Source organism: Prionailurus viverrinus, chromosome B1, assembly GCF_022837055.1.
Source record: "Prionailurus viverrinus isolate Anna chromosome B1, UM_Priviv_1.0, whole genome shotgun sequence".
Taxonomy (NCBI): domain Eukaryota; kingdom Metazoa; phylum Chordata; class Mammalia; order Carnivora; family Felidae; genus Prionailurus; species Prionailurus viverrinus.
The window spans coordinates 6,751,580-7,038,126 of record NC_062564.1 but is presented as its reverse complement, the minus strand read 5'-3'; the positions used below and the strand labels follow the sequence as shown (position 1 = coordinate 7,038,126).

Genomic DNA, 286,547 nt, shown 5'->3' with positions numbered 1-286,547 from the left:
GTCATGAGGAGCTAAAATGCTATAAATGAGGTACAAAATAAAATGGAGGCGACCACAGCACAGATTGAAGAGGCAGAGGAGAGAATAGGTGAATTAGAATATAAAATTATGGAAAAAGAGGAAGTTGAGAAAAGAGAGATAAAAAATTTCAGGAGTAAGAGGGGAGAATTAGAGAACTAAGTGATGCAATCAAATGGAACAATATCCGTATAATAGGAACTCCAGAGGAGGAAGAGAGAGAGAAAGGGGCTGAAGGTGTACTTGAACAAACCATAGCTGAGAACTTCCCTGATCTGGGGAAGGAAAAAGGCATTGAAATCCAAGAGGCACAGAGAACTCCCTTCAGACGAAACTTGAATAGATCTTCTGCATGACATATCATAGTGAAACTGGAAAAATACAAGGATAAAGAGACAATTCTGAAAGCAGCTAGGGATAAACAAGCTCTAACCTAAAAAAGGGAGACCCATAAGACTAGTGGAAGACCTATCTACTGAAACTTGGCAGGCCAGAAAGGAGTGGCAGGAAATCTTCAATGTGATGCATAGGAAAAAAAAAAAAAGCAACCAAGAATCCTTTATCCAGCAAGTCTGTCATTCAGAATAGAAGGAGAGATAAAGGTCTTCCCAAACAAAAACTGATGGAATTCATCACTAAACCAGCCCTACAAGAGATCCTAAGGGGGATTCTGTGGGTGAAATGTTGCAAGGACCACAAACTACCAGAGACATCACTACAAGCATGAAACCTATAGACATCACAATGACTCTAAACCCATATCTTTCAATAATAACACTGAATGTAAATGGAATAAATGTGCCAACCAAAAGACATAGGGTATCAGAATGGATAAAAAAAAACAAGACCCATCTATTTGCTGTCTATAAGAGACTCATTTTAGACCTGAGGACACCTTCAGATGGAAAGTGAGGGGATGGAGAACCATCTATCACGCTACTGGAAATAAAAAGAAAGCTGCAGTAGCCATACTTATATCAGACAAACTAGACTTTAAATTAAAGGCTATAACAAGAGATGAAGAAGGGCTTTATATAATAATTATAGGGATTACCCATCAGGAAGAGATAACAATCATAAATGTCTATGTGCCAAATACGGGAGCTCCCAAATATATAAAACAATCGTAAGCTAAGAATGTGGTAATTGCAGGGGACTTTAATACTCCACTTATAACAATGGATATATCATCTAGACACAGGATCAATAAAGAAACAAGGGCCCTGAATGATACACTGGATCAGATGGACTTGACTGACATAGTTAGAACTCTGCATCCCAAAGCAACAGAATATACTTTCTTCTCAAGTGCACATGGAACATTCTCCAAGATAGATCACATACTGGGTCACAAAACAGCCCTTCATAATTATACAAGAATTGAGATCATACCATGCATACTTTCAGACCATAATGCTATGAAACTTGAAATCAACCACAAGAAAAAGTCTGGAAAACCTCCAAAAGCATGGAGGTTAAAGAACACCCTACTAAAGAATGAATGGGTCAACCAGGCAACTAGAGAAGAAATTAAAAAATATATGTAAACAAATTAAAATGAAAATGCAACAATCCAAACGATTTGGGATGCAGCGAAGGCAGTCCTGAGAGGAAAATACATTGCAATACAGGCCTATCTCAAGGAACAAGAAAAATCCCACATACAAAGTCTAACAGCACACCTAAAGGAACTAGAAGCAGAACAGCAAAGACACCCCAAATCCAGCAGAAGAAGAGAAATAATAAAGATCAGAGCAGAAATAAACAATATAGAATCTAAAAAAAACTGTAGAGCATATCAATGAAACCAAGAGTTGGTTTTTTGAAAAAATAAACAAAATTGATAAACCTCTAGCCAGGCTTCTCAAAAAGAAAAGGGAGATGACCCAAATAGATAAATCATGAGTGAACATTGAGTTATTACAACCAATCCCTAGAAATACAAGCAATTATCAGGGAATACTGTAAAAAAATATATGCCAACAAACTGGACAACCTGGAAGAAATGGACAAATTCCTAAGCACTCACACACTTTCAAAACTCAGGAAAAAATAGAAAACTTGAACAGACCCATAACCAGTGAAGAAATTGAATCAGTTATCAAAAATCTCCCAACAAATAAGAGCCCAGGACCAGATGGCTTCCCTGGGGAATTCTACCAGACATTTAAAGCAGAGATAATACCTATCCTTCTCAAGCTGTTCCAAAAACCAGAAAGGGAAGGAAAACTTCCAGACTCATTCTATGAAGCTAGAATTACTTTGATTCCTAAACCAGACAGAGACTCAGCAAAAAATGAGAACTACAGGCCAATATCCCTGATGAATATGGATGCAAAAATTCTCAATAAGATACTAGCAAATCGAATTCAACAGCATATAAAAAGAATTATTCACCATGATCAAGTGGGATTCATTCCTGGGATGCAGGGCTGGTTCAACATTTGCAAATCAATCAATGTGATACATCACATTAAGAAAAGAAAGAACCATATGATCCTGTCAATTGATGCAGAAAAAACATTTGACAAAATTCAGCATCCTTTCTTAATAAAAACCCTCAATAAAGTCAGGATAGAAGGAACATACTTAAACATCATAAAATCCATTTGTTAAAAGCCCACAGCTAATATCATCCTCAATGGGGAAAAACTGAGAGCTTGCTCCCTGAGATCAGGAACACGACAGGGATGTCCATCTCACCGCTGTTGTTTAACATAGTGTTGAAGGTTCTAGCATCAGCAATCAGACAACAAAAGGAAATAAAAGGCATCAAAATTGGCAAAGATGAAGTCAAGCTTTCACTTTTTGCAGATAACATGATATTATACATGGAAAAACTGATAGACTCCACCAAAAGTCTGCTAGAACTGATACACGAATTCAGCAAAGTCGCAGGATACAAAATCAATGTACAGAAATCAGATGCATTCTTATATACTAATAATGAAGCAACAGAAAAAGAAACTGATCCCACTCACAATTGCGCCAAGAAGCATAAAATACCTAGGAATAAACCTAACCAAAGATGTAAAAGATCTGTATGCTGAAAAGTATAGAAAGCTTATGAAGGAAATTGAAGAAGATATAAAGAAATGGAAAAACATTCCATGCTCATGGATTGGAAGAATAAATATTGTCAAAATGTCAATACTACCCAAAGCTATCTACACATTCAATGCAATCCCAATAAAAATTGCACCAGCATTCTTCTCAAATCTAGAACAAGCAATTCTAAAATTTGTATGGAACCACTAAAGACCCCAAATGGCCAAAGTAATATTGAGGAAGAAGACCAAAGCAGGAGGCATCACAATCCCAGACTTTAGCCTCTATTACAAAGCTGTAGTCATCAAGATAGCATGGTATTGGCACAAAAACAGACACATAGACCAATGGAATATAATAGAGTCTCCAGAATTGGACCCACAAACATATGGCCAACTAATCTTTGACAAAGCAGGAAAAAATATCCAATGGAAAAAGACAGTCTCTTTAAAAAATGGTGCTGGGAGAACTGGACAGCAACAGGCAGAAGATTGAAACTAGACCACTTTCTCACACCATTCACAAAAATAAACTCAAAATGGATAAAGGACCTGAATGTGAGCCAGGAAACCATCAAAACCCTAGAAGAGAAAGCAGGAAAAAACATTTCTGACCTCAGCTGTAGCAATTTCTTACTTGACACATCTTCAAAGTCAAGGGAATTAAAAGCAAAAATGAACTATTGGGACCTCATGAAGATAAAAATCTTCTGCACTGCAAAGGAAACAATCAACAAAACTTAAAGGCAACCGATGGAATGGGAAAAGATATTTACAAATGACATATCAGACAAAGGACTAGTGTCCAAAATCTATAGGGAACTCACCAAACTCCACACCCGAAAAGCAAATAATCCAGTGAAGAAATGGGCAGAAAACATGAATAGATACTTCTCTAAAGAAGACATCCAGATGGCCAACAGGCACATGAAAAGATGCTCAAAGTTGCTCCTCGTCAGGGAAATACAAATCAAAACCACACTCAGATACCACCTCACGCCAGTCAGAGTGGCCAAAATGAACAAATCAGGAGACTATAGATGCTGGCGAGGATGTGGAGAAACTGGAAGCCTCTTGCACTGTTGGTGGGAATGCAAACTCGTGCAGCCACTCTGGAAAACAGTGTGGAGGTTCCTAAAAAAATTAAAAAATAGATCTACCTTATGACTCAGCAATAGCACTGCTAGGAATTGACCTAAGGGATACAGGAGTACTGATGCATAGGGGCACTTGTATCCCAATGTTTATAGCAGCACTCTCAACAAGAGCCAAATTATGGAAAGAGCCTAAATGTCCATCAGCTGATGAATGGATAAAGAAATTGTGGTTTATATACACAATGGAATACTACGTGACAATGAGAAAGAATGAAATATGGCCTTTTGTAGCAACGTGGATGGAACTGGAGAATGTTATGCTAAGTGAAATAAGTCATACAGAGAAAGACAGATACCATATGTTTTCATTCCTATGTGGATCCTGAGAAACTTAACAGAAGACCATGGGGGAGGGGAAGGAAAAAAAAGTTAGAGAGGGAGGGAGCCAAACCATAAAAGACTCTTAAAAACTGAGAACAAACTGAGGGTTTATAGGGGGTGGGAAGGAGGGGGGGGGTGGGTGATGGCCATTGAGGAGGGCACCTGTTGGGATGAGCACTGGATGTTGTATGAAAACCAATCTGACAATAAATTTCATGTTAATAAAAAAAAGAAAGAAAAAAATGAGGATTGATTATGCGAAAGATGTAAAGTGGTGGAAAGATGTTGGGTCAGCAAATGGTTGCAAAAATCTTTAAATAGGAGGAACCGGACTGCTACACCAATGTTTCACTGCAGTAATTGCATGAATATCGTTTTCCCTAAAGAGAAAGACAGGGGGAAGAGGACACATGCATTGTGATTGATTTATGCAAGGATTGTAACCACATGAGGAATTTTGCCCCAATGTCCTCACTTTTGTTTTAGAAAGTACCACTCACTTGACAGAATCTTCAGTGAGCATTTCTAAAGGACACACTCACAGTAGGCACCTGCTCCTCCTGACCCACAGATCCCTGCTGCTCACCTGGACTGTGCTCTTGGAGAAACCCAGTTCCTTCACTCTGCAGCTCTCCTTCTTGCTCCAACCGGAAGGATCTTTTGCAGCTATTATTCTCTGTTGGGGTGTGGTGGGAGGAAGGGGAAGTATAAGGATTTTGAGTTCTGTGCAAATTAATCTTTGCTATAACCAAGTCCAGGGCAGGATTTACCAAGGACGAATGAAGAGATGATGGAAGGTCAGCTGTAATGACACCTTCAACAGAAACCACACTGAAGGTCCTTCATCAGACCAGGAGGAAATCCAGACTGGAGGCAAAAACAATGAACATGCTAGATGCTGATACCCGCCCACAAGTTCAGAGAAAGAATGCAGAATCCTCAGTCTTCTCCAAATGGGAGAGAATCAATATCTCCACAGTGGGTTAAAAATTATTTTCAAACACATCCAATAAATATAAGAGCCACAAGAATAATCAAAATTATGTTATTTTCACAACTCTGGTCTCATTATTCCACATAATGACTAAACAGTCATTATTTTTCAAATGTTTAATCAATTTATGAATTAAAATATCCAGTGAATTTCCAGTTCCATTTTGAATGCTGGAGACTGAGTACCAAGAAAGATATGAACTTGTGGTCAAGATTGCAATCTAGTGTGATGCCAAAAAGTACAAGGTGAAGAAACATCTTCCTTTCACATAGTTAGGAGTTATGAAAGAATCAGGGCAGCATTTGGAGTGGGATATGGGGAGCTGTTCTAGATATTTACTCAATGAGTGAATGGATGGACACAAACATACGTGTTGGCAGACTCACCCAGAAAGATCAGATGATCGATACTTTCCAGCATCACATCTCTGAACAGCTTTTGCTGGGATGCGTCCAGCAGGGCCCACTCTTCCTTGGTGAAATCTACAGCTATATCTTCAAATGTCACTGATTCCTGAAACATCATGGATATTCTGGCTTAGACAGAGCACTCCCTACCGATGTCCAGAGTAGGAAGGTTGAGATGACAGCACTGAGGAAGGAGGTAGAGGAGCTGGGTGTGTAGAAAGGTCAATATATATTTTGGGGGGGTCCTGTCAGTTCACTGTCAGTGCGGAGCTTTTGGATATGTTTACAGAGATCTACACACTCTGACTTCATAATACTTTATTAAAGAAAATCGCATGAAGTGTGGTGTCATATAACCTGGACGTGTCTCAATAACCTGGTGATTAGAACTTTCTGACAGGTGATTATAAAATATTTGCCTGAGGGGCACCTGGGTGGCTCAGTCGGTTAAGTGACCAATTCTTGATTTCAGCTCAGGTCATTATCTCACAGTCATGAGATCAATCCCCACATCAGGCTCTGCAATTCTTGGGATTCTCTCTCTCTCTGTCTCTCTCTCTCTCTCTCTCTCTGCGTCTCCCCAACTTGTTCTCTCTCTCTCTCTCTCTCTCTCTCTCTTTCTCTCAAAAAATAAATAAACATAAAAATTCATAACTAAAACTCTCTTCCCTATTAATTTCAAGTAACTCTACAGATTCATCAAAAGACAAATAATAGCTATGGTGTGCTGCTTTTAAACCATAATCATTGGCTTAATTTATTCTCTATATGAACTTCTTGTCCCCCATCTACAAAGTGGTTTATTCACATGTTATGAATGTTGAAGGATCCAAGGCATATATGTAGGGAGCGTTTCCTGTCTAGCAACCCTGCACTAAATATAAGACATTATTGATCACTAAAATGTCAGAAAAGCTTGAAGGAATCGTCAGCATTCCTCAGAACTGAACAAGATTCATAGATCGCTCTCTTCATGATACAGAACTGAGGTGTTCCTAACACAAGCAGCACGAGCCAGGGTCCTCTGACATGGCTGTGCTGAGGACAGTCTTGCCCTGACCAGTCCTATTCAATGAGGACTCCCAATCCCAATCTTCTCTGGGACCTCAGACACCAGTTATCACTGTTTCTCTTGTATCTTTACTTGTCTCCATGCTAAAGGATAATGGAAACCTCATGACTTGTTTGGGTGTATCCAAACAAGTTTTTCAGAAATTTATTCAGGAACCTAATTTTATTCTACCTACCATACTCTCTCTCCTTTAGGTGTGTGTAGTGCAATTAAGAAAATACTCCTCCCTCCAAATTCTTTCCAGTTGTCAAATATGGACGAAAGGTTGATTACTAAGAGGTAAAAATGTGTGATTGGGGACAAGCATGATAGTGGTGGTTTAGTTATATTTTTAAAATTTTTTCAGGGGCGCCTGGGTGGCGCAGTTGGTTAAGCGTCCGACTTCAGCTAGGTCACGATCTCGCGGTCCGCGAGTTCGAGCCCCGCGTCAGGCTCTGGGCTGATGGCTCAGAGCCTGGAGCCTGTTTCCGATTCTGTGTCTCCGTCTCTCTCTGCCCCTCCCCCGTTCATGCTCTGTCTCCCTCTGTCCCAAAAATAAACGTTGAAAAAAAAATTAAAAAAAATTTTTTTTCAGAAGTGTAAATTCTAATAACTGTATGAGAAAGTACAATAGAATACAATGCAATAAGATGGAGGAAAAAAAACCATAAACTGATTCTTCAGTCTTTCTAAACCTCTCTCCTGTTCCTCTCAACACTGAACAAGGCTCACATCAGGTCTTGTAACACTGTATTAATTATAGTCACATGCTGAAACACCCACCTCCCTATAGGACTATACTCTTCTCACTCTTCTCTAGCACTTTCAATCACCACCATTCTAAGCCTATTCCATCCAAAAATATGGTTAATGAGTGAATTATCTGTCATTGGGGCCATGGGCTGGATGAGAGAAGGAAGACTTCTCTTATCTCTTCTGTAAATACACAAGCTTAATGGAAGCTCTCATAAATTTGCATAATGTTAAGAAGGGAATTCATTATCGATAAGTTCCTGATGGATAATAACTATCCCAGAATGCTGGGGAAATTAGAGCCCAGATGCCTCAACATCACCCGATTCCGCTTGCAACATGCATGCCAATAGGAAACACTGCCCATCATATGGCACTAGGGTGTAATTTCAGCAGAAAGATGCAGTCCCGACTCACCGGTGCATGCATTGTCGACAAGTCAGTTGCCAGGTATCTTTCTCTGGGTTCTCACTCACAGACAGTCCAAGCACTAAGCAGGCAAAGCTGAGGATGGAGAAAGAAGTCATGAGATCCAGTACTGTGCACAATTTCCAGACTCACCTGTCAGGAAGCCCCAGACCTTCACCTGGGTGTGACCCCCTAGCCCAACAAACCACAAGTGGTGCACTCTAAGAACAGGGCGTAAGAGGTCACTCCTATCCCAGGGTCAAATGTCAGATTATAGCTGTGACTGAAAATAAAGGTCAAAATACAGATCTCTTACAAATCAGAACATGATAAACATTGCATTGTGTGCATTCAGTAGCCTATGGCATTCAGAATTCTTCAGTTCCCTCCCTGATTCCAGAGCAGAGTGCTTCCGGACTCATGACACACATAGGGTTTGTTTTCCACCCTGCGGTGGAACACTGCGGAATTTCTCAGATTTCGTTTCTCTTGCTGTATGCCCTAGCAATGGTTCTCCAGTATCCATCGCAACTCTCTGAAGCCTCAGTCCCCTCCTGCTCTCTGGTCCCCCCTCAACTTGGATATCAAGCAACTAAGATTACAATGGTGTTAATCAATTCATGGACTTTTATAAACCAATTTTCCCCTGACATCAAGAATAACTGAATGTATTTCGTGGAGAAATAATGCAAAAGCATCATGAACAAAGGGATCATTAACTCACCCATTTGCACCTGAGGTTCGGGGGAAAAAAAGAAAGTCAAATTTGTATAAAATGTGATTGTGCCCTTTCAGACTTACATATATTTGCCTATTTAGTCTCCACAGTAACCATGCTAATTGAAGTCTATTTATTACTTGATGAAATCCATAGAAAGAAATTAATTCAGAAAAGCAGAAAATGAAGTATTTACAACAAAAAATTATAGAAACATAAGATGTAGATCACTGTGCCAATAGAACTTCCCAAGGTAAAGTTAATGCCCCATATCTGCATTGTACAATACAGTAACTGCCAGACCAAGTGGTTATAGGATATTTGAAATCTTGCCAGTGCTGCTGAGATCTGAAGGTGAGTTATTTAATTTTGACTTTATTTTTTTTAATATTTGTTTGTTTGTTTGTTTGTTTGTTTTGAGAGAGAGAGAGAAAGAGTGCGAGGGGGGAAGAGGCAGAAAGAGAGGGAGACACAGAACCGAAGAGGCTCGAACTCACGAGCCATGAGATCATGACCTGAAGTCGGATGCTTAACTGACTGAGCCATCCAGGTGCCCCTAATTTTACGATTTTACAGCTTATAGTCACACGTGGCTGGTAGTTGTTTTGTTGGAAAACAAAGATCTAGGATCTTAGGGTAGGTGGTTAAAATAATTAAGTAGATTCAAGATCAATATGGGAAGGGGACATAAATAGTCAGAAACAGGGAGTGAGAATGGTGGCCTAAATGTTGACACAATGAAACATAAAGATCATCAGAAGCTGCTTTGATTAGACAGATGTCTAGGGGTGCCTGGGTGGCTTAGTCGTTTGACTGTCTGACTCTTGATTTTGGCACAGGTCATGATCTTGCGTTTCATGGAACCGAGCCCCATGTCGGGCTCTACACTGAGTGAGGAGCCTGTTTGGGATTATCTCTCTCCCTCTCTCTGCACAACCCCCCACCCCAAAATAAATAAATAAATAAACATTTAAAAAAAATGATTTTAGACAGATGTCTAAAGAGAGATAGTATCTACAGAATTTTAAGGGGATGAGGCCAGCTCCCATGTCACTATGTGGAGAACTCACCAGAACCCAGAGTTGGAGGAGAGAGGGTGAAGCCAAGCAGATTCTGTGGTGAGTTCCACAGGCAAGCAGCCGATTCCTCTTGTTCTCCTCTTCTTCCAGTGTCCCAGACTTCTCCGTTTCTTCTCAAGACAAATACCTGGTTCACTTCCCTTTTATACTGGGAAAAACCCTTAGTAAACCTATTCAAGGGCAACATTCCAGGGTCACACCCTGACTGACTAGATCCTAAACAGCTGCAGCCTGTGGGACACACCCTGTTCGATTTGATTGGATTCTCCACTCGTACAAAATTGCAGCCCTCACACCAAGTCAGAGAGATGAGACGTAAGGACACCTTGAAATGCTATTAGAGCATCCATTCATTCCTTGACTCATTCCTAAGTACTTTGGAGTGCATTCTGTGTACCGAGAAACACGGTATGTCTTGGAAATGAAGCACAGCATCAGACACAGTGGGATTCTACAGACACGAAACTGGGGGGAATATGGACTGAAAAACAAAATTTTTAAAAATGATTCCTTGACTGCTGGCCACTGGCCACATACTTTCAAGAGCATATTAACAATTTATTAATTATCCAAACAAAATGGGGAACACAATTTTAGACATTGTTTCTTGGTTAGTGGGGAAATAAACAAGAGTGTTACTACATAATGGAATAGAGAAAATAATTTTGTTTCCGTGTCATTCACAGTTGATTTACACATTTGAGTGGAATGCTTACAGTTGTAGAGATAATCTCTCTGGCTTAGAACTCCCTAAATTTCCAAGAGGAAATAATCAAACCGGAGGATACAGTAAGTGTTCCATTGCATCTAAGGACATTTGGTCTCTTTCTCCAAAAATGCCCGGCAGTCCTGGTAAGCCACACGCTCCAGTTCCTTCTTCCATGCTCACCGAAGAGCATGTCCCACCTCTGGCATTACCATGCAGTCTCCACTGACCCTCCTTTCACATTCTTCAGATTGTGTATAAACGAGCTCACAAATGAAACAGGTAATTTTACCACTAGATTTAACATTGTCCTACACTTTCGCTCCCCTCCCTCAGAACAGCAGAGGAATGACTTTTAATCTCAGGTAATTTATTCCTGCACTTGTGTTTGGTACCTATTCTTTCCTGCTGTGTCATGAATTTTGTGCTATAATTTAAAGCGTATACACTTTATTTGAAAGTACTCCTTCTCAATTCCATCCATTCTCTGAGCAATTCAACAACTTGTGGCATCATTCAGCCTGAAATTTCAATTGGAAAAAAAAAAAAAAAAAAAGAACAAGGGCTCCTGGGTGGCTCAGTCAGTTAAGTGTCCAACTTCGGCTCAGGTCATGATCTCACAGTTTGTGGGTTCGAGCCCCTCATCAGGCTCTGTGCCAACAGCTCAGAGCCCGGAGCCTGCTTCACATCCTGTCTCCCTCTCTCTCTGCCCTTCCCTGCTTGCATGCTTTCTCTCTCTTTCTCCCTCCCTCTCTCAAAAAATAAATAAACATTAAAAAATTTAAAGAAGAAAACAAACAACGAAAATAAACTTCCAATTCCATTTACTTCCAACTGATTCTCTCTCTCATCTTGTAATCCAAGGTGAGGAAGCATCCACTAACTGACTTTTCTCCTTGTCCCACACCAATCTGATTTTCTGTCCATATCAATTTATGGACATCTTTCTTGCTGACAATTCAAACGTTCTAATCAACAAAAAGGATGTCAAGGCATATCATCAGTCTTTATGTTATTTTCCTTTCTTTTTTTTTAATTTTTGAATTTTATTTAAATCCACATTAGTTAACATATATTGTAATAATGATTTCAGGAGTAGAATTTAGTGCTTCATCACTTACATACAACATCCAGTGCTCATCCCAACAAGTGCACTCCTTACGGCCCATCACCCATTTAGCCCAACCCCCACCCACCTCCACAACAGCAACTCTCAGTTCTCTGTATTTGAAAGCCTCTTAGGGTTTCCCTCCCTCTGTTTTTCTTATTTTTCCTTCCCTTCCTCTATGTTCATCTGTTGTGTTTCTTAAATTCCACATATAAGTGAAATCATAGGATACTTATCTTTCTCTAAATGACTTATTTCACTCAGCATAATGCACTCTGGTTCCATCCGCATTGTTGCAAATGGCAAGATTCCATTCTTTTTCATCACCGAGTAGTATTCCATTGTATATATACACGTCTTCTTTATCCATTTGTCAGTCGATGGACATTTGGGCTCTTTCCATAATTTGGCTATTGTTGATATTTATGTTATTTCCAACTTCAGCACACTTGGATCCCTTCTGTGTGTAAGCCCTATCTTCCCTGATATCGTTTTACTATTGCCACAGGTTAGGTTCTCAGAGAACAGACAGGACAGAGTTCAATGTGCTGGGTGTTTACTAGGCAGTGATCTCGAGAGGAACATCTCTGGAAAGGCTGAGGAGAGAGAAGTCTAGCCTTACAGCATCAGCCCGACCGCACAGGTTGCTGTAGAACTAGCAGGGCCCTCATACTTGGCCTCAACTAAAACAAAGTGGCCAGACCTAGGTATTCCCCACCTCCATCATTCACCGCTGGTCAGTCACTCTGGGGGCTGGGGGGCTTGAGGCAGGTGGCTCTTGACAGCTGAGTAAACCCCCGCAACTGCTGACAGTTCAAGTCCTCCAGGATGCCTGCTCATGGCTCCTACCATCCCGTGTCACCCCTGCAGATCACAGAGTAATAAGAATGATGCCCTACAATAACTGGTCCAGACAGGAAAATCTAGATGTCTGAGATCTATGGGTCTGGCAAGGACAGATATCAGGGATAGCAGCTAGAATACAAGGGTCGACAGAACCCTGGGAGATTAATCTCTGTCCTGGTGGTACTTCCACCAGCTGGGTGTGGACTAAGCCCCTGCGTTCCTGGCATGGAGGCACACCCTACCATCCAGCTGTCCTCGATCCTGAAAGGTGGTTTTTCAGGGTTCTGTACCAAGGCCCCTCTACATTTGCCCATAAGACTGTTCTTCCATGGTTGACACAGGATGACTCAAGCGCTCCCCTGGCTTGGCTCTCTATTGTGGCACATATTTCATTGTTAAATCTAGATCGCTGACTCCACCTACCCCATGAGAACTGCTATCATTACCATGTCACTCAGGGAAAGCTGCCTTCTGATCTCCCCTCTCCTTAGGCTCATGATTATCATTAACATAATAATATAATCCCCTGGTTATGATCATTATCATGATTGTTATTGTCATTCACCATTACTTTCATTATTGCTTTTCTTACTGCGAATTATTTTTGTAGTTGTTAACATACAAGCTTCAACAGAGTTTCTCCACAGGAAAGCGATTCCTGCTATACCACATAGGATTTATTTTTCTGAGGAGCATCCTGAAATATTCCAAGTCAGCCTCCAGAAGCGGGATCAACCCTTGATACCATGGAAGCCTCTGGAAGGGCATCCTTGGCACACTTCTTCTGATAAAATTTAATATCCCCTCTACAGCCCACCAGCTGCTTGTGCCAGCGTAGAAGCCCCAGAAAGTTGTTCTTGGACCAACAGAACTGCCACAAAATTCTTTCAGTCAAATCGGGGCCCCACAACCACCCTCACCTTCTGGGAAAGAAGGGAGATGGTGTCTCCGCCCACGGGAACGTCCACAAAAGCTCCTATATCTGATCTAGAGCCCTGGAACCACCATAGGTAAACATGGAGGCACAAGAACGGCTCCCTAGGCCAGCCTGAGGCTCTGGATAACTTCTGAGTCCAGGATAGGCTGGTGCAGTACTGGAAGACACTTTGGAGACTGGGAGCTGCCATTCTGCACAACCCACAAGTTTTCTAAGTCTTCATGGACAGTAATCTTTCCAAAAAAAAAAAAAAAAACATTTGGTGGACCCACATAGACTCTGGCTGGTGACAAGAAAGGTCTTCCAACACGATACCTGAGCTCCCTTTGGAAAGTGATCCTTCACATTCCAGCAAACTAAATGTCCCACATTCCTTGACTCACTTGATGTTACTCTGGAGGCAAAATGGATACTCGGAAAGAATTTCATCTGAAGTTGGAAACTGTCAAGTCAATCTGTCCAGAAATGGAACAATGATAATGAGAGAGGAGGAGAAAGTGCTGAAATGTGTGTCTATCCAATAAGGAAGGGAGGGGGAGGAGGAAGGCTGAGCTGAGTGGTCTCTCTGAAGAAGAGTGACCACACCCTAAGACCTTTAAATGAATCTCAAGTTTGTAGCTAATTGGATGACCTGTTCCTAGTCGGCTGGGTGGGGCAAGCTGTAAAGGGCTGAAGAGAGGGCCACAGCTATCATTCAGAGACTGGCCTCTTTTTTTAAAAAATTTTTTAATGTTTATTTTTGAGACAGAGAGACACAGAGCATGAACAGGGGAGGGTCAAAGAAAGAGAGAGGGAGACAAAGAATCCAAAGCAGACTCCAAGCTCCAAGCTGTCAGCACAGAGCTCGACGAGGGGCTCGAACTCACAGACAGTGAGATCATGACCTGAGCTGGAGCCAGAAGCTCAACTGACTGAGCCACCCAGGCGCCCCTGAGACTGGCCTCTTGATAGAACGATCGCTGTGCAATGTGAGGCTCCACATGGGAGATCTTGTAAAAGCTGTTTCTGGAGACATGGAGACTACCTCTTCCAGGGAAACCTCATGTAAATACTCAAGTCTGTCTGTCCAGAGAGGGAGCAATGGAAATGAGGGAGGTGGAGAAAGTGGTGAAACGTGTGTGTGCCTCTTGAGGGGGGAGGGGCAGGAGGAAGGCTGGGCTGAGTCGTCTGTCTGCAGAAGAGTGACCACACCCCAAGACCCTTCATCCAACTCCAGCTGGTAGCTGATTGGATGACGTGGTCCTAGTCAGGTGGGTGGGGCGAGCTTTACGAGGGCTGAGGAGAGGGCCACAGCCATCATTCTGAGCCTGGTCTCCTGAGAGAAGCATCGCTCTGCAACGTGAGGCTCCACGTTTCAGGAGACATGGAGACGCCCTCTTCCCCCTGCCGAGAGGAGACTCAGTTCCATGTCTTTCCAAACCTCAAAACTTGCGGATCAAATACGGGTGGTGCTGAAGGCCACGGAGGACCCACTCTACCTGAGAAGCCGTCACCGTCATCACACACACCCTGCGACCTGCCTAACGGTTGGGCTCCCACGTCGACAGGTCTGCCCCCCGCAAAGAAACCTGTGAGTTGGAGGAGACCTTCTGCGGTTGGGGCTGGCCTGCAGAACCTGGGGAACACGTGCTATGCGAATGCGGCCCTGCAGTGTCTGACGTACACACCACCCCTCGCCAGCTACATGCTGTCCCAGGAGCACTCCCGAAGCTGTGGGAGGCAGCCCTTCTGCGTGCTGTGTGCTCTGCAGGCTCACGTGACCCGGGCCCTCTGCCGTCCGGGAGACGTGATCCGGCCTCCGCCAACACTGCTCGCTGCCTTCCACACACACAGGCAGGAGGATGCCCATGAGTTTCTGATGTTCACTCTGGATGCTATGCAGCAAGCGTGTTTGCGTGAGGACAAGCCTTCAGAGCCTCAGGCTCAGGACGCCACCCTCATCCGGCAAATCTTTGGGGGATACTGGAGGTCTCAAATCCAGTGTCTCCACTGCCAGGGTGTCTCCAGCACTTTGGACCCTTACCTGGACATTAGCCTGGATATCGGGGCAGCTCAGAGTGTGAGCCAAGCTTTGCAACACTTGGTGAAGCCCGAACAGTTGCATGGCGAAAATGCCTATCGTTGTAGTACTTGTCTCGACAAGGTACCTGCTTCCAAGACGTTGACTTTGCACACTTGCTCCAAGGTCCTGATGCTGGTCTTGAAACGATTCTGCCATTTCACGGGCAGCAAACTGGCTAAGGAAGTGCAATATCCTGAGCGCCTTGACATGCAACGCTACGTGTCTGGGCAGAACGGGGGGTCGCTGACTTATGTGCTCTATGCCGTGCTGGTGCACGCGGGCTGGAATTGTCACAGCGGACATTACTTCTGTTACATCAAAGCTGGGAACGGCCAGTGGTACAAAATGGATGATGCGAAGGTGACCGCCAGTGATGCGACGTCTGCCCTGAGCCAACACGCCTATGTCCTCTTTTACATCCAGAAGAGTGAATTGGAAAGAGACCGTGCAAGTGAGCCAGGTGCTGGGGAATCCACATCCCTCCGGGCTGACCACGCAGGCGCGGCTGCGGCCCAAGGGGGGCCTGAAACCGACCCCAACATCGAGGTGCCACAATTGGAGGATCACGTGGAAGAGACACCACTGCCAGCAATCACGTTAGACCAGTGGAGAGTCCTCCAAGAAAGCCACCGTCCCAAGTCTGAATTCAACCTCAGGAAACTAGAATTGGCTCTTCCCCCCGACGCAGTCCTCATTCACCAGTCCAAATACAGAGATGAGATGGGAAAGGATCACCGTGAGCCAAACATCCACCGGCTCAACAGTTCAGCCAGGGACATCCCACCTCAGAGGGCAACGGCCATTAACCAAGTCCCTTGTCTCACCGGCAGAGCCAGAGCTACCAAGAGGAAGAACAAGAAGGGACAGAGGTCTCAGGAAGCAGTGCAGGGATCCCACTACAGGCTTTGAGATACATGCCTGCCCACGGGCACACTCACCCGCCCTCACTCACTACTCACTCACTCACAGTCCCTTCTAGGCCACGTTTTGTGTGTTGTAGGTGGGTGTGATCGGGACATGTGGAGGGACCATGAATCTGGCTGTATTCATGGGCTATGGCGTTCCAGTTGACCTGGAGAATCCTGAGCTTTAAGGCTGGCTATCTGGCTGTAATGATGTTATTGGAGAGGTGTGGATTATGCTGGGTATTTGGAGGATTTCTCCCCTCCATGACACAGAGGAGAATTGGGGGCCAATCAGAGCTGAAAGGGATGTAGGGAGTGGTCAGTCAGGCCTGAAGAGTAGAAAAAAGGCTAAGCACCTGAAGTTCGTGAGAAAATGCCTGACATTCAAGTTCCCATCAATGAATTCCTTACTCTCTGTTTATTTTTAAAGCACATTTGTTCCTATGAGTTCCTATTAGTTCCGAGTGTGTAATACCTAGTATCTAGTACTTAGGGTCTAATAGCTAGTGATGACTTCATAGGGTCTAGAATTGAGGAGCAACAAGGTGATAGGATAGATGGGATTAAAGTGCCTAAGAGGTCACATGACCTTGGCCAAGTATAACAGTCTGGGAAGGAAGGCAGTGTCCCTCACTGACCGGCCCTCAGGCATGCCAGATGCTGAGTCTCCTCCACTGGAGTCTGCCTGCCACACACCATTCTGAATGTCTCCTGATACACAGGAGGAGCATATTTGCATTTCAGGTGGGTTGGGACGATTTGGGCCTCACGCAAGCTGGCAGAGAAATAGGACAGGGAGGAAATGGGGGTTGTGGTGTGCCTCTACTCACCAAGTGAAGGACTCTTTAGTGTTGAAGAGGATTCTGAGGGCAGAGACTGAGGAAAGGGATGGCTCTCAATGTTCCTGAGGACATGTGGTTCAGATTCCAAAGGAACTGGACCCCAGAGTCTGATTGGTGTGGGGGCATGCGGGAGCAGCGACAGCATCCTGCTCCATTTCGCCATGGGGTCTGAAAGCCTAAAAAATTCACTCCGAGTTCACCAGAGTTTTGATATTCATTTCCCATGGTTTACAAGGAAATTCAGAGTGGGGACCTGGAAAGAAACCATAAATAAAAGAGTTCAGATATTCACTTTGGAAGATTCCAATCTAGCAGAAGGGATACTAGGTTTTTGGAATTGATTTTGTATTTGAAAATGGCTTCCTTTTATGTCAAATGGGCAGTTCCGTTTTTTGAGAGTCAAGCATACTTATGTATGTTGGGGCAGTATTTCTCGTGTAAGTCAGGGCAGTATTTCCTGTGGTTTTGATACCAGAGTACAGTTGAGAGACTTCATGAAAGTCTCTCCAATGAGTCATTCAAGACCATCTCCCCTGCCTTTCCTAAGGCTTTCCTGCTGGTAATGGGTCCTCAGGAGACTGTGTAGAACATGCAGGAAGGAGAGGTCATGCAGGGTGAAGACTGTATTTGACCTGGAGATCATGATGCCCCCTCATGCTTGTTGGGAGAAGGGGTACATGAAAGAGTCAAGAATCTATGTGAATATGACTCTCCTTTCTCTTTTGACTCAGGAAATCCAAAAATCCCTATCCGCGGAAGGCTGACCTGACCCTCCAAGGAGGTGGGGTAGATGGCAGCAGGTCACACCAAGCAGGAATTTTACAGACCCTTGAATGCCCCAAAATGAAGAGGCAACACAGGGTATCCATGGTGTGCAGGACTCCCAGGCCAGTGGAGGAAGATCCTAGGGTAAGTGGATCCTTTGAGGTGTGGTGAAGCAGTGAGGGGGGGGGGGGAGAGCCACTATTCTGGAGATGGGGATTGCACATGACAAGCTCTGTGTCTTTCTGTCAGTTACCCTTTCCTAGCCGAGGATGGTCTGCTTTGGAATTTCCCCAGCAGGCTCATTAGGATCTTCAGATCTGCGGATCAAACTTACTTGTACATAGGTCAGGTCTAGGCTGGTGTTTGTCCAAATCTTTCCATGTGGCTCATTTCTATTCAGTCTGAAATCTCCAATCCCTGCTGTGGTCCCTCCCCCCACAGAGGTTCAGACATATTAAATATCCTGGAGGTCACGAGTCGTATATGATGTACCCTGTCCAGAACCCATCTCCCACTCCCAGAATATGTCCTTCTCTGTCACAGAGTCTAAGTCTAAAGTCCTCTTTTTTCCAGCAAAAAGGGGACACAGGATTAAAGAAAGAGACGGCTAATCTCCGGGCAAAGATAAGAGCCCCAAATCAGGGTTCTTGCCCCTTATTTATTAAGATCAGAAGGCTTACAAACGTGATGAGCATGCACAAAGAGACCAAGAAACTGTGAACATTAACTTGGGGATGTGAGGGAAAATGGGGGTTTTGAAGATATACAGTGTTTAGGGTTTGGGTCAGTATTAAACAAAATCCTGGCCCCGGGCAGATAGGCAGACAATTGTTAAGGGCAGACAGGAGGCGCTGTGCCTGTTTATCTTTGCCAGCTTAGGGGATGAGACATACAGGGAGAATAGCCTCAGGGTTAACAAGGCACCTTTTTTTTTTTTTTTTTTTTAACCATCTCCTCTCCAGGCTGCTTGGCCTACAGCGCAGCATCCATAGTCCAATTCACTAGTTTACCTAACTTGGCCCTTTCCTCCTGTGAAAGCAGCTTTTCTGCTATAGAACTAATTGGGGGGCCCTTTTGCCCTGCATGCCTGATCTTGCTTACCTCATATACTTTTGTATTGGGAGCCTTTGCACCCGTTCCTAATTTGGGCCTTTGTCCCTCCCTCTCTATTCTGGGGACTCTGCACCCACTTTCTATTTTGGGTGCCTTTGCACCTCCCTATTCTTGGGGTGCCAATCCGGTTTACCCAAACTCAGGTGTTCGGGTGAGCATTCTATGGCTTTGAATTTCTTTATGCCTTGTTAACCCATTGGTGTAAGCCCAGGGGATTCCTAAGCTTATCCCCCACACTTCTCATGTTCTTTACACTTGGATTTTGGTTCCTGCTCATTCACTGAGTCTCTCCACCTTCCCTCACACAGGTAAAGTGTAAGAACTGCAGAGCCTTTGGGCACAAAGCATCAAGCAGCTGGTGCACCATGAGACACTGGGATGGGCCGCGGGCCCCCCAGGCCTGGGACTCCAGGAAGCTGAGGGAGAATCTGGAACCAAGGAGAATGTGGAAGACAGGCAATGCAGCTCCTTCTACTTCCCAAGTTTTGTCGTGTAGACGAGAAGGTCAGCGGAGGAAGGCGCTGCTCCAGAGATTCCCCAGGAGACGCCCAGGAAGGCAGCAGCGAACCTGGAGGGAATCCACAGAACCCTGTGACTATGAGAGGGTGAGTGTCCCCTGTTCCTGCTCTTCTTCTTTCCCTGGGACAGGGGTGGGCTTCATTGCCCTCCTGGGAGCAGAGGGGTTTCAACTTTGACCAAGGTGATTTCTCTAGGAGTCCTTTTCACCCAGTTTCCCCGGGTGTCAATGCTTTTGCAGGATCCCTTGTATGTGTGCTAACAGTGTGGCTAGTGGGGGAGGGCGGTGAGAATACTATATCAGGAAACTCTTGCAACACCTAGACGCCTCTCTGGAAGACCACACATCTTTCTTTGTGACACATACTCCCAAATTAGCCATGGAACTCAGTAGCCCCCACTGCAAACCTCCACCTGCAGGATGCCTGTCCTTTCCCTGGAAGCATGAATGGACTTGCTTGTCCACTTCGGGAGAAAGGCACGATGCAGAACCTTTCTGGTCCGTCGCTCCGGTGGAATCAAAGCATCAAGGGGCTACTGCCCAGTGTTTCTTCCTGATCAGCACTGAGCTGGAGGTCCTCATCCTCTGTCAGTAGAATCCTTTCCTGTCTCTCTCAGTTGTTTGCAATGGACTGAGGTCTTGGCATTTCTGTCTGTTTCTTTGCTGTGCTTGTCGTGCATGTGTCCTTGGTGGGGAGGAAGGACTCATGGCCGTTGCTGTGTGTTGTGTGTTCCCACAGCATCCGCACAGGCCGATGCCCATGTACACCACCAAGAGGGTGTCCGTGCTGGAGCCTCATGTCCCCGCTGAGCCTCCTAGCGGGACGCCTGACACGACACAGCTGTCCCCGTCAGCTGCTCCTCTCGGGAGACCTGCGGCAAGCACCTTCCCGCCTGCTGGCCGGCAGGATGCCCAGCAAGTGGGGACCCCTGCCCCTCCTGCCCCGCCTGCCCCAGCACACCAACGCTCTGCCTGGGATCCAGGCCTCGGTGTCCAGCTGAGACAACACCGGCCCCGATGTGCCTCCCTTGAAGGTCTCCAGACTGTCTCTAGGGCACAGGGCACTGGCCATGCCCAGGCACCAGCCAAGCATCCTGAGGTGAGCTCTGATCCTCCTCCAACCCGTTTGGCTCCGAGTCCTCAGCCCCACATCCAGACACCAGGCAAGAGATGAGCCCCACTCCCCGACAACACGTGCCAGAACCCTCGAAAGAAACCACGATGGACCCCCTTTCATCAACCCCACAAGAGCACAGGATCCCCCCGGCTGGGGCTTTGCCAGAGTCTGTGTCGTCCAGAAAGGAGAAGTGCATGTGGTCTCAAGGGGGCAGCTCACGTGCTCAGGAAGTCACCTGCCTTGGTGCAAAGCATGAACCTCCAGCCTCCCCGCCCCCAACCTCAATTGGACACTCTCCAGGCATGCACCATGGCCCTGTGTCCACCCTGTCCATAGGCACCCAGCCAGCCCATGGGAATGGTCTTCAGCCGCCTGGATAAAGGAAGCTGGAACTCCAGGTTCATAGCAGCTCCCTGTCTGGCACCTCCCGAGACGTCAGCCCCCACTGGTCAGGTCCCTCCCATCACACACCAGTCTGAAGGAGGCTGTGTGTGCATCCGATTGAGTGTCCTCTTTGATCACCTGCAGCTTTCATCATCCTCAGATGAGTGCAATTGGCAGTGAGACACCTCATGGCCTTGGAATCTTGACCTCCAACTCAGTGACCCTGAGGAGATGACTGTTTAATTGAAAATAGGTTTCAGGTATGGCATATGGTGCATCAGCAATTCCCCTGTTGGGCTCGATGTACAAAATTGGAGCCCTGGTCATACTTGGATGTCACGCTTGTGTTGTGTGTATACATACATCCCTTCTCCCAACGCAGAACACACTTTTTCTTTAGGTAATATATGTTATTTTTCACATGATACTTATCAACGTGGATGTAAAGTTTATTTTATGTAAATACATATTTAAGAAACTTAGTGAAATTAAATAATAAGTTGTAAGCCTCAATGTAAATGTAACCCATGAAATTAAATGCGTTTGGTTTGCAAATGTGCAATTTGGGGATTCTGAATAAAGGATCCAACTGTTTCCTTTGCAAATTCGAAGCAGAGATTAATTCGGTAGACTCTGTGATGGTAGTTTTGTGCCAATTGTACTGGGGAATATATTACCCGCTTTCTTCATTTTCGTTATTAAATGTTATCATGAAGCTATGTTTCCTTTTTTTCACATTTAATAAAAATTTTCCAAATAGGACATAAGATGCATTAGTTTCTTTCTCAGCTGTGAAGATTACTTTTAATTATTTACTTTGTCAAAGCTTAATTAACTGTCAGGAAAGAGGAGCTTGATAGGACCTAGGTCTGCTTCGACTTTCAGAACCTCAGGCAAACCCAGCTGTAGTGTGTAAATACATGCTTATTAGAATCATTTTTGTGTGATTGGGCACCTGGGTAGCTCAGCCGGTTAAGCATCCGACTCCTGATTTCAGGTCATGATCTCAGAGCTCATGAATTCAAGCCCGGTGTCTGGCTCTGCACTGTCAGGGCAGAGCCTGCTTGGGATTCTCTCTCTCCTTCCCACTCTGCCCCTCCCCCACTCCCCCCCCCCACCCGGTCTCCCTGAAGATAAAATAAATAAACTATAAAATATTTCCATGTGATCCTGCGTACCTCCAATATGCACTGGGCAGGCTCAGTCTGTCTTTGGCCCATAATGGGATCCGTTGGTGAGGCTTCATGTATGCATATGCCAGAACCCTATGACAAGAGATGCACATATTGGCTGCCTTTTGGAGGCCTGGCTTGTGATTTACTGCCCTCCATAGGATTTTGTGACACAGCAATATTTGACAGGCTGGGCAGGTGCTGGTCAAAATATCACCTTAGGAACAGGCTATCTTTCTTCTCTCCCTCAGGGCAAACTCTGAGGAGGACCCAGGGAAATCCCATAGGTCTGCAGAGAGGAATCCCCCCTTAGGAAGAGCACACACCTGCTCCTTCGCCCTAAAGAGCATTCTTTGGGGAATGCTCCCCTCTCTCTCTCTGCAGATCTGTGCAGCCAGAAGTCAGAGCAACTAGCTGTTGGCCATCCAATGTCATTTAAACCAGGAGGGAAGTACAGGAGTCACAGGGTGAGCCCCACCCAAAACTCCATCCACGCAGACTCTGTGTGACTTGAGTCAGAGGCTGTTGTTCCCTTTCCCCGGCCCCTGACTCAGGCCCTGCCCACTGCCCCATTACTGTCTTATTCCTTCTGACAAAACCATAATAATCGGGCTCTTTTTCTAATATTCATTTTATTCAGGTCATGTGGCTGCTCTTTTACATTGTTAACCTCACTCCCCTTTTGCAACGCATTTAACTGTGGATAATATTATCAATGTTGTAAGTCTTCTCTGGGAGTTCTACATATGAAATGCCTAATATCTTCGGTAAGGCATCATGGAGGGTCAACTACTATGCCAAAGATTTTTGACTTTATGACATGCACGGAAACTGTGTTAGATGATATTAATAGGTTATCTGATATCATCCATCACAAACAGATGCATTGAGAGGCATCAAGAATTCTCATTGGACTAGGGGGAGGGCCTCCAAGTGCAATGCAGTCTGGATGGTTTACCTCCTTGAAGATTGGCGTGTATTGGACGTCGTGTGCACTTTTCGTTTGGCCTTTCCTATCTTCTCCAGGAGGCTGCTCCTGTGGCCTCTGTCCACTGCCCTCAAGGCATGGCCCCCTCCCAGCCTGGTGCCATCCAGCCCTGCCCACAGCTTCCCCCGGCCTCAGCCTGGCCTCACTCAATGGCATGGGACCACTGCCCCACCCTTACTGGCAGCATTCTTACCCCTGCCCCACCCATCACCACATGCTTCCCAATTCTCATCCTCTCAACTCCCAGTTGGTCTCACCTCACAACCAGCCCATCCCTTCACCGTACCAGCCTGGCACCAGCCACTCTCAGGACAGACCAGATTCTTGAGGGGGGGTGGTTATCGGGCCCAGAGGAGAAGCACACCTTTCACTTTTCTTAAAATATCCATTGACATGCACCAAACTTGGACCTGTTTTTTCAATGATTATATATTCCATTGGGTTTTCACCTTTTCCTATAAAATTGTTGGGTTTTCAATGGAGTTTTAGACAGTATTATCTCTGGCATTATTAGAATGAGGTCACAGATTGCTCTCCTCCATGTAGTGACCTCAGCCAGTCTATTCCAGGCCTTCCTGGAGCACGAAGCTGACCCATCTCTGAGGACTAGACTTTTGCTCACGTCTGAATGCTTTGGTACTGACATTTGGGTTCTTCCCCAGGCTTGAGTCAGCCGGCCTTCATACTTGAATGACACCCCAGCTTGTCTTGGTCTCCAAATCTCAGAATGGCCCAGAATCTTCCACGTGGGTAGTCAGGATGGGGAGTTGTCTCAAAAGAACCATTCTACCACCTGTTTCCCTGTCATGTCTATGTGTCATCTATCTGTGTGTCTATCATGTATCTCTCCTGTCTTCATCGGGTCTCTATTATGTATCTATGGAGTGTATTTCTATTATTGAAATTGTATCTGTTATTTGCCATACTCTGTGCGTGATGTATAAATTCAAATGCCTTTGAGATGCAGGTGGGTGACATCCATAAATGTTTAGTTTTCTAAGTATATTCTACATATATTTTAGGTTCATGTTTCTCATCATCTTTGTAGCCTGGACTCTTTGACAGATTATCTTCATTGTGAACATAGAATATAGCTTATTCTTTTACCCATTTTTGCTTTCTCCTTCAGAATATTTTGTTTCACCTATGGATTAGAGCCATGTCCAGGGTCTACTGTGTAGGAAATACATGATTTCAATTTAAACTAATGAAAGATGAAGTGTTCGCCATTTTCAGGCATACTTTTAAGGACGCCTGTGCTCTCACATGAACAGGTGAAACACGGTCATACTGCCTTCTTTGGAGCCTCATTAATACCCTTATGAATTGTACGGTGAAATCTGTGAATTAAGATTTCCTTGAGAAATCCAGTTTAGGCGGCAGGATTTGTCAAGACCAAATAACACTGTTCCTATTGCCAGAATTGCTCCAACATCACCCCACGTGAGGCCACCTACTGGTTTTCCCATATGCAATCTCATTTGCTAATTGTCAACATTTTTAAAAATTTAACATCTTGACTTAACTGGATTTATATTTTGAAAGAAAAGTTCCTGGAATGTCTGGAAAATATATCATCACCAGTGGCCTGAGCAGCGCAGGGTTCTCTATTTTAGCTCAGAGTGCAGGGTCCAGCACGGCCAAAATTAAGAGTCACAATGAGGGAATACTAGACCCACCAGACCTTCTGTAAATGTTCATGGTCGCCTTTATGCCCCCACGAAATGCTCAGGCTGCAGTGCAAGGCATGGAGACTCAGACCTGCCAGCCTGAGCAAGTGCCCAATGCCAGGTTCTCCTGGAAGTCTAGGCAATGCCCGTGCTGGCCAGCGGCGCCCCCTGCTGGACAGAGAGCAGTATGCAAGACTCTCTCTTGTGACCTCCCACACAGATTACAAAGCCAGGGGTGTGGACTTCATCATGTGTGGGTGGAACACGTGACACAAGGCCACCCAGGAAGAGCTGGTCATAGTCATCTGGGGAGCTGACTGGATGCTTATGGAGGCCATCATGAGATCCAGATCAAATATTGTGTGTGTGTGTGTGTGTGTGTGTGTGTGGTTGCATGTGTGATATACGGATTTTAATCCAGAAAGAGAAAGTTGGATCCCAAAATTTCTACAGGATGACCTAGCATGGTTATTTTCTGTGGCTTCCCTTCGTGGCTCAGATGCACATACACTGTTTGCATTCTACCCATGATGCTGCCCAATCTAGAATCAAATCCACAGGAAAAATAGATTTCACGTGTTAATGTCTTTTGAGATCTAACATCCAGTTAGCCCTGTTGAGCTCTTTCAGTGAGAAAGTGCCATGTAATCACTTGTATGTGGAATAAAAAACAAAACAGAAGAACACAGGGCAAGGGAAGAATAAATAAAATAAGATAAAATCACAGAGGGAGGCAAGCCATAGGAGACTCTTCAAAAAAATTTGTTTTTTGTGTATTTGAAAGAGAGAGAGAGAGAGAGGGAGAGAGAGAGAGAGAGAGAGAGAGAGAGAGAGAGAGAGACATACAGAGCATGACCAGGGGAGTGGCAGAGAGACGCATGCACACAGAATCCAGAGCAGGCTCCAGGCTCTGAGCTGTCATCAGAGCGCCGGACACGGGGCTTGAAGTCTCAAACCCTGAGATCATGAGCTGACTGAATCAGAGTCCGAACCGGCTGAGACACCCACGTGCCCCAGGAGAACCCTTCAGTGTAGAGAAGAAAGTGAGGGTTGCTAGAGGGGAGGAGTGGGTGGGCTCCATTTGCAACGGGCGTTATGGAGGGCCCCTGTGGGGGTTAGCAGTGGGTGTTTCATGTAAGGGACGAAGCCCTAAATTCCACCCCTGAAACCAAGACTACACTCACTGTTAACTGAATTTGATTTAAATTTGGAAAATGGAGGGGGGGACTGGGTGCCTCAGTCGGTTGAGTGTCCAACCTCAGCTCAGGTCAGGATCTCATGGTTCGTGGGGTTGAGCTCCACGTTGGGCTCTGTGCTGACAGCTCAGAGCCTGGAGCGGCTTTGGGTTCTGTGTCTCTCACTCTCTCCCCCTCCCATGCTCACACTCTGTCTCTGTTCTGTGTGTGTGTCCCTCTCTGTTTATTTAAACATTTTACTTCATGTTTAAAACATGAAAACAACAGACCAATAAACTTTAAAAGTAGAATAAGAAAAAGTATTTTTCCTCTATCGACTCTGATATTTGAACATCCAGAATTCAATATGATTTCCTGTACAAAATTCACATACTGACATTAGTTCCCACTACGTGTGGTGTGTATGTTTAATGCAGACTGGAAACAACAACAACAACCACAACAACAACAACAGCAACAACAGGCTTTACCCTGTCAGTGCCATTGGCAAATGACCAGAGATCTCCTATGTGGCCCCCCTCCCCTGGGGGGAATTGAAGGCTCATGCACTAATTCCCATTCAACAATGTATTTAGTGAGTCTCGCTCCTAAGAAATACAGGTGTGACTGAGATCATCCATCCATACCCTGACCTGAAATACCACATTGTTGCCTCAGTGTCCACTTGAGACTCTTTTCTAAGGTGTACAACCGAGGACCAAGATTGCAATGCAACTGAGCAGAAATCCCTGAGCCTCCTCCCTTGTGGAGGAGATTGTCCGATGGGGGGATGGTGGTCAACTCTGCGGAACAAGGTAGAGCTGCTTGGTGGCTCAGCAAGAAGAGGTGGAAGAAGGTTCCTTTCCCCCATTTGCTCTGCAGCCTCATGGGGGGGGGGGGGATTGTTAAGGGAACCTAATCTAATGCACATGGGCCAGGAAGGCTTCACCCACCCGTCTCCAGAGACATAAGCATTGATTTGCTCCTTGCCATTTCCAGGCAATTAGCCAATGTTCATATGAACATGTGGAGACTTTACAAAAGATATTATGTCTACAAGGAAACACTTTGCACAGTTATGAATTAGTGTTTCCTTCTGCTCCTCTCCTTCCGACCCAAGACATTCCTGAAAAGGCTGTCTGCTCCCACGTAGAGCTAGAGTTCTTCCAGTTTCCTGCTCATTTGCCACTCCTCCGTGTGGAAGCACTGAGATTGTTTCAAACTCCTTCCCCTGCCGGTGCATGTTTGGATATCACCGAGAGTCCCCACACGCCCATGTTTGGGCACATGTACTTTACCAATACACAGAGAGTAGGGAATGGGATGATGGGACCGTGAGTCCCAGGCATTTTCACAGGGACTCCCCGTGCTCTGCCTTGTTTCCACTTTCATGCCTCATTGGCCACTTCCTCTGACCCTTTCAGGCTCTGAGAGTGCCCAATGATCCTCGGTGCTGATGGAGGGGAGAAACCTTCCAAATACCCAGCATAATCCACACCTCTCCAATAACATCATTACAGCCAGCCAGCCTTAAAGCTCAGGATTCTCCAGGTCAATGGGAACGCCATACCCCATGAATACAGCCAGATTCATGGTCCCTCCACATGTCCCGATCACACCCACCTACAACACACAAAACGTGGCCTACAAGGGACTGTGAGTGAGTGAGTAGTGAGTGAGGGCGGGTGAGTGTGCACGTGGGCCGGCATGTATCTCAAAGCCTGTAGTGGGATCCCTGCACTGCTTCCTGAGACCTCTGTCCCTTCTTGTTCTTCCTCTTGGTAGCTCTGGCTCTGCCGGTGAGACAAGGGACTTGGTTAATGGCCGTTGCCCTCTGAGGTGGGATGTCCCTGGCTGAACTGTTGAGCCCGTGGATGTTTGGCTCATGGTGATCCTTTCCCATCTCATCTCTGTATTTGGACTGGTGAATGAGGACTGCGTCGGGGGGAAGAGCAAGTTCTAGTTTCCTGAGGTTGAATTCAGACTTGGGACGGTGGCTTTCTTGGAGGAATCTCCACTGGTCTAACGTGATTGCTGGCAGTGGTGTCTCTTCCACGTGATCCTCCAATTGTGGCACCTCGATGTTGGGGTCGGTTTCAGGCCCCCCTTGGGCCGCAGCCGCGCCTGCGTGGTCAGCCCGGAGGGATGTGGATTCCCCAGCACCTGGCTCACTCGCACGGTCTCTTTCCAATTCACTCTTCTGGATGTAAAAGAGGACATAGGCGTGTTGGCTCAGGGCAGACGTTGCATCACTGGCGGTCACCTTCGCATCATCCATTTTGTACCACTGGCCGTTCCCAGCTTTGATATAACAGAAGTATGTCCGCTGTGACAATTCCAGCCTGCGTGCACCAGCACGGCATAGAGCGCATAAGTCAGCGACCCCCCGTTCTGCCCAGACACGTAGCGTTGCATGTCAAGGTGCTCAGGATATTGCACTTCCTTAGCCAGTTTGCTGCCCGTGAAATGGCAGAATCATTTGAAGACCAGCATCAGGACCTTGGAGCAAGTGTGCAAAGTCAACGTCTTGGAAGCAGGTACCTTGTCGAGACAAGTACTACAACGATAGACATTTTCACCATGCAACTGTTCGGGCTTCACCAAGTGTTGCAAAGCTTGGCTCACACTCTGAGCTGCCCCGATATCCAGGCTAATGTCCGGGTAAGGGTCCAAAGTGCTGGAGACACCCTGGCAGTGGAGACACTGGATTTGAGACCTCCAGTATCCCCCAAAGATTTGCCGGATGAGGGTGGCGTCCTGAGCCTGAGGCTCTGAAGGCTTGTCCTCACGCAAACACGCTTGCTGCATAGCATCCAGAGTGAACATTAGAAACTCATGGGCATCTTCATGCTGTGTGTGTGGAAGACAGGAATTAAAACCCAAGTGAGGATAGTTTCCTAGGACGTTGGCTGTAAAGGCTATATGTGCTGGACTGTCGCTTAAATCACAATAGATTTCTATCTTTATTGTTTTGGTCAACGTCCTCTACTAGCTGCTTAAATTACATAGCCGGGTAATTGTCCCTTGTAAAACTTTTCCTGTATTTTTCATGGGTTAAAAACAGGGGTTTCTTGGCCTTCTCAGCAAGGCAAATTTGGTCCATATGCTGGCATCCATTTGTAGCCAAGTTGCAGTGGGGAAGTGGGGACACGTTAGCATCCCTCCGTCACAGACCCTTAGTTGGCTGGTTGGTGATATTAGCGATTTTGTTTGAGGTATGCCTTGGGTCGCTTTGACATGTCAGGAACCTCTGTCATATCCTGCGTGTGGGACAACACTCAGGATTCAGGGGGGGATCTTTGAGGTAATGGAAACATGGGACGAGCATGGGAGCTTCCCTTTGATCCCCAAGGACTCTCCCTTGGGATGCCTTTTAACCCACTGGAAAAAATTTGACTGCAAAATTTAGGAAAGGTTGGATCTTCTGTAACACTGCATGGCCTTAGCAGGATCTAGCAGTTAGATCTCTTCCGCAGGAAACAGGGCAAATGGGCTGAGGTACCATCAGGCACCATCAGTTCATCCTCCCACTCTCGCGGTAAGGGAGCAAAGAGCACCCCCTTGGACTGCCTACTTCCTATTTCCCCACCAATGTTCCAGGTAAAAAAATTGACAGTGGGGAAAATTTGTCTTAAGTGGACCCAAGCGAAACATATTCTGTATTTGAACTAATTTAAGTTTGTTGGTTTAATTAAGATAGACCTGTCTTTAGAGTTATGAGCATTAAATATGAAACTGTTATTCTACCTAGGTTTCCTGAAGGTCAAATAAGCTCTTGTTATCTCTGTTCCAATTTTTTAGCAAAAAGATGACTTAAAGTAATGGTTGGAGTGTCTGGGTCGCTCAGTCAGTTAAGCGTCTGACTTCGGCTTAGGTCATGATGTCACAGTTCGTGAGTTCGAGCCCTGCGTCAGGCTCTGTGCTGACAGCTCAGAGCCTGGAGCCTGCTTCAGATTCTGTGTGTCCCTCTCTCTCTGCACCTCCCCCACTCGTGCTCTATCTCTCTCTGTCTCAAAAATAAATAAATAAACATTAAAATAATGGTTAATTTTGTCTGTCTCAAACTTTTCATGGGTAATTGTTAAGATAGCTTTCAAAGTCTTTGGTAACCTGAAACTTTAAAGTTTTGTTTGGTTGATAAATTAGGATTAAATTCATTGGACATGTGGGTCTTTTCCAAACAGAATGGAATGCTAAAACATTAATTACTGAACGTAGGTTTGTGCTTTTGACTTACTGACGAGAAAGTAGGACTATTTGGGTCTGTTAGTAAACATGCTGTGTGCTTAAATGATTCATAAATTTGCCATCTAAAGAATTCTAGTAACAGTTCACAATTGGTTACTACTATGCTTTCACTGGAGACTCAGGTGTCTAAGAGTTAAAATTCTGCTAAATGTAGCTAAGACTGATGGAAATAAGGGAAACAGCTCTGTATGTAAAAAAGCAGATGTGTAAGAAAGATATAAGGAATGGAAGTACATTTTTGTTGAAGGTAAAAGAAAGTAATTTTGTCCTAAATCAGACTGGTTGTTTGAAGAAAAATAGCTTGGGACAAAATCTGAAGGCAAAAGAAAGTTGTAGAAGGTTCATGACTGAAAATCTTTGGAAAGGAGTGTTATGTGTGGTCAGGATGGACAAAGGTTGCAATGAATGGGTTGTTTTTTTTTTTTCAACGTTTATTTATTTTTGGGACAGAGAGAGACAGAGCATGAATGGGGGAGGGGCAGAGAGAGAGGGAGACACAGATTCGGAAACAGGCTCCAGGCTCTGAGCCATCAGCCCAGAGCCCGACGCGGGCCTCGAACTCACGGACCGGGAGATCGTGACCTGGCTGAAGTCGGACGCTTAACTGACTGTGCCACCCAGGCGCCCCACAATGAATGGGTTTTAAAAGTACACTGGTATAAGATCTGCTTTTCTCTCTGTTCAAAATACAAAGTTTTCTTGGACTGTTGATCTGCTCTTGGTACGAATAATGGAAACAAAGTTTTTTTTTTCTTTTTTGTCTGCCAGGAACACCAAAGCTTTATGTTTCCTTTTTATCAGGTCTTTTATTGCTTAGTTAAAATTCCTCAATGGTAAAGGAACTAAGTTTTGCTAACAACTGTATAACCCTACATATTTGCTTTTGAGATTTTTTTTTCCATCTTGGTTAAATAAATAATTTAAAGTTTTAAGATGCGTAATGATCTATGATCCTTTTTAGGATGTGTTTTGTAACTTTCTAAGGTTTAACAAATTTCCCAGGATTCACAATGCAAATGAAGTCTTTGACCACTTAGGCCTTTTTTGGTATGCTAAGTTACTCTGGAAACACTGTCAAACAAATACTGGTATTGCTTGGGCAAATGCTGTAACTGCTCAGATTTAAATGCAATTCCTAAAGTTTTAATATGCTTTGGTAATAAGGTCTTCACTTGATATTCTGATTATTGAAGTGTTATGTGTCACAGAAATAACCGAATTTCCTTATCGATTGCAACATAATGAACTCTCTTCAGATTGTTAACCATCTCCATTTCTGAGATTTTTGTCATTTATAATTATTCTGATGCTCTTACAAAATCACCTTCAAGATTTATAAAAAGGCCTTTTAGGACAAAGACAGGTATTTAACATCTTTAAAATACTAAAACTAAAATGGGTGAGAATTTCCAGAAGTAAACAGTTGCATTGAAACTGAACAAGAGTTAGTAACATGGAACTAAATGAACTGAAGAAGATGGTCTTAGTTTTGCAGCTCTTGTTTTGAAGTATTGCTAGTTCTCTAATGTTTGCTCTTCTGGATTAAGGAAACTTTCTCTTAAGATACCCATGGTATACAAAAATAGGATAAAGTATTCATTTGTCAACAAACTAAAGCATCTAACTTTTCTCTCTACCTGAACCACAAACCCAATGAGTGTTCTTTCTTCCATGGCAATCATACTTATTTGCATAAGTTCAATAAGAATCTGTTCCTCTTGTAACAGGACACCATTAGAAATACTAGTTATTTTACCAAGGCTTTGACTGGAATGTCATGATTGAAAGCTACATGCATAGACTCAGATATGACTATACAGCTCTAAAGAACTGATACTGACCTTAGGAAACATGGAGCCATATAGCCCCTCAGAAATGTTGGCCTGATAGCTTGCTCACAGAGTTCCCAGCAGCCTTACCGGCTGAGTAAAGAATGTCAATTCCTGGCAAGTGCAGGAACATCAGCATATCTTGGGGACCTTGAAAAGAGGAATTCGCCCAAATCAAGAGGCATTGCAGGCATGCCTTATGGCAACTGCTTGGCTTGGCTTCTGTCCTGGAGAACCTCTAATAGTTCAGTCTAGAGATTCCTTATAAAAAATTCCAGCAAAGCAAATTTTAAAATATCTATATGACCAATCGCTGTTCTTGCTGAACTTATGTAAATAATTAGGCCAAATTTATTAAACTGAACTTGTTTAACAAGCAAATTAGCCTGAATTTGGTTCTCTCTGGAGATGAGGGTTCTTAGGTAGAAAAAGACTGCCTCAATAATTGCATCTTTATGGATGTTAAATTCTAGTTCCGATTGTCTTTACATGTTGTTTGCCTAAACTAGACAACTTGAGGTAAACTTCAGAAAAATTGTCACAAATAGCATAGGTACAGACAATCTTCTTGATGGTTATTCTGTGGGGATAGTAACAGGACCCCATGGGTATATTACTTAAACAACTGCAAAGGGGATGGATTCCCCCAACAATTGTATATAAAAAGACTTTTCTCACTGTAGACCTATCAATAGATAAAAACTATAGTGCTTTATTAAATCATTCACTTGAGGCTAGGTTAATTCATGAATCTCTAAATATGCAAACCATATCCTCCCTAAACCTGAACTGACAGTTCTTAGAAACCCACTCCATAAAAACCCAAAGACTTCGTGTATTTAAAAGAGTGACATTCTAATACAGAAGGGACCTAACTCCAAAATGGAAGGGCCCCTACCGGGTCGTATTAAATACTCCCATTGCGGTAAAGATAGACGGCGCTCTTCATGGGTTCCTATATCTAAAATGAGACCTGTACCCCCTTCACAAAAAATCAACGAGCAGACAAATGTGCCTTCTCATTCTTGTGAGTGTCACACTTCTCTTATGATGGTGGTACCTTTCTTTTTCATTCTCCTTCCTCCAATTTCTACTAACAATTCCTTTCTATAATGGACACGGCATTATGCCAAACTATAAAATCAGACAGCTTGCTGGAGATGTGCGGTTTCACCCATGTCAAGCACATCTGAATTTTCGTGGTGCGTTTCACCTTTACAAGGTACTGATTGTCAACCTGTAGGTACTTATATGTCAAAAATAATATATAACATTATATTAACATGTTTGGGGATAAGTCTATCACTCATCAAAATGTTTCTTCTTGGCCCATGATCAATAAGACTTGGCATTTACCAGGACATAACTGGACTTTTTCATACCCTCAAACTGTTAATATAAGAACTGATTTTACAAATCCACAAGTTAATACCTGCCAGTGAGTGCCTAAGTTACAAAACCCTACTTATCACTGTACTGAGGATGGGATGTATCAAATTGGGGATGCATATTTATGGTTCACACCCACCATTGGTCGGCTCAGTCAAAAAGGCAATTTTATGCTGGAAACAAAGAAATCATACATATGATACCCGGACATATATATGATACAATATCCAGGGTAGCTATAGAAACGTGCTCCCAAACGGGCATACTTCAGGCTACCGACTGGCTTGCTACTGATTGAATAAAGCAACATGGAATCAGATGGCTAGCCCCAAATGGAACCCACTGGATATGTGAAACTAACCTATGGCCCTGGCTTTCTCTGGGATAGGTAGGTCACTGCCCCTTAGGATTTGCCTGGATTCATGGGTGCATTATTAAACAATCACTGCCCCAGCTAACTTCCCAAATGTAAAACAAACATACACACGAGCTGTTTTCCAATGGTATGATCGTTTGGCATCCATTTTTGCTCCATCCGTGGGGTTAAAAAGTGTAATTTGGCATGCGAAAGCCCTTAACAAATACATCATAAGGGCACTCAGTGACTCACAAAATAGCATCTCCTTACTCAACACTGAAGTCGCACAGATGCGCAAAACAGTTCTACAAAATAGAATGGCATTAGATGTTTTGGCTGCTGCACAAGGTGACATTTGTGCTCTCATAAAAACAATGCTGTGCATACATTCCAGATTACCGTGAAAGTATTTCTGGATTTCTAACCGACATGAATACTCAAATTGGTGCTTTAAACAATCCCTCTTTCTTTTAGTGATTGGTTAAACTCTTGAGTGGAGGCTTTTGTCAACTACCAAAGACTTTTATTAGGGTTTCTTTCTAGTTATGCTAATTATGCTTTGCTGTTTTCTCCCATGTCTCTCTGCCTGGTGCAAAGACTATATCACTATGATAACTTCAAGCCAACGGATGATCCTTTCTATTCAAGGAGGATCATGTATGTTGTCCATGTTGGATTCAGCTGCCTCCACTTTTTGTAACGCCCTTATATGTTCCCCAGCTGATCGGTATTGACCCGTAGGTAGGGACAACTCTACAGCCCTAGTCAGCAAGAAGAAGCTACAGAAGATGAGACCTTCCACCTTCAGCAACCTTAAAGATTTAAGGGTCAAAATTGTTCAGGGCGGAGATGATGACGGACCATCAGGCAAGCTGAGGGAGAAGCAAAAGTTAGCAACCCCCCCTACCCCAGGTGGGATGTGTGTGACATTCCTCAGGCACTCCTGGCTGCCCAAGGACAAAGGGAAGGAAAGAAAACAAGTGGCTAACTGAGAGAGATCACAGTCATACACGACCTGAGTGTCTACCAGTTTACAAATGTCTTGGTAAATTACAACATCACCCCTCCATAGCGATATGGGGAACAGAGGCAAGAAGGAAATGGCAGGTAAAATTAAATTTCCTCATAACCCGCAGCCCACTGACAAACACTTGAGACAAATAAAGAGTAGAACATTTCTCCAGGAACACCCTACTGGCCTGATGTTAATGTCTTACTAGAGAGAAGACAACCTTAGCTGGATACTAGCAAGGCCTCTGTTATCCTAGGAGTTCTCGTTAGCACATCAAAGTCTCACTGAAGGCCTCCTTTTGACTTTAACTTCCCAACTTCATAGTACCTAAGGAGCCACTCTTCATGACCCCAGGGCGGCTCTTTCTGCCCATGGGGCCTGTCTCTGTGCTTTAATAAAATCACATTTTGCACCAAAGGCTTCTTCATGAATTCTTTCATTGCCATCAGCTCTGAACCCCACAAACACCTTCCCATCATCCCCAAAACCTCATCACTATCACCTCTTCCATCAGACCCCTGGAGGTCCAGGTAACTTTATTTGCATATCAAGGCTCTGGGCTGTTGGAATGCGAGCCTCTGTCAACCGACCAGCAGAGGGTGACAAAGGCCAGCATGGGAGCCTTACACTGCTTTTGGGAGGACCTAGAAAATGCTGAAGTTTCTGGAGTAGGGGGGGGCAGTCACCAGCCTGTGCCTTCCAGTGCTGCACCTGCCTTTTTCTGGAGCAAATAATGAGGGAGCATGAGGCAGGCTGAGGGGCAAAGCACGAGCTAGCACCCCTCACCCCCACCCCAGGCAGGATCTGTGTAATATTCCTGGGACATTCCCAGCTACCCAAGAACAAAAGGAAAGGGTTTGAGTGTTTGCCACGGTAATGAGGGAAACTAAGGCAAATGAAAAATTAAATTCCCTAACTGCCTGCAGCCCGTAGACAAGTCCTTGAAACTGGCAGAGTGACCTCCCTCTAGGAGCTCAGCTGCCTTGATGATGGCACTTTGCTTGGGCAAAAGAGAAGCTTAGCTTAACATTATCCCAATCTCAAAGATCCTGTAAGTCTACTTCCTTTATCTCAACTGCTCCAAGATAGATGCTGGCAATCAGACTCCAAGCTTATTGCCACCCCCCCCCCCCCCCCCCGGAGACATCTGGAGGGTCTCATGAGCGAGGTTTTATTAATTGGTAGTAAGTGACATTTCCGTAGAACCAGCTAGCCCCTCAAGGCCCTGGAAACTTTGCTTCCAAAATATCTTACAGACTTACTCTATCCCTGACCCCCTCCCAACCTGAGGATGTATAATGGGTTACCCATCACAACCCCATGCGGCTCTTCCTGCCCATGAGTCTTGTCCCCATGTTTAATAAAATCACCTTTTTGCACCAAAGATGTCTTCAAGAATTCTTTTTTGGCTGTCAGCTCCAGACCCCATGAACCCCCCATCACTCAAAAACTTAAATCAATGAGGGGGCTTCAAACATTTCCAGGGACTCAGGCTGGCTGAGATTGCCCAGTGGTGGTTCCCTGACTCTGAGTTGAGGTAGAAAATTCTAAGGATACTCAGGCAAGCATCAACTCTTTCTCCAACCTCTCCAGGAAGGCAAGAGCTGTTCCTTGGCCCCCAAGTAGACTTAGAAAACATTTTGATGACTCTGGCCATCCAAGAACAAAATCCCTATGTCTTCCAGCTCATCACAAGACTTATCTGGGCCTTTGGGAAATCGGTGGGGGGTGGGGGGGAGGGGCTTGTAAATTTTATTAGAGACTCCACCAGGTCATGGGAACCCTGGTTGCATCCCGAGTTTTAGCACTGTCATTTCGCAGGGTCTGAACTGAAGTAGACAATTCTGAGAATACTTCAGCAGTGGGAAACTTAATCGTTTTCAGGAAGACAAGAGTGATCCCTGGGCTCCCAAATATTCTTAGAAAACTTTGTGGTGGTTCTAGTGGACCAAGGATGCCTGGAAATTGCCCCAGCTTGCTATGTGGAGAGGGTTTCTAGGAAAAGGTTCAGAGGGAACACCAGGCCCAGCCCAATGTGAGAATATGGAGCAGGAGCCTGGAGTAGATGAAAAGAGAAGATAGAGGTAGGTGGGGAGGAAACCTGAGATCCGTGCACAGGGCCAGTCAGTCCTGACTCTCAGGGTACACAAGGACAGCCCTGCCCCTGTCCTTACACCCTCAGAGTTCTGGCACATCAGTAGTCAGTGCTTACTTTATGATGATCGTCACACTGTTCAGAAAGTGCTACGGAATTCCTTTCCTGCCCAACTTTATATTCTCCGCAGGGCTCATTATTTTCTCGTTTTTCATGTATCTGATTTTAGATGTACTCCTTTCTAATTCAATCCTAAACTTTCTGCCCATTGCCTGAACCTCGTCTTTAAAAGTTTATTCTGATCAGGTATGTCTATTAATCTCATCATCTTGTAGAACTGTCTCCTAGAGATGTCTGAGGTGTCCCAATCAACGTTGTTGCCAGCTGTGCGTGTTGCTCACTGCCACGTTGAGGGGGCCCTTCATTCTCTTCCTGGGATTCCCACAGGAGTGCTCTCCTGAGTCTCCTGTTCCCACGTTGTGTTGGTTCCCTATTGTCACTGTCACAAATTACCATCAACTTAGTGTCTGAAAACAACAGAAATGTATTTCTTTTTTTACAGGTTTGGAGGCCTGAAGTCCAAAATGAGCCATTTTGATGGTTTCAGAGTGGCATCTCACTGGGGACACCCCTGTCTATTAAGGGATCTGTTTCTTACACACTCCTTTGTCTCATCTGATGAAAACACTTCCCTGCAGTGTTCACAGTTGGCCTTAGCCCTTTATAAATCCAATGACTTTGCTGAGTGAAATGATAAATGGAGAAAATAGAGAAGTGATTTGTCAGAGTTGTGTCATTGAAGATCCGGTAGGATCCTTGAGAACAGAGACTGTAGCTCATTTGTCCATATGTTCTCAACGCCCGGTACATAATAAACATCACCAGCACCAGCCCCCTCTTCATCCTTATCCTCCCCTCCCCCCACCCCCATTTGGATTTACTGCCCTTAGTAATTAGGCACTATTGTTACCTCTGTGTCCTCTCCCTACCCTTCAGCAAATCCTAAGGTTCCTGTTCTTCAAAACAAACAAATAAATATCCTACTTCAAGTGTAGTAATGTTGCTTATTTCTCCTTGAATATACTTGGCCAGGAGTTTTAGGTACTGGCTCTTCTTTATGCTTCTTTATGCTTTTGGTCATTTCCTTGGCCAAAAGCTGGCGCAGGCTGCAGTAAGGCATGTCTGGGCAGGATGGTTAAGATCTCTAGTCCCTGTTTCTACCCTGAATGTAGAAGGGTACACTCTGTTTGGGAGTCAGCTGGAATCTCCGTGTGCAGGTTCTGTTCAAAGAGACCAGGGCTGAAAGGGAACAAGGAGAGCCAAGGGTGGAATAAAGCTCTAGGGACAGAGTTGAGCCTGAACGATCAACAGTATGGAGCTAGTTTTCTTAGACTCAGTTATCCTTACAAGTAGGTTCCTATCACTCCCCTTTGCCTGCATCCAAGAGCTTTATCATGGCTCTGTCATGCCATTATCTTAGAATCCCTAACTCTTGGAGAACACAAGCAGAGGAGGCTTGGAGACAAAAAATGATTAGGAAAATGCCCCATTTTCTGTGACTCAGACCCTGTTCAGTTTCAGTGATGAGGCACAGATGGTTCTAGACACCGGGAAAGCCTTTGACCGCTCTTCATTTCTAAGTCGGTCTTTACACAACCTAGGATGTGGTGCACGCAATCAGAAGAGGTTATTCAGAAGTGAGACGACCACGGTTCTCTCAGATATCCACTTTCCCACGGGGCCCCTTCTCGGTGTGCTCTGCGTGTAGGTAGTGGGGCTTTTGTCCTGTGTGCAGGATTCTCTCAAGCACTCAGATTCTCAAACTGATCAGGTCTTACATAAGTTTGTTTGATCCGTGGGGAGACTTGGTTGGAAAAAGAAGAGAATGGCATAAGAAAATGACAGTAGTCCTCATGGGTGAAGGTGTCCATACAGACAGTGGAAAATGGCTTCATTTCAGTCAGCAGCTCACTAGGACCAGTAGGACAGATCAGTTTGGATAATGAGGACATTTCAATACCTCCATGAGGATACCTAGGGACATAGGTGTCCCTTGAGAGCAGAATGGCCTTCAGAGGAGGACAGAGGGTCCTTGTTATTTTGGATGCTCAGTTACCCAGAATGATGAAAATGGGAATTATTGAATGGGGGAAAAAAATGTCAAATGGGAACATAAGCTACCAATACATTGGCAATAGAATGGAACAAAAGTCCTTCAGTTCAGTCATAGTGATTTAGGCTAGATTGACGAAGCAATTGGTCTGAATAGTGACGACAGGGTATTTTGCCTGTGAACTTGTTCCAGACTCCACTAACTCAGGTCATACTCAATCATCCTACCCTGAGCTCCCCTCAGGCCTCCCATGAGGCACAGAAACTGCCATGTTGTATGTTACTTTGCTGGACATATATTCATCTTCCCATTAAAGTCTGACCTTCTGTTCCCCTAGTTGAGCAAGGAGGTGAAGATTTTGTTTAGTTCCTCTCAATGTCTCCTTTTCAAAAAGTGCATCACAGTGAAATACCACTGGACCTGAAGGCAAGGCTTCTGGATTTGAGTTTTGAAGCTCCATCTTGGTTTCTAACTAGAGGTGTGGGACAAGGGTCATCTTTGAATCTTGGATGCTCCTCTGGTCAATGATCTGTAGTTGCCAAACTTCACTACATAGGAGACTTGATTGGAAAAGTGATTTTAAAAATTCAAATTCTTAGCTTAAGAGTTCCCAATACGGGGGCACCTGGGTGGCTCAGTCAGTTAAGCGTCCAACTTCAGCTCAGGTCATGATCTCACAGTTTGTGAGTTCGAGCCCTGCATTGGGCTCTGTGCTGACAGCTCAGAGCCTAGAGCCTGCTTTGGATTCTGTGTCTCCCTCTCTGTCCCTCTCTCTCTCTCTCTCTCTCTCTCTCTCAAAAGTAAGTAAACATTAAAGAAAAAATTAAGAGTTCCCAATATGAAAGCATTAAAGTGAGGACAGACCTCTGAATATTCAAAAATATTCTAGGTAACTAGAATCAGTGTGGTTCTGGAAACATCGACTTATATTATCTCCAAGGGCACTTCTAGCTGTAATATTTTCATGCTCTCACAATTCGAGTGTGGCACTTACACTTAGTTTTATGGTTGAATGACACAGCTGGGGTATGCGTGTGCACGTGTCTGCATGCATGCACACATATGCAGCAGGAAACATGGAACTACCCCTCATCCCGTGCAAAACCCAATCCCCAAATTCTAGGTAACTGAGAACAATGTCAGTGAAAAGACAGGGGTGAAGAAATGTCACAACACATTTGCACATAATAGTGAGTAATCTATGTAGATTTATGTAATGAGTAAATTGGGTGATTTGTGAGGGAACCTAAGTGCTCCTGAGGAGGCTGTTTTTAGCCCGAGTGTCTGGGTAAATGGTAACAATATTTACCAGGATCTAGAATAGCGAATGAAGATCAGGTTTGGGAAGAAGGTGATAAATTGCAACGAAAACAAGTTCCTTTGGGGTGCCTACCAGAAATCCAGTTGGGGAAGACCAATGCCCTAAAAAACTTTAGCAAGATGTTAGAGTTTGAAATGTAGTGTAGGATTTTTGTCAGACAAGGCCCATTCGGGACAACAGAAATCATGCTGGATATTTAAAACAGGAAATTTAATGCAGGAAATTGGTTACACAGGTGGTGGGTGGCTGAAAAGGCACAGAGATTAACAACTACAGGCCCAGAAGAGCAGAAGGGAAAGGGGTTATAAGGGGCAGGAGCTGGAAACCCTGCGTAAGCAGCCTGCAGCTGGAGACCGGATGTGTGAGTACAGGACACCCACATCTGAGCTGGTGCTCAGACCTCTCAAGTGGGGAGCAGCACGTGGGTGTGGCTTAAGACTTGAGGAAGGAGGGCTCCGGGATTGCGGCTCAGACAAACAGGGTGGAGGCAACCTGCAGCCAGGGTTCACACTTCTGAGAAGGAGACATAGCCAAACAGGGGCGTGGAGAGCCAGGGTACGCGGCAAAGCCGGTCGTGGCTCAACTGGTCCTCTTAACTACCAAGGGGACAGACGCTGGGTGCTGCTGGTCCTTTCGAGAGACCTTGTCGGGCTGCTGGGAAAGCCGAAAGAAGCGGGCACCCGGAGCCAACCTTCTGCTGCTGTTGGGGTGCCCGGTGGCTGGAGCAGGAAACGGAAGCAGGTGTCTTCCCCTTTCGCCTCCATTTCCCGTCTACTGCCAATGCGCTGACAGGAAGCCAGCTGGCCACGGGGTCTGGCAGATGCAGCGTGGCAGGGTGTCCACACACTGCCCTAGAGTGCAACACAGAAGAGGGGCTTGGAGCCCGGAAATGCTGGTAAGCAGACGGTGCCGTGGCAGTAGGTGAGACCTTGAACCACGGGAGCATGTGGGGTCATTTAGAGAGAACGTATAACAAGGTGGATGAAACCAGGGTGTGTGCAAGCCCAGCAAAGAGGGAACAAAGGAGAGCCAGGGAGGAAGAGAAAGACAATAGCCTAACGCTTAGGTCCTCATGGGCAGAGGAGACAGAAATGAAGGAGACAGACCTCATTGTGAAATGTTTGTGAAAGAACCCAGATTGAATGAATGCTGGCCGTGGGTCACTGGGGTTGGCCCTGGAATCTTTACTAAGAGGACAGTGGCCAGGACGTGTCTGAGAGGTCACTGGCTCCTTATAACGAGAAATCCCAGCGACATGAAGATAGCAGAGGACATTTCTGTTAAGTTGAGAAGCAAAGAGGGAGACCATATACACACTACGGTTCATTTTGCAAGGAAAGGGAGAAAAAAGGAAGGAAAGGGGGAAGAGATCTAAGTACATTTAGGTTCTGAAAGGCAGTTAGTTTTATCTGAGACCGTGGGAAAGAATTTTGGGGAAAAGCCCAGGACCTGAGCAAGTTCCTCTGATTACAACAGACAGCTTTATCTGCCCGCTCGTCTCTTACGTAGCTTTCAGATCAAAAAATTCAGCCGATTAACCATAAAGGTATGTAGCAGCACCAGAACACTTTTTTTAAAAACACATTTTTATTTCTTATTTTACAGCTTTTTACAAATTGTCTTGTCCCAGGACATCGTGTTTCATTTTGCTCTCTTATTTGCGTCTCTGCAGGAAGCAGGCCTTCATCGAATAGGTAAGAAAACTCTCCAGAGCAGAGCTGAGGGGATTTGTTTCTTCTGTTCTGGAAGGGTATGCTGTAAATCTGTGATGAAAACAGCCTGTGAACTGTATCTTTCTCTGCCCGAAAGCGGGGACTCCAAATTTTGGCAAATCAGGGCAGAGGCGAACCTCAGTTTACCATTACCATCAGCCCCAAAAGCAAAGATCTCAGGGTCACAGAAGGAATTTTGCAAAGTGTCTAATTTTTCTGCAGCTGATTTCAGCTGCTTCCTCCACCTGCTGCTCACTGAGCTGCTAAAAGGTGTTCCAGCCGGGGCGCCTGGGTAGCTCAGTGGGTTGAGCGTCCGACTTCAGCTCAGGTCATGATCTCACAGTTGGTGGGTTCGAGCCCCGTGTCAGGCTCTGTGCTGACAGCTCGGAGCCTAGAGCCTGCTTCAGATTCTGTGTCTCCCTCTCTCTCTGACCCTCCTCTGCTCATGCATGCACATGTGCTCTCTCTCTCTCTCTCTCAAGAATAAACATTTTTAAAAAGTTAAAAAAAAAAGATTTAAAAGCTGTTTCAGCCATAGGCTTCTGTCCTCATCTGACACGCCATTTTGTACACATGCTAAGAACACAGGACCAAAAAGCCAAAGTCTAGATATGGCTATAACTAAGCTAGTACCTGTGGAATCTTCCTGGGCCTTTACCTCCTCATCTGTAATAAGAGCGTTGAATTAGATTATCTCTAGGCACCTGGGACTTGAATAGGCCACGACGGGATCAATTCTCAAGGCAAGTGGCCAGAAGGAAGATGCTACCCAATCTTTGGCCAACCTGAACTTTGACACGGGCCAGTTTCTTTGGGTCACTTCATGTCCCAGATTGGACAGAGCGTGGAGGACATTCTAGCAACTCTTACCTGTGAAGGAGACGGAGGGGTACTTGTCAGCAGTGCCGCGAAGGCAGCCATAATTGGTGTCCAGCAGGTGGTCTATTTACTAGGTGGTTGACTCTTCTTATAGCACGGATCCCAGAGTCTGAACAGCAAAAGCCAGGGTCACACATGTGTCTGAAGCCAGGACTGTCACTTCAGAACCCATCTGAACCATGGTCCCACCTTTCCATTCTATCTGTTTTACCTGTTCATTCACGCCCTCACTGACTTCATCAGTCAATAAAATAGTGAATGGGCCCTATGCCAGCAAGTGGGGGTGCAAAGGTGAACAAGACTCAGTGCCTTCCCTCAGGAAGCTCAGGGCCTAGGGCGGGCATTTCCCTGCAGTGTCAGAAGCTGGACTGATGGCTTCATTCAAAGAATGCAAACTTTAGAGGGCAAGAGAGAAAACCCAGAGCTTTGCCACACGGAGCTCACAGCCAGAGTATCTTCGCCTCTCTTTTTTTGCAGCTGCGGCTTGGCTTGTACTTGTTCTTCCTTTTTCTTCAACAGAGTGGTGTCGGTTCAGTTCTACAGCCCCCAATCTTAACCTCAAAGGAAAGGCACTCGGCCTCACGGTGACCGTCCGCTTTCAGACAACGTGGCTCTCTGTGCATCCCTCCGCTAAGTGAAGAAAGCAAGACTTCATTTATCCAGGAATCCGTGACCAGAAAGCAACATGACATCACCTGGGCCTCACCCACAATTCCCCATTAGCGAATCTCCTGCAGACACAAAGTATGAATCTAGAGGTCAGAAAAAACAGATGCCTCCTGAACGGCTTCATCGGAGTTCAGACTCGCTGCACAATACACACAGGGTCCTTACTTGATATTCACTTCCCTCTGCCACAATCATTTCTAGGATATCTAGAAGCAGAGTATTTCTTCCTGGGAGGGAAACAGTACACTTTCTAATCCCAATAAACAGTCCTTTCCAATAAATGATCTTTTTTCATGTCTCCAAAATCAATAGGCTCCGATATACAGTGAAAGGTAAGGACTGTGCTGCTTACACTGTAGGCAGACCGATGAGAGACCAAATGCACTGCCGTGCGGTTGTGGACAATTTTAGGTGCAAAGTTAAAGAAACATGGTGCTGGTCCACACTGTAAAAAACATCAATGAAATAATGGATTTAACTCTGGCAGGCAAATTTAGAGTGGCCTCGGCCGTGGCTTTTCCTTCGGAGCAAAGAGTAAGCTGAGGAGAGTAAAAATATTTTGAGAGGAATGAATGAAAAAATTTCTTGTGGTGTGGGTTCTCAGGAGAAGTGATAGAAGGAACTGGCAGTTGCTCTCAAAAGGAACTTATTCTTGGAAAGTACAGCGTTGGGAGAGGGGGGAACAGACTACACATTAGCTTCCATACAACTGAGATACTGCCATGCTGAAGAGACACTGACGCCATGCCTAGTTAGGATGCAGACCAATGGAAAGGAATTGCATGGCCTTAGATTTCTGTTCACAGTTAGAGGAAATTTTTTCAATAGTCCCATCCTGAACTGGGAATAGTCTGAGTTACAGAACAAGTGAAATTCATCACGCTTCTGGGCAATCAACTAACATGGAATATGTATCAGGGCAGCTCATAAGAACAGGAATGATGATAAGAACAGTGACATCAAAGCAATAGCAACAGTGAACTTTCTCAGAGAACAGAGGGCGTGCCTGGCTTTGTTTAAGCGGTTTATACAGAGGGATTGTTAAACTTTCCTCAAGCAGTTAGTTTTCCCCTTCAGACAATGAGTAATGGATCCTCTGGTTTTTAGCCGGACACGTGGATACTTAGCATAAGGAGTCAGCTCCTGGCCCTGTGTCCCTGTATGGCCACATGGACGAGTTTGGACCAATGGCTGGTTCTGTGCAATGTCTTTGACCATGCTCTTGACTTGCTTTTCAGCCCTTCCCATTAGAGCATCTTTAGAACCTGATAAAACAGTCCCATGGTTAGGATGCAAGGTTGACCTTCCTCTCTGGTCTCAAAATGACTTAATAGAGAAGAACCTTCCATCTACCCACACTGGTCAACTTACCTATTTTTGGACTTTTACACGAGAAACAAATAAACTATCCTTTTTCATTTACTATCTTTTTAAGTTTCTTTGTTAAAACAAGTTAGCCTCTACTTGAATATAACAAATGTCTTAATATTTTATATTTTTAAATACATTTTAAATGTTTATTTATTTACTGCGGGGGGGGGGGGTGGTGAAGGACAGAGAGCAAGCAGGGAGGGGTTGAGAAAGAGGGAGGGAGAGAATCCCAAGCAGGCTCTGCACTGTCAGCGCAGAGCCTGACACAGGACTTAAACCTAAGAACCATGAGATCATTACCTGAGCCAAGACCAAGAGTTGGACGCTCAACCAACTTAGCCACCCAGGTGCCTTGAAAAATGCCTTAACCTTTGAAACCGTCCTATTGTTATTACCATTTATAGAAAGAAAATTGAAGCACAAGAGTTCATACAGTTTATAAGGATTGGAACTGAGATCCAACCTCCAATGTCTTGGCATGATAGTCTGTTGTTACCTCTTGTATTGACCATTGAACTCACTTCCAGCTCTAAGATTCTGTGTAGTTGTGATGGTGGTGGTGGTGGTCCCAACTGGAGCCCATCCTGTGCTTATTGTTAGGATTCAAATGTGTCTGAGCTGAATCTGAAGACAGGGAGCCCTTAATTAATGAGTCAGAGGCCTGATGATTGGGGATGGAGAAGACAGCTTAACATGTGTTTCTCTACTTGGATCCATTGTCTGACCTCTGAAGAAAGAGAGTGGGCAGAAGCTAAGTAAGTGATTTGATTGAGACTTTGAAACATGAGGGCATGTTTTTATGCCTGTTTTCAAAAGTGCAATGTAAATACCACATCCCAGGAAGCCCCTCCTGATTCTCCAGTTAGAAAACCAAGCTTCTCTTTGTCATCTGTATCTCTTATGGCACTTATGAGAACTGTTTTGTACTATAGCTATTTGTGTATCTTCCTGTCTCATCCATTCACCTATTTACACATTTGAAATTTATCAAATCGCCTATTTATTATTCTGGACAACCTACTTTTGACCAACACAGAAATAATAAAATAATAAACTTCAAGCAAATTAAGGGTGAAGACCATTTTTGATCTCCGTTTTACTTACTTTTGATATAATGCCCAAACAATTTCTCATTAAGTGGTAGGAACACATTTCATATCTATTGGTTTGGTAGGCTTACTGAGGCCTGATTGTGTAATAGTTAAGTGTAGAAATCCAGGAACCATGAAGAACAGTGTTTCACAATACATAGGGAGTCCCCATTAGAAATGACTTCATAACAGGAGGAATGAAAGACAGTTGAGAAAGGATGGATATAAAAATTTTTTAGGGAGAGTCTTGGCTGTACCTGAGCAAAAAGAAACTATTTCAAAGGTGTCAAAGATTGAAAAGCAAACTAATCAAGATGCTACTTGCTTAAATGATATAATTTCTCACATCAGTATGTGAGAACTAGAAAGAAATTCTAAATAATCTAAGATTAGAAGATTTGGACCAACTAGTAAGACATAAAAAAATAGACTAAGAACCTTTTGAGTTTAGTTTTATTTAGGTTACAAAAGTTATACTTCTCTAAATTAACAAATGTGTTTGGACTTTGCCTCTGAAATTTCCTCTCATTTTAGAGCAATCACTTTGACATATGCTAAAGCTGTGCTGAATATTACAGAAGAAGGAAAGATCTAAACATAAAGAGAAGTCTGAAACCCCTTGGTGGAGCTTTTAGGGAAATTAACCAGATACTTCTCTGTTTGGAATTAGTCTGGCTCTGTATGGTCCCATTGTTTTTTTGTCTAAACTCAAGAAAAGATTTCCAGGGGTGCCTGAATGGTTCAGTCAGTTAAGCGTCTGCCTCTAGATTTCGGCTCAGGTCGTAATCCCAGGGTCATATGATCGAGCCCCGCCTCAGGCTCCATGCTGAGCATGTAGCCTGCTTACACTGTTGGTGGGAAAGCAAACTGGTGCAGTCGCTCTGGAAAGCAGTGTGGAGGTTCCTCAAAAAATTAAAAATAGAACTACCCTACAACCCAGCAATAGCATTACTAGGAATTTATCCAAAGGATACAGGAGTGCTGATGCACAGGGGCACATGTACCCCAATGTTTACAGCAGCACTTTCAACAGTAGCCAAATCATGGAAAGAGTCCAAATGTCCATCAACTGATGAATGGATAAAGAAGATGTGGTTTATATATACAAGGGAATACTACTTGGCAATTAGAAAGAATGAAATCCTGTCATTTGCAGCAACGTGGATGGAACTGGAGGGTATTATGCGAAGTGAAATAAGTCAGTCTGAGAAACACAGATAACATGTTTCCACTCATATGTGGAACTTGAGAAACTTAACAGAATACCATGGGGGAAGGGAAGGGGAAAAAGTAGTTTCAAACAGAGAGGGAGGCAAACCATAAGAGACTCTTAAATACAGAGAACAAACTGAGGATTGATGGGGGGGGGGGATGGAGGAGGGGGGAAGGGGAAAATGCATGATGGGCATTGAGGAAGGCACTTGTTGGGATGAGCACTGGGTGTTGTATGTAAGTAATAAATCACGGGAATCTACCCCCAAAGCCAAGAGCACACTGTATACATTGTATGCTAGCTAATTTGACAATAAATTATATTTAAAAGAAAAAAAAAGATTCTCTCTCTCTCCCTCTGCCCCGCTCCCCTTCTCTCTCTCTCTCTCTCTCTCTCTCTCTCTCTCTCTCTCTCTCTCTCTCAATCTCTCTCTCTCAAATAAAATAAAATAAAAATAAGAAATAAAATGAAAGATTTCCAATAACTGGTTTGTCCCGGGACCTTTTAGGAACACAGGAATGAGTCATACATATTTCTAAAACTTCAGCTTTCTTCTTAAAAGACAGATTGCCACCCTTACATCTATTAGGATTTCCCTCTTACCTGAGAAAATGCCAGCAAGGAGAATGGAAGCAGCAAAAATTAAGAAAAAGATTCTCATGGCTCCAGACATCAGTGGAGAGAGGACAAAGGAGGGACAGTTGGTAAAATCCAGCTCTTTTACCAAGAGAAGTTGATTAAACCAGGTTCTACAGCTCCGAAAGGGCTGGAAGTCAACTTTGGTTTGTAATGTTCATTAGGAAGAAACTATTTTTCATGCTCTACTGAATAGCGTGTGGGCCTCTGGGTCAGGTATTACCTAAATGAGGTTTACAGGAGAGTAAGGCAAACAACCTGTCCTCCAGCCCAGATCCCTCCAGTCTATGTCTCTGCCTAGACATCTCTTTTTTCCCTCAAGCCCCATCTCGGGTACCTTCCCTTCCAGAAGATCTATAGTCCCCATTCCTTTTCTTCTTCTCTAAGATATTACACACAACTTACTCTCTTATAAGAGGACCTAGCTGTTATTAATGGGTACCTGGTATAATTGCTTTTCCAAAATTATAGTATATGAAAATTTTTTTATCTATCCAATTCGACTATAAACTCCACAGATGAAAACCACTCTCCCTCCATCCTTTCCTTTCCATTCACTCTTCATGACAGAGCTTTGTAGCAGTAGATATTCAAAATATATGTTCTTTGACTTATTAATAGCTGTCTAGTTAGAAGAACTCATGAATAGTCAACTAATTAATGTAGAAATTATTAAATGTTCAAAGTTTTTCATCTTAAGATGATGATGATGATTTTAAGTAGGCTTCATACCCAACATGGAGCCCAACATGGGGCAGAAATCAAGACCTGAACTGAGATCAAGAGTCAGATACTTAACCAACTAAGCCACCCAGGCAACCCTGTAAGATATTATTAAGGATAAGGGCATTATGATTAAATATGACCATATCTCATATGTTATGGGAATAGCTTTCATTCAACAAATACGGGTTGGAGAACTACCAGGTGTATTTATATGTTACTAAAAAATTTGAACTTTATCCTAAAATCAAAGGAAAGTTATTGAAGGATTTTAGGTAGGGGAGTTACTTGAAAGATTAAAACTCGAATGAGTAATTCCATTTTGAATAAAGCAGAGTGAGCTTCTAACAGGTGGATCCTCCCACCGATAACAAGTAAAACGCTGGGGGAACAAAACAAAACGAAATAAAACAAACCCACAAAAAAACTACCCGAAGAATATGAAAGTTGAAATAAATACAGGCATATTTTGGATAAAAGTCAAAAGTTGGAAAAATGGAACACCCCAGAGTATGTTCTCTCTGACTGCAGTGTGGCATGGAGAGGCTAAAACAAAACAAACAAGATATCACCCTCTTTCTAAACTTAGAACACAAAGATAGAGCTAAGGGAGAAGCACCACAGCTTCTGGAAATGAAAACCCAGAAAAGGGAGCTTAGGTTCTATATGTGAACTCTGCCCATAACTCTTGCTAACCCCTGAACCACGCATTCACCTTGTTAAGATAAAATGAAACTAACACGAAAACACCCCTGAGATTTGAGCCACTGCCCATTACAGATGAGGTGATATTTGCAAATTGAGTTTAATAGAGTCACTTTCCTGTCAAATCAAAACATCAGCATTCTTCAGAAGATGTACCAGTCTTCAGATCCTTTTCAACACAACATTCACAGCGTCCTGGACATCAATCTTGTTGAAATAATCAGACAAGGACCTTAATATATCCATTTTAACACACTTCAAGTAGTAAAGAAAATACACATGCAATCAATTTGAACTCAGGAAGTCTCATTAGAGAACAGAAAATATATAAAAAAATTTTGATACTAAAAAATACAATATCTGAACAAAATTAACTGAATAGATTTGATAGCACCGAAAATATGACAGGATCAAGAGTCACTGAATCAATAAAAACTATGCAATCTGTAGATCAGAGAGAAAAAAAGATTGAGAGATATAGGCCGTCAAGGGTCTGATGGATAACATCAAAAGCTAAAGCAGACAGGTCATTGGAGTCCCAGAATGAGGAGAGAACCGTAACGGGGTAAAAAGTAGTTCAAGGAAATAATGGCTGAAAATTCCCAAATGCGGTGAAAGACACAAAATGACAAAACCAGGAGCTCAGCGAATTGCAAGGAACATAAAAACCATGCTTAGGCACAACACAGTCAAACTTCTGAAATCCAAAAAAAGGGAGAGAATCGTGAAAGCATCCAGAGAAAAGTAACACTGAGTTCAGGGAAACCGCAATTGAATTACCATCGGCTTCTCCTCAGAAACGAAAGTGGTAAGTAAGGTGAGCGGGTGCACACCCTGCTGTGCTGAAGGAAAACAAGCAGAAGCTGCCTGCCCCAAATTCCACCTGCAGGAAGAACTCCTTTAAAAGGGGAAGATAGAATAAACATATTTTCAGGGCGAAGAAAACTGAAAGTTTTCTCTACCAGAGATTCCCTAAAGGAAGTTCTTCAGGCTGAGGGGAAATGCAAGAAGGAAACTTGATTTTCAAGGAGAATAAAAAACATCAGAAATGATAAATATCAGAGGTGCCTGGGTGGTTCAGTCGGTTAAGCAGCTGACTCTTGATTCAGCTCAGGTCATGATTTCATGGTTTGTGAGTTCGAGCCCTGCGCTGAGCTCTGTGCTGACAGCTCGGAGCCTAGAGCCTGCTTTGGATTCTGTCTTCCTCTCTCTCTGCCCCTCCCCTGCTCACACTCTGTCTCTCTCTCTCTCTCAAAAATAAATAAACATTAAAAAAGTTTTTTAAATAAAAATAAATTGGAAGTTTATAACAATAACCCATTTAGGAAATTTCCTAATATTTGAAAATAAAAAAAACATAATTCTAAATTATGTATGCATCAAAGAACAAATTAGAAAACATTTCACATTGCACATAAAGAAATACCAATATATCTGAGTGCCTGGGTGGCTCGGTTGGTTAAGTGTCTGGCTCTTGATTTCAGCTCAAATTATGATCTCACAGTTCGTGAGTTCCCCACCCACACTGGCAGTGTGGAGCCTGCTTGGGATTCTCTCTCTCTCCCTCTCTCTCTGCCCTTCCTCCACTCACACACTCTCTCTGTCAAAATAAATAAACTAAAAAAAAAAAACCCAAAAAAACAATATGTCAAGGTTTGTGGGACCCAGCAAAAGAATCACAGAAATTTGTGTCCAAATGCTTATTTTAAACGATGAAAAATGTCTATACCTATGACTTAAAATTTCATTAAAAAAATTTTAAAAATGGAGAACAAGGGGAGCCCAAGTACATAGAATGAATGAAAGAGCAAATCCTATAGACATTAAAATGTTTGGAACAGATCCAAGGGAACAGGTTACCCTTCGAGGGACTAGTCAGCTCTTGAAGTTTTAGCTTCCTAAATTGGAAGATTAGTTCACTGATTTGGGATCTTTCGTCTTTTTAAATGGAGACATTTACAACTATAAATTTTCCTCTAAGCATTCCTATAGCTGCATTCCCTAAGTCTTGTTTTGCTTTGTTTTCAATTTTAATTCACCTAATATTTTCTAATTTCTCTTTCGATTTCTTCTTTGACCCATTGCTGATCTAGGAGCATGTTGTTCATTTCCACATCTTTGTGACTTTCCCAATTTTTCTCTTGTTATTCCTTTTTGGTCAGAGAGGATACTTGGTATGATTTCGATCCTTTGAAATCATTGAGGCTGGATTTTTGGCTTACCATATGGCCTATTCTGCAGATATTTTGGAAGAACGTCTACAGAACGTCTCATGGGACCTTGAGAAGAATGTGTATTTTGCTGTTGTTGGGTGGAGTGTGCCATAGATGTCCAACTGGTTCACAGTGTCTTCAGATCTATTTCCTTATTAAATATTAAAGTCCTCCAATATTTTTGTTGAATTATCGGTTTCTCCCTGCGATGTGTCAGTTCTCACTTCGTGTATTTTGTGACTCCTGTGAGGTTTATATACACTTATAATTGTCATGTTGACTCATGAGGCTTTGACTCATCTACCATTGTACAAAGTTCTCTTGCCTTTGGCTATATCTTTTTCCATCCGTTTTGATCTCTTTAGTTCCTTGAATCTAAACTGTGTCTCTGGCAAACAGCATAGAGTTGCATCTTCTTTACATACTCCATTCTGCTAGGTTCTAACTGGAGTGTTTAGCCCATTTGCATTTAATGCCATAATTGATGAGGTAAGATTTACATCTGCCACTTGCTATTTGTTTTCTAAACGTTATGCCTCTTTCCCCCGCTCTGTTCCTGCATTACTGACTACTTTTGTGTTAAACAGATATTTCCTGAGGTACCATTTGAATTCCCTGTCATTTATCTTGCAATCCATGTTTGAGTAATATTATAAATGACTTGGGGGTTGCAATTAATTTTAAACAATCTAGTTTGTTTACAACCACCCACCGCCTGGGTGGTTCAGTTGGTTAAGTGTCTGACTTCAGCTCAGGTCATGATCTCTGGGTTCATGGGTTGGAGTCCCACGTCGGGCTCTCTGCCCAGAGCCTGGAGCCTGCTTGGATTCTGTGTCTCCCTCTCTTCCCCTACCCTGCTCACTCTCTCTCTCTTTCAAATATAAATAAACTTTAAACAATCTAGTTTGGATCAATACTAATTTGATTCCAATGGTGAACAAAAACGTTATTCTGTGAAGCTTGGTTTTCTCCCCCTTTCTTTTGTTCTGATTAGAAAGAAATTGGAGTTTTGAAGGATGAGAGCCTCTCACTGGCCTTGAAGGAGAAACTGCTGTTCTATGGGAAGAGCCATTGGGTAGGAAAAAGAAGGCGGCCCCGGCTCACTCAGGTAGCCCGATGCTGACAGCCTGCAAGACAACAGCCACCCACCCCAGGCCTAGGACCCCAAGTGACAGAATTTTCCCAGCAGCCCCAGGGGTGTGCGAGTAGATCTCTTGCCTTGGATTAGATCCAAATCTGGGCCAACACCATGCTGTCAGTCTTGTGAAACCCTGAGCAGGGAGTCTAGCTACCCTGTGCCCAGACTTTGGACCTATGGAAGCCTGAGAGATAACGTGTGCTATTTAAGCTGCTAACTTTTGTGGTGCTTTGTTGTACAGTGAAAGAAACGGATACCGCAATGTTCCAAGATAAATCTCCTTTTGGAAAGCATATTTCTGTGTTCTTTCTTTTTAAAAATTTTTTTTTTCAACATTTATTTATTTTTGGGACAGAGAGAGACAGAGCATGAACGGCGGAGGGGCAGAGAGAGAGGGAGACACAGAATCGGAAACAGGCTCCAGGCTCTGAGCCATCAGCCCAGAGCCTGACGCGGGGCTCGAACTCACGGACCGCGAGATCGTGACCTGGCTGAAGTCGGACGCTTAACCGACTGCGCCACCCAGGCGCCCCATGTTTCTGTGTTCTTTCAAGGCTCCCGTGTGGCCCACGGCATTCTACTGTGTCCTGAATGGTTGATATTGTTTCTGGTCCATCTTATGAACTTATCTTAAACCTAACCTCCCAGGTCTCTATCTTAAACCACTTACTACGGTTCCCTTGTTCTAGCAGGCCACATTATTTGGGAATTTTCCCTTTAGGATGGTTTCAGCCCAGTGACCTTGAGTAGCATTCACTGGGTCTGTGGAAGCCACGCCCCTTTGCCCTCCCTAATCTCGTGAGTGCAGTCCACTCCAGTGCTGACTTTTCTGTCCTGCCATGGTGCACAACTCCAGTGGGAGCTATTTGCCTGTAGACACTTTGAAGTGTGGGCACCTGGGAGAGGCAGCCACTGCTGGAGAGGTGGGGGAGAGAACCCCTTCCTCCCATCCACCATTCTCCCACCAAGGAGAGACCAAAAGATGTACTGGAGTACAAAATGACCAATCATACGATGGTAGCTCAAACATTAAGCAAAATACTGTTTGTCTCACATGTAAAAACTGAGTGATCAAATTTGAGTAGCTGCTCATAAGGATGAATAATTTTGACCTTTATTGTATGAAGCTACAAATTTTACTTCATGAGGCAAAAAGTTATATAGTCAACCATCCATGCTTAGTCTAGGCTGAGCATTGTAAGTCAATCTCTGGCATTTTCATTTATAGGCAAGAAAAGAAGTGAGAAGTTGGTGCCACAGACATTAATTGAGTAAGTATGAGTTGCCTAAAAAATACACCATAAGTTCTAGAAGTAAAGAATGACAATGCATTGATATACCAAGAAATGACGTGGATAATTTCTTGTATTCTATACAATTATAAGCCCACTGACACAAATGCGATGCCCTTTCTGTTTCTCTATTTTGTTAAAATTGGTACACATAGATAGATACACAGAACATGATGGGGGTATACACGTCTGTTTCTGGCTCCCAGGCTATGACCTTGAGGAAGTGACAGCTTCTCTGGGTCTCAATTTCTTCAAATATAAATAGAGATAATAAAATCTACTTCATAAGGTTATATTGAGTTCTCTGAGGAAAGTATGGGGGAAATACTCACAAATGACAAGTACTCCACAAATTTGTAGTGGTAGTATCTGATTAGGCTCTTAGGCACCTTCGAATCTTGATTTTAAAATCAATAAAAAATAAGCAAAGAAACAAAACAAGGGGAGAAAGAAACCGGAATGATTCTGAGACTCACTCACGGTGTTACTTGGGTAAAGCCACCCAATTTCTCTTGCCCTCCTTTGAAAGTCCAGGCCCGCTTCCAAGACTGGAGGAGGGCCCATCGGGTTCAGCTGACCTTCCGGCGGCAACAGAAAAAGTTCAGCTTGCAATGTCCAACAGGCTTCTCATCCTCACCACACATCTTCCGGCACTTGCCCCGGCCGAGCCTGCACGGCTCACAAGCAGCAAAGTCACCTACGCCAGAAAGATCTGCTGACACACCTGTCCAGGGACTCCCTGGACGTGGGGAGAACATCAAAGGCCACCCAAATAAGGGAGGATTTATATGGTCATAAAGAGTGTTTTTAAGAGCCAGCCCTGATTTTTCAAAGAGCTCTGCTTTTCTCAGGATGGAGATGGGGAGACTTAATTTTGAAGCAAGAGGTCGGCACATTCTTTGTTCTTCATGTGTTTATAACCTGGCCTGTGTCACAAGTAAGCACAGTGGGGCCAAGTGTCGTGTATATTACAGAAGCATAAAAATACATACCTGATACTTCTGTAAAGGTTACAGGATAAAGATTAGAGGGTTATCTTGTGGTTTGAAAAGATCCTTGAAGGTAGAGGTGAAGTTCAGTGCAGTTTTTTGGGGGGGTTTGGAAATGGTGTGTGTCCTCTGCAAACTGCCTGATCTCAACTTTCTCATTTGTCAAATGAACATTCTAGAAACACTTGTCTACACTGTAAATTCTTTTAGTGGTCAAATGGAGTAATTCATGTGAGAACATCTTGCCAAACACTATTTAGTCAATTAGCTGTTTTTTGGTGTTGTTACTTTAAGCAAAAGCTGTTTTACATGATCACAAAAAAATTTTTCAGGATAACTTTCACGGACCAGGGAGGTAGTGCCTTCGCCAGCCAAGAGTCCTTTATTTGCTGGTCTGGTTCTCCAGTGGAAACCTTTATGTTGCAACCCCTTATTTTCTTTCCTATTAACTACCTTCTTGTCAGTAACCCAGAGCTACATGGAACCTTACAGGTTGGTCTCACTACGACAACCACTCACTGGGCTCCTTGACAGTTTATTTCCCCATCCTCAGTGGCTATTTAGGATTTTACGTTCCCTGTCTCATCAAAGAAGATGTTTCCTCCCTCTCCTTCCCTCTCACATCATGGCTCAGTGACACGCCCAGAGTTGGTCCATTCCTGGACTGCATTACATCACCTTGATGCTGGATCTCCTCAGGTTGCCCACCTAACTCATGAAAACCAACCGAAGAGCTGTTTGTGCTCATGCTAATTGCTGCTTGCTTTGTGCTGAAGCTTGCCTGGGGGGCATGGGGATGGCCGTGACTATCCAGTTGGTTCTACGAAGTCCACCGTTAGAGTCAGATCTGTTCCTCAGGCTTCGCTCTAGTAAAGCCCAAGTCCGCATCACATGTCTCTTCTGCCAGACGTAGTGCACTCATCACAACTTGTGATAAGAATTCCTACTGGCTCTGAAACAAAGCCCCCGATGACTTTTATTCCAACCCGCTTTGATTGGGGGCAAGGGCAGACACAAGCTAACATTCTACTGAAGGCTTCCTGAGAACACTGAAAAACCAGTGCCCTGCTTCCTCGCCACACAACACTTCAACTCCTTGTTCATGTCTAGCTGCTGATTTTATCATTTTCTCCTTCTGAGTTCCAATCTTCTTCCTTACCTGGGAACTTCTGGGTGAGCAGCCATCTACCTTGTCTTCCCAGCTTATGTGAGTTCCACCCGTCTTCACTCAGATGATGCCCCAGCCTGTCTTACCTCCTGAGCCTTGCATTACCGAGGCAGGGAGGAATCAGCGTTTTCAGCCCTGGAACCGGGTAGGATATGGACTTATGTTGTGTTTCTAATCTGACCTACGCTTCAGAATGCCGGGGAGTGTCTCTAGATGCCCATTTGCTGCCAAATTAGAACACCCATTCTCCTGCTAACCCGCTCTGGCTGTGTTTATATGCAGGGCTTACAAGCAATGGGCGGAGTGATTATTTATGACAGCATCTGCTCTTTTCAGGCAGGGTGTGGTCTGACCATTCAGTGCCTTGCCATCTGTTGAGGATTTTGTATGCCACCTCTGCTCAAGGCTATTGCTGGGTGCTTTCCTACCTGGTTGGGAATCACAGAATTCAGACTTTGTGACTCTGGCATCCTGAGTTGGAAGCCTAGCTTACCACTTGTCATTCTGTCACCCGGGGACAATTATTTAACGTCTCATCCATGTCCCAGCTTCATCGTCTTGTATAAGACAGCAGTTACAATAGCACCCACATCCTAGGGATGTTTTGAAGGTTAAATGACATAATCCACATAAAGTTAACAGACTGCCTGGTGCACGGGAACTGCTCAGTGATGAGTAGAACCTTAATTGTTTCTCACTCCAAAATGCTGTCTAAACACTTTTAAATTCTGTTTGCAATTCTCTGGAGACATTTCTTTCAGTTCTGTTTATAATACGCATTCTTCCTGCAGAAGATAAGTATACAAAGAGATCAGGGGGTGCTTCAACGGGCACAGCTCTTCTGTATTGGCGGTGAGATTTCACCACTCCTTTATTTGATCCTTCTGAGACCAGTAGCATAGGCTGGGACACCTCTTACTGGGTTTAGGGGCAGAGCCTGTAAGACGTGGACGAGCATGTTCTCAGAGCAGAGCTTCTTGGCCGGTACAAGCCTGATCCTGTAACCTTGCTTATATTAGCACCACAAGCTAATGACAATAGGTCATTACCAGGTGCAAATCTCTGTAACCAAAATTCCAATTCAGTAACTAAGAGATTTCCCTGCGAGATAACAAACCCAGATATGATGCTGGCTACAAGAGGCAGAAATCTGGGGTTTCAGGCAACTATTCTTCTGATTATTTCTATCACACCTTGCCTCCAGAAGTCAGAGGGAGCTGACAGGTCAGAGGTCTGAAAAGTAGAAATTACACACAGGGGATTCAACTTACCTCCTGGAAGTGGCTTGGAATACTCGAGTCCTGCCTGGCACCCTAAATTCAAAATAGCACATTTTGGATTTTAAAGTCAGTGCAGGAAATAACACTGTACAAAACAACATTCCTGGCTCCACACATCTGCTGTCAAAGGTCAGCAGATCACAGAGGCTGTATCTTTATTCTATTTCTGAAGGCTAGCACTCTCGGTAACCAGTAAGAATTTTAATAAAAAGGTTGGGGGTAGGTGGGAGAGGGAATTGTAGTTTGCTGAGAAAATGCCACTGTAGATTCAAGAAATTCTCGTGAGGACCTCAGTGGGGAGCTGACTGTTAATCTCGATTTTACGGTGGCCCACAAAAGAACCATCAGGCTTTAAGAGCTGCCCCCATCACAATCCCATCCATTTGCAATTACCTGATGGAAACTGGGTGAAAATGAAGAAAAAGGCAAAGACAACATAAGACATCTTCCCGGTCAGGGTCATTTCTGGGGAAGACTCTTCGGAGCAGAGGTCTGGGACCTCTGCAAGAGGACAGGAGGCTCACTTATATTGGAAAGTAATGGGGAATACACTTGGTCAATGAAGTGAATCAATAAAGAAAGCACATTGACATGCTCCATTTCCTAGGATCAAGGACTGACATGATGGGAGGACCTGTATTCTGGGAATTCTGGCTGGGGCAGTGGAAGGAACATGAGGCCAGGAGCTGGAAAACCAGGAGCCACGCACTGATCCTACTGATGCAGGACGTAGGAGCCTACTAGCCCCCCTTCTCTCTCCCAGCTCCATTGTCTCTTCCATTGACTAAGGAGCAGCCATAGTGATTGACAGACGCAACATGCCCAGAGCTGGTCCATTCCTGAGCTGCATTCCATCACCTTGAGGCTGGATCTTCTCAGGTTGCCCACCTAACTTCTGAGCACCAACCCAAGAACTGTTTGTGTTCATGCTAATTGCTGCTTGCTTTGTGCTGAAGCTTGCTGGGGGGATGGGGATGGCTGTGCCTATCCACTTGGTTCTTTGAAGCCCACAGCTCCTCTGCCAGTCTCTTAGGGTTGTTGTCAAGCTGTAGGGATGAGGCTATGGATGTGCTTGGAACATAGGGAAGTGCTTGGAAAGAAGCCTGGTGCCCTGTAAGAAAAGCCCAAGCAGGGGCGCCTGGGTGGCGCAGTCGGTTAAGCGTCCGACTTGAGCCAGGTCACGATCTCGCGGTCCGGGAGTTCGAGCCCCACGTCAGGCTCTGGGCTGATGGCTCAGAGCCTGGAGCCTGTTTCCGATTCTGTGTCTCCCTCTCTCTCTGCCCCTCCCCTGTTCATGCTCTGTCTCTCTCTGTCCCAAAAATAAATAAACGTTGAAAAAAAATTAAAAAAAAAAAAAAAAGCCCAAGCAATGTGCACTGTTACTGCCCTGGTTTTCATTTGTACTACCTTCACACACGAAAGGGGGGTGGTTAATCTCAATTTTATGGTGGTCTGGGAGAAAAGTGGGGGGGGGGTGGTAGTCATTTTACCAACTTAGCTCTGAATCCCCGAGCCTGTGACAATGTCAACTAGCAGCCCAAAGGCAGAATTTCCACATCCTTTTCCTTCATCAAGAACACAGGTATCTGGGCGCCTGGGTGGCGCAGTCGGTTGAGCGTCCGACTTCAGCCAGGTCACGATCTCGCGGTCTGTGAGTTCGAGCCCCGCATCAGGCTCTGGGCTGATGGCTCGGAGCCTGGAGCCTGTTTCCAATTCTGTGTCTCCCTCTCTCTCTGCCCCTCCCCCGTTCATGCTCTGTCTCTCTCTGTCCCAAAAAAAATAAAATAAAACGTTGAAAAAAAAAAAAAGAACACAGGTATCAAAATTACTACTTATATCCCTGCACCCCCCAATAAGTCCCATCCTGTTGTCCATACTTCTGCAAGGCTCTGTTCTTCATCTCGGGAATGCAAAATAGGATAACTGAACAAGGCAAGCTGAGGTCAGACAGAGCGGGTTAGCAGATGTACGACCTCGGGCAGGTGGCTTACTTTGTTGAACTTGTCTCTTCATCTTACAATGGGGACGGAATAAAGGTACATACCTCATAGGATATTTAAAAGGACTCACTGAAATGAGTATTAAGTGGCTATCAGAGTGTCTGGCTATTATTACCAGCCTTACATTCACATGTCTGTCTATCCTGCTTTGCGTCCAACTTTTATGTAAATTCTTTTTCAACTACACCAACTCACAGTGAGCTTTTTCTGGCCTGGAAAGTGCAGCCATGCTGATATCTGCACGTTTGTTTCTGTGGCCTTCAAACAAGGCAGCTTCATGAACATAAGGCAATATGTAGGTACTAGGGGATGCGAGCTGAGCCTAACAGCCTCAGCCTTCAGCTTTCAGGCATTTTTAATAACCTGGAGCCAGGCCAAGTGTGAGGAGGGCAGCTGCACACCCCTGTTCTTACCTTGGGGTTTAATGCTCAGCACTCACTGTATTGCAATTCTTAATAATTTTATCTTTGAATATGTGCTCTGTAAATCAAATCTGGTCAGAATAGGAGTAAGTCTGGGACCTTAGAGCCTCAGTCCCCATATGATCTGCCTTCCTTCCCCTCCTCACCTTCTTGGGGGTTCCTGGCCCCTGGCCCGGGGGGCCCCACCCAACCTCCTCCTTTCCTATCCCTCCCAGAAACACTGCCACCACTGACCCCCAGCTCGTACTGAGTGGAGATGTATCTAGAGATGGGATGGCAGTGTCTTAGGGCCCAGCATGCCATCAAACCCTCCCATGCCATGACCGTGCCGTGGTGTAGGCGGGCAACCTGGCAGGAGCAGACCTCTCTCCAGCCCCCAATTCAATACGGATTGCTTGCAGCAGATATTGACATATCCTTGAGAGTTGCCCGGCCACCATGGATGGCAGTGGCAGGCTCATGGGGGAAACAGCTGGCTTGACTCTCTCTGGAGCAAGACACGCTGGTCCAGCAGTGGCTGATGGTGGACCACACACGTATGCGCAGTGGCAGTGTGGGGATCCCCAGGCAGTGTGAGCATCTGCAAGTGTCCTTCAAGTATCTTTGTGCCTGGGAGACTGTGACATTAAATAGCAAAGAAGCATTACTATGACAGATCAAGAGAACTAGATACCTTTAATGGCGCCTTTTTCCTACTTCTTGAACATGGGCCCTTGCACGTTATGTAGCTGATCTTGACCTGGAGTGAACTTCTAGTCTTAGGAAAACAAGATGACTCTAGAAACTTTCAAATTAAAGTGCTAGTCCTTGTCATGGGGATTGCATGGCCTCCTTGCTCCATCATGAGGCCAGAGATGCCCCTATAGAGTGGTCCCTACCATGCTCACTTCTGTAGCTCAAAGCCTCCTGCTCCAAACTCAAATCCTTCCATATGCAATTGCTTTGAATATGGTACAAATCATCATTTGTTTAGCCATTTAGAGCCTACCTGTTTTGCACATCCCCACAAAAGTGCCCCCAACATCTGCTAACATAGATAAGACAAATCCCAGAGCTGTAAGACTCTAAATTGCTGACAGCCTTCTAGGGCTTTGATCCCGAGACTTCTCACCTTACTGGTGAGAGGTATCATCTAGACTCATGAGCCCCTGTCTGGCACCCCTCTCCCCTGGGAGTTCCATGGCCCTTTGGGGTGGGCGCCTCATGCTACCTTCTCTGGGAGGCCCATCCCCTCATGCAACCCTGTCCATGTACCACCTGATTAACACCTCTCATGGTTTTACCTCTTCCCTGAGCAGCCCTCAAACCCTGGGACTCACCACATCCTTGGAATTCATCCACTCAAAGTTATCTGCCCTCCTCACAGTGAGGTGTGAGTAGGACACATCTTAGCTCTTACAACATTGCATGTCCCTTGGGAGAGTTAGTTGGCTATTTGTGAGTGCTCAGACAAAATCACATATGCCATGCTCTGAATGTCTGTGTCCCCCCCAACATTCATGTTGAAACCTAATCCTCACAGTGATGATGTTTGGAGATGAGCCTTTGGGATGTGATTAGGTCATGAGAACGGAGCCCTCATGAATGGGATTAACACCTTTATAAAAGGGGCCCCTGAGAGCTCCCTGTCCCCATCCCCCAAAGGAGGACACAGTGAGAAGTTAGCCATCTGCAACCTAGAAGAGGGTCCTCACCAGCACCCGGCCATGCTGGTGCCCGGTCTTGTATTGCAGCTTCCAGAACTGTGATAAATGTTGTTTATAAGCTACTGAGTCTGGGGTGTTTGGTTATAGCAGCTCAAACAGACGGAGACACCATATGCTGAGAGGAAGACAAAGAATCCCAAGCAGGATCTGTGCTGCCAGCCCAGAGCCTGATGTAGGGCTCAATCTCACAAACCATGAGATCATGACCTGAGGAGAAATCAAGAGTCTGACACTTAACCAACTGAGCCACTCAGGCTCTCCTAAATTTTTTTAAGTGAGGATTGGAAGGGAATAGAAAAAGTTTGTATATTCAGCCTATCATTCTTTTTTTTTAATGTTTTATTTATTTTTCAGAGCAAGAGAGAGACAGAGTATGAGTGGGGAGGGGCAGAGAGAGAGGGAGACACAGAATCCAAAGCAGACTCCAGGCTCTGAGCTGTCAGCACAGAGCCCGACGCGGGGCTCGAATCCACAAACTATGAGATCATGACCTGAGCCGAAGTCTGACACTTAACTGATGAGCCACCCAGGTGACTCTCAACCTATCATTCTTCACTGGATTTTTCATATAAGAATATATAATCAACACACACACACACACACACACACACACACACACACGTACCCATACATGCACACACCTCACAAAAATCTCATGGTGACTGAGGCTAAGGATACATGGAACATTCCCGCATAGTTATTTTAAGCAAATTGTTTAATTTAGAATAATTTAGAAAATGTGCACAGTGGAGAGTTCTCACATACCCCTCCCCCAGCTGCCCCTGATGTTAACATTCATGCTAATAATTATTAATAGTATGACCACGATGCGTTTGTCAAAACCAAGAAATTATCATTGGTATGTCATATTCCTACTGACTAACCTACAGATTTCGAGTTTGTCTGAGGTTTTCTCAACCAGACTGGGGTTTGGGGTCTGGGAGAAGAATAACACAGGGTTGAGGCTCCTCACCTTGTCCCTTGTGTCAGGGGAATGTGCTGGGGACATGCCTGGCCACCCCTGATGTTAAACCTGGCCACTCATTTAAGATGCCAGCTTTGTCCGCGCTAAAGGGACACTCTTGTCTCCCCACATTCTTTGGAATTAATTGCCTTCATTCAAGTTGGAGGACTCAAGCCTCACCTCCTGGAGGGAGGTGTGTACTGGGACCATCTGCAATTCTTCTGTTAAAAATGTGTCCCTTTTATCACAGTTATTTGTGTGTTCAATCATTTATTGACATTACTATGGCAGAAGGAAGTAAATTGATGGTCTTATCCAGGTCACATTCACAAACCGTGTTTTCAGTTACACAGCAAGCATTTGGTTGCTTTTCGGGAGTTTGTGATTATTCTAATAATATTTTACGATATTTCAATTTTCAGTAGCAATAATAATAGGGAGAATGATGATGAGGGAGGCTCATCTCCCTAATGTCACATTAAAGAGAGGTATTTCCCAACAGGGAAGAATTAGAGTAGGTAATTCAGGCCTTTCTCTCCATCCACTTAGCTGATTTACTTCAGATTAGGAAAAAGAGATAATCAAATTAGTGGCAGCCTGTGGTCAGAGTATATGGATATTTGATGTATCTATAGTCTTAATCAAATATCAAATATCCCATATGCTCATAACTATCCAGGGAGCTGTTTGCAGATTAAATAAGATGATGTATATAGTATTTAAAGTATCGGCACTTTTTAAAAAATAAACAATAAAACATATGTTTCAGTAAAGCACTTGCTGAATGTACACAGCTCACAAATATTGGAGCTGGAATTCAGACCCCACTGACTCCATCATGATATTATGTAATTACTCTGATTTTACATATGGGTAAACCAAAGCTATTAAGGAGCATAGTCAGGATTAGAAATCCAAACTGCCAGATTCCAGATCTTTCTTCCTACTGGTGCATATATCTGCCCCTGATCATCAAGGCACCCTCTACGCTGTCTTCCCTTCTTCCCCATTGTCCTTCTTAGGAACTTTCCAGTATCAGAAAACAGTGAGCTGCGGACTGAGTGACACCCACTGAGATGTGGGCTCGGCTTGGCAAAGCATGGAAACGTCCTCATTTCTGGCATGCCTCGCTGATCAAGATGTTCTCTGGTCTAGGGAAATGTATAAATGTGGGTGTTTGCTGCTCTTTTATCATGGACGCTGTGCTGATCTCTCAAGACCCTTCGAGACATGAGGACATTCCTCTTTCTCTTTGCTGTTCTCTTCCTTCTGGCCCCAGGTAAAATGAACGTCTTTGTAGGGAAGGTTCTAGAGGTGGTGGCCCAGAGAAAGAGTCTGCTTCAGTGAGCACCTTGGTATGGTCAGCCCGGTGGCCCTGCAGGGGAGCATTTACTATGGGAGGTGACCCCCCTAATGTCTCTTCTATAAATCCATTGCATTTTCCCTGATTGTCTAAGATGGGGTATCACGGGGTTGAGGAAACAAAGATATGCCAGGAAAGATGCCCTTTGGTCCCCAGCTCCATGCTCACTAACAAAAACAAAAAAATGGGGAAAAAATGTAAAAGCTAGGGTTGGCATCTATGGATCTTGTAAAAAATAGTCGTGATAGATATGAGACAGGTAAGAAAGAGAGCCAGAAAAAGGCAAAAAGGGACGAGGAAAGGGACAGAGCTCGGACACCGCGTTCACGCCGGCCATGGCGCAGGTCAAACGTACGTGTCAAACTGCTGCTCCTTCGTCACAACACCATGAAGCTGGGCACTTGTGACGAACACTTCACACCACAAAATGCATGCGGTTCTCCAATGCCAGGACCTTTAAGAAAACTCTGTCCTACTTCGAATTTAGTGATTTCAGACCAACACTTCAGGCTTGGAAGGTTTGCTTTATAGATATTTTTCAGATGCAGAAACTGAGCCTCAGATGGGCTAGGTGGCTTCTCAAAGTCATACAGATAAGCGGGAATGAAGCCAGGACCTGAGAGTTCACAGCAGGACTCCTGCCACATCCTCTGGCTCCCAGGAACCTCTAGTGGCTCCAGTCAGATCTTCCTCAAAATAAAATCCAAGACTAGACTCATCCCAGTTTCCAGAGAGCTAGAGAAAGGGCTTTTCAGAGCCTGCAACGAGCCCAAATTGTGCCAGATGCTATAGATGTCTCCTTAGGAGGCTCAGAATTCTCACACCAGCTGTATGTGTTGCTGGTCTGTTTTGCAGTGAGCCTGTGTGGTTCGACTCTGTGCCAAGTGCACCGGGATCCAGGACCTACGGTGAGCTGTTCATTCCACTGACCTCGATATACACATTGGAAACTGACCAAGGCCCCCTTTTCAGATCAGTCAGGTTTATTATATAATTTAGTTAACACAATATAAGATAAGGCAATATAAAATCATCTATATAAGCAAATGGAACTGACCTATTAATATGCATTTGCACACACGCGCGCACGCGCGCGCACACACACACACACACACACACACACACACAGAGTTACATTAACCTCTAGATGGGTGTGTGTGATGATCCATCCGAATCCTTGTAGACACAGATGCTGTCTCTTGCAGAGGCTCTCTCTTTCTGGACCATCACTGTTAACTGGATATAATACAAGGACCCTTGTGAAAAGTGAGGTCCAGTGCCTCCAGCCTGGGATGACCTTACAATATTAGGAGGGGGGATAGAGTACTGTCCCCTGCAGTGGGGGCCAAAGTTCACTGAGCTTTGAAACACCAGAGTATTGATACTTATGAACTTAAATGCAGATGCTAGAAATGATTAGTACACATGCTAATACCAATCCGCCTGGTTTTAGTTTTACATATATGTGAATTAGTCACCTTTGTTTGTCGACATTAATTTCAACTTGTGTACATCTGATGCCTGTCCTTAAATATACCTGGATTAGGTAATCTAAAATGTTGATTCCAGTAAGATGTCTGTCTCTCCTTAACTTGAAGCGGGCTGCTCTTAGGACGGCTACTGATAAAGTACTAAGGCCAGAGCCACTATATTCTGCACAGAATAGACAAGAGGAGTCCTGGGGAACCACTCCCAACACATGCCCCTACTGGCCCTTGAACACGTTTTATGAAATGTGGCAAAGAAATCTGATGAGCCTTTCTAGGCAATCTTTTCCCTTCCACCCACAAGAGTAAACTTTTCCCTTTCTATATATTTATCCCTGTTTATTACTCCAATCGTGGGCCATGTCCCCAGCCTCAGACCTGCTCAATTCTCAGGGTGTAACACTTGGACAGCGAGTTGGGGAGTTACCTGCCCTGGAGGGGTTTACAAGGACAAGATGGTCATTATGTACCGCTAACAGATTCTGATAAAAGAACAATAGCTTCTGCTTCCCAAAGCCCCCACAGCCTAACCCCAAATGTCAAGACAAACGTATTCTTCCTGGTCGTTAATCCCCTAAAACAAAAAGACAGAAAAATTGGAGAGAAAATATCTCCCTACCATCTCATCTACTGGCAGGATGAGACCATGGCAGCTTGTAAAGAAATCTTTCCTAACTAGTTACGAGACTGTACCTGGTAACTGGATGTATGTGAGAGGAGAATTAATCCCAGTGGCTCCCTGCCTTCCATAGCCAGGAACGCGTTTTTTGACGAGAAATGCTCCAAGCTTCAAGGGAGGTGCGTGAATTCTTGTCAGAAAAATGAAGAACTTGTTGCTCTCTGCCAGAAGTCTCTGAAATGCTGCCTGACCCTCCAGCCATGTTGGAAGAACACAAATGATTAAATGTGAAGGCTCTGGCATTCCAGAGTGACATAAATGACATTTTGTCTTCTTTTTACACTGGTCTCTTCAGTGAGAAGACACCTCAATAAAAATAAATGACTATCTTTTATCAATTTGTCAAGTGCTTCACTTAGAAAGGAAATGTGAGTAGTTAACCCTGATGGTCCCTGCCTACTTGCCTTCTTTTTCTATAATTTTTTGGTAAGGGAACTTTCCCCAAATGATCTGATACTTCTTTTTAAAGGGGACTGCTAAAGACTATACATCAACAAACCTCTCACTTGCCCTCAGGCAGTCAGCCCCAACCACCTGTTGAGACAGATGATAGATAAATGGGTAAGTGGAGAAATGAACATATTAAGGATAAGTTGATAGATAAATTTACTTATTAAGGATACTCATGTGTCATACACATATATAAGTTAATCATTTTGACTCCATGGTTTTAATTGGAGACAATTACTGGATCCAGGTCTCCGAATGACTTTCTATTATTTGCCAAATCACTTTCTGACTCTAAGCTTTCATATTACCCAGTTCAAGTAAGGATTCCTGGTCATGTTCCCCAGGCCTAAGATCCAGCCTTGGTTCCCTGTTGGGTCAGAAATCTTGCCTTATTTCCCTCTTGATTCCCCAAGGTCAACGTGCTTAATCCCGTTGAAGCAACAACCTTTTTTTTTTTTATGACATTTTTCTGTTTTGAGATAATTGCGGAGTCATGCACAGTTGTAAAATATAATACAGATACATCTCTACCGTTTAATGCAGTTTTCCCAAGAGCACAACCAGAGGGCAATACACCACGAACACCAGATACTGACACGGATACAAAACAAGTCCATCACCACAGAGATCCCTGCCCCCACCCACGCCCGCCATGTTGCCCTTTCAGGGCCACACCCTCTTCCCTCCTGCGTCTGCCTCCACCTTAATTCCGGGTACTACTTATCTGCTCTCCACTTCTACAACTTGTTCTTCAGGAACGTCATATAAATGGAATCCTACAGGAGTACTTGGGTGGCTCAATCAGTTCAGCGACCGACTTAGTTTCGGCTCAGGTCATGATCTCGCGGTTTGTGAGTTCAAGCCCGGCTTCAGGCTCTGCACTGACAGTGAGGAGCCTGTTTGGGATTCTCTCTCTCCTTCTCTGTCTTCCCCTCCCCTGCTTGCATGCGCTTTCTGTGTCCCTCAAGATAAATGAATTTAAAAATAAAATAAATGGAATCCTACAGTAGGTAACTTCTGGGGGACTTTTCACTCACTGTAGTGGTCTGGAGACTCTCCATGTTTGGTGCGTGTCTCAGTAGGTCTTCCCTTTTTGTCCCTGCATCGTAGTCCACCGGGTGGATGTACCAGGATTCATTGAACCATTCACCTGCTGGGGGACAGCCGGGTTCTTTCCAGTTTGGTACTATGACAAGTAAAGGTGTTGTAAACTTTTACGTTTATAGATGTTTGAGCAAACACAACTTGTCATTACTCTGAGACAAGCGTCCCAACATGCACTTGCCAAGTCATATGGTTGCAGGTTTAGTTTTTACAAAAGAATGCCAAACTGTTTCCCAGAGTAGCTGTACCGTTTTTACACTCCCACCAGGAATGTAAGCGTGACCTAGCTTATCCACACCCTAGCTAGCATCTGCTGCAAAAAGTTGCCACGATTTTTTTGTTTTTGTCATCAACAGCTTATATGTCATTTTAGTTTGACTTTCTCTAAAATCTCATGATGTTTAACACCTTATCCTGTGGTTTTGTTTTTTTGTTTTGTTTCGTTTTTTGTTTTTGCCAAAAGGTACAAAGGTACAAAGCCTTCAGCGAAATGGATGGCTCACACTTATTTTCTAATTGGATTTTTTCTTGTTTTCACTGTTGAGCTCTGGGAGTCCTTGATATATTCTTGATATGGGTCATGTGTTGGATATGCAATTTCCAAATAATTTCCCCCCGATATACATTGCATTTTTAACCTCTTAATAGATCTTTTGAGCAGCAATTTTTTTTAACTTTGTGAAGTCCAGCTTCTTTCTATGGATCATGGTTTCTTTGGGAGTCAAGTCTCAGATCTTTTTGTGTAGTCTTAGATGATTTTCTCCTATGTGCTTTTCTAAAAGTTTAATGGTTTTACAGTTACACTTAAATCCATGAACCATTTTGAGTTAATTTCTCTAAAAGCTGTTAAGATGGTCAATGTTGTTCTCATTTCTGTTTTTGCTGTGGGTGTTCAGTTGCTCCAGCATTTGTTCAAAAGGCTGTCTTTTCTCCATTGGATTACTGTTGCAACCTTGTCAAACATTGGAAACTTAGGTCCAAACAAACTCCTACCTGGAATGTTTATAGCACCTTTGTTTATAATCACCCCAAACCAGGAGCAACCAAGATGTCCCTCAGTAGGTGGGCTGAGAACAAACTGTGGTTCATCCAACTAATGGAATATTATTCAGGAATAAAAAACAGGTAAGCGGTCAAGTCACCAAAAGACACAGAATAACCTTAAGTGCATATTGCTGTGTGAAAGAAGCCAGTCTAAAAAGGTTATAGACGGCATGATTCCATGTATGTGGCATTCTGGAAAGGGGAAAACTAGGGATCGTGAAAAGAAGTGATCTTTTGCCCCGGTTGCCAGGGGGTTGGCCAGGGGTAAAACACAGGGAATGTGCTAGGGCAGAATATCAAACTTCTGCATGATGCTCTGCCTTTGTTAAACCCTGAGAACCATGCAGCCCAAAGGGTGAACTAAAGTTCACTGTGCAAATTAACAGAGTTAATTGGAAGTCAGGGCTACCCCAGGGTGAAATGCAGAACTATCTAATTGTATCATAAATGTATAAAACAACTTTCCTGCAGGCCAGGGGGAAGGGGATGCTGGCCTGGGTAACGTGGGCAGTTACAAAAGAAGTCTATAATCTAGTACAATGCACAAGAGCATGGCACTCTAGCCGATGATGTATTTGTTAGGTAACACAAGCTTAGCAATTCAGATCTTGCTATGCACTTATAGCCAGAACTGAACAGTTAAGTACCGGGCTTGCAGATGTGGGAGCCAGGTTTGGAGAGGGAGTTTATAGATAAGCAGGGAAAAGGTAGAATGACCGACTTGGGGATGGATGAAAGGTGGAGACCTGGCTTGCATACAGATGGTTACATATACAAATATTTATTGGTGTGTGTGTGTGTGTGTGTGTGTGTGTGTGTGTGTGTGTGATTAAACAAATATGTACGTCCTTGCTCTGTCAGCTTAGAGGTCCCAGAAGCAAGAACATTCCAGCAACTATGAGCACACCTGGCACTCAAATACTGGTTTTTAATTCCATTCACCAATGGAAGGAGTCAGGGATCCTTGGAGAAGTGGGTGATTCTAAGACTGGAGCAGAGAACGTACAAGATAAACCCAGAGCGACTTTGTAGTGCCAGAACATGTGGAAGAACTTCAAACAAACAATGACACAGTGTGCCAAAAGAACACAAAAATTGAATTAATTTAGGGAAAAAGAAATTAAGTAGTGTTGGTATAAAATAGATATCCATGAGTATATAATAAATATTCATGATCAGGACTCCGCCATACTGAAAGAAACACCAGTCTGTTCCTGGCTGGTGTCCCTGCAATGTGACCTTCACAAATACGTCCTAGGGTGTCCCATTCATTTGAGCGAGGAAGCTGGGTGGGCTGGTGTAGGGGGCGTGTCCTTCCTCCAGATAAAGCTTTAGTAAAATCATTTTCCTGGGAGAGTCAGCTCTTGTTGTAGAAAACTCTCTGGACATATTTCACATAATTACTTCCCCTTTTCCTTGCCAGGGCCACCGGGGATTACTTCTTGGCTTTTCACCGTGATTACCTCATGGGCGTCCTGGAGTTAAAACCCAGGAAGCAGTGGGGTCCCTTCCCCTGTGGCCCTCAGTTGTTTGGTTCAGGCTTGCCCTCACTCATCCTCTGGAAATTTGTCAACATGACCACAGTGTTCCTACCCTTTTAAGGCTCCAGAGGCTTCTGCCCCAGGTTAGCCCATCTCCGCTGTGACTCTCTCCAAATTTGGGAGCGGTGGTTTGCCCTGTGACCTAAGTTCTCTGATGGGTCCAAGAAAAATCATCGATTTTCAGTTTGTTCAGAGTTTTCCTTACCTTAAGGGTGGGAGTGGAGACTTTCAGGTTTTTCACATGTAGCAGCTGAAATCAAAGTCCCAGGGTTCAGCCCAGTGAGCCCGGTGGGTATCTCCTCTCCTCTGTCTGTTCCGCTCTCCCCTGCTCATGTCGCTTCTGCTTTATGCTCGTCCTCTCTGTCCCAACGTTCACTCAACAGGTGGTTGGTTTTTAAGCACATGTTGGGCACTGGGCGAGCCCGTAATTTGTGAATGGAACATGAACATCGTCTCCCACTTGGTGAACTTAGAATTCAATCAGGAAGACCAAGTCACTGAAAACATCATGTAATTACAACTTGGGAAAGATGTCGTGAAGGAATAAAAAACTTCCAGGGCACTTGGGCACATGGGAAGAACAGGGAGAGATCCCCCAACATTGTGACATGGAGATTCCAGGAGGTCATTCGTGGGAGGAGGGGGGAGTATTCCAGGGAGAAGAGCGTTGGGCCCTGAACGGAGGCCAGCGCTGCTCGAAGCTCATGGTAAAGGGCTTGCTTGGATTCAACCAAAAAGTGAGAGCAGGGATTTTATTGTAGGGATTTTGAGAAGAGATGTGACAAGAGCCAATTAATGTTTAATTTTAATGTTTAAAATTCTCTTCTCATCTGGAAAAGAATCAGATGGTGGGGTCCATCAGCTAGGAGAGCAGAGGGAGGAGGTGGCTTGGGAAGTCTGTTCCACCAGGGTTCCAGGGTATTCTCTCAAGTCAGTTCAGTCACTATCCCCTCGAAACCACTGCCAAAGTCCCGCCTCCTGGTCTTCAGGCATGATAATCGCACTGATTTATTCTGTTATTTAGTGAGAAATGAATTTGACACAGACAAGATATGCGGCTATGGGACCGCCCGCTGCCGGAGGCGCTGTAAAACAGGGGAATTCTTCATCGGAACTTGCCCCAACATCTACCCCTGCTGTCTGAAAACTCGGAATGCCAACCGACCCATTCCTCTGACGTACTGAAACCCGGTGGGGCCGGGTCCTTGCAGCAGCCAAAACTCTGAGCCTTCACTTCCTGAGTCCCCTCATGGCTGGAACGTTCCCAGTGGCTGCAGCTAATCCAATTATGCTAAAACCTTGGATTGCGAGTAACTTGTTCCTGAGAGTGTTCCACAAGATGAGCAAATATTTCTAATAAATTTTAACTTGATAAACGAGTGAGGTCTTGCAATACGAGTAGTACATGACGCCCAATGTCACATGATCACAGCTGAGCCAATGGTCCTTGAAATTCGCTTTGATATGCAAGTGCTTTGGATGACAAGCCTGTTTGTGGAACAAATTATGCTCGCAAACCAAGGTTTTACTGTCACAAGAATTCGCTAAGTGCCTTCACTCAGTGGAGAGCATGTGGGGGAGCCTCAAAATGGCCTTGCATAGTTGGGATAAGGGAGAAAGCAAAGTGGGTTAAGTGAGTGTTTCAACATAACAACCAAACCAAAAAGTACAGCTAATCAGCCACAAGCCTAAGTGAACTTCTTTTATTTATTTTTTTTAGTTTTTTTAAATGTTTATTTATTTTTGAGAGAGAGAGAGAGAGAGAGAGAGAGAGACTGCACGAACAGGGGAGGGACAGAGAGAGAGGGAGTCACGGAATCTGAAGCAGGCTCCAGGCTCCGAGCTGTCAGCACAGAGCCTGATGCCGGGCTCAAACTCACAAACCCTGAGATCATGACCTGAGCCAAAGTCGGACACTTAACCGACTACCCACCCAGGCGCCCCCTAAGTGAACTTCTTTTATAATTTTGGCCTGAACTGCATCAGCTGAGCTTGCTAGCATGAGTTTTCTCTTCTGATCAGTTTTGCTCAGCAGTTAGTAATGTCTTTTATTAATTAAAACAGGAAAGAAATCAATATTAAGTGCAATTCATTTAGCAAACACTCTAATTCAAGGCATAGACCTCCAGGGAGCAAGACTAAAGAAATGTTATGTGACAAGGGACTGGCCCACATGGATGTCTGTGGAGGGTCCCATCCTGCAGACACGGCACAGAGCTGATCTGCCCCCCCCACCCCCAGACCCACTGTCCTGAAATCTGGCAAGGAAAGGGGAGCCCTAAAACATCTGACTTCCCTTTTCCTTCCAAATGTTAGCCCAGCTAATAAATGAATGATAACAAAGAATGATAACATCAAGAGAATATCACTATTTTGCAAACCCCTAGGGAAATAATGACCTAGCCTGTGAATGTCAAGAGCCCCACTCAAATAAACAAGAATGGGGCACCTGGGATGCCTGGGTGGCTCAGTCGGTTAAGTGTCCGACGTCAGCACAGGTCATGATCTCACAGTCCATAAGTTTGAGCCGCGTATCGGGCTCTGTGCTAACAGCTCGGAGCCTGGAGCCTGCTTAGGATTCTGTGTCTCCCTCTCTCTCTGCCCCTCCCCTGCTCATGCTCTCTCTCTCTGTCTCAAAAATAAATAAAAACATTAAAAAAAAATTTTTTTAATAAAAAAAAAAAGAACAGGGGCGCCTGGGTGGCTCAGTTGGTTAAGCGTCCAACTCTTGGTTTACGCTCAGGTCATGATCTCACGGTTTGTGAGTTCAAGCCCTGCATCGGGCTCTGTGCTAACAGTGCAGAGCCTGCTTGGGCTTCTCTCTCTCTCCCTCTCTCTGCCCCTCCCCTACTTGCTCTGTCTCTCTCAAAATAAATAAACTTAAAAAAGTTTTTACAAGACGAGAAAACTCAGACTCAATCACAGATTTTTTTAAAAGCATAATTGAATTGGACCCAATGGCATCAATAATTTCTGAGGAAAAGACAAGAATGAAAAGAGGAGGGAAAAATGAAGAGTCCGATGGATTAAAACCAAAAGGGGGAGGACACAGAGAAGGAGAAGCAGAGGAAGCCAAGGAACGCAGGGAGAAAAGAACAGAAATGAAATCTGGAATGACTTTGGAACGACCCACACAACTTCGGGAAATGACAGTTGTGAAAAATCAGGCCATCCCTGAAATGCCTGACGTTTTCCTGCCTGATTTTTTACACTGAAATAAATACATTCAGAAGCCAGGGTAGAAGCTGGACGACAGCCATATTTATGTCACCATTTTGATGCGCACCAGCGCTTTAATAGACACTTGAGGAAGTTGGTTTTTTGTGTTAATGACGTTTGTTCTCTCTCTTTCCTCCTTCTGCTCCTCTTCTATTTGTTCCGTCCTCTCTTAGTCACCAAACCCACCCAGGGCATTCAGGCATACTTTTCACTTCCTGAGGAAAATGGCTCCCATGTTTGTTCCGCTGCCCGTGGGAAAATAACACACCGACTGTCCTCGGGGCTAGAGACACCGTTCCGGATTTCAGCTCTTCCCACCTACAGGCCCCCGCCCTGCAACTCAGGGCTATAAAGGGAGCCCTGCTGCCAGCCCCGGGACCTCCTCAGACAGCTGTCCCCGTGGTGACATGAAGCCATCCCTCTCTGTATTCCCCAGCTTCCTCCTTGTGGCTCTGCTGTTTCCAGGTAAATGGGAAATGTGACCTCGTCCTGGGGACTGAGTCTCTCTGCAATGGTCATCTCCAGGTGGGGCGTCCAGGTGGGGCATGAGACACTAAGCCCACAGGTGCATTTCCTGGTGGGGTTCTCGGGCAGCAGTCTCTTGATGGGTTTGTCAGTGACCCCTTGAATGTGCTGATGGCCCTGGCTCCCCAGCAGACAGGGTCCTGACCCTGACCACACTTCCTCAGCTTTTTAATATTCACCTGCTCCTTACAGAGAAGGCAGCCTGCATCATGAATGATCCTAACTGTTAGGGAGTTTCACTCAACAACTATATTGGGGCACACTCATTGGGGACGCTCATTGGCTTCCAGGTGGCCTCCACTGCCAGCCCTCTTCAGTCCTCACTCACCTCTCCCTCTCCTCTCTCTCTCCCTTTCTCTCTCCCTCTCCTTCTCTCTTTCAGTCTATCTCTCATACTCTCTCTCTCCCTCTCTCCCTCCCCCCCTCCACACACACACACACACACACGCGCACACACACACACACACACACACACACACACACGCCCTGCTTCCAACCCATTCCATGCCATTCTCTATTTGCTCACTCTTTCTTTACAGCTTTACTGAGGTACACTTATTATACCAAAACCCACACATAGTTAACATGAACAGTTTGATGAGTTTGGACATTTGCAAACACTCCTAGTACCATCACTATAGCCAAGGTAAGAGCCACCCGCAACCCCTCCCAAAGTTTTCTTCTGTCCCTTTATGGTGGTGTTTTTTTGTGATGATAACACTTAAAAGATCTATCCTCTGGGGGCGCCTGGGTGGCTCAGTCGGTTAAGCGTCCGACTGCGCCTCAGGTCATGATCTCACGGTCCGTGAGTCCGTGAGTTCAAGCCCCGCGTCGCGCTCTGTGCTGACAGCTCAGAGCCTGGAGCCTGCTTCAGATTCTGTGTCTCCCTCCCTCTCTGACCCTCCCTCGTTCATGCTCTGTCTCTCTCTGCCTCAAAAATAAATAAACATTAAAAAAAAAAATTAAAAAAAATAAAAAAATAAAAAAATAAAAAGATCTATCCTCTGAACGAACTTTGAAGTGCACAATACCATACTGCTACCTGTAGGCACGGTGCTTCACAGCAGATCTCTGGACTGCGGCCATGTTACAGGACTGAAACTCTGTACCCATTGAGCAGCAGGGACTCCCAGTCTCCCCCGACCCTCCATTTTACCCACCCCCTAGAGTAAAGGACCTCATCCTCATGGGTCCTCTCAAAAGAGAGAGAGTTCTAAAAATGCTGCATATTTACTCGGAAACAGGACTATCCGGAGCCAGAAATGAGGACCTTCAAGGCACTGAGGGTCCCAGAGAACCCAGGGAAGAGTCTCCTGGACAAGGAACAAACGGGTCTCATTTGCTACACCACCAAGAGAAACGCCACATCTTACCGCGTACTCCCCCTTATGAGGGTAGGTGACTCCAGGAATGTTCAGTGAATGAAGAGATGGGAAGGGGTCTGTGCCTGTGGGGTAGGGGAGAGCTTCACCCAAACCTGAGACCCGGAGGATATGACATTGAGTAAGACACCCTCGTGCCCGCTCCCTTGGCCTTGAGTTCCTTCAATCTAGGCATTTGCTGAATACCTGCGAAGAGGGCGGGGTGACCTGTGAGCTCACAGGGAATGTCCCAGGGTGGGGTGTGCGGAGGATGGGGCACTGGTCTGAGGAACACAGGCATGACAAAGCCAAAGAGCCCTCAGCCGCCTTTCTGGTCGGTCCTCAACCCCCACGTGGAGCCTGAAAGCAATCTGGAAGGACCTAGAGAAGACCGTCATTTCTAAGATGCTTCCTTAGTCCCAAACTCTTTCCTGACCCTGAGTCAGGGAACAAGAGGCTGGACACTCGGTGGGCAAGAGCAGGGAACACATGAGGGTGTTGGCAGATGGAAGCCAGGAATTCAGATCCTGCGACATTGTTCCCTACATCGTCCTCTCCTCTCTTCAATCCCTTTGGAGGGGGCTCTGGGCTCCCAGGGGACTCACTCCCAGGTTCTCCTCCCAAGGGAAGGTGAAAAGACAAAATGGTGCTTGCACAGCAGCATAAACAACACGAGGTGTGTGTCACTTATCCTAACTGTAGATCTATGACACAGGGTCATTCCCATTTGATTCATGAGGGCGTTGGGGAGATTGGTCCACATTTGTCCAAAATAACGTGTCTAAGATCGTGCGGCTGGCAAATGGCAGTCAAGAGTGGAAACTTCAAGAATATAAGCAAGACTTCCAGGGCTGTTGTCCAGGAAGAGGTCTCAGTCCACTCCCTTTAAGACATACCTGTTTCTTTCTCCCCGATACCCTGCACTCGCTTCCTGCCTACGTTTCTCTGTGTGCATCACTCTTGAATTTTTACTTGCCTTCCCCACCTGTGATTTCCATCCTTAGTGCGCAGCCTCCCTATGTTCAGACTGGCTCTGATGTGCATCTGCTCCATCCCAGTGCCACACACAGAGTGCAACCTTGTGACCGGGCATCACTGACCACTGCCATCTCATTCCCCAATCCAGAGAAGAAGCAATGAAGACAGAGAATTTCCTCCATAATAAGTATTTTTGCAATACAATTTTCCGAAGCATTTTTACTTTCCTACTGTTTTTTCTACTTCCTATTGCATTTGAGTGTACTGGAGAAATACTCTTTATGAAGAAAATTCTCTCCCTAATGGCTTCTCCTCTGAATTGGGGAAGGACTCTCGTTACTTCCTGTATTAACATTATACCTCGATCTGTGTCTAGAAATGCAGTATCTCAAAAGTACACCTGAAAAATACACAACTAAGAGAATACACCCTAAAATGCTCACCCAGCTGTACAAGTCTGTGCTGGTCTGGCACTACGCTGGGTTAACCCACATTTTCCACCATTACACCGCTGTGGTCCCCAAGCCATGCGGTGACTCCTAGAAAATGCTCTGCTCTTTCGTGTCCTTGCACAACCCTGTGGAGCACAGCTAGCTTTAGTTCAAGACCCCATTTCGACGCTACATTTAACATCCATTTAAATTTGATAATCTCTGTGACCTTATTTGGCTGTTCTCTATGTTCCCAAATCACTCTGTGCAGACTCGACTGTGGATGGATTATACTGAATTTAAATACGTGGTTACATGTTTGTTTCCCGGCTGATTCAGAGAATGTCCCCCTCCCCTGACCCTGTTATGGCACACTAAAATGTCCTACATCATTCAGCCTTGAAGGAATGAGCAAGTGAGTTAATTTACTGAGTGAATAAACATCTGTAGGGCCCCCCATCTGTTCTATTTTTGTCTTTCTCTCTTTCTAAGATTACCCCCTTTCTCTCTCAAAAGTTACTAAGTTTCTGTATATAACATAGGATTTTCAGCTGGGATTCAGGGTACTAGGGGGTCGGGAGGCAGACCACTCTGCACAGAGGAGGTAACCAAAATGCAGCGACACAAGCCTTAAATCCTAGGGTGACTGGCACATGGAGAGGCCCCTCATTCTCCAGAGGGCAAGGGCTGGGGGTCTTGCTCCCAAATGGAGCCATGGGTTTCTTTTTTTTCTTTTTAATGTTTACTTATTTTTTGAGAGAGAGACAGAGAGAGAGAGACAGAGAGAGAGCTGGAGAAGGACAGAGAGAGAGAGAGAGAGAGAGAGAGAGAGAGAGACACAGAATCTGAAGCAGGCTCCAGGCTCCAAACTGTCAGCACAGAGCCTGACCCAGGACTCAAATTCACGAGTGTGAGCGGGGGAAGGGGCAGAGAGAGAGAGGGAGAGAGAGAATCCCAAGCAGGCTCCACACTGTCAGTGCAGAGCCCAATGCAGGGCTCAAACTCACGAACCGTGAGATCATGACCTGAGCCGAAAACCAGAGCCAGGTGCTTATCCGACTGAGGCACCCAGGCGCCCCACTTTTTCTTCCTAACACTTGCCCTTTGCCTTTTCTATCAGTCGTCTTCATAATATATCATTTAAGGTAAAAATTCATCTTTACTAACCGCAGGGCTTGAAACGTAGAGTGAGGGAGCAAGTTCACATTCCTCAAGTAAACTGGCACATCTCAGAGGCACAAGACAGTCTTCCAGGCGCTTCCCCAGAATGAGGCGGAACTAGAAGTCATTTTCACTTTCAAAATCTGCCCTTGGCTACCTCTCATCTCCCTTACAGAGAAGGCTCAGCCCGAACCCACCCTCCTTGCAGGACCATCCCACTGAAGTCTGCACTTGGGAGGGCTGTGTCACTCGTCAGTCAGCCTCGCAGAGCCCTTCCGTGTCCCCTTGCATAACATCCTACATTGTTGAAAGTGGAACATTTGTATCATGATACATCTCTTACCGTGTCTCTTTCCAACTGCCTCTGACCCGGCAGCTTGTTTCTCAGGGAGAGTAGAAGTGGCTTTCAAGCCAGAATCAAGGATCTGATTTGTACACTCTCAGGCTGACTACAGGGAACTGTGAGCGCTCACATACAAAAGAAACCTGTTTCCTACCTACGGGCGACCTCCGCCGTGTCCCTTTGGACTCAGATGATCCCTGTTCGAGTCTTGAGATGGTCTTAAGAGGCTAATGTCGGATCTCTCTTTATACAGAACCGGAACCGGATTTCAAAGTGGTCAACTGCAAGAAAAGTGAAGGCTACTGTCAAGAATACTGTAATTATATGGAGACACAAGTGGGTTACTGCTTTAAAAAGAAATACGCCTGCTGTTTACATCAGAACTGAACTTGCTGACACAGAAGCCAGAGTTTGGTCCCCTCGCCGGCTCTCTGGGTCCTCTCCCTAACGCAGACACAGGGGTTTCTGGAGAAAGGACTGAGCATGGGCTAGCTGAGGTGTTGTCATCTGAGCTGGAGAGTTTCGACATGTTATTCCAACTAAAAGAGAGATGAAAACCCACTACGCCTGCCCTTAGAGAAAGTGACTTAGCCTGATGTGGACAAAATCCTCAAAAATCAACAGTTTTTGCTGGTAGATGTGGATGTAATAAACTTTCACAAGAAAGCATTCAAGTCATTCCTTCTCTTGTTTAAAAAAAAAAATTTTTTTTTTGAGGGGGCCCCCCAGGTGGCTCAGTCGGTTAAGCCATGACTTCATCTCAGGTCATGATCTCACGGTTCGTGGGTTCGAGCCCCGCATCGGGCTCTGTGCTGACAGCTCGGAGCCTGGAGCCTGGAGCCTGCTTCAGGTTCTGTGTCTCCCTGTCTGTCCCTCCCCTGGTCTCGCTCTGTCTCTCTCTCTCAAAAATAAACATTAAAAGAAATTAAAAATAAAATAAAAATAAAAATATTTTTTGACGAGCGCCTGCGTGGCTCAGTTAGTTAAGCATCTGACTCTTAATTTTGGCTCAGGTCATGATATCATGGTTCATGATTCCAGCCCCCCATCGGGCTCAGCCCTGACAATGCAGAGACTGCTTGGGATTCTCTCTCCCTCTCTCTACCCGTTACCTCCTCTCAAAAAATAAATAAATAAACATTAAAAAAAGAGAGAGAAGGGGCACCTGGGTGGCTCAGTTGGTTAAGCGTCTGACTCTCGATTTTGGCTCAGGTCATGATCTCATGGTTCCATGAGTTCAAATCCCACATCAGGCTCTGCACTGACAGCTTGGAGCCTGGAGCTTGCTTCAGATTCTGAGTCTCCCCCTCTCTCTGCCCCTCCCTTGCTCGTGATCACTCTCTCTCTCTCTTTTTCAAAATTAAACATTAAAAAAATTTTTTTAAAAAGAGAAAAATATTTTTGAGTACCTATTTTGTTCCCGGGCACTGAGAAATGTAACAAATTGGAAACCTGAATATGTGAGGAGAAACACAGCCAAATAAACTTAAAAAATAAAATGCCACGCATTTTATCATGTGAATATATCCAAGGCAATATGTGGAGCAGATAAATATAAGAGATTTAAGAAAGGATTCCTGGGGAAATTCGAGCAGGGTTTTGGAGGATGAGTAGGAGTTTGTTACGCAAAAGAGAGAGGCAGAGATTCCCAGGCAAGGGGTACAGTTTGCAGAGAGGCATGAAGATGTGAAAGAATGGTTTGCTAAGCAAATGATGAGAAGTTCAGCATCACTATGAAAGAGACGGATTGATTACAAGTCTCAAATGAGGAGCGTGCAGGAAAATGGTGAGAAGTTGTCAAAGAAAATAAATATGATGCTCCAGATCTCAGCTGCTAAACAAGAAGGGGTTATCAGGTACCTCCAGAGGAGTGACACCATCATAGTTTCAATTTTAGAATGTTCCTTCTAATGAAAGACTTGGGGGTAGATTAGAAATGCATGAGACCAGAAGCAGGAATGCCAGTTAAGGGCTGATGGCAACTGTGGACGTCCAGAACAGCCATTCAGCGACCAAGGTGGAGATAATGGCTAGGAAGGGGAAAGAACTGGGTCCCCGATGACATGGGGTTCTCAGGTTTGGTGACGGAGAAGAAGGAAGGGCATGGGACAGAAAAGAATGGTTAACTGAGGCAGCTCGCACAGGACAAGAGAGAGCAGGAGGGACATGGACAGGACCAGGTTGGCTCTGGACATGTTGTACTGGATCAGGCATTCAGGACACCCCGCAGGGCCGTCAAGGGACCAATGCGGATTCCGGGAGAGGCAGGGAGACAAGAAATCCGAGTGGAAGGCTTGCAATCCTTCGTGAGGGGGCAGCTTTCAGGGAAGCAGAAGGACCTGGCTGAGTGATGCTAACAGTTCAGGGAGGCACAGAATGGGGGGACCACCGCAGCACTTGGCGGGGGCTCTGGGAGGGGACATGAGACAGCGTGGGTCTAGAAGATGAGCACGGGAAAGGGGGTGGGTCATCCTGCAAAGGAAGGTGGGCCCAGACAACAAGCAGGGACCTCAGAACAAAGGCAAGGATGCCTCTGCCTCCACGTTGTCTCCGTTCCGTCCGGTTGAGGGACAGGGGCCGGAGATGGGACTCCACTAGGAACGCAGCCTCGGGTATTTAATGCCAGCGTCTCCTAAGCAGTGAGAGCAAACATTTACTCAAGGAGCCTTTCATTTTTGCCTTTGGTGTAAGAGTCAGAATAGTGACTAAGTATGAAATCGAGAAGGGGGGAAGGTGTATGTGTGAGGAGTTTGTAAAGGAAACAATGTTGGGTGGCTGAGAGGGAGATAGGGAGCGTTGGCGCCCTCCCTGCAAATACACGTCTAGCGTGTCACCTTTCTCCTTAAATCTCTCTACTGGGGCCGCTGTTTCCATTCACTCATTCACTCATTCATTCATTCACTTATCCATTCACTCATTCACTCACTCATCCATTCACTTATCCATTCATTCACTCATCCATCCATCCATTCATTCATTTACTCATTCATTCACTCATCCATCCATTAGTTCGTTCACTCATCCATTTGTTCACTCATCCATTCATTAATTCGTTCACTCATCCATTAATTCATTCACTCACTCACTCACTCGTCCATTCAACACATATCTAGTAAGCATCCACAGCAGCCCAGGCATTGTTTTGGGTACCAGAAGTCCAGCGATGAACAAAATCTCTGCCCACACTCTACCAAGAGGGACAGACAATAAGCATGACAGGTGAGTAAAATGTATGATGTATTAAAGTGATAAATGACATGGAATAAGAAAAATCCAGGAAGGGATGACACCTTGTCAGGCAGGGGCTTGGGGCTGGGTGCGGGAGGTGGGGGAGCCTCCCTGGGTACAGACAGAGAGTGGCGGGGGGTGGGGGGGCAGGCCCTCTGCATTTGGCGGGTGGAAGGCATCCCAGGGGGAAGAGAGGACAGTGCCAGTGCCCCAGGGAGGCAAGGTGCTGTATGTGTTTGTGGAGCAGCAGGACGAGGCCAGTGTGACTGCAGCAAAGGGAACTAGGGAGCTACAGTCATCTGTGAGGCCAGAGTGGTAGCAGCGTTAGGTAACGAACCCAGGGGTCCCAGCAAGATTTGGGCTTTCTCTTTGAGGAAGATAGGAGGCCATCTGCAGTTTGCTTCTTCGTGTTTCTGTACTTATAAGAGCATTTTATTAACACCACTGGGAATAAAAGGTCAGTGTCAGACCTGAGCTTTCCTGGGAAAATGAACTTACAACTCTCTTCAATCTCATGAGATGAAAATGTGCAAACAGTATTTTCTGTCCCCTTCAGTTGAGTGAAAGTCACCCTGCATGAAGACCTACTGTGTCCTGGGAGTCTACGGCCTGTGCCCACTGCTGGTGGCTCAGAAGTACATTTGTTATGACCATTGCAAATTTTCATTTGTCACGTGGGCATTGGTGGATGGCAGGAGTCCCCATGCCTGGTCCTTTACCCTTGATACTCACCGGGATTCTGCTCCGGGGGCTTCTAATCATTCCCCGAATAATGGGAACTTAAAAAAAAAAATCTCTACTCACTAGATTCATAGTGAGGCAATAGCAGAATGTGCCATGAAATATGTCTAAGTGGTGATTATTTTGGGGCTCAAGGTGATTATTAGTAAACTGTTTATAACCCATGTTACAAAATTTTGAATCCATCATCTTCTACACCTTTCTTTACCTTTTATGAGTCAAGAGTCCTCTCTGCTCATCACAAGGAAAAACCCATTTTATTCCTTTTCTATCTCCTTTTTTTGGGTGTGGGGGGAGGAGTTGTCTATATGAGATGATGGATGTTAACTAAACTTGTGGTAATTATTTTATGGTATATGCAAGTCAGATCATTATGCTGTACACCTTAAATTTACACAGTGCACTGTATCACTTATGTCTCAAAACTAGAAAGAGGGAGAAAAAAAGATCATCATTTCTGATGTCAATGATATCTCAATAAAACATGAAAACAAAGAAAGGAGATGCTATGTCCTCAAAAAAAAATCCTTTGGAGCACTTGGGAGGCTCAGTCAGTTGAGTGTCCAACTTCAGCTCAGGTCATGATCTCTGTTCATGAGTTCAAGACCCCCGTGGGGCTCTGTGCTGACAGCTCAGAGCCCGGAGCCTGCTTCGGATTCCATGTCTCCTTCTGTCTCTGCCCCTCCCCTGCTCGCACTCTGTCTCTCTCTCTCAAAAATAAATAAACATTAAAAAATTTAAAAAAAAAAATCCTTTGCGAGATTGTTGTGTCTGGGTTCCAGCTGGGTTACGATAAAGATTCCACAGCTCATGTAGACCACCGAATTCCCAGCGGTGCATAGAGTGGTGCATAGACCTTCCCCTAGAATGCTGCCTTTCCAGACTTCTTTCTGGATAAATGTATTCCATACTTAATTCACACAGAGACACACTCACACGAGGCTGATACTCAGGGACAGGGCATGTATGGTGAAAACTAGTACTTACATGCAAACCCGGAAGCATTGCCATTGACTCAGTGACTCAGTTATTCTGCTTCTCAGAAACAACTGACTCTTCAATGGGTGCAAAGTTATAGTTATGCAAAATGAGTAAGTCCTAGAGATCTGCTGCACAACATTGTGCCTGTGGTTAAAATACTGTATTGTGCACTTAAACATTTCTTAATAGGAGTATGTCTCATGGTGAGTGTTCTTATCTCAGTTGAGAAAAGGTAAATGTTCTCAAGAAATAACAAAAATGTTTTGAGAAATTTTTTAAATAAATCTAAATTTCAAACTAGAGCACTTATCAAACTACTGTATATCTACTTAAGGGATGCTATATGTCCCTTAGGTATAATAAACACAAAAGCAAATAAAAAACATAAAATGCATAAGATAAAGATTTCAAGGCAATTTTCTATCTTGGAAAATACAAGATACAAATTTTCATATATCTGATGTAAAATTAATTGGCCAAAGTATGTCTGAAAGAAAACAAAAGATTTTAGGTTCCAATGTGAAGATTATTGGAGATTTTTAATTATTTTATCTTTGAAAATACCCTGTCAAGTTACTGCATAACTCTTAAATTTTAAATATGCATTCAAAAAGACAAATAAATGTGCCTAAGGATAAATATGTATGTATATAAACAAAGGCATACTTTGATTGTAGGCAAAGACGTTGCAACAAGAAAGTCCTAAATCTAACATAAGAAAGAACTTCTGGGTATTAAGGCTATAAAACATTCAAGCATGTTACCCACAGAGATCTTGGGATTCAGAAGAATAAGGTCACAACTGATATTTTTCTACCAAGTGCGGTAATTTTTACAGCCCCCCTTGGAGACAAGGAATGAGCCCCGTGGCCCCTCAAGGCAAGTTCCAGTCAGCAGCTCTGTCAGTTACGCTTGCTTTGTTCTTTTCACAGAAGTCTGCTTAATGCAGGACCCTGAGGATGGGAGGCTTTATGGACACCAGCTGTACCCCTGGTGGGAAGAGACCCGTTAGCCAGAAATTGCTTTAGGTCTTTACAGGGCCAGTCATACCACGCCTGGCTGCCTCCATGTCTGCCCTCCACGCCCACCTTCCACACACAGTGTCCTGCCTCCCACTGCACCTCGGGACCTTCCGAGAGCTTTGATCCCTGTGACCCATCCATCCCCCCGGGGTGACCCTTCGTGGAGGAATCTATTTTCTCCTCCATACCCCTGGTCTGCTGGGGCAGGGGCCAGGTGGACAGGCTCAGGCAATCAAATCCCCATTTCGCTTCCTTGACTTTAATAACAGCCACACCTAGTTTTTTCTACCTGTCCACGCGGGTGGTGGTCACTACACCTTGCAGGTTTGGACTGACTCACTTTATCTCTTGGGTTACAGGAAAGTACCTTACTGGACCCAGGGAGTCCCCTTGTTGTAAAAACAAAAATTAAAATTAGTATGTCCAAATGAAGGGACCGTGTCTGCCTCTTTCTTGATAGACCAAAACAATTCCCGGGGGTCAGATGACTAACATTAGCACTACCTATGAGGACAGCAGGGATAGGGCTGTATCCTGGCTGTGGGGAAATGACATCAAGCCCAGGTAGGAGGCAGAGGGGTCTGAAAAAATGTCTCTGTTAGGTCTAAATGCATCTCTCGTGCTCTACCGACTGAGCCAGCCAGGCAGTGGACGCTGCAGTTAGGCATGAGGCTTTCAGGAGAGCAGGGAAGTGTCAGTCTGTTTTCCCCCTTCTGTCTGCTTCCTATGGACCCCCTCTGTGATTTGCCTCCACTCTGCTCTTCTTTTCTCTGGGGGCTCTGAGAACATCCTTCGAGAAGTCACTGCTGCCTCCTACCTATCTATCCAAGGCACCTGTAACGGGCACGTTATGATTCCTATTTCATTTAAGACAAAATAAGCATAGAAAGTTAAGTGATCCAACCCAAATGGCAATCAGACAACATATCCAGGTTGCTAACCGAGTTCACTTCAAGCCAGAAAAGTCCAAGTGTGGGCTTTTTTTTTTGTCTTACACGACACTTACATTTCTAAGAGAACACACCTTTGTTTCTCAGAATGTCTTCTTGGCCACAACCTCAGAAAGATGGACACTGGCCAGGACAGGGGCTCAAGCTCTGGGGAAAGGCACTTTCCTTGCAAAGGCATGTGACTCTGTGAGTCCCAGATGCCAACAGACGTGGGTGTGCGAGCAGAGGAAGTCACACTCACCAGGAATGCTGATACTTGGGTTCTAGTCCCGACTCTAGTCAATAATTGTGTTGACGCTTTGTGCAACTCCTGATGAGTACAGGGGGCAAACGTGTCCTTCTAAACCCAAGCTCTTTGTGACAATCAATGAACTGTATTTTTAAGAACAAAAGTTAAAATTAGAATGTTCACATGAAGGGAAACCGAGAGCTATTTCTGTAAGTTACTCAAGTACAGTACCTCAGTAGACAAAGACGTGATGGCAGGAGGTTGGTCTCTCTCCTGTGATGAATTTATGATGGGCCTGGAAAAGAAAAAAAGACCTATGAAGTCAACAAGATGAGAGTTTGGTGTAGGACTCTGGGAAAATGACGAATGTTCTCCCTGTCTTAGCCAAGGATCTGAGATTGTTAGCTGCACAGAGGGCTCTAATATAGAGGATCATAGGAAGTAAGTAAATAATTGATTTAGGACAATGGAAGTAAATCCCCAAAGGAGTTGCTACTGCCAGAAGGAAAGGAGGCTGGTGATGCTGATTAATCATCTTTTCTCTTTATTTGAAGCTACAGGAATAAAGACAAAAGGAAGACACGTGAGGAAGAGCCCATGAGGATTCTTGGATAAGAGGAAGTCAGTGGGAAGATCACTTCAAGGGGACACTGTGGTAAGAATCATTAACCAAAGAATAAGAACCATTACCCCAGCCCAAATCGGGTGGTGGAGACCCCCCTTATTTTTTCCCTTGGTCTAAACCCAAGGGCTGGGTTGACATTCAAGTGGTTGGAAACCAGGCACTTGGTGAGGCCTCTGATGAACAGTGATCCCAAATCAGACAATCAAGACACTCCCCTATTGCTTTTACGGGAGCATGAGATGATCCCACTGGGAGAGTGGAGGCTGAAAATTCTGTTTTATATCTCCAGGAGTAAAAAGGAGGACATGAATCACAGTACATGGTTAAACAGACACATGGAGAGGAAGAAATGCTTCTATAAAGGTAAGGAGCCTGTCTGGTCCAAGGAAACAATAAGTACGAATATAAGTACAACTTTGAGAGGGGAAGGTGAATCAGCCAACTGCTATCTGCTCTTCGCTAGGGGATGGAACTTCTGGAATCCACAGAATTGCAAAGACATAGAGTCTTGACCTTTAAAGGGCACAGCCATGCTTTGGCCCCCAGGACATATGAACGTGGGTCTGAACACAGCAAATTGAAAGGAAGAAACTGACATCTGCCATTCTTCTTGGGGAAAAAAAAGGCAAAGTAGTATGGAAACAAACGTAAATTTTATCATCTTTTCAGGACCAGCATTTGGATGAAGTATTTTCTGACTCCCTGAATATTTCAGGGTGATTTTCTCCTTTTCCCACGCAAGATAATCAGCCATGAAACCAAATCCTTTCAACACAATTTTTCCCTTAGAATCTCAAAGGTGTCTTTCCCCATCTGACATCTAGTGTGGACTAAAATACACGAGGCAGGTCTGTTTTTGTTCTTTTGTAGGATGCCTGCTTTTTTGTAGTTTTTTTTTCCTTTATTCCTCAAACATTGTATTTAAATACTGCAATTCTCATTTCATCTGAAAAATTTGTAAGCCCTACTAACTGGCTTATTCTGATAATTTTCTAATTCATAAACAATTTTAAAATTGTATTTTAACATTAGTTCTTTTAAAGAAGGGGAAGGTGGGTGGGGGGATGGGACAAATAGGTAAAGGAATTAAGAGTTCACTTATCACGATGAACATATGGGATTGCTGAATCACCTGTACACGAAACTATTATAACACTATATGTTAACCATACTGGAATTAAAATATTTTTAAATAAAAATATCAAGAATTTTTTTTTTAATTTTAAAAATAAAGCTATGAAAAGTGGTGAACCATATGGTCAAAATCAATTGTAAATGTACTGAGGCAGGAAAGAATTTGACGATAAGACACTAACAATTGTTAGGGAATAAAACATTGAGCCCAGGGCTAAGCAAGCATGCAATAATAATTCAGTAAGAGTCACTTCATTCTGCTGGTTTCCCCCATACATTTCTCACTAAAAATTAATTTGCCTTTAAAAATCTTTTAATCAGGGGTGCCTGTGGCTCAGTCGGTTAGGCGTCTGACTCTTGGTTTTGGCTCAGGTCATGATCTCATGGTTCATGAGTTTGAGCCCCATGTAGGCTCCATGCTGACAGAACAGATCAGATCCTGCTTGGGATTCTCTCTCTCTCTCTCTTTCTCTCTCTCTCTCTCTCTCTCTCTGCCCCTCTCCTGCTTGCGTGCTCTGTCTCTCGCAAAAATAAACATTAAAAATATAAGTTAAAAAAATCTTTAATTATATTGTCATAAGAACACTTCACATGCCTCTCAACAAATTTTAAGAGTACATTAATGTTGACTCTAGGTATAACGTTGTACAGCAGATCTCTAGAGTTGATTTATCGTGCTTAACTAAAACTTCATACCTATTGATCATTAATTAACCCCCATTTCTCCCTCCCTCCAAACTCCCATAGTTACCATTCCACATAATTTCTTCTTTGAAAAATTTCTGTTTTCCTTTCAGGGATCACATAGCCATGAGGTCGGCCCATTTGCCTTTCTGTGGTGCCTCATCTCCTCTGATAGCTTTCCTGCCTGTGTCTTTTTTCCCCCTCTGCCTGGAAAGCCAACTCATATTTGACTCTCACACCATTAATTCAACTTCCAAAGTATCAACTTTGCGTCGCCACCATAAACTTTACTCTTCCAGTTCATTTTTTTTTTCATCTTAGCCTGCCATTCTATTTCACCTTGTTTGGTCGCTAGAGACCCTTGCTTCTAATTAGTAGATGCTGAGGCTTTTTGTTTTTTTTTTTTTTTTCAATATATGAGACAGAAATGTCATCTGATTCCTGCAGTGAATCTTTTCCTGAAACGGCTGTCTTGCTTAGTCTTCCCAATAATATTCCCATATCTTTATTTTGTAGTTTTTTTTTTCTTACACTTTGTGTTGATTTCAATTCTATCTCTCCTGGAAAACATGTGAATTCATTCAACAGCATTCACTGAGCTTCTATTGTATGACAACACCGTTCTAGGTCCTAAAAATAAAGAACCAAGTGCACAAAACCCTGCCTGAATGAAGCTTACACTCTCATGGGATAAATAAGTCAGTGCAAAGAGTAAACAGCGTCACTCACTATTCGAGAGCAGTGGAACCCTATTTCAGAGTCACCTGGATGGCAGATGGATGGGATTCCTGGCCGAATTCTATCTAGTACTTTGTTTTGTGAAATAGACTGAAATGGTAAATCAAAACTCTACGACTCGTCAGGAAGCAACACCACTTTGCAATGGTTATCATTATTATTATTATTATTATTATTATTGTTATTATTATTTTCAGTGGCCATCCTAGTGCATGGGAAGTGGTGTCTCTGTGGTTCGGATTGCGTTTCCCTAATGATTAATGACAGTGAGCATTTTCCATGTGTTTGTTGGACATTCGCACTTTCCTCTCTGGAGAAATGTTTATTCGAGTTCTCTGCCCATTTTTATATTTGATGGTTTGTCTAACCATTGTGCAATTGTATCAAGGTTTTTTTTTAATAGATAAAAATGTTTTACCACTCTCAAATGTTTTCAAACCCATGAGCAACTTTCATCTGTCCTTAAGGCCATCTTCTATTATGTGGGTACCATGCATGCCAGAATAATTATCTTCTGTATTGGGACAAACTGAGCTTCACTTCCTTTCAACCCTGTGATTATAAGAACCAATGAGCCTATGACCAGATTAATGAGATTGTTCAATGAGCTTGATTTTCTAGTTGGTCTTCTGTTGGAATGGCATGCCTGATTCTCCAACGCTATTCACGAAATTCTTCCTTAGAGGTTGCATCCGAGTCTGTGACTTGGAAAAAACAGATCTACATACAAAGGAAAAGGTGGGTAATAAACTCTGATACCATTCATTTATTTCTCTCCAAAATGAGCTAACTTTCCAACATAGTTCATAAAAGTTCCGAACCATACAGAAAACAATTTCCAAACTATAATTTCACGGCAATTTGAAAGCTGGCCGGGCTGCCAGAAAAAATATACCATCCACATACCTTAAATCTTTTCTAAATCAGGTAAACCTCAACAGCAAAAAGAAAACATACTTTTCATGGTTTCACCTACTAAGGTGACTTTTAAAAAATGATGCATACATTTGGATATATACATGATAGAATCTGTATTAAACAGTAATTCTTGTATCTTGTAGCTACACTTTGTCCATCCACAGAGGTGGATTCAGAATTACAATCATTCATTGGAAGTCTTCAACTTAGCCTGTGTTCTTGGTGTGGAAGCCAGTCTTCTCAAGGATCGAATTGAGATGCTTGTGCTTTTTTTACAATGGGAAAATCCAGAGATGTGTTCAGAACAAATGCTCCAGAGAAAAAGTATTACAGATTTTGACAGATTTCTTACTTATGTTTGACCCTCACACATACCCATCTTGGTATCTCTTTCATGATTGCTTCATTCAGTCAGCTATAGGGTGACCCTTTTGTGGGCAAAGAGAGAAAAGGACCTTTTAGTTCCCAAATAATTCCCCCTTAACTCCTATTTTCATAGGTGTTTTTACAAGGTACAGAAAGGCCAGTGAATCAGGGTATCCTTTGTCAGGACCCACAGGACCCACTGTACTGTCTTTGCTTAATCTTTCTAGTTCTGGAATGTCCAAAGTGACCTCCGGGTCCTCACCTCTTCTGTGCACCTGCATGGCTCACTGGTACCCTTGCTCACGTCCAGAAGTCCCAGGCCATCACCTGACTTCTCGTCAAAATCCATTTTCTGAGTAAGATGCATGTTCAGATATTGTGGTGAATGGCTTAAGTCAGGTGGGAGGCCACCTAAAAGAAATCATACATGCAGCTGTTATAAAAAAAAATCAGGAAACTCTCCACACACCTAGTTAAAAAAAATCTCCAAGGTACATCATATAGAAAAGGCAAGTGCAGGGGCGCCTGGGTGGCGCAGTCGGGTAAGCGTCCGACTTCAGCTCAGGTCACGATCTCGCGGTCCGTGAGTTCGAGCCCCGCGTCAGGCTCTGGGCTGATGGCTCAGAGCCTGGAGCCTGTTTCCGATTCTGTGTCTCCCTCTCTCTCTGCCCCTCCCCCGTTCATGCTCTGTCTCTCTCTGTCCCAAAAATAAATAAACGTTGAAAAAAAAAATTAAAAAAAAAAAAAAGAAAAAAAGAAAAGGCAAGTGCAGAGTACAAAGTATAGTCTGTCACGATGTTTATCCAAGAAGGGGCATATAGACGCATCTCTTTTTATGCATACATGCAACATCTCTGGAAGGGTGGAGAAGAAACTGGTAACGGCTGTCATGAAAGCCTGGGAGGGGGGAGAAGATGGGAAGACTTCCTTTTCATTTCTTGGTAAGTGAATTTTAAGGGAAATAAGCCCAAGTGATACTGGGACCTAAGTCAAGTAGGTGCAGAATGAGTGGTTGCAGGGATGCCTGGGGCGGGGGGGTGGGGGGGGTGGGGCTCAGTCAGTTAAGCATCCAACTTCAGTTCAGGTCATGCTCTTGTGGTTGGTGAGTTCAAGCCCGGCGTCAGGCTCTGTGCCGACAGCTCAGAGCCTGGAGCCTGTTGCGGATTCTGTGTCTCCCTCTCTCTCTGCCCCTCCTCCATTCACACTCTATCTTTCTCTCTCTCTTTCAAAAATCAATAAACATTCAAAAAAGTTTTTTTTTTAATGTTGAGGATTCCAAAAAGCATTAAAAAGAAAAAAAGAATTAGTAGCTGCGGTAACTGGACATTTTAGCATCATCAGTTACAAAAAGCTGTGTGGAGAGCTGTCCTTCAGGGCGGCCTCTAATGCCATCCTCCTTATAAAGACTCCCCTCAGGTGAGGCACAGCCTCCCCGCACAGGCCAGTACAGCCATCTGCAGCGGGGGGAGTCCCTGTGTCTCCTGCTAGGCTGCCCCCTCTTTTTTTTTAAGTTTATTTGTTTGAGAGAGAGAGAGACAGAGAGAGACAGAGAGAGAGACAGAGAGAGAAAGGGGAGGAGGGAGGGGCAGAGAGAGAGAGACGGAGAGAGAGAATCCCAGGCAGGCCCCGTGCTGTTGGTGCACAGCCACAGCCTGATGCGGGGCTGGAACTCACGAACCTTGACATCATGACCCGAGCCTGTATCAAGAGTCGGATGCTTAACCGACTGAGCCACCTGGGTGCCCCTAGGCTGCTTGCTCTTCAAGTCAAGACAGCTTCACGGAATGAGAAAAGAGTCTACCCTCTTTACCCAGGGTAGACAACTTCCTGACTTTTAATACATCAGTTAGACTTGCCCCATTTAAAACAACAATACTGTACGTGGTATCTGGCTTAATTTTTTTTCATTCAGCACGTTTGTGAGGCACATCCATGTTGTAATCATCTGTGTCTGTTGTATGCTCGTCGCTGTGGGGGAATGCAGTATTTATTCGCTTTATTCCTGCGCTGTAATACATATTTGGGTTGTCTTCTGTCGACAGTTGCAATGACGAGGCTACACTGAACGTTCTCGTACATGTCTCTCGGTGCACACGGGGCTGCGTCTGTTGGGGATACGCCTGGGAGTGCATTCGTGTGTCCAACTCACGCGTCCATACCGCCCAGACAAAAGCTTCTCAAAGGCAGGAAACGTGTTCGCACATCCCCACCTCTGTCACCCGGCGCAGCACCTGCTGCCTAGTAACCGCTCGCCACCGTGATTCTCTTTCCAGGGCACCCTCGGTGTACCAGGTCATTGGTCAAGCCCCGCTTCTCCCAATACCAAGAAGCCTGTCTATTTTTAGGCAGAAAGGAAGAGTATCCAGTACCCTCTGCCCACAGCTTTACTCAGTAGACCAGATAAATGTGCTCATTCCTGATAAGCATTGTTCCCCCAAACCTATAAATGTCCCATTTTTGTGTCCTCTCCCCTCCACTCCGCTGTTTCATCGGCTTTGCTTTCCTTCACAGGAGAGGTGGGAGAGCCGAGGGAACCTCAGAACATGAAGGTCCTCTTTCTTTTTGCTGTTCTCTTCTATCTGGTCCAAGTTAACTCAGGTAAATGTCTCCTGGCCAGTGCAGAAGGCTGCTCCAGGCTAGTAGAGGGGACCAGGGAAGGTAGGGCAGGAATCTCATGGATGAGTGTCCGTGTGGAGGGCTGGTGTGTCGGTGGGTTGTTAATGGGTGCAGGTGCGCCCCCTGGGGCTCAGCTCTGGATGTTTGGATCCTCCCTGCACAATACGGTCCTATCACACAAGACAATGGGGCACCTTTGCTATGATACGAACTGGAAGCATTCGCTGCAGTCTGGGGAAGGTTTCCAGAAGGAAATGACAGCCACATGAATTCACAGCTGGAAGGGACTGTGGATCTTCCGTGGCAGGACTGCACTCCACAGGGAGGGGAAAGCGAGCACCCAGGAAAGCCACAGTGTGTGGCTGTGCCCTCACCAGCTACGGTCTGGGCCGTCACTCACACCCATGCCAGTGTCCCTCCTGCTTCCCCGGGGGCCTGTTCTCCATGATGACACTGACACAGAGCTGGTCAAGCACACACTCCTGTGAGAAATAATCAGTTACTGGAGCAGGTGAGACTAGAATGCACATCTCCAGCTCCCTAGGCTCATGGTTCTTCTAACCTTCACTGATGTGGGGCCCCTCTCTTTGCCACGACAGAGCTGAGGCGACACAGGGTCGTGGGGTGGGCCCCCCATTGTTGCTGAGATATTGCACCAGGCTGATTTGTAAATGGTGCAACACTGTGGGCATGTTGTGGGTTTTGTTTGGTTTTTTTAGTCATGACAAGTAGTATCTAATAAGAACTTTCCTTCAACCACTCGTTCCCAAATAAGAAGTGCTTCCTTTTTTTTTTATTGAGATACAATTGATACATGATGAGATACGAGTTTCGGGTGTACAGCACAATGAGTCCTTGTTTATATATGTTGTGAAATGACCACCACCAGAAGCCTAGTTAACATCCCTCAGTGCACACACAATTTGTTTTTCTTGTGACAAAGAGAAAAAACTTTCCATGCGGGGTGGTGGTGCTGGATGCACAAGTTCACAAGTCGTGGTGAAGAAAAAGGCTTTTTTTCCTTTTTTTTCATTGGAAAATACGAAACTAAAAACGGGGCCACAAGCTGAGCATCAGAACTATTCTGCTCTTCCGAGAGGCCAAGACCCATGCCTCCATTATTCCACTCTGTTTTCTGAAGCTTCCTTTCCTTTCTCCGAATGTGCTACTCCTATCTGTCACCAGGAAGCTTGAGAGCCCTTTTATAAGAATAGAGGATAAAACACACACCCTCCTGGAAACATTCCGAGGTGTAGGTAGACTGTTCCTGTTTTAAAGCTAAGAACCCAAAACTCCATTAAACTGCCATTTGTCCAAAGACACTTCACTTTGGAAAAATACAGTAAATATTCAGGGTTGGGCTGTGGGCTGGGGTATTCTTTTATTCTCTGGCTTATATGAATTCCATGTCTATTCTATTTATCACTAGGGGATATTCCACCTGGAATTAGAGATGTTATCTGCCTTACACAACACGGAAACTGCAGACTTTTTTTCTGCCATTTTGGTGAGAAAAAGGCTGAGATCTGCTCCAATCCCTGGAACAGGTGCTGTGTACCAAGTACAGAGGAAGAAATAAGTAATAAACCGGAGATGGTTGGCAAAAAAAGAGAACCCTGAGACCTCATGTGTCAGCTTCTGGAATGCAGGAGGGCTCTTGAAGTATCTCAAGGGCTCAGAAGAATGTGTGGCTTATCGAAGGTGCTCAACAAAAGTTTGTTGAATGAATCCAGCAGCAAGGGTGAAGGTCTGATAAAAGAATTTTCCTAAAATCTTGTCACTTTACCTTCTCTTGTTTTTTTCTTAAAGAGTCTCAGAAATTTGTCCTAGCATACCTCCTGCTTCTCTTCCCGGGAGTGTCTCTCACTGACCCACAGACCAAGGTGAACCAGAAACCATGCTCCAAACTGATCTCATCCTCAGAGGGACAGGAATGCAGTCAACCTACTGGCCTCTTTCCCACCAAAGGCCATGTGCCTTCTCATCAAACCCAGCACCTGCCTCAACTTACACATTCCCAGGCCCTGACAAGCCTCATCCCCTTCTCCTAATCTCAAGTAATAATCACAACAGGTGATATGTAAATAGGAGTTTAGTTTGCAAGAACTAAACTCAACACTTACCCTTAGGTTATCCCACTTGATTAACCAACAACCTTACGGAGTTATGTATGAAGCTCCATTTGGGGGATGGAAGGGAAATGAAAGCCAGAAGGTTAAGCAGATTGCCCAGGTCGGCATGTCCTAAGAGGGATTCTGACATGCCCAGCCCAGCAAACACTCACTGCGCCGTGTTACTTCTAAAGAACCTATTTCTGAGCACCTGCGGCAAGGTAGAGCTTCTGTACGCGAAGATTCCTACAACTCATAGCCCTTCACTCTTCTCTGGATCCTGCTCACACGCGTTGTCTATACCACATCTCTGAGCCAGCCATCCCGAGAGTAGTGACTATTAATTACAGGCAGGAAATGTCAGAAGATAATAAAGACAAATGTGCTGGTGTAGGAGACCCCGTGCCAAGCTTTTCCAGACTAATAGCTTAACAAGTTCCCTTGTTTGGGATTTCCTGCTCACAGCCTGAATCCAGTCTGCTCATGAATACACAGAACTTGAAGAGTTGCCTGGAAAATAAACTTAGGGGTTCCTGTCTCGATTCCCCGGTCAAGTTCCCATGAACATGAAATGCCTCAGGCCTCTCCCCAGGCTCTTCTAAACTCACCAGACAGACTTGAGGGAACCTCTCTTGACTACAGGCATCTCTTGACTCAGGGGGGACTGCAGCCCCTTTCTCCCCAGGGGGCTGAGGACCTTTTCCAGGCCTGGCGTCAATGCCTGCCTAGGAAGGATATGGACTCCACAGTTAGATTTTGCTCCCGTGAAACACAGGAAAGCTTCATGCTTCAGAAGACGCACTCTGCCAAGAGCACCATCACTCTGTGCCCAAAACTTGTCCACCAGAGAGCACCCAAATAATAAATACATAAATGAAGGAATGGGCCAGTGCCCAGAACGCTGGGGAACTGGGGTCTGGTTCCACCCCATGCACTGAGCAAGTACCATTAGCCAGCTAGTTTCTTTTCTTGGTCTCCTTTCCCTCAAAAATAAAATAAGGGAGCTGCCATAGACCTCTGAGACCCCCATCACATCTCACCCGTGTCTGAGGGTAGAATTGTTACTTCACCCATGATCCTGGGGTGCGGGATCTCCATCAAGTGAAGCGGACAGAGGACCCACCTCCCCTAACTTCCTCTGCAGTATTGTCACCGCAGAGCCTGATGGGAACCCACAGACGAGTCCAGGACTGGCCAGCAGGGGGATTGCCCAAAGCCCTAAACCGGGCTGTTAACATTTTCCTAATGGAAACATTTTCTAGTGGACATTGGGCCTGGTCTGGCCTTCGGTGTGAAAAATGTTATCTTTTTTTTTTTTTTTAATTTATTTATTTTGAGAGAGAGAGAGAGAGAGAGAGAGAGAGAGAGAAAGCCCCAGAAGGGGAGGAGCACAGAGAGGGGGAGAGAGAATCCCAAGCAGGCTCTGCATCCTCAGCATGGAGCCCCAGGCGGGCCTCTGAAATGTTGAACAAACTGCCTCATCTCCGCGGTACTTTTTGAAATCGCCCAGTTGTACACGCTCCTAAAGAGCTCTGGAATCGTTCTAAGATGATGTGAACCCCCACCAAACGCTATTTCGCAAAGCCAGAACCGGCCTTGGCAAGGTGGGCAGCCTGTCGATACCAGGACTGACCGCTAGAGGGCGCGCCGCCGCCCTCAAGGCGAGAGCAAACCCGGTTTTGATCAGGGGTCTGAGCTGCTCCAACAAAGCAGCAGGTGGGAATCCAACCCCGGCTGAGAACAAAGGGAGCCTGGATTACCAACGCTTCTAGCCTGCATTTCTTGGCATTAAGTAATTATAGTGCCTCATGCATTTCTGCCCTAGAGTGCCACTGCAGGTCTGTGGGAGGCCTGCTCCGAGACTGCCTCCCCCAGGGTTTATAGGAGCCACTCGGGTAGGATTGTAAGTGCACATACAAATAGAAAGGGGTGCTGGACTTCACTGCATCCTGCCTCTGGGTCCCAGATCTATTGCAACCTGGGGATTCACCTGCCCTGGCCTTGCTCTGAGGCACCTGCATCACACAGCCAGGGGCAGCCTGGAGGAGGCGTGGGCAGACCCAAGACATTGGCATGCCTTTTCTCTTGGTGAAACTGGTGTTGGAAGCATGAACCCTCTACCCACACAAGGGGGAACTGAGTTTCCTGGTGGTTGGGGGCCCCAGGCAGCCAGCGGAAGGCAGAGGGACGAGCCTGTGTTGAACAGGGTCCAGTGTTTTATACTTGGCAGGTTTTTTTTGTTTTTTTTGTTTTGTTTTTTTTTTGAGAGGGGAGAGAGAGAGAGTGTGAGCAGGGTAGGGGGAAGGAGGGGGTGGGAGAGAGAGAGAGAGAGAGAGAGAGAGAGAGAGAGAGAGAGAGGGAGGGGGAGGGAGAGAGGGAGGGGGAGGGAGAGAGAGAGAATCTTAAGCAGGCTCCACGCCCCGCACAGAGCCTGGATAAATGAATCCACGTCTCCAACACAGGTCATCTTCTGTCCACTGCCACCATCCTTTCTGATCCATGGGCTGAACGTGGGGCCACCAGGGGACCTGCACACCCACTGTGTTGCCACACCCTCCTCAGAGCCTGAAGTCTGCATCCTTGTCTCTTTTATCACCCCTCCCCCCCCCTAGGCTGGGGAGTGGCAAAGCCCTTACTGGCCCTGGACCATGCTACATCACACATGTCCCCCTGGGGGGCAGCAGGAGTAAAGCAGCAGGGGTTGGAGGGGCAGAGTCCTCCTGGATCCTGAGTCTCCACAAGGAGCATTTGCCTACTGTCCCCTGTCCCTCGGTCATAGAATCTTAGACAAGAGATGGTGCCCAGGAGATCGTTTAACAAAAACCACGTCCTCTGAAAGGCAGCATGCTGGCATGGAAAGACTCCGGAATGAAGAATCAAGACAGCCGAGCTTGGTTTTGTTCAAGATATAGGCAGACTCTGAGCTCACCTCCTCCATGGAACACACCAAATTAATGTTGGGACCCGGAACAGATCCTTCTGCCTTGGGCACAGAAAAAAAAAATAAAAAAGAAGAAGGAGAAGGAGAGGAAGAGGAAGAGGAAGAGGAAGAGGAAGAAGAGGAGGAAGAAGCAGCAGCAGCAGCAGCAGCAGCCATGGTTTAAAAGAGCAACTAGCAGGGCCCCTGGGTGGCTCAGTCAGTTAAGCCACCCATTCTTGATTTCGGCTCACATTATGACCTCACAGTTTGTGAGTTCGAGCCCCATGTGGGGCTCTGTGCTGACAGCGTGGAGCCTGCTTGGAATTCTGTCTCCTCCTCTCTCTACCCCTCCCCAGCTCACTCTCTCTCTCTCAAAATAAATAAATAAACATTAAAAAAAAAAAAAGAGCCACTAGCATAGAAAAGCACTAGAACTCTGCCAAGCAGTGCAGATAAGCTGCAGAGAAAGGTGAGAAGATTGTCTTATCACTACCTCTGGAGGTGAGAGACTGCCACCAGGTCCTGTGCTGTGACATTACCAAGCAGGGGGGGATGAGCATGCAAATGTCTTTAAAAGTTTCTCAGACCAAACCCCCCACCCTCCCCCTGGGCAGAGTCAGGCAGCACAGCTCCTACAGAGTGATTATCTACCATCTAAATATCACCTCCAGGGGAGGCACTGCAACATAAAGGATGGAACGGGTTTTTACGGAACAAACAAGAACATCCTTTAAAATAGCCCTTTTGGAAAGCCACAGGCCATACAGTTAAACAATAGTGTTGCAATAGCTCAACATATCAACATTCCTCTTTGGGGACTGCCTTCGGAATCCTCCTCCAAAAAACTCAGAAAGAATCCAGTGCAGCACAATCATGAACTGAAGCAGCCAAGGAAACCCAAACCCCGGGGTTGGGGGGTGTCAGAAACCAGCCCGTGGTCCTGGGCGCCGTCCCTCACTGCCGGAGAAGGAAGCATCCGCCAGACTCAGACACCCTGAAAGGCAGGCACGTCTACAAAGCCACCGGTGCTCAACACGGCCGGACACCAGGTGAACCTGTGCTTTCCAGGCTTCCTCCTCGCGGGACACCCGGTACCTGCGGGTTATTCCCTAGATGACTACACAGGAGACCATCACGTGTCTCACCTACAGGAAACACGTGCCCGCCCCAGCTAAGTCTGAGAATTCACGCAGGGGAGGGGCCCGTCTGGGAGGTGGAGCTCACTCACCGCGGTCACCCAGACGAGGCCTCTGGGAGGGTACATAGAGCATCAGCTTGGGGCCCGGGGCATGCACGACTCGGGCTAGGTCTGCCTGGGATCCGGGTGCAAAATTCTAGTGCTAAATGCCAAGGAGGCCAGGTTTGTGCTCAAGGTCGGCCAGGCAGCACTTGGTGCTGGGTGCTCCCCGGGCTCCAGCTCCTGTGTTAAGTGCTTCACATGCTCTATCTCTGTTCATCTACCAGCAGGCGTCAGTGTGTTCATCAAACAGATGAGACGCTTACAGCTCAGAGTTGTGAAGCTACTCACCCAGAGCCACACAGCTCTAAGGGAGGAGGTTCTGCTCAGATCTGCCCGGGAGGCAGCAGGAGGAGGTAAATGCACCCCACTTGAAGGTCTCGGAGGCTTGCCTGAGGTCATGTAGCAAGTTGATGATGGGTTGACGGTGACCCTTTCCCCGCCCATTTTATAGGACGGAGGAAAGGATATCCTATAAAATATAGAGGAAGCAGCGTCCACACACAGTGTCCTTCTAGGGCTCCCTAACTTAATAAATAGTGATGTGAGGATCAGGGTGGCCGTAGCAGTGAAAACAGAAGACCACGCGTTACCAAGGGCCTTTTAGGGTCGACCCTCGAGATTACCCGGGTTTTAGAGAGGAAGAAACAGAAACTCGCCTGAGTGAAGACAACAGCCCAAGACCACACAGCTAGCGACGGGGCGGGAAGGGACGGCAGCCCCTGCCTTGTCTCCTGCCCTTGGGGTGACTGTGAGGAAGGAGTCCGGGGCTCTGCCCGGGCTCCCGTATCTCTAGACGCGGGTAGAGGAGGAAGTGAGTCCTGGGCTTGACCCTGAACCGCCTCCCGCTCCCTGTCCCGTGGTAGCAGGAGGGCCCTCACCCTTCCACCCGAGCCCGGGGGAGGTTCGAATCCGGTGTTCGTGGCGCTCCGCTTGGAGCCCTGAACGGCGCTAGAGACGCGGAGACTGTGGCTCGAGCCGGCAGCAGAGGCCGTCGGAGGCCTTCTCTTACCTTGGGACCCCACGGGTGTGGGTGTCGCTCTGCGGCTGGAGCAGTGCAGGGGGAGGGTGGGGCTGATCACAAGGACCACCCGCCCGGGCAGCCCAGGCAGGGCTGCAGCTCTAGGGCGCCACCTGGCGGGTGGGAGGGGCCAGCCAGGTGAGCAGGGGGATGGGGCCTCCCACAGCTCCGGAAGCAGAGGGAAGGCAGTGACAGGAAATGACAGGAATTGAATGAGAGAAGGTGTCCGGCGCACGGGGAGGAAGGAAACTGAGGACGGACCCACCTCGTGGCCTCTGGAAGGCGGACTGGACCAGCCCGTACTGGAAGGTGGGGCGGGCTCAGGGGCGCTGTCCCCATTCCCGCATCCAGCCGGCTCCTTCCCTGCAGCACAGGTGGGCCACCGGCTACCCAGGACCCTCAGGCTCCCACAGGGTGGCCCCCTGAAGGCAGGCGGATTGCTGGAGCTGACGAAGTCCTGAAAGACTTTACCTCATGGCTGTGCTTCCCCGTCCTTCTTGCTCTAATGAGCAGCTGCCCCTCTCCACCATCCCCTGCAGGTGAGCCAAGCCCGCAGGTGCCAGCAGGACCGGGAGGAGTGGCGGCAGGGTAACCGAGGCACCAGGGATGCGAATTCACACGGTGCCCGGGGGGAGCAGAGGCCAAGCCCTTTCCCAGCAGGCGGGGCCACGCGGGGAGGCGGGGAGGCTGGTGCCCGCCCAGAGCTCCGAGAATTCCCACCCGCCTGACCCATCGGGGGCAGAGTCACGGTGACTCACACACCCAGGTGTTCCGGGTGATGCTTCATGCTGGGTGTGGGGCCTGTCACAGGTGAGCTTGACTGAAGGAGCTGGAAAAGCCGCACATTTCACTTGATTCTTGTCACTGTCTTGCCCCAGGGAGGGCTGTGCAGATGGCCAGCAGTCACCAGGCGAGGTCTGTCCCTAAGGCAGGTGGGTGTCCACACCCGCAAGAGATCATCTTGCTCTAGAGCTGTGCTTCCCAGCGCTGTGTCCGCAGCTTTTCAGACTTACTCACTGTGCCCCGGGCGCCCCCGGGAGCTGACTGGATCCCTGGCTGTTTCTGTGAAGGGACTGAGTGAAACCATTGTGCATTCAGAGCCGGGACCACCGCGGCCTCAAGCACGGGGGTCACGGCCGAGCCCTCCCAGCACACAGCTCTTCTGTGGCACGTGACCCCTGCTGCCGTCACCTGCACGCAGTAGGTGATGTCCCCTCTCTACAGGCACACAGAGAGGGGTGGTCGTGGACCCAAGGACCCTCCCCTTCACTGACGGTCCTGCAAACTCCCTAACACTCTCGCACAGGATTTTTTACTGATGTTTCTGGAAATCTTACCAGAGAAGGGCAAAAAATTAAAGTCTGGCAAATGAATGTTATCCCCAGATTCCAGAAGGAAAGTCCCTCTGCTTAGATCCTTTAAAGAGCTGGTCCTTCCCCAGTGTGTTCTTCCCTTTCCAGCCTCAGTCTCCTGCACCCAGGATGTCCTCCTTCGGCCCACCCTCATGCTCGCCTACAAGCCTACCTGCTCTCCACCCACCACCTCCTTCCATTCACTGAACACGCTGGAGCCACGCCCCAGCCCCCACCCCGGGCAGCTGGATGACAACCAGGAGTGTCCGGGAAGCTGGGAGGGGCTGGGATTTCCAGGGATGGTGTGGGTGGTCCCACACCTCAGGCTTGCTTCGTGTGCACCTGCAGGGTGAGAGCTCACAAGCTATCTCCTGGGATCCTGAACCAGTTAGATGGAATATCTGTGCAGGTCCCCAGGACAGATGTGAGGTTTTGACAACAGTGCGGCCTTCACTCAGAGTGAGGAAGGAAATAGTTCCCTAATTGCTAAGATGTTTCTCATTTCCAGAAGAGTCAGGAACTCATTGTTCAACAAAGGAGCATTTGGTTTCTGTCCTGAGGCTTGCTGGGATCCTGAAGGAGCACCGCCACTCCCTTTGTGTCCCAGGAGGTAAAGCTAGATTCTTCCAGTGAAGATCCAATCAAATTGTCATGTCTTCCTGGAGCAGGTGAGGACAGTGGGCTGGAGAAGTTGAGAACTTCAAGAATAGCAAATAAAGTAGGGGACAGGAAAATGGTCGGCTGTCCAGTTTACTTGCCCATGTGGAAATAAAAATAGAAATAGGTTTCTCACACTAGAGAAAGAGATTTTCTCTTTGAAAGAGACTGTTTCCAAAGGATGAAGAAATGCCAATAACCATCTGTGAGCTCATACTTGTGTGGCAGATGGATAGAGCTGGAGGGATAAAAAAGAGAAGGTTGATTCATATCTCTGTTACATTATTCTTCATGAATCTTCCATGGATGTATCACTACAGAGCTATGTGGCCAGGTTTTTTGACAGAAGCAGGGCTGGGTGTTCTGGTCATACTGTCCCACGATAACCTTGGAGGCACCTGATGGCCAAAGAGGAAGGGTTTCCTGCCAGAAAATCCCCCTACCTGGCTATAGGGGGTGGTCTTAAGAGTTAGAAACACCACAACCTGCCAGGAAGACACCTCTGATATGGAGAGACCCTGAGACACAAGACCACTGCATTGCCCTCAAAAGCTGAGGTAGAGAAACCACCAGGCAGGACATAGACACACAGTGATAAAAACCTAGAACACAGTAAGAGACAGATAATGGCAGACACAAGAACTCAGAGACAGAGATAAAAAGAGGCAGAGAGAAAGTGAGAGCAAAGCAGAGGACTGAACTCAATCCTCAGAAACAGGGAAAAGAGATGAGGAAAAGATATAGGTGTTAGGGGACGGTATTAGGAAAAACACAGACAATTCCAGTTAGGCTGAAATGAAGGGTATTAACAGGGTACACGTAATCGTTTTTGCTGGTTGAGAAAACAGGTGGCTTTGCAGTGGGTCTGCAGGCTGATACTTGGAGCGTCCACATCTCCCTGGGAAGAGGCCAATATTAACAGTCAGTAAAGTGACACTTTTAATAGGAACTTCAGGCAACCAAACAAGGCAGCCTGCGACACTGAGCACCAATTCTCTTGAAGAAAATCTAGTTCCAAAGAGGCTACAGAACGAACTGGACAGAAGCAAATGTCGCCCCTTCGGAAAGTAGTGCACACCTTCCTGCCCCCCGCCCCCCGCCCCAGGGGCCTCTCCTGTTCATTATGAACACAATGGGCAGGTGGTCCCCAAATATCAGTCTCTGGGAGAATTAAAATCCAGGCCATCATCAAAGTTACTTTTCTAAAATACGTACTGTGTGTGAAACCATCTAGATATTTTTGTTAATTCCCCTCGTTTTTATAGTTTGTTGTTGGGTGGACAAGTTCCGTAGCTGGGTGTGCAGGTCTGAGCAGGTGTCGTGAGCTATGCGTATGTGTGCATAAGTAGCGTGCTAAAGCCAAGAGCTGGCCCCAGGCCAGAGTGTTTCTTAAAGCATATATCTTGTGAAATGCTTAAAACACAACACAAATATGCCCTCAACACAAGATAAGTTTTGAGTCATGGTAGTTCAAATCAGAGGGCACATACATCCATGTCTTAGACTGTTTTTCCTGAGCTGGTAATGCCTTGCACTCGAAAGAATGAGCATCCAAATGCAGGCAATATAGAAAAACAGAAACCATGGGTACAGCAACCGTGAGAGGGTGGAGAGGGAGGGGGCGGATGGAGAAAAGGAACGAGAATCAAGGGGTCCCAGAGATTGGGTCACAGATGAGTTCCACCAGGTAAGAGGGGGTAGTGAGGCCCTGCACGCAGTAGAAAAAGGGAACGCTTTTCCAGCCGTTATGTATATGGAACTGAGGAAATGTAAGACAAGCGTAGCTTCTATCTGAGCTAGAGAGAATTCTGTGTGTGTGTGTGTGCGTGTGTGTGCGTGCACACAAGTGTGCATGGGAGCATGCAAAGTATGTTTTTCTGTAAAGGTTGCGGGAGGGAGGTGAGGTCTTCCAGATGTGGGACAGAGAGAGGGAAGAACCCAGGCTTTGTTGCAAAGCACTGGTACCGCCTGTCCAGGCTCTAAGCTGGGGCTTTCGCGAGGTCCATACAGCAGAACTTGTGGGTACAGACTATGACACAGCATTTCACAAAGGGCACAGGGAGCCAAAAAAGGGCCAGTGTCCTTGACTCAAAACATAACCGAAGGTAAAAGAAGACCTTTGCTCTGTTATAGGAAACATCTCAAGGCAAGCTCAGACATAACTTAAGTGACTCCTTAAAGCCCATCCAAGCCAGGCATTTTGGAGAGGTGAGACAGGCCAGTGAACGATAATGAATGCAGGTTCTGATTTAGGGGGCTTGTATTCTGCGTAAAGGGGCAAGAGATCTTTGGATACACCTTGATGTTCCCACGTAGCCTTGTGGGCCCTAGTGGTTACATCATTGAATTTCTCTGGAGAAGTCAGGGATATGGATTTTTATACAGAATCTTTACTCCTTTAGATGTTGACAATCGTCAGAATAAGTTGGGAGACTATATTTCACCCATGGGTTTCCAATTCATTCGATGCAGATATCACTGTGACTCAGTTCAATGAGCTATGAAGATTTAGATTTGTAATAACCTCAGAAATTCACGATTCCCATGCCCTTGGCAGGCAGTGGGGAAGTGGAGGGTCCAGATGAGTAAACAACTAACCTAAATTTGCACAAAGCCTGGCACCAGAGCACAGGTCTCCAAAGTCTTGTATTGTTTATACTGTACCACACGGTGGTAGTTATCCATTGCACAACAGCACATGTCGAGTATCTGTGGGTTTCTGTGGGTTGTGGGAACTGTGCACAGTGTGGCCGGGTGCTTCTGGATCAGGACACTCAGGAAGTTGGGGTCAAGCTGTGAGTTCATCTGAAAGCTCATCAGAGAAGGATCCCCTTCTTCAGGCTCACTCACGTGGTTGTTGGCAGAAGTAGATTCCTTGAAAGCTGTGAGATTGAGGGTCTCTTGAGCTCCTCACTGGGTTGGCCAAAAGTTTCCCTCAGTTTCTTGCCAAAAGGGCCTCTCTGTAGGGCAGCTGTAAATATGGCACCTGGCTTCCCTCAAAGTCAGAGAGAAGAGGGCACCCCAAGTTCAATCCACAGTCTTTTTATAACCTGATCCCAGAAGTGGCATCCATCACTACTGCCTTATTCTGTGTGTTAGAAATGAGTCAACAAGGACAACCCACAAGGAAAGGGAAAGGATGACACAAGAGCATGAATTCTAGAAGGTAGGGAGGATTAGGGGCCTTCTGAGAGGCTGCCCACACCCTCATTGTCTCCCAAACGCATGCCAGGGGTCCACAAGCCATGGCCCACTGGCTAAATCCAGCTGCTACCTACCTGTTGTTGGAAATAAAGTTTTATTGGAACAAAGCCATGCCCATCTGTTCGCATGTTGCTCATGGTGGCTTTTGCCCCACACCTGCAGAGCTGAGCAACTACCACAGAAACTGTATGATCAGCAAAACCTAATATTTTTTTTGTACTTTATAGCCCTTCACAGAAAAAGTTTTCTGTTTCCTGGTGTATGCAAGCATAAAACCTTTTTTTAAATATGGAAGAAGAGATTGATAGATGCCAACGTCATCATTAGCTTGAATTTCTCTCGATGCCCTGGCATCGTAAATGCCGCGGTGAATGCTTCCACGAGGCACTTATCTGGGAATTCTCCAAACAGAAGCAGTCCTGTAGTCTGGGTCAAGCCGATGTGCAGTATGGCTTCTGTCACCCGGTCCTGTGGCATTCTTTTCCACCCCATGTATCAGCATACACCTTTCCATTGGAAACCCCACTCATGAAACCTTTGGCCAAAAACACGGATATAAAACATAGTTATGTGTAAGTGCTGAATCACTAAACTGTACACCCGAAACTAACATTACACTGTGTGTTAACCAACTGGAATTGGTGTGTTAACCAACCAACTTGAAAAACTCAAACAAACGTAGTGATAAGGACATCAAGTAGTAGAGTGGCATAGTCATAATTCAGCATAATCCGTGAACCTGACCGATCTGGGCTCCAAACTTGAATTTTACCAAGTTACTTCATTCCTCTTAGCCCCACTTTCCTTATCCTTAAAATCTAGATTGTAATACTGACCTCACACGTTTTTCTCACAGAAAGGCATGAAAGCACCAGTCACAGTGTTAAGCACAAATAACAGTTCGATAGATGCCAATCGTTATGTGTGAAAACATTTGATGGTTTCCCATCGCCTCTTGCAATAGTTGCTAATAGATTTATTTCAAGTATCCGTTGTGATTAAATAATAGTGGCAGAAGTCCTATGTGGTTTTTTTTTCTTTTTTCTTTTTCTTTTATCTTTTATCTTTTTTTTGTCAGCACAGAGACTGACGTGGGGCTCGAACTCACAAAACCTGGAGATTATGACCTGAGCCAAAACCAAGAGTTAGACGCTTAACCAATCAAGCCACCCAGGTGCCCCAGGAGTCCTATGTTTTTAAAAAAATTTCCGTGGGGTCCCACCTCTTGCCTTTGGGGACATCTCTTCCTCCACCCCAGCCCCCAATGCACTGAGGAGTTATAAGAGCCACCTACAACCTGAAAGTCCTTCCCAAGCCAGCGGCCAGCAGACCGTGTAGGCTGGTGGCAAGGGTTGCTATATGATGAGTTTTCACTGGGCCTGAGCATGAAATGCAGTGAAAGAATCTGATTAGAGTGTAAAAGTATAAACAGAAAGTAATGCATCATCCACACTGCATTCCATTTGGAAAGAAAATATTGCTGTCAGATGGTAGGAGGGTAGGGTAGAGTCTTATATATGAATGTTTGTGTACTTATTCCCTTCCTGATTTTGCCCTCAGGAGCCAGGAGACTCATCCCTCACCATGTTAGCTGTGATTTTAGACTCTGGGAAAGTCACACGGCACCACATCACTGCTCAGGCTCCAAATTCCTGAACGAGTTTCAACCTGCTAAAAGGGTCATCATCTCTAGAGCCTGGCTCTCTCTCCAGAACGCGTCTCCCTTAATTCTCTCTGCTCGCAACTCAGGTCAACAGTGGCACCGATCACACTTCATTCTATGTGGAACGAATTTCTTGAGACAGATGCCAGGAAGCTACAAATTAGGGAGCGATGGGTTGAGGGAATAGGAGGTCACGTGAACGTCGACCACCCGTTTGAGAAATTCGGTAATGAATGAAAGAAGAGGTAAGGTAATGGTTTAAGGAGAAAAGAAGGGTCAAATACAGGTTATTTTTAAATAAAGAATTGCGTGCAAGTGTGGACCATATGAAGGAGCCAGTGGAAAAGGAGAGGAAGAGAGTGGCATAAGAGAAAAAGGGTTTATGCAATAGTCTATGGCTAAAAGAGGTGGAATTCAGGGAACAGAGAAAGAAAGAGCCACGGAAGAGAGAAACCCTTCCTCTTAAACGAGGTAGAGAAGCCAGAATAGGTGAAGATACAAAAATTCGAGGGAGAGTCTAGAACATGGTGACCCGTTGAAGAGAGGATTGGTCCCCGTGTCCTTCCACCCCCGTACGTTGAAACACTTGGTGAAAGAGAGAATTAATTTGTAGAGCCCTGTATATGTCTTCTCCATTGTTTACTACAAGTGTGCCCCCTGAACCATCTGGGTGTTTTCTTAGGCAGGAAGGGTATCATCCAGTCGTCTAAACTGCCAGGAGGAATATGAGCAAAACCCAAACAAAACAAGAACACGCGGCATCCATTCAGAAGACATTTTTTTTCCTTTGCTGGCAGGAGTCGATGTGGGAGCGTCCACAAGTGGGAAGAGCCCACCCGTCAAGCCCCAGCCTGAACATAAGGTGAAGGTGCGTTCGGTGAGCCAGAGAACTTGCCTGCAGCGAACCTCCAGCACCACACGCAGGAGGTGCTGCGGGAGGGCTCACCTTTGGAGGCAACGTCACCTTCTGACTGGACTCTCCAGAGACATCCCACCGCACCACACAGTGCCTCTCATCTTTCCCGTTTTCTTCCTGTAATATTCTCAGACAGAGTCAGGTAAACCTGGCACTCACTCGCAGGAATTTCCATAGAGCCCCTGGGCAGAGAAAAGAAGCAGTGCTCTGCTGAGACCTTCCTCTGGACCGCGTCTGGTTTCTCGAGAACCACACTGTCACTGGGGTGTAGAGGAGCAAGGGACCTGGGGACGGTCCCCTGGGCATCAGGAGGCTCATCTCACAGTGGCTGAGCTCCCACGGCCATCACATGACACCATTTGCGAGTAGATGATGTAAATGGTTTAAACACGCAAGGTTTTTTGGGAGTCACCCCAGCCCATTGGCCCTATTGTATGCACGGCATTCTCCGCCCTTCCCCCCAGCCTTTATTGAAGGAGCTACGGGGTGGTCAGCACATTTGAGACTTTAAATCTGAGATCTAGTCTTTCATGAATTCATGGTATGTCTGCCAAGTCAAGTGCAAAACTGTCCACATGCACATCCACTTGACTTTGACCAGACTAGACTATTCACTGCTCCCTAAACTTGCTCTGTGCTTTGCTGCCTCTGTGGTGGCTCCCGGGGAGAAGAGTTGTGTCTGAGTCTCTGCTCCAGCCCATGAACCCGATGGAGTCCTGTGACTCCCGGTGAGTCCCTCAGGCCCAACTCTTATCCCTTCTTGGCACACCTCCCCTTGCCTTTCTATCGATATCCCCCCTTTTTTCCTATAGTGGATGAAGTACAATATCAAATAAAGTGTTCACAATACAGGGGTGTTTGTAGGAAGCTACACAGTGTTTGTTCATGCCTGGGAGATGCAAAAATGCCAAGAAAACTTGTTGGCTGAAGATGATACAAAATATTTGTCCACACCCAAGTGGTTTGGTGAAGACAAGTCAGTTAGCCTGTGTGAAATAAAGCCCGAGCTTCCCCTGGCCCACTTCCTGGCGGTGAGAAGTAGCTCTCTGGCTTGGGTTTGGAGGGGAGACAGTAAAGCTGGAGGCAGAGCTCAGATGCCCTCAGGAGCTCTGCAAACGTATCAAGGCACAAAGCAGGGGAAATGAGACTTCATTCTAAGCTGACCTCCCTGGGGGCCTAATTCACTGGCAAAACAAAGTACCTCCATGGATGGTCTCCAACTGGAGGCCTACAGTTTGCTACCTTTCTGGAAGGAAAGGTAGCCTATGGTCACATAGTTGGGAAAAGGTTTTATTTTTCCTGGTTCCGTGTTCACATTATTTTAGAATAATCAAGCTAAAATTGCAGCAATGAATTGGAATGCTAGAAACCACCTCACGTACACCTATTGTAAGGGTTAAATTGTAGTGTAGGGCTAACGCTTAGCTTGAAAAATAACAGCTTTGTTCTGACACTGAAGGTCAAAAGATAAGGGCCTTGCTTTTACTCTTGTAAATCAGGCTTTACCAATGAAGGAAACAAAAGTTCAAAGAAAAGAGCATCAAAGGCAAGGTCAAGGAGATCCACTGGTTGTAACTTAGAGGCAGAAAGTCTAAAATAATCACCTCATTAGGCAACTGTTTCTAACTCATCTGGGAACTGTTTCTCTCTTCTGTTCCCAGGTAATGATAAAACGATGTGATCGGCTTTAAAAACTCTGTACTCTGGCTGTTCGGAGCCTCACTCTTATCAAGAGTGTTGGTCTGATTGGTCAGCCTTGCCTCTCATTGTAATAAACTTTGTTGTGACTGTCACTGTGCCCGTAGCATTCTGTTTCAGGAGTTGTGTGGATGCAACACTATCATGGAAGCATACATGAACGTGATAACTGTTAGGATGTCCTTGGAACCACAGTAGAGGGGACGGCCATCTTGCCAGCACAACCCAACAAAAAGCCCCTAGTAGCGTGCCAGAACGAATTGGACGTCAACCAATCACCGAGCGACAGCGCGACCTGACGCGAAAAAGGCCCACCCGGACCTAAACCCGGAACTGCTGCAGCTTAAAAACCCCACCCTACCACACCTGGGGGTGACTCCCCTGACTCCTCTCTCTCTCTCCCTGAGTCATGGAACCTCGCCCGAGACCTTAGTTCCCAAATAAAGCCTTTGCTGCTAAAATTTTTTAGCCTCTGACTCCTATCTTTACCCTGCCTTATGCCTGACCCTAACAAGAACGATCAAGAGACCACAACAAGTTGGCATCGACTCGCAACCCCATACCACCATCTCAAAGATGCAATCTATGCTCAATCTTGAGATGTGGCTGAGGTATACAGGAGGGCTGTGTATAGCAAAGCGTTATTCTCACTGGTGACAATACAGTAATATCACAAGGAGAGGAATTAACAGAACTTTAATATTGTATGGTTTAGAGCATGGACTGTGAAGACCAACTAGACCAAGTCAAAGTCCAAGTAGAGACACTGAGATAAATGTAAGAATCTCAAATCCTGTGAATGTAATATAGATGGTTGGTCATAGAAGAGAGCTGAGAAGCCAAATGTATGATGAGTCACCTCAGTATTTGCAACAGCAGAAAGGCACTACTGTCCCTAGAGCCAGAGGGAACAAAGGAGGAAGGAGGTGATGTTCCCAAAGCCTGGATTATGGAGCACTCCACAGACGCTGGGGTCAGGGTGGACCTGCCTGGTGGAAGCTGGGACCAGGGATGAAGTGCCCTCCCATCTTCTGCTAAGGCATCCCTTTGGCCAATCCATATGGTACGTGGAGGGCAGGAGTTCCTGGAAAATGTATGCAGTTCCCTGCAGTTCATAGTAAGGCCGTTTACGACGTGGGTGGGTTGAGGCAAGTCAACCTACCTCTCTGTGCCTCAGTGTCCTCAACTGTAAGACTGGGATAATGCCTTTCTTTGCCTGTGTAACTTATCCAACAGTGGTCATGACAAGATGAAAATGGCTATAAAGGACGGTGGCTGGCCCTCCATCTTAGACTGTGATAAGATAAAGAAAGGAGTGGATATTCTGGATTCCCTTGCTGGGAGCCCATGCCATAATCTTTAAGCTGCCTTAATATTGCTAACCATCCTCTCATTGGTTTTTCTTCCTGTGGGCCACATGGGTGATACTTGAGTCCCATGGTGACTTTCAGTCAATTTCACAGCATGAACTCAGAGGCCTTTCACTGTGGACTAGCGGGACACACATTACTCTCTGTGCTTACGGATGAGGTATGGAGATGCTCAGAGAACCAAGAAACCTGCTCAAGGAAACCCAAATAAGAAGTGATAGGGCTGATAGTTCAACCAGTAACTTCTCTCTCCAAACCCAGTATTCTGCCCTCCACCTAGTGCTGCCTCCATGCCCAAAACTTGCATCAACCACATCTCTGCTCCATATTTTCAAAATAGAATTAAAAAAAAAAAAACCAGATTAGTGGAAAGACTAACACAAAAGTTTAAGTAATTGACGTCTCTCCTCCTCAACCTTATCAGCGTTCGGAAACTTCTGTTAGAGGGAAAGAAAATCCGGCTTGTCCAGCACACCACTGTGAGGGGTCTACATTTCCAAGCTCTGTGACTTGAGGCCCTAGGGCCAGGGTGTGGCACCAGCTCCTTCTAGTGTGTCGGACACCACAGGCACATATTCATTATCCGGTGGGAGATGTGTAACTGCTAGTACTTGAGAGGCCAAAAGTACTTTTGACATTAAAAAAAAAAAAAAAAAAAAAAGTATAATAAGCCACAAAAAAGACAAACTGCAGTTACCAGCAGAGGAAAAGTGAAGAACCTTGTCTAACTCTTCTGGTGTTTGAATTTTTACCACAAACACACATAAATTTCATAAACGTTCTCAAAATTCATTTGGTAGTGTGGAGGGTGCTACTGCCATAGCTCTTCCCCCAGGCCCCTGCTTCCAAATTAGCTGATGAGGAATAATGGCTTTCATTCCCAAAGAACCTCTTATAAAATAGTGCATTGCCTTAGAAATGCCTTTCAGTCTTGGAAGGAACCAGTTAGACCAAGAGTTCACTGTGGAGGTCTATGTCCCTTGTGGAAAAGTAAATCATTCCCGGTGACCTGATGCTCAGATGACTCTGGCCCTGCACCTGGGCTGAAAGCAGGTATTGCTTCTCTACAACACCCACCCCACCCTCCTTTTTATCCTGTGTAAGCCTGAGCAAGGCTGTCTGTACAGCCACCACCCACCCTGCCCCACACTCACTTCCTTCCCCATTTAAAAATATCTGCTTTGAAACTGGTGCAGCCACTCTGGAAAACAGTATGGAGGTTCCTCAAAAAATTAAAAACAGAACTACCCTACGACCCAGCAATTGCACTACTAGGTATTTATCCAAGGGATACAGATATGCTGTTTCGAAGGGGCACCTGCACCCCAATGTTTATAGCAGCACTATCAACAATAACCAAAGTATGGAAAGAGCCAAATGTCCATCGAAGGATGAATGGATATATATATATGAATATATATATATATGAATATATATATGAATATATATATTTATTCATATATATATGAATATATATATGAATATATATATGAATATATATATTTATTCATATATATATGAATATATATATGAATATATATATTTATTCATATATATATGAAATCTTGCCATTTGCAAGTACGTGGATGGAACTAGAGGGTATTATGCTAAGCAAAATTAGTCAGAGAAAGACAAATATCATATGACTTCACTCATATGAGGACTTCAAGAGACAAAACAGATGGATATAAGGGAAGGGAAGCAAAAATAATATCAAAACAGGGAGGGGGACAAAACAGAAGAGACTTTTCAATATGAAGAACAAACAGAGGGTTACTGGAGGGGTTGTGGGAGGGGGGATGGGCTAAATGGGTAAGGGGCACTAAGGAATCTACTCCTGAAATCTTTGTTGCACTATATGCTAACTTGGATGTAAATTTAAAAAAGAAAAGAAAAGAAAAAATATTAAAAAAAAAAAAAAAGATGAAGTGTCTACAAGTCCAAACTGTTTTTAAATTATCTAAACCTGCCTTTTACTCTAAATTACCTTTCTTCCACCTTTCCACAGCCCTGTGCTGGAGCCCTTACTATGACACTTATCAGAACTCCCCCGTCTATGGCTTATGTGACCCCAAGCACGTGGCACTTGTCTGTATCGATAGGAGGGGTTCAGAGTGTGTTTACAGAACCCGATGAGTGCGCCAAGATCCCAAATACACAGTCCCAGAACTAATATACCCCGGGACCTCAGTGGATCTGTTTTAAGTGCATTTGCACAATGCAACAGCCAGGCAATGTCATGGTGACTTCAGGTCCCAATTAAACAGTCTATTGACAAATATAACCTACTGATGGATTCCTTAATATTTAAGTCTAATCATTAAAAAAAAAAAAAGTTGGCCCTTTGGACATCAAATTAATATCCAGTAGAAATCACCTGATCTCTGGACTTCCTTGAATGCTCTTGAGCCATGAATAACTAGAAGTCTTAAATGTGCCTTCCCATGGCCCTCATTTGTATAGGGAGTGTCATCAACAAGGAAGAGGTGCCAGTCCACCGAATACATCATCCCAGCATTTTCCTTCTCTGAGGAGGGAAAATGAGACACCTTGACTCATGAATTTGACACTTTTCAGCTAATGATGACGTGTAAGCCGTGTTTCACCCAAGTTATTGTCCTGCATCACACGCCAAGGAGCATAGGGTCAGGGACTCTGGAAAGTGCCCCATTTCTCCTCCCTCTCCTATCTGGAAGCTGATCCCATTCTATCTCAATTTCAGGCATACCTGTGCAGGCTTAGGATGTGACCCAACCTGAGTTTACACCTAGATTCTGAATATGTCCAAAGCTGGACTGCTTTGGTCCCGGGCGAGCTTCGGATTCACCCAGGGCTTTAAGAAGAAGGCTCATAAATACCACAGTGGGGACAAGGCAGCTCCAGACTACATGCCCTAGGACGGCTCCCAAGAGGAGGGGGTCTTTCCCACCCATATCTATAACCAGCTCTGAGCCAGACCTGGACCTGATGCCTAGAGGGCATCGGGATGGCTGTGTGCTCACATCAAGTTTGCTTCACCCTTTAGGTTTGCAATTAACTTGGGGTGAGTGGGCGTGGTCTGTGGGGTAAGAGACACTGGCATGAAGCATCAGGAAACACGTCATATTGTCATCACTGTACTATTACAGGAATTGCAGCCGTTGCTTACTTGTACCTATGGCTGTGTCCTGCAGTCCTTATAAAGTGGACGAACACACCTTCCCACCCAGCCTCAGCGTGCTGCGAAGCCTGCCGGCCATGAGAATCTATTATCTCCTCTTCGTGTTGCCCTTCCTGTTCTTGATGCCTGTTCCAGGTAAGGTGGGTCGGGAGGTGAGCGGGTTGAAACAGTTGCGAAGAGGTCAGTCCCTCCCCATCCTCCAGGGAACTTTAGACCAAGGAGATTTGTTGTACGGGAACAGACGTCACCATTTTTTTTTCTGTTGAGAATCATTAGGGACCTTGAAGCAGTTTTCTCAGTCCTTTCTGATCCACTCCTCAGAGACTACATTGCTCACAAAGACCACTCCTTCATGGAAAGATGGTTTTACTTGTTCATGAGACATAAAGAGAATGATACAAAAACCTTTAACACCAACAGGAAAGACTGATTTAATCTGAACGCAGAAGCACAGACTCCCAGTTACTAGCTTGCTGGTTCCAAGTAGAGTCTTTGGGCCTCTTGAGACCCAGGGGACCACGACCACCCCAGCCCTTGGGTGCTCCCAGTGGCCACGCCCCTTCCCCACGGCCACCTCGGTGGTCCTCGGCTGAGCTGTGGCCCACAGAAGCCCAGTTGACTGGTTGCTTAGTCCTTCCCCTACTTTACTTCTCATTTTATAGAAAAAAAAAAAAAAAAGAAAGGGTAATAAAAAAAAAAAGATACCCTAAAATAAAAGAAAAACAAACAATTCCCTTGAGTGATTAATAGTGATTGGAATAATATTTTATTTAAAAAGGAAATTACAAATTGGCATCTACCAAATCCTAACCAGTATCTTTTTTTTTTTTTCAACGTCTTTTATTTATTTTTGGGACAGAGAGAGACAGAGCATGAACGGGAGAGGGGCAGAGAGAGAGGGAGACACAGAATCAGAAACAGGCTCCAGGCTCTGAGCCATCAGCCCAGAGCCTGAGGCGGGGCTCGAACTCACGGACGGTGAGATCTTGACCTGGCTGAAGTCGGACGCTTAACCGACTGCGCCACCCAGGCGCCCCCTAACCAGTATCTTTATACCATGTGTTTTCTCATTGCTTAATCGGAAGAAATGTGTATGTTCACCCCATGAGGTATACAACTAGGATTATAACTGAATTCACTTTCCAACTACCAGACCCTAAATAGAAGTGTATATTGAGGGCAGGAGAGGCTGGGGGGGCGGCGGGCGGGGAGGGTTGGGGCTTGGGCGGGGGGGGGGGGGGGGGGGGGGGGGGGGATACAAGAAAGGTAGCAGACCAGTTGTTTGGGGAATTCCAAAAGCCTTGTGCTTGGACCAAGCCTTCCATGTGTCCTGTTTTTTCACTACAGGAAATGGAGGAATTATAAGCCTCCTGCAGAAGCAGTTTTGCAGTTTGAGAAGCGGCCGGTGCGCTCTGCTAACCTGCCTTCCAAAGGAGGAGCAAATCGGCCGATGCTCTCTCAGCGGCCGAAAGTGCTGCCGAAGAAAGAAATAAAAAATCCAGAAACGCGATGGGAGTGTTGTAAAGTGTTGTGAGATGCCTCCTGGAAGTTTGTAGAAGCAAAATCAAATTAAATATTTTTCTCAAAACAATTAGGAGCTTGATTATTTTTTTTAATTCTGGTTATTGTGGTCATTGTTACCAAACTGATAGCTTAGAAAGTGTTACTGGGCTCACCTTTAATTCAAACACAGGAAAATCTGGGGGAATCCCCCAGGGGACCTGAGCTTATTTTCCAAGGCTTATCAGATTTGATTCCCTTTTTTGCAAATTATGTATCCCGGTGAAACTGGACTGCCTGTGCTTCCTGAAATATTTCCTTTGCCTTCCTGTCACCGGTGCCTCTGCTCTGGCTGACCACGTCGCTGGCACGCAATCACCCTTCTGCAAACTTCAACCCATCCCCCCCGCCCCCCACCCGAGGCCATTGCAGATCCTGCCTCCTTCTTAAAAAGAGTGCCTCTTTCCAGAAAGAATAGGAGATTTCCTCTGATTCACTGCAGGGTTCTGACCCAGTGCTCCTTCAATGAATCTTGCTTGATCTCTGCATCCTATACATTTGCATATTTCCAATCTCCGTATTTGGTTGCATCACTTTTTAAGGGCAAGGACCTTGTCTTACTCCCGTCTGGAACCTCATAAAGTGCCTGGAGCACAACAGCTGCTCAGACGGTTTAGTGAAGTACATTCCAGTGGCTTGAAGGTGCTATGGTTTGAACAGTGTTCTCCCGACGGATGGTTGGAACGGATGGTTCCAGGAGACGGAGAAGCAGGCCCATCTTCCCCATCACCAGCCCTATACAAAGGCAAGAGAACCCGGCTGTCAGGAAGAGGGGAGCAGACTCCTGCAGAGAAGAGCCGGGATCCCACTTCCCATCGAAAAAGGATGAACAGGAACTGCCCTCCTACAGGATGCAGCTGGGTAAGCAGACAGAGATGCCAGACTGCTGTTCCAGACGCTGCACAGTCAGCAGTGTGAGACCGTGGCTGTGGAGGCCGGTGAGAGTCTCCAGTCTCCTGCGGGAAGCAGGTTCCAGGCCAGAGCACAGGGAAGAAGAAGCCAAGCAGACCAGAGATGGGTCAAAGTTCAGGCAGCCCAAGACCCCTGCATTCCTGGCATGGAGAACCGGAAAGGGGCATCTGGATGAGGACGGAGCTCCCAAGTGCAGAAGAGGACTGTCTTGAATCTTGGCCAGAGTGCCGGGCTCAGCACCCTGGGGCTAAATTTGGCAAGCTCAGAGGAAAACAAAAACACCCAACAGGGGTTGGATGGACAATTCCAGGAACACACACCGGTCTGGAACACGTGCATTCCCACCAGGAGGGTGGAGAGAGTCCTCACAAAGGGATGGCATTTGTAGCCCTCCTCTGGAGCCCTAGTGTGAACTGTTCTGGAATTACTCTGGGTGGTAATGATATGTCAATGCAGGTGCACCAATTTGGCCAGATGTGGATGGGGAGGCTGTGCGAGTGTGAAGACAGGAGAGATGTGTGAAATCTCTGTACCTTCTGCTCAGTTTTCTATGAGCCTAAAACTGCTCTAAAAAATAAAGTCTATTTTAAAATTTTTTTTTTCAACGTTTATTTATTTTTGGGACAGAGAGAGACAGAGCATGAACGGGGGAGGGGCAGAGAGAGAGAGAGGGAGACACAGAATCGGAAACAGGCTCCTCCAGGCTCTGAGCCATCAGCCCAGAGCCCGACGCGGGGCTCGAACTCCCGGACCGCGAGATCGTGACCTGGCTGAAGTCGGACGCTCAACCGACTGCGCCACCCAGGCGCCCCAAGTCTATTTTTAAAATAAGGTAAAAATTTTTAAGCAACAAAAAGCTAACAAAATTTCTCACCAGAAAACCTGCACTATTAATTTTTTTTTCTTTAGGCAGAAGAATAATGCCAGATGGAACTTTGGCTCTACATGATCAGCTAAGATTCTATGTCAAATGAAGAGACTGTCAGCTCCTTAAAAAAGAAGATAATAAGAAGGGCACCTGGGTGGCTCAGTCGGTTAAGCAGCCAGCTTCGGCTCAGGTCGAGATCTTGGGGTTTATGGGTAAGCCCCGCATCGGGCTCTGTGCTGACAGCTCAGAGCCTGGAGCCTGCTTTGGATTCTGTGTCTCCCTCTCTCTCTGCCTTTACTCCACTCATGCTCTCTCTTTCTCTCTCCCAAAAATAAATAAATATTAAAAAAATTTTTTAATAGGATAAGATACATGCTGTCTATAAGAAACTTAGGTGAGATATCAAATGGAAAGACAAAGATAGATTAAAAATAAAAGAATGGAAACAGGCTAAGGAAACATTGATCTAAAGAAAACAGAATTAACTATGTTGGCTAATTGCCTATAAATCAAAGTAGATTTTAGAAGAAGTATTACCAGGAATAAAAGGGGATATTTTTCCCAGTCATAAAGTGGTTAATTCACCAATAACATATATTACATAATATAATACTAAATTAGAATGCTCTTCATAACAAAATCCCAAAAGTCTTAAAGGAAAACTGATATAAAGGGGAGGAGAAATTGACACATTAGCAATTACTAGTAGATACTGTGACATTTCATTTATAGTGAAAAGAAAAAGCAGAAAAAAGTATCAGTAATAATATATAGAAGACATGAACAGTATCATGCAGTGTGACCTAACTGAAATTTATAGGACACTATGCAATAATCACAGAATCCTCTAAAATGTTATATAATACAGCCCATACTGGGCTATAACACAAGTCTTAAAAATCAAAACAATTTAGGGGCGCCTGGGTGGCGCAGTCGGTTGAGCGTCCGACTTCAGCCAGGTCACAATCTCGCGGCCCGTGAGTTCGAGCCCCGCGTCAGGCTCTGGGCTGATGGCTCAGAGCCTGGAGCCTGTCTCCGATTCTGTGTCTCCCTCTCTCTCTGCCCCTCCCCCGTTCATGCTCTGTCTCTCTCTGTCCCAAAAATAAATAAATGTTGAAAAAAAAAATTTAAAAAAAAAATCAAAACAATTTAAAATTATTCAATGTATACCATAGAGAGACACACACTGTGTCTGTCCACAGTAGAATTTACAAAGATATCAGTAACTGAAAGATATCTGGAAAAATCCTCAAAAAATGTGGAAATTAATCAACATGCTTCTAGTGGGTAAAAAGAAGAAATCACATGGGAAGTTAGAAAATATTTTAAACCCATCAAGAATGAAAACAACGTACCAAAATTTGTGGGAATGTAGCTTAAACAGTGCTCAGAGAGAAATTTATAGCATCGAATGCTTTTAATATAGACATGACTAAAGCCCACAAATTAACAATGTGAATGAATTTCTACCCTAAGGAACTAGAACAAAGGGAGGTAAAACCAAAGTAAAAAGGATAAAGGTGAATAAAATGGACACATAGTAAAAAAAAAATTTTTTTTAATCTTCTCTTTGAGAAGATCGTAACATCGTTAGCGCCCAAAGTAGGTTCATTAAACGGGGAAAGAAATAAAAGTAAATCACAAGATGCCTCAGATATACACACTCCCTTAAGGCAGAAAGGAAAATGTGAAAGAACATTTGGGCATCTCCGGGTGATATGGACAGAGTCTCCACCAGATGACAGTAATTCACACCCTCATCATTACCTCCTGCAAGGTCAGGCCACAGCCTCTTTGATTTCTCTTAAGTTTAAGATATGCTGGGGCGCCTGGGTGGCTCAGTTGGTTAAACGTCAGGCTTCGGCTCAGGTCATGATCTCATAGTTCATGAGTTTGACCCTGTGCGGGGTTCTGTGCTGATAGCTGGGAGCCTGGAGCCTGCTTCAGATTCTGTGTCTCCCTCTCTCTGCCCCTCCCCTGCTTGACTCGGTATCTCTCTCTCTCAAAACTAAATAAATATTGAAAAATTAAAAAAGGAAATAAGATATGCTGCCAAAAGCAGCTGTATATTCAATGCAATCACTATGTAAATTCCAATGGTCATTTGTACTTTTTCTTTGGAAAATGTCTATTTGGGTCCTTTGCCCATTTTAAAATCAGGTTATGTGTAATTTTACTATCAAGTTGTATGTTTTCCTTACAAATTTTGGATGTTAACCCCTTATCACATATGTGGTTTGCAAACATTCTTTCCCAACCTGTAGGTTACCTTTTCCTTTTGTTGTTACCTTTGTTCTGTGTGGTCATTAGACACATGAAACGATGCTCAACGTCACTAATCATCAGGAAAATGCAAAAACACAATGAGATATCTCCTCACACATGCTAAAATGGCTAGCATAAAAAAATAAAAACAGATGTTGGCAAGGATGTAGAGAAAAGGGAACTCTGGTTAACTATTGGTGGGAATGTAAATTGATATGGCCACTATGGAAAACAGTACGTGGGTTCCAAGAAAGAAAGGAAAGGAAAGGAAAGGAAAGGAAAGGAAAGGGGGAAGGAAGGAAGGAAGGAAGGAAGGAAGGAAGGAAGGAAGGAAAGAAAAGAAAGAAAGAAAAGAAAGAAAAACAAAAAGGAAGGAAGAAAAAGGAAGGAAGGATGGAGGGAAGGAAGGAAGGTAGGAAGGAAGGACAGAAGAAAGGAAGGAAGGCAGGCAGGCAGACTATATGATCTAGCAATCCCACTTCTGGGTATATACTAAGGGAAACAAAACCAGGACCTTGAAGAGATATATGCACCCTCATACTCACTGCAGCATTATTTACAATAACCAAGATATGGAAACAACCTAAGTGTCCATCAATGGATAAATGGATAAAGAATTGTGATATACACACAATGGAATATTAACCAGCCATTAGAAAGAAGGAAATCCTATCGTTTGAGACAACAGGGACAACAATGAAGGCAAAATGTTAAGTGAAATAAGGCAGACACAGAAAGGAAAAAGACCTGCATGTTGTCACTGATACATAGAATCTAAAAGAGTTGAATACGTAGAAGCAGAGAGTAGGATGGTGGTTACAGGGGCAGAGAGTTATGTAAGACAAATTGGTCTAGCGATCTTGTGTGCGGCATAGGAGTCTAGTTCATAATTTTATATCGAACCCTGGAAATTTGCTAAGAGAGTAGATTTCAGGTGCTCTCAGCATACACGAGAGATGGTAACTATGTGAGGAGATATGTTAATTAGCTTGACTGTAGCCATCATTTCTCTACATGCATATAGCAAATTATTTTCTATACCTTAAATATATACAATTTTTATTTTAAAAATTAATGGAAGAATAGACTGAGGAGTATGAAATGGTGTTAGTAAATACAGATTTCCCAGCTCACTGAAAAATATGGTCTGCAGCAGTCAGGTGTGTTTTTATGATCTGATGAATAATTCGGTCTTATTTCCAACTTTCTCAAGTGAGTATTTTTTAAAATACTTAACATTTATTTATTTTTGAGAGACAGAGCATGTGCAGGGGAGGGGCAGAGAGAGAGGGAGACACAGAATCCGAAGCAGGCTCCAGGCTCTGAGCTGTCAGCACAGAGCTCAGTGTAGGGCTCAAACCCATGAACCATGAGATCACGACCTGAGCCGAAGTTGGAGGCTTAACCAACTAAGCCACCCAGGCGCCCCTCAGGTAAGTATTAATGAGGAATTTGGTTGGCTCCAGCAAAGCTTTTGGAGATGTATGTAATATGGAGGAAAAGGAAAATAAACACCAAGTGGATCTATGCTTTGAAAATAAAAGTTTAGTTTTTCATTAGGAAGCTGTATAGACACCATCAGGGACTCAGACCCATGAGAGGTTGAGAGAAAGAAAGGTCCTTTTCTGTACCTTCTGAGGTTCTTAGCTGGGACCTAGGAAAGTAAATTTGTCTGACAAAAAAATAGATTGACCTAAGGGGACACCCGGGTGGCTCAGTTGGTTGAGTGCCTGATTTCATTTCAGCTTGAGTCATGATCTCACGGTTCATGGGATCAAGCCCTGCACTGGGAGCCTGCTTGGGACTCTCTCTCCCTCTTTCTCTGCCCATCCTCTGCTTTCTCTCTCTCTCAAAATAAATATAACTTAAAAAAAAGATAGATTGATGTGAGAAAAATATAATTTATTAACATGTGGCATGTGCATACATGTGGGAGAAACTCAGTGATGAGTAACTCTGAGGGGAGATTAGAACCTGGGGCTTATACAGCATCATAGCAGAGAACAATAATGCAGAGAAGTGACAAGACAAAGGAAAAGGAGTTTAGGATTTCAGGGTGCAACGTGGGAAGGTAAGTAACTATGTTATGTTAACCAGGTTTGTTATGTGGGTGCCTCTCAGCTGTCTCTGGGCGGGTAAACGTCTAGAGTCCTCAGTACAAGTCTAGGCTTGCTTTCGGGCAAATGGTAGGGGAGAGCAGAGAGTTGTGGGCTTTTGTTTTGACATCTGCTATTTCTCAATTGCCTTCAGCTTAAAATAATCTTTATGTCTAAGTGGCATATTTGGGGTGGCATATTCTGATGTCCTACGGGGACAGACAAGGGCAGGAAAGGGATGCCAGAGGGACAGTCTGGAGGAGGAGGTGACGGAAAATGGGGGTCATGTCCCTTGCTAATTTTCTGTTTCTGGCAGTGACTCACACATCTGCCCCATCCATTGTTTTCCAGCATTCACAAGACTTTGTCACATACAATGGCCTTTGGGGTTTGGGATCTGAGCAGATAAACAAGGCAAGTACCACACTGAGCCGGAAGGAGCTGGTGCAGGAACGCGGATCCAGACGTGGTGAGGGACGCTGGCAGCCTGAGATCAGGCACAGTATCAGTTGAGCACAAGCACCCTGGGAACCTAAGAAATACTGGAAAGGGATTTACCGACCCGCATTTCTGAGGGCTGGAGATTTCGGTGTGTGATTCAGATGCAAAAGGAAAGGCTGATGCCAGGAGGTTGGGGGATTTGGCTTTGTGCCAGTTACATGAACTTACTGGGATGTTACTTGTGGAGTGCTAAGCACGGTTCTGGACCAGAAAAGGGGGTTGGTGGATTGTAGCTATTGTATTACTCTCATTAACATCATCACGATGATTATCACGATGGTTACCAGATAAAGGAGCAAAAAATGCATGAGTTATTTAAAAGCTTTAAAGCTCTCTTTTCTCATGTTTTTAAAAAATTATTTTCTTAATATTTCTTTCTTTATTTAATTTCTTTATTTATTTTGAGAGAAAGAGACAGAGCACGAGCAGGGGAGGAGCAGAGAGAGGGAGACAGAGAATCTGAAGCAGGCACCAGGCTCTGAGCTGTCAGCACAAAACCCGACACGGGGCTCGAACCCGCGAGCCGTGAGGTCATGACCTAAGCCAGAGTCAGACGCTTAACCGACTGAGCCACCCAGGCACCCCTCTTTTCTCATCTTTTAGGATAGATATCCTATAGTGTTGTTACAACTATAGAGACCAGAGGAAACATATATTAATTTTAAAGACTGCAGTCAATTCTTTTTTACTGAGTCTGCTCAGCCACCTCTTACAGAATGGGCCCTAAAAAAAGAAAATCCTCCTTGGGATGGACACGGAAGGACGATGGAGGCATTATGTGTCTTGCGTGGGTAGAGTGGATGGTTGTGTAAATGAGCGAACAGAAATAGGAAGGAGCACTCTACTGTTCCCACCGGAGGCCACTGCCAGGGCTCCAGGAAGCAGCTAGGAGGGGTGTGGCTCAGGTGTTCCAGAAGACAGGCGGGGCTCGTTCTTGAGTGGCCCCGTCATCTTTATTCCAGGAGGTCAAACTCAACTCCAGCCTGTAACCAGGGCAGCAGAGCTGGTCTCAAATGATGTGGGAAAACCATTTGAAACAATGAATTGTTATCTAGCAACGTTGCCTCCACTCTGCTTCTGCACATGGCAAACTGTGTATTCCAGACACGGGCCCATGCCAGCTCCCACCAAGAGGTGCAGTCCGAGTCCCCCTGCCCTGGGACCCCTCAGGCCTTTGTGACTGTGTCAGCTGAGGGAGCTGTCAAAGCAGTGAGGGGCCACTGAGGGGGCCCTGAGGTCACAAAGCCACACCTGGCTTTCCCTTTCCCAGGACACACGCCATGGGAGTCCCAAGGCCCTGTGTGACAAGGCTGGCTGCAAAGTGTGGATTGAGAGACACGTGGAGAAACAGATGCCAAACAGGCTCCAGCTCCACCAGTCCCCGCAAGGAGCCTCCCAGCCCTGGTGCCAGGTGTGTGCACGAGCCACGAGATGGTTCCGACCTCATCTGCCTGCCAACTCGTGAGCATTTCTTAGCTCCAGACACCCAGCTGATCCTGCTTTATCTCTAGGACCATGAGAGAGAATGATGAAATAATAATTTCTGAAGTTTATTTATGTATTTTGAAAGAGAGAGCGCAAACAGGGGAGGGGCGGGGGGGGGGAGAGAGAATACTGAGCAGGCTCCATGCTGTCAGCACAGAGACAAACGTGGGGCTTGAACCCACAAACCACGAGATCACAACCTGGGCCAAAATCAACAATCAAACACTCAGACAACAGAACCACCCAGGTGCCCCAAAATAACAACTTTTAAAAGAGCTAGGTTTGGGGCTGATTTGTTTTGCAGCAATAGATAACAGGACACCTCTCCTTCCCCTCTTTACACCCACGTCCCAACCGTGTAATGCATCAATGGTGACATTTTTCCACTGTTTGCTGAGATGCCTCCATGTGGCCTCAGAATCTTTCTCAACACAGCCCTCCTGAAAGATTTGGTCATTGTGGCCAAACAACCAAGCTCTTTGATTTTCCCGGACTGGAAGGCCTTTCACTTATCTTCCAGCTATGACTATCTTATTAATTAGACTGTCACCTTCCAAGCAAAGTGAGAAATTCACAAACTACAGGAAAATAGATCCTAACAGTGTTAATAAACACTAATAGAGAACATCTGTCATAAACTCATGCCTTCACGAATACTAAGCGGCAACAATGGGCCAGAAACTCTGATAGGTGGCAGGAATGGAGACAGATGGCCGCCAGCCAAGAAAGGTCTAATCTTATGATCAGCAGCATATTGCGTTGCGTCTAAGCCTGCACTGTCTATTACAGTAGACACTAGCTGCAGGCAGCCACTTAAATATAAGCTTTAGTTAAAAGTTAACAGAATTTAAAATTCAGATCCTCAGTCATACCTGCTCAAATGCTCAGTGTGGCCAATGGCTGCCATGTTGGACCCCACAGATGTAGAATACTCCCATCATGGCAGAATGTCCTGTAGGACAGCACTGGTCCCACTGGTCTCATCCCAATCCTCTCCCAGTGAAACACAACAGGGGGGCAGAGTTACAGAACATAAAGAATATGGAAACTCCATGTTCTTTTGCAGAAAGGCCTGCATCATGCCCTTGAATGCTTATATTTACACAGCATTTATAAGTTGGCATCCCGCTTTCCCGACTTGGAGAAAAGCTTCCTTGAATGAGTGGTTTGGATTCTCAGTGCAAACCCACTAATCCATTTCCTATGGTTTTTGTTGTTGTTTTTGTGAAGGTAACTTATGTCTTAAACTATGAAGTCTTAGTTTAGCACTTAAAAATTTTATGTTGTGAGCATACAAGGTGTAGACCAAAGATCCAACACCTGGGTTTATTTAGTGAGCTACAGAGCTAATGGAGGGGTGCCACCTTGTTGTAGATTGTACACACTTTTATATTTATTCACACAAAAGCCCATGATGCCTCTGCTAACGTCCCCTCCTTCTGAGGGTCCCTGTGCTACTTGGTGCTTTCCCGACACATATGAAAGGGAGTGAAATCACACCCTCAGAATCATCCCCCCCCCCCCCCCCCGTCCCCCAGAGCTTCATCACCTGATGAGGCCACATAAAGCTTTATCAATCTCTTCCTCATCCCCACAAAAATTACTCTGCGACAACTTGAAAGGGATCTTACAGATCATACTTTCAAACATTAATCTTAAAACCCTTCAGCTTTCCTTACCCCAGGCATGAAATCAAAACCTGCATTTTTTTCCCTATGTTCCCTGGCATTCAAGATTTCCCTTGACTTCCAAAATCTTCATTCTACTTCTAGTTTAAATTTTTCATTTTTTGCTCCCAGTTCTGAATCACTGTTCATGAACAGCCACAAGCCTGTCCTCCTTTTCATCTCCTGGGCCACAGTTGTCATCTTGATCTAAAACCTCAGATGCCTTGGGTGCCTGGGTGGCTCAGTCGGTTAAATGTCCGACTTCAGCTCAGATCACAATCTCACAGCTTGTGGGCCCAAGTCCAGCATCGGGCTCTGTGTTGACAGCTCAGAGCCTGGAGCCTGCTTTGGATTCTGTGTCTCCCCCTCTGTCTGCCCCTCCCATGCTCATGCTCTGTCTCTGTCTCTCAATAATAAATAAACGTTAAAAAAAAATTTTTTTTTAAACCTCAGATGCCTCACATCCCTTTCATTCTTTATTTTCAGCCCGTTTTAGTATCGATTGGCCTTGGTCTGATTTTTTTTTTAATGTTTGTTTATTTTTGACAGAGAGAGAGACAGAGCATGAGCAGGGGAGGGGCAGAGAGAGAGGGAGACACAGAACCCAAAGTAGGCTCCAGGCTCTGAGCTGCCAGCACTGAGCCTGACGCGGGGCTTGAACTCACAGAGTGTGAGATCATGACCTGAGCTGAAGTCAGATGCTTAACCGACTGAGCCACCCAGGTGTCCCATTGGTCTGATTTTAAATGTGATTTGGCTCTACTGTTTACCAGACTTTTATCATCTTCTTTGTGGGCATTTTCATTTTTTCTAAATTTTGAAGTTTTACCCTATAAAATCTATTAATGTTTTATTTAAGTCATAACATTCCTACGTGTCTTCTTAGGACTCTCACATGGGAGGAATACCTTTCTGGTTTCAGTAGCAAGAAGAGGGTGGCGTTTCTATGTGAATCATGAACTAATGGGCTCACGCTCCGGTCTAAAGCGAACCTTTCTATTTTGGTCCACTTCTTTCTCTTCCTTTCTCATGGATGACACTGTCCCCTGCTGTCCCTCTTGTCCCTCTATTGAATCCATAAAAACTAAAAACAAACACACCGTTTCTTTGACATTACGTCACTGATCAGCTGTTACTTCTTGTCTTTGCTTAGTTTCTCAGCAAAGCCCTTTGGAAGGAGTGTCTAGTCTGTCTCCACCTCCTTCCCTCCTCCTCTGGGGGCCTGACACCACTCAGGTCTGGCTCCTGCCCCTCCTCTCACCAAATGGCTCCAGTCAATAAGGGATCACAATGCATCCCACGCGATCTCGCTCAGCCGTCCCTTGGCGCGTTGTTGATCTGACCCCTAGTTATGCGGCAAAGGGCAGCTGCTCTTAGGCATCCCTGCCTGGAAGGACAGGCAGCAGACAGCTTGGGAAGTGTGGAGGAGACAACTGGAAGGTAGGTGGTGTTCAGGAGAGAGCCATCAGCGGCCAAAGAAGGGGTGGGAATGACGCATAATGTTTAGAGAATTAATAAAAAGGATGGCTTTCAGTGTACAGGTGTAGGAGACAGGACAAAAGCTTTCAGCCTATCCTTTTCTTTTTCTTCTATTATTATTGCTATTATTAGTATCATTATAAAAGTACTGTCACTGGGGCCAGTAAAAGTAAAAAGCCTCAGAGCTACTATGTAGATTTAAGTGTGACTCATTTATTTATTTTTAATGTTTATTTATTTGTGACAGAGAGAGAGAGAGACAGAGCATGAGCGGGGGAGGAGCAGAGAGAGAGGGAGACACGGAATCCAAAGCAGGCTCCAGGCTCTGAGCTGTCAGCACAGAGCCCGATACTGGGCTGGAACTCACGGACTGTGAGATCATGACCTGAGCCAAAGTCGCTCAACCGACTGAGCCACCCAGGCGCCCCTATTTATTTATTTTTAATGTTTATTTATTTTTAAAAGAGATAGAGAGAGCGTGGGCAAGGAAGGGGCAGAGAGAGAGACAGACAGACAGAATCTGAAGCAGGCTCCAAGCTCGGAGCTGTCAACACAGAGCCCAACGTGGGGCTGGAATCCATGAGCTGTGAGATCATGACCTGAGCTGAAGTTGGACACTTAACCGAATGAGCCACCCAGGCACCCCTAGTGTGACTTATTTAAATAGACTGCTACAAACACTCATCCTATTTTTAGGTCCATATCACTGAACTAACATAGATCTCTACTTGGTGAAAGGTTCAAATGCGGATCAAAGGATTCAAAAGCAGAACCATTTTATTGCTAAGTTGTTTTCTGGACACACACAAAATGTCAGAAGCAGATTTAGTTCTTTCAGATGGTGGAGAGGTGGGTCAGTGAAGGCCACTTTGGTGGCACCCAGTGAATGGGGACAGGAGTTGACGGGCTCAGAAGAGATGCTCTAGGATAAGGTGAGTTAATGGGTCCTCATCAGACGCTCAGGTTATGCCTGGGCCAAAATATTAAAGAAGACACTCATTGGTACCCCAACATTTTTCTAAAAAAGGATTTGACGTGATCTTAGTGTGATGGGGTTGGCGATGGTGGATCAATTTATACCACCAAGAAGGGAAGCAAGAGAGCCCTCTTGGGTCTCCTCCCAGATGAATAATTATCTGTAATAATGATATCAGCATTAGCATAGGATTGTGAATGGTGTATGGCTAGAAGGGAAAGTGTGTTTCTCCTTAGTATAAAACCAGAAGAGCGTACTAATTAAGTTGATGGCATTACTTCCAAACGTACAGAGGGGTGTTATCTTGTAGTCATGGGCGAAGGATGAGAGGCAAAGATAAGCTGAGGTCTGAACAGTCTCCGTGACCCAGGAGCCCCTTGTGGTTGGCAATGTGCCCCTGGCCATTTCCAGAGCACTGAAGAGAGAGCACTGTACAGAGAACCATCAGCTTTGAGGCCTTTCCTAACTTTCAGCCAAGAAAAGTGCGCTTGTTAACAAAGAGGTTTTCTTAGAGGGAAAGTAGCAATATCCCAGATTGCCTGGGGCTGTCCCAGTTTATGCCTGTTATCCTAGCATAATTTAGGAATAAATGCCTTGGATTCTAACAAGTATCCCAGTTTGGATGATGAATTATTTGACCAACTTGCTCAGGGAGCACCGGCCTGATGTGTGCCTCAATTTCCTTGTTGATAGATGACAGTAATTTAGAAAACCTTTAAGCAGAACTCCTCAGTCATTCTCTCCCTCTCCCTCTTTGTCTCCCCTCGCACGCACACACACACACACACACACACACACACACACACACTCACACTTGTTTATCTCCCTATAGCTACATTCCTTCATCTGGCAAATGCTGTCATGCTTTCTTCAGCAGGAAAGACTGTAAAATGAGTTCAAAGAGCTCAAATCCAGGCTCTGTCACTAGCTGTACAACCAACCTGCATTTCTTTGCTTAAAGAAAATGTCTATCTCATATGGCAGTTGTGCGAACTAAGATATCATTTTTAAGATTCCTAGCACATAATAGTTATTCAAGAAAAATTTGTCCCATTCTTTTACAGGAGTAAAGGTCAAAGGAGGCTTAATATTATCTTATTTAATTATGCAAACTTATTAAGCAATAGATGTGTTTAGTAAGCGAAATCCAGGGGCTCCTGGGTGGCTCAGTCGGTTAAGCATCCAACTTCAGCTCAGGTCATGATCTCACCGTCTGTTGGTTCGAACCCTGTGTCAGGGTCTGTGCTGACAGCTCAGAGCCTGGAGCCTGCTTCAGATTCTGTCTCCCTCTCTCTCTCTGCCCCTCCTTGTCGCGTGCTCGGTATCCCGCCCCCCATCCCCACTTCAGAAAATAAACATTAAAAAATTTTAATTTAACAAGTGAAATCCAAAGAGGAACTGTGTGCATGTACCTAAAATTCCAGGTTCTTTCTCAAGACCGTCTTTCTTCCATGCCGAAAATGGCCAAAGTTTCACTACAAGCTTCTAGTTCCACAGGCTTAACAAAAGTGCAATTTAATCAAAATGCAAGTTTTAAATTGCAGCCCTTTTCTGAGACATTCCAGATGTTGAAGGAAGGAAACTAATGTCTTGTGCTAGGAGAGTGGCACTCTGTCAGCATCAAGTGTACAGAAGGAGAAGCTGGAGCTTGAAAAGGTTATTTCAAGATCACTCAGCTAATAAGTGGCAGAGCAAAGACGGGACCCACCACTGTCCGACCCCAAAGCTCTTTAAATATTACACAAAATTCCTTTTTGTTTCTATTCCCCCAAAGATTACTGCTTGCTTCAGAGTCTGAATGATCTCTCTGAAGTCTGCTCCCAGTAGCCAACTATCTTTTGATTCCCCTACAATAGTGACCAGTGGTAGATACGCAGAGCAGTCTGATTCCCTGTGTCCCCTTCTGTGTCCGTCTGTCCTTTCTTCCTCTCTCTTTCTCTCTCCCTTATTTTCTCCCTCCATCCTGTTATTCATTCATCTATGTATTGGTTCTTCCATACAAGCACACATTCATTGACACACATACTCGACTGCCCTTTCTATACCAGCATACTGTTCAAGGACTTGTTACTTTAGAAGGACTTGTTACTTTAGAAGTTCACATTCAGTGAAAAAGACGTATAAACAATATGAAGCAAAAGTAGGAAGGGGAAAGGGAAGAAATGGGGAGGAATTTCAATGTTTTACCTTGGATACTCAAGTCAGTATTACTCCTTTGCCACAAGGACACAGTGGTGCAGTATCTGTATTAAGAAATACTTTGGGGGAACAGCATGGAAGCTTTTTGTGTGTCTCACATCTGTGAAATACAGCCAGACCAACACTAAACCATCCTACACACCTAGAAAACCGATTGGAGGATTAACGCAACAGTCTGCACAACCTGAACCACAGAATTCAGTAGGTACTCGGAGTGGACAGGTGAACTTGGGGAGAGAGAAGCCGGTGGCAGGCAGGGAGCCGCCTTTGCAGGTGGAGAGAGGATGGAGACTGTGGCGGGGGGAGAATATGGAAAAGCACCCCTCCCCAAAAGCAGCTGGAGAGAAAGTGGAAAATTGGAAACAGCCGCAGGGACTAAACTAAAAAGGGAGAAAGGAGAGAGTTTAAATTCCATTAAGACTGTAAACAAGGGGAGTGCAAAGGCTGCAACTCCACAGCTCCATACCTGGCAGTGCTCTGGTGGGAAGGGCGAATCCCCAGGAACAGAGTGGGGTCTGCGAGGTTCTCGGGCCACACGGGGAAAAGTGGTTCCACTGCTGGAAGGGCATTTGGGAGAGACTGTTTAAGCCACCTGGTCCCAGCAGACCCCGGAAGGCGGCCACATTCGCCAGTGCTGGGTCAAGGTCATTAAGGGTGAAGCCAGGTGCCGGATGTGTGTTGGGATTTTCCATAATCCCTGAGACGCTGCTGCTACACTGTCTCGCAAACTTTTTCTGGGACGGGCTGGCACCTGGCCGCAGTCCCGGGGCACCAACAGCAGCAGGGTCCAGCCGGCATTTCTGGGGGCAGCCGATATTTGGCCACTGCTCTTTCGGCCATCACCCGGTGAGACCCTCCCGCAGAGCGGCAGAAGGGGGCAAAGCCACAGTCCTTCGGAAGTAAGGGGCCGGGGAAAACAGCCGCATCTGAGACAAAACTCGGGAGAGAGGTACTGCCTGTGGCCTAGTCACGAAGAGTGAAAAAGTGGGAAGTGGACGAAAGCTAAAGGCAGAGGACGGGTGCACGATTGCTGATCTAGAACAGACTGGGTGGCTGGGTGGCGCCATTTTTACCACTCCCGCGCATGCGCATACGCGCCTACGAGCCCTGCAACACTCCACCCCAGTAGGCTAGCAGCGCCATCTAGTGGAGAGCGGAGCCATTACACTGAGCCCTGCCCAACTGGGCCAACCTCCCTCTTCAAGAACACAAGTCTCACCGCCAGCTTAATTTATGGACTGTAAAGAGCTACATAGACTGACTTCTAGGGGAAAACGAAGCAATTTCAGTCCTAATTCAATCTGTTAACAGTCCTACTTCATCTATTCAATTTTCTTTTTTTTCTTTTTCTTTTTCCTTTTTCTCTATTACAATTCTTTTTCCTTAAGTACAGAAAGAGAATTCATTTTTATTTTCAATTTTTATTAAAAATATCTTTCTTTAATTTTTATTACTATATTTTTTACTTTTGTGTAAGATTTTTGAAATTCTACTTTACTTCCATCATTTTATTTTAGTCTACTTCAGTGTATTCACCTTTTCAAATTTTTCAAACAATTTCCTTCTTTCCTACTTTTTATTTTTTTCTCTTTTTCATTTCTTTTTCTTGATTGCAGAAAGAGAAAAACTTCATTTTTACTTTCAATTTCTATTAAAATATTTTTATTTAATTTTTATTACTATATTTTTTGCTTTTATGTAAATTTTTTCAAATGCTATTTTACTTCCATCATTTTATCTTTGTCTACTACAATGTATTCCCTTTTTCAAATTTTCTTTTTTTTTTTTAATTTTTTTTTCAACGTTTATTTATTTTTGGGACAGAGAGAGACAGAGCATGAACGGGGGAGGGGCAGAGAGAGAGGGAGACACAGAATCGGAAGCAGGCTCCAGGCTCCGAGCCATCAGCCCAGAGCCTGACGCGGGGCTCGAACTCACGGACCGCGAGATCGTGACCTGGCTGAAGTCGGACGCTTAACCGACTGCGCCACCCAGGCGCCCCTTTTTCAAATTTTCAAATGATTTCTTTTTTCCCTTTTATTTTTTAAATCTTTTTTCTCTTTTTCATTTCTTTTCTTATTTCTTAAATACAGAAAAAGAAAAAGTTCATATTTATTTTTATTAAAAATATTTTTCTTTAATTTTTTCTACTATATTCTTTACGTTTGTGTATATTTTTTCAAATTCTATTTTACCCCCATTATCTCATTTTAGTCTACTTCAGTGTATTCATTTTGTCAAATTCTAAAACGACTTCTGTTTTTCTTCTCTCCTCCCCTTTTTTTTTCTCTAATCTGTCAGACCATTTTCAACACCCAGACCAAAACATACGTAGGATCTAGCATCATCTATTTGATTTTTGTTTGTGTGTGTGTGTGTGTTTGATTTTTAATTTTAATATTTTTTAATTTTATTTTTTTATTTCAATTTTTCTACCTGATTAATTCCTATTCTCCCTTCAAAATGACAAAACGAAGGAATTCACCCCAAAAGAAAGCACGAATAAACGACAGCCAGGGATTTAACCAACACAGATACAAGCAAGATGTCTGAACCAGAATTTAGAATCACGATAATAAGAATACTAGCTGGAGTTGAAAATAGATTAGAATCCCTTTCTGCAGAGATAAAAGAAGTAAAAAAAGGTCAGAATGAAATTAAAAATGCTATAACTGAGCTGCAATCATGGAAGGATGCAGTGGCGGCAAGGATGGACGAGGCAGAACAGAGAATCAGTGATATAGAGGACAAACTTATAGAGAATAACAAAGCAGAAAAAATGAGGGAGATTAAGTCAAAAGAGCACGATTTAAGAATTAGAGAAATCAGTGACTCATTAAAAAGGAACATCGGAATCATAGGGGTCCCAGAAGAGGAAGAGAGAGAAATAGAGGTAGAATGGTTATGTGAGCAAATCATAGTGGAAAACTTCCCTAATCAGGGGAAAGACACAGACATCAAAATGGCTTTGGGCCAGATGGCTTTCCAGGGGAATTCTACCAAACATTTAAGGAAGAATTAACATCTATTCTCTTGAAGCTCTTCCAAAAAATAGAAATGGAAGGAAAACTTCCAAACTCTTTCTATGAAGCCAGCATGATCTTGATTCCAAAACCAGACAGAGACCCCACTAAAAAGGAGAACTATAGACCAATTTCCCTGATGAACATGGATGTAAAAATCTTCAAAAAGATATTAGCCAACCGGATCCAACAATACATTAAAAAAATTATTCACCAAAACCAAGTGGGATTTATACCTGGGATGCAGGACTGGTTCAATATGAACAAAAAATCAGCGTGATTCATCACATCAATAAAAGAAAGGACAAGAACCACAGGATCCTCTCAATCGATGCAGGGAAAGCATTTGACAAAATACAACATCCTTTCTTGATAAAAACCCTCAAGAAAGTAGGGATAGAAGGAGCATACCTCGAGATCATAAAAGCCATATAGGAACGACCCAACACTAATATCCTCCTCAATGGGGAAAAACTGACAGCTTTCCCCGTAAGGTCAGGAACAAGACAGGGATGTCCACTCTCACCACTGTTATTCAACATAGTATTGGAAGGCTTAGCCTCTGCAATCAGACAACACAAAGAAATAAAAGGCATCCAAATCAGCCAGGAGGAGGTCAAACGTTCACTCTTTGCACATGACATGACACTCTATATAGAAAACCCCAAAGATTCCACCAAACAAACTGCTAGAATTGATTCATGAATTCAGCAAAGTTTCAGGATATAAAATCAATGCACAGAAATTGGTTGCATTCCTATACACCAACAATGAAGTGACAGGAAGAGAAATCAAGGAATTGATCCCATTTACAGTTGCACAAAAAACCATAGAATACCTAGGAATACATCTAACTAAACAGGTGAAAAATCTGTACACTGAAAAGTGTAGAAAGCTTATGAAAGAAATTGAAGAAGACATAAAAAAATGGAAAAAGATTCCATGCTCCTGGATAGGAAGAACAAATATTGTTAAAACGTTGATACTACCCAAAGCAATCTACATATTCAATGCAATCCCTATCAAAGTAACACCAGCATTCTTCACAGAGCTAGAACAAATAATCCTAAAATTGGTATGGAACCAGAAAAGACCCTGAATACCCAAAGCAATCTTGAAAAAGAAAACCAAAGCAGGAGGCATCACAATTCCAGACTTCAAGCTACACTACAAAGCTGTAATCATCCAGACAATATGGTCCTGGCACAAGAACAGACACTCAGATCAATGCAACAGAATAGAGAACCCAGAAATGGACCCACAAGTATATGGCCAACTAATCTTTGACAAAGCAGGGAAGAATATCCAATGGAATAGACAGTCTCTTCAACAAGTGGTGCTGGGAACACTGGACAGCGACAGGCAGAAGAATGAACCTGGACCACTTTCTGACACCATACACAAAAATAAACTCAAAATGGATGAAAGACCTCAATGTAAGACAGGAAGCCATCAAAATCCTCAAGGAGAAAGCAGGCAAAAACTTCTTTGATCTTGGCCGCAGCAACTTCTTACTCAACACATCTCTGGAGGCAAGGGAAACAAAAGCAAAAATGAACTACTGGGACCTCATCAAAATAAAAAGCTTCTGCGCAGGAAGGAAACAATCAGCAAAACTAAAAGGCAACTGACAGAATGGGAGAAGATATTTGCAAATGACATATCAGATAAAGGGTTAGTATCCAAAATCTATAAAGAACTTATCAAACTCAACACCCAAAAGACAAATAATCCAGTGAAGAAATGGGCAAAAGACATGAAGAGACACTTCTCCAAGGAAGACATCCCAGTGGCCAACCGACACATGAAAAAATCCTCAACATGACTCATCATCAGGGAAATACAAATCAAAACCACAATGAGATACCACCTCACACCTGTCAGAATGGCTAGTATTAACAACTCAGGCAACAACAGATGTTGGCGAGGCTGTGGATCTCTTTTGCATTGTTGGTGGCAATGCAAGCTGGTGCAGCCACTCTGGAAAACACTATGGAAGTTCCTCAGAAAACTAAAACTAGAACCCAGCAATTGCACCACTAGGCATTTACCCACGAGATACAGGTGTGCTGTTTCGAAGGGACACATGCACCCCCATGTTTATAGCAGCACTATCAACAATAGCCAAAGTATGGAAAGAGCCCAAATGTCCATCGATGGATGAATGGATAAAGAAGATGTGGTAGATATATATACAATGGAGTATTACTTGGCAATCAAAAACAATGAAATCTTGCCATTTGCAACTACATGGATGGAACTGGAGGGTATTATGCTAAGTGAAATTAGTCAGAGAAAGACAAAAATCATACGACTTCACTCATATGAGGACTTTAAGAGACAAAACAGATGAACATAAGGGAAGAGAAGCAAAAATAATATAAAAACAGGAGGGGGACAAAACAGAAGAGACTCATAAATATGGAGAACAAACTGAGGGGTGCTGGAGGGGTTGTGGGAGCAGGGATGGGCTAAATGGGTAAGGGGCATTAAGGAATCTACTCCTGAAATCATTGTTTCACTATATGCTAACTAATTTGGATGTAAAATTAAAATTAAATTTAAAAAAAGAAAGAGATATACTTTGGGGGCACCTGGGTGGCTCAGTCGGTTAATCGTCCGAGTTCGGCTCAGGTCATGATCTCACAGTTTGTGAGTTCGAGCCCCACGTCGGGCTCTGTGCTGACAGCTCAACTATTGGAACCTCCTTTGGATTCTGTGTCTCCCCCTCTCTCTGCCCCTACCATGCTTTTGCTCTGTCTCTCTCTCTCTCAATAATAAATAAACATTAAAAAAATTAAAAAGAAATACTTTGGCCCCTAAAGTCTCATCTCATTTGATCTATGCAAGAACTTGGCATTGTAAGAGCTTGCCTGGCTAGAAGGGATCAACTCTATCTTTTAAATGGGTAGCAGAAAAAGAAATTATTTGGAGTAAGAAAGCAGAGATGATCATTTCTATTTACAATTCCTTCTCCTTTTTTAACTTCTAAAAAGGGAACCTCTCTTTGTATACCTAAAGGAAAGCTGACAGGTGTAAGAGACCTGCAATAAAGGTGAATGAGTAGATAGATGATTTGCTAAAAAAAAAAATCCGTGTTTTAGTGGTTTTGTTCTAAATAAAAAAAAAAAAAAAAAGGCACCAAACCTCAGAGTCCTAAGCAGAAATGGAAATCAACTAGAAAATGCTGACTTTTTGTAAAGGTCTTGCTTTTTACCAGGAGGAAATGGATCCATAACCATGTGTCCATGGATAAAACATTCTCAAGTCACACCCAGGCCTTAATGGGACATGTTTACTAGGAATAGAAGCTTTTTCTCTCTAGCTGAGCTTTCTACTCTTTCCCCAGGTCACCAGCCCCCACTGATGTGCACCGAAGAGACACCGTCAGACTTTGAGAGTTCCTCTTAGAATACCAAGAGTTAATTTCCCATCATGAGGCTACTGTTTCTTCTGTTTCTCCTCCTTGTGTGTCTTATCCAGATGACATCAGGTAAGCTGTGGCTCCTGTTGGTAGGATGATATGACAGATGGCCTTGGAGAAGAATAGGACCAAATTGATGCATAATCCAATGATGCATCGAAGTCTGTAACAACGGAGTAATTTCACAGCTGAAAGAAGCATACGTATACTACACACTCCCTTTTACGAATAACGAAAAGGGAAATTTAAGAAAACTTAAAAGAGTTTCCCAAGATTGCTCTTAACTGGTTGATAGCAAGCCCATAACTAGTAATTGACGATAGATAATATTTACAGGGAGTTTACAGCTTACAAATTATTTCCATGTGAATAACAACAACACTAATAATAATAGCAGATAATATTGACGCTTCCTCTTTACCAAACATCACAACAAAAACTTTTCATGTCCTGTCCCACGTGTACCTCCTAACACTATTTCTGGGTAGGTATTCCCTGTCTTGCAAATGAGATTAAGAAATGAAGTAACTTGTTCAAAGTCATTCAGATTGTATGTAGTGGAGCCTTTGACTCAAACTCATGAGGGTTTGGTTCCAGACAATGTTTTCATTAAATATTCAACAATCCCAGGAAATACATTTACTTACTGCATTATATATAAACATCAAATACTTTTTACTTTGAGTGTGTCCCATGCAATATTTGGAATATACTTATGTATGTTATTTCAAAGTTGACTGGATGCCCTACAACTTACCTGGCACCCCAGTGCATATGTCAGCACGTGCTGCATTATGCTGTGTTCTGAATCATGGCATCTGAAGAGTTCAATTCTTGCTCAAATGATACAAGCCCATCCTGGCCGCAGGGGTGCTCTGTTCACTGTCGCTGCTCAGACCTGAGGGAGCAGCCACCACCATGGATATTGCTGGTTGCTGGGTCAAAGAAAAGAGCTCTGAGGAATCTGACGTTGTCAGTGAAAGGCTCCAGCCCTAACAGGACACATCACTTCAGATTAAAATTTATTAACTGAGCAAGTCTTCTGGCTCCACCCCATCACACAAAAGATAAATCCTACTTTGGGTCAAGAAAATAGAGAGACAGACCTGTTTGGTGAACAGCCTAATGGAGATAAACAGTTGGATGTAGATATATAGAGAGATGTAGATATGAATATACATTTGTATTTATATAAATGATATCAATTATAAATATATATGAACACAACATATTCACATACATTCATTCATATTTATTTATAAGTGTAGGTATTATATGTATAATTTATAAATTACATATATATGTATGTGCGTGTGTATATATATATATATATATATATATTTTTTTTTTTTTTTTTTACCTTGCTTTCTTATGAAAAACTAGGAGAATCTATGCCTCCCAAAGGAAAACTATGGACCTGGGGGAACAAGAACCAGAAGCGAGGTCTCCTAATTCTGGACCCAGTATGCCTTCCATCACAGCACGGCGCTTTTAAAAGCCATCACCTCTGATGGAAATTCTTCTTACTCATAGCTTCCTGCTTGTCATTCTCTTTCTTGTTCCCTTGACTTTAGGCATCATTCGAGTTCTCGCTACTCTCAAGTTGCTTCCTGAATTGCTATAGTCAACCAACTTGATGGCCTATCATTTTTTTTGCAGCTTAACTCACAGGAGCCCGAGAAGGCAGGTGCTCACTGCATGCCATGGCGGTGCCGTTTAAAATGTCACAGTGCACGAAATGACTCTCATTGCATGGGAGATGGGAGGCAGAATATTCAGCACTGAGGATGCTCACTTTCTGTCCAAAGCTTTTTGTCTATTTTGTGCTATGTGCTTGTAAGATTTTGCCCTTTTGAAAAAGAGGACAGCTCCTTAGGAAGCTTTCATGAAGAACATGTAGAGTATATCCCTAATCTCAGAGCACAGCCAAGTCACTTTCTCTCCCTGATCTGAAGTTCCTTCATCTGAAAAAGAAAGACACTATAGTGCAGAAGTCAATAAGCGTTATTTGGTAAAAGACCATGTAATAAATAAATCTTTTAGGCTTCTGGGCCATGAGGTCTGTCATGACAACTCATCTCTGCCACGAAAAGCAACCATAGACAATATCTAAATGAACGGGTGTGAATGTCTTCCTATTTATGGACACTAGAATTTGAGTTTCATATAATTTTCATATATCGTGAAGTATTTTTCTTCTTCTGAAGTTTTGTCTACAGTTCAAAAAAAAAAAAAAAAAAAGCACAAAACCAACCATAGGCTGATAGGCCACGCAAAGCAGGTAGAGGCCAGTTTTGTCCCTACAGACTGTAGGCTGCAGATCCTTGCTATACAAGATGGCTTCCTGTAGCTTTGGTTAAACATGCTTTCCTGTTTTGTTTCTTCTCACCTCTCTTTCCGTTATAGGGCATGAAAAAAGGTGGAAATCCCTTGAATGTAAAAAACTGGGTGGTGTCTGCAAGCACCAGAAAACCCACGGATGTTCCATCCTGCCTGCAGAATGCAAAAGTCGGAACAAACACTGCTGTAGAATCTAGCTGCGGCCCGGAGGGTCTTCGGAGCCGCACAACAGACTCACCACCAATGACTTCTGCTGAATAAAAGCACCTGCACTCACGCGGGCCCTGTGTGGGCTCTTTGCAAGGCACGTTTAAGTGGCGGGTCATTGAACTGGTGGAGGGGAGGGGTTTGTGGGATTTAAGTTCTAAACTTGGTCCCCGCCACTCGTTACCTCACTGACTTTGGACAAGGCCTTTCCTTTTCTGTGTCTCAGCTTCTGCACCTGTCACTATTCAAATGGTTCTACAAGCCACATATAATCTGTGCATGTATGTCTATTAATCGATGGATTGAGAGTAAGAGCTTGAGGGGCATGTGTGTGTGTGCGTGCGCATGTGTGCTCGTGCATATGTGTATGTATTGATGATATATAGGAAAAGTCGCTGAGGTTTTGTTCTCATTTTCATACCCCTTAAGGACTCTTGGGTACAAAGGAATGGCTCCCATTAGTTATTGAAAAGCCAAGGATATAAATTAATCAGAAGGTCTAAAGGTGAAGAAAGATCAAAGTTGGTACCCAGGCATCGAGCCATGGAATTGGAACCCAGAGATTACAGAAACCAACCCATGGTTTTACAGAGAACCAAGACTTAGCAAGGTAGTGATTATTTTCTTCTCTCCAAAGATGCCTTTCCAAATACAGTAGTGGGATTCCTTTAGACTCATTTTCTTAGAACCCAAGGAATGGTTTTCTGCACAGAGAAGACTTGGAATGTGTAGCAGAATTCTGCTGATTGGAAGGGGACATACCACCGTCAGTAGTCACTATCTCCTGTTTTAAAACAGAATACAATTTGTCATTTGTTCTCTTAGTAACTTTCTTTTGGTAGCAAATCAAAGTTTCTGACACTGCTGCTGGGGACACAAAGTTGTAAGTCTACTTTGGAAGTTCATTTGGCGGTTTCTTGTAAAGTCGAACGTACCATGGCCATACCACTCCTCAATCCCACTCCTGGGTATTTACCCAGGAGAAATGGAAACGTATGTTCTTACTAAAATCCTGTATGCAAATGTTGATAGCAGCTTAATTTATGCTTGCCAAAAATGGGAAACAACAGAGATGTCCTTCAACTAGTGGATTAACTGCAGTTCATCACAGAATGGAATACTATGCAGCAACAGAAGGGAACAAATGATTGATTCCTGCAAAAACATGAACGAACCTCATTCATGAGGTCTTCTACTGAGTTAGAGAAGCCAGATAGAAAGACTATAGGTTATTTTATTCCATCTATATAGCACTCTTGAGCAGCAAAACTATAGGGTGAGAAGCCAGATCTGCAGTGGCCAAGGGTTAGATGTTACAGGGGGGATGACAATCGGGTAGGATGAGGGAGTTGGGGGTGATAAGACTGTTCCCTATAGACATAAGGTAGTGGATACTTGACTCTGCACTTGAAAATCCCTTAGAATGTTACACCACAAAGTTTGATTTTTATTATATATAAATTTTAGGGGCACCTGGGTGGCTCAGTTAGTTAGGCGTCTGACTCTCGATTTTGGCTCAGGCCATGATCTCATGTTCAAGCCCCGAGGCAGGCTCTGTGCTGACAGCAAGGAATCTGCTTGGGATTCTCTCTCCCTCTCTCTCTGCACCCCTCCTACTGCTCCCGTGTGCACGTACATGGTGAGTACCCAAGGGAGACCTGAAAGAGCTCCCGGTGGCCAACCTGAAACAACTTCATAAAAAAAAAAAATGAAGTGTTGAATTATAACCCAAACATAAAACAAATAGCCATAGGACCATATTGGTGTGAGTCAGTCCCTCTTCCCCACCTCCATTTAACATTTTTTGACATTTCCCTAAAGCTTTGAAGATAAAATTTCTTCAGGGTCTAAAGCCCTCTATCCATTGGCTGTACATTCTCTAGCTTCATTTCCTCACATTCTGGCTCTCAAACCACCTCCTAATATAACTCCAGGCATGTTTGTACTATAGTGACCTTGAGTATCTTGCTCTGTGCACATTGGAACCCACACCACTTCTCCTTCAACTTCCCCTCACTGATTCTTACCCCATTTTTTTAAGACCCAGCTCATATATGGCATTCACTGGGAAGACATCTTTGAACCACCCAACTCGGCTATGATTTCCACGTCTGTGAGTTTTCTTAGCAGAACATGCCTTGAATCCACACCCCCAGGCCCCAGTACACCAGTCCCTTTCCCAGTACAGAGTAGGTGCTGAGAAATACTAACAAAATAAAGGAATCCACGAATGAAGAAAATGGCATCATAAAGCCTCAGCCTTCAATTTAATCCTGGGTAGATACATGCAGCGTGAGTTCTTCAGGTCACTTAATTCAGGGTAGATTCATTAAACACGAATCGTTCCATTCACTTCATTCTTAAACAACAGAAGCTCCTTCCAGGGCAGAGCCCTGGCATACGAAAAATACAATTTCTTTTCCTCCTCAGGCATACGCTTGTATGTGAGTCACAGAAACGAGACATCTCACCGTGCCTATAGCCTGTAGAAAGAGCAGCAATGACTTATTCTTGGAAGAAAGACTCAAGCCCCCCATGCAGGGGAAGAAGTCATTCAGCCTTCCCTAGGGACCCCCAAACTTTATTGCTAAAAAATGTATATCGTCATCTGCACCATCTCTTCTCTGCCTCGTGGCTCTGGCTTGCTTGGTACACAGGAGGACAATGTCAGTCTGTAAGAGCTTGTTAAGAACAGAAATTTTGCGATGTAATTTGGAGGCTGAGATACAAGACTTCAAATACTCCTCCTGGGGGTGACATTACCACAGAGCAGCAAGTGTGCCCCCCAGAGGTCTGTTATGGGATTGTCAATGTCCTTTGGAAGCAGTACCTTGATACTTGGGTTTTTTGAAAGATTTTTTTCTCAGTGTTTGATTTTCGAGAGAGCACAAGTCGGGGAAGGTCAGAGAGAGATGGGGAACAGAGGATCCAAAGCAGGCTCTGCGCTGACAGCACAGACCCCGATGTGGGGCTGGAAATCATGAAACGGGGTCAGACATGCAACCGACTGAGCTGCCCAGACGCCCCTAAAACTTTGGTTTTTGTCTGCCTAGGACAGGATTTCACTGAGAATAAGATAATCCTACAGTCCCTAGTCTGAAGAAGGAAGAGCTACATACATCTTTAGTCAAATATAAAAATGTACTCACACAGTATGCTCCAAGGTGTTTAAGGAACGTGACGAGCCCTCAAGTTCACCCACAATTCCCAGGCTTAGAATCCCTGTGTTCAGGTTTTATCAGATATGTCTTAAAACTAAAATTAAAGATTTAAAAATTCAAGTCCCTATAAGAAAGGACCCAGAATAATCAGGGGGCACTGGCTAAGGTAAGAGGTTTCCAGAAGAGGAACAAAAAAATCCTCCCTGACTCAAAGCCAGGCCTGAAGAAGTCTTCTTGTCCTGCCTCTTAAAAGATGAGAGAGAGAAAGCTTTCACTCAGCCCTGAGAAAGAAGGGCCCCCATGGTCCCTATAGTCCAGCCTGCACAGCATGGGTCACTAGCAGAAGTCAGCAACTTTGGAACCCAGGCTACAGATGTCATGGGGCCTCAAACTAGTGACAGGGCCATGCACACCCTTTGTGGAAAAACTCAATGGTGAGTGGTAAGTTCTCTCCCTGACTTCTCCCCATTCGTGGGTCTCAGCCCTATTTCTACTTTCTTCAACCTGTCCCCTTCTACTCAGTAGTTAGAACTGAGCTGTCAGCAGAGAGCTTTCCTAAACCTGCTTATCATGGGCTCTTGTACCCTGACTTCATGCCACATGGTCAAGGCTATCACGAAAGGCCCCCTGCCCATCCTGTCTTCAACAGAGCAGCTGTCACCACAGCAGCTCTGACATTGAGGCCACCCATCCCTGGAAACAGTTGTATCTCTTTACCCTAGTGCTGTAACCAAGAGTCATGCTGTTAGAAGTCCTGTAATTCTCTCCTTATTCTTCCCCCAAAGACATTCCCTCACAGCACACCATAATGTATTTTTTCTCTTCTCTGATTAGGGGCATCTGGGTGGCTCAGTTGTTTAAGCATTGGATTCGTGATCTCAGCTCAGGTCATGATCTCACAGTTTATGGGTTCGAGCCCCATGTTGGGCTCTGTGCCATCAGAGCCCTGCTTGGGATTCTGTCTCTCCCTCTCTCTGCCCCTCTCCTACTCACTCTGTCTCTGTCTCTCTCTGTCTCAAAATAAACACACTTAAAAAAAAACAAACAGCCCATTGAGGAAACGGAGGTTGGGTCACTACTCTGAGTGATGCACTGAAATCAGTCGTCATGCCCAGTGGGTCCACAGTCAACAGACTTTGTTGACCCAAAGCAAACAAAAGGAGGGCAGTGGCTGGGGGCACACAGCCCTCCCCAGTTCCTGTCCCCTGGTGCTCCGAAAGGCACAGAAGCCCTGAGCAGTAAGACACAGACATGGAATATTTGGGTGGATTTATTTATATAAAGATAGAATATTGGAGGAGGAGGAGAAAAGTAGTGACAGAGGATTTGGGGGGGGGGGACCACAAAACACCACGTGGCTGTCTTTCTGGGGGAAGCAAGTTCAAACCCTCAGTGACCTGCCAAACCCTCATGATGCTCACCCACATAGGCCAATCTTCTCCCCCCGCCCCCACCAAATCCAAGTAGCTGTAGTACTCTGTAAAGCACCTGAGCTGTTCAGTGATACTCAGCACTTCTGTGGTGTCAGGAATGAACACCAGGCAGGAAGTGAAGTGCCCCTCTCCCCCTCTCTTTATTCTTACCACCACTTGCTCAAGGTGTGGAGCAAAATACACTTCAAGTTTCTTCCAAAATGCCATGGTTCTAAATACATGAATTGCCTCCTTCTAGAAAACCTCTAAGGGTCCTCTTTGCCAGCCCTCACAGGCAGTCACTAAACGCAATACCCAGAGAATGAGGATGGTGAATTCTAGTTCAAACACACCTCAGCGGGTAGAGGCTTCAAGAAAGGACAGCCTATTTGTATGAATGACATCAGATTGGGCAAGAGAGCAGGTCACAGTTTAAGGAGATGCCGAAGAGGGTTTACCTGGAGCTACTTGCGAGATGAAGAAGACGATGAAGATGAGAAGGGAAAACAGTCTCATAGCGCCGAGTCAGTGGAGGCCTCCTCAGAAGCTCCTGGAAAGGAAAAGACAAATGGCAGGTGTAATAAGGTTGAATAAAAAGTAGTTTAAAGTCTCCTCATTTATAAGTCTGATCAGGGTGACTAAACACGGAAGAGAATGTCCATTGTGATCAGAGCACTGACAAAGTCCACTCACTGGACAATGAACGCCCGTGAAATAAACAAGGGTAATGATTACCAATGTTCGGTGCAGAGCTGGGGGAATTTCTTTTGTGAGCGCTTGATGAATCAAGGCCTGAGGAAGAACAGTCATGGTAGTGGTCATAAAATCAAAACGGCTAGGATCGATGGAGAATTTACTCTATGAAAAACCTGGGGTGGTTTGTAGAATTTTTTTTCTCCAATTATTCTCATGGAACTAGTATAATCTGCTCCTTCAGCTCCGAGTACAAATACAGTCACACAAAGTCCTTATATTCTTCCACTAATCTCTCAAGTGCTCAGTAGAATGAAAACCATCACCTACGTCGCCAGACTCTGTTCTCCCTGAAGAGGTGGTCCCTCTGTTCTCCAAAGAGCTGAAATCTAGGCTCCGCTCAGCCATGTCCTGTGTTCTTAATAAGGACTGGTCCTGTCTACTCTGACCAGTGAAAGTCTACTGTCCCAGTGATTACCCTGCTGATTCAGGTCCCTGACCCCGCCACAGTCATGTCTCATGACTGAGAAAACCTCGTGCTCTTGGCTCTTGTACTGCCAAGGAAACATAGTTCCAGTGTAGGGGAAAGCCAAGGGCTTTCCTTCTTAGCCACAGACCAAAGAAAAACAAGGTCTCTTCCCAAATTAGGCCCTTGCCTTGAAGCAGGGGATTTAGTGTAACCAACCTCTCAAATTTTATTTAACCTGCTGTTTATCTCCTCTGTTCCTGGGGTTTGGCTCAGCTGACCCTGACTCAGAATCTCGGGGAGCAGGGCATGGCAATGACATTTCAGTTTTTCTTCACCCAGAAGATCTTGGGTTCCTCAAAAAACAATGATCTGCTGATTCTGAATGAACCGTTGTCTATGATAAATGTCCTCAGAAGTGGCAGATTTTCGTATCTTTCCCTCTGCTCCCTGGATCATAGTTGGTATCTTACATTTATGTAATTGAGTAGAACCAATCAAGAAGACCATAATGAAGGGGATTATTATTGTCTTCCTGAAGCCAGAAGCAAAGTGGCCTTACTTTATGCAGGTACTAATATGATCCCTAAAAGTACACATGAGGATACTTAGAGATACTTGGTATATAGTGATAAAGTTTGTACGTGGTGAAATCAAAATGAGAGTCAGAAGTCTGGTTCCAGATTCTGAGTTCCTTACCACTGCGGGATAGTCCACTAGTCTCTTTACATAAGGACTGGCTCTTAGAATCCAGTAAAAATTATACATTTTAAAAGGATAATAAATTGGCTAATAGTAACTTTCCATAGACTAGTGATCATTTAGAAATTAGGACTTAAAGATGTTTATGATCTTAACCCAGCCCATGTAAAAAATTCATTGTATAGGGGAAATGTGCAAGAATAAATAAGGATATTTTTATAAAGAGTAACAATGGTGACTTCCACTACCAGTTATTATTGTTTATAATGACACTGAAGCTTGGGGGCACCTGGGTGGCTCAGTTGGTTGAGTGTCCGACCCTTGATTTTGGTTCAGGTCATGACCTCACTGTTGTGAGATCTAGCCCCTCATCAGGCCCTATGCTCACAGTATGCAGCCTACTTGGGATTTGCTCTCTCTCTCTCTCTCTCTCTCTCTCTCTGTGCCTTCCCCATTTGCACTTACTCTCTCTCAAAACAAATCAATAAACTTAAAAAATAAAAATAAATAAATAAATAATCGTGAAGCTTGAAATATGAAGCATAGGCCTCAAACAGAAAAACAAAACAAAACAAAAAAACCCAGACATCCAAACAGAAAAGCCACCATGCAGACACTGACATTCAGTTCACAATAAAGGTGGCTTTCATGTGAATGGTGACAGAGGGCAGTGGATAAATCATATAGAGTTGATTAACTATTCATTTGAAGGAAAACTATTTGATAAACTAAGTGGAGCATGAAAATAGATTATAACTTTTTTGTATGTATTTTTAGATTTTTCAGTGTTTCATAGAGAAAAAGTATGCATAGCTTATATAACAAAAAAATCAAAAGTCTTAATATTTATTATTGCAATGCTTAAAATTTCAGAGGACTAAATATGTTAGGATTTTTAGAGTCATACTGAATATGTCCCCCTAAAATTCATATGTTAAAGCTGAAGCCCCAGTGTGATGGTATTTGGGTGGCCTCTGGGAGGTGATCAGGTGTCTACAGAAGAGACCCCAGAGAACTCCCTTGTCCCTACCACCATGTGAGGATACAACAAAAAGACAACCATCTGTGAACAGGACATGGCCCCTTGCCCATGGAATCTGCCAGCATCTTGATCTTGGCCTTCCAGCCTCTAGAATGGTAAGAAATAAATACATACACTGTTGGTTACAAGCCACTTGGTCTATGGTATTCTTATAGCAGCCCAAATGAACTAAGACACATACCAAATACAAAATATGTAATAGACATATGATTGATGACACTCTTTAAAATCTGAGCTGTGACAGTGAATCTGTAACCCTTTTCCTCTAATTAGTTTTTGCCAGATATCAATGGGTTCTGCAGGAGACTAAGGACCCCACTCATACCTGGCACCTCTGGAAAACTCTACTGTTGGCCCCATTTCTCCCGGAAGCTGATCCCTCATATTGTCTGACCATCTATCTTGAGAACACGAATTCAAGAGCCAGGTAACTGTAGAGAAAACAGACAAGGACAAAGCAAATGTGGAGGAATCTTTGGAATCAAAATAATAGTTAATATGGTCTGTTGTTGTAATATTTGTGGTCTCTAGGGTAGACAGGAAAGGTATTAAGAATGTCAATCTTGGGGTGCCTGGCTGGCTCAGTTGGTAGAGCATGTGACTCTTGATCTAGGGGTTGTGACTTTGAGCTCCACATTGGATGTTCAGATTACTTAAAAATAAAATCTTAAAAAAAAAAATGTCAGTCTGGCCTACACACTGATAACCATATCCCTCTGATCATGGTAGCAATGGTGCAAATGTTTCCCTGAGTGTTTCCTGGGACATAACTGGAGCATCTCTGTGGTAAGAGGTAGGTTCCTATAAATATTTCTCTGTGTCCTACCTGTTCAGTCTCCCGATTACTAGCAACTTCCATTCTTTGAGGAAGAAATTTCTTTGCATGTACTCTTATTTCTAGTATTGTTAAGCAGAGTCAACTAAATGCACAGGTTAGCTTAGCATAACTTAAGCGGTGGATAACTGTGAACCAGAAGGCCAGAAAACTAATGATGGCTTTATATCCTCCAAGAGTTTCTTACTGTAATTCTAGAGCGCATGGCATAGATTGTTGAGTCTGTGTCCCAGAGTAAGAGCAAGCCAGTATTTCCACATGGATGTCTGCCCCAAAAGCATGATGTTGTTGAGGTAGCACCTGTATCATCTTTGATGTGTTGAAAAATTTATTGTAGATCCTTCTGAGTGGCTAAGGCGTCAATGGGTAAGATGAAGAGATGAGATGATGAGATGAGATGAGATGAGATGAGATGAGATGAGATGAGATGAGATGAGATTGAGCTCTGCATCTGGCTCCGTGCTGGATGGAGTCTACCTAAGGTTCTCTCTCTCCTTCTGCCCATGCCCCCAGGAAAAAAATTACAAGACCTAACAATTTCTAGGGATTTCCCAAGAGTGAGCACAAACTCAGACTTGGAATAACCAACTAAACTGCACACCAGACAGTCAGATCCAGAAAGACTGTTTTGCCACTCATGAACTTGCCTGTGGGGCCTTCCCTGCACACCCTCCCACATACCCAGGACTTCATATCCTTTTCCTGATTTTTTTTTTTTCAAATTTTGCACCTATAAATATTTAAAGTATCACATGTTTTTATTTCCATCTCCCCTGTTAGAATATAAGCACCACGAAGGTAGGAATGTTTTTTGTTTGGTTTACTGCTTAATAAATACGAGTTAAGGAAAATGAATGAATGAAAGTTGACATAATGGGTGAATTTTGTCCAAGTAGTCCAGCAATTCTGGCGGCCAAGTCAGAACCAGACGGTTTACCATGAAAAGGATAGTCGGAGATGCGACAACACAAACAGAACTCAGGTTGGGTGTTCCCGCCTCTTCTTTCTCTTCCCCCATGACAAAGAGTTCCACATGCCCCATTGGGGGTCCTCCCCGCCCCTCCCCTCCCCTCCCCTGCCCTCCCCTCCAGGGTTCTAGTTCCTCTGTTACCAAGCCAGTCCTCCGTGCTTGAACCAAGAGCAAAAGGCATGGAAAAGCATGGAGTAGAGGCACAGGGCCATGCTGGGGTTTTCCAGACAGTGTGTAAGACAGGGATGTCTGTGGGCCTGTGAATGGTGAGAGAGAGAGACTGGAAAGCAAAGAGGGTTTGCACCTCGTGGTGAAGAAATACAAATAAGGAGATGAGTTATGTATTTATTTATTTTTTTAATATATGAAATTTGTTGTCAAATTGGTTTCCATACAACACCCAGTGCTCATCCCAAAAGGTGTCCTCCTCAATACCCATCACCCACCCTCCCCTCCCTCCCACCCCCCATCAACCCTCAATTTGTTCTCAGTTTTTAAGAGTCTCTTATGCTTTGGCTCTCTCCCATTCTAACCTCTTTTTTTTTTTCCTTCCCCACACCCATGGGTTTCTGTTAAGTTTCTCAGGATCCACATAAGAATGAAAACATATGGTATCTGTCTTTCTCTGTATGGCTTGTTTCACTTAGCATCACACTCTCCAGTTCCATCCACGTTGCTACCAAGGGCCATGTTTCATTCTTTCTTATTGCCACATTGTACTCCATTGCGTATATAAACCACAATTTCTTTATCCATTCATCAGTTGATGGACATTTAGGCTCTTTCCGTAATTTGGCTATTGTTGAGAGTGCTGCTATAAACATTGGGGTACAAGTCGGTTCCTAAATTCTCCTGGTGGTGGGAGACCATTTGACTACTGGACCCAGAACCATTCTGATGGGGCACACTGTGGACTGATGTCACAGACACCAGGAATGTCCAAGTCCTGTGAGCCCTGTACGCAGACCACGTGGGAAGCCAGTGCCCACTGAGAACACCCAGGAGGCTAACATTTGTACCTGGATCCGAATAGCTTTGCAGACGCTCATTTACAGCTGATAATAGTCTATTGTTCGTGTACACACTTGCACTGAATTTTCTTTAGTTGTTCAGTGACAGGGACCCGATCACGTAGATGGTCCACACTGTTACTGACCATAGCTCCAGGCACACTCTTTTCTTTCCCATGTGACTCTTCCGGTTTTGGAAGATCACTAGTAAAACTTACCTCTCCTCTTTGTCCTCCAGCCTCCCAGGCACCTCGCACTACTTCCTGCCTCCTCTCCCCACACCCCCGCCTCCAGGTTTGCTTTGTACATTGTAGAAAGCCACTCTGCAGAGGCAAGACAGTGACACCTGTCGTGGAGAGGTGACACGCAGGATACTACAGCAGACGTCATGCCCTGAACAAGAAAAGTGAACAAGGAAGACACAGAATAATCACAGCAATCCACACTAGAGCCTTCTGACCTGCACCTGATGCTCCTTTCTGGATGGTCTCCCTGTGCACCTTCGTGAACCACCACCACATGCTGGGCGCTGTGCTCCCTCGACAGTGTCCTCCCACTGGGCGGGTTGCCCACTGCACCGGCAGGTCCCAGGACAAAGCTCTGTCCTCGAATGGCCTCACCCCACGATGGGGGATCCTTTCCTATCCAGCCTCCCTGCAATTGTTAAGGAAACCATAACTTCCCTTCCAAGCAGACAGAGTACTGTAGACCAGCCAAAAGAAAAATCTTAGATTGTGTTCTTTTTACTGATGGTGTCATCTCGGGTCAGTTATGTAACTCATCTGAGTGTGGTTTCTACATCAGCAAAGTGGGGCTGATAAACCGAAACACTCTAAGGATGACATATGTTCTGTCAATGAAGAGGCTGTGTGGGGCCCCTGAGTGGCTCAGTCGGTTAAGCACCCGACTCTTGGTTTCCACTCAGGTCATGATCTCACAGCTTTGTGAGAGTTCGAGCCTCGCATCGGGCTCTGCGCTGGCAACACAGAGCCTCATCAATGTTCTCCCTCTCTCTCTGCCCCTCTGCTGCCCTCTCTGTCTTAAAATAAACAAATAGAACTTAAAAAGAAAGGAAAGGCTTTGCAAAATGTAAAGCATAATAAAAATTTTATTCTTAAATTGTCTCCCTCTCCCTGATACCCCCTTCCCAAAAAACAACGATTTCCTTTAATCAAACCTAAAGATAAGATGACTGATTAGTTAGACCTGAACGTTGTTTGCTTTTATTTGGACGGGGGGGCCCTGCTTCGGACCTGGGAGTCAGGGCTTCTCGGCTGCTGCCCGCCCCCATAAGCCCTTCACTTTGCAGCAAACGGTGAACGCCCGGCAGGGCCCTCGGAAAGGCTCACAGTCTGGGGTCCCTTGCTTCAGGCAGATTCCACCACGCAGGTAACAGGGTCTTTCAAAGTTGAACGCCTTGGTGGCAGCTGGAAATGAAAAGGTGTTTGTATGAAGCCGCAGGTCTGGGGCAGGGGTGGGGGGTGTGCCAGGGACCTGGGGGTGTGGGGGGAAGCCCTCGATTTCCCCGCTGGACATCTACAATGAGTGGTTCAGCTCCAAGGCCTTCTCCTCTCATTTTTCCATGAGACATCATGGTTGGTGACAACCACTAGATGGATGGTTCTTCCTGAGGTGGGGACAACGGGACATTAACCAGAGGGTAACCTGTGCCATCTGGTGCTCCTCACTGATCCCCCACCTCCCGCCACCCCGCACCCATCCCCACCCTCACGGAACCATCTGAAGGAAGCCTCGCCCTTCAGAAGAAACTCAAGGCCACCACCATGACACGAGGGTCAAGTGGTCCCCAGGCGGAGCCTGTGTGAAGGATCTCTGTCTCCACACCAGGTGATACCAACAGGTGAGCCAGCGGATTCTGTTTCCAATCATCCGGTTCATCCACAGGGAAGGGGAGGGAGGAGAAGACAGCTACCTAACCAGCCCTTTTAACAGGATGTTTGGAATTCCCTCCGAAGGAATTCTTAAACTTTGCAGAAAGTTATTTTGGGGTGTAGACATGGCCTCCGAGTAGCTCCCTGATGCTTTATTCTTCAACTGTGGTTGACTGAGGGAAGGGAAACAACAAAGTGATGATAAGAACGGGCATCGTGCTTGGTATTTACCGGGCAGTACCTGGAAAATGATAAACACAGCAGCGAGGACCACCTGGAGAAGTCTCATGGTGACGGAGCTGAGGGTCCTGAAGTCCTGATGGTGAAAATCAGGAGGACAAGGTCAGAAGCCCGAGGTTCTGTGTCAGAGGAAGTCACGGCAGCCCAGAGGTTGGCGTCGAGATGAACTCCCTCTGCTTGAGGCCCCACTCCTCCATCGGCTCTGGCCCTTCTTGGTCCCTGAGCCCCCGCTGCTTGCCTTGTGTTTCTCTCCACATGTAGGTTGAGGCAGTGCTGTCTTTTTTCTTTTTTGCTAAGTTTTCTATTGTAATTCCAGTATAGTTAACATACAGTGTGCTAGATTAGTTTCCGGTGTACAATATATTCATCCAGCAATTCCATACCATACCCAATGGTCATCACAAGTGCAGCCTTAATCCCCAGTCCATATTTCCCCCATCCCCCACCCACCTCCTCTCTGGTGACCATCAGTTTGTTCTCTGGAGTTAAGAGTCTCTTTCTTGGTTTGCCTCTCTCTTTCTTTTTTCCCTTTGCTTGTTTGTTTCTTGAATTCTATATTATGAGTGAGATCATATGGTATTTGTCTTTCTCTGACTTATTTCACTTAGCATAACAGACTCTAGTTCCACCCATGTTACTGCAAATGGCAAGGTTTCATTCTTTTTTATGGTTGAATAATATTCCATTGTATATATACTCCCCGTATCTTCTTTAAAAATCCATTCGATGGACGCTTGGGCTGCTTCCATATCTTGGCTAATGTAAATAGTGCTGCTATAAACATAGGGGTGCATGTATCCCTTTGATTTAGTGTTTTTCTACTTTTGATTAATGCCTAGCAGTGTAATTCCTGGATCGACGGGTAGTTCTGTTTTTAGAGGCACTGCTATCTGACCACATGGAGTGATGCTGGCGTCCAGGCAGTGCCGAAGCTATAGCCCCTGCAGGTGAGTGGTAGGGGCCGGCAGTCAAGCTGCTAGGAAAGGAGAATGAAAAGAGTTCTTCACAGGTAAGACAGTTCATTGAGGCAAGCTGATGGGATGGTCCAGTGCTCCTTACAGAAGATCCAGAACGGTAATGGATTAGCTATAACCTTTTGGAGAGTCCATGTTGAAGGAAGAAATAGGGGAAAGGGGCACCTGGGTGTCTCGGTCAGTTGGGCGTCTGACTTCGGTTCAGGTCATGATCTCACAGTTCATGGGTTCAAGCCCTGCATTGAGCTCTCTGCTGTCGGCATGGAGCCTGCTTGAGATGGTCTGTCCCCCTCTCTCTCTGCCCCTCCCCCACTGGTTCTCTCTCTCTCTCTCTCTCTCTCTCTCTCAAAATAAGTAATAAATTTTTTAAAAACTTAAAAAAATAGGGGGAAAATATGCCAAATTATTCCTAGGATTTGAATTTTATCCTTTATTTTCACTTCAGTTACTTTTCTGACATTAAAAAAAATACACTTTGGAAAATTGCAAATAATGTAAAAACTGGAAGGTTAAAAACAAACAAACTCATAGCTCTACCTTTCAATTATAAATGCTGTTTACAATTCAGAGTACTTTTGTTCTTTTTCCTTGTGAATAAAATGATGTAAATACTAATTTTTACGTTTAAAATATAGAATCATACTTCATATAGGTGGGTTTCCCCCCATGGTAAATATTATCTTGGAAATTCTTTAACATCTATTCAAATACATTTGCTTCACATATTTGGATGACTATACATGTATCTTTAGAAATTCACAGGATTTTCAACGTTTATATAAATGCCGATACATGGACAGTCAACTGCCTGGGTATTTCAAGTGTCATAGGTGTTCCCCAGGTGCCCACTCCAGAAACTGTTGTTACTACTTTATCCTCTTACTGACAATGTGCAAAAATATCTTTGGACTCTTGATCTTCTTATTGGTACTAGTTATTATCAATGTTTTCAATCTTTGCAAATCACATTAGTGAATAATAATACCTTCCCGTCTGTGGGCACCTGGTGGCTCAGTCAGTTAAGCGTCCGATTCTTGGTTTCGTCTCAGGTCATAATCTCATGGTTGGTGAGTTCGAGACCCAGGTCAGGCTCTGTGCTGACTGCATAGATCTTGCTTGGAATTCTCTCTCTCTCCCATTCTCTCTGCCCCTTGCTGCTTGTGCTCTCTAAATAAATAAATAAACTTAAAATAATAATAATTATTATTATTCCTGCTAATAATTATTATTATTATTCCTGCTTGCTTTAGTATATCTTGTTAAAATTATTTCTGAAAAAGTTGAGCATTTTTTAACAATGTTCATCGGTTATTTTTGTCTCTTGTTACCTGTCTATACACTTCACTTGGTTTTCTATTTTCCTATTCATCTGTTCTTACTGATTTCAGACAACTCTATAAACATTTAAGGTCACTCATCTTTTATCACGTGTGTTACAAAAACTGTTTCTGGCTTCCTTTTTGCCCTGTACCCACTCATCTAGTAGCCAGAATTCATGGCTACTCTTGAATGATTACTTTTTACTTTGTTCATGTTTGGTTTTTCTTAAAGACAGGTTTTGTCTGTGTGTTTACCTAATTATGTCTGTATTCCTGGTCAGGTCTGTCCTCGATTCTTTGGCACAGAGGTGGAAGCTGTTCTGAAAAGCTGTGACAGAACTGAGTTCCCAGCAGTGACATGGAGACTCTTTCGTGCTCCACTCAGAAATGGGAATTTCCCGAGCTCACAGAGATGCCCCCACTCTCTAGTCCTGTGCTGCCTCAGAGAAGAGGCACGAATTTGAGTTCATGTCTCTGTTCTCTTCTAACACGGAGGCTTGCACGGAAGAGAAACCAAACCACACATGATGGGAAGGTACGGACGATGACCAGACCTACCCTGATGTGACAGTACCTCAGGACACCCTGGAGAGAACAGATGGGGCATTTTGCATACTAGTCAGAGCACCTAAATCCTAACTTCAGCAGGTATCAAGTGCCCAGAAAGGCTCAGGTCGTGGGGTGGACTCCGTTCTTGTCCGCTCTCCTGCGTGTCTCTTCCTGTGCGGTGCTGCACGATGTTAACCGGCATTCCATACGATGGAATATTACCCATCCATGAAAAGAATGAAATCTCGCCATTTGCGATGATGTAGGTGGAATGAGAGAGTATAATGCTAAGCAAAATGAGGCAGTCAGAGAAAGAGAAACACCATGTGATTTCACTCATGTGGAATTTCAGAAACAAAACAAATGAGCAAAGTGAAAAGAGAGGCAAACCAAGAAACAGACTCTTAACTACAGAAACAGATGGTCACCAGAGGGGAGGTGGTTGGGGGGTGGGGAAATAGGTGATGGGGATTAAGGACGCCTTTGTGATGAGCACTGGGGATTCTATGGAAGTGCTGAGTCACTTTATTGTACACCTGAAACTAGTATTACATTGTATGTTAACTGGAATTTAAATAAAAACTTAAAAGGAAAAAAAATTATTTGCTTCTTTTCAGGGGTCAAGGGTCAACTGTATAAAATTTGTTTTTTTAATGTGGCATTAAAAAACAGAAAAAAAGAGTCAAGACCTCACTTATAGTTCTTGCCAAGATTCACGGCCACTCTCAATGATTCACTCTTACAAAGTAACTTTTCAACTACTTACTCAAGTTAAAAATAATTTTATTGCTTTGTTAACTGACACTGCATTGAAATGACAGGTTTTATTTAAGGAAAAAATGGATAATTGAGTCTTTCTAAGAACAAGGTTTCAACTTAATAGTTTTTGCCTTTCTTCAACATAACTTTTTTAAGACCTTCAATACAGGTCTTCATCTAGATCCAGGACATTTCTTGTGACTTTATCTCTAGATATTTTATGGGTTTTCTTTCTATTTGGGTTATAATCTTCTCTCTTTGTATTTGATAATTGGCTACTATTTGCATAGAAAATGCTATTGATGATCGACAATAATTTTGTCACTGGCCCCCCCGGTTGGACTGTATTGGTCTTCTTGTGATTATTTCTCAATGGATTCTCGAGCATAAAATCATAAATCTATAATAATTATGATTTAACCCCTTTGATTCTGAGGTACATATTTCTTATTTTCTCCTCTCATCGAATTGCATAGACTCACAATTACTGGAGCCTTCAGAGATCACTTCACCCAACCTACTTGCTTCACAGTGGGGGAGCTATGGTCAACCTAGAAGGTCAAGACAGTGTCACAGCCAAGCCTGCAGGAGATGCCTCCCAGTCACCACAATGCAAACTTTACCCTATTTCCCCCATTTTCTTCTTTCTTGTTCCCTTTTTCCCCCCTTCCTGTGTTAAAGATTAGCTTCCTTAATACCCAACAACCTAAAAAGATTTTTCAAAACTAGATTTAAAAAACAAGTTTTTAAAAAATGGATGCTTCAGTAGTTAATTGTTACATGTGACCTCTTCCATGAAAACCTTTGATTTTTGTTCCAGGACTTGATTATGAATTTCAACTCATGCATTAATCACAGGCTGTGGTTTCAGCCCAGATGTCTTCTGGGCATCAGAAACCAGTGTGTGTCCAGTGAAGGAACTGAGAGTGTTTTAATGACAACATGATCATTCAGTGCTTCTGTGTCCCCTGGACTGAGTCCACCACTCTCTGAGTGTCCAAAATTGAGCTGATTTAGTTTATACCAAGATTTCCATTTGACTAGTGAGAGCCAGAGAAAATCCACTTTGGGTCAAGGAACTTGGGCTACCACTCTTTATAAGCCCTGAGAGCAATCTCTGGAGGATGTAGGAAATGGGAGAAAAACTGTCCAAAGTAAAGGTGATTGATATCTTTAAGGAAAGAAAGTAGAAATGAAGGGAAGGAGGGGAATAGAAGGAAACAGAAAGAGAGGGAGAGAGGCAGAGAGGGAGAGAGAGATGAGTGTGTGTGGCAGAAAAAGAGAGAGAAAGATAGATAGATAGATAGATAGATAGATAGATAGATAGATAGATCACATGACTCTAGCAAAATTCTCCCTGAGTCTTGGGGCAGCAAATGCCCCGAGGTCTGTTCTCCCAGAAGGCGCCCTCGAGAAGGGCAGGCACCAGAGCAGATGGCCCCAGGTCAGCACTTCTGTTCTCTTTCCTACGATGAGAAAACAAAATACTGGCTGCTGTGTTCTCAGCCCACTCCCTGGCCTGCAGAGGTCTGAGCTTACTGACAACATTCTGACAAGATGGTCTCACTGAATGAACTCTTTCTCTCTCTAGCTAGAAAAAAAAAAAAAAAAAGAACTATCTTCTTGCCATCATGAACCAGCTGGATGTCCTATTACCTGTTGACCCATATTTCACCTAGGGAGACCATGAAGTCTTGAAAATTCCAGACTGGGTCTGTTTACTCTGTCTCCTCAGTATCGAATCCTTCTGGATGAACCAGGCAGACAATAACTTTAGCCTCAGTAGGAGTAGGAAACTCCTTTCGCAAACCATAGACACTTGGAATTCATGTCTTTTCCCTGTGCTAATGGGTCACCTCTCTCCAGATGCTTCCCAGGCTCTCCTGAGCCTTCCCTTCTGGGCCTCTGAACCTCACACTTCACACAGGGGAATTAAGTCACTCAGACAGGAGTCTCGCCGCCCACCACTCAGTACATTCCTGCTTCGAGGGAGAATCCAGGCAGGTGGCCTTCAAGCCCCCGATATCTTACTTTAGGTCAGTTTAAATGAACTATATCATCTTATACATGTAGATAGGTGGCTTTTGGTCTTCTGAGGCAGAGCTGTAAATATGAAAATGAACACCAGATGGGCCCAGTAACCGGTGACAAGCATCAAGCCCTCACCAAGAGCAAAGCGTTATGCTACCTGCTCTCCGTGATCACTGCATTTCATCCTTAAGACAACCCTTAGAGGTAGGTTCTCACAATGACTGTGTTCTACAGATGAGGCAACAGGGCCACACAGTGGCCAAGCAGGAACTCAACTCAAGTCTGAGTCAAACCTATGCTCCTAGCCGCCATGCAAATTCACTTCATGGAGCCTAAATTCTTCCACAGAAATAGCTTCGGGTGTCTTAGGAATATGATGCAGAAAAATAAGTGGTACGTTGAGATTTGGGATGCTAGGTTCAAGTCCTGGCTCTGCCTCTGACTTATGAGTCACGTCACCTCGATCCCTCACCTGCAAAATCACAGAACTGGGGTAGGTGACATCCCAAATTCCCCCCCGCCTTGGCTCTGAGATGGGTGGTCCTAAGGCACTTGGGAGTGGTGTGCGTGTGCCCACAGGAAGGGTATCAAGTGTGAGTGGGAAGGTTAATGGGACCTTCTGCCTGATAATGAGGGAACTTGGTCTTGAACACACAGCCCTGTCCCAGATCCTCCCCAGTCTGCTCTCTGCCAAGCACTCACTCACCTCCTCTCCCTTCTGTGGGCAGCAGGGCAGCTTCCTCAGCCTCTTCTTCATTCTCCAGCACCTGTTCCTGGAGGTGCCCCTAATGGCCTGACCTTGTTCTGATCACATTGCGCTAGTGAACCAGAGAAACTGTTGAGTGGGCAACTTCCAGAGGAGCAGCTGGCCCTTGGCAGTCACCCAAGGGCTAGCGACAGGTTCTCCTATTAGCATTTGTGAATGTGGTTTCCCCAGTGGAGACTGACCAGCAAAAGTTTTAGGGAACAGAGAACTTAGCGCTGTCACTGCCTCTCAGGAAGGTCATGGGGAAGACACCTGCCTCCACCAAGAGCTGAGCAGGCGCCCTCCTTTAGGAGGCGTGAGGTGCGATGGAGGGTGCTGCCTTAGAAAGCATATTGCAAGAGGGGAAACTGAGGCTGTGAGAACTAGAAGACATGGAGCAGATGAGAAGAAGGAGGAACAAACTTCTATGAAATTGTCAGACTTTGTTAGGGCTAAGATGATCAACAAGTGGAAAAAGTAAGATCTCTGTGCAGAAGGGAGGAAATCAAAAGGAAATAGTGAAACATAGCAGAAGCAAAAAAGAAATGACACATGTTGAGGGGAGACAGATAATGAAACAAGGCATTAAACCACGACTAGACCAAAGCTTTAGCCATTGAATGAGCTGTAAAGTCGGTAAAGTCGTCCACCTGGGAAGAGTGAGGAGTTTTGCTGCCTTTGGTGTGTTCCTGTGTGTTCCAGTGTGGGGCAGGTGCTCCATAGGAGTACACTGGAAATAAGTGGACAAAAACAGTTTGAGTTGAAAACTACAAAAATCATTTGGGAATATTATTAAAAACTGCTCACTGCGGTACTTGGGTGGCTCAGTTGGTTACGCCTCCAGCTCTTGGTTTTGGCTCAGGTCTATCATCCTGTAGTTTGTGGGTTCGAGCTCTGCATCGGGCTCTGCACTGATAGGGTGGAGCCTGCTTGGAATGTTGTCTCTCCTAATCTCTCTGCCCCTCCCCCACTCATGCTTGCTGTCTCTCTTTCTCTCTCTCAAAATAAGTAAACCTAAAAAGAAAATGCTCATACACATGAAAAGATGCTCAACATCACTCATCATCAGGGAAATGCAAATCAAAACCACACTGAGATACCACCTCACACCAGTCAGAGTGGCTAAAATTAACAACTCAGGAAATAACAGATATCAGCAAGGATGTGCAGAAACGGGAACCCTCGTGCACTGTTGGTGGGAATGCAAACCAGTGCAGTCACTCTGGAAAACTGTGGGGAAGTTCCTTAAAAGATTAAAAATAGAACTACCCTATGACCCACCAACAGCACTACTAGGAATTTATCCAAAGGATACAGGAGTGCTGATTCATAGGGGCGCATGTACCCCAATGTTTATAGCAGCACTTTCAACAATAGCCAAATCATGGAAAGAGCCCAAATGTCCATCAATGAATGAATGGATAAAAAAGATGTGGTTTATATATACAATGGAATACTACTTGGTAATGACAAAGAATGAAATCTGGTCATTTGCAACAACATGGATAGAACTAGAGGATATTATGCTAAGTGAAATAAGTCAGTCAGATACATACACACACACACACACACACACACACACACACACACACACACACACATATGGGTCAAGTTTGAATTAACCAAGAGAAACACTGGAGCCAGAATACCTGGGTTATGGCTCCAGGGACACTCCCTGGGCAGGTAGCTTCGCACCTCTGGGCCTTAGTGTCTCATCTTGAAAATGAGAGCACTGAATTGGAATTTCTGGGCAGATTCACAGGAGCAGCACAGCAATCAAGTGAGAGGAATTATAGAGAGACAGAAGTCAGTCAGGTGAGCACCCTCAGCCCTCACCAATTCTCAATTTCTCCCTCTCTCCTGGCCCCATTTCCAAGGACACAGTATGCTTGACTCAGCACCATTCATCAGGAAAACCAGTCCCTCTGCTCCTACAGTTTGCCAGTTACTTATCCAGAACCAGGGTACAAAATGAACAAAATACGATCTCAGAACACGAAGGGCCTTGGGCTCGATTAAACAGATGAACTCTGTCACAGTTCATGACTGTCAAGTGTAGTAAGCCCAAAGGGTCTCACAGAAAAGGACAGTTGTTGCTCTATGTCGTGGGGGTAGGGGCGTGGAAGGGAGAAATTGGCAAACCTTTTGCTATGGAGTTAACCCTTGATCTATGTCCTAAGAGATGAGTTGACATTTATGAGGCAGGCGCCGTGGTGAAGCTCATCCAAGAGAAAGCAAGATTCTGGGCAAAGATCTACAAGCATAGATTTATTTTTTTTTTTATTAAAAAAATTTTTTTAACATTTATTTATTTTTGAGACAGAGAGAGAGCGAGCATGAACAGGGGAGGGTCAGAGAAAGAGGGAGACGCAGAATCCGAAGCAGGCTGCAGGCTCCGAGCTGTCAGCACAGAGCCCGACGCGGGGCTCAAACCCACGGACCGCGAGATCATGACCTGAGCCGAAGTCGGACGCTTAACCGACTGAGCCACCCAGGCGCCCCTACAAGCATAGATTTAAATGTGAATTTGGGAAATCATAAATGAGTCCTTTGGCTGAGGTACAGGAAAAAGAAAATATTGTAGGATATATAGAATCAGATCTTGGATGGTTGAATTTGTCCATATGTAAAGAGAAGACATTGAAGGATTTTAAACAAGATGACATTGTCAAATATGCAATTTAGAAATAACTCTAAAGTAAGATGGATGTAAGATGGATTCAGGAAGCCCAGGTAAAGGACTATTATCAACCAGAAACTTCTGTGTTTGTTTCTTTTGTTTTGTTTTTTGTTTTTGTTTTTTTTTTTTTGAGAGAGAGATTGAGAGAGAGAGAGAAAGAGAGAGAGAAACACCACAAGTGGGGAGGGGCAGAGAGAGAGAGGGAGACACAGAATCCGAAGCAGGCTCCAGGCTCTGAGCTGTCAGCACAGAGCTCAACGCAGGACTCAAACTCTGAACTGCGAAATTGTGACCTGAGCCGAAGCTGGACACTTAACCAACTGAGCCACCCAGGTACCCCGAAACTTCTGGTTTTAAAGTGGGAAAGTAAAGATGGTGATTCTCCCCTTCCTCTCTCAAGAACTCCCCAAAAGCAAAACAAAAAGTAAATAAGAAATAGAGATGTAAATTTTATTATCTGCAAAACAAGTAGATATGTATTACTCCAAAATAGTATAAATAATAATGAATTGTCATCAAATTCATGATGTGGCCAGATTAGAGGGAGACAAGAAAGGCTACCTGTGCATGCCAGAAAATGCTGCCAGAGCACAGTTCTGCAAATCATGCCTTCACCCTAAAAGACACACCAACAGTCCTTTACCTGAAACAGTGGGATCAGGTGAGTGGGCAGGAAGTGGGAGATTCTCTGAACCCAGACTGGCACCACATTTCAAAAAGGAGGAAGGAACATGTTGAATAAGGAATCACATGAGAGTCTGTATTTGTAGGAAGCAGTCTGGTTATGAGGCAGCAGTAATGAGTCTGATTATAAGATGGCACATGGTATGTCATCCTGGTGGATTAGCCATTGAAAGATTGTATTCATTTCTATAATCTTGTGTCATAGGGAGGATTCCTGGTGCCCTGAAACCCACTTCTGTCTACTCCCTACAAAAGCCTCTTAAAAACAGAGAGTCCAAGAATATTTCACCTGGACAAAGATGAGTCACCATCAAACAGAAACCAAACCTAACCTTTCCAAAGATATTACCAAAAAAAAATTTTTTTTTAATGTTTATTTATTTTTGAGAGAGAGAGTCAGAGTGTGAGTGGCAGAGGGGCAGAGAGAGAGGGAGACACAGAATCTGAAGCAGGCTCCAGGCTCTGAGCCATCAGCACAAAGCCCGATGTGGGGCTCGAACTCACGAACCGTGAGATCATGACCTGAGCTGAAGTCGGATGCTCAACCGACTGAGCCACCCAGGCGCCCCCCCAAAAAATTTTTTAAGTGAGGAAGGAACAGGAGAAAAAAATGTTAAAATAGTAACCCCCAACTGAAAATATCACCATGAAATGGATAAAAATTCTGACTTAGTGAGCACCATAACTTAATAAAGAGGACGAAGAAATTACTTGTTTTGAAACAGGGGTAGAACACAAATCAGAGACACATTAACTCAGAAAAGGTATTCTGAGATAAGAAAAGATAAGAAATCTGAGCTTATAGAACAAAGGTAGGAAGTGAAAGAAGGAAATAAAACCACAATAGAATGGAGGCACACAGAAGAGACAGCACAGTTTTGGAAAAAGAGCAGAGGACGATGGAACAGGATGGAGTACCATGGGTTAAATGTTATGGAAATACATCAGAGTTCATGTGGATGAGCAGGAAGAAATGACAGACATGGAAGAGAAAAGAGAGTTGGCATTCACATAATCAGTGACTCTGAGAAGCAATTGGAAACACTTTAAGGATAAGATTTTAAAAAGGATTTTCAGCTGATAAGACTCCAGTCTACTAAACTGAAGTGGTATCCTAAGAAAATCTGACACAGAACAATCAATAACAAATTAATATCTCCATACAATTCCTGGATTTTTAATATAAAGAATATTCAGAATAGTAAGGTGAAACAATCAAGTTGCCAATATTATCAGGAAGGCCCAGACCTGTACAAAGGAGCCTTCAACACTAGAAGATGGTGAGCAATTCCAGCAAAGTCCTCAAGAAGAGGAGATGTGAGCCCATGCGGGTTTTTACTCAAATACTTGCCCTTCCATTATAAATGCAATGGGCATTTTTCAACACAAAAGGACTCAAGAAGGATAGCTCCAGTGAGAAGCTCCACTTGGGAAAGTGTGCTGGAGGACTGAGTTCAGCCAAAGGCAAGAAAGATGCAGTGTAGGGTACAGGTGTTGGAGTGAACGGTGAGCTGGTATAATGGAAGAACCATAGAAGAACACAGAGTGAGGACAGGTGTAGAACCCACTGCAAATGTTACAGAGGATGAAATGAGAAATTCTACAACTAGTGAATGATGGGAAGGAAGGGAAGGAAATGTCGGCTGATGCTCTCCCCCACCTCCCTGCTTTTATAGCTGGAAATCAGGAGACATCATGTAAACATGATGAATCAATGAACACACACCTAAGTGAAAGAAAAGTGATATTCTCAAGTAAAATTGGGTAGTAAAGGCTATAGTGAAAATTGGTAATTAGAGCATTGTGCACAATAGGGAACCAACAGAGAAGAAGGTTAATCGATTTCTTTGAAATTACAGTGGAAAAAGAGATCATTTACAATATTAACACAGAAAATATTTAGAAACTTAATAATGGATGTGTAAGAAGCATATGAATAAAATTTAAAATTTAGTGAGGACACAAAATAAGGTTTTTATAAATACAAAGGAATAGCATATTCAGAAATTTATAAATTCAATATCATAGAAGTCAAAATTTCTTTTTCTTTCTTTCTTTCTTTCTTTCTTTCTTTCTTTCTATATTTCTTTCTTTCTTTCTTTCTTCTTTCTTTCTTTCGAGTGAGAGAGGGTGTATGCGAGCAGAGGAGAGGCAGAGAAAGTGAGAGAGAATATCAAGCAGGCTCCATGTTGTCAGCACATAGCCTGATGCAGGGCTCAATCCCAAGAACCATGAGATCATGACCTGAGCCAAAATCAAGAGTTGGATGCTTAACCAACTGAGCCACCCAGGCTCCCCTAAGTCAAATTTTCTTAAATGTGATGTAATCTATCATCTACCTGTCTATCATCTATCATCCATCTAGTTAACTTACTATCTCATAAACCCAATAAAGAAAACCAAAAGGACTTTTATTAATTACCAAAATGGATTCACTCAGAGCAAATCCAAAATCTTTGCACATACAGCTCTGACTTGGCTGCTCTCCCCCTCCTCACCTGCCTCCTGCCCCCTCCCACCCTGGGCCTTGGCACCCTCTTCTGGAATATACTTCCCCCACAGATGTGCATGGCCCCATACCCCTGACCTTGTTCCCTATTCTCCATTACAGTTAACATCTTATAAACTATTTGCATTCGTTTTCTAGAGCCGCCATCACAAAGTCCCACAGACTGGGTAACTTCAACGATAGGGATGTATTTCTCACAGTTCCAGAAGTCAGAAATCTAAAGCCAAGGTGCCGTAGGATTGGTTTCTCCTGAGACCACTCTCTTTGTCTTGTAGATGGTCACCTTCTTGTGGGGTCCTCACATGGCCTTCTCTCTGTGTGCTCATATCTCTTCCTGTGGCCATATTTCCTCTCCTCATGAGGACACCACTCATAATGGGGTAGACCCACTCTATGGGCCTCATTTTAACTTAATCACCTTTTAAAGGCCCCATCTCCAAATACAGTCACATTCTGAGGTCCTGGGGGTTAGGATTTCAACATAAGCATTCTGGGGGATGCCATTCATCCCATAACACTATTTGATGATTTCCTCACCCATGCTTGTCTTCCTGTCTCCCTCTCTCCCACACACTGGGATGTAAGCTCTGTGATGGCAGGCACTTTTGTCCTTTTTGTTCTCTGCTGTATCCCCGGTGCTTAATACTGTGTTTGGAATATAGAGGAAACTAGAAACTGAATAAACATTTGTTGAAGAAATACATTTTTCCTTTTTTCTTAACTCATCCACAGAGCTGCCGTGTAGTTAGATTTAAAGTTGTTACTGCTTTTTTTATTTGCATTTTTATATGCCGTCTTTGGTTTATTTCCCTTATAATAAAAAAAAATATTCTCTCAACATTATTTTCAAAAGCCTCAGACCCCAAAATTTGGGGCTCAGAGTCATGCCATGCTGATCGCCAAACCAAGCCTCAAGATCACTCTCAGATCTTTTCCACTGTGTCTTGAAACCTGAGCCTTTCTTTACACCTGCCGGTTCATCTCTGGAAATGGTGGGTCTGGCCCCATCAGCAGTGCAGTGGCCAGGTTCCTGCATGCTGGAGAAACCAGACACTGACTTCCTGGATTGCCTGCCTCTTTCCAGAATTCTCCAGAGCTGTTGGAGCTGGGAAGACGCCATTACTTGGCATACCTGTAAGTCTAGCTTTGGCTAGGCCTGCTACTATCTCCGGTTGACAGATATCCAAGTCTGATACCAGAGACGCTCTTTACCCGCACATCTGCCGCTGGAGCCCACACAGTTATCAGAACAAAAGAAGCCCTCTTGATAGAGTGTGGAGGCAGGATATTTCTTCTGACACTCTCCCTGAGAACTCCAGAGCCACACGTGACCACCATCAGCTTCCTTCGGCGACACCATGAAGCTGGGAGAAAGTGAAGCAGATGTGTCAGGAGCAGGACTATAAGCAATGTCATACCCCAGCTGGAGTGCCTGATGCTCCCCAGACACACCTGGAGGCCCGAGCCAGCAATGACTCATCTTCCCCTTCAAGGGTGCCCCTGATGTTTGCACATCTTTAAGACCTCGTTGGTGTGGGCAGGCCGAGGGTGTGGGGGTGGACAGTGCATTCCCCAGCGGCCTCAGCATGCCTCCAGGCTTCCTCTGGGCCTTCTCGGGCCAGGAGGGAGAGGCCGGGCCTGTGTGGGGAGAGGGGAGAGTGGCTCCCTCCAGAGCCCCCAATCCACACTAAACTCAGTGAGCACTTCTTGGAGAAGGCCGAGCTTCCCCAGAACAGAGTCATGCTAAAAACAAAAACAAACAAACGAAACAACGTTGGCTGCTATAGGGATGCCAGAGTGGAGAGAGGATGAGGATGGGGAGAAGGGAGACTCTCTTGGCCTCTTACAGACGAGGGAGAGTCTACTCTCTGAAGCTGGGGGGCCCCTCCTGGAAAACGAGTCTTCTGGCCAGGTAGACTCTGAGCCTTTTGGAGCCAGAGAGTGCGCCCCAGAGCATATAATATATTTTACAGAGAGAGGGAGAGAGAGAAGCAATGTGAACAAAACCAAGCAGCTTTAAACATTAATTTGTCAGAAACAAATCTCCCCAGTCTCTGGTTTGCCCAGTCTTGGTAACTTTGGTGCGCTACCGATTAGTTTTATCATTAGCGTCATCATCTTACCTGGGTTTTATAACTATTTTCGTTAGTTTTTCAGAATTTTAAGTTTTTTTCCTGTTTTTTAATTCCCCCTTTGCCTTTTTTTTTTTTTCAACGTTTATTTATTTGGGGGACAGAGAGAGACAGAGCATGAACGGGGGAGGGGCAGAGAGAGAGGGAGACACAGAATCGGAAGCAGGCTCCAGGCTCTGAGCCATCAGCCCAGAGCCCGACGCGGGGCTCGAACTCCCGGACCGCGAGATCGTGACCTGGCTGAAGTCGGACGCTTAACCGACTGCGCCACCCAGGCGCCCCGTCCCCCTTTGCCCTTTTATTGCTTTCATTTCCCTGTGCTAACTTTAATCAGAGCAATTTTTTAATTTATGTTTTTAATGTTTATTTTTGACAGAAAGAGAGAGCAGGGGAGGGGCATAGAGAGAGGGGGACAGAGGATCCGAAACAGACTCTGTGGTGACAGGAGAAAGCCCAACACAGGGCTCGAACCCACAAACTGTGAGATCATGACCTGAGCCAGAGTCAGATGCTTAACCAACTGACAGAGCAATTTTTTTTTAAAGATACAAACCAAACATCCAATAAAAGAAAATGCAGCAGATAAATCATCACTGGTCACAAAAGAGCATAAATAGTAAGATGTCGCTTTTACTTAAGTATAATAAATATGTACAAAACAGGTTCCAACAGAATATTCATGAAATAATAGTCCTCCTGGAAGGATTGGGTTACAGGTGTTCTCAGGTTTCTCCTTCAATGTATATTTTCAGATTTCTTTCCTATGTTAAGCATGAATTGCTTTTGTGATAAGAAAAGAAATGGAAGAAATAAAACAAACAAGAAAAATGAAAAGAAGGATCTGAGATCGATTCGCGTTATGTTTAATATTTTAAGCCCAGTTGGGGCCGCTATGTCTACTCAGGCAGTATTTGCATAGCTTTTTCAATTTTGAAAATTACTAACAAAATAAATTTTCACATCATCCATTCCTAGCACTTTTTCTATGAAAACTGTACATGTAATTTATCAATTTCTAGAACATGTGTTTTTAAGATTTTTATTTTTTAAAGTAATCTCTCAATGTAGGGCTCGAACTCACAACCCTGAAACCAGGAGTTGAACGATCCCCTCTATAAAAATGCTTTCTAGGGGCGCCTGGGTGGCGCAGTCGGTTAAGCCTCCGACTTCAGCCAGGTCACAATCTCGTGGTCCATGAGTTCGAGCCCCGCGTCAGGCTCTGGGCTGATGGCTCGGAGCCTGGAGCCTGTTTCCGATTCTGTGTCTCCCTCTCTCTCTGCCCCTCCCCCGTTCATGCTCTGTCTCTCTCTGTCCCAAAAATAAATAAACGTTGAAAAAAAAATTAAAAAAATAAAAAAAAAATGCTTTCTAAATCTCGTGCTGCTGGACATGAAGGCTGTTTCCAGACAGGAGAAGCAGGAAAACTGGGTTGTAGAAAAAGTGGATGTGGAAGGCCACACACTCCCCACTGGTATTTTGAGTGGGGCTCCCCTCACGCAAGCTTGCTCTGCCCCACCTGCTGTGTGCTGCACCCCACAATTGTGGGCACCCTCCCGCTCCTGCAAGGAGAAACAATATACCAGCTGACACAGCCAGTCCTGAGACTGAATGACATCAGTCATCTAAAGTCGTCAGTCCATTGCCTAGAACGCAAGTTTAAACAATAGCTATTGTGAGTTAGGAGAGAAAAGTGCCCTCTAGGGACTATTTATTTTGACCTAAATGTTATTCCAAGCTACTCTTTATTTCCAGCACTTTACTTTAGGACACATTAGCAACTTTTAATTTTTTTATTGTTTTTACAATGATATAACTTTATTCTGGGGGAATAGGGTGGGGGGGGAAGGGGGAGTGGAAGAGAGTTTAAAATGATTCAAGCTTTTTTAAAAAGTATAAAAGTTAGAAGAGTATGAAAAAGAGAGTGTAAGTGGACTGAAATTCCAATTAGATGTTTAACATCTCTCCAGACACAGAACATATTTATACACACATTTTCCGAGTGGTACCACAGAATATATGCTGATCAAGACCTGCTTTATTCATTCAATAACCAATCAAGGACAATTCTCCATGTAGATATGTAAATGTATGCATATACATTTAGATACGTTACCATTTCTATGGCTGCAAGAAATTGCATCCTAAGACTATATCATGATTTATTTAATAAATCTCCTGACACATACTTACATTAGTTCCAACTTTCTACTGTTATGCACAATAACATGATGAATATTTGGACATACTTTTTGTGAACTGTCCAGTATACTCCTTTGGATGAATTTCTAGAATTGGTATTGCTAAGTCAAATGGTATGCATATTATAAATATGTGTATAGTCAAAGGCTCCATAGAAAAATTTGCATGAATTCACAGTCCCACTGGGAGAGCATTAATGTTTGTCTTTCTCCATGTACCACTCCCCCCCCCCCCCGCCGCCATTAGGTCTTGTCAAGCTTTTCCAACTTACCCAGTCTAAATCTACAGAGGCTGAAAATTTTTTATAAATCAAATATTTCAATTTCTGTGTCTGCGGGTGTAGCCTCTTCCCATACGCACAAAATGTCCCAATCACAGTAGCAAATAAAGTCCCAAACCAAATTACACCACCACATCTAACGACAACCATAAAATCCATAAAATACCTACAACATTCATAAAATACATTTGCATAACTTGGATGGATAAAAGGATATAACTATCCTGCAGATAATAAAGAACACTTACACGTCAGGGGCACAATTTCCTCCATGTTAAAGAGACATTATATTATAAACTACCTATTCCCTACATGAATATATAAATTTAATTCAATCCAATCAAAATCCAAATGAGCTTTCTGAAAACGGCTTGAGTGTCATTTCTTTTAGTTCATTGGGAACTAGATAGAACTATGACCCTAGCTAGGAGCATAATAAAAAGGAGGGTGATGAGGCTTGCCCTGATATATGTTAAAAGAACAGCTACCATACAGAAGTTAAACAGTGAGGAAGAGTGAAGAAAGAGGTGCTTTAGTGAAAACAAAAGGAACAGAGTTTCAGCCACATAGGTGAGAATTCAGCATTTGAAAGCAAAGGGGGAAATTCAGACATGTTAATCACTAGTTTAAGGAAACCGAGTAAACATCTGACCTGAAAAACAAAACGTGATTCCCAATGCATTCCTTCTGTCAAAATAGACTCCAATTATCACAGAGGTTCAAATGTAAAGAAAAAAATCAATTAAAATACCTTTGTGATCTTGATATAAGGTAGATTGTTCTAAGAATGTCACAAATATCAGGAACCATAGAAAAAGACAGAGAAGGTGAACAACATAAAGTTTCAAACACTTCTTTAAAGCACATTTAAGCAGATTTTAAGCTGTTCTACCTGAAGCAAGCAGTGTCTGTGAGCACGGATATGAAGAAGGAAATAGACCAATATACAGAATAGGGGTGCCTGGGTAGTTCAGTTGGTTAAGCATCCAACTATTGGTTTCAGCTCAGGTCATGATCTCATGGTTTTGTGGGTTTGAGCCCCACGTCAGACTCCATGCTGACAGTGTGGAGCATGCTTGAGATTCTCTGTCTTCCTCTCTCTGGGCCTCCTTCCAAACGATATGCAGAACAGACCTAAGAACTCAGAAAGATGATTGCTGTGAGACTTTTTTTTTTTTTTTTTTTTGAGAGAGAGAAAGTGAGAGAGACAAAGTGAATCTTACTCAGCTCCAGACTCCATGCTCAACTTGGGGCTGGGTCCCATGACCCTGGGATCATGACCTGAGCCTAAATCTAGAGTGAGACAATCAATGGACTGACCCCCTCAGGGGCCCCGTGAGACTATCTTTATAGGCACACAGAACCCTACGCATCAATAGAACAATAATGTATAATCATAATGAATTATTTAATTGTGCAAGAAAAAGTTGAATTAACATACAGTGGTGTCTATTTAAGAAGGTATTGAAATGAAACTGTAACCCATCCAGTTTTCCACACAAAAATGTTATGACTAAATCTTTGAAATTCAATTCTCAGGGTTAGACTTCCATCTATCCAAAAATCTTTGACATCCCAAATGATTTATTTCCTAATGTTTCTGGGAAGTCAAACGAATACAAATAGTGAATAAACCAAGAGCAGAGACCATACATCTTTTTATTTTGTTGTATCATTCTTAGTGTTACACAGAATTCTGGCATTTCAATAAAGATGTGTCATTGGAGGTATGTGAATTATGTTGAACTTCCTAAGCCCCAAGTCAGTATCTAGGGCCCACGCTAGGCTTCTGCCCACTGCTTATGATCCTGTCACACAGTAGAGTGACAAGGGCAGGTGTCATTTATACAATGTGGAACAGCAGCACTGGCCTGGCCGACTGCATAGCCTGTGGCCAGCACACCACCCTAATACATCTGTAAGGAGCCCTGCCTTTAGGGATTAGATCTAAGTACGACTCACAGAAGGATGGTGTGTGCAAGAACATCGCAGCTGGGCACAAAAACCTCAAAAGTCTCCTAAAATGATGACGGAGCCTCCAGGGCTACCATCTGGATGCCCCAGCTGTGCTAAGAACCTCACCACCATTATCTCTTATAATCCTCAAATGATCCTGTGAAGGAGCTACCATTATCATAGAAGAACTATTGTCTGTATCCTTCTTTTGAGAATTTGGAAACCAAGAAACAGAAAGGTTGAGGGGCTTGCCCAGGGTCTCAAAGCTAGTACGCGACAGCACCGATTCTGATCATGTGGCTCACACTCCCTCTCCCCGTAATGGGACCTGGCAGGTCAGCTCCCTTCTCTGAGCCTCAGCAGGGGTTATGGGACAACCCCTGGGGTCTTCTCCAATCCCCATGAGTAGATTCACACTCTGATCTGGCTTCCCACAGAAGTCTGGGGATGGGGCGCAGATCTGGTGTGGAGCCTGAGCAGTCAGGAAGCCAGGAAGTGTCAAGGAGAACGTCCCCTGCCACCTATACCGAGTTTATTATGATGCAAATAAGACTGTTCCTCTTTTATTTTGCCCAATAAAAATGTTTAGGAAAGATAAAGACAGTTTGAATTCACCCAGGGACAAACCACTCACCTTGCTATAGCATCTTGGCTTGAAGACAGAAAGAGGCTACTTCACAAAGTAGATTGGGAAAAAATAGAAAAATTGCCTGCTTTCCACCTTGCAGGAAGTGTGCAGGCTGTCCAGGCTCTGACTTAGTCTCTCCCAGAATTGCTAATCTGCAGAGGACTCTCAGAATTAGGGTGCTGCCCTCGGTTTACCTCAATGAGATGTTGCTAGGGTAGGGGAGGAACAGAGCAGAAATGGAGTTCTGGCAAGATGTTAATATACAGTTTCCCCTGGGCAGGAATAGGTCACCAGGCAGCAGGTGACAACCACTGAGGACTTCTATACATCCCACCAAAAGTTCTCAGCCCCCACAGTGTCCTTGAATATTAAATTCTGAACCCCAAAGTCCATACGATACATTCAGGCACTGATCAAATATCATTCAAATGTAAATCTTTTCTAACAAGTTTCATTGCCTAGATAATCTTTCTCGAATTTAGGGTGCTAAAGACTGTCAATTTTGAATTTTTTTTTATATTTATTTATTTTTTGAGAGACAGAGCACAAGTGGAGGAGGGGCAGAGAGAGAAGGAGACACAGAATCCGAAGCAGGCTTTAGGCTCTGAGCTGTCAGCACAGAGCCCGACGCAGGGCTCGAACTCACAAACTATGATATCATGACCTGAGCTGAAGTCAGACACTTAACCAACTGAGCCACTCAGGTGCCCCCAGATGGTCAATTTTGGGATGACTTACACATTTGTATCATCAGCTCCAGCCACCCCGCTGAACTCCAGTCTCGAGCACATCTTTTCTGGATACAGTCCTGAGAATCTCACTCCTGGTGCCTGAAAGTAAACTCCTGGCCCTGCATCTCCCCAGCTCACCCCTCCCCTGGAGGCCGCATCTCAGGCTGTGAAGCCACCACTCCCACAGCTGGGCATGACCAAAAAATATTTTTCTAACGCCTCTCATCCCATGTTCTCCATCGGCAGGTGCCACTGCCTCTACCTGCAAAATAAACCCTGCATTGGACGTTTACCTGCCACTGCCATCACTTCTCACCTGGGCTGCCGGAATTACCATCACTGCTCTCCGGGCTGACACTGGGGGCCACTGTTGCCCATCTCCCACACAGCAGGCACAGTGAGATCACATCACTTCCCTCCTCAAACCTTTAAAATGGTTTCCCATCCCTCTTTACATCTCAAGTAATTACCACAAGCTGTAGGGACTGTGAGACTGGCTCATAGCTACCTCTGGCCTCACCTCCCGCCTCTCTACTTCAGTTGCTCTGTTCCAGCCACACCGGCCACCAGGGTTTCCTCGAGGATACTCTTGTGGTCTACATTGTGTTCTCCCCAAATTCATATGTTGAAGTCCTAACTCCCAACACTTCATAATGTGACTACTTACAGTCTTTGAAGAGGGAATTAAGTTAAAATGAGGCCATCAGGGTGGGTGCTAATCCAATATGGCTGGTGTCCTTCTAAGAGGAGATTAGGACACTGACACATCCAGAAGGAAAAGCATGTGCAGACTTAGGGGCAAGACGGTCGCCTACAAACCAAAGAGAGAGGCCTGGAGCAGATCCTTCCTTCAATGCTCCCAGAAGGAAACAGCCCTGTCAATACTGCAACCCCAGACCTCCATCAGAACTTCAAGAAAATAAATTTCTGTTGTTTAAGCCCCCCAGTCTCTGGGACTTTGTTATGCAACTCTGCTAGCTAATACAGACGCCATCACTCAGGGGCCTCACCACTCAGTTCAGAGCACTGGCCTTGGCTTTGGACAAGAGCAAATTCTTCAGGAAGAGTCTATAGTCCAACAGCATGTGCAACGTGAAAGGGGTGCTGCTTAAGGGTGCCGCCTTTCCAGGAGTCGTGAAACATGCCCACACCACTACCACAGACTCTCCCAAAAATTCTCCCGGGGAAGTGCTATCCTGCCTCTGTCCTCCTTACCCCCAAATGCTTTTCACAAGTTCTATAGTGAGAGACAAACATTAAGTCTTTAATCCAGAAATACCCGAGTTAGTCTACAAAGTTCAATGGTTCTTGCAAGACAAACTTCCCAACTAGGTAGTAGAGTCTGTCCCTTATAGATGGGGAGGCTGGGACAGATCCCAGAACCATCAGGAGACACGATGAACAGGAATCAGTCATGGCTTGAACTGGGAGATGAGAGAGAGAAAGGCATCGATGGTGACTCATACCCAGGTGTGTGGTCACATCCTCCATGAAGCCCGGGGCTTGGGGAAAGAGGTGGCAAGAGATTTGGGAAGTAAGGTGCTGGCTCCGTTTGGGGCATCCTACGTTAGAGCGGCCTGTGGACAAGGTGTAAATTACCAGTCATGTTGGAAGGAAGGACTGGGACCCTCCAGATGGGACCGGGTTTTGCTGGAGTTCCTGGACCACCCTGGGTGCCGAAATTTACACACCTTGTGCTGCAGGATGAAAGTCTCCCGTCCTTGACCACGTGTGCACAGTAGCGTCCCCCTAGACTTCCCTTCTCCCGCCTGCCAGCCAGCAGCCAAGTATTCATTCAGGGAGGAATTCTCCATATATTGACTTAAGTTCATCGGACCTTGGGGCACCTGGGTGGCTCAGTCGTTTGAGGGTCTGATCTTGATTTCAGCTCAAGTCAAGATCTCACGGTTCGTGGGTTCGAGCCCCACATCGGGCTCTGTGCGGACAGCACCATGGAGCCTGCTTGGGATTCATTCTCTCCCCCTCCTTCTCTCTCTGCCCCTTCCCCGCTTACACACGCTCTCTCTGCTCTCAAAATACACAGACTTTAAAAAAAAATTCATGGGACCTTAAGCGCCATGTGCATGCACACCCAGGATCCTCTATCACATCATTCTGCTTGTTTCCTTCAGGACACTTGGCCGGCATCTGAAATGGTCCTGTTTATGTGTCTCCTTGTTCAGTCCTGCTTCCACAGCCTCCAACTTCTGTGAGGGCAGGGACTGTGGTTCCAGCTGGGACCGTCTACCTGCTCAAGGGACCACATCCCTGTTGAAATTCCACGTTCATATGACATGGCTCTACCCTGCAATTCTGTTGAAACATGTCCCCCGGGCATCGTGGGCCAGCCCCACAAGCTTTTCAAGATAAAAGCAAGTCTAAAAACTTGAGGATTAAAGCCATTTAGCAATTCTCCATTCGTTCCACTGAAGTTTCGACTCAAATGTTTAAAATTGTGAGCACAGACTAAGCCTTGTGTGTGAGGAGCCCCGATCTTCCAGAGCAGACAAGTGGATGGCACCATTCTGGGCTCAGAGCCCAGCTTTTCCTTCATTGCGTGCGCTTGAACAGATCACTGCATCTCTGTGCTTCTGTTTCCCTCCTCGTTAAAGGGAACCATATAGCACCTAGTTACTATTATCAGTAGTAACGAGTTACCACCATAGGGGGGTGGTGTTAGCATGGGTCTGGCACAGGGCAGGCAGAATGCTTGCACTGGGTGTTTGTTACTGTCACTACTATGACATCATCATGGCTGCTGCCACCTGCTGTATTGCCTCGGACCCGGAGCTCCTCGAAGAACGTGTAAAGCCCACAAAGTCCCACGGCCATTTTAACCAGAATTTGACTACTCATCCTTCTGTGGTTTTCTCTGCTGTCTCTGCCTTTAAGAGCTAAGTGGGAGTAGCCCATTCCTGGGAAAGTCTCTCCGGCCTCCCTCAGCCCACTGGAGAGAGTCCCAGGAGATGGCTGCCCTCAGCTTCTTGTCCGGCACAGGGCTTTCCTCCGCCACGATTTCAGCCACCTCCACAAACCTTATGCTGCTGTTCCCTGGAGCAGAATGTGTACCAGTCACAGCTTCCCCCTGAGCTCCAGCCCTTCCAAAGTGGGGGAACCAGGGGCAAATGAATAGTTGGTTTACATCCATGTTTTTAAAAGGTAGGTTTTATTGTTATTCAGGAATGATGAGGTCAACTGATCAGGAGATGAGTGCCATCGTAAACAGAGTTGTATTACTATTCCCAAAAGGAAGAAGGCATCCCTTGTGCCATGAGGGGAGCAGGGCCAGTCAGTGGGCAGAGGTGCAGGGGACTGTGGGCACGGGTTTTTGTGGTGGTTCCCACGGGAAGGAGTGGGTGAGGTGGGGGACACAGGTTTAGGACTGGGTGGTCTGAATAACCAGTGGGCTTCAGGACCCTCCTTGTCTGGACCCTACCCTGGGGTTAATACAGCAGGTGCACAGTGGCCCCGAGTGTGAGAGTCTGATGGTGGAGGTGGCTGCGCTGTGGGCTCTGGTCTGGTGGGCTCGCACACGAAAGCGTTTGGAGTAGGGACAGACCCTCCAGGGTCAGCCAGGCCCCAGGTGTCCAAGCAGCAGACCCTCCTCTGTGTGAGGGCAGGAGACCACCCGCCTCACTTCAGCGGCTCACCAGCTCGTGACAAACACAGCCTGCTTACCCTTCCCAGACTCCGTGCTCATGCTGCACAAGCCGGGACTCCTGCTTGCCGCCCAGGCGATGCCTCTGACTCTCGGCTCACCTCCAGAGGTGAGCCGCAAGGTCTGAGCCCAGTAAATGATTAAGCCCTTCTTTGTTCTCAGCACTGACTCTTAGTCACTGTTTCAAGGAAATTTATGGAGTCCCTGCACTGGGCCAAGCACAAGACAGGTCACATGTGCCTCCCTCCCTGTCTTGAGCCAGGGAACAGGGTTCGCTCTTCCTGGGGGGCTAATGCCCACTGTTGCACCAAAGGTCGTAGGGAACTATTATTGAAAAATAAACCGGGGTGCCTGGGTGGCTCAGTCGGTTAAGCATCCGACTTCAGCTCGGGTCATGATCTCACGGTCCATGAGTTCGGGCCCCACATCGGGCTCTGTCCTGACAGCTCAAAGCCTGGAGCCTGCTTCTGATTCTGTGTCTCCCTCACTCTCTGCCCCTCTCCTGCTCATGCTCTGTCTCTCTCTGTCTCAAAAATAAATAAAAACATTAAAAAAATTAAAAAATAAAAGAAGAAAGAAAAATAAACCACAATAGAAGGCTGTGTGAGCTGACAGTTCAGAACTACTGGTAGTAAAATACAGGAACACACTGATCAGATTACAAAACGTAGGGTCTTTGCCTTACTAGGGACTTGTCCTGACCTCACGGCCAGATCATGAGCAGAATCCAGCCGGGTGGGGAGTGAGTTGCAGAGAGTCGAAGGGGAAGCTCGGGGCTCCGTAGAGACATCCCATATCTTACGGCGATGTGGGTGACAGAGGTGAATGCATGTGTCAACTCATCCTACTGGACGTTCAGGATCTGTGCTTTTCATGTCCTGCAAATCACGCTTCAATCAAAACCTGGCAAATACAACGTGTAGCCTTTGTAAAAATGTCCGTTATGTCTAGAAGTTAAAAATGGATAAATAAAGAGGCCGGGAGGAGGCGGAGGAGGGGCGTCAAGGATCACTTCTACTGGACTTCTCACCAAATTCTCCACAAAGTTTCCTGCTATCTTTGCTCCGCCTGGCAGGACGCGCCTGTGCAGCCAGAACTCGTCAAGGTCCTTGGCACGTTCGCTTCAGACGCCTCAGCCCGTCTGCCTGGGGCAGGAACACAGACCGGTGGTGGAGCCGTGCGTGTAGACGGCCCCGTGCAGCTCCCAGACCTCAAGCGCACGCTGCCAACGGGAGCGGAGGGGAAAGTGGCGTCTTGTGTCCTGACTTCCCTGCCCAGAGTCATAGCTGAAGGTGATGACCTGTGGGCTGCCCCAGGGGCAGCCCAGCTGCAGTGGGCGGGCAGAGGTCAATGTCAAAGCCAAGGAGCCCCAGCCCCAGTCTCACAACACCAACTTTCACCTAAGCCGGACACTCCTGAATCAGCACAGGTGTGCTCTAGGCACCTGCTCCTGCCCGAGCCGCGCTGTGCCTTCTCCGGATATCCCCTGCTCGGATATTTCTGTAGATGAGCCCCCAGCAGTAAGCAAACAGAGAAAGCCCTCTCCCAAACAGGATGGGGTAAGAGCACTCCAGGACAGTAACACCAAGAGTGCCTCCCATTTCAAACAGCCCCTCCCTGTGTCATCTCATTTCCTTCCCTACACAAACGGAGAGGGAAATAGAGCCACAGGCACTGCTTCCCAGGAGACCGTAGGGTAACAGGGGAGGACTGGGGTCTCCCTGAAGCGCAGTGGCCAGCAGCTGTGGGGCTTCATTTGCTCCCTGCACACCCACCTCCTCCACAAACTCACCTCCCACCTCCCACTGGCACGTGGATCACAGGAGGTGACCCAGGTGGCTGTCCTGACTTGCCTGCACGCACTCAGTGCTACAGGATCACGATGCACATCACGGTCCGTCCCCAAGACCAGACAGGTCGAGGGCGAGCTATAGAAAGAGGAGGGAGAGAGGGAGGGAAGGGAGAGAAGCAAGAGCCATGAAAAGCTAACATCACTGCACTTTATACCCCACAATGTAAAATAGTAAGAAAACCACTCGGCTTTGGCTCAGGTCACCATCCCACGCTGGCAGCACGGAGCCTGCTTGGGATTCTCTCTCTCCCTCTCTCTCTCTCTGCTCCTCCCTAACTCACACGCGCTCCTGTTCTCTCTCTCACTCTCAAAATAAATAAGTACACATTTTTTAAAAATAATAAGTCCCCAGGATTGTTCAAGGGACCTTCAGCGTGACCTGGAATACCAATGGGCAATCAGGAAGGTGTGTCCCCATAAGGGAATACGACTCTTGTAAGTGAGGTAGCTGCTCACATAAGCACACTCAAGGCTCCGGTATTATCTGTATTTGACAAACAAAAACAATTTTTATTGTTGTTTTTGTATTACGACCTTCAAGGAGGTTTGGACCAAATCTCACCTGACGAAAATATGGAGCAAATTCAATGATTCCCAAGAATCCTTGGGTGGAAGAGGGGAGGATACGAGTGTGGGGTTTTCATGTTTATCAGAAGGGACATGAGTTTTTCTGGCTGCAGAGCAATGAGACAGGAAGGCCATCCCCCTGGTGATGGAGTGGCAGTGCGTCTCCCGCCACTAGGGGGCGACAGCACACCCCTCAAGCTGGGATCATTTGCTCCTGGGAATGATGCCTTCTGGGCACTGAGCCAGGGATGCCAGATCGTTTACCACTGTGCCCACTAAAGAGAAAGTGATTTTGGAGAAAACAGAAGAATCCAAAACGCGAGGGAAACTTACATTGGAGAAAAGATGTTACCACATACACAAGGCGACATCCACCCCATCCTACCTGCCAACAGAACCCGGGGTCTGCCCTCCACCTCCCTCCTGGCAACCACATCCTTCAGAGCAACACTTCCCAGTCGTCCCCTGGTGAAAACACTCTCTTTTGAAGTGTGTGTGCCAACCTCTTGATGTCCTTTGAAAACGTACAAATGATCAATCCTATTTCTATTATTAGATCCAACAGACATAAAAGAACATTTCAATAAATGTAAGTTCTTGCAATACATGTATTGTAATAACTTATTGCATGTATTGTTATTATTGCAATAAATATAATTTCAATAATCAGAACAGAAATAACAAGAAAGAGAATGTCTCCACACACACATTGTTCGCCAGAAGTGAGTTTACAGGCCCTGAACATAGATAATCATTGTTCTGTTTGTAACATTCTGTACTTCTTCACCTGGGATTAAACAAAAACTATTAGTGACACAGTGATACCCCACAGGAAAGGCCTATAAATGTCTGGACACATCTGGAGTTAAAGTTTGCTTTTTTTTGGTTAATATTTACATTAATATGAGAAAGTTCTACTGTCAGTGAATACTCAAATCTAACTATTCTTATGCTTTGTCTCAAAACACTGTTAAAAAAATGTCTCACGGGATTATTGACAGGAATGAAAGCAGGGGGTGTCAAAAATTAGCAAGCCCTTCAGGAACCTCACAATCTTCTTTCTTAACCTTTGTGCAAAAGGAAGACTGTTATTCTGTATTTTTAGATGGCTTTAACCCTTCCGCATTTCCAACAATTAAAGGTTTGATTTGAATTATCTTTCCATGAAATAAATTGATTCTGGACCTGTATTTTCAATGCCCATATCTTATTTGAAGGAATTTAAAATTAGAATGTTCTACCTACACCATAGGCTGTTCAGTGATAACTCTTAGCCGTTGTGCAGTTAATTTATGAAAAACGTCATAACACTTGTTCTGTTCTTCCAGGCGTTTTACTTTAATTTTTGCCCTTTATTTTCATGCCTTCATTGTCTGAAAGTATTAAGATCATTAAAAAAACACTGCCTTTACGGTGCAGAAGCTTGTTATTTTGATGTATTCCCAACAGATTATTTTTGATTTTTTTCCCTCCTGCTTCAGGAGACATATCTAGAAAAATGTTGCTAAGACCAATATCAGAGACATTACTGCCTGTGCTCTCTTATAGGGTTTTTATGGTTTCAGGTCTCACATTCAGGTCTTTAATCCATTTTTGAGTTTATGTTTGTGTAGAGTGAGAGAAAGTGGTCCAGTTATATTCTTTTGCATGTGGCTGGCCAGTTTTCCCAACTCCATTTCTTGAAGAGACTGTCTTTTTATGTTGGGCACTCTTTCCTGCTTTGTCAAAGATTAAGGAAACAATCAGCACCACTAAAAGACAACCTGTTGAATGGGAGAAGAGATTTGCAAATGACATATCCAATAAAGGGTTAGTATCCAAAATATATAAAGAACTTGTACAACTCAACACCGAAAAAACAAATAATCCGATTAAAAAATGGGCAGAACAGGATGTAGGGGGAGGATCCAAGATGGCTGAACAGCATGGAAGCTTTTTGTGTGTCTCACGCCCGTGAAATACAGCCAGACAAACACTAAACCATCCTACATACCTAGAAAACCGATTGGAGGATTAACACAACAATCTGCACGACCTGAACCACAGAATTCAGCAGGTATGCGGCGCAGACAGGTGAATTTGGGGAGTAAGAAGCCGCAAAAGGTAGAGAACCGCTTTTGAGGGCGGAGAGAGGACAGAGACTGGGGAGGCAGGGAGAATACGCGAAAAGCACCCCTTCCCGAAAGCAGCTAGAGAGAAAGTGGAAAATTGGAAACAGCCACAGGGACTAAACTAAAAAGGGAGAAAGGAGAGGGTTTAAATTCCATTAAGACTGTAAACAAGGGGAGTGCAAAGGCTGCAACTCCACAGCTCCATACCTGGCAGTGCTCTGGTGGGAAGGGCGAATCCCCAGGAACAGAGTGGGGTCTGCGAGGTTCTCGGGCCACACGGGGAAAAGTGGTTCCACTGCTGGAAGGGCATTTGGGAGAGACTGTTGAAGCCACCTGGTCCCAGCAGACCCCGGAAGGCGGCCACATTCGCCGGTGCTGGGTCAAGGTCATTAAGGGTGAAGCCAGGTGCCGGATGTGTGTTGGGATTTTCCATAATCCCTGAGACGCTGCTGCTACACTGTCTCGCGAACTTTTTCTGGGACGGGCTGGCACCTGGCTGCAGTCTCAGGGCACCAACAGCAGCAGGGTCCAGCGGGTGTTCCTGGGCGCAGCCGACATTCGGCCATTGCTCATTCAGCCATTGCTCGGTGAGAGCCTCCGGCAGAGGGGCAGAACGGGACAAAGCCGCAGTCCTTCGGAAGTAAGGGGCCAGGGAAAACAGCTGCATCTGAGACAAAACTCGGGAGAGAGGTACTGCCTGGGACCTGGTCACGGAGAGTGGAAAAGCGGGGAGTGGATGAGAGCTGAAGACGGAGGACCAGTGCACCATTGCTGATCCGGGAGAACACACTGGGTAGCTGCGTGGAGGCAGGTTCACCGCTCCCACGCATGCGCATGAGTACCTACAAGCTCCGCAACAATCCACCCCAGCAGGCTAGCAGCGCCACCTAGTGGAGAGCGGAGCCGTTACACTGAGCCCCACCCAATTGGGCCAACTTCGCTCTTCAAGAACACAAGTCTCACCGCCGACTTAATTTATGGACTGTAAAGAGCTACATAGACTGACTTCTGGGGGAAAACGAAGCAATGTCAGTCCTAATTCAATCTATTAGCAGTCCTACTTCATCTATTCAATTTTCTTTCTTTTTTTTCTTTTTCCTTTTTCTCTTTTACAATTCTTTTCTTTTTCTTGAATACAGAAAGAGAAATAATTCATTTTTATTTTCAATTTTTATTAAAAATATCTTTCTTTAATTTTTATTACTATATTTTTACTTTTGTGTAAATTTTTTCAAATTCTACTTTACTTCCATCATTTTATTTTAGTCTACTTCAGTGTATTCACCTTTTCAAATTTTCAAACAATTTCTTTTTCTTTTTCATTTCTATTCTTTTTCTTGAATACAGAAAGAAAAACTTCATTTTTATTTCAATTTCTTTTAAAAATTTTTATTTAATTTTTATTACTATATTTTTTATGTAAATGTTTTCAAATTCTATTTTGCTTCCATCATTTTATTTTAGTCTACTACAGTGTATTCACTTCCTCAAGTTTTCAAACGATTTCTTTGTTTTTCTTTTTTTATCTTTTTTATCTTTATTTCTTTTCTTTTTTAAATACAGAAAAAGAAAAATTCATATTTATTTTTAATTCTTCTTAAAATATTTTTCCTTATTTTTTTCTACTACATTCTTTACTTTGTATATATTTTTTCAAATTCTATTTTACCCCCATTATCTTATTTTAGTCTACTTCAGTGTATTCATTTTTTAAAATTCTCAAAATTCCTTTTTTTTCCTTCCCCCCCCTTTTTTTTCTCTAATCTGTCAAACCACTTTCAACACCCAGACCAAAACACACCTAGGATCTAGCATCATCTATTCGATTTGTGTGTGTGTGTGTGTGTGTATTTAATTTTTAATTTTAATATTTTTCTATTTTAATGTTTTTAATTTCAATTTTTCTACCTGATTAATTCCTATTCTCCCTTCAAAATGACAAAAAAAAGGAATTCACCCCAAAAGAAAGAGCACGAAGAAATGAAAGCCAGGGATTTAACCAAGACAGATACAAGTAATACATCTGAATCAGAATTTAGAATCATTGATAATAAGAATACTAGCTGGAGTTGAAAATAGATTAGAATCCCTTTCTGCAGAGATAAAAGAAGTAAAAACTAGCCAGAATGAAATAAAAAATGCTATAACTGAGCTGCAATCATGGATGGATGCAGTGGTGGCAAGGATGGATGAGGCAGAATAGAGAATCAGCCATATAGAGGACAAACTTATAGAGAATAACGAAGCAGAAAAAATGAGGGAGATTAAGGCAAAAGAGCACAATTTAAGAATTAGGGAAATCAGTGACTCATTAAAAAGGAAGAACATCAGAATCATAGGGGTCCCAGAAGAGGAAGAGAGAGAAATAGGGGTAGAAGGGCTATGTGAGCAAATCATAGCAGAAAACTTTCCTAACCTGGGGAAAGACACAGACATCAAAATCCAGGAAGCACAAAGGATCCCCATTAGATTCAACAAAAACCGACCATCAACAAGGCATATCATAGTCAAATTCACAAAATACTCAGGCAAGGAAAGAATCATGAAACCAGCAAGGGAAAAAAAGTCACTAACACAAGGAAAGACAGATCAGGTTTGCATCAGACCATCCACAGAAACCCGGCAGGCCACAAAGGAGTGGTGGGATATATTCAGTGTGCTGAATCAGAGAAATATGCAGCCAAGAATTCTTTATCCAGCAAGGCTATCATTCAAAATAGAAGAAGAGATAAAAAGTTTCCCAGACAAACAAAAATTAAAGGAGTTTGTGACCACTAAACCAGCCCTGCAAGAAATTTTAAGGGGGACTTTCTGAGGAGAGAAAAGATGGAAATATATATATATATATATATATATATATATATATATATATATATACATATATACCAAAAGCAACAAAAGATTAGAAAGTACCAGAGAACACCCAGATACTCCAACTCTACAAGCATCATAATGGCAATAAATTCATATCTTTCAGTATTCACTCTAAACATCAATGGATGCAATGCTCCAATCAAAACACATAGGGTAACAGAATGGATAAGAAAACAAGATCCATCTATATGCTGGTTACAAGAGACCCACTTTAGACCTAAAGACACCTTCAGATTGAAAGCAAGGGGATGGAGAACCATCTATCATGCTAATGGTCAGCAAAAGAAAGCTGGAGTAGCCATACTTATATCAGACAATCTGGACTTTAAAATAAAGACTGTATCAAGAGATGCAGAAGGGCATTATATCATAATCAAGGGGTCTATCCACCAAGCAGACCTAACAATTATAAACATTTATGTGCCAAATGTGGGAGAACCCAAATATATAAATCAATTAATCACAAACATAAAGGAACTCATCAATAGTAATACCATAATAGTAGGAGACTTCAACACCCCACTCACAGCAATGGATAGATCATCTAATCCAAAAACCAATAAGAAAGCAATGGCTTTGAATGACACACTGGACCAGATGGACTTAATAGATATATTCAGAACATTTCATCCTAAAGCAGCTGAATATACATTCTGCTCCAGTGCACATGGAACATTCTCCAGAGTAGACCATATACTGGGACACAAATCAGCCCTAAGTAAGTACAAAAAGATCAAGATCATACCGTGCATATTTCAGACCACATTGCTATGAAACTCAAAATCAACCACAAGGCAAAATTTGGAAAGGTAACAAATACTTGGAGACTGAAGAACATCCTACTGAAGAATGAAAGGGCTAACCAAGCAGTTAAAGAGGAAATTAAAAAGTATATGGAAGTCAATGAACATAATAACACCACAACGCTAATCCTCTGGGATGCAGCAAAGGCGGTCATAAGAGGAAAGTATATAGCAATCCAGGCCTTCCTAAAGAAGGAAGAAAGATCTCAGATACACAACCTAAACTTACGCCTTAAGGAGCTGGAAAAAGAACAGCAAATAAAACCCCAAACCAGCAGAAGACAGGAAATAATAAAGATTAGAGCAGAAATTAATGCTATCAAAACCAAACCAAACCAAAACAAAACAAAACAGTAGAACACATCAAGGAAACCAGAAGCTGGTTCTTTGAAAGAATTGATAAAATTGATAAACTACTAGCCAGTTTGATCAAGAAGAAAAAGGAAAGGACCCAAGTAAATAAAATCAAGAATGAAGGAGGAGTGGGGCGCCTGGGTGGCTCAGTCAGTTAAGCGTCCGACTTCGGCTCAGGTCATGATCTCACGGTCCGTGGGTTCGAGTCCCGCGTCAGGCTCTGTGCTGACAGCTCAGAGCCTGGAGCCTGTTTCAGATTCTGTGTCTCCTTCTCTCTGTGACCCTCCCCGTTCATGCTCTGTCTCTCTCTGTCTCAAAAATAAATAAACACTAAAAAATTTTTTTAAAAAAAAAGAATGAAAGAGGAGAGATCACAACCAACACAACAGAAATAAAAACAATAATAAGAGAATAGTATGAGCAATTATATGCCAATAAAATGGACACTCTGGAAGAAATGGACAAATTCCTAGAAACATATGCACTACCAAAACTGAAACAGGAAGAAATAGAAAATTTGAACAGACCCATAACCAGTAAGGAAATCAAATTAGTAGTGAAAAATCTGCCAAAAAACAAGAGTCCAGGGCCAGATGGCTTTCCAGGGGAATTCTACCAAACATTTAAGTAAGAGTTAACACCTATTCTCTTGAAACTGTTCCAAAAAATAGAAATGGAAGGAAAACTTCCAAACTCTTTCTATGAAGCCAGCATGATCTTGATTCCAAAGCCAGACAGAAGACCCCACTAAAAAGGAGAACTATAGACCAATTTCCCTGATGAACATGGATGCAAAACTCCTCAACAAGATATTAGCCAACTGCATACAACAATGCATTAAAAAAAATTATTCACTACGACCAATTGGGATTTATACATGGCACACAGGACTGCTTCAATATCAGGAAAACAATCATGTGATACATCATATCAGTAAAAGAAAGGACAAGAACCACATGACCCTCTGAATAGATGCAGAGAAAGCATTTGACAAAATACAGCATCCTTTCTTGATAAAAACCCTCAAGAAAGTAGGGATAGAAGGAGCATACCTCGAGATCATAAAAGCCATATAGGAACGACCCAACACTATTATCATCCTCAATGGGGAAAAACTGACAGCTTTCCCTCTGAGGTCAGGAACAAGACAGGGATGTCCACTCTCACCACTGTTATTCAACATAGTATTGGAAGGCTTAGCCTCTGCAATCAGACAACACAAAGAAATAAAGACATCCAAATCAGCTAGGAGGAGGTCAAACTTTCACTCTTCACAGGTGACATGATACTCTATATGGAAAACCCAAAAGATTCCACCAAAAAACTGCTAGAACTGATTCATGAATTCAGCAAAGTTGCAGGATATAAAATCAATGCACAGAAATAGGTTGCATTCCTATACACCAACAGCGAAGCGACAGAAAGAGAAATCAAGGAACTGATCCCATTTACAGTTGCACCAAAACCCATAAAATACCTAGGAATAAATCTAACCAAAGAGGTGAAAAATCTCTACACTGAAAACTATAGAAAGCTTATGAAAGAAATTGAAGAAGACACAAAGAAATGGAAAAATATTCCAAGCTCCTGGATAGGAAGAACAAATATTGTTAAAATGTCAGTACTACCCAAAGCAATCTACATATTCAATGCAATCCCTATCAAAGTAACACCAGCATTCTTCACAGAGCTAGAACAAATAATCCTAAAATTGGTATGGAACCAGAAAAGACTCCAAATAGCCAAAGCAATCTTGAAAAAGAAAACCAAAGCAGGAGGCATCACAATCCCAGACTTCAAGCTATACTACAAAGCTGTAATCATCCAGACAATATGGTCCTGGCACAAGAACAGACACTCAGATCAATGCAACAGAATAGAGAACCCAGAAATGGACCCACAAGCATATGGCCAACTAATCTTTGACAAAGCAGGAAAGAATATCCAATGGAATAAGACAGTCTGTTCAGGAAGTGGTGCTGGGAAAACTGGATAGCGACTTGCAGAAGAATGAACCTGGACCACTTTCTGACACCATACACAAAAATAAACTCAAAATGGATGAAAGACCTCAATGTAAGACAGGAAGCCATCAAAATCCTCAAGGGGAAAGCAGGCAAAAATCTCTTTGATCCTGCCCACAGCAACTTCTTACTCAACACGTCTCTGGAGGCAAGGGAAGCAAACAAAAGCAAAAATGAACTACTGGGACCTCATCAAAATAGAAAGCTTCTGCGCAGGAAGGAAACAATCAGCAAAACTAACAGGCAACTGACAGAATGGGAGAAGATTTTTGCAAATGACATATCAGATTAAGGGTTAGTATCCAAAATCTATAAAAATTTATCAAACTCGACACCCAAAAAACAAATAATCCAGTGAAGAAATGGGCGAAAGACATGAATAGACACTTCTCCAAGACATCCAGATGGCCAACCAACACATGAAAAAATGCTCAACATCACTCATCATCAGGGAAATACAAATCAAAACCACCATGAGATTCCACCTGACACCTATCAGAATGGCTAACATCAACAACTCAGGCAACAACACATGTTGGCGAGGATGCAGAGAAAGAGGATCTCTTTTGCATTGTTGGTGGCAATGCAAGCTGGTGTGGCCACTCTGGAAAACAGTATGGAGGTTCCTCAAAAAACTAAAACTAGAACTACCCTACAACCCAGCAATTGCACTACTAGGCATTTACCCACGAGATACAGGTGTTTCAAGGGATACATGCACCCCATGTTTATAGCAGCACCATTGACAATAGCCAAAGTATGGAAAGAGCCCAAATGTCCACCGATGGATGAATGGATAAAGAAGATGTGGTATATATATACAACGGAGTGTTACTCGGCAATCAAAAATAATGAAATCTTGCCATTTGCAACTACGTGGATAGAACGGGAGGGTATTATGCTAAGTGAAATGAGTCAGTCAGAGAAAGACAAAAGTCATATGACTTCACTCATATGAGGACTTTAAGAGACAAAACAGATGAACATAAGGGAAGGGAAGCAAAAATAATATAAAAACAGGGAGGGGACAAAACAGAAGAGACTCATAAATATGGAGAACAAACTGAGGGTTGCTGGAGGGGTTGTGGGAGGCGGACGGGCTAAATGGGTAAGGGGGATTAAAGAATCTACTTCTGAAATCATTGTTTCACTCTATGCTAACTAATTTGGATGTAAATTTTAAAAATTTAAAAATAAAATTTAAAAATAAATTTTAAAAAATGGGAGGAACACATGAACAGACATTTCTCCAAAGAAGACATCCAGATGGCCAACAGACATGTGAAAAGATGCTCAACATCACTCATCATCAGGGAAATACAAATCAAAACCACAATGAGGTATCACTCAGAGGTGATACCTCTGCTGGTGGGAATGCAAACTGGTGCAGCCACTCTGGAGAAGAGTATGGAGGCTCCTCAAAAAGTTAAAAAGAGAACTACCCTATCCATAATCTAGTAATCACACTACTGGGTATTTATCCCAAAACTACAAAACACTAATTCAAAGGGATACGTGCACCTCTATGCTTATAGCAGCACTATTTACAATAGCCAAGATACGGAAGCAGCCCAAGTGTCCATTGGTAGATGAATGGATTAAGAAGATGTGGTATAGAATGAAATCACGCCATTTCCAACAACATGGACCGAACTAGAGAGTAGAATACTGAGTGAAATAAGTCAGTCAGAGATCACAAATATCATATGATCTAACTCATATGTGGAATTTAAGAAACAAAACAAACAAAGGAAAAACAGAGAGAGGGAGAGAGAGAGGGACAAACCAAGAAACAGACTGGCCACCAGAGGGGAGGTGGCAGGGGGACGGGGGAAATAGGTGATGGGGATTCAGGAGTGCACTTGCTGTGATGAGAACTGGGTGATGTATGGAAGTGTTGAATCACTGTATCGTACATCTGAAAATAATATTATGTTGTATGTTAACTATACTGGATTTAAAAAAAACACTGCATATATCAAGCAAATAAGCAACTCTGACTGATCAACTGGCAGTATGAAAATAATGTGACTTGGGTGCTTGGCTAGCTCAGTCGGTTAAGCCTTTGACTTCGACTCAGGTTATGATATCACGGCTTGTGAGTTCAAGCCCTGCGTCGAGCTCTGTGCTGACAACTCGGAGCCTGGAGCCTGCTTCGGATTCTGTGTCTCCCTGTCTCTCTGCCCCTCCCCCCCCCCCCCCCCCCCCGGCCCACACTCTGTCTCTCTCTCTGTCTCTAAAATGAATAAACATTAAAAAAAAAACTTAAAAAAAATGTGACTACATTTATTTTTTCACCTACGGAAAATTTAAGTGTTCCATTGGTTCAATGTTTTTGGCAGAACTTTTCCTCTTGAAAGCTGTAATTTGCACACAGTTGTTGATAATCATCTTTTAGATTCTCAAAACCTAAACTCCTTGGCTGCCTGGTCCCTGGCAGGCACTGATTTAGAGCACAGGGAATACTTGATAAAGAGACGATTGGGTCTGTGGACTCTGGATGGGTTGGTTTGTACAAGACCCGTATACTTGGGGGACTCATTTGTTCACTCTAGGAATTGGCTAGCCCTGGGAGTCTCTCCAGGATCAGGATCTTGAACACCGGAGCATCAAGAAGACAAGAAGTAAGAAAACGTAGTCACTAGAGTTTGAGTAAACACGGTCTCAGCTCAAACGCTTACAGTGGGGGCCACTGTATTACCTTTCCATTCTGTGTCCTTCTGTTTGTTTGGAGCTTCATTGACAGAGTCACTTGTCTTCTTCCTCATTCCCTAGGTGTTTGCTGAGCCCCTGCGATGGGCAAGGTCAATCGGGGCTCCTGAGGGGGGGGCCAATACCTGCCTCCTGAGAGCTTTTGCAGGTGGCCACAGGAGCGTGAGCGGTTCCAGAACGGCCTGGTGCATGCTTAAAGGGCGTATGGGCAAGTTTCTAGGAGCGGCCCCCTAGAAGTAACAGCAGGCTGAATTCTGAAGGATATGGAGTTGAGTTGGGGGTGTGCCTTATACACACAAACAGGGGCTGCAGGCCAGTTTGGAAGGCGCGACAGGCGGGGTGTGTGAGATCAGCTGAAGTTTTTCCCGAAGTCCGAGATCCTCTCACTGCCCAGATGGAGTAAACAGGGATGTTCTCCGTCAAGGACTGGGGTGCTGAGTTGAAACCCTTACTTCCCTATTTTCTCCACTGCAGTAAAAAACCGTCTTTTTGATTAAAAAAAGGAAATGTATCAGGATCTATCCTGTACCAGGGACTGCCTGAGCCACTGATGATACCCCGATGGGCAAGAAAGTCAAGCTTCCTGCCCTCTGGGAGCTTACGCTTTTGACGGGAAGGGGAAGCCACCAATAGAACAAGAAGCCTCTGCCCTGTGGGATGCACACTCAGGTGGAGAGATGAGCAGTTAAGCAGTTAAACATGGAAAGGTCTAAAATAAGCAAACTAAAATGGAGTTGTAGGTACAGACACAAACTGCCAAAAAAACCAAAGCATGTCAAGGGAACAGAGAGTGGTGAGGATGAGTCATCCCCGAGGTTTCTGATGTGACACGTCGGGACAGGCAGGTCTGCGGGGCCGTGGGGCGCTTTATCAATTCGGGGGGGGGGGCTCAGGACAGGCGCGCCCAGGTCCGAGTGAGGAGGGGCTGGTGCACAGAGACGTGCGGGCAGACCAGCACCATGGAGGTTAAGGCGCGTGCCGTGGCTCACGGGCTTGGCAAACCCACTCGAGAGAGGGAAGGGTAGGCGATGAGATCCAAGACAAAGGGCCGGGCCTGAGCGTGTACCGTCTTGACGGCCATAAGCTGTTTTTCTAGGCATCATGAAAGGTCCGTGGTGAGTCATAAACAGGGAAATTGCATGCTCTGATTGACACCCCAGAAAAATCACTTGAAGAGGGGGTTGAAGAGAGAAAGGAGGGAAGCAGGTGACCAGATAGGAGGCTGTGCAGCCGACCAACAGGAAGATGACACTTGTACCCAGATCCTTCCCCAGAGACAGGAAGACATGTTTGCCGAGCATGGGAATCACAGCCATGATACCACACATCAGTGAGCAGCAGGGCCCAGGTCAGAGATCTTATTCTAGAATGTTCCCTTTACACCATCCCTTCCAAAGCTTCCTCTTTCTGGCCTTGACCTCAAGATGAGTAGGTAAAAGTCAGCGGTCCACACTTGGTGGCCCATATTCAGTGGACTATGTTAGGTGGCCCATATTCAGTGGACTATGTTAGGTGGCCCATGTTTGCGGCCCATGTGTGATGGTCCATGGTCAGTGTCCCATGTTCATGGGCTCACGTTTGGTGGTCTGTGTTTAGCAGTCCGTGTTTGGTGGTCCACATTCAGTGGCCCGTGTTCACTGGTCTGCTTCAGTGGTCCGTGTTCAGTGGCTCACGTGTCACCCTTAGAAGTGAGCTGAGGGGCACCTGGGTGTCTCAGTCGGTTAAGCATCTGACTTTCGGTTTCAGCTCAGGTCATGATTTCATGGTTTGTGGGTTTGAACCTACCACAGAGCCTGCTTGGGATTCTCTCTCTCTCTCTCTCTCTCTCTCTCTCTCTCTCTGCCCCTCCCTAACTCGTGCACACAATCTCACTTTGTCTTTCTCTCTCTCTCTAACAATAAGTATATAAACTTAAAAAAAAGAAGTGAACTGAGAATCAGAGACATCACCGAAACGTACTCTCACAGAAATATACAAACAATGGTAGATTTGGAGAGGGCTGACTAGAGTTTGTCTTCTTAAAAATTTTCAAGTCCTATTCCCAAGTCAGAATTTATAGAATTTTGGTCAAGTGGTGTGATTTGCAATAACAAAACAAGTTCACGGATTCTGTTTCTAGTTAATTTGTTCTGTGAAGGGGGTTGGTTAAGAAAGCAATTTTTAAAACTATGTTCCCAGAAGTCTTTGTGGTGAAGAGAGATAAAGTTGAAGTTTTTAACAGAGATTATTAGACTCAAACATAGGTTTCTACACAACTCTTCCACTATTTTAAAAAAGTTAACACATGGTTCGAAATTAACAGTAAAATGTGCACATATTACAGTATTGCAATATGGCTGATACATTATGAGCATCGTAGCAATATCTTTCTCTCTACTCATCTTGATCTAAACATTCTTCCAGAGGCAGAAGCAGGAACCTAACAGGGTGGCTTATCTTACCATTAGCTGCACGTATGTCCATCCCCCTGACGATTTTACTGATTTATGAATTCGCACAGTGCCTAACAGACGACGCAGTACCTAGGAGTTTCTAGTAAACATTCATGAATCCATCGATTTGACCAAAAAGATAGCTTGAGTTTACAGCAGAATTCAAGCCAAGACTGAAGACTCAACAGCTCCACACCTTGTGACCTCGACGTAGCCTTTGAAGCATTCGGCCAGTCCCAATTCTGCTGGCAAGTCCTTTGCGGGCTGTTTTTGAAACTATGTTCCTATTCCCTGGATCACTGGTAATCCGCAAATAACTCTCAGGTATGCCAGAGGGATTTAGAAAACATTATTTCAAGTTCTACCAGAACTGTTGAAATGATCGCAGTCTTGGCAATTTTATTTCTACCTTTCATGAAATGATATGGTTATTATTATTATTATTATTATTATTATTATTATTATTTTTGAGAGAGAGAGAGAGAGAGAGAGAACAGGGGAAGTTCAGAGAAGAGGGCGAGAGAAAGAATCCCAAGCAGGCTCCGCACTGTCCACGCAGAGCCCAATGCGGGGCTCTCACTCATGAACCTGGAGCTCATGACCTGAGTCAAAGCCAAGAGCCAGATACTCAACTGACTGAGCCACCCACGTGCCCTGAAACAATATGGTTTCAACTGGTTTTTACTCAGTGCTGTTTGGATTATGTGTTCTGAAATCAAATGAAAAAAGATATTCAAAGCACCCAGGGCACAAATGACCCCGGACACCCCTCTCCTCTTCCCCGTGGACTCCCCCCTTTGCAGTAACTTCTCGTGGTGGCTTCACCCTCTCTACCACTCCCTCAGGAGCATGTGTCATACAGCCCAGTACCCTGGGGATTTGGCCATTTGCAAATTCTGGAAAGATCCGCAGGGTGTGTGATGGTGTGGGTAACGGAGGTCTGAGTAGAAGGGGGTGTTTGGAGGCCACCGTGCCCACAGGAGGGGGGACAACTGGGAGGAGCAAGGGCCATGGAATGAGTGGGGTCCAGCTGCGCAGGTGTCTCAGTCCGGCTGTGGATCAGGAACTACTTTTGTTTGACAGCTAAGCCGTATCTCACCCTCAGCCATGCACATTCAGTGCTTTACTGAGCACCTAGCATATAAAAAACACCCGACAGGTACAAACTCTCACGGTGTGAATAAGTTCTGAGATCTAATGCAGGCATGGTGACTGCAGTTACTAATACCGTACTGCAGAGCTGACATGTGCTAAGAGGATGGGTCTTAAATGTTCTCCCCTCACTCACGAAAGGTAGCTATGTGAGGTGATGGAGATGTGTTCATGGATCGTGGTGATCACAGTGTATACGTGTATTAAATCAGCATCGTGCCCCTTAAAGAAAAGAAAGGAGGTGGCTCAGTCGGTTAAGCGGCCGACTTCGGCTCAGGTCATGATCTCGTGGTCTGTGAGTTCGAGCCCCGCGTCGGGCTCTGTGCTGACAGCTCAGAGCCTAGAGCCCATTTCAGATTCTGTGTCTCCCTCTCTCTGACCCTCCCCCGTTCATACTCTGTCTCTCTCTGTCTCAAAAATAAATAAACGTTAAAAAAAAAAAATTAAAAAAAAAAAAAGAAAAGAAAGGAAATAGGGTGTGGTCCCCGCCTTCCAGGAGCTCCCACACGTATCCGCCAGCCTCTGTCTGGAAAGCTTTCTCTTAAGACGGGCGTCTCGCCTGCTGTCTCCACCAGGAGAGACGCTTCCCGGCTGAGTTCACGCTTCCTGCAAGGGGGAGATGTGAAAGGCACTCACCCCATTACGGCTGCCCTGGGTGCAGGCCGTGGAGCGGATCGCCCACAATTTGCATCGAGTAAAACATTTACCCTTGTCTTCTGCCACCTGCCCTTGGGCAGAACGGGCACTGTTTTACGGTAAAGGGAAATTAGAGTGGGGCGCGTAAGTCACAGGCTCCAGGTCACACATCTAGTAATTAGTGACTCAGGGTCTGGCTCTCATTTTCCCGAACACCAAAGCCCAGGGTTCTTGCCGTGTGGCACCTCAAGCCTGGCCAAGTGGACAGCGATGGCCAGATGCCACAACCAGCAGCCTGCCAGGCCATCTTCCCTCAGTCGCACAGGCCAGGCAGGATGTGCGACCCCTTCCCGCACGCCCTCCACGCACCCCCAAGAGCTCTACCCTCCTGACAGCATTGGAAACTCCCACCAACGGACGTCAGATTCCTTCTGTTCCATTTCTGGGAATTTTGACCGGGGCCGAGCAGAAGCCAGGAATGCTCGGCACGCCTGCAGCAGGAGTTAGCCCTGCTTACACCCACAGCTGCACCTCGGACACTCAACTCACAGGGTCCTTGAGGGCAGATGCCCACTGGGGGTGGCAGGGGATGAAGGAAGGGGTATCCTGGGCCCGAAAAACGTGGGGCTCCATCCAATCATCCTTCCTCTCCCCCAGGCCCTCCGCGTCTGCTACGTACCTGCCCAAGCCCGAGTCTCGTCTCCGGAGGTATCCTCTCAGCCAGCCATAGCATCTGCCCCAGGCCCCGTCCCGTCCTGCCTTGTAGCTCAGAGGCCAGGCTTTGCACAAGGCACCGCAGGGGTGCAGGACCGGGGGCCTGTGGACATGGTGAAGCAGACAGCGTGGCAAAGCTGGGGAAAGAGGGAATGACCGGTGTGCACGTGTGCATGCGTGTGTACGTGTGCTCACCTATGTGCACGTGGGTGCTCATGTGTGTGCCTGTGTGCACGTGCGTGCATGTGCGTGCACGTGTATGACATTGCTAACCAGTAATCGAGCGACCCCTTCCCCCAAGCCCTCACAGAGCTCTCTCATCCTGTTCAGGTTTCAGCCAAAATGCTGCCTCCTCAGAGACACCTTCCCTGGCCAGTCCGCTGAACTAACTCCTCCACATTCTGATGCTGCTTAATTTCTTTCACACACTGATCCTTACCTGCACATCTCTCACACACACACACATGCACACACACGCGTGCATACGCACATACACACACACGTGTGTGTGCAGTTTGTGTCTGCTGTCCGCAGTTGATCTCATCCACTGAAGTAAAGGACAAGGGACCCTGGTTGTCCTTGAATCTGAGTTGAATCAGAAGACAGCAGGGGGGAATGTTTATAGCAGCACTATCAACAACAGCCAAAGTATGGAAAGAGCCCAAATGTCCATCGCTGGATGAATGGATAAAGAAGATGTGATTTATATATACAACGGAGTATTACTCGGCAATCAAAAAGAATGAAATCTGGCCATTTGCAACCACGTGGATGGAACTAGAGGGTATTGTGCTAAGTGAAATTAGAGAAAGACAAATATCGTAAGACTTCACTCTTATGAGGACATTAAGACACAGAACAGATGAACATAAGGGAAGGGAAGCAAAAATAATATAAAAACAGGGAGAGGGACAAAACAGAAGAGACTCTTACATATGGAGAACAAACTAGAGGGTTACTGGAGGGGGTGTGGGAGGGGGGAGGGGCTAAATGGGGAAGGGGCATTAAGGAATCTACTCCTGAAATCATTCTTGCACCATATGCTAACTAACTTGGATGGAAATTTAAAAAAATAAAATTCAAAAAAGAAAGAAAGACAGTGGTGGGGGGGTGCCTGGTGGCTCAGTCGGTTGAGCATCCAACTTCAGCTCAGGTCATGATCTCGCGGTTTGTGAGTTCCAGCCCCGCGTCGGGTTCTATGCTGACGGCTCAGAGCCTGGAGCCTGCTTCGGATTCTGTGTCTCCCTCGCTCTCTGCCCCTCTCCCGCTTGCATTCTGTCTCTCTCTCTCTCTCAAAAAGAAACAAACATTAAAGAAAAAAATTAAAAATAAATAAATAAGTGGATAAATAACTAAGGAGAAGACAGCAGGGACTCCACTTATACAAACGGGGAGGAGCTGGCACAGTGTCTCCACAAGGCACTCCACAGCCACCACCACAGAAACTTCTGTCACTGCTGCAGCCCGAGCCATGGGGCTGGAGATGACACGCTCACACTCACGGGGAGCCTGAGAAACCTCCAGTCTCCCTCTGTGTCACTCTCACCCCTCAAAGCCCCCAGGCAATCCCCACAGTGAAAAACCCAGACCTAGGCCACCCACGAAGGAGCCACAGACAGCCCACCCCTCCAGCTCACCGCTGATGCCCCAGCCAAAGAGGGTCTCAGACACAATGAGGGTGATCCATCAACGTCTTTGAATGAACGGGCCAACTAATAAGGAACCAGTGACACTCAAATTGATTAAAAGGCACTTGGGGGCGCCTGGCTGGCTCAGTGGGTTCAGCATCTGACTCTTGGTTGCGGCTCAGGTCATGATGTCATGGTTCATGGGTTCGAGCCCTGCATCAGGCTCTGCACTGCCAGCGTGGAGCCTGCTTGGGATTCGCTAGCTCTCTCTCTCTCCCTCTCTCTCCTTCTCTCTCTGCCCCTCTCTTACTCATGCTCTCTATCTCTCAAAATAAATAAATAAACTTTAAAAAGGCAGTCTGCTTGGGATTCTGTCTCTCCCCCTCCTCCTCTCATGCTCTCTCTTAAAGTAAATAAACTTTTTAAAAAGGCACTGGGAAATTAGAAGAATATGATTTCCAACAACCAAAAACTGTGTTTGGCTATTTAAGAGCAACGCACGGCATATCCGTGTAAGCGGGAAAGCTCATTGTTAACTCGGTGTGCACCATTTCCGAGCAGCGGAGAACATCACAATGCAGGTAACCACGTTTATCTGTGGAGGCTGGTTGTTGCTCATGACTTGGGAACTAGAGCAGGACCGTCTTGCATCCACTTCCCGCAGCCCTTACCTCACCGTGTTGTGGGCAGACCTTGTTTACGGTCTCGGCCACCTGCAGGGGCCGCTGCCCCGGGCGGGGCCTGCAGGGCAAGTCTAAGAACGCAGATGCAGCCAGCACAGAGCCGGGGCTCCGCAAGGGCTGAGTGAGTAAAAAGGAAGAAATCTGTGCGTGGTCTGTTCCATTATAATCAGCCTTGATAAGGTCGAGCCCACGACACCCCCAGCTGTTTCCACTGATGGTACAATGAATACACCGGGCCACGCCGGGGGCTGACAGCAGGTGACATGCTAGTAGCACAGCGCTGAACCAGAATGATACCTTTACTCCTTAGAGCAGAGGTTCTCAGCCGGCAGTCATCTGCCCCCTGAAAGGCAGTGGACAATCCTGGGGACATTTTTGACTGTCCTGAGGGTGCCGCTGGCATCTAGCGAGGGATCCTGCTCAATGTCCCACAACGCACAGGACAGCTCCCCACGAAAGAGGACTGTCCAGTCTGAGATGCCCACTATGCCGAGGGTGTGAGATGCTGCCTTAAAGCAAAGGGTTCAAGCCCAAGACCTCAGACCAAGACCCACCTTTGCACAGCTTCCTCTCTGTGGGTCCCCCCAACTGGTGGCCCAGTGCAGGTGTGGTCTGGCCTGTTGGGGGTGAGGAGGTCAGGGGCAGGAGGACGGTGCAGGAAGCGGGCTTCAGCCAGTCTGGCCAGCTTTTTCTGGGACCACAAGCCCTGAGGACGAAAAGAAAACTTGAGTGCTGACCGGAGGAAAGTCCCGGCCGACTCTGCCTGCCTTCATCTGGAAGAAAAAAGCCTCCACTTCTCCCAGAGACAGGCCAAAACACAGCTCCTCCAGCACGAGGCAGTCGCTCCAGCCCCTTCTTCCCTCCATTTCCTCACTCGAAAAGTGGAGGGGCACCCAGGCGGCTCAGTCAGTTAAGAGTCCGACTCTTGATTTCGGCTCAGGTCGTGATCTCACGGTTCATGAGTTCGAGCCCCACGTCAGGGCAGATAGCGCAGAACCTGCTTGGGATTCTCGATTCCCCTTCTCTCTCTGCTCCCTCCCCTGCTCACGCTATCTGTCAAAAATAAATAAACATTAAGGGGGCGCCTGGGGGGCTCAGTCGGTTAAGTGTCCGACTTCAGCTCAGGTCATGATCTCGTGATCTGTAAGTTCGAGACCCACGTCGGGCTCTGTGCTGACAGCTCAAAGCCTGGAGCCTGCTTCAGTTTCTGTGTCTCCCTCTCTCTGACCCTCCCCCATTCATGCTGTCTCTCTCTCTCTCTCTCTCTCTCTCTCTCTCTCAAATAAATAAACGTTAAAAAAAATAAGAAAATGGAAATTTAACAGTGTGTCTGTGCAGCATGGAAACGAAAACGGATTTGAAAGCCCTTTGAACGTTGCAGTGGGTTACACAAGGCAAATCGACCCACCCAGCTTTCTAGTTGCTTGAAAACCCTCCCAGACCCAGCCCCCCTCCGGGGGACATGGGCCCTTCCTGTGCCCACCATGGCTTGTTGCAGCGGTGGAGGCTGTGGAAGGTACTGGGAGGGCTCACAAGGCTCCTTCCTCAGGAGTCAGAGGGGAGGCTTGCAGGGTCACGGGAAAGGCTGTGCAAATGTATAGGTGAATCATAAAGTGAGGACAGCCACGGAAACCCTCCATAATCATGTCAAGTAACAAAAGCAATTCACTGAATAAGGTGTAGCATGATCACACTGGTGTGAGGAAAAGAACAAAAAGGAAATCTGCGTGTGTGTGCACACATAAGTCAGTGTAGAGAAAAAAGCCAAGAGCCTAAAAAAGAAAATTACCGAACGTTCACAGCATTTATCTCTGGGAAAGAGAAGGAAGCTTGCAAGGGCAGGTAGTGAATAAATCTTGCCATTATGCATTCTGTACACTTTTATTGTTTGCTTATTTTACAAGCACAGCAGCATGGATTATTATAACATTTTTAATGTTTAAAAAAAACAAAAACCTTTTATGGGCTGGGTTCAGCTATGTTTAACCACGTATTAACATTAGCAAATCCTACGATCACACACAAACGAAAACAATGTAGACGTGGTATTTGCATTTGATATATCAGCACATTTGTTGTGCACTGAGGATAAATAACAATTATCCAAAGCCAAGAATGAGGGCAGACGGCTTCCTGAAAGTCACTCCAGTTCCAGTGCCCTGACCTTCTGAGCCCAGTGCTTGGAACCCCAAAATGGGGGCTCTCGATGGCCTGAGATACAATGAATCCAACCAACCTCAACTCAAGAGAGCCCGGTGGGGGCCACCCCCTGGGCAGATAATAGAAATCCAAACTCCATTCAGGTTAAGTCTCCACCTTCAAGGAAGGTGAGGGGGCAAGATACCTACACAAAGAATAGAAGCAGTAAGACCCACCGGCCTGGAGTGCCAGGCACTGTTCTAATTCTGTAATATCATGTATTTCTTACCACAATCTGAGGCAGTAGGTATTGTTATTGCCACCAGTTTACAAATGGGGAAACTGAGGCATAGAAGGTAAGTTGCCCGAAGCCCCCCCCCCCAGTTCCTTTGGGAGGGCAGTAGGAGTTTGGACTCCTGAGTCTATGGGCGCACTATGCCGTGCTGTACTGGTGGGTCCAGGATGGAGGCAGGAGGCATGACCAGAACACGAGTGTGATGCACAGACTCTCCGGAAGAAGGTGACCCATTCCGGATTACCCTAGCAGAGCAGAGGTAAAGGACTTTAGAAATCAAATGACCCAAACTCACCTTTGTTAAAGAACTTTTTATAGTATTTATTTCTAAGAGACGGGGGCGGCGGGGGGCGGGGGAGACACAGAATCTGAAGCAGGCTCCAATGCTCCGAGCTGTCAGCACAGAGCTGGATGTGGGGCTCAAACTCACCAACTGCGAGATTGTGACCTGAACTGAAGTTGGACGCCCAACCGACTGAGCCACCGAGGCGCCCCCAAACTCACCTCTTAATAAGCAGGACACCAAGGCCCAGGAAGGGAATCGGTGTGATCCTGGTTGGGCCCTGGCTGGGGAACCCAGCTTGGTTTTCTGGAAAGCAGTAAGGGCCCAGCAGCACCCGCCTGTGGAGACAACAGAGTTTGCCATGACTGGATGGCCTGGCTTGGAGCCAGTGTGCTCGCAGCCGGGGGTCAATGCTGTACTGAGGCACAGGGACCCACATCCCACATTCAGCACCGAGCCTGGCCTTTCACAGCCTACCGGACAGGGAAGCAGCTTTGTGTGGGGGCAGGCTGGGGTACTGGGGGGGGGTAGTGCACCCCCAATTTGTCCTGCTAAGACAACTGCTCTGTCACCACTCTGAAACACTGCACTCTCGACACTGTTAGAACGTAAAACCTGCTTTGGTTCCAAACACTTAGCAAGGAAGGTGGATCGTGAAGTCCACAGATGCAGGTGGAACAGATGTGCAGAGACACGGTGCAAGGAGACCTGCCTCCTGTGGGTGCTGGTGCCCAGCTCGGAGGGGCTCGCCCTGACGCCAGCCTGGGCGGCGTGAGGTCCGTGAGCAGAGGCCACACTCTGCCTCCAAGTTGCCAACCTGGCGGGGACCCCAGGAGCCACGTATCCTGCACAAAGACCACTCCTTCTCATCCTCGGATTCTTTCTTCTTGCCCCACTGTTCCTGGGCACCTCTTCCCCACTTGCCATGTCCTGATCTGCGCAGTTCTTGACCGTCTCTCCCTATCCTTGGGAATCATTGGACCAGAAGACTCAGCAGCCATTCGACCCAGGAACTGTGACGTCCCAGGGAAGTCAGCTTAACGTGGTTGAACCTGTTCCCTCATCTAGAAAATGGGGACTTGGGTATAATGGACCTACTGTACTCATTGCACGGGGCTGACGTGATCATCACACAAGTGTGGGGTCGGCCGAGCATTACAAGCTTTACACACTGTGCGAACGTACCAGGCCAGGATGACCGATGGCGGGTAGGAGGCATCCAGAACAAACGAGTGGTTACCCAATGGGATATTTTTCCCAAGCTAGAGTCGGTGGAACACCTCATTCACTGTGGTAACACTCCACCCCGCATGAGGTCTCACGCGAGGCCCTAACGATCAGTTGCCAGGTGGACGCGTGCAAGAGCAAACCCGGAACCAGTTAAGGATGGATGCATTTCCAACCGCCGAGTGGCCACTGCGCTTTTATTACGTGCCAACTGTTGTCACGGGCTTAGTTTCTGTGAAACTCAAAGGCTAACTGTTCTAATACGAAGGGGATAAACAACTTTAATTCAAGGCAGAGAAAGAACAGTACTGTGGGGGAGGCCCCACGTGCAAAAAACAGCTTCAAAAGGAGGAAGGTGTTACAGCTATTGGGAGGTCGAGAAAGGTTCACGAGCCTCGAAGGATGCACAGAATTTTAGCCCATGTCACTAGGAAGGGTCTCCCAGGCCCAAGGGAAGCAGGGTGGGGAGGGGAGCAGTGACACGACAGCGTAGACACGATGGGAGTGCAGGGGAGAAATGAAAGATACTCCAGGGAAGCCTGCTTCAATCCAAAGAATGGATGTCTCCAAATATCTGCTAAGGATTGTAGACTTTCTCTTAGGACAGGAAAGAGGATATGAGGTTCTTCCAGGCATTGACCTGCTCAACTGGCTCCTTTTGCAGGAGGAGCAGTTAATTATGGCTTAAATTCACGATTCCTTGGGGCCTCTGGGTGGCTCAGTTGGTTAAGTGTCCGACTCTTTGTTTCGGCTCAGGTCACGATCTCACAGTTCATGGGTTCGAGTCCCATACTGGGCTCTGTGCTGACAGTGCAGAGCCTGGTTGGGATTCTCTCTCTCCCTCTCTCTCAGCCCCTCCCATGCTCATCCTCTCTCTCTCTTCCTGTCTCTCTCTCAAAATAAATAAACTTAAAATAAATTCATGATTCCTTGCCCAAACCTAACTTACTGCTGCCTGTTATAGATGCTCTGTCTTCCACTCAAACAGGTCGTTGGCCTCTGAACCTATGCATCAGCATCTATTTGACGGGATTAACTGGGACCGTACATATGTTTTGGGAATTAACAGTGACAATAGCTATGTGAGTCCTTGGCTTGGAGACGCATCTTTTTTGTCCAAGCGATCACAGCAACCTTCCTTCTCTGGTAGGGACTTCTTTGCAATACAAACACACCTGCAGTGAGGAAATGCATTCCAGAATTATCTAACTGGAGAAGATGCCATCTGACAGACCAGGAACTCCAGAGGTGGGAGGCAGTGGCTTGCCAAGCCACACGGCCAGTCTCCCACAGACCCGAGACCAGAGTCAGGGTCTCCTCCCTCCTGCCACTGGCTCCCAAAAACTGAACACCAGATGGGGACTAAAAGTACTTGAGGTATTTGTCTGCATGCAGCAGAAGAGGCTGGCCCCCCATGTTAATCCTCAGTCTCCCGTTCCCTAAAAGTCCAGAGCACAAGTGTTGAGGATATTGGCCAACTCCTCAAGATTCCTGTTGTTCCTGTTGTTGGCTTGCAGGGAGAGCAGGGAGTCAGGCACAAGGTCAAGGAACTTACCTTGTGCCAACAAGACTTTGCCTCAACTCTGTTGACAGCTATATCCCTTCAACCTACCACACCTGAATGCACAGCCGGGATGAGTTGTCGCATGGCTTTTGAGCATTGTGCAGATTTGGAAATAAAGACTCAGAGAACTCGAACAATTAGACCAAGGACACGTAGCCGGTCACCGCCCCTTAGCTCAGTTTCCTGTTTCTCCATCAGCCCTTGCCCGACGTATGCACCACACTCCTTGTACGTCGTCTTTACCAGTGTTAACTAGTTACTCCTGGGTTGCTGGAATCAACGGACACTCTTTCAGTCTTACCAAACACCTTCTTCCTGAAGGCGCTTCTTCCCTTGGCCTTCATGATACCACACTCCTCTGGTTTTGTCCTCTCTGAATGTTCTCTCATTGTTTTTGGCTGGCTGATCCAACTCTACTAGACCATAAACATGGAAGTCTCTCACGGATTTTTTTTTTTTTTTGACCCCTCTGCTTTCTCTCTGCACCCTTGCTCTGGGGAATTATGTGCACACCTTGGACCTCAATTATCAGTTCAGGGCTGATGACTTCTCCATGGGAGTGGCCAGCTTATACCTGAACTCTGGACTTAGAAATCCCTGCTTGGATGGCACCCATGCCTCTCAAACTCCACTTATTCAGAGCTTAAGTCTTCATCTGCATTTCATCCTTGCACATGGCAGCCCCATCCACCTGGGGTAATATCTGCCTGACTCTCTCTCTCCCTTGGTCCCCACACCCAAACAAACTTTTGATTCCTCCTCTTAAGTAGCTCTTAAGCCTTCCGTTTCTTACCATCCTCACCACCACCTGATCCTCTTATGCTGGATTCATACAACCAGTGTGAGTAGGAGACCTCAGACCCAGCCTGAAGCCTCTCCTAGGGAAGATGCTGATTGTTAATATTGGTTAAATATGTAAATCAAATAATCTGTCTAGTCTACTCAAGCCCGCTTTTTCTATGAAAAGGGAACTGTTCATCCCCTCAAGGTCTACTTCATAAGGTTCCCATAAAAATGGAAATGAGATTAGGTGTTCCTCAACTTAAAAAATGCCACTACATGTAAGATTCACATTTCTTTACCTACTTTTCAGTGGAAGGCGGGAGACCACATTCCTTGTTATCATTATTATTTAATACCCTTTATAATTCCATAGAAATTTTATATCAACATAATTATTATTAACTCAAATAACTATATTACCTATAACTTCAAGATGCTAAAATGAAAAGGTATACATCGACAAATCTAAGAAATCCATTAAGATGTGTGACAACACAGAGCAAACAGCATTGCATGATTGGTGGTTATTGCGGGGAGCAGATTAAAAAGACAGATTCTAGACTTACTGTTGGCAATTCTAATTCAGGGGCTGTTTTGTAAATAAAGATGCTCCAGTTATTCAGAAGGGGTGTCCAGTTTGGAACTGGTCACTAAAAAAAACCCATAAAATCCACCCCGTTCTTTTACTAGAGAGGAAACTAAGAATGGTAGGTAGCCTATAATTTGTCCCAGGTCACACGGACAGTCAGTCGGTCGTACCTAAGCTCTGACTCAGGATTGGCCTCCTACCTCTTTATCCCCCGGCGCTTCCTACCAGACCATACTGCCTCCTTCTGGCTCCAGCTCAGGCTTTCCCAGATCCTGATGACTCTGACAGTTCCAGACTCCTGCATCATTATCTATTCTCAAGAAGGAAAGTCTATGCACAAATCACCCATGGGAAGAGCTGGCTACAGCCGGAGATGGTCTAGGGGATTTCTGTTGGGGACTGACAGTTTGCACACACAAAACTGGTCTTACTTCCTTTAGGGTCTAGTAACTCTTTTGCTTCACATACCAAAATAAACTCCCCTTGAGTTTCCGGTATGCCTCCAATTGCCTCCACTTTCAAACAAGGCTAACGCTAAAAATCAGCCCGGCAGGCATTCAGCGACAGGGGGGTGTGGTTGGCTTTACTGTGAAACAGAGGCAAGTCCCCATAAACCGAGGATCTCTCCGTGTGCTCAGATTCGGAGATTCTGGAAACAAAGACCACCTGCAAAGGCAAACAGAGACTAGCTGGACCCTCTGGGCAGCACCAGCCACCCTAACCAGGCCAGAGGGGCCAGATCCTGGTGTCCAGACACAGACACACGAGCGAAACCACCAACGGTCCCCATTTCACCAAAGTCTTAGGGTTCTGAACACACGCCTCCACTCGGCACTTAGTTTCTGCATGTGTGAAACATCGGATTGTGTTGAGCTGGATTCATTCGGTCCCTCCTTTCCTCATTCCCCGAAACCCTTTTTCACACAGAAGCTCATTCCCCAGGCCTGACACAGAGAGTGGATATATCTGGGCTGTTCTGGCTGAAGTGGTCACAAGGTCCCGAGTGCAGGTCTTGGTTTCCGGGAGAGCCCTGAAGTCTCCATGGAACACCTGAACTCTGCGGAGGCAATGCTTTCGTTCCTTCCCCCTCAGCTGTCATGGGGCTACGATTCTCGCTGGCAGTACGTGGCGGTTCTGGGCATAACTGTGAAAAGCTGGCATCCACGCAGGGCTCTGCCTTCAGTCCCATGCCCGAGCACAGGCTTACAGCAGCCTGAGGGGAAGCAATTGGCCGTGACCATAAATGTTACCTTCATGAAGTGTGTTTACATTCTAGTGAGGGGCACTGCCCAACCTTCAGTTCTGACAGACGAGGTAACCCGTTCGGGGAGTGTTACTGGCAGCTGGGGGGCAGGTCAAGGACATTCCTTCGGAGGCTTGCCCTACTAAGTATGGGAAGAGAGTGTGAGTGGAGAGAAGAGAGGAAGGTCCTTAGTTAGAGATTTTCCTAGACTGTAGAACTGGTATTGATTTTATTTCTTCAGAGTGCACTGAAACTTCACTCAGCCTTACAAAGGAGACTCTGACACCCGCCATGGCATGGGTGAACCCTGAGGAGTTATAAACACCGTGTGGTTGCCCTCACATGTAGTACAGAGTGGTCTGACTCATAGAGACAGAACGTGGAATGGAGGTTTCCAGAGGCTGGGGTGGGGAGAAGGGGAAGTGAGTGTTTAACGGGCACAGAGTTCCACTTTGGAAAGATGGATAGTTCTGGGTACGGATGGTGGTGGTGGTTGCACAACAGTGCGAATACACTTAACGTGCTGTGCATTCAAAAATGGTTAATTATTTGTACCTTACCACAACTTTCAGAAGTAAGTATTTTTTCAAAAGTATTCCACTGTAGGGGCGCCTGGCGGGGGTGGGGGGGCTCACTTGGTTGGGCATCCGACTCTTGATCTCAGTGTAGGTCATGATCTCACGGTTGCTGGGTTTGAGCACTGCATCAGGTTCTGTGCTGACAGTGTGGAGCCTGCTTGGGATTCTCTCCCTCCTTCTTTCCCTGTCCTCCCCCTGCTCACGTTCTCTCTCTCTCTCTCAAAAATAAATTTTTTTAAAAAAGTATTCCACTATTGATGGAACACAGATATATTATAAATGCATTATAAAAATGAAGTTGATCCAATGATATTGAAAAACGTCCCAGTGAAAATTGGAAATAAAGCAAGCCGCAAAGCAGTATCACAGCATGGTGCCTTTAAAAATACACGTGTGTCTGACGACGTGCGTGAATAGATGGCTGTACAGGTGCAGAGGAAAATGTCACAGACTGAGAGAAACCACACTGATGGCGAGCCATTCCAACATCTGTGGGAAGTAGAATTCAAGGTGACTTTCATTTTCTGCTGATACGCATCAGTATTGTTTTAGCTTTTCACAGCACGTATATTGTTTGTGGAAAGGAAGCCAACAGCAGGGAAGACGGCTGTGCGAGCACCCCCCAAGCGGTCCACTCCGCCTGGGTTCAATCCTGGGCCCATCCCTCATGAACTGTCGATTATTCTGTGCCAGTCTGGGTGTCTCATCCAGGGTAATGGGGACAGCCATGTGCTCGTAACACAAAGAGCAGAAGCCAGAGCTGTGCTTGGGGTACTGCAGAATCGGACATCCGGCCAGATTTCCCTCGAAATGCCATTCTGAATTCTAGAGCATCTATCAATGCTCCCCTTCAAATGAGAGAGTGGCTGCTTAAATTGCACGTATTTTAAATAAGATTCTTCATAACAAATTTCAGTTAGTACCATAGGTAGGTATATTTATTCTAAAGAACTTAAGTAAAACTGCTAAATGGAAAAAAAAAAAAAAGAAAGAAAAAGCAAGAGCTGTCTGAAATATCACTTACCGAACATCGTCAGTTACTGAACACCCCCTCCCTGCCCTAATCTGTCCATTACTTTCTCACCTTGACTGTAGGAGGGTGCAGAGGGACAGCTAAATGCCACATCCACATCCACCTAGAGGCTCAGAATTGACATCCGGTCTGTCTAACTCGGGGGCTGATTCAACCCCCTTCGTGGCCTCTCGTGGCTCTGCAGACTAGACACTTGCTCGGGTGTGAAAGACCCCACCTGTATGTGGCCTGGGGGGGGGAGAGTTGCTCAGTCAGGCTCTCTCCTTCTTCCCCCACCCCGGACTCAGGAGCAGCCCCCACATACTCAGCCGAGACCCGACCTCGGAGGAGCGCTGAGCTGGGCCTGAATCAGTTCAACTCCACGATGAAAGGCCAAGTCTCATCTGATCTTGGCAGGTGAGCCCCAAGGCAGGTGCTACCCAGCACCGCCCCTCCCCACCTGCCTCCCCTCACCTCTGCACCCGGGTCTCAGGCCCCCAAGGTGTGACCAGCACCTGACACAAAGAGTCCTGCCTCTGGACAGTGGCCAGCAAGGCGGCCTAGGAGACACGTCCTAGAGACCAGCGGCCAAGGACGTGACCTCGGCAGACCACGGTCAAGGTCTGGTCCACGTGAGAGGGCCAGGGAAAGGGCTAGAAAGTGTGCCCGCTGCTTCTGGGACGCACACAGCCACAAAGCAGAAGGTAGCATACATTATCTGAATAATCACCGAGAATAAATATGCACAGAATGAATACAGGCAGGGTTGGCTCACGGCCTGGCCCTTCAAGCCTCCTTCCCCTCCCCACAGGTAAATACCATTAATGCTGGAGCTTTTTTTTTTTTTAGGTCCTGGGCTTTTTGCTTTGCATTTAAATATGTGAGTGTGTGTGTGCAAGCATGCACGTGCACACACACGCGCACACACACACACACACATAGATTTTTCTTTCTTCCCCACAGAAAGGTCCTTAAATCTGAGGCTCCTCCTTGAAAGTAACCTGACTCATGCTTCTCTGTCCTAAAATGCGTTACGATTACCATTCTCTAGAAAGCAAGAGCAATGGAGAGGGTGCCCTCCAGAAGAGGCCTGAGGCTGTCAACCTGAGGCCTTGAGTTTGTTTTGGGGACAGAATAGAATGGAAAGGGACTGCCATTAGGATGCAGAGAGGGAACCTGATACAGGTGCCAGGAGGGAGCAAGCTGGGGGTGGGGACGGAAGGAATGGGGCCCTGGAGGAAATGAAGGTTAACCAAACAGCCATGGCTGGACGCTTAAAACAGCAAACATTCACCTGTCCTAGTTCTGGAGGCAGGACGTCCGAGATCAAGGTGCAGGCAGGTTCGGATGATCCCTTTCTTCTGTGCTCACCTGGCGCTGAGAGAAGAGAGAAGTCTCCCTCTTCCCCTTCTCATAAGACCACCGGTCCCAGGGGATCAAGCCCCACCCTCATGACTTTATTAACCCTCATCACCTCCTTAAAGGCCCCTCTCCAAATACAGCCACATTGGAGTTAGGGCCTCGGCATAGGAATTTGGCGAGGACACAATTCAGTCCTTAGCAACACTACTATGTTCATTCATTTCTTCCAAACAGTGACTGGGTATCTATGGCAGATAGATAGCGGAGCCCCCCGGGAGGAGAGGCAATGGGGTTTCCACTCAGTCCCTCCCCCAGATTTCACTGAGTTGGGTGGGGGTAGTGACAAGTCTGTAAAGTACATCACGGGGAAGGAGGTGTGAGGGAGCAGCTCAGAGGCCCCCAGCCATGTTTAGAGCCAAGAGCAGAAGTCAGGGAGGGCTTCTCGGAGGAGGTGACGGGGAACATGAACACAGCTCACTGACGGGAGCCCCCAGAGAGCTGGGCACGATCTTCGCCCCTCCAGTGCTCAGCACATAGTTATGTAATAAATACTGTTGAAATGCAACCAAGTGTATCTTTGATGAGGAATGATCCAGACATCCACAGAAAGTGTGTGGATCAGCCCGGTGCCTGTGAGCTGTCAGTAAATGTAGCTGTTCTTACACTCCTTGCACCCTGTATGGGGCATCCCTCTGCCAGTGGAAACACCACAAGCACCAGCGCACCTGACCCCTAGGAGCCCTGTTCCCATCTCTCTAGCTCATGACTGGGGAAACGCAAGCCAAGACAGAGTGTCCCGGCTGGCAGGTGCCAGGCCCACCTGGCTCTAAACACAGAGAACAGATGGGAGAGACACACGAAGGGCCGGACCTCACCAGGAAAGGTGGCCTTGCCCCCGGCCCGGAGCTTCCTGACGGCCACGGGAAAAGGGAAACAGGAAGGCAGAGACTCACTGCAAACACAGACACCTGCATCTCACCTGCACACACTCCGACATACCCCCAGCCAAACAGAGCCAGGGAGCCAGGTTCTCTCCCCATTTTGTCCTCTGGGACCCCTCATCCTTTCAAACAGATGGACCGCTCCAATTTCCTGCCTCTTCTTTCTTCTTCTTCTTCCACTTTTTCCCCTTCTTCTTCTTCTTCTTCTTCTTTTTCTTCTGCTGCTGCTGCTGCATTTTTTTAGCGCGGGCCAGGGCTGTGCGGCTGCTCTCCCATTTCCAACGCCCTCTCCCCTGACCTGAGGCTCTCTGGTGGCGGTGCCTTCTCATCGTGGCTACTTGGGACCCTGCCGCTGGGGGCTCCCCGCCGAACGGCAAACACCGTAAACACAAAAAAGTACCGAAAACATTAAAAGCCAGTGTTGACACAGGGCCAAGGGTAAAAGAACAGAGCTTCAACCCTCAGGTGCCAGAAATAAAGTAGAAACTGAGCCAGGGGTGAAGGAACATTGCTTCCGCGGGAAGCAGACAGATAACGGACGCAGATTGGACCCCGGGGGCTGGAGGAATGTCAGTGCCCACATCAGGCAGGACGGACATCGCAGATACCTACCTGGCTGCAGCCCCCTAGAACAAGTCTGGGGCTTGCTCTCACAGCCTCGCCGGATGGCAAACCCAGTGGACGCCCTGTGATGCTTGCTTCTCCTACGAAGTTTGCTGCATTAGGCAGCCCCTCCCTCCTCTGAAAGGATCCCTCCCCTGACCTCCACCCCCTCTCTCATGGTTTTCTTTCATACTCCCTTAAATGTCAGTCTTCTCCGGGATTTGTTAAAAGCCTTCTTTCCCTACAGGTTTCATTCACTACCACGGCCACCTTTACCATTTCCATGCAAATCACCCGCCTTCCAAAACCCCATACCCGCCTCTTTGCCACAAGGCACCACAGCCTACTCACCTCCGTGAATGCCTGGGAAATTGCTCCCTTGAACCCCTGGGTGAGGGAGCCGGGGTATGAACACCCCGGCTCCCACATCCCCTGGCCTGGGAACCCTGGGCCTTGTCCTCCCGAGACCGCCTACACAATCCAGCTCCGAGCATCCCCTGTGGCCTCAATATCACACATTTTAGAGGCTGTCCTGCCTCCTCCACATCATTTCTCCCCCACCTTACTAATATTCTTGACATTTCCCAGTCACTACGTTTGCTCATGCCTCCTGGAAAACCTCACACTCCAACATTTATTCAACCACCCTTTCCCCGAAGCAGCTGCACCTCCTGCACCTCCTGCTTACTCCATCTCGGGATATGACGCCACCTGTTATCTAAGTTTCTGTCCGTTCCTCTTCACGACCTCAGCGAAGACCTCAATTCCGCCACCAGCCTCTCGTCTTCCCAAGTCCAGTCCTGCCCTCCTCCACCCATCTCCCACACTTCCCTCGGGCTGTTTCTAGAATGCCAGCTCCTCCACTCATTTCCAGAGATTCAAATCTTCCAAAGCCTCCCTCTCGCTAAGGAGAAACCCCAAACTGTTCAGTGTGACATTTAAAAACCGAAATACGCGTCCGCACACCTCGAGCGCTGTCCTGGCCCATCCCACGCCTGAAACGCATCCCCAGCGGAGTACCTCTCCGGGGTTGTCACACCATCTGTCTGCTCCCCTGTCTTCCCAGCTGGGCTTATGCAGCAAGCCTCCACAAAACCTGTTCCTCCCTGTGCCCCAACCCCCTGAACATCGCCTGGTGCATCATGGGAACTGGGTTCATGCACCTGACTCAGCCAATGAAAGAATCAATAAACTTGAGTGTAACGAACACTTGCCTATATTTTTATTCACCCAACACCTTGGCCCGTCTGAGTGTTTAGGGAGTTCTAACTTCAGAGCTTAATAGGAGGCAAAAACACCCCTCGGCAGGTGCTGAGTGTGTGACGATCTTGCTTTCCCAGACTCCCTTGCGGCTGGCCCTGTGAGTGAGGCTCTCCCACCCAGACCTGGGGCAGCTGGGACACTGGGACCAAGGGTGGGGCTCAGGATGAGAAGGGCAGGGAAGGGGGCTCCTGCTGCCAAACCCTCATCTGCCCATCCTTCCGTTTCTGTGTGCCTCTCTGTTTCTCTCTTCTCTTTTTGTCTCTGTCTCTTTCTGACCTTTTTATTTACCTCTTTATGTTAACTCTCTATCATGGTTTCTCCCCTCCTTTTCTCTCTCTTAATTTCTCTGTCTCTCTCAGTCTCTGTCTCTGACAGTCGGTGCGTGCATGTATCTCTCTGTCCTTCTCTCTGGCAGGGCTGCCGTGGAAGTATCTGGAAGGTGGTGCTTAGGTACAGACTGTGCTCTGCGGTGGCAGCCACAGTGAAGGCCAGTTCCTGGTGTCTCATGCACAGCAGCCACAGCACAGGGCCCTCATTGACTGGCTGTGCAGCACAGTCTGGACAGTGTTCTGGAAGCTGAGCTGTAGGCTGGTTCTCCAGGACCCCCCATCGACGATCCTGTGACCTACCCGATATCCTCTTAAGAAACTCCTCTCTTATTTAGGGGTGCCTGGGTGGCTCAGTCGGTTGAGCATCCGACTTCGGCTCAGGTCATGATCTCACAGTTTGTGACTTCAAGCCCCGCTTTGGGTTCTGTGCTGACAGCTCAGAGCCTGGAGCCTGCTTGGGATTCTGTCTCCCTCTCTCTCTCTCTGCCCTTCCCCTCTCCCTCAAAAATAAACAAACATTAAAAAAAGAAGAAGAAACTCGTCTCTTGCTTAAACAGCCAAAGCTGATTGTGTTGCCCAGATAAGAACATTGACCAAGAGGAAAAGCTTTGACCATTAGGAAAGCTGCTTATAGAATTATGAAAACTCCTAATAAATAAAACATGTAAAAAATCTTTACAATTGATGAGAACTCGAGAGAGCCTTCGATATTTGCTGACACAACACCCCCAGTGTGACAGCTGAAAGACTGGGTTTCCAATCCTTGCAGCTCAGGAAGACTCGGCCCAGTCTGGAAACCAGGCCTTCTGACCCCAAGCTGCCACACCACTTCCTCGGAAGCCGTGGTCGAGCACTTCCGGGCAACATATGTCCAGTTGGAAAAAGGAAAGGCTGGACTTGATAAGACGCTCCACATCGTCTGTCATCAGGGAAATGCCAATCAAAACAAGGACACCCCACTGCACACCTGTGAGAACGGCCAGAATCTGGAAGCACTGAGAACACCAAATGCTGGGGACGACGTGGAGAAACACGAATTCTCACTCACTGCCGGTGGGGATGCAAACTGTGCAGCCACTTTGGAAGACAGTTTGGCAATTTCTTACACATTAAACATGCTCTTACCATGTGACCCGGCAACTGCACTCCTTGATATGCGCACAAAGGATTTGAGGACTTATCCCCACACGAAAACCTGACCCAGATGTTTACAGCAGTTTTGTGCCTAACTGCCAAAGCTTGGAAGCCATCAAGGTGTCCTCCAGTAAGTGAACGGATAAGGAAACCGTGGTTCATCCGGACAATGGGATATTATTCAGCGCTGAAAAGACATGCTCTGTGAAGTGACGAGAAGACACGGAGGAACCTTAAATGCCTATCACAAGTGAAAGAGGCCAATCGGAAAAGACTACAGACTGTTTCCACCTCTGTGACATTCTGGAAAAGGCAAAACTATGGAGACAGTAAAGAGATCAGTGGTTGCCAGAGGGGAGAGGGGGGAGGGAGGGATGAATAGATGGGGCACGGAGGACACTTAGGGCAGAGAGACTGCTCTGCATGACACTGTAGTGGTGAATACATGTGTCCAAGCCCACAGAATGTATGACACCCACAGTGAACGTTAATGCTACAGACCTGGGGCGATAATGATATGTAGGTTTAAGCTCATCAATTGTAACCTATGTTCCCTCTGGTGGAGGATGCTGATGGGGGGAGGTTGTGGGGAGCGGTCAGAGAGTATACGGGAAATCTCTGTGCCTTCTCCTAAATTTGGCTGTATACCTACATCTGCTCTAAAAAAAAATAAAGTCTTGATAAAATATACTGTTTCAGTGATAGAAGAGGCCCATAGATTACAAAAGATTTGAGAGACACAAGGGGAGGGGAGGGAAGGGGAGGGGAGGGGAGGGGAGGGGAGGGGAGGGGAGGGGAGGGGAGGGGAGGGAAGGGAAGGGAAGGGAAGGGAAGGGAAGGGAAGGGAAGGGAAGGGAGAAGGAAGGGAGACTGACATTGGTTACTTAAGGAGAACACTCACAGCAGAAGCAGAGAATTGAGAAAGCAGCCTTGGCCTGTTGGAAAGTCCACCCCTGTAGGCTAAATGAAAAGCAACCAGCTCAGCTTTGATCAGGAAAGAGGGTGATGTCTGGGGCCGTCTGACAGGGAACACAGCTTAGCTACATACACTCGTCCCGGCTGGTGGCTTAGTGTCCCCTGAGGCCGCTTGTTCGGGCCCTGGGAGCCGCTCCAGCGGGGCCGCTAGCCTGAGCTGCCTTCTCCGGGAACCCCATCAGCATTGTCCAGCCTCAAAACCAAACAGAACTGGCCGGAGGAGCCAACCCCAGGTTTCCAGGCTGGAGGCTGAATCCGGTCGCAGCTAGATGGAGAAAAGTGGGTCCACGTGACTCGCAGCCTACTCGGGGCAAATGGCACCAGGGGTTATTTATTAGAATTTCACTCTGTGGGTTGCGACACCACCCTTCAGATCGCCCATGTGATTGTGCAACCCTCTGCCCTATAAATACAGACACTCCCACCTCTGGAAGCCTCTGTCAGCTCGGCCTCCGAGGAGCCTCCTTGGCCAGGCATCCGGGCCCAACCTGCCGGCCGCCATGAAGGCTCTCTGCTTCCTGCTGCTGGCGCTGTGCCTCCTCTCCCGCCTGGCCCCAGGTGAGCTTTGGGACACCCTCGCCCTGGGCCAGGAAGCAGGGGCTGAGTTCGGAGGACAGCTGTCCTTGTGTCCCAGGGGACGGAGGGACGGAAAAGCATCCCCAAGGTTGAGCGGCCGGCTTGGGCAGGTGGCAACGGGCAGGCCTGCTGAGCCTGGGGCTGGGGGCCACCCCCGGGAGTGACAGACTCAGGTCTCCCCCAGTGACTGTGGCTTGGGGGCGGGGGGCTCTTTGCTGTCGGTGCTTGGCAGGGATGTGGGGCCGGTCTCGGGAAGCTGCAGCATCTCCCAGCCCCGTGTTTGCCTTGGACATCTAGGAAGTCTGCCGTGTGGAAGGGGACCACCCACTCCACCAGCAACATGGCTCCCCGCACTGAGGGGCCAGCTCCCTATCCAGCTGAGGGAGGGGCAGGCTGCCACCCCGGCTCACCCCGGTCACTGGGTAGGGCCTCCCAGATGCCACGGCCAGAAGCTGCCAGTTCCTCCGGGTCAAAACAGCAGTGCACCTGCTGTAAGAGGAGGCAGTGCAGCCAACTGCGGGACATGTTTTATCCTGGCCCCGCCACTCCCTCACTGAGTGGCCTTGAGCAACCCATGCATGCTGGGCCTCAGTGTCCCCATCTGCAAAATGAGTGGGCCACTGCAGGTGGCCCTTAGAGCACCAAAGCTCCGGAATTCTCTCAAAGATCAGATTGTGCTTCTCTGCAGGGCATCACATAGACGTGGCTTCTCCAAACGTGACTCAGTCCCCCATCTGAAAACTGGGTCCAAAATATTCTAAGGCAGACTTTGAGTATTTCCAGCCGGGATCTATCGGAGGGGTGGGGATATCAACCGAATGAGTTGCCACCACATTTTTTCAAAAGAACAGAAAATACTAGTGCACGCCACACAGCGCGCATCCGTGCCGTTTCGCCGTCCTCTTACTCCCGCGGGTGTGTGAATGTGTGTGTTTGTTCTCGGTGGCCGTGCAAAATCGCTTACTGTGGTTCAGTGCCAACGCAGAAAAGTTGGAAAGTCACTAGGTTAACCCGAAGAGTTATCAATCACTCCATCACCTCTAAATACGATTTAAGCATGTCATTCAAAGCACAGAATATAAAAGTGTTTCCAAGGATGTGCAGGAACAACCGGACCTAGCAGTTAGACAAATGGTGGCGACCAGGATTGAACACCTGGCATATGCAGGATTCACTCAGACTCTCCCCGGGGGATCTACCCCGAGCTGCCCTCCCGACAGCACGTAAATCCCGTCTGCACAGCTCTGCCAGGAAATGGATTCTCAGTATGGGGACGGGACTAAGTTTACTGTCTGAAGGTTGCTCAGTGGAGCTCCTGGAACGTGCTGCTCAGGTCCCAGCCTCACACAGTGACTCACCCTGAGCCCTCACGTGGGATCGGTTCACTCCCTTTTCTGGGAAAGCCGGTAGGTTCATCTAGTCACACAAGGGGAAACCGAGGCCCACGTGCCCCGAGGCGAATGACAGTTGTGGAGTCACTGCAGGAAACCATGACTTGACAGTCTCTTTTAGCAGTTTTTTTTTTTTTTAACGTTTATTTATTTTTGAGACAGAGAGACAGAGCATGAATGGGGGAGGGGCAGAGAGAGAGGGAGACACAGAATCGGAAACAGGCTCCAGGCTCTGAGCCATCAGCACAGAGCCCGACGCGGGGCTGGAACTCACGAACCGCGAGATCGTGACCTGAGCCAAAGTCAGACGCTTAACCGACTGCGCCACCCAGGCGCCCCTCTTTTAGCAGTTTTTAATCTCTATCAGAAAAAAAAAAATCATTTCTTCCTCTTATCTTCTACAAATCTTAAGTCTTATTCCTGGGAGCACAGAATGATGTCAAAATGTCAAGGCAACCGGGTCCCTGATCAGCTGGACGAGAACCCAGCCAAGGGGTACAGAGATCAGGGGAGTCTGAGGCTGTCTGCTCACCAATTCAGTGGCTATTTAGTTAACAGCTACTGTGTGCCAGCATTGTCCCGGAAAACACAACCCTCGATGTCATGGCCTTACATCGTAGAAGCAGAACATGACAAGAAACCCAATTTTATAATTAATTGTCTGATTACCATTGTGTTGTGAAATGCCATTAAGTACAGGGTGGTAACAGAACACGTCACAATGGGAGCTGACTTGGTCTTGAGGGGCCAGGCAGGCTTTCTTGAGGAAGCAGAGATGGGAAGGAAAGATGGAGGTCACTTTGGTGTTCACGGTATTTAAAAAAATAAAATAAAATTAAATAAATAAAATAAAATAAAATAAAATAAAACAAAATAAAATAAAATAAAACAAAACAAAATAAAATAAAATAAAATAAAATAAAATAAAATAAAATAAAATAAAAAATATATATATATATAACTTCCTTCTAGACATTAAAAACGCAGGATGTGTTGCATAAAATTCAGACTTTTATCTTCTCTTAAAAACACACAAAAATGAGGGGCGCCTGAGTGGCTCAGTCAGTTAAGCATCCGACTTCGACTCAGGTCATGATCTCACGGTTCGTGAGTTCAAGCCCCGAGTGGGGTTCTGAGCTGACAGTGCAGAGCCTGCTTGGGATTCTCTCTCTCTCTGCCCTTCCCCACTCATGCTTGCTCTCTCTCTCTCTCTACAAATATGTATATAAATAAACTTTAAACACACACACACAGAATGAGGCCACATTCCCACATAGCACCAGGGAGCTGCAGCCGTGGTGGCTGCTGTCCCAGATGGACACTTGTGTCCACATCACCACAGACCCTACTACTCCCTATCGCCTCCCCTCAGATCACTGCACCGACATCTAGCATCTCGCCTGGCTGCCGTGCGTGTCCGGGTCCGCAGTCCTGAGGGAAATACACTGGTAAAAGGTGAAAGGGCAGGTGGGACTAAGGACAAGCTGGACAGAAAGGAAATCAGGTGGGAAGGCCCACAGAGGAAGAGAAACAGAAACCCCAAAGCTGTCTTTTAACTTAGTGCTTCGCCCAGGCCCCTGTGGGGAAGGAAGAATCATTATCCTCGTTTTGTGGATACATGGCTTGGCTAGACTCACACAGGGCTGGCGACAGGCCGAGGGAGGACTACAACCCAGGCCATTGGCACTGCCCGCCCTCGGGGCCCAGGGTGTCAGCACAGAGAGGAGTCACAGGGACAAGAGGCTCTGGGGCCTCATTGAGTGAGGACTTCCATGGCAGGAAACCACCTGGGTGTGGACGAGCCCCGGAGACGTTTCAGCCGAGACAGTGAAGGAATCAGAAATGGCTTCTTCAGAGGCTGTGTTCACAGCGTGGACGCTGGTCAGGGGACAGCCGCACAGACACAGAGATGCAGACAGAACCTTCTCTCCTAGCTGCGCCTTTGTCCCAGGTGGTCAGCCCGTTACTATAGCAACACTAACCAAGCCCCCTGACAGAGGCACGCGCCACTCCTCGATACCCCTCCTTCCTGTCCCTCTGAGACACGGCTGGCACTCCCGGAGGTCTGGGCCTCGGTTTTCACCATCTTTAAAATGATGGTTTAGGCAAAATGACTCCCAGCTCCCTCACTCCGTGACCCTCGGTCTCTGCCCTGCCTTGCCCACACCTGAGCATCGCACTCTGTGATCCCCACCCCAACCTGCTTGCCAGAATTCCTTCCACCTGTCTGACCTCTGGTGACAACCACCAGGAATGTGCGTGCTATGGCCTCTGGGTCCTATCCGGAAAAACACGCTCCCCAGTGCCTCAGACATAAGGGCCCTGCGGCCTCCAAACCAGGCTTTGCAGAAGCCACCTGGTCAGTGCCGCACGGGAAACTGAGCTGTCCTCACAGAATGTCACACGTGGCTCTTCACAGCTGGAAAAAAGCAGTTCTACGAATATCATCTCACCATATGTCCCAGCCAGAAAATAGCAAGTATTTGACTTCAGCTGTGGCTCTGGATGCATCACCAGGCACAAGGATCGATCTTTTCAAAGTTTTTTTTTTTATTTTAACGTTTTATTTATTTTTGAGACACAGAGAGACAGAGCATGAGCAGGGGAGGGGCAGAGAGAGAGGGAGACAAAGAATCTGAAACAGGCTCCAGGCTCTGAGCTGCCAGCACAGAGCCTGACGCGGGGCTCGAACTCACGAGCTGCGAGATCATGACCTGAGCCGAAGTCGGACGCTCAAGTGCCTGAGCCACCCAGGCGCCCCACAAGGATCGATCTTAAGAATAATCTAGACAGAGGGCTCATGGGTGGCTCAGTTGGCTGAGCATCCAACGCTTGATTTCAGCTCAGGTCATGATCCCAGAGTCTTGAGATCGAGCCCCATGCTGGGTTCTGTGCTGAACATGGAACTTGTGTAAGATTCTGTCTCTCTCTCTCCCCCCCACCCTGCCTCTCCCCCTCTCCCTCTCTCTCCCTCTGCCTCTCTCCCCTGCTCACATCCTCTCTAAAATGAAAAAAATAAAAAATTTTAAAAAAGAATAATCTAGACAGGAATTGAGTTAAAACTTCTCACACACTTATAAGAGGCTTTGCTGATTTCCAAAGTGTGAGTTGGAGAGCAGGGAGGTCATGAGCTACTTGTCTGAAGACGACAGTCTCTGGTCCGCAGTTATGCTCCAGTTCACTCTGGAGTTTTGTTATTTGTTTTGCAGGAGTGGCTTGTGTATTTCATTTTGTCCCCAGATACCTTGTGAGTGAAGTCTGACCCTTTCTAGCCCCTGAACAGCACCAGACTCCTACGCCGACAAGCAGCCTCTCTTTCAGTGCCCCACCTGCTCGTGGGCAGGCCTCCTCCTGACACGACCCCCACCCGACCACCTTGTCCTGACCGGGGAAGGCCCAAAGCTGACTTGTTGAGGCCCAGAGGGCTCCCATCAGCCGATCTCCCAGTCTCGCTCACTCCCCACCACCGCGTCCCTATACGCCTCCCCGTAGGCACGGGGCTCTGCTGTCGGGTGTTGCGAAAATCCAGACTGCATTCTTTAGTTCCGTGTATCTGTACATATGTTTGCTCCTCAATCAGCTCAGGCTGATCGGTCACGTAGGTGGTGTTCTGGCTCCTGACTTTCTGCAAGCCTGGCCTTTTCCTGCACATTCCACAGTGTGGTGCCGGCCTGAGACGGGGGCGCGGATCCTGGCGCACGGCGAACATGGGCCTTGTCTTTTCTGAAACGCCTATCATGTTGGCGATTTGCTCTCGCCTCCGCCTGGTGGTTCTTTAGCCCAAGAATTGTATAGTTATTTATTCAACAGTTTTGCCTTCCAACGGTGTTCCAAAGCCTCACCTGGGGCTCTAATTAACACAAAGGCAACCTTTGTGCCCTTGCTTCAGAGCAGAAGGGCACAGAGCGAGCTCCGTTCTCAGCAGCCTGACAGCCGCACTCCCATGCTCGGATTCTCTCCCCTCTCTGTCTCCCATTCCCTGAAAGGCTCTTCAGGAAATGTTATTTTCATGGCTCTTCTATGCAAGGTCTAAAGATCCCCTTCTGCGTTTATCTCCTTTATGATCCGTCCCGCCTACTCTCCCTTGAACCATCAGCCTGTCACCTGCACAGGTTATATTGCCTGTCGGCAGCGTGGAAAGTTGGGGTTCCTGCTTGATGCAGATTTATTTTCTGATGACTCTCAAACTTCAGCCTCTCCGGTGCTCGCTGCCCCGACCATTCCTTCCTCCCTCTGGTTTTCTTCCGTGCCTGACCCATGCGTGGGCACATATTTCCTAGTTAGTCTCCTGCCTGTTATTACCCCCCGACTAGTTGCCGTTGCGTTTAGGTGGGATTAGGGACACTCCAGCTGTAACTGGCTTAAACGTGTGCACATCTGAACGGGTCCCCATTTCTGCCTCAAGCACAGAAGCCGGCACAAACCCGCTTTCTCTCCTTCTCACCCCTCATTCTTACCTGGAAGGGGGTTGTCCCTCTTCCACATTCCTCTGGTTCCGGGCGCTCCAGCGGGCTGCCACGGGGTGTGCTGGGTTGCATTCCTCAGGCTGCTCCGTGAGGACCCAGGTGGTAATGAGCACCAAGTTCAGGGAAGAGTTGGTGCCCTTGGGGAAGGGGAGAAGAGCAGGCTGAGTTATCTGCGGAGCTCACGGGCAGGGAAGGGGACCGGCGCGGGGACAGGAGAGGGCACTGGCGGCTGCATGTGGAGCAGGACGTGAGCAGCTCTGGGAATATGCAGAGACCTCTTCAGAAGCAGCTCTTCCTTTTTTCCCTGCCAAATAGGACATGCATCCAGAAAAGTGCAAAAGCATGAAGTACAACCTAATGAACTACTATACACAAGCAGCCTGTAACCAGGGTTTTAGTCAAGAAGTGGGGCTTGGCCAGCGCCCAAGAAATACCCCTCCAGCCTTCCGGGTCACCCACCCTTTGCGCCTTCCCCCAACGGTAATCATTGCTTGACTTTTATGGCAATGCCTTCCTTTATTTCTTACGCTTTTACCTTGTCAACACTCGTGCTCAATAATACAGCTTGGGTGCTGCCTGCCTTTCAATTGGCGAGATGCCGAGAGATAGGGGACATTGTGTGTCATAGGATATGCACAGAAGCGCCCGGGGGGCTCAGTTGGTTAAGCATCTGCCTCTTGATTTCGGCTCAGGTTATAATCTCATGGTTGGTGGGATCAAACCCCACGTTGGGCTCTGTGCTGAGAGCAAGGAGCCTGCTTGGAATTCTCCCTCTCCCTCTCTCTTTGCCTCTCCCCTGCTTGCACCCATGCTCGCTCGCTCTCTCTCTCAAAATAAATTAAAAAAGAAAAAGCATCTTCCAAAAAAACAGGATGTGCACATATTCAATGTTGCACTGCTCTCCAGGGAATGACAGTTCCCACTGCTCCGTATCCACGCCAACAATCATTTTTAAATTATAACAGTCTGCTGACTGTAGTGGTAGCTCGGAGTTTTAATTTGCATTTTCCCAATAAATAACAAGTTGAGCACTTTTGTATACAGTTATAGCCATGTGGGTATCTTTTGTGATATGTGAAACTACGTGTCTATGTTTCCTATAGATTACCTGTCCTTTCTTAGTGACTTGTAGCAGTTCTTTGTATATTCTGCATGGGAGCCCTTTGTCAGCTGTAAGCATTACAAATCTCTACTGCTCTCTTGTGCTTTGATTTGTCTCCTAATGGAAACTTTCCTTACGTAGAAGTTTATATCATTATCACAATGTGGCTAAATGTGTCATATCTTTTCCTTTATGGTTAATGCTTTCCTATCTTTTTTTTTTTTAATTTTTACTTATTTTTGACAGAGAGAGACACAGCATGAGCAGGGGAGGGGCAGAGAGAGAGGGAGACAGAATCTAAAGCAGGCTCCAGGCTCTTAGCTGTCAGCACAGAGCCGGACGCGGGGCTCAAACCCACAGACTGCGAGATCATGACCTGAGCTGAAGTCGGACACTCAACCGACTGAGCCACCCAGACGCCTCAATGCTTTTCGTATCTTAAGAAATCTTTCTTGGGGCTCCTGGGTGGCTCAGTCAGTTTAGCACCTGACTCTTGATTTTGGCTCAGGTCACGAACCCAGGGTCGTGGGATTGAGCCCTGCGTTGGCTCAGTGCTGAGTGTGGAGCCTCCTTGTGATTCTCTCTCTCTCCCTTTCTCTCTGCCCCTCCCCTGCTCATGCTCACTCTCTCTCAAAATAAAAAATTTAAAAAGGAAAAAAGTAAGTCTTTCTTTACCCCCAAAACATGAAGAAAGTCTACAACATTGTTTTCTGAAGGCTCGTTATTTTTCCTTTTTCATTTAGACTTCTAATCCATCTGTCAGTGGTTTTTATCTTTTTAATATTCTGATTTTTTGAGAGAGAGAGAGAGAGAGAGAGAGAGAGAGAGAAAGCATGCACGTGCATGCATGCACAAGTTGGGAGGGGCAGAAGGAAGGAGAGAGAATCCCAAGCAGGCTCCACACCCGGCTCAGAGCCCACGGGGCTCCCTGTCTCACTACTGTGAGATCAGGACCTGAGCTGAAATCAAGAGTCGGATACTTAACCAAGTGAGCCACCCAAGTGCTCCCATCTGGCAATTGTTTTAATGTGTGAGTTAAGGGCAAAGTTGTGTTTTTTGGGTTTTTTTTTTTTCAGTATGAATATCCAATTGTCCTGGAACCACCTCTAAGGAGACCATGTCCCCCGCACTGTTCTCCTGAGCCACTGTTGGTCTACGTCAATCCTCCGTATATGCATGGGTCCCTCTCTATGCCCTGCATTCTGTTCCATTTGTGTTTGTCCTTGTGTTACCACCACACAGTCTAATTACAGTGGGTCTATAATTAGTCTTGAAATCCAGTAAAGCAAGTCCTCCTACCTTCTCCAAGAGTGATTTGGCTATTCTTGGTCCCTCTGAATTTCCACATGAATTTTAGAGTAAGTTTGTCAGGTTTCACTGAAAGAATCTCTTGGGATTTTCATGATATTGAGTTAAATCTGCTGATTAGGGGCACTTGGGTGGTTCAGTCGGTTAAACATCTGACTTCGGCTCAGTCATGATCTCACAGCTTGCGAGTTTCAGCCCCGAGTCGGGCTCTGTGCTGACAGCTCAGAGCCTGGAGCCTGTTTCAGATTCTGTGTCTCCCTCTCTCTCTGCCCCTCCCCTGCTAGCGCTCTGTCTCTCAAAGTAGTAAATAAACATTTTAAAAAATCTGCAGATTAATTTGGGGGAATTAACCTGTGAAAAATAATTAATCTTCCAGTGCTTAAACACAGAATTTCCACTTCTTCTGTTCTTCTTTAACTTATCAAAAAAATATTGCATTCTTTTTTTTAGTATTATATTTTTTATATACAGAAGTACTGCATTTTCTTAGATTTACAACTACACACCTGGTATTTCAATATAGTGATTTATTTTAATTTCATTTAATTTGTTGGTTGCTAATACACAGAAGTAAAGTTGGGGTTTTTTTTTTATGTATTGATATCATATAAAGCAAACTAGTTACACTTGTTAATTCCTTTTGGACTATCTACCTATAATCAGAATGCCTGCAAATGGTGACAATTTTATTTTTTTCCCAACCTTTATACCATTTGTTTTTGTTTTCTCTTCTGTTAGTCCCCTGGCGAGTACCTCAAGTACAACAACATTCAATGCAACTGACGACAGTGACTATGCTGGCCTTGTTGGCCATCTCACATGAAAAGTTTTCAATGTTTGACCATTAAGAGTACTGCTTGTTGTAGACTTCTGCAGATACTCTTAATGAGATTCGGGGAGTTCCCTCCAGGGTTATGTGTTAAAAATTTTTATCATAAATCAATGTTGAATTTTTCCAACGCTTTCTGCATCTGTTGGGGTGATTATATGATTTTCTCCTTTAATTGTTAATAGGCATTGACTGATCTTCAAATGTTAAATGAAAGCTTGAATTTGTGAAATAAACTGAGCCTGGTTTTATCCTGTTTGCTGATACTTTATAGAGGATCTTTGCCTCTCTACTGATCAGGGAGATTGAACCATAGTTTTCCTTTCCTTTCCCTGAATTCTTAACCTTTATAGACAGTGGCATTAAGATCACGTTGACATCCCATCAGGAATGGCAAATGTTCTCTTTTGTGATTCTGAAAAACAGTGCGTCGTGTAGATGTTATTCTTATTGTTTGGTAGAATTTGCTAATGAAGCCATTTTGGCCTAGAGTCTCATTCATGGACCCAACAGCTTTGATAGCTATGAAACTATTCATATTTTCTAATTCCCATTTATTTCAGTAAGTTATATTTTTCTAAGAACCTTTCTATCTCAAGAAAAAAAGACTTTTCTATTTCTTTTTTTTTTTTTTTCAACGTTTATTTATTTTTTTTGGGACAGAGAGAGACAGAGCATGAACGGGGGAGGGGCAGAGAGAGAGGGAGACACAAAATCGGAAACAGGCTCCAGGCTCCGAGCCATCAGCCCAGAGCCCGACGCGGGGCTCGAACTCACGCGAGATCACTCGAGATCTCGCGAGATCGTGAACTCCCGGACCGCGAGAGCCTGACCTGGCTGAAGTCGGACGCTCAACCGACTGCGCCACCCAGGCACCCCAAGACTTTTCTATTTCAACTCAATTTTCAAGTTTGTTCAAACTAGTATTCCATTTTTCTATGTGAACAGAAACATATTTCTAATTTTTCTATTTCAACTAAATATTCAAGTTGTAAAGCTCATACTACTTTTAATTTTTTATGTTAATAGAATATGTTGCCCTGGCTTTCCTTCCTGTCTGCTCCCAGTCTTGACAAGGTAATTCTTTCCTGTTAGCTCTAAAATTTGAAAACCAATGGTCCAGTAATGCTCATTCTTTACTGAACATTAAATTCACCTAAGAAATTATTTCTTCTTTTAATGCCAGTACATAAACTCCAACCCGGGACAATTAAGTCAATAGTTTTAAGTAGATCTCAGCTGATTTCATGGGTATGCAGCATGGAGAACCACTGGTTTATGCTACAATTTCTCAACCGTAGTGCTACTGACATTTTGGGCCTGAGAATTCTCTGTTATGACGGCTGCTCTGTGCATCGCACGTATCTGGCAGCACTTCTGGCCTCCACCCACTAGATACCTAAACATCCGCCCTGCATCCCCCACAGGTGTGACAACCAGCAATGTCCCCAAACATTGCCAAATATCCAGTCACCAGACAACCATGATTCCAGATCAGATGAGGCAGCTGTAACAGGGATATGGATTAAATGAGAGGACAATTTCAACCGGTATGAAAACTATCTTTCCAATAAGCAGAGACACATGACATCAGAATGGACTGTTCCCCAGAGTCATGATGGCCTGTTGTGTTAGCTTGAGTGGTGGCCATAATAAAATAGCACAGTGTGGGCTCCTTTAAGAGAGGTAATGAATTCCCTCACAGCTCTGGAGGCTAGAAGTTCAAGTTCAAGGTGTCAGCAGGTTTGGTGAAACCTCTCTCCTTGGCTCACAGATGGCCGCCTACTCTTGTGTCCTCATAAGGCCTTTTCTCTTTGAGTATATATCCCCTTATATATCCAAACGTCCTCTTCCTACAAGGACACCTGCCATGTTGGATTAGAACTACTTTTATGACCTCATCTAACATTAATTACCTGTCAAAAGGCCCTACCTCCAAATACAGTCACATTCTGAGGCACTGGGTGGTTAGGGCATCAACATACTCATTCTGGTGGCGGGGACACAATTCGATTCACAACACCTATCAACGAAGGCATGCCAAACAATGGCCTGATAGTCACTTATCCGGGATATCATAGGGCGGCATTGTTCTCTATTAGATAGAATATGAGACTAGTCTAGAGACCTTGTGATTACGAGATTCTGGGATACTGGGAAGAAGGCAGAATAGATTCCAACTGGGCAAAACAGGGAAAGCATTATAGCACAGCTGTACTTCCGATGCTAAGGTGAGCCAACCTGCTGCCCCAGGCCCAGGGAGGAGAGAAGGCAGCCATCCGGGCTCTGCATATGGGCACCTGCCATGGAAGGACCACAGACTTGGTGACAGGAAAGACGGTGGAGCAGGGAATCGGTTCGGAGAGGATGGTATAACTAGGCAGCATGGGAATGGGGGCACAGACAGGAATGCTCATGGGGTTAGAAGTGAGTTTCAGCGTTCCTGAAACATGAGGTGTGTATTTGGGCAACAGTATGACGTGGTAGAATACTTTATGTGGGGACTAACTTGAATCCCTTGCACACCTCAAAGCTCTCAAGGAAACCCTACTCAGAACCTTACTGCTCATCACTGGCTGGCACAGACCTCAGATGGAGGACGCTCTGCAGGTGTCTTATTTCCTGGGCAGCCCCGGAGACACACGGAGTGCAAAGTTCTTGGAAGAGAGAACCCGTGGAACTGCTTTGCAAAGAGCTGCTTTACCTAATGTTCTGAAGTCACTGTGGCCACAAGCCATGAGTCTCAAGTGTTTTCTCTCCCTTCTTACAGGTGCTGCCTTTCTCACGGGTCTCGGCCAGCGGTCTGACCACTACATATGTGCCAGGAAAGGAGGAACCTGTAACTTTTCTCCATGCCCACTTTTTACCAGGATCGATGGCACCTGCTATGGTGGAAAGGCCAAGTGCTGCATGCGCTGACTCTGGCCTGGGAGCGATGGACAAAGCATGCGGAAGTCAAGTGAAGTCTTTGTAACTGCTGTTTTAATAAAAGAAGGCTTTTTTTTTTTTTTAAAGCATCCCTCCTTCAGACCAAATTGAATCTTGTGTCTCCTTCTGGAAGAGGCTGAGAAAGTAAGGGGGTTAGGAGAGTGGAGCTGGGCTGGGCCACGGAGCCTGCCCAGTACAAGGATGGGAGATGCGGACCACAGCATTTTATCACCAAACCAACAGGCGGGCAATGAGACCCAGGACACATGAGGAGGAAATGCTGCAGAGGAAAGCTTCCCTGATCCTAGAAGCAACTCAACGTCATCCCAAACTCAACGTCTTAGCAGCCTGGCCAGGGAAACGGCCCCTGTGCAGAGCCCGGATGGCTGCCTTCTCTCCTCCCTGGGCCTGGGGCAACGGGTTGGTTCACCTTAGCACTGGAGACCCTCTGTCATGAGGACAAAGCTCCTCCCGTAACTTCCACTCTCGTGCCCAGACTCCCGCTCCACAACCACACCACCTGGCCGCACACTGCCACCAAGAGCATCTCTCACGGCCACAACGTCTCATCTCACTTCCTCGGCCTGTAGACACCTGTTGGTGAGGGAGACGGGTCGCTCTCCCTTTTTTCCAATAAATTTTTTACCACTCTTGACGACGCACGTAGTGCTGTGGTCTCCTTATCTGACGACAATCTCATTCTCCACGTCAATACGTTATAAGCACAAATGAAAATCAAACAGTGTAAAAACAATATGAAACCAGCGGCAGGTTTCGGCAGAACAGCCCTTGTTTGTGAGGGAAAGGCGGAGGGAGGGGAGGCTCACCGGTGTTGTGGACATTAGCCTCCTCTGGGCCTTCTCTGTGACACACAAGCAATACATGGTCAAGGACCCCAGGACATCTGGGCCTCTCCCTTTCACGAAAAGCTAATAATCCAGAGGCGTTCCATTTTGAAAAGAAACCTCAGGCCTGCCGTCAGCTTCCCTCTTCCAGATACGGAAGCCCCCCCACCCCCCAGCAGCATTTCTCTGGGTGTTAAATCAAAGACAGATTCCCGGAGGAGCCTTCCCACTTAGGGCGGCCGATGTTTGGGTTTCCCAAGACCCAGGTCCTCAGGCGGAAACAAAAGCCCACATGCTGGGTTTACCTCACATTCTTTGGTTTACAAGGTTGTGGTAATTTTGCCTGCCCTGCCAGGAGCTCTTCAAGTGACCAAAAGCACATGCTTGGGGATCCCCAGCCACAGAGAGGGAGGGGACCGTCCTGGGCAAGAGGATGCCACTGTCCCCAGAAACCAGAAAAACTAACAGGATTCCTGCAGCCCATCCACCCCTAAGACATGTGGTCCCAGGGCTTCCATAACTATGTGGGTAGCAGTCCTGACTACACATTTAAAAAATATATTCATTTATTTATTTTGAGAGCACAAGTAGGGGAGGGCAGAGACAGAAGAGAGAGACAATCCCAAGCAGGCTCCATTCAGTCAGCACAGAGCCTGCTGCGGGGCTCAAACTCACGAACCATGAGATTATGACCTGAGCCAAAAGCAGGAGTCAGATGCTTAACCCACTGAGCCACCCGGGCGCCCCATGACTGCACATTTTAAGAGACTGACGCTGACGACATTCTCATCTGCTCTCTGCACCCCTCCACTCTGCGCTTCCCCCCTCCACCCAAAGGTCCTCTGAGCACATGCACTCACCTGCCCCCGTGTGCCCAGGACATTTGCAGGCTTGGAGCTTACAGAGCGGCCAGAACCCTCTAGACCTGGCACTCCTGCGATGAGGCCCTTGCTGCTTCTAGCTCCCCAACCTTAGCGGGACCACAGAAGCTTCCCATCTCTCCCTCCGTCTCCCCCCACGAATGATGCACACTCCTCGCCCTTCTCACCACTACACCCACCGGTGCAGCACCCCCCTCTGATAAGACTCAAATGCAAACAATATCGGCTGAGCCATCCTTGAAGGAAGATGGTTCTAGAGTTAAGGGGCTGTGTACAGTTGTCTACAACCCATTTTACTTCTGAACGGTTGCAAGGACCAATTTCTGGCCCCTACGATGGCATTTGCGTCGATGAAAAGGAAGCATTGATTTGAATGAGCTCAACAACAGTCCCAGGCCCAGCTTTATTACCGTGGCTGTCCTTAAGGGATTACTGAGTCATGGTCCTTGATAGCCGGTCAACATGCTGACTCCAAGTGGGGCATGTCCACTGAACTAGAATGGTTTTGCACAGTTACCCTTCTAAGGAATCTCTCCCACCTCCTAATTACTTTTGCCCTTCAGGGTGCCGTGGTAGATAGAAACCTAGCTTATGCTCAGTGCGTCTGCTCACGAGACCATGGTGACAACGCAGAGGGCACTGTGACTGGCATGTCAACGTGAAATAGTTGGGGGGGAGCCTTTACCATCTCTGCAGTGTGTCGGCAAAGCTGGACACCGCAACCCATATCCTGGGAAAAGGGTGCAACGTATCACTAGGGCATCTTGTCAACCAGCCCGGACACACACGGGAGCTGCCAGCATCTACCTTGGTCACAGAGGTATTTCAGAGAAAGGGGGGGATGTCACCTACCATCTAAAACACACCCTAGCTTTGCTTCAGCTTTTTGAAAAAATGTTTATTTGCTTATTTTCGAGACACAGAGAGCGAGGGAGACAGAGAATCGCAAGCAGGCTCTGCACTGTCAGGGCAGAGCCCACACGGGGCTCGATCCCATGAACCGTGAGATCATGACCTGAGGCGAAATCAAGAGTCGGACGCTTCACCGACTGAGCCACCCAGGTGCCCCTGCTTCGGCGTTTGATAGTAAAATCATATGGTCTCATACAGAAAGCAATGTGGCATTGTGATTTCTGTGGCTCATGGGCCCATAAGGCATGTCACCGAATGCAACAGAGACATGTGTCATGGAATTGGAATGAACCAAAGAAGCATTCTCACTTCGACGGGCACTAATACATGTTAGCCATTCATGATTTCGTCATAGGTTTCCCCGAAAGGGGTCTCCTGCAATAGTCCAGTACTCCAAGCTTTTCTCTGATAAAAATGAACGAACAGGAAACAACAGGAACTCTTCAGGCACATGGGGGTCTTCAGAGTAAAGGCGTCTGTATCAGTCAGGGTTCTTCAGAGAAACAGAACCAACAGGATGTGTGTATAAACATGGAGTGAGACTTACTTCAAGGAAATGGCTCGCACAATTGTGGACACTTGGTAAGCCCCAAATCTAACAGGGCCAGCCAACAGGCTGGAGATGTAGAAAAGAGTTTCAGTTCAAGGCCAAAGGCTGTCTGCTGACAGAGGTCCTTCTTTCTTGGGGTAGGTCAGTCTGGTTTAGGAAGGCCTTCACCTGATTGGATGAGCCCACCCACATTAAGAAAGGCAATCTGCTATACTCAAAGTCCACTGATTTAAATGTGTTATATATATGTTATTTTCTGCCTATTATGTTTTGATATCTATAAAAAATGAAAAACAAAACAAACAAACAGAAAAACCTTCCTGGTGGGGAAGACTGCCCATCCCAGGGCTAGCTGACTCTTAGAGAGAGCAAAGCCCCAGCCAGGAGCATCCTGCCATGTGTAAAATAACCCATCCACAGCCACACTCCTCTGTCCGGCCCATGCACCCAAGGAGGCAACATTCTTCTGCCTCTGTCATCCCAGGGCAAGGTCCCAGGCTACCACAGTCTACCCCTCCAGCCTGAAGCCTTCCGAAATCATTCAAACAAGCCAGTCCCAAACGGTGAATCCTGCCCTGCTTTGCCTTACCCTCTGAAACTCCAGTGAAAGCAGGGGCCTAACCCCTCCCCGCCCTTCTGTATTCTGCCTCCTGGCCATGCAGGCGTCTCCACGGGCCCCTGCACGGTGCGCTGTGCCTCTATCTCTAGGACCCGCGAGTGTCTTAAACCTTGTGTCCTGGAGCCTCTTCTCAGTCTCCCTGTGACTGCACCTGACTGATCATCTCGGGGAAGACGACCAAACACTCAGGGTCAAGAACGGCACGTCCAGTCACAGCCCGGAGGGGACTCAGGAGGTGCCCCACGATGGCCTGGCTGGCTGACTGGCCGCCCCCACTGGGCTCTGCCCTCTGCGAAGGCTCAGTGGCTGCTCTGCTCTGCGCTGCCTCTTTGGGGCACTGACAAGGCTTCTGGCCTGAAATCGGGGATCTCCTCCTGGAATTCGGGCCCTGCTTCCAGCCAGTCCTGGCTCAGCGGGAGGGGGAGAGGTCCGCCTGCCCTCCCCCACGAGGCTCGCACCACAGGCTACCACTATCACAGAGGCTCCCCCGGAGGGAGGGGCTCCCCTGCCGGCTCCCTGGGGGTCAGGTGCTGTGGGCTGATCTGTAGGCGGATGAGGGCCGGGTGCCCGTGACATTGCTCAAGCGGACGAGCACCGCGTTCACGTTCATCCTCCTTGTGTTCTTCCCAGCCAGTGAGGGGTGTTCCTTCAAGGGAAGCCCCCCCACCCGCAGGGACCCAGGAGGGTCGACGCTGCTGCAGCCCCTTCTCCTCTGCGTGTCCTGTCGCTGCTGCACTTTGTATCCCGATCCCACGGGCTGTCATGGGTCCCTTGGGGCTGTGGCTCGGCATTCAACAAAAAAGGGAAAGGAGAAGGAATATTTCGTTCCACGCCCCCTAGAATACCTGCAGAGTCTTCCTGGCTGAGGAAATTTGCCCCCAGGGTTGATACAAGGACTCAATGAGAGAGCTGTGCATAACGCGGACTCAGCACGACAGAAATCTGGTTTCCTCTTGTCTTGCTCTTGGAGGTGCAGCTTCGAGGAGGGAGACACGTCATCTCGTCCAGGGGTCAGTGGTGAGGAGCCTGGCTGGCCATCTGCACGTGGCCCTCCGTCACCTCGTCCGCCTGGGTCACTATCGAGCTGGTTTTTCTGCTTGTGTGGGTTCAAGCGCCTCCATCCGTGACAAGGAGTCTGACTCAGGGCTGAATCAGAATATCTGAGCAGGAAGAGAGAAGGTTCCCGCAGGGGGAGACTCAGAAGATCACAGCTAGAGCCATCGGAGTCGAAAGTGAAAAAGACCTCGCAAGCCATTCGTGGTGGGGAATGGGAAGGAGACGATGGTCTGGGCCCCTCTCCACCCCCTCCCGGACCCTTATTCTTCTTCCTTTAAGATCATGCCCAACATGCTAATTAAAGCATGAAATGCTTATGAAAATTCACCCAGCAAACTATCACTGGTTTGACTGGAACATCTCAACGTATCAGGTCACAAACCAAAAGCCGCTAATGGTGTCTCAGTCCCATTCCATCACGTTTGGGAAACTTCCAGTTATTAAAGAATGTCCTCTGGTTATTAAGGCGTAGGCTCACCTATTTTCAAACTTCAGTCTCACATCCTGTTGGACGTTCCTTCCCCGGAACAGGCTACACCTGAGGAGTGGGGTGTGTGAGGGCTGGGAAGGGGGTCCTACCTGGGCCCCTTTCTTCCTCATACTTGGTCCCCTGGATGGGGGTGGGGTGCGTTACGTTTGCTCTTCCAGAAGAACACACTTGATTATCAGCCGGGTTTCTGGTCCACTTCCCGACACCGGCTGCTCACCTGTGCTACAGCTGTCTGGCTTCCCCCTTCTGCTGGGCTGCACTTGCTGGTTCTCCAGCGGACCCCAAGGAGCTTCCCCTACCCTGCCCCCCCCGCACCCCCCCCCCGGCATGGGGCTCAGGCTCCAACTCTCCCCACCAGCCCCCATCTTTGCTATCTTGTCACCCAGCAAGTGGCCTGCTAGAGAAAGGCAACCGGGTGACCTAAGTCCAGCCATTTCCAGTGTCCCTGCCAGAAACGCCCGGATCCTTGAATGTAAACGGCACGGATGAGGAGCGCCCCGCCAGCACAGCACCACGCGCTCCCTCCCTCGTCTGTCCCCCGTGTCCTCTCCACGCCCCCGTGGCAGGGGCACCCTCTTCAGGCATAACTCCGTGACGCCGCAGCTGCGGACGCTGCACCTGCGGACGCCGCTCCCTCGCTCCCTCACCTGCCGAAAGGGAGCAGCACGCGGTGGAGGTCTGCGCCCCCCTCCCCCCGCCCCGGGGATGGGGGAGGGTGAGACAGCGCAGCTCCGCAAAGGCTCACCCCGGGGACGTCCCAAAGAGAGCAAGAAACGTTTTAAGCATTTCCTTAAAACACGGTGGCCGGTGGCGATGCAGGGAAAGGAGAAACCGAGGGCAAGAGTGATTGCGTAAGACGCAGTTGGGACTCACCTTCCCTTTTCTCTCCGCTCGCCACTGAACAGCCCTGCCGCCACCTGGCCAAGAAAGAAGCAGAAGCCAAACACTCAGCGAGGCTGGACATCCCCGCGCCTCTGGCACCGCCTCCAGCGGCTGCTCTTTGTCGGCTTCCCCAAAGCCCCATCGGAACCCTCCCGCGTGACCACCCAGAGGAAACCGCCTCATTCGCAATTCTTTCTTCCACCACATTTTTAAGGCAGGAAGCTGCAGGTCTCCAGCTCTGCCCATGAACTCACCGTGCAGTTCTGAGGGCGGACCTGCATCTCACCAGAGGAAGCGGAAACCTGCAGGCTCTCCTTCTGCAAGGGACCCAGGGGCCCGGATGAGGCCTTTGCCCTCTTGGGCGCCATCTAGCGGCACTCAGTGTAACGGGGCCTACCCCTCCAACAGCATCGTCCGGGCGCTGGGATTTTCTCAATGCCTCAAACCCAAAGCTCTGAATAACCGACTCTCCATGATCTAATTTCCAAAACCAATCCGCTGAATACGATTTCCCCTAATTACGCGTTTTGGCATAAGTTTAAATTGTCTCGAACAATTCATCAGAGTCCTTTTGCCACAAGGCAAAGGAGGATAAGAGTGGAACTAAGGGCAGCCAGAGAAAGACAAAAATCATATGACTTCACTCATATGAGGACTTTAAGAGACAAAACAGATGAACATAAGGGAAGGGAAATAAAAATAATATAAACACAGGGAGGGAGACAAAACAGAAGAGACTTAGAAATATGGAGAACAAACTGATGGTTAATGGGAGGGGTTGTGGGAGGGGGGATGGGCTAAATGGGTAAGGGGCACTAAGGAATCTGCTCCTGAAATCATTGTTACACTATATGCTGACTAATTTGGATGTAAATTTGAAAAAAATAAAAAATTAAATTAAAAAAAAAAAGAGTGGGACTAAGGGGTCAAGGACTAGGATGGGGGTGGGGTGACAGGTCAGGGATCAGGACTGGGGACACAGGATGGTAGGTTAGACACTAGCAGGAACACAAGAACAGAAGCGGGAGCACATGCAGAGCAGAGGCAGACGAGACACACAGCACTGGAGTCTGGAACTCCATTAAGGGGAGGATCACATACTGACCTAGGAAACAGACATGTGAGTGTCTGAATGAACCATGAAGCAGAGACTGGGGGGAAACTATAGCAACAAAACTACTACGGTGAAGACACATGGTACACCTAAAAGTTTCACAGGCGAGACTGAACGACTGGGAAGAAGAGCATTCAAGGTGACAGGTGAATTCAGGCACGATGTCTTCCATACAGATCTAAACACCTCTTGAGGAACGGGGACCCAACCAGCTCCTGGAGATCCCTGTGCATCAAAAATCCCAGGTGACTGTACTGATCACCGTGGGCTGCAACAGCAAACGTCTGCACATCTCAGTGTCTTAGCGGAGCCAGAGGTCTGTGTGCACCTGGCTATGCGGCCTCTTCCCCGGGCGGTAGGCTGGCTCCACGCATCGCTCATCCAAGACGCACGCGTCCCGGCCGGTGGCCGCCGCTGGCACGCTCTCCTCATGGAAGCTGAATGCCGAGGGGCTGAGCTGAGACATGACGCGGTCACTTCGTCCCCGTTGGCCTCCGCTGGCATCCGGTCAGGCCCTGAGTCAGCAGACGGGATTGTAAACTGCATCGATTGAGAGGCATTGCAGAGCATGGCTAAGAGAAGGCATGTTAGAGCATGTATTAGCCATGATTTTCATCTTCTCTACCCAGATGCTTTGATGCTGGGGCCTTGCTCACCCTGTAGGGACCCCCCTCCCAAAGCTGGCCATTTCCTAGGGACGGCAAACAATTGCCCGTGGACTTTTCTAGTGCAAACCACCCAGTCAAGATCCCACACCCCAACCACCTCCTCCATCAGGCTCTCAGACCCCAGGCCACTCTCCACCTGCCCTACGACCCCAGGGCAGGGGCCAGACAAGGAGGGGCGGCCCCAAGCCCAGGAGGCCGCCGGTTATTCAGACTCCCCAGTCCTAAACCTGCATCCCTTGCCTCATCCGCTCCTTCCCGTGGAAACCCCAATAAAGACCCATGCCCACAGTCCCCTGTGCCTTCTGACCGCTGACTGGCCCTGCTCCCCACCCCAGATGTCCCCGAGTGGTATACCCTTCCTCTTGGGATCGGTGAACAACAAACTATCTTTTCAATGGCAACAGTCTCCTGATCTGTTGGCCTCATTGCATCTCAAATTTTCTATCAATTTACTGTATTTTGAGGCAAGGAACAACCTCATCTACCAGATCATCTGTTGAATCAGGCTGTCCTCAGGCCCATGTCTGGGAGTACAGACAGCATTAAACTCCCCTCAATGATTCAGGGTGAGGCACGCGCCTCAAAAACGGATCCGTGGCCAACACGACACCCGGAGAAGCCAAGCGAAACCCTGGCTTTTTTTTCCTCCCAGATGTTAGTTAATGTTAGTTTGTTATTAACACGTCCAGTGGAAACTGCACCTACGAATTCCACCACCTTGTTTGCTGGCTCTTACAAAGTAGGAGACCACGGCAATTTGTTTAGACCCTAGAAACAGACACCAGTGATGGAATCGCCTGTTTACGGGTTCCTCGAGGGCAGCGGCCAAGCCATGCACTCTTCCCTCACTTTCCCAAGGTCCCGCGAACCTCACTGCACGGTATAAGAGACTGCACCTGCTTCCCCTGGGGGACACGGCCTGGTGTGTGAGAACAGAGGGGCACGGCCATTGCTCCCAACACACGCCATGCCCTGCAGACCTGCAGATCCCAGAGGGGGTGTTTCCAAATTCACCCACAGCAAAGCACACCCGCGAGCTTGGGCCCGGCCTCTGTGCCCTCTCACACCTTTCTCTGCTCATAGTGGCAATTTGTGACCTAAAATTCGAGAAGACAGGATCAAAGAAGAGAAAGCACACCCCCACCCCCTCGGTCCTTCATTTAGGACACAGGTGGCTTTTCTCCATGCTCATGCTCTGTTCTAAGTGTCACACACTTACCAAGAGCTGTGGGTTCCTCTACTTACAGGGAGACCGTGTGTAAGCACAACTCTGTGATGTGGAGAAAGGTGGAAACCATGCACATTTCTCAGCATTTCCTCTCTCCCACTGGGTTTGAGGTGTTTCATGTCCTCTCCTGCTGTGACCATATAATCAGATTTTCTACAAATCTGCAATCCAGACTGTCCCATCTGTGGATCCTAGAAGAGATCCCTTAAGAGCAAGGCAGATGGGGTTAGTTTCTTATGAATAGTTAGCTCAATGCAGCAACCAACCTAGGAGATGTCTTAATGCCAGTAGAGTTTGAACACAGTGTCTATAGAATCCACACTGGGTATTTTAACAAAGAGAATTTAATGTGGGGAACTGGTTAAATGAACTGGGAGAAATGGAAAAGCCAAAAAGGCACAGCAGCTCTCACCCTAAGGACTGGGAGAAGAGAGAGAGCTTGGGGCTCTCAGAAACTATAAGGAGCCCCACACGGCCAACACTGCCACTCTGGTGCCTCGTACGGTGCCACGTGCTGGTGCTGGGGATGCTGCACCTTCCACTTCTTCATGGAGAAAGTAGCAAAGTCATATGGCAGAAAGGTGGGCACCTGAACATGGAAGGAACCTGTGGTTGTCTTTTCCAGTCTAACACAAAAGGGTCAGATGCAGGGTAGGGCATTTACACATTAGCAATACACAATCCTCCAGTTTCTGAGATTTCTGCACGACCCCATGCCCACTCCCCATCTGTCATCCCATCGCTATCATTTGGGGTGGGAACTGCTATTTTCTGACTGAAGGCTAGCCTCCAGGGACAATAAACCTTTTCTCCACGATGTTTTCCACTTTTCCTTTCAACACCCCCCCCCCCCCCCAACCAAGCTTCAAGGAAGGACACATTAACTGTGGCTCTTATTCAAACTGCTGCTGTCCCAGGAGACATACCCTCCTTCAAACTTCTAAGTCATTGAATTCTTTTTGTAACGTACAAAATATAGGATACATGTATATCCCTCCAATGATACCTGGGAATTAAGGGAAAAAATTTTTTTCTAAACACGAAATGAAGAAAGTATGGAATACCAGAATGATCTCTCCCCAACCATAAACACTCTCTACTCCCAACACTAATTTCTATACCTGATTTCAATTTTATATTCCTCTTCTAGTAGAGGACAGTCCTGCTTCCAACGTGTACAAATAGCAACATACTGCCTTTTCAGGAAAACCAGAAAAAGGAGGATCTGGGAACTGGAGGTGAATAAAAGGAGAGGCTGTAGTAGACAAAAGGGACTTTTGTCAGTGAAGTTTTGGGGAAAATGAAGCTGAAGGAATGAAAACCCAGGCTTTAGAATTGGCCCCTTGTATCGGCTTCGAGGGAAGACAGTTCAAGAGGTTTACAGGAGGTTGTGATCTCCGGTACTGCAGCTGAGTCTCTGAAGCGGGGAGACACCTAGAGGGCAGAATTTGCAGTTGTGATGAGAAAACCAGTCGCGCACTGACAAGTGAATGGAAGCGGCTGAGGTAGGACCGGGAGCCTCTTAGGACAAACAAGCATGATCTTCACTGAAACAAAGCATTTCATGACAATCAGTGGAGTCGTAGGGAAGAACCCAAGATGTCTTTGTGGCTTCAGTGGCTTTAGTCTGGCAAATAAGTATCACAGTAGGTAATCACTGTAGGTCTCCTTGCTTTGTAGATTCACTGGGTGGTCCAACTCCATGCTTCCCCTTCAAGATGGTAAGTTCTTCCACTGTGACTTTTCCTACTACAGGGCTTTTGTAGGGAAGGGGGCAGTAGTCCATCTAATTAAACCGGTGTGATCAGTACAGCAAGATCCTACGGAAGTGGCAAACGTGTCCTTGACTCAAGAATGGTGGCTGGAAAACTCCCCCCAGAATAAAAAGGAGGAATGGTTTGGCTAACTGCCTGCTTTAGGCGTTAAAGACCCCAAATTCATCATCACCACCAGCATGCCTGAATACCACTTCTTCCATAAATTATACTGTAAACAGCACACGGATATAGGTGGACTGACGTAGCCGTAGCCGGAGACAAGGTTTTCGGATACGCAGCTTTCCCTCCTGCGCATTGCAATCTTGGTTAAACCTCAAGCCCATCTGGAAAAAGTGTGAGGACAGAGATGAATTTGAGGGCGAGACGCAGAGGAAGATGCCAGTTAACATCCCCTGTGAAATTTCAAAAAGACCAATTAACGCCTCCAATCCAACGCCATCCACACAAACGCACTCTGACTAGTGGTTAACGGGGCTGTCCTTCAGCGGCCCCCCGGAGGCCGTGACCAGTTTAACCGTCTCGTGACCAGCCTACCTGCAGTCACATCGACCACGAAGTACCCTCCAGGGCCCCTTACCAAGTCTGGACAACGGCAGAGAAACGCTGCTGCCCCTATGGAGAGGCCTGATCTGATTTGTGCTTGCCCACCCAGGCACCAGAAAACTCAGTGCCGCCGCGCCTGGCTAGCAGCCAGGGAGGAACCGGCACGGACCCCTCCCGCCCCCCGCCGTCGGTTCTGGGGCCGGAAGCTTCCCCGGCTCGGGGGGCGGGCAGGGGAAGGGGCGGGGGCCAGGAGGTGGCCCGGGCGACACGGAGGATGCACGCGGGGGCCTTGGGGCTCTCGGCCCTGCTGCAGGCGGCCGAGGAGAGCGCGCGTGAGTGCCCCACCCCGCGCACCCCTCCTGCCCCCCGACCCTTCCGGACTCCCGCGCCACCCCTGCCGCGGCGGGCAGCCTGCCCCGGGCCCGCGCTCAGCTCTGCGAGCAGGTGGCACCCCGCCCCCGCCCCGTCACCGTCCTAGGTGGGACCCCGCGTATGCACGCCCCCCCACCCCGGAGCCTGGGCACGTGCATTCCGCCCTTCCCTCCGCAAAAGCCCTTCTGAACTCAGCGGGGGCTGCGGCGCGAGCTGTGCCGTGCGCGGGCCTGATCGCGCCCCACTCTCCCGGGCCCGGGCCGGCCTGGGGGTCTCGGCGGCGGGGGAGGCGTCCGCGTGGCCCCGGGGGACAGGGGATCCGCCGCGGGGTGCAGGACCGGGCCAGACGCGGCCTGCTGGGGGCAGACGGTCCCGCCACGCAAGATGGCAACACCGTTTAGCGCCTTTGCAGTTTGAACTTGTAACTCTTTCGGCGCCGCGGAGGAGGCCCCGCCCACTTCCGCCAGGCTCCGGGCAGAGGCTTCAGCGGGGGAAGCGTGGGGTTTAATGGGGCCCCGGCCTCCAGACCCCTGGAGCTCCGCGCCCTTCGCAGCACGCACGCGTTTGGTGACCCCGGCCCGCTCCGGCTCTCGGCCTTCCCCTTGGGAGCGAGTTTTTGCCTCCGGGTCGGCGGGGTCTCAGCTTGAACCGCTGTCCCTGTGGGTCCCTCTGTGGCGTCCCCGCTGCTCTGTTTCAAAGGCGCTTTGGCCACGCACCCGGGAGGAGCCCGAGTGAGGGCTGCTGCAAATGTCCCGGGTCCAGCGCCGCGACGAGCAGGCCTCAGACACAGGACCCCCATGTCAGTACCCACCCTCGGTGGTCCCGCAGACCTTGGTCCCTCCTTCCCGCCCAGCCAGGAACAAACTAGGGCCACAGCGTTGCTGGCCCTAGGCAGGGCGGTGACTCCTCCTGAGACCCAGAGACTTTGTACCGGAGACCCTGTTTGCCTCGGTGGGACGAGGGGGTGGGGAGCAGGAAGCCCAGGGTGGTCGCAACTCCCAGACAGAGCCTGGGGCGGGGGGTGGGGGGGTGGGGGGGGGGTGGGGGGGGTGGGTTGCGGGGCAGGGAATAGCCGCTCTGCCCCCTCGGTCCAGACCTGCAGGGTCCTGTCTGGACCTGGGGCAATTCCACTACAGTTCACAGCATTATGTGCCCATAAATCCATCTTAAACTTTAATATTGGAAAACGCAAGCAATGATCATATAAAATAATTATAGTGAATTAGTGCATCTACTCGCCCTGGAAGCTTCAAGCACCACCACCGCCCCCCAACTTCATTGACTGAGACTGCAGATCCCAACCTAGATTTGTCTAACTCTCCTCTGTTACTCTACCCTAGCATCCTCAAATATTAAAAAAAATAAATCCCCAAAGAGGATGATTCGCATTAAAAAATTTTTTTTTTAATGTTTATTTATTTTTGAAGGAGAAAGAGAGAGCATGAACAGAAGAGGGGCAGAGAGCAAGGAAGACACAGAATCCCAAGCAGACTCCAGGCTCTGAGCTGTCAAGAGCCCCAGGTGTGGCTTGAACTCATGAGCAGTGAGATCATGACTGAGTCAAAGATGCTTAACGACTGAGCCACCCAGGTGCCCTGAGGATTAGCACTTTTTAATGCACATAGTAGGGGCCAAGTATTTGGTGTGTTCTGTCCTATGCAACCCAACAGCCCCTCTGTATGACCATGTGTCTGATCTCTTGGGTCCGCTGGAACTTCCTGGTGCCCTCACTCCACCTCACGCCTGTCCGGAACTCTGGCGGGCTCTGCCGGCTCCTGGGCTGGGCTGAGTGGAGAGCCCTTTGAGTTTTGGGGATGCAGGGTTGGGGGTCATTCGTTCTTCCTCCAGCCTTCCATTCACCCTCGTCTTTCCTCTTTCGTCTGCAGGCCTCTGCTCCGTGGTTTACTACTTCATCACGGGACAGCCCCTCTGGGGGTGGCTGGCCCTTTCTGTGCTGCTGCCTGGCTTCTTGGTCCAGGGCCTGAGCTATCTGTGGTTCCGAGCAGATGGACATCAAGGTCATTGCTTGTTGGTCATGCTACACCTCCTTCAGCTCGGCGTGTGGAAGCGGTAAGAACAGGCAGCCTCCTTTCACCTCTGGAGCCTGATTTCATACATGCAGTAGGAGCGGACATTTTCTGTCCTTAGGGTCGTAAAAGTTCAGGGCTGGGAAAATGCTCAAGGCCACCGCTTTGAACCCTTGCTCTGATACGGGCATCCCCTCTTCCAGCTGGCCCTTCCTTGAGCATCTCTATCATCAGAGGGCTCCTTCCAGAAGCAGCTGTGACTCTTTGAAAGCTTTTTCTTTGCTTTGGCTGAATTCTGTCTTGCTCTTGTTTCCATTTGTTGGTCAAGGCTTTGGAGCCGTAGAAAGTGACTGGCTTCAGGAAGTTGCATTTAAGCCCTTACTACCTTAGGTGAGGAAGGTGATGTAGATTTAACCACAGACTAGGCAGTAGGACTGGCTTCGTTACGTTTGCATCAAGGCTTCATTTCAGGATGAAGCCATTTGGGAGCTAGTTTTTTGTTTTTGTTTTTTCCCACACAAAAAAGCAGCCTCAATGGACCTAGTTAGTGCCCAATAGCCTTACCTGTGGTTCACCTCTGCAGGTAAGATACTGTTTTCCCTGGGAGTACCTCGATACCTGGAGGGTCAGGAGAGATCTGGCAGGGAGTTTAGGTAAATGGCAAATTTCAGCTCTTAGCCACCTCATAATCCCATAGCTGCCAGGAATTTTTTTAAAAACGGGAGATGGGGGGCGCCTGGGTGGCTCAGTCGGTTAAGCATCCGACTTCAGCTCAGGTCACGATCTCGCGGTCTGTGAATTCGAGCCCCGCGTCGGGCTCTGGGCTGATGGCTCAGAGCCTGGAGCCTGCTTCCGATTCTGTGTCTCCCTCTCTCTCTGCACCTCCCCCGTTCATGCTCTGTCTCTCTCTGTCTCAAAAAAATAAATGTTAAAAAAAAAAAAAAACGGGAGATGGGGCTCCTGGGTGGCTCAGAAGGTTAAGCATCTGACTCTTGATCTCAGCTCAGGTTATGATCTCATGGTTCGCGGGTTCAAGCCCAGCATCGGGCTCTATGCTGACAGCACGGATTCTGTCTTTCCCTCTCTCTGCCCCTTCCTCTCTCTCCTTCTCTCTCCCAAAATAAATAAACTTTTTTAAAAAGAGAGAAAAGTTCGGGGATCATACCAGTGAAGCCATGCAGCTCAAGTGTTCATTAAGTTATAGACACCAAGGATTGGAAGGGTATTCAGGAAGTCAGTGCGAGTTTGAGATCTTGGGCTGTGCTTCTGGAGGCTGTGGGTGGTTTATGCCTTCAGCCTTCCCCCAAGGCTTTCTCTGGAGGAGCTGAAATAAGTTTTCTGATTTCTCTGCTGAGTCTGAAGAGGGAATGATTCCTCAGATGGAAATCAGTCTCAGAAAGGAATGACTCCTTTCCACCCAGTGCAGAATCTCGAATAGGACGTAGCGGGTGCTTCTAGTAAGGACATTAAGCAACTGCCCCAAATTTCACTGGGCCGCTCACAGCTGGAGCCCTCCGTCTCTGAAGGCACCAGAAGCACATTTGCGGCCACAGCAGTTTTGCCCAAAGCTGGGCCTTTGTGTTCAAGGCCTTTGTGCTGGGCACCATCCACCATAGTGGGTATTTTCAGTGCCTTCCCTCAGCCCAGCCTGGTAGGAAACCCGTTAAGGGCTGCGGTGCCCTGTAGGTCCTCACGTATGTGACCTTGAGGTTAGATAACCGAACATTTGATAATTCAAAAGGAGAGTTCAGTGAATGCCAGTCACTTGAGAGAAGCTTCCAGAATAATTGCCCGATAAATCTGCCTTCTGGGGCTGTGTGGGGACCCTTGGGCCCATCCGATCCAGTGCTTTCTTCAGGGATGGGGCTGGGTCAGGCCCACAACACTCTGCTGGAGTCGCCTGCGATTCCGGATTCTTTTCTCCCCCATGCTCCCTCAACATTTCTTAAGTGGTGCTAAGAGTTTCTGGTACACACTAGTGTTTTTAAACACTAAAATGGATAAGGGAAGAGAGTCATGAAAGTGAGACCTCAGGAGAGACAACTTGTCATCTGTATCTCTTTTTAAAAGTAAGTTTAAAGGGAATTTTTAAAAACCCACATAATTTACAAGGACAAAATAAAAAGACATGAGAAAAGCCAGGAAGAGGAACGATAATGCTAGAAAACATGACAGAGTGAAAACGGACAGTTGTTCACGGTGAGCCACAAATTTGACTCCCTGTCTTATAAACAGCCTGTGCAAGCAGAAGCTATGAGGTTTGCAGTGTTTCCGAGATCCAAACACAAACAGAAATCCACCTCCATAGAAGAAAGCTTCGAAAGTAGAAGTAGAAAGCAGCCATTCTGCATCTCAGCCTGGATGGGCCAGTTGGGTTTCCAGAGAGAAAGCTGGGTGAGGTGGGGTCCTTATTCTAAGTCTACCCTAAATTTTGCAAGACTGTCTTAAAGCCTGCGAAGAAGCCTTTCAAGAAAAAGTGCAGTTTTCCAAATCACCTGTAGGGGGAGCCAAAACAATTGCATTTGGCACAATCCTGACTGGCCTTTAAGAATGGATCACACTTTAGTGACTTTATAACCTAATGCAGAAGAATCCGCTAAGAACAGGAAAACTAAGAAAACACAAACCTCTTGAAGCAAAGTAGCTTATGAAAAATACAAGAGCTTAAAACATATATGTATTTTTTTATTCCAAATGATATATACTATATTGATGGGAAGTCTGATTCTATTCAAGTGACCTGACATTTGTGACCCTTTGTTTAAACAAAATCAGCCACTTTTCTCCATTTAGCTTTTACATTTCCACTATAATGATACATGTTGCGGGCATCTTTTTTAAAAAATGTTTAAGCCTGTGAATCCATTTGGAACCTCAGCATGAAACAATGGAGGACTGTGTAACTCATCCCAACCTTAGGACCTGTCCTGGCTTAGAAATCTTTCTTTAGCGGAAGCTACAAGTTCTTAAAAGGGAAGTTGAGGTGAATTTTAAGGTTACGTCTATTTAAAAGTATGTAAAATACAGCCATGCTCAACCTCCCTCGTCATCAGGGAAATGGGAATCAAAACCGCCATGAGGTACCACATCACACCTGTCATGATGGCTAAAATTAACACAAGAAACAACACGTGTCGGTGAGGATGTGGAGAAAGGAGAACCCTCTTGCGCTGCTGGTGGGAACGCAGACCAGAGCGGCCACTCTGGAGAACAGGATGGATTTTCCTCAACAAGTTCAACAGGATTACCGTGTGGTCCAGCAATTGTACTTCTGGGTATTTCCCTAGGAAATTGAACTCCAAGGAGTTGAAAGCAAGGTCTGGAAAAGATATTCGCATGCCCGTGTTCATGGCAACATTATTCGCAATTGCTAAAATAGGAAGGACCACCAAGCAAAGCAAGTCAGCAGATGAATGGCTGAGCAGAATGTGGTTTACACACCTGATGGAGTATTATTTAGTCCCTAAAAAGAAGGAAATTCTTCATTGCTACAACATGGATGGGTCTTGAGGACTTTATGCTAAGTAAAATCAGGCAGTCCCCAAAAGGTAAATAGTGTGTAATCTACTTATATGAGGCATGTAGAGTAGTCAATCTCATAGAGACGGAAAGTCAAATCATGTTGCCAGGGGCCGGGGGAGAGGAGGGCATAGGGAGGTTAGTGTTTAATGGGTGCAGAGTATCTGTTTTACAAGATAAAAAGGTTCTGGGGTGGATGGTGGTGATGGTTGCTCAGCATTATGAATTACTACAAATTATTAATGATCTATCAAATTATAGTGTTAAATTCTATTACTTTAATCATTAAAAAAAACCTTTTTAATGTTTTTTATTTTTGAGAGAGAGAGAATGAAAGCAGGGGAGGGGCAGAGAGAGTGGGGGAGACAGAGGATCCAAAGTGGTCTCTGTGCTGACAGGAGAGAGCCAGATGCGGGGCTTGAACTCACGAACCCTGAGATCATGACCCGAGCCAAAGTCAGACACTTAACCGACTGAGCCACCAGGCGCCTCATATATTAATTATTAATACCACTGAACTGTACAGTTAAAATGGTTAAGATGGCAAGTTTTATGTGTATTTTACCCCAATTTAAAAAAAGATTTAAAAGAAATATAGCCACAGCCGTGACCTCAAGCTGCTCACTATCTCAGGTTTAACATCGCCAAAAAGTGTGAAAGTGGAGAGAAGTGTGCGTACTCTTCGAGCTTGTAGGCCTGTGACAGACTATTCTGGATGAGGTGGATATGTATGACTTTCTACTTAAGCTGTTACTGAGGACAGAGCACAGCTTGCTGGGAAACTTCATTCCCAAGGCCTGCGTTAGCTGAACTACTACTGTCTTTCCAAAGGTCAGTTTAAAGCGTTTGTTCCTAACGCAACTAGAAATCTCACACCATCACCAACACAGCTCGACCCGCCCAGTATGCATTTGTTCACACTCGGTGACGTGTGTGACGAAAGGGTCTAGATACCCATGATTGAGATGGGGTCTCTGAGGCCTGGCTGGGGACATAACCGAAAGCCGGGAACTCAGAAGAACAGAGAGAAGGTGTTCGCAGCCCTGGGGGACAGCCTGGGGGAGGCTCCCGCGGTAGCAGTGGCTGTCGGCCGGTTGGGCACCAGCCACGGATCATCACCGGGAACTCCTTAAAAACCCAGTCGTCCATCTGTGCCCGGACCCACATCACAGCACAGCAGACTGTCTGTGATTCTCCAGACGCACCTGTTTAACCAGAAAGTCTGAGCCTGGAGCCCAGCAACTGTACTGAAACAGGCCTCCAGGTGACTAGAGCTCAAGTTTGAGAACTGGGTGCTGGTGAGGGAGCCCTAGTGTCAGGGCCGAGGAGGTGGCCGACCCAATCCTCCTGGACGCGGAGGCCCGGCCCACCCAGCAGCAGACAGCTTCCAAGGCACATGGAGAGGCAGAAGGGCTCGCTCAGATGCTGTGCTTGGTCAACTAGCACTTTGCCATAATGTGAGCACAGGCAAGAATTTTCTAGATGGGAGACCGATTGCGCTGGGTCCCGCGGGGACTTGTCACTAGGGAAGGAATTTGGGTTCTACCCTCCAGGCGTCTGAGACCCATTGGAAAGGTGTAAGCAAAGGACACACACGGTCAAATGAGGCACTTAAGGAGATGGCAAAGGGACATGCTGGGGAGAGACCAAAGGCCGGCAGGCTGCGGGAAATCCGGGCAAGAGCGAGGGGGACCCAGATGGAGGCATCAACCCCAGGGACGGAATGTGACGGGAGCTACTGACCAGTCCTCTTCCTGCCCACGGCCGCCCCCACCTGGCCTCAGCTCTGACCCTGGGCATCCCCGACGGCTTTCCAGTGATCTCAGTCTGACTTCCAGACTCTGTGATGGCATCCAGATCCCCGTTCAGAACACCAGGTGGACTGCATTCCCCCTGGCTGCTCTTTATTTCTTAGAAACGAAACCCAAACCCTCAGCTAGACCCGAAGAGGCTCCTGCTGGCCGGCCCCTGCCTCACTGCTCCCCTCATGCAGCCGCCCTTTCAGGGGCCCTCTTCGGCCCACCAGCCCCACAAACGCTCTCTTAGACCCCGCTGCCCGGCTGCTTGTCCAAGGTGCGTGCACCGCTCCTTTCCTGAGAGCCCTCTCTGACCACGTCCCCGGTCCCCGGACTGGTTCCAACACGATCCACCATTCACACTGCTCATTTCCACATGATTTTCTTCCGGCTTAAACGTTCCAGGTGCACGTGGTTTCTTTCCCCGGCTGAGCCTTGGGCTTCTAGAGAAGATCTTTCCTTTCCTTTTGTGCCTCCTGCTAGCTCCGGCAGGTGGTGAAAGCCCAATGAAAATGCGCCTTGAACTAGTGAAGGCTTCGGGGACAGATGATTCAGGACTGAAAGGGAAGCTATAATCCCCTGATGTTTACAGTTGTGGCTTTCTTTGTTGTTGTTTTTCTTACCATTGTGTTCCTGTCAGAGGTCACAGCTTCAAAGGCACAGTGAGAAATCAGTCCGATCCAGGATTCCCAATCGTGAAAAAGGAAAACTTTTCCTTAAGCATCTCTCCTGGGCCCTCAGGACCGTGAATAAGCCTGTTTCAAAGAGGACCCCCATCGGCCCTGACCGTGGACATGTTGGCCAGAGATGACAGGGAGGCTTGTGGCCTGCGGCCAGCGCCCCAGGGAGCTCCTTGGAGAGGAGCTTTTCAGGTGATGTGAAGGTGTGTCGTGCTCTGAGCTAGGAGCAGGTAAATTGAAATGACTTCCGGTTTTTCTTAACTCGGACAAGACAGGCTCGCGTCCCTCTAGAGTTGGTGGACACCTGCTACAGTCAGGTGTAGTGATCTCCCTTGTTCCTGCTCATGAGGGAGGGACACTCGTGCACGGGGGAGACCCTTGTGTGGAAGCCCAAAGTCCACGGCGCGCGGTGGTAAAGGATGGTGATCCATATCAGCTTGCAGACAGCTTTCGTAACAGGGCAGTATCGGCAGAGGTTTCTGGGACGGGTTTATGGAAGGCAGGAACGGGAGCGTTTCCTAATTTCTTTTCTTTTGTGTTGGTTGCTTTTCGTGCACCGTAGGAAGGTCGCCCAGCCTGGGGGAGCCAGTGTGTCCCCAGGGCCTGTGACCACGGAGTCTTGTGGACCGCTGGGGACTGGCCTCCCCTTCCTGCTGTCCTCTGGGCCAGGCCTGACTCCTGGGACCAGGCAGTTGGCAGTCGGAGGTCTCCAGACCCGCAGCGTCCTGTTAGCTTTGTGCACTTGATGTTGGCCGCTGTGCGGTCCTTTCGAAAGCTTGCCCTCCTCGCTTCCTGCTTCTATCCTCCCAGCCTGGCCTGCCTTCTTCTTCTCGTGCAGGCCTCTCAGTGGGAACGGTCCCCAGGGTTCTGTCCTTGGGCCACTGCTGTCTGTGTGCCTCTGTGTGCCGTGTCCCCGTCCTCAGATGCCTCCCGTCTGAGGACGGCATATCCTCCCGGCCTGTCAGGCGTCCCCCCGGAAACTCTGGCTTGTTTCTGTCCGGAGCACGCCGTGCGGCAGCTCCCTTGTCCATCACCAGGTCCCCGGCCACCCCCCAGATCTCCTCCATCTGCTCCCTGCTTCCCACCCCCGTTCTCTGTTCTCACTCAAGCCTGCAGCTGTTATTGCTGGGACTAGTAGACGAGTGGTCTTCCTGATCTTTCTTTCTGCAGCTCACATGACACCTACACACGTACGTGTAAGGGCCTGGGAGGGTGGCTTACAACAGACACCTGTTTCCTCAGTCCCGGAGGCTGCAAATCCAAGATCAAGTTGTCTGCACATTCGGCTCGTGGTGAGGGCCGGCTTCCTGGCTCGCGGTCGTCTTGCTGTGTGTGCTCACGTGGCTGGCCCCGGTGCACGTGAGCAGAGGCTCAGAGAGTGGTCGCTGTTCCTCGTTTCGTGAGGGCACTCCTCCCATCATGGAGGCCACCTCAGCACCTCACTGAAAACTAATTACCTCCCGGAGGCCCCGCCTCCTAAAACCATCACACTGGGGGCTAGAACTTCAGCCTAGGGATTCTGGAAGGACACAGACATTCAGTCCATCACATACACACAGAAACACGGTCAGCCATACCCCAAACACCACACACACAGGTCTGCCAAGTCCTTTTTCCAGGGCAAAATCCAAACCCCATGACCAGAAATTCAGGGCCTGAGTTACCTCGCAGGGCCACCAGAGCCCCACCTTCCCGTCACCTTCCAGGCATCTCTCTTGCCCGGTCCCCAGCGAAGCACCCCCCCCACACACACACCGTCCTTCCTTATTCAGCTCTGTGCCTGTCTCAGTTTCAGAGGCGCACAAAGTTCCACGTTCTGTGAGGACGAGGACGAGAGTTCTCTTATTTCTTTACGCTCTAAAGCAAGGACAGCATGGTGTCTTGCAATATGCATTTGTTGGGTGAATTAATTCCCATCCCAGCAGGTCCTGGGGTGGAAGACGCAGGCCGGGGTTAGCTCCACGCCTCGCAGGGCTCTGAGCAGTCCCCAGCCAGCCTGTCGGGTCCAGGCTCCCGTCATGTCACCCCCGCCCTCCCGGCCACCCGTGAAGAGCAATCACCCACTGTGGCACCTGAGTGAGACCTGCCCGCTTCAGCGTGGTGTTCTCTAGAATGCCGCATGGGAGGGGCGCCTCCGTGGCTCAGTCGGTCAAGCGTCCGACTCAGGATTTTGGCTGAGGTCATCATGTCATGGTTTGTGAGTTCAAGCCCCGAGTCGGGCTCTGTTCTGATGGTGCGGAACCTGCTTGGATTCTGTCTCCCTCTCTCCCTGCCCCTTCCCTGCTCATGCTCACTCGCTGTCTCTCAAAAAAAATATACACATGTATTAAAACAAAATTTAGGATGCTGTACATGATAGGCCAGAAAAGGGGGTGAGGCATCCTGTTAAAGCTGTCACAGTCTGACTCTGCACCCCGAGCCCTCGCTCATCCTTAGGCACTGGGACGCTGCGTCCACTGCTCTACAGAAGGAGCGGGAAGCCTCCAGCCGAGGCCAGCTGCTGCTGCAGGAGGCCGACCTGTCCGCCCTCCGCCTCCTGGAAGCCCTCCTGCAGACCGGGCCCCACCTGCTCCTCCAGACGCATGTTTTCCTCGCCTCGGACTTCACCGATGTTGTGCCAGGTGAGACACGTCCAACCCCGAGCGCAGACCCCCCGAGACTTCCCCAGGGGAGTTACAACGGATGCCTTACTTAGAAAAAACTTGCAACCCAAGATCGGCCCCTGCTTGGGAGGATTAGGGCCGCCCATGCTCCCTGGCATGAGATGGCAGCTAAAACAGGTGTCTGTTTGAGGTTCGCTTCCTTCGTGGGGTCAGCCCACAAGGCAGAAATTGCGTGAAGTCACATGACCCAGACGTGCCTTGGGAAGGAACCACACGCTGCTCCTCAGGGGCATCAGTGCCTCAGCGTCTCCCGTGTCCTCAGGCCCTGGCCTAACTTGACACAGCCAGAGGCCTAACCGTCCAAGAACAAGTCTGGCCCACGAAACGTCACCAGTGTCACCAGTCAACGTTTTCTGTGGCGTCAGCTCTCTCTCTCTCTCTCTCTCGCTTTTTCTCCTGGTCACTTCTTGATTCTCTGCCAGCCTCCTCCTCCTCCTCCCTCTTTGCCGAGCGCCCACATTTGTATGTGCTTACACGAAGTGCCTAAAACTCAAAGACTGTGCCGTCCTTCCGTCCATCTTTATCGTGGGGCCCGGCACGATTTGTGTTCTGGCTTTATTTCTCTGACTAACCCCCCACATGAAGGAACACTGGCTACAAGAAAACACTCCCCACACGTGTCGCGCATGCCTGTCACGCTGCCAAAAGCTGGGACCAGAGAGAGTTTGCCCAGCAAAGTACGTTTGGGATGGAGCTCCCTGCTCAGGAATTCTCCTACAGCTGCTTCGTTACCAACAGAGCTCGGACGGAGCGCTGCAAGGGTCAGTGGCCCGGGCTCTTTTCTTAAAGGGCTCAGAAAGGAAGGGCCCCACTCGCCTGCCAGGAAAGAGCACGCACTGGGCTGTGCAGAGGAACCAGAGGAACCGCCTCCCGTGCGTCCTCATTTCTTCCTGGACGTGTGTGCTCGTGTCTGTGCACAGAGTTGCCGCGCTCCCCGCCCATCCGGGTGCTGGGTTCGGGATGCCCCATGAGCAGCTGGGCTGTATGGGGATGTGAGACAGCCCACAAATACTGTTGTTGTCCGCTTGCCTTCCAGGCGTGAGCGCCCTGTGCTCCTGGTCCGCTCTGTCCTGGGCCCTGGTGTGCTATGCCTGCTTCATGGGCTTCGTGAAGCCGGGCCACGTCTTCACACCGTGGGCCGCCCTGCTCTGCCAGCAGCTCTGGAGGATGGGCATGGTGGGAGCCCGCGTCCTGAGTCTGGTTCTCTTCTTCGGAGCTCACCGCGTCTGGGTTTTAGTGTTTGGAGGTAAGCAGGGCGAATGCTGTGGCTGGCTGTTGCTGTGTGTAACACACCACCCCGGAACATAATGCCTTTTGGTTTTTTAAATTTTTTTTGGATGCATTTTATTTTATTCCCCCACCATTTATTTTTATTTATTTATTTTTTTTTTTCTTTAATTTAAATCCAAGTTAACATGTAGTGTAATAATGATTTCAGGAATAGAATTTCGTGATTCATCACTTACATATAAAGAACTTAATGCCTTAAAGTAACCATTCACGACCATCATCCCCGGTTCTGGGGGGCCCCGCTGGGCACCTGGGGGGTTCTTGCTCAGGGGGGGGGCCTCAGGTGGGTGCTGTAGGATTCATAAGGAGGCTCCACTGGGCTGGCCGCACAGACGGTGGTGTCGCTCTCACAGTGGGTGCCCGCGTGCCCTTTCTCTCCAGCAGAGCGGCCTGGGCTGTGGACAGGGTGGCGGTTCCAAGAGAAAGCAGAGGGAAGCTGCCAGTCCCCTTAAGACCGGCCGAGCGCTGGATCAGCACGGCTTCTGCTGTATTCTGCCCGTCAAAGTAGTCATGGCCAGCCTAGAGTCAAGAGCACGGAGGAGTAGACTCCACCCCCCATGAGGGTACAGGGAGGGGGCCGCATATGGCGCTTCTCTCTGGAGACACACTCCCATAGCTTAGATAGCCCAGTCTTCAGCCCGGCCAGCTCCAGACCACAGCTGCAGCCGCTGTGAGAGCTCCTCGAAAGACCATGTCCTGTATCACGCCTGAGATCTTTTCTGTAGAAAAACCGGAGGGAGGCGTAGGGTCCCGCTTGTCCTGACCTAACACAAAAATGTACAGTGCCCAGCTTCTGACAGCCCTCCGTTTCTTCTGAATGCTGATTTTGGACATCTTCTCTGTTTCAAATAGGGCATCTCCACTGAGCCCACCTGTCACCCCCTGCCCTCAGTCTAGGTACGTGGATGTGAGAGTGACAATGGGGTCTGCCTGACCCTGCGGGAGCCCTGCGGGGGTCTCGGTGTCCCCACCAAGCAGAGGTATCTATTCTGGCCATCAGGCAATGCACTCTGTAAGAAGGAACAGTGTACTCATGTTTTAAGAGAACAGGAGACACTGACAGATATTTACACTGAAGCCTGGAACAAACATTAATACACCTGTTGGCAGGAAGGAGAAATTTTTGAAAGAAATTGTGCTCCTAAAGAGAGATGAGCTTTTTTATTCATTTTTTTTTAAACAAATTCAACTCAAACTTCAGTAAGATATTATTCATCTTAAAATAGGGGAATAAAAATTATAGCTGGACCACATACAGATCTTTCCTTTGGATGCAGATGTTTTCAGCTCTTGAACTAGTAAACAATAGTGAGCCAGGGTGCCTGGGTGGTTCATCAGTTGGTTAAGCAGCCAACTATGGCTCAGGCCCTGATCTCACAGTTCCTGAGTTCAAGCCCCCATCAGGTGAGCACGAGACCCACTTCTGTCTCTCTCTCCCTCTCTCTCTCTGCCTCTCGCTTACTTGCACCCTCTCTCAAAAAAAAAAAAAATAGTGAGCCATGAGGTTCATAACAGCCTCCTTAGGCACCTCCTGGAACTGGAAGAGAGTCAGTACATAGTGTTTGGGAAGTGTCCTTGAAGCTAGCCTTTGTGTGCTTGTCCCCAAATTAGTTCAACTACCTTTTATGAGAATCAGATGAGATACTACGGGCAAAGAGAAAAGCTGCTGGTTTTCTGTGCCCTGTGAATCTCTCCTGGGTTTTGATCTCTCCCCTGGGATGCTGAGTCAGGTGTGGTCAGGACAGAGAGGACGGCTCCGAGCCCCGGGTCTCCGTGTCCGTGCCCCTCCCCCTCCCCGGGTCCCCTCCGGGACCCTGACTTCCACGGCCTGCCTCCCTCCAGGTGCCCACTGGCTGGTGATGACCTTCTGGCTTGTGGCACAGCAGAGTGACATCATCGACAGCACCTGCCATTGGAGACTGTTCAACCTGCTCGTGGGGGCCGCGTACATCCTCTGCTACCTCAACTTCTGGGACAGCCCTTCCAGAAACCGGATGGCCGTGTTCTATACGGCAAGTGGGGCAATGATGGCTTTCTTTACCGCTAATGTTACAAATTTCATATGTATAGAGTGCACGCGGGTGTAAGTGTGTGCATGCAGGCGTGTGTGTACTTGTGCACGCACATCTATTGAAGGAGGAATAGCTTGGTCTTAGGAAAAATTCTAAAAGGAATCACTGTCGTGACAGTGACAGGCTCTATAAATCGCAATCTGACCTCCGGTTTTTCCTACGTGGTTAATGTAGTAAGAACTGTGTTTTTTGGACACTGTCTACATCTGATAACTATAATCACAGCTCACCTATGTCAATGTCATATACACAGCGTCCTAGTAGCTCTGTCATTACTGAGTTCCAGGCGTGTTCCTAGGACGGTGGGAAAACCACGACGGTGACAGAATGCGTGTCATTGGGCTGCTTCTGGCCCAGTAGGGGGGATGGGCTCCATTCCCAAATAACTGAACGACGAGGCAGAATGTGGGTAAATCCCGGAAGACCAGCGGTCTGAACTCACGAGTATGGTGGGGATCACTTCCTGTCGGATGAGCAGAGGCGCCCTTTCTAGAAGGTGGAAGTTTAGCTGCATTGCAAAGAGCAACGGAGAACAAATGCGGCCAGCGCCTCAGAGCACCGGTTTGGGAATCAGGCACTTTCTGTGGGACAGTGGTTCACCATTTACTGTCACCAACCCACTTGGCCAAGGATTGAAACACCCTGAGTCTGTTTTTCCATCGCACATTAGGAGCAAGGTCTCTCAGCGTGGCTGTGATAATTTTATAAGATCCACCCACTTCTCAGGGCCCCCAGTGAAGATTAAATACATAACCTGGCACCGAATAACCAACACGTCGTGGCCATTATTGATGATAGAAAGGGAAAGAGACTTTCAGGGGAGCAGACCCTCTAGGAACGGAACTGTGAGCAGACGGAAGGTGTCCAGGAGACAGCGGTGGTGTGGTCACCTCCTGCTATTACGGGAGCCCCGAACGGCTTATCAGCCCTGCAGGCTACGGGGTCCACAGACGGTGAGGATGCGTGGTGCTGGACAAGTTATAGAGCCGCTCCAGGCCTCGACCTTCCCGTCTGAGAACCAGGAATAACGGTACCCATGTCGCTGTGCGGGAAGAGGGCCGGTGTGCAGAGCAGTCCATGCCCCTGCGGGTGTGGCCGATAAGCAGGAAGTATCCAGAGAGAGGTCACTTTCGTGGCTGTGTCACAGTCACACCTTCGCCAGCCTAGCCCCTAGAGTCTGAGAGACTGCTACGTAAGGAAGGGAAAGGAAAACTCGGTCCTTCCCAGCCCACTTACTTACTCTGTCACTGGGCTCGCGGACAAGGGCAATTAAGCGGGAAAGACAGAAGGTGGACAGTCCTGAGGTGCACATGTATTTATCGTCCAGCCCTCTTGCTCTGCCTCACAGACCTCTGCAGGCTTATCACAGCTAGGGACTCCACCCACGGAGGTGACCAGGCACGTCCAGGGCCACAGGCTGGCCAGCGAGGTTGCCCAGGCCGCGCCCTGATCCCTGGGCGTCTGGTCCCAGCCTCCTGCCAACACCCCTCAAATGTCAGGCCTGCCATCTGTCCTTTCTTGGACCGCCTTCCCCAACAGGCGCCTTCCTGGGAAAGAGACACGGGTCCTGGCCCCCACAGAATGTCACTCCTTTGGGGTAAAGTGCAGTGTCGGCAAAGAGAATGTTAATGCTACCTCCTCGTCTGTTGTTATTCCAAAAGCCAAAAGAGTACAGAGTACTTGGAAGTCCACTTGCTAAGGGGGGGTGGGCCTAGGGGCTTGGGGTAGCTCTGGTTTTCAATGGCTAATGGCTTTGCTTAAATCATGGAAAGCTGTCTCCAAGGTCAAAGCAGGAACTTCTACAATTCTTCTCTCATTGATTCGCTCAACAAGAGTACGAAGCATTTGTAATCTTGTAGGTTCTGTGCCATGATGTGTTCCTATCCCCCTGTGACCTCCTGTTCTCATCTTCCAACCTGGGAATCGTAACGGAATCCTTAGGAATAGCTAACGGTTCGGGCACGATCATCCTGCACCAGCCGCTGTTCTAAGCTCATTAACTGTCTTTATTTCTCACAACGCCGGATGAACCGAAACCCATTTTACAGATGCAGAAACTGAGGCATAGAATGGCCAGGCATCTAGTCAGACAGAGGCAGGATTCAAATCCAGCTGGTCTGCTGCTACAAGGCCAGCTGTGGCCGGGCAGGGCAGCCAGGAGCGTTTGAGCTGGAAAGGCCTCGGGCCTCTGTGCGACCCCTTCTCAGCCTGGGCGATTGTCACAGGCGCTCAGGGAGCCTCTTCGAGGTAGATTCCCAGGTGCCTTGTCAGCGATTACAGCCAACAGGTGTGAGTGGGGCCCTGAAATCAGCGTTTGAGAAGCCGCATCACGTGGTGCTGATGTTCGGTGTCATCGAGAACCATTCACCTTAACTTCTCCCTCACAAGGTGGAAGCCGGCCCCTGGGTGACATGTGACGGGGAAGCCAGGTTTGCCCTGGTTCACGTGTCATCCATTCGCTCACCTGAGCCTGCACACGCGGCTTCCTCCGTGCGCCAGAAATGGACTCAGGTGCCGGGGTGTGCAAAAGTCGACTCTCAGCGGCCAGAGACACAGACCCGTGAACGCAACCACGGGGGCCAGAGAAATGACGTTACCAGACCCCCTCAGGAGTACAGAGGCTGAGAGAGGAATGCCAGAGAAGGCTGTACAAGAGGTGACCTTCGAGCCGGGTCTCGGGAGATGAACGTGGCCTGACGAAAAGGCGGTGAGGGCTCAGGAGCATTTGAGGCAAATGCGACAGAAGCAAAATAGTGTCAGGGACATACGTGTGGTGGTGTGGAAGAAACTAGTTAACGCAGCGAAGGGAGCCTGGGGGGCTCCGTCGGTTAAGCATCCGACTCTGGCTCAGGTCATGATCTCACTGTTTGTGAGTTCGAGCCCCGCGTCGGGCTCTGTGGGGACAGCTCGGAGCCTGGAGCCTGCTTCGGATTCGGTGTCTCCCTCTCTCTCTGCCCCTCCCCTGCTCGTGCTCTCTCTCTCTCTCCAAAATAAATCAATATTTTTAAAAATTAAAAAGTAAATAACGGCAACGAAAATAGAGCTGATGACGTCCACCGCAACAGGGAAGAGGGTCCGGCATGAACCCACGTCAGTCTGTTTGTGCGGACGTGACTGCGCATTTTAAAGGGAAGATGGGGACACGGAGGGGCCGTTTGAGCAGGGTCAGGGGAAAGGAAATTTATCAAAGGTGGGAGAGAGGTGGTTAATGGGACTGTGACATCTGGTTTTCTGGTTGGCGTTTATCTGGCGAGGCGCCCACTTCTCGTATCTGGATGACAGAAAGCTGTAGTTCATGCAAGTTAGAGCGAGCCCCGCCCCGCCCCCATGCCCCCCGGGGGGCCTGGAGGGTGATCTTGAATGTTCAAGGTTCAAAGAAACCGTCCTTCTGGATTGCAGACAATTTACACCTCAGAGACGCAGACAAAGGATTTGTATGCTGAAGCTTGCTTGTTTGCTTGCTTTTTTTTTTTTAATTTGAGAGAGACAGAGCCAGCCTGAGCAGGGGAGGGGCAGAGAAAGAGAGAGAGAGAGAGAGAGAGAGAGAGAGAATCCCAAGCAGGCTCCACACTGTCAGCTCAGAGCCTGAGGCGGGGCTTGAACTCACAAAACAGTGGGATCACGACCGGAGCCGAAAACAAGAGCCAGATGCTCAACCGACTGAGCCACCCAGGCGCCCCTGCACTTACAAGCTTTATAAAGCAACAGGTCCAAGAGGGGGTTCAGGGGCTACTGGCCTTTCACCAGATTTCAGCTGGAACAAAGAGGAAGTCTTAGCACCATTGCTTCCTTAGGCAGAAACGGGACTAGGGCCAAGGTCCTTACCCTTGGGACACAGCCTTGAGGGGCTAGGAACTGTGTTCGTGTTCGTTCAGGTCTCTCAACGTGTGTGTTGGGGGGGGGGGCGGGGGGAGGGGAGCAGTGATGGACAGAAGCCTTTGTTCTACGTGTCTGCAACTTTCATCGGCCCAGCTTGAGGCCTGGTCAAGGAGAGGGCTTAGAGATGCAGATCTGTGTCAGGTTTGGTCAAGGAGAGAGTCTATGTCAGCGGAATGGCATCGTATCAGTGAGGATTCTCCAGAGAAACAGAACCCGGAGGACATGCAGAGACACATAAGAGGAGATTTATTATGGGGATTGGCGTACGCAATTTTGGAGGCTGAGATAGGACACGGTATGCTTTCTAGAAGCCGGAGAACCAGGAAAATGTTGTGTAATTCAGTCTGAGTCCAGAGGACCGAGCACTGGGAGCTCCCACGTCCCAGGACAGGAGGTCAGCTCAAGAAGATGGAGGATTTACTCTTCCTCCACTTTGTCTTCTATTGGGACCCCACCCCCCCACACACACACAGATTGCATAGGGCCCACCTGCACTGCTGAGGGTCCTGGTCTTTACTCAGTGTACTGATTCAAACGCTAACCTCTTCTGGAAACGCCCTCACGGACACACTCCAGAATACTGTTTTACCGTCCGGGCATCCAGACAGCATCCAGGCAGGCTGGCCCATCACATCTGCCATTACGGTCTCCCGTAATGACCATCACATCTCCCACCATGCGGTGGGAACCGCATGTTGGAGGGTTACTCTGGAAAGGAAACTTCGGGATGCGCTATAAACAGAATCGCCCACACTGTCAGGGGATGGGGTCTCGATGGCCCTGGGTTGAGATGGGGCTGTCTCGAGGTGTGTTGGGGGAGATGACAAGGTCTGCTCTGTAGGTGAAACAGATCGCCCGGCAGCGGTGTGGAGGAGTGATTGTGGACAGGGAACAAAGGACCCGGACAGGAAACCATAGGACCCGGATAGGTAGTGACAGGATCACAACTATGAAGGTGGCAGTGAGGATAGGCAAAACGGCAATGAATTTGAGACAGACATAAGAATTTGGCTCCACAGACCAGATAGCTGATGAGACGTGGTTAATGTAAGGAGCAGAGAGAGACAGACCCCACGGTCTGTGGACTGGGCTGGTGGGTAATGTCATTCAATGCTGCCATATGCCTGCTGGACCTTTGAAACACTGCTGCCCAGAGCCTAAAGGCCTGGGGAGAGTGGGCATTCTTAGGATTGTTAAGTAGCTCTTAATAACATTTTTAGTTCTTTCCATAGTTGACTTTCCTGGAGTTAAAATGGGGCCCATGAATGAGCATGGCAAAGATTCCTAAGACTTTTGGCCTACCAGTATTAGAATTTCTTAATTTCTTAATGCCTCCTGTATAGTATGGGAATGTATCATCTTCTAATTATGTCCAGTTTGTTTACTTATTTTAAGAAATGTATTTTAATATATAAAAACCGGCAACCAAAGTTAAGAAGCCAGCCTGGATGGGGGGGTACAAAGAGCCTTCTGCAAGAACGGCCGCCATTTTGGACCGTGGAGGAAGGCTTTCCTTGCTGTTCCCTTGGGCCACAGGCCAAATTTACCTCTAAAGAGGCAAATAATTGAACAAACAATACTAACACTCTTATCAAAGTCTGTGACCTAGCGTACTGGAATTCGATGGCACTATGAGCTCTGCGCATACTTTTATTTATTGCGCGATAAAACTCAGACACACATGCGCTCAGCGTGAGAACATGAAATGTATAAAACCGGAAATAAAAGTCTCCTCCCTCAGCCCACCTGACTCAGTGGAGGGAGCCACCGGGCCACGTGGGCTATGCCCTTACCTTGCACGTGCACTTATGATTCTGCAGACATTTTAATGAGCTGCATTGAAAACAGGGAGAATTCCCCCTTTGCCAGAGAAGCTCTCTCAGACCTTGACCCTGCTTCTGTTGGGAGGGGGTGGCCCGGTCAGCCGTGGGGACCCCAGTGGACATTGAGGACAGAGGCTCCAACACTGAAGGACACTGCTGCAGAGTTTAGGGTGAGCGTCCCCGAGGCCACGTGCACCTGACTTTCGGTGCTGACTCTAACTTTCGGTCCCACAGATTATGCTGCTGGAGAACATCGTCCTTTTGCTGTTGGCCACTGACTTTCTCCAGGGGGCCTCCCGGACCAGCCTGTGGACCATAGCTGGAGTCTTGTCTGGATTTCTGATTGGTAAGGCCCCACGTTGCCCTCTCGTTCCCTCCCTCCCCGCCCCCAACTTTTTTCTTTACCATAAACTGACTCCAAGGGCAGGAAGTGATGCTCAGGAGCGTGAGGTGGAGACCAAGGAGTGGAGCTCACTGTGCCTCCGGTTGTGCCCCCACCAGGGCCCCAGACACTGAACGCGGCCTTCATCCGGAACCCGAGAAATCCGGACCCACACTGTAGACTTCTATCAAAAATGACTCGTGGGCGGGGCCTCCTCCCCGGGCTTCTGGCTGGGGTCCAGCACGTGACTTCCCTCTCCTTTCCACCTCAGCATCCCAGCATCGGGGAGCAGAGCAGGGATCCCCAACATGACGCCCCGTGCTGTATGCCAACAGGAACCCTAGGACGTGGGTGCAGAGTTACCCCCAATTCAGAGCTGAGCAGCGTGGCACAGAGGAAGTTAAATAATGTGCCGTAAGATCAGACACGGTGTAGGTGGTGGAGCTGGGACTCACACCCTACTCCCATCTGGCGTCTACACGGTGCCTGGCAGTTTCAGATCATCAGCTTGGTTTTGTGAATGAGTGTATGACTCAGAGCACGCCGTGCCTGCCGCGTTAACCTGGCTTCACAGATGGCCGTGAGCTGGAAAGGGAGTTCCTGTCTGCTCTTGGGAAGTGAAAATAAAGGAGGGAGGGAGGAAAGGTGTTTTCATTCTCAGCGTGGTGACCCAGGGCACAGTGACTGGGGAGCTGGGGACAAGGGTCAGCCCCGGGGCTCAGACAGAGACACCTGCCGATCCTTCTCCCCCTCTTTCCGGAGCTGCCCGAACCCCTGACTCCCAAGTGGCCCCGGAGGGCATCCTCAGTGGGAAGATGGTGAGTGAGCTCTAGTCAAAGGCACACAGGCTTTATAAACCGTTTTTTTTTTTAAATGTTTGTTTATTTATTTATTTATTTATTTATTTTTGAGAGAGAGAGTGTGAGCAGGGGAGGGACAGAAAGCAAGGGAGACACAGATCAAGCAGGGTCCAGGCTCTGAGCTCTCAGCACAGAGCCCGACGTGGGGCTCGAACTCACGAACTGTGAGATCATGACCTGAGGCGAAGTCAGACGCTCAACCGACTGAGCCAGCCAAAGGCACACAGGCTTTGAAGCTGGCAGCGCTGGGTCACATCTTGAGCGCCCTTGACCAACATTTATTGAGCTCCTACTGTATGCCAGCCTGGGGCCGCAACCCAGAACCCTGTGCATGACGTGGCCTGGCCGAAAGGCTACCCATGAAACGTGTACTTTGGACTTGGCCGATGAGGGGAGTTACTTCCCCTTTCTGACCTTGGGTGGCTCATCATAAAAGAAGGGTGGCCTCTCCCTCACCAGCATCGTGAGAACTCAGAATAGCGGGTAGAAATGGGTTGAGGGGTGCCCACGGCAGAGCCAACACTCACCCCACGGGAATGCTGTCTCCGTTCCCCCGCAGGAGGCCCGCTTTGTTACCCCCCCCACGCCTCATCCCCCAGAAGTCCTCGGGGAGAATCCACAGGACCACGTGTCAGCCCCAGCTCCATCACCCTGCCGTCTGCCAGCCCCTCCGGGGCTTTGACCCCCCGCTCCGGCTTCAGACTTTTTGCTGTTTATAATGAGTGCCCTGAAACCGGGCGCTTGATCTAGTACAACAGGAAACTGGAAATAACGTGGGAGGCTACTGGAATGCTCTGCTAAAGAAATTATTGCCGTCGTCAACACTTCTGATCAAAATAAATCGCACTGACAACAGTGTGATTAAGATGTTTATGCACAGAGGAAGTGTTGCTGCTGCTCATGGAAATTCCTTGATACGGGCTCCTTGATGGCTGTGGTCAGCCTTTCCTTGGGGCTTGTTTTTGAGGTTATCCTGACCACCCCCTCCTCGAGCGTTGGAGTCCTGTCAGCCGGCGTGTGGATGGTTTTGCCTTCTGAGTATTTGTTCCAGTCACTTGAAAGTGAAATAAGCATTTCTACGAGACACCTCACACGCAGCACAAACACACATAACACACTCGCGTGTCCCCCCCCCCATCTAGGGTGCCTCCAGAAAGAAGTCATAGAATCAACAGGTTATTGACCTGGCTATTAGGATTTTCAGTTTAGGAATATTTGCAGCTTGCGGAAGCCAGAGCCTACTTAAATGCCCCCAAAATATCCAGATCTGATTCTCCAGCAAGAGATCACGTTTGAGATCCCAATTATATTCCTCTGTTCAGAATTCCAGACTCTGGAATTCTCAAGCCGTGGGGAGGATACAGGACTTCAAAGAACACGACCTTACGTTCCTCTTTTTCTTCTTTTCTAGGCAGTATCTCGCTGGTAGTTTATTACAGCCTGCTACACCCTAAGTCCACAGACATCTGGCAGGGCTTTGTGACAGAGGTCCGTGGCACTGCAGTGGGTGATAGAGCGGAGAGAGAATCTTCTCCCTGGGCCTCAGCCGCAGCTGGAGAGAGGCCAGGGAGCCCGGGGGACAGTTGTGAGTTAACACATCTGGGCAGGGCCCCTAGCCCACAGTGGGGACCCCCAGAGGCTGGGCTGGAAAGCCAGATCGTTCAGGAAGATTCCTTCCTCGGTCACCATCACTGGCTGTTGGTGAAACTTGCCCTCAAAACAGGAGATGTGTCTAAGATCAACGCAGCCTTCAGAAAAGACGGTCCTGGCTTCTTCGGTCCCCCTGAGTGGGGACTGAGCCAACACCGCAACCATCAGATGACGCCCAGGTTTTCCCAGAAGGAGCTCGCATCGTCACCCCACGACCCCCACTCCTCAGACAAGGGCTGTGAGTCTCAAGTTGTCCGGAAAGCAGAGGCCGACCTGCTGGACACCTCAAGCTACGTCTCTTTGGCCGGCGACAATCCAGACGAAGCTCCTGGCTGGCGGTGGTCAGCTGCACCTAGGGAGGGCAGCCCCAGGGAAGGAGCCGAGGCGGTTTCTCCGCTGCAGGGCAGGGGTGCAGGTGACCGGAGAGGAGGGGCAGGACAGGAGAGCGCCACCCTGTACTTTAGTGCCACGGCCGAGGGGGCCACGTCCCCACAGCGGGAAGCCGGGAAGGCGACTTCGCAGACACCCCTGTCTGGGAGGAGTTCGGAGCCCTCCCCTCGGCCGGCCACTCGGCCCTTCCCTGCCACCATGGCCAGCATTAGCCCGATCCTGGGCCTGGGCCGCACCGGCAGCTTCCGGCCCAGCACAGGCTTGCCCGGCAGAGCCCTGGGCGGCTCAGAGCGTGGGGGACAGCAGGAGCCCATGGGGGACCCGAATCTTCCCACCATTGCGGGGACATGGATGGCATTACCAGAGGTGAGTCTGAGGCCCGCAGACGAGCCTTGCCTCACATCCACCCCCAAGTGTGAGCCTGCCCACGGGGACTGCGGCGGGAGGGCCCGGCCGAGGACCATGCCAAGTTTCTCCATGTGACCGCAGTCCCGGCGGGCAGGGCAACAGGTGGCCAAGTCACGCTGGTCCCTGGGCTTTGAGATTTGAGACCGGAGAATCCCAGTTCTACCTCTGCCCTCCGTGTATCCCCAGGACCTGTTTGCACAACTGAAGCATGAACAAGCTGGACCAGATTATTGGCGAGCTCCCTGTACACACGTGTGCACAGAACACACTTTCCTGTCACGCTGTGGGAGCGGGGCAAGGGGCTTCCCGTCAAAATTGCCCGCTTCCTTTTACCAACGATATGATCCTGATTTTTAAATTTAATTTAACCTTAGTTTTGTTGCTGTGGCTTCCACGAAAGTCAAAGGTAAAGAAAGCCCAGGGTTCTGTTTCATTGCGAGTTCTCGTTACAGTTTGCCTCTGCTGACACAAGGGGATGATCAGTCCCTTAAAAATGTATTCTCCCTGTATCACTTCACGGACCTCCATGATTAGATAATGCAAGCCCTTTCTGGAAGCAGATGAGAAAGCTGTGCTTCTCATCATCAACATAGCGGAAGAATGCAAATGTCATCCTGAGATTCCTTTGGCAGAAAAAAAAAAAATGCTACATTTGTTGCTGACCCTGCAGACCCCCGCGCCGCAGGCCGGCCAGCCGGCAGCCCGGACCTCACACTCCATTTCCTCTACCCCCACACTTTGCTCCCTCCTCCGTTCCACGGGGGACACTACCTGTGGTCTGGACTCGCCGGGCGAGAAGTGCAGCCGCTGTCCATTTCCTTCTCTATTTCTTTCTCTTCTTCCCCTAAACTGGGCTCTTTGTAGGCAGGCATTCACATCATTTCTGCAAACCTTCCTTCAGAGCTGGTGTAAAAAGTGCAGGCATAGGGGCTCCTGGGGGACTCAGTCGGTTAAGCGTCTGACTCTTGCTTTCAGCTCAGGTCGTGATCTCACGGTCTGTGGGACAGAGCCCCGAGTCGGGCTCTGCACTGACAGCACAGAGCCTGCTTGGGATTCTCTCTCTCCCTCTCTCTCTCTGCCCCTCCCCCGCTTTCTCTCTCTCTCTCTCTCTCTCTCTCTCAAAATAAAATAAACATTAAAAAAACAAGTTTAAAAATTAAAAATAAATTTTTAAGTGCATTCATAAGCCACCGAAGCAGAAGGCAGTCCCCACATGTTTGCATGTGGTCTTTTCTACCTTCACAAACACCTCTGGGTTCAGGGACAGTATTCAAGCCCCAAAGAGGAAGTGTGGTGAGCTGTAGGGCCGTCAGTGACCCTGTTGCTGGCTGCGTATTCCAGCGGGACGTAGCAGACGGTGGCTCAGATCTCCTGGTACAACAGGTAACGACGAGGGTCCTCAGGCCACCGCCCGGTGGGAGAGTGTCCAAGAAACACCACAGCTGGACAATAGCTCCAGCCACGCAGACAGGTGGTGCTGAGGACCATTGCAATGGGGGAAAGAGAGAAGTCTACAACTGGGCTCAGCTCCAGATGCAGCACGGGTGAGTGGGAACCGAGAGTCCAGGAGCAGGGGAGAGGTCAGTGGACGGAAATGTACTGAGGAAGCCCGAGAGGTAAGGGAAGGTTCTGACTCACGCAGCTGAACAGGCCTCCTACTGGAGGCAGGCCGGGCCGCCAGACTCTGCCTGGGGGTGGCAGGGTCTGCGGAATCTGACCATCTACATACAGAAGGTGGTCAGACATGGAGCATTTGGAGGATTCTTGCTAAAACCGGACACAGCAGAGAGAAACACGCAGGCAGGCCTAAGTGAAAGGCTGACGGGAGGCTGAGTAGGGTTTGGTCAAGGACGGTGTGCATTGCAGCATCGGCGACTCTGCTCAGGACGATAAAAGGCGCTTTCCGAGCCGGGACTCTGGCCTTCCCCTCCCGTGCCAAGGTCTCGCCGAGGACCGGGTGCCCACACTACCTTGCAGACGCGGTTACGAGGCACAGGGGTCTGCTTCACCGCGCTTCTCGTCTTTGTGTTCGGCACAAGTGTGACACTTTCAGAGGGAAGGGCCCAAGCCCTTCAGGTCAAGAGCGTCAGGGGCCACCTGGAATTGAACCAGCTGGGCTCACGACCCCTCACATCGAGGGGGAGTGCACCCTATGGGGGCGGCTCAGTAAGAGGTGGGAGAAGGGGCCCAGGGGACGGGGGCTTTTGTCTCCCGCCACCGTCCGCACATGGCCTCGTCTGAGGCTAATCTTGTACGAGATCGTTGGTTTCCAGCAGAACACGTGGCCTGACTGTGGGCGCCAGACGGGCTCCCGGATGCCAGAGGCTGACCTTTTCTCACTGGAATATTAGTAGTAGCTTTACAGCTGCTTGCTAAGCATTATATACTGGATCTGTTCTATCCACACCACTGCCTCCGTAAACGGCCATCATCCAGAACATCAAAGCTCGTGTGTGTCCCTCCCACAATGTTTGCTCCAAGAGCATTTTGTCTGTAGTTGCACCCGCCCGGCTGGTTTTCTGGATTTCTTCCTTCTTCTCGCATGAAACCACACCGGATGTGACAAACCACACAGGATCCGTAAACACCACGGACCGGACAAACACTACCTTCACTGCTGTTTCCAAAAAGCAGGGAAAGCCCGAACCATCCAGGACCTGCTAGAAACTGGGGTGGATTCCCACGTTTCTACAGTGATTGTCAGCTGCTTGCAGTAGCCTCTCTAATTCACCTGTCGGCCCTGGTGAGGCCCGGCGGGATGAGTGGTTCCCAGCAAGCACTCGTAAACACCTGTGAAGGGGAATTGAATTTCTAGGTTTTTCCGGGATGACTAAGGGTTTTACTTCTCATGAACATAGCCTCTGAGTAGCCATTTTGGTTTTGCTTTTCTATTATTTTACTTTTAAAGTAGTCTTTATACCCAGCGTGGTCCTCGAACTCACGACCCCGAGCTCAAGGCCTACATGCTCTACTGACTGAGCCAGCCAGGTGCCCACTGAATAGCCACTTTGGACGTGGGTGTTTGTAAAACCGTTGCCCACCCCCTGCCTCGTTAGCAGAAGACCCAGACCTTCTCAGAAACCGACGGCCTCTCTTATGCTCGCGTGGGGTAATGGGGAGTCCAGCAACGGGACCGTTTGCAGCGATGTGGGCTAGAGTTCCAGAAGCCGAGGAGGAATGGGGGAGTAGCCCGGCTTGCTGCTTCTGCCCCCGAGGGGACACCCAGGCGAGCACTCCAGCTTCAGCCAGTCTGTCCGGTCCGCACCGGGGGCTCTGTGCCGTGGTGACTGGGAGGAAGGGAGTGCCTGGGCCTGGCTCTCTTACCCCCACTGCCTTGGTCAGACCTGTGCTGAGGACGGGGACCCAATGCCGTCTACAGAAGTTGAATTTTTGTCGTTCCCCTAGTTACAAGCTACAGCCGTTGTAAATATGTCTCCTCTCCGTGTCTTCCTCACCCTCATACGAGAGGAGAAGAAAACAGTTATTTCTATCTACCTAGTTGTTTAGATTCTGGGCTGACGGTTACTATCTCTCTGTGATCTTTGCTGGCATAAAGTTAATTCTCTGAAGGTACTTCTATTACAAAGGAGAAAAAAATTGGGGCACCTGGGTGGCTGAGTCGGGTAAGCGGTGAACATTCGGTTTCAGCTCCAGTCATGATCTCACGGTTCATGGGTTCAAGCCCCCCCGTGGGGCTTTGCTCTGTCGACGCAGAGCCTGCTTGGGATTCTCTTTCTCTCTCTCAGAATAAATAAAGTTAAAAAAAAAAAATAAAGAAAAAAGTTGTAACAGATGTTAACTAGACTCACAGTGATCATTTTGTAATATATGCAAACATCAAATCATTATGATGTACACCTGAAACTAATGTACGTCAGCTATACCTCAACTTAAAAGAAAAAGGCGTAAAATTCAGAGTGAAAGTCTTACGTCTCCTGCGCTCCTATGAGATCAGAAGGGAGCCTAGAACCAAGAAAATTCCTGGATAGGTCACAGCTGCTTTGTGACTTGCACGGAACTGCACCACTGGAGTAGAATCAGATGTGATGAGATTAGGTGAAGTTCCTTCTTTCAAAGCAGGACCAAAGGAACAGCTCGGGGGCCAGAGACCGCAAACACTTTTCACTCGGGGGTCTGCGTCCATCCACAGGGTTCTGCTTCAGGCTGCCGGTCAAAGTGACACGTGCTCCACATCCCAGGGGACAGGAGCGGCGGACGTGCAAAATTTCCAGAGGAGCTGGTGGACACGTGCCATGGGCCAGTCCGCCCACGCTCTGTGGCCTCAACAAGTCATGTGGCCATGACCTACTTCCGTGGGGCGGGGGTACCACGAAAGTCCATCGCCGCCGCAGGCCACTGCCCTCCCCTCACTGGCACCCTGTCCCTCCGTCCCATGGCCCCTGACGTCAGGGCTGCAGGCTTTACCACAGCAGGAAGGGTTAGTGCGCATCTAACAAGGCTCTGAATTTACAAATCCAGAAACATTATCACGTCCCGAAGCCTCAGCATTTATGACTGCAGACAGAGGGCTGATGTCATGTCTTGACGTACCTTTCTCTAAGTCAAGAGAGAGGGTTGATGCTTCCTTTCAACTACAGACTTGTCAGTGGGGTTCCTTGACTGATGGTTCTGGCTCTTGCGTTGGCCACTTTTGCTTAGTTTTGATTCTGTATTCCTTCCTTTTGACCCCAGACAGCTGACCAGCTCCTTTTTGTTGTTGTTGTTTTAAATGCTTATTTATTTATTTCTGAGACAGAGACCATGAGCAAGGGAGGGGCAGAGAGAGAGAAAATCCCATCCCAAGCAGCCTCCATACTGTCAGCACAGAGCCCAATGCGAGGCTAGAACTCACGAACTGTGAGATCATGACCTGAGCGGAAATCAACAGACACTTAACTGATTGAGCCCCCCAGGAGCCCCGCTTACCAGTTCCTAATAGCGGTTTTCACGGCCCTTGGAAAGGCAACCAGAGCCACCTGAGAGAAGATCCAGAAAGGGAGGTCCTTGGGTAGGGGCTCAGATAGGGAACCCCAGCTCCCCAGATGGGCCTCCCAGTTCCTTCTCTCCTGTGTCCTTTTCCTCTTCCAACAGAGAGAAGAAGTGTTTGCAGGCCCATCTAGAGCCTGTGGACAGGCTTGCGGCAGGGGGACCCTGGGCAGCAGCCTCCTGGGGGGCCTAAACACCCGTGAAATCCCTCGCTCTGTTTATGCCTCCAGAAGACCAGAGGATAGGTTCACCTCTGAAACTGTGAGCCAGAACAGCAGTTTGCTTGGTTTTTCATGTGACATTCTGCCACGCCAGCCATGACATTTCTACATTCCTTTTGAGCTGTTTCCTGAACACATTCTCAAGCTAAATGCTGATTATCCTGAGGCATTTTAAGCATCAAGAAAGGATTTTCCTTGAAACCTCAGTCTGGCTGCTCTCTTTAAAATAGGCTATTACTTTTCTTTCCTCCTGAATTTAATTAAAGTTTTCATACCATTTAGGATGACCAAGTATCCTGGTTCCCCTAGGGCCGGAGGGATTTTATTTAGGGCTAACACCAAATTGTCCCAGGCCGGTGGGGATGGCTGGTCACCCTAATACCTGTCAGCCCTGTTCACTTTTTGTACTTTATTGTAACCACAAATTCAGAGAGGAGAGAAAATACTCCCTGGTTAAAAATCTAGGAAATTGTCTAGGTTTCCTGATGTAAGTTTCTATACCCACTAAAACTCTATCCCCTGCCCTCGTCAGTCTTGCAAAAATCAATCTAATGCCCCCCCCCCTTGCCAATCATGACTGCCACAGTCAATATAATCACTAGCTTCAAGCTATAGCGATGTCAGCTATATCAATGTTAGAGATCCTGCTTAAAGTCAAAGCTATAATCCAGATTTTAAGTTAACATCCCTCAGGGAGGAAATCTCCCATGGAAAAATACCATGGAAAAATCCGTGACTTTGACCACACAGATACATTCATTACGGCAAGACTATAATCACAACTTTGCCCGTCAGGGTTTCCATTATCAACAGGGTCTGAATCTTGGTGGAGCACAATTCTTTCCAGCTGGAGTAAACCATGGACAGGTTTTCAGCCCATTGGGGATTTTTTTGATTTGTTTACAAATTGGCAAGGCTGGGGGCGGTGGTGCAGGGAAAGAGCAGGAGGATGAGGCTGGGAACGGAATACACACTATGGACTTTCGTTCTTAGTGTATTCTTTAAACTGAAACTAAGAAAACACAAAAACCAACCAACCGAGGTCAGTTAAGGATGTCATTTAGACCTGATACTTTTGGCTTTAAAGGCAACACTTCGTCTTTAACTTTAAAAGATGGAGTGTTTGATAAAAGAACAGAGATTTTTTTTTTTTTTCTTGTACCTGAAGCTTAGTCAACCACAGATATGAGCTTTGGCTCTCTCTGCCTTGAGGGAAGCCACGTGATGGGGAGACCCTGTGGGAGATTCCATCCGGGTTCTCTCTGGATTATTTTTCTAGCCCATTCTCTGTTTGTAAACCACTCGATCTCCCTGAGCCTCAGGTTCCTGTCCTGTGAAGGTGCTGTAAGTTGGCCTGGCTCGGTTATAGGATTCTTACTCACACCCACCAAGGCAAGGGTGAAGCGTCTTGCCCAAGTGACCGTAGCCTTCTGTTCTTTTCCATTCCTCATGCTGATGGCTTCTGGAGAGCCGCAGTCCGAGAGGCATCCTGTGCAGCCAGGGGTCCACTGTTTCCTGAGACCACGGCCGATGGAGGCACCTTAACCCCCTGTTCTGAATATTGACTCATCCCAAAGCAAATGTGTCCTGGATCGTGAAGAAGAGTGAAGCTTGTTTTCTCTAAAAAGTTTCACAGTAATCACTCCAAAGCCATAAAATTGTTTGGGGTCAACTTCCTATGGTCTTCTGACCTTGTTTGACGTGAGAGGCAAAAATCTCATCTGTGGTTGAAGAGTGGAGCAGAGAGACCCTTCTCAGGCCCTGTGGGTTCACAGGGTGACAACATGGCCCTCGTGAAATGACCAGAGCACAAAATGGGAATCCCCCGAAGTGTCAGATCGCTGCGTTCCCTCTCATCACCAGAACTTCTGGGAATTGTGAAGGGAACCAATTCTAGTCGTTGATCGTGCATCTGTTTGCTTTAATCACAGCCACCGTGAAGGGGCACCTGGGTGGCTCCGTCGGTTAAGCGTCCGACTCCGGCCCATGATCTCATGGTTCTTGAGTTTTGTGCTGACAGCTCGGAGCCAGGAGCCTGCTTCAGGTCTGTGTCTCCCTCTCTCTGTGCCCCTCCTCGGCTCATGCTCTGTCTCTCTCTCAAAAATAAATAAGCATTAAAAAAAATTTAAATCACAGCCATTTTGAAGTGGATGATAAAAAGAAAGTTTTACTTGTATTAGGACCCCACTCACCATTCTCAAATGTCTGAAGAATTTGGAGGTCAATATATATTTTTCCCCACCGGACAAGAAGTAATGTGATTAATTTGAGTAATGGAGTTAGGTGGGCAAGGGTCCAGGTTGAATTTTGTCAGGCTACGAAAACTTTCAGCGTTTTGAGTCATTCATTTTAAACACCTGTCAGCTAAAAGCTCAATGTGGCTTACTTTTGACCTGGATTTGAAATAAATGGCCAAATGCCTTCGTCTCTCACTTATGACAACACTCACCCACACCCACGAGTTCCAAGGAGCCGGTCCTGGGTAGGAATGAACAGCTCGCTGACAGGTTAAGGCCCTGAGCGGCTGGGGACCTGGCTGGCGTTCCCGATGGAGACATTCCCCGGGGGCAATTTGAATAGGCCGATATTATGAGCGGAGCACACTTCACACTTATGTTTTAATTGAGCACCTGATGCCATTGTAATGTCGCCTAATTCCCAGCTGTGGGCAGAGCGTAGAGAGAGTACTTGAAGCTGGGATTTCAAGCGGCCCCCTGAGCCCCCAGCTGCAGGCGCGCTCGCCGTGTGGCGCAGGGCCGCGTGGGCCCGGCAGGTGGCGCTGTTGCCCCTCCATCCCGACGGGGTCTCGGCGTCCCGGTAGTCCAGCCCGGGGGCCCTGGTGTCGTATCCACTTCTCCACCTCCTGTCCTATTTCAGGTGTAAGCTTGGGTGGTTGATTTATCAGTTCGTTACTCTCGGTCACACACACAAACACCCCACGGGGACTGTACCCCGAGCTTGTGAACGCTTGGCACAGACAGCGCCTTCTGCATTTTCTCAGCAAGCTGGGGACCTGTCCTGGTTCAAGTCGTGTGCTTAAGGGTTTATTGAGATAGGGACGTGTTCAAATGCAGTTATACATTCCCCTTAAAGGAATATGACGACTCTCCAATTTCAATAGCAAGTGCCCTTAACTTGGAAGTCAGCATTCGTGAGATATCCAGCAAGTGTCTTTCTTTTTATTTATTTAAATCCAAGTTATTTAACAGTGTAATAATGATTTCAGGAGTAGAATCCAGTGACTCCTTGCTCACATATAACACCCAGTGCTCATCCCAACAAGTGCCCTTCTCAGTGTCCATTACCCATTCAGACCTTCCCCACCCCCCACCTCCCCTCCAGCAACCCTGTTTGTTCTCTATATTTGAGTCTCTTATGCTTTGCCTTCCTCTCCGTTATCTTATTTTATTTTTCCTTCCCCTGTGTCCATCTGTTTTCCTTAAATTCCACATATGAGTGAATCCTATGTTACTTCTCTTTCTCTGACTTCTTTCGCTTAACATATAATACACTCTAGTTCCATCCACGTTATTGCAAATGGCAGGACTTCATCCTTTTTGATCGTCGAGTAGTATCCCATCGTGTGTATGCACCACATCTTCTTTATCCATTCGTCTGTCGATGGATATTTGGGCTCTTTCCATACTTTGGTTATTGTCAATAGCGCTGCTATAAACATTGGGGTGCATGTGCCCCTTGAATCAGCACACCTGCATCCTTTGGATAAATACCTAGAAGTGCAATTTCCAGCAAGCGCTTTATTCATGAAGCTAAGCATGCCGGTCCTTGAGACTGGACCGTATACATAACAGCTGTTCGCACTTCAGATGACAGGGCCACATGGGCTGCTTTTTATCATGGGGACCTACGGGTCAGGATCCAATCGCTATTGCCATTCAGGGGGAAAAAAATATTTTCTGTGTCTCTTTAGGGACAGTGGATCCTGGATGTGCCAGCAGTTCTGTGCCGGTTCTGGCTCCGACGTTCAGTACAAACTCCATGGATCTAGGGAGTGCTTTTCATTTCTATGAGATGAAAATTATGTTCTCCTTAGACAATGGACTAATACTCAGCACTGAAGGGACATGACCTATCAAGCCGTGACCAGACAAGGAGGAACCTTAAGCACAAATCACTAAGTGAAAGAAGCCAATCTGAAAAGGCTATGTACTGAATGATTCCAACTATATGACCTTCTAGAAAAGGCGAAAGAACGGAGACAGTAAGAGCAGTGGTTGCCAGGGGCTGGGTGGGGAAGCGTTAGAAGGCAGAGCACAGAGAACTGGCAGGGCAGTGGGACTATTCTGAATGATACCATCTGGTGCATGCATGTTCTTCTATAGTTGTTGAACCCCACGGAATGCACAACACCAAGAGTGAGCCCTGGCGTGACCTATGGACTCTGGGTGATGATGGTGGATCCGTGCAGGTTCATCAACCATAACCGGTGCAGGGGTGAGGGAGCACTCTGTACTGTCCCCTCAATGTTACTGTGAATCTAAAACTGCTCTAACAAGCAGCCTATTTTTTTTTAAAGCCTGTTAATTATGCTCTCTTCTCAGTGATGGACCAAAACTTAATTCTTATCAAAAGATTTAATCAAGCACCTCTATGCACCAGGGGCTGGAAACATAAGGTCTGACTCTTGGATATTGGAACCCGGTGGGAGGAAGGGGCAGAGGCTTGCTCTGAAGATCAGATGTGGCCCCTCCATGGGTAGGTAGTTCAGCACACTTTGTAACTCGTTCCTGGTGCTTTGCCAGTGGGAGCTTGGAACCTGTGGATTGTTTGAGGAGAATCCTGGATGAGTAGGGTGCAATCCTGAAAGGTCCTCAAGACCCACACCACCCTCCCTGGGGGGGAAGGGGGCAAATCCCTCAAAGTCTAGTCTGGTTGTTAGTATATCGGCATTCAGTTGATCTCCCTGGGTTTGAATCCCTGCTCCCTTCCTCGTGAGGTCCGTGACGTCAGCAGCTTCCCCTTTCTGTGGAAAGCGTCCCTCTCTCTAAAACAAGGGTGCCAGTAACAGCCTACATATTAGGACTGTGTGTAGAATCAAGTAGGATAAGACCCAGAGAGCTTTCAGCCAAGTATTTGGCCCAGATTAAAAACACAGCACTTAGCGTACATTATTTTTCCGGGTGAAGAGAAGTGAGTAAGCCATGAACTCATTATCTTTGTGACTATGTGTAGTTACACATCTTTTCTCTGAGATATTTGAAGTCCCTCAAAACTTGCAATACCCACTTGGCAACTTTTGTGTGCCCCGTGCAGGGACCGGGACCACACCAAGCCTCCATTCTGTGTCTTGTGGGGGCTGTCAACCATCTGGCAGGCGTGTTCAGACTTTCCTAAGACAAATGTGAAAATCCTACGGGGTCTTTGTGGACCCAAGGTAAAGTCAAGGAGCAGATCTCATAGAACTTTCTCCTGGAAAAAAAAAAAAAAGGTTACAGTGCTGTGGGTTTTTTCTTTTTCTTTTTTTCTGGTTCAGAGAGTTCCTGACATGCTTCTTCTTGTTTTTCTTCATACTTTGGGAGCAGCAGAAATGACACACAGCCCCTCCACAATCACGGGGCGCTATCCACTGGACCGTGATATATTTACTGAGAAATTTTTAATAAATAAACCACAGCCGTGAACCCATGTGCCCTTATAAACTAGCCGTTTCTCATGGGGAGAGTTCAGGAGTTTTTATGGAGCAATACCACATTCTCATGAGAATTTTATTAGAAATCAGAGACTTGAAATCCATCAAGCAGGAAATTTATGAGGTTACATGGGAACCATCCTTGCATTGTGTCATTCTGGGTTAATTTACTTCTTCATATTATGTTGATTTACTTTGTAAATTTCAGCCATGAACGTTGTTCTGAATTCCTCAGCAAATTCAAGCCAGCTAATTGATTTCTTGAACTTTTCACTTTCCATTTTTGTCCTTAAAACAAGATGGATAATTATTGACGGTCTACATAAGAAAACCCCCAAATCTGTGGGAAATGCATACTTCTGGTCAGAAACGTGTCCAAGCAGGTCTTTTCAAATGCCAAGGAATAAACAGAGCTTAGTGGAAAACATTTTTACAGCCACATGCAATTCTTTACGTCTCTAACTTTTCCGCTCAATAGTTTCTTCAAATAACTTTTTTTTTAATTGTGTTTTGCAAAGTACCCAGTTAAAATTGCACTTACCAAAAAAATAATAATAATAAATAATTAATTAATTAAAGTAAAACAACTTGTTTATCATCATGTAACCCACGTTGGAAAATAGCCCAAACCCAGAATAGATGTTTGTGCCGGTGAAGTGGAGAGGAAGTGTTCTAAACAAGTGTTTCGTCTGGGCCCTGTTCCAGTATTTCATTAATTGTCGTGTTAATGGTGTGAGGAAGGAGGCCAGGCCAGCACTGACCTTGAGCGGAGTCGCGAAAATGACTGAGTGGCATAGAGACCAGTCTTCCGTTAACCAGCTGACCCCTTTGCTGACATTTGAGCCTGACTCCTGGGTGACATCCCAAAACTAGCTAATTCCTCTTAATCTCTAAATTTAATTCTTAAATCGTAACTGTGTTTTCCCAGCAGACACTTGCTTGGGGACTTAAAGTTTACTGAGCTGTCTCCATGGCATGGTTGTTTTGTTTTAACCTTTTCTACCTATCCATTACCCAAAAGCTCCCAGGCACCTATTTTAGAAAAAAATATCCACAAGGAAACAATGCAAGAAACCACTCTGCTTGCGTGGCTTCATGTTTCTTGGTGTCAGAGAATACCAGCTGGTCTGTCCCAGCTCAGGCCTTCTTTGGACTAATGGAACGTCGTCGTGCTTCCAAAAAGCAATTAATCATTGTCGACAGCTAATCTTTCCTGAGCGCTGCCCGTGTGAGAGGCTCTGAGCTACATTATACGTATTAGCACATTTACTGCTGGAAACTCTCTCAAAGTAGGTCCTATTAATCTCCCATTTCCCAGATGAAGAGCGTGAGGCTCAGGTTGGTGAAGCAGTCTCTCCGTGATCACACGAACAGGTATGGCTCTTACTTACCCCACTGAGCCCACTGTAGCAGACAGGACAGACGTGCTCTGCCTGCGGGAAGCTCTCATCCTCATTTCAGAAATAAGGAACTCGGGAACGAGGCCCATACTCAGTTCTGGTGGTGGCCGTCGTGTGTCTGTCATTGCGTTGGGGAAAAGATGCCCTGATGGCCAATGAGCACAGGACAAGACCCTCCACATCGTCTGTCATCAGGGAAATGCGACTAGGAACACCCCACTGCACACCTGTGAGAACGGCCAGAATCTGGAAGCACTGAGAACACCAAATGCTGGGGACGACGTGGAGAAACAGGAACTCTAGCTCACAGCCGGTGGGGATGCAAACTGCGCAGCCCCTTTGGAAGACAGTTTGGCAATTTCTTACACATTAAACATGCTCTTACCATGTGACCCGGCAATGGGTATTTACCCAAAGGACTTAAAAACTTATGTCCACGCATACCTCCGCACATGGAGGTGGACAGGAGCCTTACAACTGCCAAAACTTGGATGCAATCAAGATACCCGTTAGTAGGTGATGGATAAACAAACAGGTCCATCCAGACAACGAAACAGCATTAAGTGCTGAAAAGAAACGAGCTCCCAAAGCATGAGAACACGGAGGAAACTTAAAGACGTGTTACTAAGTGAAAGAAGCCAATGTGAAAAGGCTACACACTGTGTCATTCCAACTATCTGACATTCTAGAAAAGGCAAAACTATGGAGACAGTAAGAAGATTTGCAGCTGGGGGAAGGGAGGCATAGACGAGCACAGAGGGCTTTTTAGGGCAGTGAAAAGACTGTGTGATATCACAATGGTGTATACGTGTCGTTTGGCACTTGTGCAAACCCACAGAATGCACAACACCAAGAATGAATGCTGATATGGACTACAGATTCTGGGTGATGATGACGCGCCAATCAATGGAAGTTCATCGATCTCAACAACTGTACCACTGTGGTTCAGGATGTGGATATTGGGGGGAGGCCGAGTGAGGGGGGACAGGGGCTACGTGGGAAATCTCTCCACCTTCCATTCAATTTTGCTATGATTGAATGGAATCAAGCAATGTCTCATTGCTCTAAAAAAATGAACTCCATTAAAAAAAATAAAACAAGGAAACAAAAATGTCCTGATGGCTCAGGAGCAGGGCACTTTGAAGCAGGGCTGCACCATACGAAGAAACATAAAAACAAATCAAAATGACAATGATATGGAGGTCATGTCCTTCGGGGTAATAAAGAGAGCGGGTAATACAATGGAGAACAGCAGGGGGACTTCCTGGTGGAGGAGGCCCCGAGGGGCAGGAGGGTGTGTCTGACTCAGGGCCAGGCACGGAGGCAAAGGGAGTGCCTGGACCAGAGCCTCTCACTCCGCCTGTGGTCCTTGCCTTGAGGGTTTTGCCTCTAGATTCCTCTCCCTCCCCTCCTCTGGCCTCATTTTATGACAATTGTTAACAAATTGGTTTGCTCCACCTCCGGGAAAGCCATGTTTGGCGAAGGACCAAGGAAAACACCCACCGAATAGAAACCGGTGTCTCACCGAGGGCGCCCAGGAAAGTGCCACGGGCGACCATTTGTCTTCAGCTAGTGCCCACAGAAGCAGACTTCCCGGGCCCTCCCAGGGGTCGGAGGCCCCGGGGACATTGTGCTGCAGGTGGCCCGCAGAGGCGGGGCCGTAAGAAGGACTAACAGGTCTCGGCTGGGCCTGCTTCCCTTTCGCCTCGTTTGGGACCCGGGACGTTTTCAGCGTCACACAGGCACACCGAGGGAAGTCTTCCAGCCCCGGGAGAAACGTCAGCCCCGGGAGGAGCTCCAGGGGGCACACCCCCCAGATTAGAGGCAGTCCAGGGCGGGCGCTGCCGGGGGGGGGGGGGGGGGGGGGGGGAGGGGGGGGGCAGCGGGCAGCGTGGTGTATCCCCCGGGCCCTGACTGCTGCCCCAGCCTCCTCCACATCCTCACCCCCAGCCGCCGGGAAGACCGCTGCCCCGGCCGAGACCTGGACGCTCGCGTTACACCTCAGATCCAGACAGGCTCCCCACGGGTACCCTCACTGCAGACGGCCCCCCACGGGCCCCGTTACCACGTGCACTGGGAAGGTGACCCCATTTCCACAGATTCCTGCTTTCAGGCAACTGTCCTGTTGGGGGCTGCCCTGATGAGGGCTGCGGGCGCATTCTTTCTGCCTAGAGAGAGTTCTGGAACATTTGAAAAGGCTCTGGCTCAACAAGCGGCAAAAGGTTACAGGGGTTGAGCACTGGTCTTGCAGTGTCTTCAGCAACAGGTGCTGACTCAGCATGGGATGGCTGGTTTCTCCCACACAGCAATGACCCCACCGGTCTCTGCCCTTTCCATCCAGAAGGCTGAGCTGAAGGCAGGACGCGGGTCAAAGCCACTGCACGGACCGATTCGGATCACACAGAAAGCAGCTTCCTCACTGAGCGGGGGCAGAAACACTGGCCAGGGGCCAGCGGTGATGACACGCTCCCGACTGAAAATTAAGCGAACTTCTTAAATGTGTTTCTGTTCCGCGAGGGACCCCTGTTGCGCACTCAGAGGAGCGGGGTTTCGGAAGCATCCACAGGGGAACCCGGGCGGCTCAGTCGGTTAGGCATCCGACTCTTGATTTTGGCTCAGGTCATGATCTTAAGGTCTGTGAGACAAGCCCGTATCGGGCTCTGCACTGACAGCACCTGCTTCTAATCCCCAGGGCTTAGAACCATGCCCGGAATACCCTAGGTGCTCAATACATGTTTCCTAAACAGATTGACTTTTTTAGTGCCTTCGACTCTGCAGTGAAATGGTGATGAGACCTAGGCTATTCCTCTTTTTCATGATGAACCCAAAATGAGGGAGGCCTCCAGACCCCGGGGAGAAAGCCCCTGACACTGACTGCAGGTCCCCGTGGCTCGAGGGAGTGTGCACCTGCTGCCGAGGGCACCGGGCCCCTCCCTCCTCATCCGGCCATCACAGCCCGCTGACACTGGGAAGTGCCGGACAGGGAATGGCAACCGTGAACCTTATCCTGGAGCCCTAGGAACCATTCTCTAGGCTCCTGGAGAAAAGCAGCAGAGCAGGCAACCAACTTCACTATAAATTCACCCTCTTGATTCCAAGTGAGGATCTTTGTGCTTTCTTGAAAATGCTGGACTCCCCACCCCTCAGTCCCTGTGACACTGGCCACGCCATTTACCCCAACACCTTCCTCTGGAGGGAACACAGAACGTCCGTGTGAGGAACCCCCTTGAGTCCCAGGTCTTCCCACTATAAAGGGTTTGAACTGTCCCTCCTCCTTACAAAAACCCATCTCCCCCTCTGGTGCTTCACCCCTTCCTGCTTCCTCCTGCCCTTCCTCCACAGGTGACCCTGCTTCTCTCTCTCTAGATGCCTCCCCTAAGGTCCCAAGCGCATCTGAGTGTTCTCCACTAAGAAGGACTGCGCTACACCCTTCTCTCGCCCCACTCCCTCCTCGACTCCCCCCTTCTCCACCGCCATGCCTCACCCCCTGGGGCTCAACCCCAGCCTCTGCGTCCATTGCCAGCGCTCTCCCAGACAGTGGCAGCCGCCACCGGCACGCGGGCTGTGTCTGATCTAGACGAGATCTCAGCTCTCCTTGCTAGGCTGAAGGGTGAGTACAGGTGACACTCTCCTCTCGGGATCAGAGCCCTGAACTACTTTCCCATTTGGAGCTCCCCTCTCCCACGCCCCTCCCCATCCCAGGACCACCTAACAACGCGCTCTCTCCCTCACCCACAGCTCGGCTGGTCCCCCTCCTTCCGCTCCTACTTGGGCTGATTTTCTGCACCGGCCCCAGGGCTGCCCTGTGAGCTGGGACACTTCTTCACTCCCCACAAGCCGCCCTGGGTCAGTGCCTCCCACCCCTACACGTCATCCCTGGACGTGACGCCCTGGCCCCTTCTCTTCCACAATGCAATGAAGGACACAGGCTCCCTGCTTCCACTTTGGGGGCTTGCTTTTGAAATGGGGAGTCCTTCCTGCAGGAATCGCAAAAGCAGTGCACATAGACCTCCCCAGTGTGTCTCCAACAGTGCGGAAAAGGGCTGAGGCAAAAGACATTTTGAAATAACTTAGCATCCAATCATTGGTTTGTTCATATTCATAGCGTTCTTTAAACAGCATACAGTTTTCCTTCGGGAGGGCCGGTCAGTAAGCCTATCAATTCCATCGTTCTGGCTCCCTTCTAAAGTTAAAGAGGCCCTATAGGTTTGTCCCGTAGAAAAGGTAACAGATGCACTAGAATCCAGTTGACAGTTAGGGTCAAGATTCCTCCAGAAGCAGGGCGCCTGGGTGGCTCAGTCAGTTAAGCGTCAGACTCTTGACTTCAGCTCAGGTCACCATCTTGCAATTTGTGAGTTCAAGCCCCGCAATGGGCTCTGCACTAGCGGTGTGGAACCTGCTTGGGATTCTCCCTCTCTCTCTCTCTTTTTCCCCCACCCCTCTAAAATAAATAAATAAACTTTTAAAAAAGTAAAAAAAAAAAAAAAAAAAGAAAGATTCTTCCAGAAGCAATTACTCTGGTCCTTACCACCTTTCCATTCATTCACTCATTCACTCTTCATTTTTCCTTTAGTTATTTAACCAATTCTCTTTCAGTGAGGTTGATTTCTGTCTGGATGCAGCACTGACACCCATGCAGACACCTTGGATAGCCTCTGTCTGGAGAGCTAGTCAGAGAAGTCCTTTCTTCCTTTCCTTTCCCACCCATCTCCGGGTCAGTCCTTAGGCAGTAAAAGGAAACGCCAATTCTAGGACATGTTTACAGCATCCTAATAAGAGAAACCACAACACTTTGTGCCACACCGTATAATGAGGCTGTTTGCAATACTGTCTCTGGGACACTTAGCAATTTTCAAGATACTCTCTTTATGCTTTTCCCATCCCACAGAAAGATGCTATTTTTATTTGAAAATTGATGTAATGTCTACTACAAAGGTGGGGAGGAAAATAAAATACATCATTGATCGGGAGGCCTCCACGTGGGGGTGGGGAGGAGCAGACAAATGCAAAGTTAAGTTCTTAGCTCTCGACTCAAGGCATCCTGCCGATGGCTGTGGCCAGGTCACCGACCTGGGGCCTCAGTCTCCTCATCTGTCGAGTGGGTCCAACCTAACAGCTGCTGTGCAGGGACATCATGGAAGTAAAGTGCCTACCGTGGTGTCTGGCATTTTAGACTCCTAATAAATGCCAGCGACAAAAACAAAACAAAACAACGCAAAGAACAAAAGAAAGAAACTTGGTTGAACTACTGTGGCAGTGAACCTCGTGCTGCACATCAACTTCTCCCCTTCCACGGCCCCCTGCCCCCACAGCACAGCGGGCTCCAGTTCCAGCCACCACCAGCCCTCATGGCCCCCCTCATACAGGTCAAGAAAGGGCTCCCCGATCTGGGTTGGGTTGGACTCCCTCTTTCCCAGACGCCTGCTGCGAAAGACCACTCACACAGCCGTGCCCGGTGACCCTCCCACCACAGCCCCGCTTTGTCACACACAAGACCGGTGTCCATGCCTCCTCAGCACCCTCGATGGATCTGGATACTCAGTTCTCCCATCAACCGGTCTCACTCTGGGCAGGTGGAGCCCCATTTTCCTCCACGCCCCAGTTTAAAAGCCCCTGTGGGGCCCGGAACCTCAGCCAGACATCCACACACATGCACCTTGGACTCCTTCTCACAAAATCCAAGGCAGACATGCCCCTGGCAGAGGCGTGGGCTTCCGCTGGAACAGGCTGGCTGGGAGGGAGCACCTCAGGAAGAACACTATCAGCTGGGAGCCCTGGAGGAGAGGCTGTCGAGGAGCCTGCCCAAAGCAGGTGGCGGGAGCGGCCAGGAAGCAATTACTCTGAGCTCCACGGACGCAGGAGGCATCTCAAGTAAGCGTTAGTGCAGGTGTGGACCCTTTCCTGGCGCCTTTCCAACAGCCCCTCAATGTGCATCCTGCCCTGTGGCCACCAAAGCTCTTCGGTGTAGCGCTGTGTGGCCGCTCTTTTCGCAGTGTCTTGGGAGTTCTTGTCAATTCGTCTTGGCCCGGAAAATGGAAAGCTGGAGCAGTGGAACCCCATCACGTGGCCCCTGGTGGGGCATGGGGCTGGTGTACAAGGAAAAACTTCGCATGGCCAAGATGGGGGTGGTTCTTGGCTTGGACTCGAGGGGAGCGTTCATGAATCTCCCTGGGGGACGGGAAGAGGAGCCTGGGGCAATCAGAACTTCTCCCTCAGTTATGGGGTCTTTTGGGAGGCGGTGGGGGTGTGGCAGAGGGCTACCTTATGCAGGCTATAGGGACTAGAACCACCTGGAATCAGGTCGTGGCTGTCTGTGACATTAAATCATAATCGCAGCTATAGTTTACTGACCCAAGCACTGTGCTAAGCACATACGTGCCTCATCTCAATTTACTTCAGTTCGTCATACTGTCCTCACTTTCTAGATAATGAAACTGCTGTTTAGGGAAAACAAGGGATTCATCCAATGTCCTAAGCTGGTAGTTGTCAGAGTCACAAACAGAACCTAGCTCTGTCTGACCATTTGCCCCTCTTTCCTCACCAACCCCACGCACCTCCTCATGGCCCCCTGTCACCCCATTTTCCCCAGACACACGCACGGCCCTCTGCAAAGCCTCATCACCCACTGACGATGCACACATTCACTTCCCTGCACAAGGTCCCAGATGGTCTGCACCTCCTCTTGGCTTTACTTATCATGCCGTACTGATTCTTTAAAACACTCTGAGGGATCCTGCCAGCCCCGGCTGAAGCCGCCTGGTGCCCACAAATGGACCAGCTCACCCGCAAACATTGGCTTCCGATGATGCTGCTCACACTGGGAAAGAGTGTTAGACCCAGCCTGTCACAAGGCTATGCTTCAAACAAAGGCTATATTAGATGTGTAAATATTTGGGAAATTGGGAAGTTGAGATTTTAGACAAAGATTCGGTTATCTGCATCCCAAAAAAATGCTTAGATACAAAGTGGTTTTAATGCAATCTATTCTCCTTATGATAGTCATTAGGGCTTTGTACAAATGTTCTGGTTCTCCTCTCCTTTCGGTCACATGGAACTATGTCCCTTTCGACGTAAAGCATGGCCATGTACGTGCTCTGCCCCGTGAAATGCGAAAGCATCTGATGTGTGTCACTTCTAGGTGGGAGTTTCAAGTTGCCGTGTCTCAATCTACTTTCCCTTTCCTGGTGCAGCGATCATGGGAACACGTGTTCCAATGGGGCCCCCCTAAGTCTAGACCCCTAAGGAATTTCCAAAAGCAGGGACACCTGCCAGTCCGGCCAGACAGGCAGACTGAGCAAGAAAAAACTTTTAGTCCTAAGTGCTGAGAGTTTTTGTCTTCGTTGTTGTCTGTTACCATAATAACCTAGCCCGCCTGACTAATACCATCCTATCAGCACTTTTCATAAAAGAAGGAGCCAGGAAGTGGGATGGCAGAGAGGAGGAGGAAAGAGGGGGGACAGGAGGTAGAGAGGGCACCTTGAGAGGGAGGAGGGCACTCCTGACATCACATGTCATGTTCTCTGTTGTAAATGAGTCAGTAAAACAGAAGAGCTACTTGGGGTATTAAAACAAAGGATCCAGGGGCACCTGGGTGGCTCAGTCGTTTAAGTGTCCAACTCTTGATTTCTGCTCAGTTCATGATCTCAGGGTTCGTGAGTTCAATCCCTACAGTGGGCTCTGTGCTAACAACATGGAGCCTGCTTGGGATTCTCTCTCTCCCTCTCTCTGCTCCTCCCCAGCTCCCACACACCCTCTCTCTCAAAAAAAATAAACTTTAAAAACATAAAAAGTAAAATAAAATAAAATGAAAGATCCATGTCATTTGGTCCGTAATGACACCTCAATGTAGCACTGGGCAACAGAGCTTTGCAGAGGTTATTTCTTGATCAAATTTATGTCAGTTAAGAAACTTAAGCTGTACAGATTTTCAATTCTGGAGGATGAAAAACTTCCGGAGAGGGCTATCAAGCCATGGGAAGACCTCGGGGAATCTTAAATGCATATCACCAAGGGAAAGAAGTCAATCTGGAAAGACTACATACTGAATGATTCCAACTATATAACATTCTGGAAAAAGCAAAACTACGACAGAGTGAGAAGGTCAGAGGTTTCCAGGGGTAGAAGGAGGAATGAATAGGTGCAACACAAGGGAGTTTTAGACCAGTAAAAACACCCTGTATGATATTATAATGATGGATACATATCATTATGCCCTTGTTCAAACCCATAAAGTGTGCAACGGCCAGAGTGAACTCTAACGTAAACTGTGGACTCGCCGTGATTGGGACATGTCACTGTAGGTCCATCAGTTGCAGCCAATGCCCCACTCTGGTGGGGGTGATGGTAATGGGGGAGGCAGTGCACGTGGCAGGGCAGAGGGTACATGGGAATTTAGTGCCCTCCGCTCAATTTTGCTGTGAACCTAAAACTGCTCTAAAACATAATGTCTATTTAAAAGGGGAAAACAAGTTCTATTTAAAAGGGGAAAATAGTGATGTTGACACAGAATGTATTCAATGCCGCTGAACTACATGGTTAGATGCGGTCTAAAGGGAACTCATGCAACTCAATAGCAAAGAAAAAATCTGACTTAAACATGGGCAGGGGCACCTGGGCAGCTCAGTCGGTTAAGCACCTGACTCTTGATTTTGGCTCAGGTCATGATCTCACAGTGTGTAAGACCAAGCCCCATGTCAGGCTCATGCTGTGAGCACAGAGACTGCTTGTGATTCTCTCTCTCCCTCTCTCTCTCTCTCTGCCCCTCCTGTGTGTGCACTGTCTCTCTTTCAAAATAAATAAACTTTAAAAAGTTAAATAAAAATGGGCAGAGATCTGAATAGACATTTTTTCCAACGAAGACATATAGATGGCCAACAAGCACGTGAAAAGACGCTCAACAGCCCTCATCATCAGGGAAACGCAAATCCAAACCATATGAGCTACCACCCCACAGCAGTCAGAATGGCTAGGATCAAAAACACAAGAAATCACAAGTATTGGTGAGGGTGTGGAGAAAAGAGAACCCGTGTGCCCTGCTGGTGGGAATGCAAACTGGTGTAGCCACCCTGGAACACAGTCTGGAGGTTCCTCAAAACATTAAAAATAGAACTACCCTATGATCCAGTAATCCACTTCTGGGTATTTATCCAAATATTAATCAGCCATACCACAAAAGAGATCCTGCCGTTGGCAACAACAAGGACATAATGCTAAATACATAAATACAAATGATCAGTCAAGAGAACTGTACCCTACACTCTACACACATAATACACGGTTAAGATTTAAAGAAAGGCGCACACCTAAGTATTCATTGACATCACCTGTCTCTGCATCAAACCTCCATCTGGTTTCCCAGTGTCGTGTTTATTACGCATCTCAGTGGGGACGGAAGGGAGCCATTTGAATGTACTGACAGCACGTTCAGAGGACACAACACAACGAGAAAACAGATCTGGGCCGCCTTCAGGGCACATTTGAGGAGTATGACCAAGACCTCGAGGAGGACAGTCACCATACAATGCAGTTTCCTGCAGCCAAGTGCAAAGTGCATTGACTCAGGACCTTGACTTTGCCAAGAGGGACAAAGCAGAGTGTGACAGGGGAGCTGGAGATGCCTGGGAGGCAGCCACGCAGTGATCAATGGTGCATCTCTGCTGGGTGGTGGGGAGGAAAGCGAGGAAAGACACTCCAGGGAAGGACTGCAGGTCCCCAGGTCCCCAGGTCCCCAGCGTCAGGAGACGGCAGGAATGGGGGCACTGGAGCAAGCAAGCCCCAGAGCAAGAACGTGACGGCTGAAATGTGCAGTAGTGGGCGTTGAGATTCTGGAGGGATGGCTCTGAGGGTGTGACCGGCATGAATGTCTGAGCTGGAAGGCAGACACCATTGAGAAGAAAGAGGTGAGGGGCCGGGAGTTCTCCTTGAGGAGCACTCACTACAGTGGGTAACAATGTAGTCATTCATCTGTGGACTCCGACTCCTATACTCGTGTATAACTAGACTGTTAGCCCCTCCAGGGCGGAGAAAGGCTGCCTGACTGGTAGTAAACTAGGTTGGCTTCTGAGATGTAGGAGGAGTTGGCTAAGTTGTCGACTGAACTCAGTTAAACAAAAAGCCAGATGGCAGCAGGCACTGGCTTCTCATGGTTGTTCCAGAATGAACTACCCATGCGTAGTGCTTCTCCTATTGCAGAGCCATAAGAATAGTTATTTCATGCTGGGGGTGAGTTAAGACATCGGGAGGAAGGCTGCCTTTAGAAATCTGTCTGCTGGACAAGATGGCTCCCAGCTGGCTGGGCCACACCACTCTTCTCCCTGGCTTTCCACGGCCTGGTCAGGGGCAGGTGAACAGACAGATACACAGAGGGAAGTGCGTGTCACGGAGGGAGAGAGCAGGCAAGCGCAGATCCCTGTGGGGTGTAAGTGTGAGCTGGCGTGAGAGAGGGAGCTCTTGTGAGTGCGCATGGATGTGTTCAGGTGTGAGTGCGTGTGTTTGAGTGTTAGTTGTGTGCTGGGGCATGTGTGTTCAAGCGTGAACACGTGTGTTCGGGTGTGAACACGTGTTTGAGTTGTTAGGATTGTGAGCGTGCTCAGTTGTAAGCACGCGTGTTTGAGTGCGAGTGTGTTCGGGTGCGAGCGCGCGCGTTTGCCTGTGTTGGTTGTGTGTTGGGGGTGTGAATGTGTTTGGGTGTGAGCGTGTGTTTGCTGGTTGTGTCGGTATCAGTGTGTTCGGGGGTGCGAGCGCGCACGTGTGAGTGTGTGTTGTGGTGTGAGCGTGCGCCGCAGGGACGGGTCAAAGGGCAGTGGTGGTGAGGGAGGAGGGACTGATGGAGGAAGAAGGGCAGGGCCAGCCCAAGTGCGGAATGTCACTAGAGCGGACGGACAAGAGGGAAGGGAATGCCCTCACCGCCCACAAACATCCAAGAGGCATCAACAGCAGGAAAGGAACTGACTTTGCCAGCAGGTGGAGAGGGAAGCGCGAGTAGGGGGTGTGATTAGGAAGAAGAAACGCAGTGGCCTGTCGGGAAGACTTCCCGGTGGCATCACACTGTGGACTCGGGACACCGTGGCTGGTCTAGAGCTGCCCTCCTGGGGCCCCACGAGGTGGGAAGGGCCAGAGCCGCGGGGCGGGGGGGCGGGGGGACATGGTGGGCACAGCCCAGATGCCGGAGTGGGGGCAACGCCAGGCAGGTGCTCAGGGAGGTGGTCACCTGCCAGTGCGCGGACAGAGGGTGACCCCGGGGTCCCCGCCTGCGGGCTGCACCCTGAACCTGGAAGGGGAGTCCCCGTGGCCCGCCCTGCTCACCTCCCGCCTGCCAGCGAGCAGCGGGTGGGTGGCTCTTGACCTCTTGAAAAAAAACAGGGTCATTTCCTGAAACAAAACCAGGTGAACTGAGCCAAGTCAGCCGGTAATTCCTACCCCTTGCAGCTGGCCTCAGCGCCAATGTGGAAAACTACTAGGCTGCAGAAAACTTTCCCGTAGTGAAGCTTTCAGATTTGATATATAAAACTGGACAGGGGATGCCGGAGAGGCTGGTCATCCCATGAACCTGCACCCAGCTGCCATCTCCCGGACAGAGAACTCTGCTTACGACGGCCATGGTGATCCTGCCTGTGTTTTTTGTCCTTTTTTGGTCCCATGAGCCAAAGTAAGTTTTAGGGGAAAAGGCATGATTTATAAATGGCAACTCTAGAGTAGTAACCACACATGATGATGAATGACAAGGAGGAAGTGCCCTAGGGCACGTGGGCGTGGGGAAGAGCGAGGTCTTAGGACAGATAAAGACAGCCAAGAGGTAGAAACCACCAAGGCGGTGCGGGGGAATGTGGTGCGGCCATACCCCATACCAGGGAATATCATTGAGTCTCCAAACAAGGAATGGGATCCTGACATCGCCAACAGCACAGATGAGTCCTGGGGACGTTATGCGAGGTCAAACGAGCCAGTCACTTAAGGGTAAAAGCCGCGTGACCTGACCGCACTCACGTGAGGACCCTAGAGGAGCCAAACTGATAGAGACAGAAAATAGAGCGGAGGCTTCCAGGGCCTGGGGAGTTAGGATTTCACGGGGACAGAGTTTCAGTCTGGGAAGACGAGAAAGTTCTGGAGGCTGGATGGCTGAATAACAATGGGAATGCGCTTAATGCCACTGAACTGTACCCTTAAAAATGGTTAGGATGGTAAATTTGTGTATTTTTTACCATAATTTTGACAAGTCAATAAGGAAAAAAAGAGAAGTAGGCTGTTGTTAGCAGTCTTTTGCAGAGGCCAACATTCCCAGAGCATTTACGACGGGGAGCAGGCCTGTGCCAGGCTCAACGTGGGGTCCACCGCCCAGGTTCAACACGCCCCACTCCCTGGATGGCCTCCTCCAGGGGTGTGCAGACCATATGGTCCTCGGCTCGAAACCCCCCAACCCAGGTAACGGAGCAAAGAGGAGGGCACCGGAAGCTTTATTATTTTTATTATTAACTATATATTATATTACATATTATTTATAATTTAGTAGTAGTAGTAGTCTTTTTTATTAGTAGTATTATTAGTATCAGCAAGGGGCACCTGGGTGGCTCAGTTAGCTAAGGGTCTGACTTCAGCTCAGGTCATGATCTCACAGTTCATGAATTTGGGCCCCACATCAGGCTCTGTGCCAACAGCTCAGAGCCTGGAGCCTGCTTCGGATTCTGTGTCTCCCTCTCTCTCTGCCCCTCTCCTGCTCACACTCTGTCTCTCTCTCTCTCCAAAATAAATAAACATTAAAAAAAAAAAAGAGTATCAGCAAGATGTTGACTGGCAGTCATTATAATAAAAGCCACCGCCATTGAGGGCCTACTCTGTGTCAGGTGCTTTATACACATGTTTAGTATTCAAAGCAAGCCAGTGAAGTAGGTATTCTTAGCTCCCATATTAGGTTATAGGCTAAACCGTTTCCCTGAAATACGTATGTCAAAGTCCAACATCTAGTCCCTCAGAATGTGACCTGATTTGGCGATAGAGTCTTCACAGAGGTGATCAAGTGAAAATGAGGTCACTGGAGCAGGCCCTGATTGATACGACCGGTTAAACTGCTTCCTAGGACTGCCATACCAAAATACCACGGCGAAGCCTGGGGGCTTAAACAACGAAAACGTATTCCTCACAGTTCTGGAAGCTGCAAGTGCAAGATCAAGGTTCTGGCTGATTCGGTTTCTAGCAAGGCTGTCTTCCTGGCTTGCAGAGAGCTGCCTTCTTGCTGTGTGCTCACACGGCCTTTCTCTGCGTGGGTGTGTGCGCGCATGCGTGTTTGTGTGTGGAGAGGCAGAGAGAAAGAGAAAGTGTGCTCTCTCGTGTCCCTTCTTACAAGGACACTACTCCTGCTTGTTTTCGGAGACCAGGGAGCACAGCCAGACGCATGCAGAAGTGGTGCAGAGATTCCCCACAATCCGGAATACAGCCTAAGTCAAGTGCACCTGCTTCTCAGGGTTCACCCTCATGTTATAGGAATCCACAAAGAGGATTCGATGGGGTTGTTTTGCTCCCATTCAACATGGCGGACCCGTATCAGGTGGAAACTCACACCAAGCCCAATGGAACTCAATTGGTCTTCTTCTAGGTTTGTGCCATGGTGTGGTTGTCACTGACCTAGTCCCTTAGTCCCTTACCCCTGGTGTCCCTGTGGGTCTTCTGTTACTCCCAACACACACAGTACAATCCGCAACAGCTTTGTAGGGGGACACCTATTGCCATCACCATTCTTAGAAAGCAACAGGCATGTAAGGTTTTTTGAGACTTTTCCAGAAGTCTTTAGGAAACAGACTAATTCCTCCTGTACCCACACTGATGTATTTGCCGGATCTCTCCTTCAGATAAGTGGGAGCATTTGACATATATTCACCAACATACTGAAAGTTTTTTCTCACAGTTTCCACAAACCTTTTGCTATCCTAACCTTACCAACATATCAGCCTTCCCCAACTACACACTCATACATACATGAGTGAATATGCAAATACTATTCACTTAGTATTTACACATCCAGCGTTGCATAACAAACCTTCATATTCCGGGGTTTTATTCCTCACACGCTAACCCTGTTAGCTTCTATTGCCTCATTTTACAGATGAATACCCAGAAAGTGGAAAGGAAGACTATCTCAAGACCATACAGTTGGTAAATACCCTTGAGGGCAGCCTG

At 46.9% G+C, this 286,547-nt stretch overlaps 9 protein-coding genes, 3 long non-coding RNA genes and 1 pseudogene across 44 annotated transcripts; 9 read left to right on the top strand and 4 right to left on the bottom strand.

The window, feature by feature from the left end:
- Nucleotides 1-14,913: 14,913 nt before the first annotated feature.
- On the top strand, nt 14,914-16,521 carry LOC125164094 (ubiquitin carboxyl-terminal hydrolase 17-like protein 6). The gene has a single exon (XM_047856581.1). It carries the CDS (start codon nt 14,914-14,916, stop codon nt 16,519-16,521), a length of 1,608 nt encoding a protein of 535 aa, XP_047712537.1.
- Nucleotides 16,522-27,974: 11,453 nt separating this feature from the next.
- Nucleotides 27,975-38,371, bottom strand: LOC125163816 (ubiquitin carboxyl-terminal hydrolase 17-like protein 13; annotated as a pseudogene).
- A 2,731-nt stretch (nt 38,372-41,102) lies between these two features.
- LOC125163305 (uncharacterized) lies at nt 41,103-44,166 on the top strand. Its single transcript, XR_007151390.1, has 3 exons — nt 41,103-41,520; nt 42,231-42,319; nt 43,736-44,166. It is a non-coding gene; the product is annotated as an uncharacterized LOC125163305 (long non-coding RNA).
- A 10,637-nt stretch (nt 44,167-54,803) lies between these two features.
- On the bottom strand, nt 54,804-58,167 carry LOC125164304 (beta-defensin 105-like). The gene is made up of 3 exons (XM_047856941.1): nt 58,098-58,167; nt 57,696-57,737; nt 54,804-54,964 (listed from the first exon to the last, which is right to left on the bottom strand). Exons 1-3 carry the CDS (start codon nt 58,165-58,167, stop codon nt 54,837-54,839), a joined length of 240 nt encoding a protein of 79 aa, XP_047712897.1. The 3' UTR covers nt 54,804-54,836.
- A 5,859-nt stretch (nt 58,168-64,026) lies between these two features.
- On the top strand, nt 64,027-66,550 carry LOC125164305 (beta-defensin 106A-like). Its single transcript, XM_047856942.1, has 2 exons — nt 64,027-64,075; nt 66,399-66,550. The coding sequence occupies exons 1-2, from the start codon at nt 64,027-64,029 to the stop codon at nt 66,548-66,550; spliced, it is 201 nt and encodes a 66-aa protein (XP_047712898.1).
- Nucleotides 66,551-74,090: 7,540 nt separating this feature from the next.
- LOC125164365 (sperm-associated antigen 11B-like) lies at nt 74,091-78,869 on the top strand. Its single transcript, XM_047857035.1, has 3 exons — nt 74,091-74,148; nt 75,453-75,602; nt 78,736-78,869. The coding sequence occupies exons 1-3, from the start codon at nt 74,091-74,093 to the stop codon at nt 78,867-78,869; spliced, it is 342 nt and encodes a 113-aa protein (XP_047712991.1).
- A 13,723-nt stretch (nt 78,870-92,592) lies between these two features.
- On the top strand, nt 92,593-94,334 carry LOC125163815 (sperm-associated antigen 11A-like). Its single transcript, XM_047856020.1, has 2 exons — nt 92,593-92,696; nt 94,144-94,334. The coding sequence occupies exons 1-2, from the start codon at nt 92,642-92,644 to the stop codon at nt 94,332-94,334; spliced, it is 246 nt and encodes an 81-aa protein (XP_047711976.1). The 5' UTR covers nt 92,593-92,641.
- Nucleotides 94,335-114,047: 19,713 nt separating this feature from the next.
- On the top strand, nt 114,048-115,564 carry LOC125163355 (beta-defensin 103A-like). The gene is made up of 2 exons (XM_047854914.1): nt 114,048-114,158; nt 115,371-115,564. The coding sequence occupies exons 1-2, from the start codon at nt 114,101-114,103 to the stop codon at nt 115,514-115,516; spliced, it is 204 nt and encodes a 67-aa protein (XP_047710870.1). The 5' UTR covers nt 114,048-114,100; the 3' UTR covers nt 115,517-115,564.
- Nucleotides 115,565-123,482: 7,918 nt separating this feature from the next.
- On the top strand, nt 123,483-138,695 carry LOC125164470 (uncharacterized). Its single transcript, XR_007151782.1, has 3 exons — nt 123,483-123,636; nt 136,404-136,547; nt 137,862-138,695. It is a non-coding gene; the product is annotated as an uncharacterized LOC125164470 (long non-coding RNA).
- A 5,414-nt stretch (nt 138,696-144,109) lies between these two features.
- On the bottom strand, nt 144,110-149,952 carry LOC125164471 (uncharacterized). The gene is made up of 3 exons (XR_007151783.1): nt 149,777-149,952; nt 146,827-146,932; nt 144,110-144,148 (listed from the first exon to the last, which is right to left on the bottom strand). It is a non-coding gene; the product is annotated as an uncharacterized LOC125164471 (long non-coding RNA).
- Nucleotides 149,953-150,448: 496 nt separating this feature from the next.
- On the bottom strand, nt 150,449-237,503 carry LOC125164466 (uncharacterized). Of its 31 annotated transcripts, none has more exons than XM_047857203.1 (12): nt 235,111-237,065; nt 234,916-234,995; nt 233,658-234,578; nt 232,422-232,665; nt 231,234-231,296; nt 218,569-218,714; nt 198,763-198,879; nt 196,379-196,530; nt 193,479-193,650; nt 164,911-165,062; nt 151,450-151,524; nt 150,449-150,743 (listed from the first exon to the last, which is right to left on the bottom strand). In XM_047857203.1, exons 4-12 carry the CDS (start codon nt 232,557-232,559, stop codon nt 150,577-150,579), a joined length of 1,182 nt encoding a protein of 393 aa, XP_047713159.1. In that variant the 5' UTR covers nt 232,560-232,665; nt 233,658-234,578; nt 234,916-234,995; nt 235,111-237,065; the 3' UTR covers nt 150,449-150,576. The 31 variants fall into 31 exon arrangements, 28 of the variants coding, with proteins under 28 accessions (XP_047713159.1, XP_047713169.1, XP_047713161.1 ...); XM_047857213.1 differs by lacking the exons at nt 233,658-234,578; nt 234,916-234,995; nt 235,111-237,065 and adding exons at nt 229,397-229,711; nt 230,086-230,145; nt 230,971-231,014 and having other exon boundaries at nt 232,422-232,453; XM_047857205.1 differs by adding an exon at nt 237,399-237,503 and having other exon boundaries at nt 233,658-236,090.
- Nucleotides 212,564-225,399, top strand: DEFB1 (defensin beta 1). The gene is made up of 2 exons (XM_047857228.1): nt 212,564-212,702; nt 224,587-225,399. Exons 1-2 carry the CDS (start codon nt 212,645-212,647, stop codon nt 224,733-224,735), a joined length of 207 nt encoding a protein of 68 aa, XP_047713184.1. The 5' UTR covers nt 212,564-212,644; the 3' UTR covers nt 224,736-225,399.
- Nucleotides 236,562-261,134, top strand: XKR5 (XK related 5). 3 transcript variants are annotated; one of them, XM_047857196.1, is made up of 7 exons: nt 236,562-236,642; nt 238,569-238,752; nt 247,141-247,325; nt 248,404-248,613; nt 250,500-250,669; nt 256,666-256,777; nt 259,085-261,134. In XM_047857196.1, exons 1-7 carry the CDS (start codon nt 236,585-236,587, stop codon nt 260,194-260,196), a joined length of 2,031 nt encoding a protein of 676 aa, XP_047713152.1. In that variant the 5' UTR covers nt 236,562-236,584; the 3' UTR covers nt 260,197-261,134. The 3 variants fall into 3 exon arrangements, with proteins under 3 accessions (XP_047713152.1, XP_047713153.1, XP_047713154.1); XM_047857197.1 differs by lacking the exon at nt 236,562-236,642 and adding an exon at nt 237,179-237,481; XM_047857198.1 differs by lacking the exon at nt 236,562-236,642 and adding an exon at nt 238,177-238,203.
- Nucleotides 261,135-286,547: the final 25,413 nt, after the last annotated feature.

Coding starts and splice junctions, on each gene's coding strand:
- DEFB1 (XM_047857228.1), top strand. CDS start 212,645: ATGAAGGCTCTCTGCTTCCTGCTGCTGGCGCTGTGCCTCCTCTCCCGC. Junction 212,703..224,586: donor CCTCTCCCGCCTGGCCCCAG/GTGAGCTTTGGG, acceptor CCCTTCTTACAG/GTGCTGCCTTTCTCACGGGT.
- LOC125164466 (XM_047857205.1), bottom strand. CDS start 232,559: ATGTCTCAGCTCAGCCCCTCGGCATTCAGCTTCCATGAGGAGAGCGTG. Junction 198,880..218,568: donor GAGGGACAACCCCCTTCCAG/GTAAGAATGAGG, acceptor TTGTCTCCACAG/GCGGGTGCTGCTGGGCCCTT. Junction 193,651..196,378: donor AGAGAGGAAGCTGTGCAAAG/GTGGGTCTTGGT, acceptor CTCTTTCCCCAG/CTTTGCCACGCTGTCTGCTT.
- LOC125163815 (XM_047856020.1), top strand. CDS start 92,642: ATGAAGGTCCTCTTTCTTTTTGCTGTTCTCTTCTATCTGGTCCAAGTT. Junction 92,697..94,143: donor TCTGGTCCAAGTTAACTCAG/GTAAATGTCTCC, acceptor ATTTATCACTAG/GGGATATTCCACCTGGAATT.
- LOC125164365 (XM_047857035.1), top strand. CDS start 74,091: ATGAAGCCATCCCTCTCTGTATTCCCCAGCTTCCTCCTTGTGGCTCTG. Junction 74,149..75,452: donor TGTGGCTCTGCTGTTTCCAG/GTAAATGGGAAA, acceptor ACTCGGAAACAG/GACTATCCGGAGCCAGAAAT. Junction 75,603..78,735: donor GCGTACTCCCCCTTATGAGG/GTAGGTGACTCC, acceptor CTCTTTATACAG/AACCGGAACCGGATTTCAAA.
- XKR5 (XM_047857196.1), top strand. CDS start 236,585: ATGCACGCGGGGGCCTTGGGGCTCTCGGCCCTGCTGCAGGCGGCCGAG. Junction 248,614..250,499: donor CTGGGTTTTAGTGTTTGGAG/GTAAGCAGGGCG, acceptor GCCTCCCTCCAG/GTGCCCACTGGCTGGTGATG. Junction 256,778..259,084: donor CTTGTCTGGATTTCTGATTG/GTAAGGCCCCAC, acceptor CTTCTTTTCTAG/GCAGTATCTCGCTGGTAGTT.
- LOC125164305 (XM_047856942.1), top strand. CDS start 64,027: ATGAGGACATTCCTCTTTCTCTTTGCTGTTCTCTTCCTTCTGGCCCCA. Junction 64,076..66,398: donor TCTCTTCCTTCTGGCCCCAG/GTAAAATGAACG, acceptor TGCCTTCCATAG/CCAGGAACGCGTTTTTTGAC.
- LOC125164304 (XM_047856941.1), bottom strand. CDS start 58,167: ATGACCCTGACCGGGAAGATGTCTTATGTTGTCTTTGCCTTTTTCTTC. Junction 57,738..58,097: donor TTTCACCCAGTTTCCATCAG/GTAATTGCAAAT, acceptor TTTTGAATTTAG/GGTGCCAGGCAGGACTCGAG. Junction 54,965..57,695: donor TTCCAAGCCACTTCCAGGAG/GTAAGTTGAATC, acceptor TTTCTGGCGTAG/GTGACTTTGCTGCTTGTGAG.
- LOC125164094 (XM_047856581.1), top strand. CDS start 14,914: ATGGAGACGCCCTCTTCCCCCTGCCGAGAGGAGACTCAGTTCCATGTC.
- LOC125163355 (XM_047854914.1), top strand. CDS start 114,101: ATGAGAATCTATTATCTCCTCTTCGTGTTGCCCTTCCTGTTCTTGATG. Junction 114,159..115,370: donor GTTCTTGATGCCTGTTCCAG/GTAAGGTGGGTC, acceptor TTTTCACTACAG/GAAATGGAGGAATTATAAGC.